This window comes from Chiloscyllium plagiosum, unplaced genomic scaffold (assembly GCF_037043375.1).
Source record: "Chiloscyllium plagiosum isolate Xiang-an unplaced genomic scaffold, Cpla_swu_hap1 HiC_scaffold_16, whole genome shotgun sequence".
Lineage (NCBI taxonomy): Eukaryota > Metazoa > Chordata > Chondrichthyes > Orectolobiformes > Hemiscylliidae > Chiloscyllium > Chiloscyllium plagiosum.
This window is the reverse complement of record NW_028270154.1, coordinates 83,446,966-83,735,323: the sequence shown is the minus strand read 5'-3', so window position 1 is coordinate 83,735,323 and position 288,358 is coordinate 83,446,966. Positions and strand designations below refer to the sequence as shown.

Genomic DNA, 288,358 nt, shown 5'->3' with positions numbered 1-288,358 from the left:
AAGAAGAGCAAAGAGATGACATGAGCAGTTTTTAGCAAATAGAATAAAGGAGAACCCTAAAGCTTTCTATAGGTATGTGAGGAATAAAAGTATGATTAGGGTAGGAATAGGGCCAATCAAAGACAGAAGTGGGACCCTGTGGAGATCGGGGAGGTGCTAAACGAACATTTCTCATTGGTTTTCACACAGGAAATGGAGAATATTGCAGAGGAGAAGAATGAGGTACGAGATATTTGACTAGAAAGGATCGAGGCTAGTTATGAACAGGTGTTATCAATTCTAGAAGGAGTGAAAGTAGACAAGTCCCCTGGGCCAGTTGGGATTTATCTGGGGATTTTCTGGGAAACTAGGGAAGAGATAGCTGAGCCTTTGGCTTTGATATTTGAGTCGTCATTGTCTACAGGTTTGGTACCAGAGGACTGGAGGATTGCTAGTGTTGTGCCCTTGTTCAAGAAGGGCAGTAGAGATGACCCAAGTAATTATAGACCAGTGAGCCTTATTTCTGTTGTAGGAAAGGTTTTGGAAAGGATTATAAGAGATAAGATTTATAGTCATCTAGCAAGCAACAATTTGATTTCAGATAGTCAACATGGTTTCGTCAAGGGCAGGTCGTGTCTCTCAAACTTCATTTGAGTTTTTTGAGAAGGTGACCAAGCATATAGATGAGGGTAGGGCAGTTGACGTGGTATACATGGACTTCAATAAAGCCTTTGATAAGGTTCCACATGGTAGGCTGATGGAGAAAATGCAGAGGCATGGAATTGAGGGTGATTTAGCAGTTTGGATTAGAAACTGGCTTTCTGAAAGAAGGCAGTGAGTGGTGGTTGATGGAAAATATTCAGCCTGGAGTCTGGTCACTAGTGCCACAAGGATCTGTTTTGGGACCACTGCTGTTTGTCATTTTTATAAATGACTTAGACGCAGGCATAGGTGGATGGATTAGTCAATTTGTAGATGACACTAAAGTCGGTGGAGTAGTGGACAGTTTGGAAGAATGTTACAGGTTGTAGGGGGACTTGGATAAACTACAGAATTGGGCTGAGAGGTGGCAAATGGAGTTCAATGCAGCTAAATGTGAGGTGATGCACTTTGGGAAGAATAACAGGAAGGCAGAATACTGTGTCAATGGAAAGATTCTTGGTAGTGTGGATGTGCAGAGGGATCTTGGAGTCCATGTACATAGATCCCTGAAAGTTGCCACCCAGGTGGATAGTGCTGTTAAGAAGGCATACGGTGTGTTAGGTTTCATTCGTGGAGGGATTGAGTTCCGGAGCCGTAATATCATGCTGCAACTGTACAAAACACTGGTGCAGCCACACTTGGAATATTGTGTGCAGTTCTGGTCCCCATATTTCGAGAAAGATGTGGAAGCACTGGAAAAGGTGCAGAGGAGATTTACCAGGATGTTGCCTGGTCTGGAGGGAAGGTCTTATGAGGAAAGGCTGAGAGACTTGAACCTGTTCTCATTAGAAAGAAGAAGGCTAAGAGGGGATTTGATAGAGACATACAAGATGATCAGAGTATAGGGTAGATAGTGAAAGTACCTTTCCTAGGATGATGATGTCAGCTTGTACAAGAGGGCATAAGTACAAGTTGAGGGGTGATAGATTTAAGACTGATGTCAGAGGCAGAGAGTGGTAAGGGCGTGGAATGTCCTACCTGCCAATGTAGTCAACTCAGCCACATTAGGGAGATTTAAATAAGTTGAAACTTTATTGCTGGAACAGCACAGCAGGTCAGGCAGCATCCAGGGAACAGGAGATTCGACGTTTCGGGCACAGGCCCCTGTGCCCGAAACGTCGAATCTCCTGTTCCCTGGATGCTGCCTGACCTGCTGTGCTGTTCCAGCAATAAAGTTTCAACTTTGATCTCCAGCATCTGCAGACCTCACTTTCTCCTCGGAGATTTAAATAATCCTTAGATAATCACATAAATGATTTTGGGATAGTGTAGGGGGACGAGCTGAGAATAGTTCACAGGTTGGCACAACATCGAGGGCCGAAGGGCCTGTTCTGCACAGTATTGTTCTATGTTCATGTTCTATATGCCAATCCAATGACTATTTTAATGCCCTTAAAATTGGCGAGTCTGCTACTGTTGCAGGTGGTGCATTCCATGCCCCTACCTGACATCTGTTCTATCACTATCACCCCTTAATTTAAAGCTATGTCCCCTCTTGCTAGCCATCGCCATCTGAGGGAAAAGGGTCTCACTGTCCAACCTATGTAACCCTCTTATTATCTTATGCGTCTCAATTAAGTCACTTCTCAACCTACTTCTCTCTAACGTTGTTTTGAGTTATGGTTTTAAATTGCTCCCAAAGTTTCTAAATTATTGACTGTCATCCAGAGGGATTCTTGGGAGTAGTGGTACTGTGTGACCATCCAACCCTCCTCCAAACCCCTCCTGCCTCACCTTATGGGTGAGTCTACAAACGCCACCATCTGAATAGGATGGCTTCAAATATTTGATGATGGTAATGGGCACTGAAGAAAGGTTCCCACACACGTGCCAATCCTTTTCATACTGAAGATAATGACATTAGTAGAACAGACATTCTGAGAACCAACCCTCAAACCTTGCTTTGACTTCACCGTATCCAGTGCCAATAAAGGAACAGCAATGTCAATCAGGAGCGAATTTAACTTGAAGGAATGTTATGTCATGCTTTTTTAATGTACTTCTCTTTTTCTGCTTCTTGGTGGAAGGGGTCAGGGCTGAGGGAGATCCTGCAAAGGGGCAGTTATCTTCGTATTATAGAGTCATAAGTTATAGAGATGCAGAGCACCGAAACAGACCCTTCGGTCCAACTTGTCCATGTCGACCAGATATCCTAAATTAATGTAGGCCAGTTTGCCATCATTTGGCCCATATCCCTCTAAACCCTTCCTTTTCTTATACCCATGCCCTTTAAAAGTTATTGTACCAATCTCTGTATTGTTCTATTTTCTATGTTCTATAGGCCAATCCAATGACCATTTAAATGCCCTTAAAATTGGTGAGCCTACTACTGTTGTAGTCAGTGCATTCCACATCCCTACTACTCTCTGAGTAAAGAAACTACCTTTGACATCTGTTCTATGTCTACCATCCCTCAATTTAAAGCTATGTCCCCTCTTGCTTCCTCTGGCAGCTCATTCCATATGCGCCCCACCCTCTCCATGAAAGATTTGACCCTTGGGTCCCTTTTAAATCTGTCCCCTGTCACCCTAAACCTATACCCTCCAGTTTTAGACTCCCCAACCCCAGGGAAAAGACTGAACCACCCTCTGTGTAAAACATTTGCCCCTCATGTCTTTTTTTTTTTAAAACCTTTCTCCTCTCACCTTAAAAATGTGCCCCGAGTCTTGAAATCCTCCATCCTAGGGAGAAGGCAACTACCATTAATTCTGGCATTCGATAGGTAATGCACATTGTGGGCAGAGTGAATAATTATTTAGTTACTGATGGATTGGTTGATTGTCCTTCAATTGACCTTGCCCTTTTGTCATGGGAAAAGTAAAATGCCCACCCCCCATGCAAAGTGTACCATCTTGAAATGGTGCCAGGTATCCTATGCAGTGCAGTTGCATATCCCTGCCTGCCTGAAGACCTCCTTCCCCTGGTAGCGCCTGGAATTAGACAGTGAGGGAGATGGTGGGAGGAACAGACAGATGGGGATTTGAAGATATCTTCAACAATGAGTGCTCACTTCATCGAAGTGTATCCGTTCTTAAGCAGGCTAGAGAAATCCTTAAATAGCTGTTGCATTCTTGTTGCAGAGGCATTGCTGGGCTAACAAACTAGGCAAGGCAAGTTCAAATCTCACCACTGTGTTTATTTTTAAAATATGGAATTATAGTCATGGAGATGTACATCATGGAAACAAACCCTTTGGTCCAACTCGCCCATGCTGACCAGATATCCTAAATTAATCTGGTGTCATTTACCAGCATTTGGCGATATCCCTCTAAACCCTTCCTATTCATATACCCAGTCAAATGTCTTTTAAATACTGTAATTGTACCAGCCTCCACCATCTCCTCTGGCACCTCATTCCATACATACATCACCCTTTGCGTGAAAAAAGTTGTCTTTTAAACCTTTCTGAACTTTTTTTTTGAAAATATCTGAAAATAAAAAGCTTGTATTGGTGAAAATGACCATGAAGCTGTTAGTTCAGTGAACATGTTGAACAGCTCTGAAATATCTTGAGCTTCCTTGATGCCAAGGAAATAGAATATGTTTCCTTTATATCACAGACAAGGACACTTTTTTACTGAAGAAAAGTGAAGTAAGTTTGCCTGGTCAATCGTTCATTTGACAAAGTCAAACATTGATTCTTAACTGTCAGCTATTATCAGCAAGCCTATGAGTCTCTGCAATATGTTAATTATTTGCAGATAGATCTTGAGCTTGTGATAATGTTTTTGTCAGAATGTTCCATTGATTTCCACAGTTATCAGTGATATTGTCTGTCATTCCGGTTTTGTTGTCAAGCTTTAATTTGATGGACAGAGGTTGCTGGTCCAGAAAGTGTTTGTCCTGATGGATTACAGCTGAGTTTTATTCCAGATTAACCACTGACTGATCTCATTCTACGAGACACTTTGAGTGGTTGCAACCATTTATTGTTTTGTTTTTCAAGAGCTTCCAGCTGATTTTGAATCTTCTGTTCGTACACACTAATTCTATCAAAGCTTTAACTTTTCATTAGTCTGGTACATTTTCTCTTTCATAACCTGCTGTGATGGGTCCAACTTGCTTTATTTTTGTTTCCTCTGAAGCCTGGACCTTTCCGCTTGTGATTTCTGTGGTTGTTTGGTTTCCTCGTGAAACCTGCTTGGGTCCTTTCACTGCAGTATCATGACCAGCACTTGTTTCTGAAGGGACAGATGAATGAGTGGCTCATGACTGAATGACTGTTATGTAGCTATGTGCATCCCCGCATGGCTTTGTAGGTCTGTCATTTTCTCCATTATTGCTTTGAGCCCAGTGTTTCCGTAGCTGCTCCTGCTGAACCTGATCTGTTTTCAGTGTGGGTTGCTTCATATTTTTTGACAAGCCATCAATCCTTTAATTGGATTCATGATAAGAAGAAAGAACAAAGAAAATTTACAACCCAGGAACAGGCCCTTCGACCCTCCAAGCCTGAGCCGATCCAAATCCACTGTCTAAACCTGTCGCCCAGTTCCTAAGCATCTGTATCCCTCTGCTCCCCACCTACTCATGCATCTGTCCACACCTTTCTTAAATAAATCTACTGTGACTGCCTCTACTACCTCTGCTGGCAACGCATTCCAGGCACCTACCACACTCTGTGTAAAATACTTGCCGTGTGTATTATCACCCTTAAACATTTCAGCTCTCACCTTGAAAGCGGGACGTCTCATTATTGAATCATTCACCCTGGAAGAAAGCTAATCTCTATTTACCCTGGCTACACCCTTCATGATTTCGTTGACCTGCAAAAGTTGTAATCCATTGTGTTTCCTTCCTTCCTCTTTCAGCTCTTCACTTACTTTGCCAGCTGAGCAGAGGCATCCCCTAAGGACTTTGTCATCCCAGAGATGGTAAAATACCCCGAACTAACAAAGCAGCCCTTTTCCTCTTAAACTTTCATTTCTTTCTCAATGTAAAAGATCCGAGATTTTAGCTCCACTAATTCAGAAGAAAGTGCTGTAGTCATCTTTCATATTCAGTTCTGTAAGTGTTACTTACTGCTGTGTCTTTCATGCCTGACTGATTCCACAGGTTATGACTAATGTTCAGTCACTGTATGCTGGTATATCTGCAAATGCTGGTCCAGCAGTGACTAGGATGTAGAGTATTTGTGATATCCACTCTGATTGAATGTACGTGCACTCCAGCATGATTGACCCTGTGCATGGAGTTAGAATCATAGAATCCTACTGTATGGAAGCAGACCATTCAGCCCACTGAGTCCACACTGACCCCCTTCGAAGTCAATCCCACCCAGACCCACCCTGCCATTCCCATCTAGCCTATACTCCCATGAGCACTGTGGGCAATTTCCCATGACCAATCCATCGCCTAACCTGCACAACTTTGGACTGTGGGATGAATCTCTGAGAGGAAACCCACAAAGACATGGAGAGAAAGTGCAGACTCCTCACAGATAGTCACCAAGGGTGCAATCGAAACCAGGTCCCTAACTACTGAGCCACCACACACTGTTGCTGGCTGAAAGTTTTACATTTGTACTTTTGTACATTTGATCTTGACTCCCCATGCGTTGGTACATATTTTTTTCAGAATTGACTGGAGTGGCTTATTGTCCTTTGTCAATTGTCAATCTTTGCCAATAATGAAGAGTCACCATTTTTCTGGAAATAGATCATTTTGAATTTTTTGGAAGCATTGTGAACAATGAAGATGTGGATGTTGATGGTATGAAACATGTATTTGTCTCGTGTCCAGTGTCTAGTGCTGGTTTGTCGATCACTTCATGTGGTGGAGTAGCAAGTAGTCTTTCTAGCGAGTTTTGAGAGGATTTTTGTAGCTCAGGTTGATGATATGGATGTAAGTTAGCTCACTGAGCTGGAAGGTTTGTTTACTGGCGTTTTGTCACCATGACTAGGTAAGATCATCAGTGAGAGTCTCCAGTGAAGTGCTGGTGGTATGTCCCACCTCTCTATTTAAATATGGACATACCACCAGTGCTTCACTGGAGGTTCTCAATGATGATGTTAACCTAATCATGGTGACGAAACATCTGAAAATAAACCTTCCAGCTCAGCGAGCTAACTTACTTCCAGATAGCCTTTATAGCAGCTCAAAGGCACTGTCTGCTCCTGTCTCTGAAGATGTGACCAGATGCTGAGCTTCTCTAGCGCTTTCTATTTTCATTTGAAAACTCCCAACAGAGCGATAACATTGTGTTACAAACAGGACACAGAACTCTCTTGAAAGCAAGGTATAGATATAATAATAACTACCAAGGTGCATCTCTGTGTTTCTCTGGTCTGAAGGACTTTTGCATTTGAAAACTAGTTTCGCCATAATGGAAACTTTAAACCCTGAGGACAAAGGAGCTTTGATGCATTGGTCCAACAATTTGAAATGGGTGTACTGTGTTGAGTGGTTTGGTGAGACCATGGCTAGGAGTGTCACAGAGTCACACAGCACAGACCCAGACCCTGCAGTCTGACCAGTCCATTCTGACCATAATCCCAAACTAAACCAGCCACACCCACTTTCTGCTGGCCCATATCCCTCCAAACCTTTCCTATTCAACTACTTATGCAAATGTCTCTTAAGTGTCGCATCCATCACTTCCTCAGCAAGTTCATTCTACATGCGAACCACCCTCTGTGTAAAAGAAATTGCACCTTTTGTTTAGATCTCTCTCCTTTCACCTAAAAGATGCTGCTTCACCCTAGTCTTGAAATCCTCCATCCCACATCTGTTGGGAATGTGATTATTTTACAGTAAGAACAGGGAGCTTTCCTCTCATTGGTCCCAAGGCTAACTGATTGTCTCTCACTGCACTTTACGACTGCACCAAAACTGATAACATTTACACATCTATGCAGTTACTTGCTCAAGATACAGCTGGTAAACATTAAACAGTTCAGCTGGGTTTCGGATTAAGGATGGGTGCAGTGAAGTGTAAAGTTTACAGCATACTGTGCAACAGAGAGATGCCTTTGTGTTGCCTTCTGATTTAAACAAAAGACAATTGTGACCTGTATCTTGCTAATCTACAATGAGGAACAAGCTCCCGAGAGCTCCACATATAGCAGAGCTGTAATTTGAATCTGGGGAGTGGTGCCAAAGCTGGAAAGTGAGTGCTGCATTTTTCAGTTCTACAGTATTTCATTAAAGGCTGCATTTTCCAATACTCTGCTCTGTCCTCTTGATGTATCTGTAAAAGATTCTTTAAAGTACCTGTTCACACGATGCATGTCAGCAACTTAATACCAATCCCCAATTGCTCTTTCAAGCTGTCTTCTTGTGTACCTGCAGTCCTTGATGCATAGATAGCCCCGCAGTCCTGTTTGGAGGGGAATTCTGGGATTTTCACACAACCATAGTTTCGGATTGGTGAGGAAGTTCCAGTTTGCGACTCTTCATGTATAGAAGCAGTCCACGTCCATATGCAGCAAGACCTGGACACATTCAGTAATGGGGCGGAAAAATGATCAGGAACATTTAATGACACACAGTGTCAGCACTGACCATCTCCAATAAGAGCGAATCTAACTACCTTTCCTCGACATTCAATGGCATTGCCATCACTGAATCCCCGCAGTATCAACTGGAACTTATCATTGACTGGAAACTGAACTGGATGTTCTATATAAATATTCCTGATGAATTGGAGATGCCGGTGTTGGACTGGGGTGTACAAAGTTAAAAATCACACAACACCAGGTTATAGTCCAACAGGTTTAGTTGGAAGCACACTAGCTTTCGGAGCGCCGCTCCTTCATCAGGTGATTGTGGAGGGCTCAATCCTAACACAGAATTTATAGCAAAAACTTAGTGTGATGTAACAGAAACTATACATTGAAAAATTGATTGTCTGTTAAGCCTTTCATCTGTTAAAGTACAGTGATAGTTTCACTTCTTTCATGTGTAAATCACAAAACCTTTTTTTAAAATGTTGCATTCTCGGGTTGGCTGTTAACAATGGTGATAGCTAGACAATATGTTGAAGGTGTTAGCCCCGTGTGTTCTCTGTCTATGCCATGATGTTTAGATTGATTCTAATCTGAAAAGTGAGATAACGGAGTTTTACATAAATTCGTGCAGTTTTTGAGCTCAGAGTTGCTCAGTCCTGATGAAGGGCTCATGCCCGAAACGTTGACGCTCCTGCTCCTAGGATGCTGCCTGACCCTCATTTCCAATGCACGCTTTTCGATTCTGACTCTCCAGCTTCTGCAGTCCTCACTTTGTCCAATCACATAAATTCTGTGGCTACAAGAGCAGGTCGGAAACTGGGAATTGCACCGTGAGTGCTTCACCTCCTGACTCCCCAGAGGCTGACTAGCCTCTACAGTCGGCACTGATATAATACGATTGTTCGTTCTCTTGTGATCTCGTGTTTTAGATTAGATTAGATTAGATTAGATTACTTACAGTGTGGAAACAGGCCCTTCGGCCCAACAAGTCCACACCGCCCTGCCGAAGTGCAACCCACCCATACCCCTACATTTACCCCTTACCTAACACTACGGGCAATTTAGCATGGCCAATTCACCTGACCTGCACATCTTTAGACTGTGAGAGGAAACCGGAGCACCCAGAGGAAACCCACGCAGACACGGGGAGAATGTGCAAACTCCGCACAGTCAGTCGCCTGAGGCCTGTGTTATAGGAAAATACACAGTATCCACGCCATGGGGCTGGAATCACGGTATAGCCAATACAGGTAAGGAAAGTTTGAGTTCTACAAATAATGGTCAAAATTCTTCAATTGCGTTAAAGCAAATTCGCGTTGAAGAAATGCATATTATACCAGAACTGACCATATAAGCCACAAACCAAAGGTGTGATAGATTACTCTCCAGTTGCCTGGATGGGTACACAACACTCAAAAATCTTAACCACCTCCAGATTAAAGCAACATGGTTGACTAGCACCTTTTCCATTACCTGCAATATTCAGTCACAGTGGCAACATCTTGTACTATCCACAAGAAATACTGCAGGAACTCACCAAGGCTCCTTTGCCAACTTCATAAAACCTGTAACCTCTACCACCCCAGAAAAACAAGGGTGGAAGGCACCACCATCACCTCCAAGTTACCCTCCAAGTCACACACCATCCCGACTCTGCCGTTGTCCAGAGCTGCTTTCCTATAAGCACAACAGTGCCTCATACACCACCCACAGGTTGCAGCAAATCAATAAAGGCAGCTTACTAGCATCTTGTCAACAATTATTAGGGGAGAGGCAATAAATGTCTTGCCAGCCACACTTACATCTCATGAATGTATTGATACAAAAGAAAGATTGAGCCCCTGATGTTGTGGTGGTATTCCTGGACCAGAAGTTGCAGGATTTGATCCCCACTTTAGCTAGGACATTTTCTTTAGAGTATAGGAGACTGAGGGGGGGAATCTTATAGAAGTATATATGATCATGAGATGCGTGGACAGGGCGAATGCACTCAGTCTTTTTTCCCAGGGTTGGGGAATCGAGGACTAGAGGGCACCAGTTTAAGGTGAGAGGGGAAAGAATTAAAGGGAATCTGAGGGGCAACTTTTTTACACAGAGGGTGGTACACATATGGAATGAGCTGCCAGGGGAAGTGGTTGAGGTGGGTACATTAGCAACATGTGAAAGGCATTTGGACAAATACCATGGATAGGAAAAGTTTACAAGGATATGGCTCAAGTGCAAAGGAAATGGGGTTAGCCTGGATGGACATTTTGGTTGGCATGGACCAGTTTGGGCCACTGGGCATGTCTCTGTGCTATAGAACACTATGAATCTGAGTGAAGATTGGAGTTCTGACTTTAAATTTAACGTTTTTGCTCCTATTGATAGAAATAGTAGGTGAGAGCAAATCCGTCACACAACCTCGCTGTTGGGGCTGTGCGTGCCATTGAAAACCAATGAATTTTGAAAACTGTTTGATTATTATCAGTTAAAAGTGCACACAGGTCCAACAACATCAGCTTGTATTTACCTCAGTCAAAAAGTGTGGTGCTGGAAAAGCACAGTAGGTCAGGCAGCATCCGAGGAGGAGGAGAGTCGATGTTTCGGGGATAAGCCCCTCAAAGGTGAAAAGCTTTCATTTGTCACTGTAATCCAGCACCATTTTGGTAGTGTAAGAGTGAAAGGAAATGAAAAGGTGAAGTTTAAAGAGAAGTCCATCTACATACGAGTTCAGAGCCAATTCAGAATCACCACCACCTTGCCAGACTCAACTCGCATGGAAGATGCCGATCCTCAGGTGCCAGCTTTTGTGGCTGGGCCGATTCACCGCCTGGCCAGGCACACCAACGTCACCGTGGTCGATGTTGCCGTGGTGTCTTCCCTCCAACAGCGCTGGACCCAGCCAATGACAAAGTTGTCAATCCTCAGGGTCCATCTTTTGGTGTTGGGCCTACCTCACCTCAGGCCTCACTCTCCTCCATGCTGGGCTCGCTCTCCCACACTGGACTCTCTCTCCACCCTGTATGAGTCTCACCGGGGCGGGGGGGAAGAGCAGACTCTGTTTCCATCACTGCTGCTGCACCTGCTCGTGAGACTCAGCATGTTCCCACCTCGGGAGAATGTTGTGTGTCCACTTCTCTCCGGACTGTGTACTGTGTAAGGGAGGTGTGTTTTTCGATAGACAAAAAGCCATCAGCAGCTGCGAGTCTATGATCATCATCACTAACCCGCAGGAGATGGCAAACATTTACCCGTGCTCTGGCTGTATTCCAAACAGAGTTTGTTGAACAAAGGTTCAAAACCTCTGAAAACCTCATGTCCCTCTGTGTAATACCTGGGAGTGTTTCTATCTCCACAGATGTTGCTTGACTCCTGAATATTTCCAGCAATTTCTGACTTTTAACTGCTGATTTCCAGCGTCAGTTGTGCTTTGCTTGTGTCAGGACACAATGGTGGCAGTTCGGCGACAGTTAAAGCAGGCCAGCATTGGAAAGCCCATCAATCTGATCCTGCCACCACCTTTACAAGTGCCACATGGTTCAGAGCAAACCCTTTCACTCACAGGGACTGAGTCTGATCAGATCTTGGCAAGCGATAGGCTCCTTGCCTATCTGTATGACTCAACTAATGACAGCTCAAAGAAACCTTTGATAATAAGCAAACTTTATCACAGCGCCAAACACACAACACTCACAAACTCTCAACTTGTGAAGCATTATCTAAGTGGTCATTATTATTTGATCAGCAGCATCATTGTCATTCCCCTGGAGAAATAATGCCTTTTAGTAATAGTTTGAAATTGTACTGTCCCACATAACTTTACAGAGTCAGAGTCGAGAGTGTATAACTGGAAAAGCACAGCAGGTCAGGCAGCATCGGAGGAGCAGGAGAATCGACGTTTTGGGCCTAAGCCCTTCATCAGGAATTCTGATGAAGGGCTTATGCCTGAAACATCGATTCTCCTGCTCCTCCGATGCTGCCTGATCTGCTGTGCTTTCCCAGCAACACAGTCACGACTCTGATATCCAGCATCTGCAGTCCTCACTTTCTCCAACTTTATCAAGTCATACTTGGAAACAGACACTTTGGTCCAACTAGTCCACACTAATCATATTCCCAAACCAAACTAATCTCGCCTGCCTGCATTTGGCCCATATCCCTGCAAACCTTTCCTATTCATGCACATACCCAAATGTCTTTTAAACATTGTCACCATATCTGCATCCACCACTTCCTCTGGCAGTTCATTCGACACACGACCTTTGTTTTACTAAGATCAGTATCAGGCACGGGTATAAAAATCATAAATCTGACAATGATTGCAATGTTGTCCTTGAATATTACACAGACACACACACGCGCACAGACACAAAACACACACAGGCACAAGGGAAGGAGTCAGAAAAGACATTTTCAGAAGCTTGTTTTTCTGCCACATTAATATAATCTCCTTCATTCCAACCCACCCACAGAGAATCTGGAAGAAATGTCAAGTATGTGACCCGGGCTTAGCTTGAAAAGCAAACGATAGACTTTGGCTCAAATTCCGGGCATTTAAGTCACCTTCTTCAGTTACAGATAGGTTTCGGAAATCTATGCAAAGAGCACGATTAAAGCGAAAGGCACAAATGCAAGGTTTAAGCAGCAAGAATTGGTGACAATTTGCCAAGTTTTGCATTTGCTTTAAGACTGAGAGGTGTATCTGCTTTTACGATATTTCCGGTGCTCAGGCGAGACAAGAAGGTGAATGAGCAATGTGTCACAATCCCATTGAGGTGACAGTGTACCAGCTTGAGATAAAGATGGTGACCTTTCTCCTTCAGTCAACAATGTTGTTGGAACTGTGTTCCCTCCGCGACTCCCTTGTCAGATCCACACCCCCCACCGACCCAACCTCCACTCCCGGCACCTTCCCTTGCAACCGCAGGAGGTGCAACACTTGCGCCCACACCTCCCCCCTCACTTCTCTCCAAGGCCCCAAAGGAAACTTCCATATCCGCCACAGATTCACCTGCACCTCCACTCACATCATCTACTGCATCCGCTGCAGCCGGTGTGGCCTCCTCTATATTGGGGAGACAGGCCGCCTACTTGCGGAGCGATTCAGAGAGCACCTCTGGGCCACCCGGACGAACCAACCCAATCACCCTGTAGCACAGCATTTCAACTCCCCCTCCCACTCCACCGAGGATATGCAGGTCATTGGACTCATTCACCGCCAAACCACAACAACGCGACGGTCGGAGGAGGAGCATCTTATCTTCCGACTGGGAACTCTCCAACCACAGGGGATGAACTTGGACTTCACCAGTTTCTTCATCCCCCCTCCCCCCACCTTGTCTCAGCCGAATCCCTCCAGCCCGGCACCGCCTTCCTGACCTGCAGTCTTCTTCTTGACCTCTCCGCCTCCATCCTACTCCGACCTATCACCCTCACCTTGACATCTTTCCACCTATCACATTTCCAACGCCCCTCCTCCAAGTCCCTCCTCCCTACCTTTTATCTTCTCCTGCTGAACACTCTCTGCTCATTCCTGAAGAAGGGCCTGTGCCCGAAACGTCGAATCTCCTGTTCCCTGGATGCTGCCTGACCTGCTGTGCTGTTCCAGCAATAAAGTTTCAACCTCCAAAGAGTAACCCACCCAGACCCATTCCCCTACCCCAAGGAAAGTTTAATCAGAAATATTGTTAAATGACAATTGTTTTTCAACTGATTGGCATGAAACACAACTTCAGACGGCATAACTTGTACAAACCTAGAGGCAACAGTAGGCCTTTTGGCCTGTTTTGTCATTTCGTATAAGCCTCACTGATCTCACTGTGCCCTCATCTCCATTTTCCTGCATATCCCTAATATTCTTTATCTCCCTTGTCAGTCAGGATTCTATTATTAAATTTATTTATTTTCCACGGCTGTCTGGGGAAGAATTATAGAATCCTTGCCGCGTGGAAGCAGGTAATTGGACACATCCAGTTTACACCTAACTCTCCGAAGAGCATCCCACCCAGACCCACCATCCTATCTTATCCCTGCATTTCCCTTGGGTAATCCACCTATCTGTACATCACTAGACACTGTGGAATAGCTGAATTTAGCTAACTTAGCGGATTTAGGACCTTTAGGTGCAGCCATTTTGGCAATAGCGATTTGGCGTGGCCTGTTTGACACAGCCCATTTTGCCACAGACCCATTTGGGCGCAGAACTATTTCGGCGCAGCTCATATTTATTCCCATTAAAATGCCATCAACAATTTTGTGAAAACTTGGAAAGGAGTAGTGCTCATATGACAGCTATATATACATATTTGATAGATATGCTGCTGATAAGATAACAAAGTTTTGGAAATGTGAAAGGAAGGACATTTGCAAAGCTCGAATTGACGTTACAAATGGTGACCTAGTGAAATAAATTAATGAACATTCGCATGCAGCTTGGCAACTAAGGTGTAAAGAGATACCATCATTTCAAAGATAAAAGTACGAGCTGCTGAAACTGTAGAAGTGATTAACGAGTGTCATTTTAATGGGTTATATTTTCTTTTTTTTTAGAAGTTTTGAGGAACCATGGTTAAGAGTGGACTAATCACAGACTAAATGAAGTTGATACACAAATTCCAGGAAAGACGTATGGCAATCTCTTAATAGCCTGAAACTACGGTATGTTAATTTGTTGATTATGTTGATTTTCGTTGATGACTACCATATATCGGCGCCAAAATAGTTCTGCGCCTAAATGTGTCTGTGGCAAAATAGGCTGCACCAAACAGGCCGCGCCAAATCGCTCGTGCCAAAATGGCTGCGCCGAATGTTCCCACTCCGAACTTAGCAATCCCCCTAACTCGGACATCTTTGGACTGTGGGAAGAAAGTCAGGGGAAACTCCACACAGACAGTCGCCAAGGGTGGAATTGGACCCTGGCGCTGTGAGGCAGCAGTGTTAACCGTGCCAACCCACCTATGGTCCAAAGATTCACAACCTTCTGAGAGGATATTAATTCTCCTCCTCTTCATCTTAAATGGGAGGCCTCTTATTTTTACACTGCACCATCTATTTCTAGTTTCTCCCACAAGGGGAAACATCCTTTCAGCTTCCATTCTGTCCATTTCCTCAGGATCTTGTAAGTTTCCATAAAAACGCCTCCCATCAATATGAACTAATACCGTGCTTCTGTTCTCAGTTTTGTTTGTGTGTGTGCTATTTACGAGGGATTGTAGTACAGACTCCTGAATAGTCAGAGGGAAATTGAGAAACAAACTTTGTAAGGAGATCTCAGTTATCTGTAAGAATAATAGAGTGGTTATGGTCGGGGATTTTAACTTTCCAAACATAGACTGGGACTGCCATAGTGTTAAGGGTTTAGATGGAGAAGAATTTGTTAAGTATGTACAAGAAGATTTTCTGATTCAATATGTGTATGTACCTACTAGAGAAGGTGCAAAATTCTTGGAAGTCTGTACTACTTTTGGAAAATAAGGCAGGGCAGGTGACTGAGGTGTCAGTGGGGGACCACTTTGGGCCAGCGACCATAATTCCATTAGTTTTAAAATAGCGATGGAAAAGGATAGACCAGATCCAAAAGTTGAAGCTCTAAATTCGAGGAAGGTTGATTTTGATGGTATTAGGCAAGAACTTTCAAAAGCTGATTGGGGGCAAATGTTCACAGGTAAAGTGATGGCTGGAAAATGGGAAGCCTTCAGAAATGAGATAATGTGAGTCCAGAGACAGTATATTCGTGTTAGGGTGAAAGGAAAGGCTGGTAGATACAGGGAATACTGGATGATGAAATAAATTGAGAGCTTGGTTAAGAAAAAGAAGGGAGCATATGCAAGGTATAGACAGGATAGATTGAGTGAATCCTTAAAAGTGTATAAAGGCAGCAGGAGTATACTTAAGAGAGAAATTGGGGGACAAAAATGGGACATGAGATAGCTCTGGCAAGTAGGGTGAAGGAGAATCCAAAGGGTTTTTACAAATACATTAAGGACAAAAGAGTAACTAGGGATCAAATAGGGCCCCTCAAAGATGGGCCAGATGAAAGGCTTTTGCCGAAAACATCGATTTTCCTGCTCCTCGGATGCTACCTGACTTTTTCAGCACCTTTTCCACTCTAATCTTGACTCTAATCTCCAGCATCTGCAGTATCCAACTTTGCCTCTCAAAGATCAGCAAGGTGGCCTTTGTGTGAAGCCGCAGAGATGGGGGAGATACTAAATGAGTATTTTGCATCAGTATTTACTGTGGAAAAGGATATGGAAGATATAGCCTGTAGGGAAATAGATGGTGACATCTTGAAAAATACCCATATTACAGAGGAGGAAGTGCTGGATGTCTTGAAACACATAAAAGTGGATAAATCCTTAGGACCTGGTCAGGTGTACCCGAGAACTCTGTGGGAAGCCAGAGAAGTGATTGCTGGGCTCCTTGATGCGATATTTGTATCATCGATAGTCACAGGTGAGGTGTCGGAAGACTGGAGATTGGCTAACACAGTGCCACTATTTAAGAAAGGTGGGTAAGGAAAAGCCAGGGAACTATAGACCAGTGAGCCTGACATTGGTGGTGGGCAAGTTGTTGGAGGGAACCCTGAGGGACAGGATGTACATGTATTTGGAAAGGCAAGGACTGATTAGGGATAGTCAACATGGCTTTGTGCATGGGAGATCATGAGTCACAATCTTGATTGAGTTATTTGAAGAAGTAACAAAGAGGATTGATGAGGGCAAGGTAGTGGGCGTGATCTATATGGACTTCAGTAAGGCATTCGGGAGACTAGTGAGCAAGGTTAGATCTCACAGAATACCGGGAGAACTAGCCATTTGGATACAGAAGTGGCTCAAAGGTAGAAGACAGAGAGTAGTGGTGGAGGCTTGTTTTTCAGACTGGAAGCCTGTGACCAGTGGAGTGCCACAAGGATTGGTGCTGGATCCACTACATTTTGTCATTTGTATAAATGATTTGGATGTGAACATAGGATGTATAGTTAGTAAGTTTGCAGATGACACTGAAATTGGAGGTGTAGTGGACAGCGAAGAGGGTTACCTCAGATTACAACAGGATCTTGATCAGATGGGCCAATGGACTGAGAAGTGGCAGATGGAGTTTAATTCAGATAAATGTGAGGTGTTGCATTTTGGAAAAGCAAATCTTAGCAGGACTTACACACTTAATGGAAGGTCCTAGGGTGTTACTGAACAAAGAGACCTTGGAGTGCAGGTTCATAGCTCCTTGAAAGTGGAGTTGCAGGTAGATATGATAGTGAAGAAGGTGTTTGGTATGCTTTCCTTTATTGGTCAGAGTATTGAGTACAGGAGTTGGGAGGTCATGTTGTGGCTGTACTGGACATTGGTTAGGTCACCTTTGGAATATTATGCACAATTCTGGTCTCCTTCCTATCGGAAAGATGTTGTGAAACTTGAAAGGGTTCAGAAAAGATTTACAAGGATGTTGCTAGGGTTGGAGGATTTGATCCATATGGAGAAGTTGAATAGGCTGGGTCTGTTTTCCCTGGAGCGTCAGAGGCTGAGGGATGACCTTATAGAGGTTTATAAAATCATGAGGAACATGGATAGGATAAAAAGGCAATGTTTTTTTCCCTGGGGTGGGGGAGTCCAGAACTAGAGGGCATAGGTTTAAGGTGAGAGGGGAAATATATAAAAGAGACCCAATGGGCAATATTTCCATGCAGAGGGTGGTACGCGTATGGAATGAACTGCCAGAGGAAGTGGTGGAGGTTGGTACAGTTGCAATATTTAAGAGGTATCTGGATGGGTATATGAATAGGAAGGGTTTGGAGGGATATGGACTGGGTGCTGGCAGGTGGGACTAGATTGGGTTGGGATATCTGTTTGGCATGGACGGGTTGGACCGAAGGTTCTGTTTCCATGCTGTACATCTCTATGACTCTGTGACTCTACTGTCCTTCTCACTTTTTGAGTTAACTCCATAATGATAGGTATTGATAGAGTGCTTCTATAAGTGTAAATCAGTCATCCTGTGCACCAGGTAATTGGGCAAATGTGAATATTTGGTGAAGGATAAGTCAAGGAAAATCACGTCCTGACGTGGATTATCTCAGCCAACCCTGTGAACAGGAACTATTGAACTTCATCCCCACTATCTCCCTCTGCCCACAACACCTTTTATTTTCCCTATCTGTATCAGTGTGTGCGCGTAAAAGCGAGGTCAATAAGGAATTTAAAAACTTAACTCCAAAGGATATACAGCGAGTATTCAAAATTGCTTATTTGTTGTGAGAGTAAATCGTCATTTTTAGTTCAATGGAAAAATCCAGTCATGCTCTCTGGGTCTGAAGAGAGAAAATAAGATCTGCAGATGCTGGAATCCGAAGTCGACAAGCAGGGGTCTGGAAGAACTCAGCAAGCCTAAGGACAGAGCTAAACTGGCGAAATTTGTATACTGATCAAAATCTTCAACTTGGGTGACTTTTCCAGAAATAGCAGGGTTTGATTTCCAGGGAATTTCCCAGCGAGGCTAACAACATACCAAGGGGTTGTGGTGATACACATCAGGATATGAGTGAATGTGCCAATATATTCACCATCTCTGCTCTGGTTAGCCTGTTTTCAGTGCTGAGTCCAGGGGCACTAGCAATGCACGTTTCCCCTTGGTGTCCTGAGCATGTCTCCAGCCGCGACTTCCTGTTTTCAGCACCAGCTTTCTTCCTGCCTCTTGGTGGGGAAGAATACTTCCTTTCTGGCCCTGACAGACCACAGGGGGAACTGTTTGGACGTCGATGACTCTGTGATTCTTGCTGTCCACTTTTACAGGTGTGTTTCAGTCTGAACCTCGTGTACCTCTCAGGCTTTCTCTCCTCAGTCTCACAGGAGGCCTTCCAAATTCAATGTTTGGATTGGACAGACAAGCTTCCTGATTTCCACGTGTTTCCAAAATTCCAACTTATTAGCAGATAATCCATTTCCATCCCATGCTCCCAACACGTCATCAAGTTCAAATCCGACACCCTGCCCTACCGAATGCAAAATTGGAAGGAGGCCATTTCGAAAGCGAGAAATCATGAAGCACTTTTTCACCCAAATGGGAGTAGGCAACTTTGGACCGCATAGGTTGAGTTGGAATAGTTCCAATTCTCCTCAATGACAGTGAGCTGTGAAAAGATACCAACTGTATCACCACATACTTGCAGTGAGAGCACTCCCATAGACTAGCTTCTTAACATGTTACTTTTTCATTGCCTGCCAGATCACACGGTGATGACACAGACTATTAAAGTCAACCATTTGTGGAACTTTGTCCAATATATCCTACTACCCATCCATCCCCACCCAGTGGTGTATGATTGGTGCAGAACTGAATAACCTTTTCCTTAACTGACAATTTGTGAGTTACTTGGATGTTTGCAAAAATCTAGAAGTTTTTGTCATTATTTTTCTGATAACAGGCCGAAATGAGCAGATTTATAAAATTCCACTTGCCAACTTGATTTGAACTCAGGACCCAAAACTTCTAAGATGCTACCTCTTCGAAAATACATTATCTCCTGCAACGTAACATGATTTCTGTAGTAGGGCCTAAACTCACTCTCCTTGAATTGGGCTTGCAACATTGTCTGAGTGTATGAAATCATTCATTCAGATGAATCTAACTTCCCAAAGCTAAGTATCATTCGCCATGTACGGGCCCAACCCTCACCATGTCATATGGGAGCATTTTGTACAGGAGAAAGTTTGCATGTAGCTTGCTGGTGACCCCAAGACTTGCATATAATTTCTCCAACATCTACATCTAAGTCCTTCCTGACAATAATAAGCTATACACTCGTCGGTCAACTCAACAGTAGAGTACCACAAACTCCATTCGATTCCATCTGTACCGAAGAGGCAACTGATCGATGGCTTATTTTGAAAATGCTGCTATTTCTATCATATTATAATTAAATACATACACAATGCCTTCTTTGTACTAAGCATACAGTAATGTTAGTGATTTTTTGAGAAGTTTTGTAGCTCAGGTTGATGATATGAATGTAAGTTAGCTCGCTGAGCTGGAAGGTTTGTTTTCAGATGTTTTGTCAACATGATGAGGTAGCGTCATCAGTGAGAGTCTCTGGCGAAGGCTCCACTGGAGACTCTCATTGATGATGTTACCTCGTCATGGTGACGAAACATCTGAAAACAAACCTTCCAGCTCAGCGAGCTAACTTACATCCATAGGAATGTGAGTAAAAGGAATAAACTATTCAATCCCTCATGGCTTATCTGAACTCCAACATCATTCTCTCATCTTAGCTCCATAACCTTTGATTAAAACAAAACAACCCTCCATTTTCCATGCCATCCGAAGTCGAATCAGAATGCCTACTATCATTTGGGTGAAAAAGTACATCATGATTCCTCACCTCGGAAATGGCCTTGTTCCTATTTAATGTTCCCTCTTTCTTGATATTTCCATCAGGGGAAATGATTTTTCAGCATTTTCCACAGCGAATCCTTTGTAACGTTCGCAGTCCCTCGATCAGATTAACCTTCAATCTTCGACATTGAGAAGAATAGGAGGCAGGTTTTTATGATCTATTCTCACAGCAATGTTGAGGTAACCCTAACAAATTTGTGTATGTCCTGATCAAGGCCAATACAACCTTCCTGAAGTCCAGGATCTTGAATGGATTGCGATTGAGGTCTGACCTGGATTCTATTAATTGGAAGAATAATTTCTTCCCTGTTTATTCCACTCCCATTAAGCTAAAGGATAAGATTCCATGGAACTTCTTTTTCCCTCTCACCCATGCTTCACTCTTCTCCAGTTCTTGGTTTCACACCGTACTGAAAGTATTTTGATTCATTTTCCTTAGCTCTTAAACTTGCTCACATTAATAATTAGCCCTTTGCTACATAGTCCTGCCATTTTCATTATTCACACTCCCTCCTAATTTAGTGTCAATTCAGAATCACAGAATTATTAAATTGCAGAAGGAGACCATTAATAAAATCATAGAATTCCTACAGTGTGGAAGCAGGCCATTTGGCCCATTGAGAGCACACCGACCTTCCAAAGAGCATCCCACCCAGACCTACCCCCTACCATATCCCTGTAAACCTGAATTTCCCACGGCTAGCCCACTTACCCTGCACATCCCTGAACACTGTGGGGCAATCTAGCCTGGCCAATCCACCTGACCTGCACGTCTTTGGACTGTGGGAGGAAACCAGAGCACCCGGAGGAAACCCACAGAGACAACAGGGAGAATGTGCAAACTCCACACAGACAGTCGCCAGAGGCTGGAACTGAACCCACGTCCCTGGCACTGTGAGGCTATTCAGCCCATTATGCCTGCTCTCCATGTGAGCGCCATTCTCCACCCTTCTCCCCCCAACCTTGCATATTCTTCCCTTTCAAATAATAGTCCCTTCTAAAAGCCTCGATTAAACCTGCCTCTGCCACACTCTCAGGCAGTGCTGTCTAGGTCTTAACCAGTCACGGTGTGAAATAGCTTTACTTCACATCATTTTTGCCAATGAAAACACTAACACATGACTCTTACCTTTAAGTTGTTAATAATAGAGTGAAAAGTTGAGGGCCCAGATTGGATTGTTGTGCATACGCCTCATTAAATCATGCCAAGGGACTTACCCTTTCTCCCTACTCTCTGTTATCGGCCATTCAATATCCTAATCAAGTCAAAAGATGCCTCCAATCCCTGTTATGTTATGATGGAAGGTGTGTTCATCTGTGACGGCAGTGGCAATATAGGAGTAACATGGAGATGGGGTGATAGAGCATGTTATAATATAGGAACAGAACCAGAATTTGCTGGAAAAGCTCAGCAGGTCTGACAGCACCTGTGGAGAGAAAGCAGAGTTCATGTTTCGAATCTGGTAACTCTTCCGTACAATATAAGAGTTGGTGCGTAGAAGGCATTCATGTTACCGTTATTGACAATCAGTGCCATTGGAAGTATCTGAGGTGAATGGAACATCCACCTTCCTGCTACCATTCAGGTGGACCTCCTTTGCAGTTTGTCTACAAAGAAGTCAAGATTAAATTACTTACAGTGTGGAAACAGGCCCTTCGGCCCAACAAGTCCACACCGACCCTCCCAGACCCATTCCCCTACATTTACCCCTTCACCTAACACTACAGGCAATTTAGCTCGGCCAATTCACCTAACCTGCACATCTTTGGACTGTGGGAGGAAACCCACGCACACACGGGGACAATGTGCAAACTCCACACAGACAGTTGCCTGAGGCGGGAATTGAACCCAGGTCTCTGGTGCTGTGAGGCAGCAGTGCTAACCACTGTGTCATCATGCTGCCTCGTGTGAATATTTTTACTTCCCGCTCCATGTCGTTTTAATCCATCATAGGATGTGGGGGATGGGGCGCAGAGAGGGGAGGGAAATCGAGATTACCCAATTATTTCAGACAAGAATATTTGCCAAGCAAGAAAGGAAACTCTCATTCCTTTAGTCAGGATTGGATTTGACCCTAACCCTTGGGAATGAGAAGACGTAAACTCAAACTAGCACAATACCCCAAGAACAAATCTTTCATGTTGATTTGGATGCACAATGATAATAAGAAGCCTCACCTCTATCGTTGTGGATTGTATTGCAGACAGCAAACGATTGTAGCTGCGTGATTTCTTGTCTTTCTTAAAGGCTTGATTGTCGGAAGACATTAATGTTCTCTGTAAGCCCATTGTCCAAAGAAAAAAGACTCATTGCAGCTGTGAGAAACACCATTGTATAGAGGCTCTCAGCTGCTTTAACTTGTGCTTTTGCACCGCTGCTGCATAGTTCATGGCCAAGCACCTTCCAAAGAACTGGCAACGACTCAATAGTTTATTGCTGCACAAAACAGGAGATGACATGTGCCACTCTCGTGCTGGTGTATAGCTACCCTTTGAGAATGGTACTGAAACAGATAAGCGTCTCCGATTTGTCATGCTGTCTTTGCGAAGGCGTCAAGTCTCTGGGAAAGAAGTAGGACCAGGAGATCCTAGTGACAAATACCACATATTAAATCCTGGTTGGCACTGAAGTGCTGACATTGTAAGATTGTAAGGAAAGGAGCCCATTTTCTCTGAGTATTTACTTGCCTTGGATGACATTATTTAAACATGTTGTATTGCATGTGCTGCCTGTTGTATGTCCCTCTTACCATTAAGTTCTACTGAAGTCAACGGAATGGAATATCAGACGTTATTTCAAGGGGGTTGGAATAGAAGAGTAGGGAAGTTTTCCTGCAACTCTCCAAGATGTTGGTAGACCCCACCTGGAGAGCGATGAAGGAGTTTTGGTCCCCTTTGTCATCTAGTTGCTCCCTAAACAAGTTAGATCACTCCAAGCAGCATGTTATGGATGAATTAACCTAGGTGTCCCACAATACAAAAGCAGTCAAACCACTGTGAATGCAAGCCGGTAGCAATGCAAAACAGTCCCAGCTTTATTGGGGAACAGTTACAATAACCTTTAACACTAAACATGCTATCTATAATCCTATTCGGCCTCTTCAGTTTACAATACTTCCTGAATCTCTTGTCGACGTACAGAGAAACCTCAATTACCTGGCATTTGATTAACTGAATTTCAGATTATCCAAACAAGATCGCAAGGTCCCGATGTTGGCTAACTATGTTATCCACCATTCGATTAACCGAATGAAATAGTCCCCGCCTGTGTCCTTCGGATAATCGAGATTCCTCTGTACACAGTCGCTGTCTCTCTCTGGTTTTGGCTCTGGGTCTGTGGAGGTGCTCACTCTCTCTGTCTCTGTCTCTGTCTCTCTCTCTCTCTCTGTGTCTCTGTCCCTCTCTTTCTGTCTCTCTCTCTCTCTCTCTCTCTCTCTCGATGGTCAGCTGATCTCGGTCTCCTGCCACACTGGTCTCCTCAAAAGCCCTCCAGAAGATTCAAGGGAGAGATTTGCAGGTGAACCCTGTTTTATATATGTTTTTGAATGGTTTTCTGGAACTTTCTATAGTTCTGGCCAATCCGGGAGACACACTTAATAGTTTGAAGCAGTATCAATCATTTGGATGTTAGTTTCTTCGTGTAACAAAACCCAGAGTCTTTCTGGCTGGGCTCTTCTTTGTGTAGTGGATACGTTGTTGAGGTATATCTGTCTAGAATAACAGTTGCTTTTTATATGATGCTAATGTCATTAGCACCAGGCTGCTGTGATTGTGCTGTGATTTCAATGTTTCACTTGGCCAACGTACCCAGCATTCCTTGCTGCTTGGCCAAGCTAACAATCTGCGTTTTAGTAGCCCGCAGGCTGTGACATTGCCTTATTTAAGAAAAGATATTATTTCATTGGAAGTAGTTCAGAGAAGGTTCACTAACGTATGAGCAAAGGTTAAGCAGGTTGGTCCTCTACTCGTTGCAGTTCTGAAGAATGGATGGTGATCCCATTAAAACAAACAGGATTCATCAGGGGTTTGACAGGGTTGCGCTGAGAGGATTTCTTCCCCCAATGGGAGAGCCCAGGACAGAGAGCGTAGTCTCAGAATAAAGGGGTGGGGAAGAATTACATCTCTCAAAATGTTTGGAACTTCATACCACAAGATGCTGTGGGGTAGAGTCCTTGTGTATATTTAAGGCTGAGATAGATAGATTCTTGATCAGTTGGAGAATCAAGGGTTATGGGGAAAGGACAGAAAAGCCAATGTGAGAAATGTCAGATTCTATTGGATGGCAATTGTGTCATAGAATCCCTACAGTGTGTAATCAGTCCTTTTGGTCCAACAAGTCCACACTGACCCTCCAGAGTATCCCACCCCGAACCATTCCCCAACCCTATTAATTTACATTTACTCCGACTAATGCACCTAACCTACACATCCCTGAACACTACGGATAATTTAGCATGGCTAATTCACCTGACCTGCACATCTTTAGACTGTGCGGGGAAACCAGAGCACCCGGAGGAAACCCACGCAGACACGGGGAGAATGTGCAAACTCCACACAGGCAGTTGCCCGAGGTTGGAATTGAACCCGAGTCCGTGGCGCTGTGAGGCAGCAGTGCTGACCACTGAGCCACTGTGTCAGTCTTTTTGTGTCACTGCCCAGAATGTGTTTTTACCCCAACCTGTAGTTTGTACCAAAACCCAGTCCTTTGTTAAATATACAATTATCAATATCCCAGTTGTGGTACACTATTCTATGTCATTTAGAATTCACCCCATATCTGGAATGGAGATGTTACACATAGACCAGAGAGTGTCAGGTTGGACAACTTGCACTGAGTCAAAGATTATGTGTTCAAGTTCCATCCGAGAGACTTGGACTCAGAATCGAGAATGCATGAGATATTAAACCATGGTCTTTCAGTTGGACATGAAAGATCCCCATCTCAAAGACTGGGAGCATTCTCCAAGGGATCTCAGCCACTCTTTATCCTTTAATCAAATGAAGTAAAGAACATATCATTATTGTTTAAACTCATTGTCGCTGTGTGCAATTTGGCCATTGGGTCTCCTACATTACAGCGATGGTTACACTTAACTTGGTTGAAAAGTGCTTTCAGACATCTTAACATCATGACCACCACATCAGAAACATGAGTAATTTCTTTATATCTCACAAGGATACATTGGAATGACTTGTTAGCATTCCCCCGTTGACAAAACAAAAGTGTTTAGCCACCATAATCAAACATTCTACTCTCAATTAGAATCAAATTTCAAGAGAAAAAGGAAGCTGTGAGTAATAAAAACCCAATAGTAGATTTAGAAATGGGCCAGGCGATTGCTGAAGGGGCCTCCCCTAAATCTTGTACTCAGATACACCATTTCCCATTGGGGATTTTTCTTTCCCTTCACAGGTTCAGCTGTACTCTATTTTAAGATGACTGCATCACACTTTTAAATTCATTTCAGACATGCTGTCTCAGGCAAGACCAACATTTTGAGTTATAAGGAGAGGATTTCAGTGATAAGGAGAGGATGGATAGACTGGGGCTTTTTTTCATTGGAGCATAGGAGGCTGGCATGGGCGGGAGGGGTGATGCGGCAGAATCATGAGGGGTCAGAGATAAGGTGAATGGTAAGTTTTTGTTTCCCTAATACGTTGGGGGGGGGGGGGGGGGGGGGGGGGGGGGGGGAGGTGAGAAAGATTTAAAAAGGACAAGTTACTTTTATATAGATTTTACACAGAGAGTGGCTCATGTGTAGAATGAACTCCCACAGGAAGTGATGCATGTGGGTACAGTTACAAAATTAGATAAGATGTTGAAAAGACATTTGGGTAAGTACATGAATAAGAAATGTTTGGGGGGATATGGGCCTGGAGCAGGCTGGTGGGGCCAGTTTAGTTTAGGATTATGGTTAGCATGGACTGGTTGGACCGAAGGGTCTGTTTCTATGCTGTATGTTTCTATAACGTTTTTTGGCTCATCTCTCCTTGCTGTTGAACTGAATGGGTTTGCTCAGCCATTTCAATGGAGAGTCAGCCACTTTGTCGTTGGTCTGGAATCATGTATGGGTTTGTATTCCTGCAAATTTATTTCCAAGAGCTGAACACAGCAGTGCCTTAAGGAACTGGAAATCAATGTGGGAATGCCATCAGTATGCCCCCATTGTACTATATGAACCCTTGGAGCAGCTTAGTGTGTATCGTTGAGAGAGTATTGCCAGATGTGATGGCAGATTTCCTCCTTTGATGTATCTTAGTGAACTTGACTTGGAAATATAAAAACCCAGTTTTTTCTCGCATTTTGTTTGCATTGGTTGAATTTAAATTCCCCATGTGGATCAGGTCCAAGCTCTGCAGGCCTGTTCTGCCCGACTACCGAGCGGTGGGTAACAATCAAGCACCCAACAGGATAAGGAAACTCCCCAAATAACCCCTATTCGATGGGTAAGATCGGCACATCAGTGTAAGACATAAGACTGAAGTATTTGCAATCTTCTATAGCCAGAGGCGTCAAATGGATGTTCTCTCTCTCTTAATTTCCTCTCGAGGATGCTAGAGTCACAGATGCCAGTCTTCAGTCAATTTGATTTCCTCCATGTGATAGCAAGAAACAGCTGAAGGCACAGAATTTCGAAAGGCTAGAGACCTGGTAACATTCTGCCAATAATATGCGTGTCACGTACTTTGAAATTAACTGTTTCTGACCAACTTGTTCTGGTACAACTGCAACTTGAACATTTACCTAGCGATGCCGAAAATTTCCCAGATATGTCCTGGATGTGAAAAGCAGGACAAATCCAACCTGGGCAATTATCGCCCCATCAGGCTACTCTCGATCATCAGTAAAGTGATGGAAGGTGTCATCAACAGTGCTGTCAAGCAGCACCTGCTCAGCAATAACCTGCTCAATGACGCCCAGTTTGGATTCTGCCAGGGCCGCTCAGCTCCTGACCTCATTACAGCCTTGGTTCAAACATGGACAAAAGAGCTGAATTCCAGAGGTCAGGTGAGAGTCACAGCCCTTGGCATCAAGTCCACATTTGACCAAATGTGGCATCAAAGCGGGCCCTAACAAAACTGGAGTCAATGGGAATCAGGGAAAACTCTCTGTTGATTCTCCATACCTGGCCCAAAGGAACAAGGTTATCCGTTACAAACCCACTAACTCCCATGTTGACCTTTATGACACACCCAGCTTCCTGCATTTTGATTGAACGTCAAACTGTCATTTCCAGGACCATCACTGACCACATCTCCATTGAAGATCTTCCCTCCACAACCTCCCATCACATTGTCTTCCAGTTCCTACACAGCCCACCTCTACCTTCTTGCAAAAAAATCCACAAACAGGACTGTCCTGGCAGTTCCTCATTTCAGTCTGTTCCTTTCCCGGTCTTATCCAGTCTCCTTCCTACTTACTCTGTTAAAAAAAGGGGCAGCACGGTGGCTCAGTGGTCAACACTGCTGCCTCACAGCACCAGGGATCCCGGATTCAATTCCAGCCTTGGGTGACGGGTTTGCACATTCTCCCCGTGTCTGCCTGGGTTAGGTGAATTAGCCATGCTAAATTGTCCACAGTGTTCAGGATGTGGAGGTTAGGTGCATTAATCAGAGGTAAATATAGGATAATAGGGGAGGGGAATAGGTCCGGGTGGGTTATCTTAGGAGGGTCGGTGTGGACTTGTTGGGCCAAATGGCCTGTTTCCACACTGGAGGGATTTTATGATTCTTCTACATTGTGGGCGGCACGGTAGCACAGTGGTTAGCACTGCAGCCTCACAGCGCCAGAGACCCGGGTTCAATTCCCGCCTCAGGCGACTCTCTGTGTGGAGTTTGCACATTTTCCCCGTGTCTGCGTGGGTTTCCTCTGGGTGCTCCGGTTTCCTCCCACAATCCAAAAATGTGCAGGTTAGGTGAATTGGCCATACTAAAATTGCCCGTAGTGTTAGGTGAAGGGGCAAATGTAGGAGTATGGGTCTGGGTGGTGTCCGCTTCGGTGGGTCGGTGTGGACTTGTTGGGCCGAAGGGCCTGTTTCCACACTGTAAGTAATCTAAGTGCCCATCAGTTTGGTTCGAGCCCCTGTTACCTCCTTGAGAGGATGCCTGAACTGTCTGTAATCACCAATAGTCACCTACACCAGCCGGAGGTTGGTCTGACTTTGAACAGTGTCTCCAAGTTAAAGATGCGGATGTGTGTACCTGCCTAGCATGCAAAATGTTCTGGCAGTAGCATGCAATAATCTTATTCATTATTATTTGTTGGTGAAATGTGGGTGTCGCTGACCAAACCAGCACTTAATGCCCTTCTGAATTATCCAGAGGGCATTTAAGAGTTTGCTATAATGCTGCAGGTCGCGTGTAGGCCAGACCAGGTAAGGATGGCAGATTTCCTTCCCTAAAAAGACATCAGTGAAACAGATGGGTTTTTCCAACAATCAGCAATGTGCCAGTGTGCTCCAAAGTAAAGTATTAAAGTGCGGAACTGTGCTGTAGTTGGATGTGTAGGTTAGGCAAGTTGGTATGTGTCCAATGCCAACCTCCAGGTGGTAGTGACCCTTGGAGCACGTCTGAGAGTTTGGAGGTGGGCAATCCAAGGTGGAGGCCTGGAGGAGCAAGCAGCGAACAGGAATCGCCAACTATCCATTTTGGTTTAGTCAGGTGGCTGAAGACTGGAAGACTGTATGTCTTTGAATTGAATTGAATTGAATTTATTGTCACATGTACCGAGGCACAGTGAAAAGCAATACAGGCAGATCACAGAATTAAGTAGCATAATAAATAATAGGTAAACAGCAGCAAAAACAAAAAACACAGGAATGGGTGAATGTTAAGTGTTACTTGAGGGGATTGTCATTGAGGGGATTGTCATTGAGGGGATTGTCATTGAGGGGATAGTCATTGAGGGGATTGTCATTGAGGGGATTGTCATTGAGGGGATTGTCAGTAATAGTGACATGCAATACATGCAAACAGATGCAAGTAGCCCTCTTGCCACTCAGTGGGGAGCTTCAAAATGTTGTGGAGAATGTTTTCGGCGATATTAAGAACTTAATTTCTCAACATATTCTCCCAAGTGTCTCGTCCAATGTCCACGTTGTTAAAGGGCTGTGAAGTTTCCACGCATAGAAGCTTTTAGGACCTGGAAGGAGATCATTCGGTCTATTGTTTCTGGCTGAAGGAAAAAAAAACAAGGACTGCAGATGCTGGAAACCAGTGTCTAGATTAGAGCGGTGCTGGAAAAGCACAGCAGGTCAGGCAGCGTCCGAGGAGCAGGACAATTGATGTTTCGGGCAAAAGCCCTTCATCAGGAGTAGAGGCTGCTTCTGGCTGAAGTAGGTCCATTCAGACTAATAGCATCACCCAGCTCTTGCTCCATAGCCCTCATGGGATGCAGAACTCTATTTTCATATCTGGGTGTCTTCTGCCTCTGCTATGTTTGCAGGAAATTATTCCAACTCTCTGAAAACATTGATATGGAGCTCAAAAAGTAACACTCAGTTCCATGGAACGCAACTTCGAGCCACAAAAGCACCTTTCAAACATTACCCTTTGTTTCACGCCAACTCTGAGTCAAATTTAGATCCAACTTGTCACTTTCTCTCTGATCCCACTGAGGTTTACTTTTCTGACTCAGTGCCACATAGAACCTGGTCGCAAACCTTCCCAGTAAATCTACGAGGACCGCCTCAAAGGAGCTGTCATGTTAACTCACCGAAGGTTAACTCCATGTTAGCCCCAACCTCACCATCAAACCAAGGGAAAAGGGGGGAGTTGCTGTGGCAGATTGATCCACCAACCTCTACACCGCTGAAGCCACACACCTACTCACGGACACCTCCTCCTACCATCCCTTCTACCACGACCTCACCTCCCATCACCAAACTGTCACCTCCCAGACCATCCACAACCACATCACCTCAGGGGAGCCCTCTTGAACTGTCCTACCTGTCCATCTTCCTCCCCACCTATCTGCTGTATCCTCCTTTCCGACCTATACCATCACCTCCACCTTCATCTACCTATTGCTTTCCCAGCCCACACTGCCCCATTTATCTCTCAGTCCCCTTGGACCCCTCCCTTATTCCTGATGAGGGGCTTATGCTCGAAACGTTGACTCTCCTGCTCCTCAGATGCTGCCTGACTGGCTGCGCTTTTCCAGCATCACACTTTTTGACTCCTCAGGAGTGTCGATCAAGTTTGTCAGACCTGACGTTCGAGTTGATGGTTGATACTCCACTAGATTTTGAGACATGGCTTTTTGGTTGATGCACATACCAACGTGCTGCAGGCATATACTGTACATGTCAGATCGACACAGCATGTTGTTGTGAGCATCAAAGTAAGCATAAAGTGAGCGTCCACTGAGAGAACAATGGGCAGTTGTGAGATGCACTCTAGTCTAATCCATGAGCTGGGTTTGTCCCCGTGCTCAAAGTGTCCTTGTAGTAGCATTCCAATAAAAGGTGCCCGTGCAGTCCAGGGTGGAGTATAGATGTGCAGAACCTCACTGAAAGCGGGTCGGAGATGTGCCATGATAATGTGACAAAAACGGTACATATCATGTCTGTAGGTGAGGGAGTGCCTGACATATTTGTGTTGGGTGTCCAAGACAGACGGCCAGTGGAGAAATTGGCTGGCCGGAGTCACCAGGTGACCACTCAGAAATTGTCGTCATCTGGCTTCTAACCCAGGGCAGAATGGGAAACAACATATTAATGAGATAGGATTAACTATAAAGGAGATGTTAATAAGTTCACAGCCATTTAACATTTGAAAGATGGAACATTTGAAGTTGATCAAATCCTCACTGCCCATTTCATGTGACTTTCTCACTGTGGCTGTTATCATTTGCGAAAATGCCACCCTACATCCATATTTAGTGTGCATTAATTGACAGGAGGTGGGCATCGCTGGCTGGGTCAGCACTTATTGCCCATTCCAGGGGGCAGTTGAGGGTCAACCATATTGCTGTGAGTCCGGACTCACATGGAGAACAAACCGGGTAAGGATGGCAATTTCCTCCCCTGAAAGATGTTTGTGTACCAGATGGATTTTCCCCAACAATCGACAATCAACTCTCAGTCATCACTTGGCTTTTAATTCCAGATTTGGTTTTTTTTCAGTCAATTTAAATGGCACTCGTTGCCCGGTGTGCGATTTGAGCACAGATTCCCAGAACATTCCCTGGGTCTCTGGATTAACAGTCTAGCGATAGTGTCGCAAGGCCATTTCCTCCCCTAAGCTGCCAGTTAGCTTAGATGACTACAGGATGATGCAGAATAAAGCTGACCCCATTGACTGTGCCTCTTCACCGTTCCCTATGTTTATGCAACAATAGATCCAGCTACGGGGTGCTAGATTTAGGACAGATATCAGGGGTAGTTTCTTTAATCAGAGAGTACTAGGGGCATGGAATCGCCTACCTGCAACAGTAGTAGACTCGCGGGCGTTAAGGACATTTAAATGGTCATTTGCCACACATATGGATAATAATGGAATGGTGTGGGTTAGATGGGCATCAGATTAATTTCACAGGTCGGCACAACATTGAGGGACGAAGGGCCTGTACTGCGCTGTAATGTTCTATGTTCTATGTACTATGTACACTAAACTAATTGTCTCTATCTAATGGTGAGAGATAGCCATCGTCCTTTGCAGACAACTGCTCTGTCCATTTTGCTAGTCTGTGTATGAATCTTTCACTGTAGCCATGATATGCTCCATGGCAAAGTTATGTGGCGTTGTGATCGATGTTACCCTGAAGGCTGGATAGTTTGCTGTGAACAATGGTCTGTTTGAGGTTTGAAGGTGAGAAGTGGAGTGTGTCAGAAAGATCGTGGCGAGGTAAGTTACTTTGCAATTCAGACTTTTGACAGCAAAATGTTTCTTGAATTATAATAGCATCATTATAGCCAATTTATGCTGAGCAGAAACAAAATGTGAACCACAAGTTTTGCATTAAATATGCTCTCCCAAATTCAATGCACCATTAGCACTGACGATGTCAAGATTTCATATTGGCTGTGCAATGTGCATTGGAGCACCATTGCATAACCTGTCTCTAGAAAAGAGACGATGGAGGGGTCATTTGATAGACATCTTTAAAATGATTGAAACGTCTCTTTGTAGGAGTATGAGATGAATCTTCAGCTTGAGGGTGGAAACCAGGGAGGGAGGCTGTTCCTGCTTCCCCAGCCCACATTTGACAGTGGTGGGAGGTAATGTCACTGACATGAAAATATGGTCAGAGCATCCTCTGGTCATAGACATGGAGTCAGGTTCCCTAACCAATTATAGGTAGGCTCTCAAAGCTGGAGAGGAATTTGGTTCTGCATTACATGTAATTAAGAATTCCAGCCACTCTCTAATGTCTTTAAGTAAACATGTACCAGCTCCCTTACTGTAAGAAAGGTAACAGTGCAATGGTATTGAGGAGTGCAATTCTGACAAGTCAAATACCAAATGTCTGCCACCTCGGCCCATTGCCTGGCGCTCTCCCTCAACTGGGAGAAACTGGGTTCCAACTTGCGGAACGTTTCAGCGAACATCCCTGGGACACACGCACACTAAACAGCCCCACCGCCCTGTGGCTGAACACTTCAACACCCCCACATGCAAGTCCTGGGCCTCCTCCACCACCAAACTCTAGCTACCCGACACCTGGAGGGAGAACACCCCATCTTCTCCCTTGTGACCCTCTAACCACATGGGATCAATGTCAATTTGACCAGTTTCCCTATCTCCCCTCCCCGCCTCAGCCCAGATCCAATCCTCCAACTCGGCACCACCCTCTTGAATTGTCCGACCTGCCCATCTTCCTTCCCACCCATCCGCACCACCCTCCACTCTGACCGATCACCATCATCCCTCACCTTCATCTACCTATCGCCTTCCTAGCCACCTTCCCCCCAGCCCTACCCCTCCCTCCTATTTATCTCTCAGCCCCCTTGGGCTTCCCCCACATTCCTGATGAAGGGCCTATGCTCGAAACATCGACTCTCCTGCTCCTCAGATACTGCCTGACCTGCTGTGCTTTGCTATAACCGCACTTTTTGACTCCGCACTCCCCCAATCCCATATCTTGTGGTGAAACTGGAGGCCGAATGAGAAATTGCAGTCAGCCTTTCAATCCATGCTAACTCAAGGCTAGTGGTGCGGTGAACTTTCCTGCCTCATGGCTGGTGTTGGAAACAAAGGACAAGGTATCTGGTACACCAGCTGGGCTTGCAATGTTACAGCTGGGGCTGCCTCCTTCTCTCATATCAGATGGATCCAAAAATTCAGCCTGATTTTTCCAATCTTAATGGAATCCAGCATCAAGAGCCATGAAGATCTGATAACCACTAGTAAGGAAAGTAGAAGGAAACTTCTGATTTGACAGAGGTGTACAAGATTAGAGTGGTGCTGGAAAAGCACAGCAGGTCAGGCAGCTTCTCCTGCTCCTCGGATGCTGCCTGACCTGCTGTGCTTTTCCAGCACCACTCTAATCTAGACTCTGGTTTCCAGCATCTGCAGTCATTGTTTTTACCACAGAGGTGTACAAGATGTTGAGAGGCATAGATAGAGTGGGTAGCCAGAGACCTTTTCCCAGGGCTATCATAAAGGAGCATATTTTAAGGTGATTGGAGGAAGGTTTGGGGAGATGTCAGAGGTTAGTTCTTTCCACAGAGAGTGGTGGATGAGTGGAATGCACAGTCAGCCGTGGTAGTAGTGTCAAAACATTGGGGACATTTAAGCGACTCTTGGAAGGGCACATGAAGGTTAGTACAATGAAGGGTGTGTTGGTTAGTTTGATCTTAGAGTCGGATAAAAGATTGGCACAACATTGAGGGCCGAAGGGCCTCTACTGTGGTGTACTATTCTATGTTCTAAACCTCTCCAGAGAGTGGATGTGGAATGTGCTATCCATGGACTGGCTGAGGGTCAATAGCGTGGATATATTTAAGGAGAAGTTGGATAGTGCTCGAGGGAGAAAGGAATAGGAGGATATAGGTGCTGTTAGAGTGAGCCAAAGTGGGAGTACAGCATTTGTTCAAGGCCCTGATTCTGTGTTGTACGTTTCATGTAAATACATCTTTATGTTGTGCAGTGTGGTGTTAAATGTTAACTGATCATTTAAAGTGCAAAGGGAGTGTCACTCTTTTTTTCAAAGGGTGGGTGGAACGAAGGCCATATATTTTGAGAATGCACTTGTCACAGGCGAACAGCTCCCTCTATCTTCACCGTGATGTGGAGGCGCCGGTGTTGGACTGGGGTGAACAACGTTAAAAATCACACAACACCAGATTATAGTCCAACAGGTTTATTTGGAAGCACTAGCTTTCGGAGCGCTGCTCCTTCATCAGGTTGCTGTGCAGCAGGATCATAAAACACAGAATTGATAGCAAAAGATTACAGTGTCATGCAACTGAAATGCTATAGTGAACAAATGGCTTATGATCATGTTCCACACACACACTCATACACACAGACACACACACAGACACACACACATACACACACACATGCACACAGGCACACACACAGACACAGACACACATACACACACATACACTCGCACACACACACACATACACACACACATACACACACGCACACATACACACACACAGATGCACACATACACACACACATACACTCACACACACACAGTCACACAGACACAGACACACACACATATACACACACATACACTCTCACACACACACACACACACACATACATACACACGGACACACACACATACACACACGCACACACACACAAGCACACACACATACACACACACATACACTCTCTCACACACACCCTTACACTCACACACGATCACACACATGCATGCACACACACATACACACATACACACATACAGACACACACACATGCACACATACAAACACACAGACAGACACACACAGAGACACACACATGCATACACACGGACACACACACAGAAACACTCACACACACATACATACACACACACACAAACACACAGACACACACATGCACACATATACACACACAGACACATACACACAGACACATACACACACAGACACACACATACACACACACATGCACAGACACACACACATGCACATACACACACAGACACACACATACACATACATACACATACAGACACATGCGCACACACACACATACACACACAGACACACACACATACACACACAGACACACACATACACACACACATGCGCAGACACACACACACGCACATACACACAGACACACGCACACACACACATACACACACAGACACACACCTACACACACAGACACACACACAGACACACACACATACATACACACACACATACACTCACACACATGCACACATACACACACAGATACACACACACTCTCACACAGACACACTCACACACGCACATACACACACAGACATACTCACATACACACACATACAGACGCATACACATACACACGCACACATTCACACACATACACACACACACGCACACACACACATACACACACACAGACACACACAGACACATGCACACACACACATACACACACACACATGCACACATACACACAGACACATAGACATACACATACACACACATGCACACATTCACACACATACACACATACACACAATACACACATACACTCATACACACACACATACACACACACACACACACATACAGACACACACACACTTACACACACACATACACTCACACACACACATACATACACACATACACACACACATACACACACATACACACACATGCACACAGACACACACAGACACACACACACATACTCACACACATACACACAGACACACACTCACACACATACTCATACACACATAAACACACACTCACACACACAGACACACACACACTCACAACATACACACACACATACAAAGCACACAATCTGTAGGCAGTCAGTCCATGTAATATTTTATAAATTCCTACTTTGAAAATAGAATCAGCCTGACTTAAGATTGGAATACAGACAGACTCTAACGTTGCACCTTTAAAGCATTGTCTGAGCTGAGACGTGACCTAATTTTAAAATCTTAAGTTATCTAAGGAATGTGACTTGAAAGAAATTCTGGGATTTACATATTACTGAATCAAACCTGCAATGTATTCTAAAAATATGAAAGACTTAACAGCAATTCAGGTTTGTTCAATATTTCGTATCAATTGTATGACACTATGATGTTGTGCTATAAATTCTGTGCCCTATGATCCTGCCCCACTAGCTACCTAAGGAGAGCATTCCGAAAGATAGTGCTCAGACTATAACCTGGTGCTGTGTGATTTTTACCTTCAGTATGATTGAAAAGACGATCACACTGAGTTGGTGATGATGGAAGCTGTGGTGGGATGTGTTTGATACGAAAGTGCCCAGAACAGCAGGAACTGAGCAAGTCTCCTTCTTTCACTGAGGAGCCTTTGGGTTTAAGTTGGGAATTCTTAAATACATGGTTGACACCTGCCAATGCCTATGAAAGTAGCAGGGTGGCTATGCATATCACTGAAGCTGGCACACAGAAGATGAGGAGTTATATGGCACAAATATTAGTAAGGAGGTATCTGCTTTGTGACATTTGTGAACAATATGCCATGATTGGATTGAATAATGGAACGGTGTAGGTTAGATGGGGCTTCGGATTGGTTTCTCAGGTTGGCTCAACACCGAGGGCCAAAGGGATGTACTGCGCTGTATTGTTCTACGTATGGAGTCGAGCATATGTGAGGGTCTATCTAATCACAAAGATGCAAGATTTTCCCTGTATTAAATAGTTTGCATTTTGCATTCTAGAGCACAATGAGAAGGTGAAAGGAAGCAAAGAAATGTTCAGCAACCCCATCAAAGTCTTTAATTTTTATGGAGCCTTTCCAATGGTTCTAGGTACAAAGGAATTGTCTAAAGGACAATTAAATTTCCCAGGAATTCCTTTGGATGTGGATCTACAGGCTCCAGGTGCAATTCACATCTGAATTTTCATAGAATCCCTACAGTGGAGAAACAGGGCCTTTGGCCTAACAAGTCCACACCAATCCTCCGCAGAGTAACTCACCCAGGCCCATTCCCCTACCTGACATTTTACCCCTGACTAATGCCCCTAACCTACACATCCCTGAACACTATGGGCAATTTCCCATGGCCAATCCACCCTAACCTGCATATCTTTGGACTGTGGGAGGAAACCAGAGCACCCAGAAGAAATCCACACAGACATGTGGAGAATGTGCAAACTCCACACAGACAGTCACCCGAGGCTGGAATCGAACCCAGGTCCCTGGCGTTGCGAGGCAGCTGTGCTAACTACTGAGCCACAGTGCCGTCCTTGCGCTCACAGAATGATTGTCTGGTCATCAGCAAATCCAGGTCAGAATTATTGAAGGAGCCAGACCTTCTCCAGTCAATACGGGTGCTGTGATGGCTCAGTGGTTAGCACTGCTGCCTCATAGCACCAGAGATCTGGGTTCAATTCCAACCTCGGGTGACTGCCTGTGTGGAGTTTGCACATTTTCCCCAGGCCTGCATAGGTTTCCTCTTTCAGTCCAGCGATGTGCAGGTTAGGGTGGATTGGCCAGACTAAATTGTCCATAGTTGGTGTCTGAGGATGTGCAGGCTAGCCATAGGAAATGCAGGATTACAGCGTAGAGGTTGGGTGTGGGTGGACTGCTCTTTGTAGGGTCAGTATGGATTCAATGGGTTGAATGGCCTGCTTCCACACTGGAGAGATTCAATTCTATGACAATAGAACTATAATGGACCACAGCAGTACTGGAGCAACCATTGCTGACTCCCATGTTAATTACAATGGATCATTTAATGTCCTTCTGTCCAAACTACAGAAGCAGTTTTTTTTTGCAGAGTGTAATAAGGAGAACATGGCTTGTTTTTGACAATAGATGTTGGTTTCAGGTAACGTTTAAAGCTATTAAAGTTTTAAAGCAGTTGGGGGGATGGGCAGATAAGTGATGAAAACTACATGGCAAATAAGTGAGAGTCGGGCTGGTGGATGGTCAGTTTAGGGCTCTGGGGATGTTAGGAGGGATGGTGACGAGTCAGGGATCAGATCGGGGAGTGTGGGTAGTCAGGTTAATGGGATGGTTCAGAGAGTTCTGTCAGGGTTGGAAACCTGGGTTAGATTGGGTATTTGAGTATAAAGGGGGATGGCTGTTCAGATGAAGAGGAGTGTCACCTCGTCGCGAGTGTGGGTAATAGAATTAACAGGTGGGTAGACGATTTGGGAGGGCATGTGGTCTGATCGGGGCTGGGGGTAATTGAGTCAGGGGATGGACTAGTCAAGGGTTGATGAAGAGCTTATGCCTGAAATGTTGACTCTCTTGCTCCTCAGATGCTGCCTGACCGACTGTGCATTTCCAGCGCCACACTCTTTGACAGTGGTCTAATGAAGTCAGGGATTGAGTGGGTGTAGATGGGGGAATCGTGGAGAAGACCACCCAGACAAAGACCACAGGCCCCAGCTAAGATACTGGTGAGTCACATATTCACCTGGTGGGGACCGCAAGCTGCAGTGATTCTCATCAAACCAGTTACCTCACTGCAAACTTCAACGCAGATACTTGGAATAGAAGCGAGATTTCATCTCTCTGATGATCCGAGCTCACTGGGAACAGTGGAGAGAACATGTAAAAGCTGTGCCGAAGGAGCTGATTGGATTTGTGAGATAAGTTTCCAACCAACCTGGAGAAATGGGACTCAGAGATTGAGCAGTCCTTGAGGAAATTTCTGTTGTATACACATTATGGTGTACTTTACTGGCTGGGGCAATAGGTAGGAGGTTGGGACAGAAGGAAGAAGGCACCATCAAATTGCAACTGAATCTTCCAAATATACTTCACACAGTGAGCTGCTCACTTCCAATTCATCCATGTTTATGGCATTTATATTTCTGCTTGACTATTCCTGACATGGACAGGATTTGGCAGTTTTCATTCTCTTCCAATTCTGAAAGAAAAGGCAGCTCTTAGTCTCAGGAGAAAGTGAGGACTGCACATGCTGGGGATCAGAGTCGAGAGTGTGGTGCTGGAAAAGCACAGCAGGTCAGGCGGCATCCGAGGAGCAGGAAAATTGACATTTCGGGCATAAGCCCTTCATCAGGGATAGTTTCACAACCCAGCAATACCAAAGCCACACAAAGAGCAGGTCAGACAGAAAGGCACCAGCAAGAACATTGTTCCCAGAATAAGACAATGGAATCACCTCACCAGTTCAGAGGAGACATTAACACCTACCTGTGAGGAGGAATGGAACCATCGACACTGTCAGGATGTTGCATTGTGTGAAGGAATAGGACATTCATCCGATAACTTTTTCCAATGAGCATTCTTGTAACTAGCTTACTCCATTTCCAGATACATTGAATTTTCCCCATTTCTTAATCAGCCTTATTATGCAGCATTATTATAAAAACCGGTCTCATCCTCAGCTCTGGGAAGAGAATCCTTGACTACCTGGGGAGACTGTCTGTGCTAAATACAGCTTAGTCAGTTTCTCCTTCCCGATATCGTTGTACTAATCAACTGTTTGTCAATTTCACTTTGAGCTGTGCTTTGTGATCTCTAACTTATTGGGCAAATTTCTCTGACACTGGGTTTATGTCCCACCTGCTCCAGAGGTGTGTGTAATAGCAGCCCTGAACAGGCTGGTTAGAAAAATGATGATGCAGTAGCAACACGAGTGGATTTCTCCACTAACAGGATATTGCCTTCAAGCCAAAAAGACATTCTGCCGATCACACAATTAAGGAGGAGAAAGTGGTGACTGCAGATGCTGGAGATCAGAGCTGAGAGTGGTGCTGGAAAAGCACAGCAGGTCAGGCAGCATCCGAGGAACAGGAGAATCGCCGTTTCAGGCATAAACCCTTCATCGGGATTCCTGATGAAAGGTTTATGCCCGAAACGTCAATTCTCCTGCTCCTTGGATGCTGCCTGACCTGCTGTGCTTTTCAAGCGCCGCACTCTCGATATAAAAGTCTCACGCTAAGCTCTTTGACCAGGAGAATTTTGCAGTCTCCCTATTAGATTTTAATGAGTTTAAGGCAGATCTCAGAAAGAGAATTTGACCGGATATATACACACAGCATTTTGCTCTTCCTACAGGAACATACCAATGTGAGGCCACTCAGTCCCTTGACGTTGTTCCATCGCCATTCAATGAAATCATACCATAGCCCCACCCATGTGCAATATCCCTTAATGTCTTTGGAAGTCAAAAACATATTAATTTCAGGAATTCACAATTTATTTATTTACAATGACCTTTTGGTTGCAAGCAAACCTTGACCAAAAAATTAACCATGAGCAGCAAATATAAATGAAGCAGTAGTGGAAAGCCCGGCCCTCTGTTTAATAATGGTTCAGGTTAGGAAAATGTAATTTTGTGGCACTTTCAGGAGACACCCAATCCTTTGCTTCTGAGCAGAGCTGGAGTACTCATGAAGCTAGGGGGCAGTGTAGGCTTCACTGAGCAGTCAGTAAGGTTGAGAGACAAACACAGTGACAGGAAATACTCCATGCAAGAGAGGGGTAACTACAAGCACTTTCTTTGGAGCAAATTATATCTGCTAACCAATGCCTCCTGCCTTGCAACAGACACAGGCCATTCATCCTGTTGTCTCCATGCTAGCTCTCTGTAGGTGCTGGTCTCACACCCCTGCCATTTTCCCATAGCCCTGCAGCTGGTAATCTTTTGATAATCCTCCAATCTAGTTTTGAATACCATGACTGAACATGTTGTTAGCTGGCAGTGAACTCTCAATCATAACCATGAGCTTTGTAAAGAGGGAAGTGTTTCCTCATGTCCCCTCGGATTCATTTGCCTATGGTGTTCCCCAGTTCTCAATCCTTCTGCCCATTAGACTGGCTACTCTGCATCTACTCTATCCAGGCTCCACATGATTTTGAGCACCCAAAACATAAAACAACCTTATCCTCCAGCATCACCTATTTAACTTCATGGAAATAGCTTGAAGTCATACAGGTGTCCATATTGGAAAAAGACCCTTCAGTCCAACTCGTCCATGCCGACCAAATATCCTAAATAAATCTAGTCCCATTTGCCAGCACTTGGGCCATACCCTCTCAACCCTTCCTATTCATATACCCATCCAGATGCCTTTTAAATTCTGTAATTATACCAGCCTCCACAACTTCCTCTGGCAGCTCATTCCATGCACACACCACCCTCTGTGTGAAAAAGTTACCCCTTAAGTCCCTTTTAAACCTTCCCCCCTCACCTTAAACCTATGTCCTCTAGTTTTGGTCTCCCTTACCCCAGGGAAAAGACCTTGGTTGTTCACCCTATCCATGCCCCTCATGATTTGTAAACCTCTATAAGGTCACCTCTCAGCCTCCAGAGCTCCAGGGAAAATAGCCCAACCTACTCAACGTCTACCTTATAACTCATAAATCTTTTCTGCACCCTGATCAGTGTCTTCATGTTCTGCCAACTGCGTCAAGCCCAGAATTGGACACCACACTCCATTCGGAGCACTTTCTAAATTTTCACCATCATTTTCTGGAGCTTGTATACTTTTGTACATTTCCCAGACATCCTGACAGTCTGTAATCAAGACCTTGTACCTTCGTCCAGGTTTCTCATGACTTAAAGAAAATTAATTTTTTGAATGTGCTACAGCACTGGCAAGACACTGTTTAAATTGACCGTGTTGCCTTTGTGAAGATGGGAGAGGTGATCTGCCTCCATAACCTTTACAGTGTATGTGGGGAACTTATTCCCAGTGTCTTTAATGAGGATGTTCCCAGGTTTGGTTCATCTACAATGAAGGAATAGTAAGTAATATATCCAGGGTGATGTGTTACTTGGATGGGAACTTTGAGGTGATGACCTACCTATGTGACTGCCACCCTTGTCTTTCTAAGACAGTAGAGGTCAAAGATTTAGGATGCATTGTTGACAAAATCCACAGCACTTTCTGACTTGTGGATGGTGGAAAAGCTTTGTGAATCAGGGAACAAGGTAAGAGGATACCCCACTTAGAGAAAGTGAGGATTGCAGATGCTGGAGATCAGAGTCAAAATGTGTGGTGCTGGAAAAGCACAGCCGATCAGGCAGCATCCGAGAAAAAGGAGAGTCGACGTTTCGAGCATAAGTCCTTCGTCAGGAATACCGTCAATTTTGAGCATAAGGTCTGCATCATTCCTGATGAAGAGCTTACGCTTGAAACGTCGACTCTCCTGCTCCTCAGATGCTGCCTGACCGACTGTGCTTTTCCAGCACCACACTCTTTGACCCAGAATGCCCAACCTGCTCTCCTCGTCACTGCACTCACGTGACTACAATTTACAAAACCCTGCTCCTCTCATATCTCGCTTCATGAGAGCAATTTCAGCGTAGTTGCTAAACGTGTTTGATGTCCTGTTGCAGTTTCCCCTCAGCAGCTGCATTTTCCCTCATGTCATTGCTTTTGGGAAGAGGCTTGATGTATGAATTCCAGATGCGCAGAGTGCAATCCCAGGAAGCTGTAACATACTGGAAAAGAAGTATATTCGTGTTTAATGATTAATCGTAAAGGGCTGAAGTGGCGAAGTGTTTTTGATCGAGTAAAGAGGGAGAAACTGTCTCCAATGGCCGGGGAGCTGGTAACCGGATATCACCGGTTTAAGTTAATTCACGAAAAATAAAAACAGATGCAGGATGAGCAGCTTCCTGTTCAGCACAGCATGTTTTCATAACCCTTTCTAAAATTGTCCTGCTTTAAGAGGTGTTGACTTGGTAAATGAGCTTGCAAATTTGTCTGGCACAACCAGATCTCCCCAGTTGCTTCCATTTCAGCTTGACACACCTTTCCCCTTGGAAAGTTCCTACTGAACCCACTCTCATCACTTGTTTTGACTGTAGACTCATAGAGTCATACAGCACGGAAACAGACCCATCAGTCCAACAGGTCCATGATGAACATAATCCCAAACTAAACTACTCCCACCTGCCTGCACTTGGCCCACATCCCTCCAAACATTTCTTATTCATGCACTTACCCAAGTGTCTTTCAAACATTATAACTGTACCCGCGTCCAACACTTCCTCTGGAAGTTCACTCCACACGTGAACCACTCTCTGTGTAAAAAAAATTGCCCCCATGTCTTTTCTAAATCTTTCTCCTCTCACCTTCAAAATACACTATTCTTGAAATCCCTCATCTTAGGGAAAAGACATTTGCCATTCACTGTATTTATACCCCTCATGATTTTGTGAACCTCTATAAGGTCACCCCTCAACCAGTGAAAATGAAATGTTCCAGCGTCTCCTTATAACTCAAGCCCTCCATTCCCCTCTGTTATTTTACTACTTTTTTGAGTATTGCGTCTTCTTAAAAATGTCAAATTAATGCCACAATACCCAAGATAGGTTCATTAATATATATTAGAAACAGCAGTGGTTCCAATACCGAACTCATGGGCAGCTGACCTTTCACCCTCTTTCAGTCTATCGCCAAGTTTCACATCCATGCTCCAACTGTACCTTTAACCCCAATGGGCTTCAATTTTGTTCACTGAATCATTATGCGCTGCTTAATCAAACACCTTCTAACCATGTCATCAACTGAAATACATTTTATATTCTATCAAAAAAACCCAATCTTAAATTTGACAGCTATTACTTATCTTTAATAAACCCATGTTGGTCATCATTTATTAACCTGTATATTGCGACGTCAGAATTAATTATGTCTCAGATTATTGTCTCCTCATGTTTCCATCAGTAACTTTAGGCTTACTGTATAATGGTCATGTCTCTATGAAAACTTATTGACATTACCTGGAAGTGTTTGGTGACCCAAAAAAGACCTTTACTCTATAACTAACCAATTCTCTGCACGAGATCTGACAGTCTCTGGACAGTACAGAGAAAGTGATTTAATTGAGACATATAAGATAATCAGAGGGTTAGATAGGATGGACAGTGAGAGCCTTTTTCCTCAGATGGTGATGGCTAGCACGGGGGGACATAGCTTTAAGCTAAGGGGTGATAGATATAGGACAGATGTCAGATGTAGTTTCTTTACTCAGAGAGTAGTAAGGGCATGGAACGCACTGCCTGCAACAGTAGTAGGCTCACCAACTTTAAGGGCATTTAAATGGTCATTGGATAGGCATATGGATGAGAATAGAACAGTGTAGGTTAGATGGGCTTCAGGTTGATTCCACAGGTCAGCGCAACATTGAGGGCTGAAGGGCCTATACCACACTGTAATGTTCTATGTTCTAAAGCTTTATTTTCAGTACAGAGGCAGCTTTAGCTCTGTGTAGTCCCAGTCCTGGGAATGCTGATTCAGATATTATAGAGGAATATTTAATTCAGTTTGTAACTGGTACTGTACATGTCCTGGGACAATGTGAAGTATGTTTATTTTGTGTTTCATCTATGCTGTACCTACCTTCACTGAGAGTGCTTGATCTTTAATTCAATACATAACCAAGGCTTTATGTGTCCCAGGAGCATTTCATATGGTAATGGAAAAGTGCTCCAGTCTCCAACACCACCACCTGAAATTACTGAGCAAAAAATGCATACAAATAAAATACATCAAAGGAAAATTTTGATCTTGAAAAGGCTAACTTACCTGAGATCTCTCAGGAATGTGTATGATGGAACGGATTGAATCCGTGTGCCCAATGTTTCTCTGCACTTGTGTGAAGGACTCAGGGTCATAAACTCTGAGGAAATATTCATTAAACGTAATTAAATAGAGAAAGAACTGCTAAATCAACAAAAGGACTGATTTCATAGAACGTGGTTCAATCTCAGCAAACTAGATCTTCAACCTGTGTCATTGTGTTCACATGTGGCCCCTGATGAACATGAAGAGGAAAGGGATATGGGCCAGGGGCAGGCCGGTTGGGACTAGTTTAGTTTGGGATTATGGGACTGGCTGGACTGAAGGGTCTATTTCCGCACTGTATGACTCCGTGACTTACAATATTTTGGAACATTGTGTGCCATTCCGGTCTCCTTCCTAGCAGAAGGATTTTATAAAACTTGAAAGGGTTCAGAAAAGATTTACAAGTATATTGCCAGGGTTGGAGGATTTGAACTATAGGGAGAGGCTGAACAGGCTGGGGCTGTTTTCCCTGGAGTATCGGAGGCTGAGGGGTGACCTTATAGAGGTTTATAAAATCATGAGGGGCATGGATAGGATAAATAGACAAAATCTTTCTCCTGGGGTGGGGGAGTCCAGAACGAGAGGGCACAGGTTTAGGGTGAGAGGGGAAACATATAAATGGGACGTAAGGGGCAACATTTTCACGCAGAGGGTGGTACATGTATGGAATGAGCTGCCAGAGGAAGTGGGGAAGGCTGGTACAATTCCAGCATTTAAAAGGCATCTGGATGGGTATATGAATAGGAAGGGTTTAGAGGGAGATAGGCCAAGTGCTGGCAAATGTGACTAGATTAGGTTGGGATATCTGGCCGGCATGGGCGAGTTGGATCGAAGGGTCTGTTTCTGTGCTGTACACCTCGATGACTCTATGATTGTGAAGGTGCAGCTGTCACTCATGAAGCCATGAGAAAGCAAGGAGACACAAGAGGTCAGATTCCGAGGAGCCCAGATATCTGGATGTGTTGTAGCTGGTTACAGATAAGGAGGGGAGAGGGGAGAGGGAAGGGTAAAGGGGAAGGGGGAGGGAAGAGGCCACGGAGGGACTGAATGACCAGGATGAGCATTTCAAATTGGGGCACCATTGGGCCAGAGGCAAGGCGGGTTAGGGATGAACTGGACCCTGCTCATATCTTGTTGGGTTTCCACTGCAGTGGGTTGTCAGTGACCAGGTATTTCAGACTGGCATATTCCGAGGTCTGAGACCAAATGCTGAAGGATGCACTAAAAGTGAGGGCAGCTTCTGCAAACACACAACGGGGAAAGGCCGCTGTCAAAGGCCTATCAGCCATATTACACAGAGAGTCTGGAAACAGTGTTCAAAAAAACCCAGGCAGTAAAAAAACCGTAAACCAGTAAGTGCAGTAAGACATCTCAGTGCCAAACAATGTACTGAAAGATACTGCTCTTTATCTAATGTCAATCTTTAACTGTCATTTTACATACTTTTATGTATTTTCTAAATAAAATATATTTGCAGTAAAAAGATGCACTTTGCAAAGCATCTTATTGAACATGATGTATTTCTGAAGGACAGCCATTGCTGTAACGTCAGAAAAGCAACAGCCAATTCAGCGCAGCAAGCTCCCACACACATCAATGTGGAAATCACTTGAAACTGCTAGAAATGATGAATGAGAGACAAATATTGAACTGGACTCAGGGCACAGCCGCCCCTGGGGTCTCCTTCAAAAATACAACCATGGAAAGATTTATACCTGCTTGGGAGTGGAGGGGCTTCAGTGAACAGCACTGTCCAAAGATAGAAAGAAAGCTTTAAATTCTTAGAGAGTTTTTAACAACCACAGGACAGCATTTCAAGCCAGTGGAGTACTTTTTTGGGGGAGTAAAGTAGTGTAGAAAACGTAGCAGTAAAATTGCATTTAGGAAGGGGACAAGCAAAGAGATAAGAAGCAGTTAATTTGTTTCAATGAAATCGCTTAAAGGATAAATATTAACCATGAGGCTTTTCAAAACGGTGCAGTGGGATTGCTTGTAACTAATTGAACGGGCAGTTTGCACCCCAGTTTAACACCCACTCTGCAGGGAGGCAGCTCTGACAGTGCATTGTACTGAAGTGTCATCTTCGATGATTGTGTTCAATCTCTGGAATACAGCACGTCCTCTTGACTTATTCTCTGGTGCCTTGTGGGACTGATCAGATGATCAAGCACACCACAGCTGTGCCCATTCTGCTTTCTCTGACTTGAACAGAAAGCAGAGATTCCAGTTCTCAGCCCCATACACAGAAGCAAATAACAGAAGTTGCTGGAAAAGCTCAGCAGGTCTGGCAGCATTTGTGGAGAAAAATCAGAGTTAATGTTTCGGCCCTTTGTCAGAATTGTCCTCAGAACTCAAGAACTCATTACTTTGGTTGTGTCTTACTGACCAGACCATTGGAGGTTAATGCTTCCTCACCTCACTGTCTCTCAGAATAGAACCCATCGAGACCCTGTAACCCCACACTTAGCATGGCCAATCCACACAACCTGCACATTATTAGACTGTGGGAGGAAACCAGAGCATCCAGAGGAAACCCACGCAGACACGGGGAGAATGTGCAAACACCACACAGACAGTCACCTGAGACTGGAATCAAACCCGGGTTCCTGGTGCTGTGAGGCAGCAGTGCTAACCACCGAGCTACATCTTCAAGACAAAGATCTAGATTCCATGAGGTGCCTTACAAGAAAGGAAAGTCGTCATGGAATGGAAAGGTTCAGGGAGGGAATCATTGAGCTTAGAGCCTAAGCTGCTGATGGGACACATGGCAATCATCGTGCTACAGAAAGAGGGAGGGTAAAAAGCTGGAGGAGTGGTAGCCTCAAAATATTTTTGGTTATACCCAGCCTGTCCATTACAATGTGTGATACCTTTACTTTTTGCAACCGATGAAGGGCCCACACTGTACACTCTGTGACATTGTCTAGTTGTACAAATCACCAACAACACTGACCAAAGGTCACAAGGTAGGGAGGGGGAGGCCATGTAGGGTTTTGCATGTGAGGGTGAGCATATCCAATTTGACATGTCGGGTATCAATGTAAGTCAGTGAACACACGAGTAATGGAAGGCAAATGGACAAACTGGCTAGTTATATGGGCAACAGCGATATGAACATAGATATAGATTGTTTTGTTTTATTCACATGTGACTGGCCAGCATTGACAGCCCATCCCTATAGCCCACCACTACAGCACATCCCTATAGCCCATCTCTATAGCCCAACCCTGTAGCCCAACCCTATAGACCATTGGAGGTTAATATCAACGAGGTAAAAACAATGACTGCAGATGCTGGAAACCAGATTCTGGATCAGTGGTGCTGGAAGAGCACAGCAATTCAGGCAGCATCCAACAAGATCCATTGGGGGTTAATGCCTCCCACCTCACAGGCGGTGAGGAGAACATGCAAACCAGTGAAACATTCAGATTGACATCGCTCTGTCTAACATGCCCTGTGATTGTTGTTCATAACAATGCTGACCCACCAAGTCTTACCGCAAGCTCTCTTGAATCCCAGCTAGAATGCAACTATTGACCCGGTCGATGCAGAGACAATTAACTGCTCCGTTAGCCACCAGGATCTGCTCGCATTTTGTTCCATCTTCATTCTGTTAAAAACAAGCAGCTGTTTAGCAGTTCAGAAACACTAACCTAGATCCGAAATCTTTAGCTGTCCCAGTTTTGGAGACTATCATTTGACAGCTAAGTCAAGTGGGTATGTGTAGAATCAGTGCAGCGTGGAAGTTGGCCATTCAACCCATCGAATGCGCACTGACCCTCTGAGGAGCAGCCGACTCAGACACACCCCAACCCTGTAATCCTGCATTCCCCAGGGCTAACCCACCTACCCTGGACATTATGGGGCAATTTAGCACGGCCAATCCACCCTAACCTGCACATCTCTGGACTGTGGGAGGAAACTGGAGCACCCGGAGGAAACCCACACAGACACGGGGAGAATGTGCAAACTCCACACAGACAGTCACCGGAATCGAACCCAGGTCCCTGGTGCTGTGAGGCAGCAGTCAGCCACCATGCCACCCAAAGAGTTGACAGAGAAGTATTGGGGTTGTTCGTATTTTGCTCAAGTTCAGATTTGAGCCAGGCCTGGAACCTTGACCTTACAATCCAGCCTGACACAGCATTGCTGTACCGGGTCAGTCTGCACTGTTGCTGGTGTCAGCTCTTTGATGAGATGGCACTCTCAGGTGAGGGAAAGCAATCCCATGAAGAAGAGAAGGAGATATCAATTTAAGTCTTGGCGATTATTTAACTTTCAGCCTTTAAAACAGATTATCTGTTTTCTTCAGAAATCTTATTGTTTGTGGAACATTGCCATGTAAAACTGCCTGCCACAGTTTACTCTACTACCAGCACTAACTACATTATTTAATTAATGCAAAGAATCCTGAGGTTATCAAAAGTGTTATATAAATCCAAGTTGTCACTTTATCTCTGTCAGGCCCACTCCATGAGCTGATTACGTGAGCAGCCTTGTACAAAAGGTCCCCTTGAGGTGCTCACCCATAAGCGAATACTCCCATCCTCTGAACCACTGAGCCACTTGTTCAGGAGAGAGTGCCATAAGATGGCAGTGATGTCAGCCTCATGGCCTTGCAGCACACTCACGAGCTTCATCTGACTTGTGGTGGGGCTGAAGTGGCGAATGTAGATCATCCCATCGCTCGACGAATAGGCAAATTCGTTCCTAACAACAAAGGGACAGTGTGCAAGTGCTTTTTTTCAACACTGAGCAACCGGTTTATCCATCACAATCAGTCAAAGCAATATTCGATATCCCGAACAAGGTCAAACTGGGTTTCTTTGCTTTGTCAATTTTATTTTAAATTATTTGCTGAGAATGAATATTCATCACATTCTAACTTTAATCTGTGATGCTTTGAGGTAGGCTACTGAATTGAAGAATGGTTAATTTTATTTTCACAAAAATGTGGGAGTTTATTATTCATTACTTATACTTGTTATCAGGATTCCAATCTTAGTTGGCCTTGAGACGGTGATGTTGACTGACCCTTTCCTTGAGCTTTGCAGCACTTGTGGTGAAAGTATCCAATAATTGTTGCACTTTGGAATAGTTTAATACACGGCTATATATATTTGTACAATAACAATAAGTAAGGGATTAAGTACTCAAGTAAAAGGTGTTTTCATAATCAGTGAGTCAAAGGAATTTTAATATATTTTCAATTTATTTAAAAATAGTGATGTCATCAGCAGACACACAACTTTATTTTATGCTCTGAGAGCTACCCATAGCAGATATCAGATGAGTTGGCATGAATGGGGTAAGGGTTAAGCGCTGATGGACAATGGGGAGGAGGGGGGAAATGTGGGTTGGAATGAGTTGGCACTAAGTTGGGAAAGGGATTGTGTTAGGCTGGAGGATGGGTAGGAGATAAGTGTTGGCATTATTTGTCACTAAATTCACGTGAGACCTAGAATAGGGCACGGTGATAATTATAGATATGGACTGGCATCGGGATAAGTCAGCTCCTGCTCTCAAATACAATCACACTGGTACACACAGCCAAAAACAAGCTTATTCACACACGCACACACATAAAATCTCTGTCGACAAGACCAAAATATACAGGAGTAGAATTAGGTCATTTGGCCCATTCAGTCCACTCCACCATTCGATCATGGCTGAAACATTTCTCAGCCCTATTCTCCTGCCTTCTCCCTGTAACCTTTGATCCCCTACCAATCAAGAATCTATCTATCTTGGTCTGAAATAACACTGGCTCTTACACTGTGTTAATCATTTTGAATCATGTAATATTATTATCTTTATTTCATGCTTTAATGAATGTTAATGGATTATGATGGAATCCTGCAGGTTGAGTTTATCTCATCTTGGCAGAATGGAACATTGAAGGAGAAATGAGTCCCTGACTGTAGAGCCATATTGTGAGTTTAAGAACAGGGAGGCAAAGAGGAAAATGTCACAGATTTGCTGAGGTCTTGATTGTTTTAAATGATATCGGAGCCGAAGGAGAAATGCCAAGTTGACTTGCGCACTGAGAATGATAAAGGTGTTAAAGGTAACTCCTTAGACATTTGGAGATGGGCATTAAATGCTGACGTTGCCAGCGATGCCTTCACCCCGTGAATGAATAACAGAAAAACTCTTCAATCACAGCCATGAAATTGGAGCCAAGAGATTACAGCTTCACAAAGAACCGTGAAATGAGAAACAAAGCAATGAAATAACCCAGGAGCAGTTATGGTACAAGGTCATAACAAGAAAATAGGAATAAAGAAAAACTTTTGAAAAGAATTGGTCATTGCAACAGGTACAGCAGCTTGCTCAGATGTCCTAAAGGTGTGCTTAGAGACCTGTTTACAGTTTGAATATCACACATGTTCTACAGGGATGGCATGGTGGCTCAGTGGTCAGCACTGCTGCCTCACAGCACCAGAGACCGGGGTTCGATTTCATTCTCGAGCAACCTGTCTGTGTGGAGTTTGCACATTCTCCCCGTGTCTATGTGGGTGTCCTCTGGGTGCTCCTGCTTCCTCCCACAGTCACAATGATGTACAGGTTCGGTGGATTGGCCAGTCTAAATTGTCTCATAGTGTGCAGCCTAGGTGGGTTAGCCAGGGTTGCAGTGACAGGATGGGTCTGGGGTGGGATGTAGACTTTAGATTAGATTCCCTACAGTATGGAAACAGGCCATTTTAGACCAACAAGTCCACACCTGACCCTCCGAAACGTAATTCCCCGACTCTATATTTATCTTTGAGTAATGAACCTAACACTATGAGCAATTTAGCATGGCCAATTCACCTGACCTAGTAATCTTTGAACTGTGGGAGGAAAGCAGAGCACCCAGAGGAAACCCACGCAGACACGGGGGGAATATGCAAACTCCACACAGACAGTTGCCCGAGGTTGGAATCGAACCCGGGTCCCTGGCGCTGTGAGACAGCAGTACTGACCACTGTATCACTGTTCCGCCCCAAAATGTGGGCACATAGGGTCGCATCAGAACATGAGGGCCATGAGGAGGAGGGCCCGGGTTGGCACGGAGATTATGAGGCATTATGGGTAGAAGTATGAGCAGGCATAAATGGGGCATGGAGAGTGCAAAAGTATGGGCCGAATGGCCTGCTATCACACTGTAGGGATTTTGTGAGGATTGACCAACTGTGACAGTCTCTAGATCGTGAGGCATTTAAGAAACCATTGGCATTGTGAGTTTGGACTGTTGCTTAGTACATTAATAAATGTGTACCACATTTAATGGAAATGTCTATAGTGTTGTTGTGTTCCATTGAGCCCGAATCTTCGGACCCACTAGCAAGATTGCGCAAGTTAGGGGACACGAGTTGGGGAATGGGGTGTGGGCACATAGGGTCACATCAGAACATGAGGGCCATGAGGAGAAGGGCCTGGGTTAGCATGGAGGTTATGATGCGTTGTGGGTAGAAGTGTGAGCAGGCATAGACGGGGCATGGAGAGTGCGAGGGGATGGGTGGGTGACTAGAAGGTTATGTTCTTTCTTGTGTGAATCTGTTTTTTAAAAATTTCTTCCACAGAATGTTAAGCAACAAGATAGGCCTCCCAGGCAGCCTGCCTCCTCAATTTTCCAGACATTTCACTGCACCAGAATAAAAATCCGAACTGTCAGGACAATTCTCCCTCAGTCAAGTTGGTGGAGCAGGGAAATGATGCAAATTTCTATTGCTGAATTATACATTCTTTCTCAGGTTAGTGCTTTCAAAGTACCTCATTTTTAACACAAGTGGTTAAATGCACAAAGCAGCGCAAGTGTTAGCGATTCTACTTTTAAAACGGTTCGCATCCAGACCAATTAATTAAACAGAGTAAAAACATGGCTGGGCAGATGATGTGTTGGTGCTGCAGATCCTGTCTGAAAACTGGGGATCCATTTTCCCCTGAAATCCCATGCCCAGGGTAAAGTGCGATGAACCGTGCAGGGCAGCTTCACACAGGGATTCTGGGATGTTCCTGCAATGGCAAGTGCTTACGGCTACACCAAGTGGGAGAATCGGGTTAGTATTGAACTCCGAGGGGTAACATATACAGTTATGGTAGGTGGATAAGGAGGCAGACTGGAGAGAACCTCCAGAAATCCTGTCAGGCCTCCCGGAGACAATGGTCAGTGAAACGTGACGGGATTGATGGGTAGTCAAATGTGGCAAGATTGAGTCCAATGCTTTGCATCAAAACTTTTTATTTGCTCCTGTTGCAAGAGTGATTGTGGGTGCAATTGCACATGGACAAATGGTCAGCTTTAATGGCAGTGCCCAATCTCAGTGTTGGTAGCACCCATAGAATCTCCACAATATGGAAAGGGCCATTCAACCCTCACTGTCTCTCAGAATAGAACCCATCGAGACCCTGTAACCCCACACTTAGCACGGCCAATCCACACAACCTGCACATTATTAGACTGTGGGAGGAAACCGGAGCACTCGGAGGAAACCCACGCAGACACGGGGAGAATGTGCAAACTCCACACAGACAGTCACCTGAGACTGGAATCAAACCCGGGTCCCTGGTGCTGTGAGGCAGCCGTGCTAACCACTGAGCTATGTCTTTAAGACAAAGATCTAGATTCCATGAGGTGCCTTAAAAGAAAGGAAAGTCGTCAGGGAATCATTGAGCTTAGAGCCTAAGCTGCTGATGGGACACATGCCAATCATTGTGCTATAGAAAGAGGGATGGTAAAAAGAAAGAGGGGTGGTTGCCTCAAAATATTTTCGGTTATACCCAGCCTGTCAATACAATGTCTAATACCTTTACTTTTTACAACCGATGAAGGGCCCACACTGTACACTCTGTGACATTGTCTAGTTGTACAAATCACCAACAACACTGACCAAAGGTCATAAGGTAGGGAGGGGGAGGCCATGTAGGGGTTTGCATGTGAGGGTGAGCATATCCAATTTGACATGTCGGGTATCAATGTAAGTCAGTGAACACACGAGCAATGGAAGGCAAATGGACAAACTGGCTAGTTATATGGGCAACAGCGATATGAACAAATCAGACATTGTGGAAGATGGCCGGAGGGGATTAGTATAGTCAGAATTGGAAGCAGGAATATAGATTGTTTCATTTTATTCATTTGTGGGATTTAGGTGTTGCAATAGCCCAACCCTATAGCCCATCCATATAGTCTATCCCTATAGCCCAACCCTATAGCCCATCCCTATAGACCATCCCTATCGACCATCCTTATAGCGCATCCCTATAGCCCATCCATAAAGCCCATCTCTATAGTTTCAGTGGCAGAAGGGTGAGGGCCAAAGCAGAAACAGATGAAAATATGGAGGTTGTATGTGCCTCAGTGGTTAGCACTGCTGCCTCAGAACACCAGGGACCTGGGCTCAATTTAGTCCTTGGACAACCGTCTGTTTGGAGTTTGCACGTTCGCCCTGTGAGTGCGTTGGTTTCCTCCGGGTGCTCCAGATTCTGCTCACAGTCCAGTGGTGTGTAGGTTAGGTGAATTGGTCATGCTAAATTGCCTGTAATGTCTGGGGATGCAGAAGCTAGGTGGTTTCGCCATGGTAAGATAAGGGGTTATGGGGATAGGATAGGGGCTTGGGTGGGATGCTCCTCAAAGGATTGGTGCAGACCTCATGAGTCAGATGGCCTCTTTCTGCATTGCAGGGAATCTATGATTGTACATCAGTAACCTTTGTGATGGAGTTGGTGCGGGGGGGGGGGGGGGGTGCGGGATGGAAGGCCAGCTTAGAGTCAGTTTGGGAACTGTCTGGTTCAACACAAGGAAGAGGGTAGGAGTCAGGGGCTAAGGTGCAGAGTTTATGACACGTTTTCAATCTTCACAGTACTTAGTTGAAGGAAATTCGTCAACACTGGATGTGGCTCTGGGAATTAAAGATTAATTTCCAGGAACAAGTGCAAAAAATCCCAGGGGAAGAATCATTAAAACATTGAAACCTGTTAACTTTCCCTTAGTTTACCACTAATAAAATTATTGCAGATGGGAAACACGGCTCAGAGTCATTGATCAGATAATGGAGTTATCTTCTGCTAGTTATGAAGAGGCTGGACTTTATGTTAGGGTTGGAAACAATGGATGTTTAATATATATAAACCTTCCAAAATATATCTCGCCAAGATTGTTAGCTGAAATTTAAGGCTAATTCTTCAGATACCTCAAAGTTATCTGCCAATTCCGTATCTGACCTGGAATACTGAAGGGGAGGAAAAACAAATACTTCAATGCCAACTAACTCCAGGTTAGATTCTTTAACCAACGCTCTCTATACAAGTATGAGTCTGCTTAAAATAAATCTTGTGCTTGTGAGACACAAATTACCCTGTTTGTTTGAGGCCAGTCACATGAGCACTGTTACCTGTTAATCCTTTGTTTGTTAATAATAAAACATTTGGATTGTACCCATTGTAAATAGATAAACATTTATTAATTGTACGTTGTGTGATAGCAAAAATAATGAAGTAATGGACTCACTTTCTTGGCTGTTGTTTTGAGTTGATTTTTTATTAGCTCTCGGAGCTGTCTCAATTTCTGGTTTCATTTCTCGTGTCAAGTGAATTTACACTGATAACTTCTGTCTCCATCATTTATGTCCTGACCTTTATGTCTCATTCACTGACCTTTGGGAGTGAGACGGGTGGGAGAGAGCTTGAATACGAAGATTTGGAGAGGTGAATGAATGCACGGAAAGGGAGAGAAGGGAGCTAAATGAGTGAAATAACTGCACAGAGGCTGGAGATCAGAGCTGAAAACGTGTTGCTGGAAAAGCGCAGCAGGTCAGGCAGCATCAAAGGAGCAGGAGAATCGACGTTTCGGGCAGGAGCCCTTCTTCAGATACTGAACCTTCAGATACTGAACCACATCAGAAGAAGGGCTCATACCCGAAACGTCGATTCTCCTGTTCCTTGGATGCTGCCTGACCTGCTGCGCTTTTCCAGCAACACATTTTCAGCTCTGATCTCCAGCATCTGCAGACCTCACTTTCTCCTAGAGGCTGGTATCCCACCAGCAAATCACCCTTTACTTATTGTGTACCGTACACTGGCTGTGACAGCTGAGAGTCAGTCCCTGGTACTGTGGAGATACTAAATCCCCTGCTTATTTTTTTAAGAAAGCAAAAGCTCATTTTATTTGACTAATAGCTGTCCATTTTACATGTACAGTGCATGCAAAAGCATCTGTTACGCACACATCACAGTTTAAAGTTAATTTAATGAATGTCAAACCTATATACACTCGTACAAAATGAGTCAATGCAAACTTAAGTATTAACAAAACAGACTTGTACTATAATTTGTAGTCTGCTGCGTTAGGTACCCTTTTGTACACTAAAACACATATTGTTAATTTAACATCTTTTCCATTTTTAATGGCTGAAATCCCCTGTTTATTTTTTTTCTTTTCACAAGGTGCATGAATCTTTATTCAATTTCCACCACCAGGAAGAAAGGAAACACCCGGGTGGCCAGTGACAAGCAGTGCCCTTCACATCAAAGGGCAATGCTGTGTGATCAAACAGTGAAGGGGAGGGCAGGGACTAAATCAAAATAGAGTTGGAGGGGGAAATAATGCACTCCACTCCCTGCGGCGCCCACCTCTCCCTGAACAACTCCAGGGTGTTGGTGGACACCGCGTGCTCCTTCTCCAAGGACACCCGGGCTCTAACGTTACCGCGGAAGAGGGGCAAAAATCCCCTGTTTATATTGGTCAGCCAGGCTTCCTGATTGGCCAGCTCCAATTAAGGATCTTATAGTTAACAAGATCACCCTGTTTCCAATCACGACAATGACCGAAGGAGGTGCAAGACACAAAGGAAAGCTCAAAATCATTGGGAACTCGAAAAGGGGCCACGTATGAGCTTTGTCTCCTCAGGGGGAATGTACAGCTCAGACAATTAAATTATTTTGAGCACTTTGATCAACGAGCTTTATTCTTCAGCAGGTAACCAAATCAATTCAGAAGGGTTTCATGTACCAAGGCGGCTGGACCACAATCGACAGGTTTGATCATGATAGTTTCGATTTAGTTGCTCGTGAACTCACCGCTTTGGGCTGTAGGCAAGATCTAGAATGGCTCCATCACAGGCCAGCTCTTGAACGTTGCTCCTCTCATCCGGTGCTGTGTTGGAGAATATGTCATGTAACACACACGCTTGCAGATCCCACACACAAATTCTCCTGTCCCAGCCTCCTGAGATCTGACAGAACAAGAAGCAACCACATAGTCTCCTGTTCATTCAAATGCATGTATCATTAATTTTTTTGACAGCTCTGCATGCATGATAACATGGTGCAGCACGGTGGCTCAGTGGTTCGCACTGCTGCCTCACAGCGCCAGGGACCCGGGTTCACTTCTGACCTTGGGTGACTGTGTGGAGTTTGCACATTTCCTCCATGTCTGCATTGGTTTGATTAGATTCCCTACAGTGTGGAAACAGGCCCTTCGATCTAACAAGTCCACACCGACCCTTTGAAGAGTAACCCACCCAGACCTATTTCCCTCTGACTAAAGCCCCCAACAGTATGGGCAATTTAGAATAGCCAATTCATAACCGGCACATTTTTGCGACTGAGGGAGGAAACCGGAGCACCCGGAGGAAACCCACGCAGACACGGGGAGAACGTGCAAACTCCACACAGACAGTCAAGCAAGGCTGGAATCGAACCTGGGTACCTGGTGCTGTGAGGCAGCAGTGCTAACCACCGAGCCATTGTGCCACCCCAATTTGTTTGGTTTATTTGGAAGTGCAAACTTTCGGACCGCTGCTCTTTCGTCAGTTAGCTGTGGAGCAGGATCACAGGACGTGGAATTTTTAGTAAAATACCAAAATATCATACAACTGATGCGATGTATTGAACAAACCTAGATTGCTGTCAAGTCTTTACTCACTTAGAATGGGGATGCAGCTTTTGATTCATTAATATGTAAATCCCAGAACTTCTTTCTAGTCACATTCCCGAGATAACCTAAGCTTTTATTAAAAAAAAGGTGACACCTTAGCTCAGACAATGCATTGAAGGCGTGAGGAGAAAGTGAGGTCTGCAGATGCTGGAGATCAATGTTGAAACTTTATTGCTGGAACAGCACAGCAGGTCAGGCAGCATCCAGGGAACAGGAGATTCGACGTTTCGGGCACAGGCCCTTCTTCAGGAATGACTTCAGAATTGAAGGCGTGAGGTTAGAGACTCCGGGAATTCGCAGTAAGCCCAATGCGGCAATTGATGAACTGGAACAGTCACCACAGAGATCCGCAGTGGAGCGACCAAAGGAGTCGAAGTGGACCCATCTGGAGGGCCACTGCCTTGGGTTTGACATGTGTTCTCAAACTAGAGTGGTGCTGGAAAAGCACAGCAGGTCAGGCAGCATCAGGAAGGGCTTTTGCCCGAAACGTCGATTTTCCCGCTCCTTGGATGCTGCCTGACCTGCTGTGCTTTTCCAGCGCCACTCTAATCTAGACTCTGGTTTCCAGCATCTGCCGTCCCTGTTTTTACCATGCGTTCTCAAACTGTCAGGAAATGTATGAGTGCCAGATCCATCAGGTGCACCCAACAAGGTAGAGCAAAACATCACCCGATCACAACGCAACACCATCCAGGCTCTCAAGACCAACTGCAACATTGTCAGCAAACCGGCAGATAAAGGAGGAGCCATCATTATTCAGAATAGAATGGCCTACTGCAAGGAAGTGAACCAACAACTGAACAACCAGGAACGCTCCAGGTAACTACTGACCAATCCGATCAATGAACACACCCGTGAACTAAACACATTGATCAGGACATTTGATCCAGTCCTTCAGAGTTCCCTACGCACTCTCATTTTTTATACCTCTTGCGTAGACTTCTACTGCCTTCCGAAGATACACAAAGCCAACACATCAGGATATCCCATCGTATCAGGTAATGGGACCTTGTGTGAAAACCTCTCTGGCTGTGTCGAAGGCATCTAGAAACCCATTGTACAGGGGACCCCCAGCTTCTGTCACGACACAACAGATTTCTTACAGAAACTCAGCTCACACCAGCAGCCCCCACAATGATGGCATCACTACAAAAGCTTCAGTACTCGATACCAACAACTGCCAATCTTCAAGCACCAACCCTACAACTCATCTGCTTCACCCTTGACCATGTTTTCACCTTTGACAACCAGTTCTTCATCCAAATACGCGGAACAGCCAAAAGGAACCATGTTTCCGCCCCAATATACCAACATTTTCTTGCACAAGTTTAAACAAGACTTCTCTGCTGCACAGACCTCCAACCAACACTAAACACCAGATACATGATGACATTGTCTTCCTCAGGACCCATGGTGATGAGTCACCAAAACAAATACACAGTGATATCAACGATTTTCATCCCACCATCAGACTTACCATGGACTACTCTCTAGTATCTGTCTCATTCTTGGACACACACACATTTCCATCAAGGATGGGCACCTCAGTCCCTCACTCTACCACAAACCCACAGATAACCTCACAATGCTACTTCTCTAGCTTCCACCCAAAACATATTAAAGCAGCCATCTCTTACTGACAAGTCCTATGCATATACAGGATCTGTTCAGATGAGGAGAAATGCAACAGGCATCTGAAGGTGCTGAAAGATGCCCTCATAAGGGCAGGGTATGATGTTCAACTCATCAATCCCCATTTCCGACGTGCCACAGTGATAAACCGTAATGACGTCCTCAGGAGACAGACACGGGATATGACTGAAAGGGTACCCTTTGTTGTCCAGTACTTCCCAGGAGCGGAAAAACTGCACCATGTTCTTCACAGCCTGCAACAAATTTTCGATGTGGATGAGCACCTCATCAAGACCTTCCCTATGCCTCCACTTCTTGTCTTTAAACAACAGTCAAACCTCAAGCATACCATTGTTCGCAGCAAACTGCCCAGCCTTCAGGACAATATTGACCACAACACCGTACAACTCTCATGGCAATGACTGCAAGACGTGTCAGAGTGTCAACATGGATAGCACCATTACACATGGGGGCACCACCCACCATGGACACGGCAGGTACTCATGTGACTCGACCAACATTGTCTATCTCGTACGCAGTAGACAAGGATGCCTCGAGGCATGGTACATTGGCAAAACCAAGCAGACAAGACACTACAACAATGGGTAAATGGACACCACGCAACAATCACCAGACAGGGAGGTTCCCTCCCAGTCAGGGAACACTTCAGCGGTCAAGGACATTCGACCTCGGATCTTTGGGTAACCGTCCTCCAAGGCAGACTTCGGGATACGCAACAGCACAGAGTGACTGAGCAGAGACATATAGCCAAGTTCAGTACCCATGCGGATGACTTCAACCAGGACCTTGGGTTCATGTCAGACTACAGGTGGCCCCATTACTCTATACACGCACACATACACACTCTCTCACATACATTTACATACATGCATTTACATACATAGACACTGTTACACATGATTACACTCACACATTCACAGACCATCTCTCACACTCGCACTCTCTTAGACACACATGCACACACTCATGCAAATACTGGCAAATACTCTGTCACACTCGCACACACACTCTATCAAGCATGCACACTTGCACACACTCGCTCCCTCTCTCCTAACACACACACACACACACAGACATATAAGTCTATAGGGTGAATTTGCATTGGCAGCTTTGTATCTACAGATACTTTCTATTTTGTTCAAAAAGCACACAATCTGTAGGCAGTCAGTCCATGTGACATTTTATAAATTCTTACTTTGGAAATAGGACTAGAACATAGAACATAGAACATAGAAGAATACAGCACAGTACAGGCCCTTGGGCCCTCGATGTTGCGCCGATCCAAGCCCACCTAAACTACACTAACCCACTATCCTCCATATACCTATCCAATGCCCTCTTAAATGCCCATAAAGAGGGAGAGTCCACCACTGTTACTGGCAGGGCATTCCATGAACTAACGACTCGCTGAGTGAAGAACCTACCCCTAACATCAGTCCTATATCTACCCCCCCTTAATTTAAAGCTATGCCCCCTTGTAATACCCGACTCAATACGCGGGAAAAGGTTCATACTGTCGACCCTATCTAATCCCCTAATCATCTTGTACACCTCAATCAAGTCACCCCTAAACCTTCTTTTCTCTAGTGAAAACAGCCCCAAGTGCCTCAGTCTTTCCTCATACGATTTTCCTTCCATACCAGGCAACATCCTGGTAAACCTCCTCTGCACCCGTTCCAATGCCTCCACATCCTTCCTATAGTATGGCGACCAAAACTGCACACAATATTCCAGATGCGGCCGTACCAGAGTCTTATACAACTGCATCATGACCTCAGGACTCCGGAACTCAATTCCTCTACCAATAAAAGCCAGTACGCCATATGCCTTCCTCACCGCACTATTTACCTGGGTGGCAACTTTCAGAGATCTGTGTACATGGACACCAAGATCCCTCTGCTCATCCACACTACCAAGTATCCGACCATTAGCCCAGTACCCCATCTTTTTGTTATTCTTCCCAAAGTGAATCACCTCGCACTTAGCTACATTGAATTCCATCTGCCACCTTTCTGCCCAGCTCTGCAGCTTCTCTATATCCTGCTGTAACCTGCCACATGCTTCCTCACTGTCAACAACTCCTCTGACTTTCGTATCATCCGCAAACTTGCTCACCCAACCTTCTAACCCCTCTTCCAGGTCATTTATAAAAATGACAAACAGCAATGGTCCCAAAACAGATCCTTGCGGAACACCGCTAGTGACGGCACTCCATGAAGAAACTTTGCCATCAACTACTACCCTCTGTCTTCTTCCATCCAGCCAATTCCTAATCCAAACCTCCAACTCACCCTCAATGCCATATCTCCGTATTTTCTGCAGTAGCCTACCATGGGGAACCTTATCAAACGCCTTACTAAAATCCATATATACCACATCTACCGCTTTCCCCTCATCAACCTCCTTCGTCACCTTTTCAAAGAATTCAATAAGGTTTGTGAGGCACGACTTGCCCTTCACAAAACCATGCTGACTATCCTTGATCACATTATTCCTATCCAGATGTGCATAAATCCTATCCCTTACAATTCTCTCTAAGACTTTGCCCACAACAGAAGTGAGACTCACCGGCCTATAGTTACTAGGGCTATCCCTACTCCCCTTTTTGAACAAGGGAACCACATTTGCTATCCTCCAGTCTTCTGGGACTACTCCTGTAGACAAAGAGGACATAAAAATCAAGGCCAATGGCTCTGCAATCTCCTCCCTTGCTTCCCAGAGAATCCTAGGATAAATGCCATCAGGCCCAGGGGACTTATCTATTTTCACCTTTTCCAGGATTTCCAACACCTCTTCTCTACATACCTCAAAGCCATCCATTCTACTTATTTGTGCCTCAGTATTCTCATCGACAACAATGCCCTGTTCCTGAGTGAATACTGAAGAAAAGTATTCATTCAGTGTCTCCCCAATCTCTTCCGCCTCCACACGCAACTTCCCCCTACTATCCTTGACTGGACCTATTCCTACCCTAGTCATTCTTTTATTCCTAACATACCTATAGAAAGCCTTAGGGTTTTCCCTAATCCTATCTACTAAGGACCTTTCATGTCCCCTCCTTGCTGCTTTTAGCTCTCTCTTCAGGTCCTTCCTGGCTACCCTATAACTCTCAATCGCCCCAATTGAACCTTCACGTCTCATCTTGAGATAGGCCGCCCTCTTCCATTTAACAAGGGATTCCAATTCCTTATTAAACCACGGCTCCCTCGCACGACCCTTTCCTTCCTGCCTGACAGGTCCAACTTAAGTTAGGTAAGGTGAATTGGCTGTGCTAAATTGTCCCATAGTGTTCAGGGATGTGTAGGTTAGGTGCATTATTTAGGGATAAACGTAAGATAATAGGGGAGGGGAATGGGTCTGGGTGGGTTACTCTTCAAAGGGTCATTGTGGACTTATTGGGCCAAAGGGTCTGTTTCCACACTAAAAGTAAAAAAAACTTTGGGTACCAGATAGACTCTAACCTCACACCTTCAATGCATTGTCTGAGATGAGATATCACTTTTTTAAAAATAAAACCTCAAGTTATCTCAGGAATGTGACTTGAAAGATGTTCTGGAATTTACATATTAATGAATCAAAACCTGCAACACATTCCAAGTGATTAAAGACTTAATAGCAATGTAGGTTTGTTCAATACATTGCATCAGTTGTATGACACCTTGATCTTTTATTATAAATTCTGTGTTCTATGTACCTGCCACACTAGCTATCTGATGAAGGAGCAGTGCTCCGAAAGCTAGTGCTTCCAAATAAACCTTTCGGACTATAACCTGGTGATGTGTGATTTATCTGGTCAACTATCTGGGCACAGTTTTGTGGCTGAATTTTCCATTGCTTGTGTGCTAGTCTATTCATGTGTTCCAAGTGACCTTTGACCCCTCCCAGGCCAGGTTGGCCTGAAAATCCCACTGACCCAAGTACTTGATTCCAAATCAAGCACAATCCAAAATCCAGCATGATTTCAATCCGGAGGCTACCTACTTTGAGAACGGACCTGTTTTCCTGTGCATTGTTAGTCTTTCTTAAATGCATTACTTTGATACACTAACGGTCATTGTGGGAAAGCTAATTTTAGCTAGCTGGGGTGTAAAGAGTTATAGGCACGTGGATTTAGATTGCTTTGATGCATTTTCATCTGGACCCTCAGACCCTCTTTTGATAACATCTTCTTTTTCCGTCTTTTGATATTATCTTTGGAACAGACTGAATTGGTGAAACTGCAAGGTGTGAACTCACCAGGTAATCTGTACTGTAGCCTTGATCTCTCCCAACTACAGCAACTCCTCCTACAGGCTGAATATGGTGAGACAACACCTTCTTACAGACAAAGCCTACAGGAGAAAAAAGATTGCAGTAAGCGAATGATCAATAAAAGGCTGTGGAAGATCAAACTCAGATCAAATCCATTTATTGCACAAAACGCAACTCTGTGGAAGATCAGGAAATCACACCGCATTCCCTGTTGTGATTCCAAATCTGTTGGAATCTCCAGAGAACAGGAGTGCACATGATTGTGGAGCATACCATAGTCAAATTGCCGACTGGAAGTCTGGCTAAGTCCCTCAACCGTTTCTCACTGGGACTCCAGTTTGAGGTCCAAAAACTGTCCCAGTGGTGAATGGCGTGGGGAGGAGAGGTCTATGAGTGCATGGGGAAGCAGAGGGTTGGAGGAGGGTTCATCATTGCTACCTTTGAGTCCATAAACTCACAATTTTAACGTGTTACCCAAGGAGGGAATTGAGTTAAACTGAATTAAGTTTATTGTCACATGTGCTCACGTGAGTACATTGAAAAGTTTACAAGTTGCCACTTACAGAGCAACATGCTAGTTACAAAGCAGAAACATAAGGAAAGCAAAGTTAAAAATCTAAACTTTAAAAGTTAAATTGCATTGGTGTGGGCAGCTAAAGGAAACCTGCAAATAGCACCAAACAACTGGAGATGAAATCAAACTGATAATAATAATCGGGAAAATTCTTGCAAAATACATTAGTAATTGGAAAATTCATTTCATTGACAAATGCTGGTGAATGCTGGTGGCAGCACTGTGGAGACCATATTTTACTTGCAAAGAAAATGTCGAATTGGGGTACAGGAGCAAAAGGATATGCAAATTATTGAAAATATTACTAATGATTCACATGGCTATTAAAAAAAAAGTTCGTTTCAAGAGGTATGTCATTGCAAAGTGGAAAAGGAATGTTAATCTTGAAAAGTATCTTAGTAGGTCATATTTGGAATATTGTCAACACTTGTGGTTTCCATATTAGAAAAATATGGATACACGAATTAAGTTTTTTTTAAAAAGAGATTTATAAAGGAAGTTATCATCACTGAGAAATTGTTTCTATCAGGAAAGGTGGAATGGGGAAGGCTCTTTTTTTCCAGTAAAGAGAAATCTGAGGGGTGATCTATTGGAGATTCTGTGAGGATATTTAAGGAAGATGGAGGGAAGGTGTTTCTATGTGTGGAAGACTAAATCTAAAGATAGTCATCAACAAATCCATTAATGTTGAGGGGAAAATTGCACCACAATGACTCTGACCTGAGTTCATTCTCAATTATTTCCTTTACCTGAAACCCGATCATTAACTGAAGCATTCTCTTCTTCAGCTGCAGAACATCGTCTGTTAATGGATTGCTCCAGTAAGACTTCAAATCTCTGGAAAGGAAGGTCAAATTTCTGCTTTATTTGCATTAGTTCACATTACGTGGACATTGTTGGCTGGGCTAGCATTTATTACTCATCCTAGTTACCATTAAGGAAGTGGTGGTAAGCCGCCATCTTGAACCGCTGCAGTCCATTTGCTGTAGGTACATGCCATTAGGGAGGGAATTCTTGGATTTTGAGCCATGCTTAAAGAACATGCCTGAAAGCATCGTGAATGTCTATGTTGCTGACCCTGATTCTCAAAGATTCTATTCTCATTCCTCTGTTGTTGCATAGCTTCCTGACAAAAAAATAAGAATATTCTCCCATGCATAGCCAAATTTTAATTCCAATGCACTGATAGTTCCCTTCCTTCCAATAGTAGTAAACCAAAAGCAAAGCTACCACTGCAATGAAGCTTACATCATTAGACCTGGCTTACGAAATCGAGGTGTGATGTGGCAAGGGCTGTCATGTTCCCCGAACACTAGGCCGTGAATCAAAATGAAACCCAATGCCCAAAAATCTTTACTGGTTCATGTTTTTTTTAAATGTTAGGAAAACAAACAGCACAATTGTGCACTGCGGCTCAGTGGTTAGTACTGCAGCCTCACAGCGCCAGGGACCCGGGCTCGATTCCAGCCTTGGGCGACTGTCTTTGTGGAGTTTGCACGTTCTCCCCTTGTCTGCGTGGGTTTCCTCCCACAGTCCAAAGATGTGCAAGTTAGGGAAAAACTGGCCATGCTAAATTGCCCGTAGTGTTGAGGGATGTGTAGGTTAGGTGCATTAGTCAGGTGTAAATGTAGAGTAATAGGGTAAGGGAATGGGTCTGGGTGGGATACTCTTCGGAGGGTCAGTGTGGAATTATTGGGCCAAATGACCTGTTTCCACACTGTAGGGGTTCTATGAACTCAAGGCATGATATTACCAACTGCTTGCTTCCTGCAGCAGCTTATCTCCAAGTGCTACCTCACCCTTGTCTTATCTTGCTCTTGGCTTCTCTTTGAAGGCATCATCTCGAGGATTCCGGAAAGGGAATCGTCAAAGCCCCAAAGGTAAATATTTCCATTGTCAGCAGCCAGCACCAGCAAGTCCAACTCTTCCACAAACACGGTCCTGCAATTACAAAATCAGAAATTGCTGGAAAATCCGACAGGTCCTGCAATTCATATACTCTCAGTGAGGCGCCAGGCCTCATTCACAAAGATATGGAAGCCGTGAGACAGCCGCTCACATGTACAATCATCATATGGCTGTGTTTTGATACCGGCCTCAATGTGTCCCCCTTGTGGTCTCAGTCACCAAACAAGGGAGAAGAGCAGACAAAGGAAACACATGGTAAGGACAGTGCAGAAGAGAGAGAGAGAACCTGCAGTTACTGCCTTTGCTGTTTGAATTCAAGTATCGCTGGACATCAGAGTGCATCTGGGAAAACTAACAAACAGTGAAATTCACAAGTAATCTTGGAGGAACTGTTGGGCAAAGTTCACGGGACAGAATCAGAAAAGTTAATTGTTGTTTTAAGTCTGTCCAAGAGAAAGGTTGCAGTAGTGGGTACAGTGGATTATTTCTTGATTATATGTTTTTGGAGATAAGTCTCTTGATTAAACTTAAAATATAAGCCATAGCTATTAATTTAACCTGGGGCAGTGTTTGTAGAGGAATAAGATGGTGTTGTTTTCTGGGGTCTGTAGATTGTGAAGGAGCAAAAATGGCCTTTGCAGTGATATGTACTTCTTGTCAGATGTGGGAGTTTAAAGAGAGCTTAAGGGTTACTGCGCATTATATCTGCCAGAAATGCTGTTGGATGCGAATCTTTTCAGATCGAGTGAATCAGTTGGAGAGACAGCTAGAAGCGATGAGGAATTTGCAACAGCAACAGTATGTGATGGATGACAGTTATAGGAAGGGGGGAATCTCTCAGATACAGTCACATAGATGGGTTAACTCCAGGAAGGCTAAGAGAGGTAGGCAGCTAGAGCAGGAGTCTTTTGTGGATATATCCATTTCAAATAGGTATGCTGTTTTGGAAAATGTAGGGGGTGATGGATTCTCAGGGGAATGTAGTACGAACAGTCAAGTTTCTGGTATTGAGACTGGCTCTAATGCAACGAGGGGTACTTCGGCTTCCAAGAGATCAATTGTGTTAGAGGATTGTGTAGTCCGAGGTACAGACAGACGTTTCTATGGCCAGCAGGGAAAAAGCAGAATGGTGTGTTGTTTCCCTGGTGCCCGGAACAAGGATGTCTCAGAGAGGGTGCAGAATGTTCTCACAGGGGGGAGGGGCCAGCAAGAGGTCATTGTCCACATTGGAACCAACGACATTGGAAGGGAAAAGGTTGAGATTCTGAAGGGAGATTACAGAGAGTTAGGCAGAAATTTAAAAAGGAGGTCCTCAAGGGTAGTAATATCTGGATTACTCCCAGTGCTACGAGCTAGTGAGGGCAGGAATAGGAGGATAGAGCAGATGAATGCATGGCTGAGGAGCTGGTGCATGGGAGAAAGATTCACATTTTTGGATCATTGGAATCTCTTTTGGGGTAGAAGCGACCAGTACAAGAAGGACGGATTGCACCTAACTTGGAAGGGGACTAATATACTGGCAGAGAAATTTGCAAGAACTGCTTGGGAGGATTTACACTAATCAGGTGGGGAGGTGGGACCCAGGGAGACAGTGAAGAAAGAGATCGATCTGAGACAGGTACAGATGAGAACAGAAATGAGTCAAACAGTGAGGGCAGGCAGGGACAAGGTAGGACTAATAAAATAAAATGCATTTATTTCAATGCAAGAGGCCTAATAGGGAAGGCAGATGAACTCAGGGCAGGGTTAGCAGCATGGGACTGGGATGTCATAGCAATTACAGAAACATGGCTCAGGGATGGACAGGACTGGCAGCTTAATGTTCCAGGATACAAATGCTACAGGAGGGATAGAAAGGGAGGCAAGAGAGGAGGGGAGTGACATTTTTGATAAGGGATAGCATTACAGCTGTGCTGAGGGAGGATATTCCCGGAAATACATCCAGGGAAGTTATTTGGGTGGAACTGAGAAATAAGAAAGTGATGATCACCTTTTTGGGATTGTATTATAGACCCCCCAATAGTCAGAGGGAAATTGAGAAACAAACTTGTAAGGAGATCTCAGCTATCTGTAAGAATAATAGGGTAGTTATGGTAGGGGATTTTAACTTTACAAATATCGACTGGGACTGCCATAGTGTTAAAGGTTTAGATGGAGAGGAATTTGTTAAGTGTGTACAAGAAAATTTTCTGATTCAGTATGTGGATGTACCTACTAGAGAAGGTGCAAAACTTGACCTACTCTTGGGAAATAAGGCAGGGCAGGTGTCTGAGATGTCAGTGGGGGAGCACTTTGGGGCCAGCGACCATAATTCTATTAGTTTCAAAATAGTGATGGAAAAGGATAGTCCAGATCTTAAAGTTGAAGTTTTAAATTGGAGAAAGGCAATTTCCTAATTAGTATTAGGCAAGAACTTTCGAAAGCTGATTGGATGCGGATGTTCGCAGGTAAAGAGACGGCTGGAAAATGGGAAGCCTTCAAAAATGAGATAACAAGAATCCAGAGAAAGTATATTCCTGTCAGGGTGAAAGGGAAGGCTGGTAGTTATAGGGAATGCTGGATGACTAAAGAAATTGAGGGTTTAGTTAAGAAAAAGAAGGAAGTATATGTCAGGTATAGACAGGATAGATCAAGTGAATGCTTAGAAAAGTATAAAGGAAGTAGGAGCATACTTAAGAGGGAAATCAGGAGGGCAAAAAGGGGTCATGAGGTAGCTTTGGCAAATAGAATTAAGGAGAATCCAAAGGGTTTTTACAAATATATTAAGGACAAAAGGGTAACGAGGGAGAGAATAGGGCCCCTCAAAGATCAGCAAGGTGGCCTTTGTGTGGAGCCACAGAAAAAGGGGGAGATACTAAATGAATATTTTGCATCAGTATTTACTGTGGAAAAGGATATGGAAGATTTAGACTGTAGGGAAATATATGGTGATATCTTGCAAAATGTCCAGATTACAGAGGAGGAAGTGCTGGGTGTCTTGAAACGGTTAAAGGTGGATAAATCCCTAGGACCTGATCAGATGTACCCCAGAACTCTGTGGGAAGCTGGAGAAGTGATTGCTGGGCCTCTTGCTGAGATATTTGTATCATCGATAGTCACAGGTGAGATGCCGGAAGACTGGAGGTTGGCACTGTTTAAGAAGAGCCGTAAAGACAAGCCAGGGAACTATAGACCGGTGACCCTGACCTCGGTGGTGGGCAGGTTGTTGGAGGGAATCCTGAGGGACAGGACGTACATGTATTTGGAAAGGCAAGGACTGATTAGGAATAGGGACTCGGGATATACAACATGGCTTTGTGCGTGGGAAATCATGTCTCACAAACTTGATTGAGTTTTTTGAAGAAGTAACAAGGAAGATTGATGTGGGCAGAGCTGTAGATGTGACCTATATGGACTTCAGTAAGGCGTTCAACAAGGTTCCCCATGGGAGACTCATTAGCAAGGTTAGCTCTCATGGAATGCAGGGAGAACCAGCCATTTGGATACAGAATTGGCTCAAAGGTAGAAGACAGAGGGTGGTGGTGGAGGGTTGTTTTTCAGACTGGAGGCCGGTGACCAGTGCAGTGTCACACAGACTGGTGCTGGGCCCTCTACTTTTTGTCATTTACATAAATGATTTGGATGCGAGCAGAAGAGGTACAGTTAGTAAGTTTGCAGATGACACCAAAATTGAAGATGTTGTGGACAGCGAAGAGGGTTACCTCAGATTATAACATGATCTGGGCCAGATGGGCCAATGGGCTGAGAAGTGGCAGATGGCGTTTAATTCAGATAAATGTGTGGTGCTGCATTTTGGGAAAGCAAATCTTAGCAGGACTTATACACTTAATGGTAAGGTCCTAGGGAGTGTTGCTGAATAAAGAGACCTTGGAGTGCAGGTTCATAGCTCCTTGAAAGTGGAGTCGCAGGTAGATAGGATAGTGAAGAAGGCGTTTGGTATGTTTTCCTTTATTGGTCAGAGTATTGAGTACAGGAGCTGGGAAGTCATGCTGCGGCTGTACAGGACATTGGTTAGTCCACTGTTGGAATATTGACTGCAATTCTGGTCTCCTTCCTATCGGAAAGATGTTGTGAAACTTGAAAGGGTTCAGAAAAAATTTACAAGGATGTTGCCAGGGTTGGAGGATCTGAGCTACAGGGAGAGGCTGAACAGGCTGGGGCTGTTTTCCCCGGATCATCGGAGGCTGAAGGGTGACCTTATAGAGGATTACAAAATTATGAGGGGCATGAATAGGATAAATAGACAAAGTCTTTTCCCTCGGGTGGGGGAGTCCAGAACTAAAGGGCATAGGTTTAGGGTGAGAGGGGAAAGATATAAAAGAGACCTAAGGGGCAACCTTTTCACGCAGAGGGTGGTACGTATATGGAATGAGCTGCCAGAGGAAGTGGTGGAGGCTGGTACAATTGCAACATTTAAGAGGCATTTGGATGGGTATATGAATAGGAAGGGTTTGGAGGGATATGGGCTGGGTGCTGGCAGGTGGGACTAGATTGGGTTGGGATATCTGGTCGGCATGGACCGGTTGGACCGAAGGGTCTGTTTCCGTGCTGTACATCTCTATGACTCTGTGACTCTAAGACGATTTGTCAGTCCCAGCTGACGAACCGGTCTCACTACACGTCAAAGATTATGTTTCTCTGGCCTCTTGCACATCTTCTGCTTCCTCCATTCTATCATTGGTGATTATGTGCTCAGTTGCCTAGCCTCTAAGTTTTAGAATTTCCTCCCTAAAACTCCCTAATCGGCTGCTTGAAGCCAATCTCATTGACCAAATGTTTTGATTATCTGTCCTAATAACTCAATGTCATTCACTCCATTTTTTTTTTACCTGATTACACTCCTTTGAAAAGCCTTGGGACAGTTTACTTTGTGAAAGTTGCTAGACAAATGGAGTTGTGGTTCCTCAGTTAGACATTTGTCCCATTATGAACCTGGAAGAATAATCTCACCTGCCTCCTCGGTGCAGCACTGGAGAAATTGTTGCTTTCTAGGGGTCCCATGTTGCCCAACAGGCATGTCATCCAGTCTCACTTCCTATGTCAGGAAGGAGCAAAAGATACCTTGGTATAGTTTAAATAAGAGTTTGGGAGTTCTCTCTGTGATCTTGTTCTCATATACTGCTGAACGTCCTCAACCAAATAAATGGTGTGGGATCAATCAATTCATTGGTTATTTGTGGGATCTTGTTTTGAGAAAAGTGACTGTGCTACTTTGCCCTTCAAAAAGTAAGTAGTCTTGAACTGTATTAGGAACAGAAGTGATGCTGGTGTATATTCTTTTGTATCAAATCTTTCTTTATCTTTTAAACAATGCATAAAGTAAAGACAGATACAAAGTATCCATGCAGCCATTATTCCAACCTCTAATCGTAAATGATTTGTTTTGATTTATTTATTGTCACGTGTACCTAAGTGCAGTGAAAATCTTCCTCTTGCTCCTTAATCTGCCCAACTCTTCCTTTGGTCACCCTTTTACTATTGATGTACTTGTAGATTTCCCTTCTTATTAGCTGCCAGTATTGTTTCATAATCCCTTTTTGCTTCCTGTATTTGGTTTCTCCTGAACCATCTGCAATAATCTTGGTTCTCAATTGCATTTACTGCCTGACACCTATGATCACACACTTTTGATTCTTTACTTTAATTTTTATCTCCTTTGCCATCCAGAGAGCTCTGCATTTGTTGTCCTACCTTACCTTACCTTGACTGTGCCTAAACTATCCTGGTCCACCCACATTGACACAACAGTCAAGAAAGCACAACAACGCTTTGACTTCCTCAGGAGACTGAGGAAATTTGGCATGTTCATAAAGACTTTTACCGATTGTGACAGAAATGCACAATAGAAAGCATTCTATCCAGATGCATCATGGTTCTGTACTGGCAATTGCTCTGCCCAGGAGTGTGAGAAACTACTGAGAGTTAGGAATACAGTCCTGTCCCTCACATAAGCCAACCTCCCATCTATTGACTTCTTGCTGTCTTGGGAAAGCAATCAACATGACCAAAGACCCCTCCTACCCCAGTTATACTCTCTTCCACCTCCCACCCTCTTCCGTCTGGCTGAAGATATAGACGTTTATATACATGCACAACAGATTCAAGAACAGCTTTTTCCCTGCTGTTATTAGCTCTGGATAGACCTCTCAAATTTTGAAGTTAATGTTTATCTTGCTCTCTGTGCACCTTCTCTGCAGCTGTAACATTGTACTCCTCACTCTGTTCTATTACCCTGATGCACTTTGGCTGGTATGACCTGCCTGTACTGCACACAAAACAAAAACTTGTCACTGTACCTAGGTACATGTGACAATAATAAATCAAACCAATGGAGACCCCTTTACCTGGTGAAACTAGGTGGTTGCATGGTCTTTTTAGATTCTGCGACTGCAGATGATTCCTTTTCCCCTTTCAGGGCAACATCGACAAGATGGTAGGCTGAACGGGCTTTTCGCTGACTGGCGTTCCTTCTCAGTTTGATGGTATTGTGCCTGGCCATTCCCCTGGACTGTCTTTCAAACATATTGAACACTTCATGACTGAAAGGGGAGGAAGAAAACATCACATTAGCTGGTCAGTCGTCACAATGTGGCTCGCAACAATGATAAAGTGTATGCGAAGATGAATTTCAAAATTAACTTGGAGGGGAGGGGCGTTGGTTAGAGGGAAAACGATCTTTTGAAATGAATCATGTGAGAGACTACTGAAACTTACAGCTAAAGAATGTGCAGTCCAGTGTCGAGAGTTATTGCAGATATAAACCTACTGAGGGGATTCAGAGTGAGCTTCTAGTGCGTTGGCTTCTAGTGAAAATAGGCCTCTGTCCCAACTCAATTTTAAAGTAACAATTAGTTGCAGAAACATGGGCTTGGGTCAGGAGAATTGCAAGATGAAACAAGACTAAAGGCAGAAAGCTCCCCCACTGGAGTTGGAGAGAGAGGTTACAAGAAGAGGAAATAAGAGGGATATGTTGGCCTTTGCACTCATTAAGTTCTGAATGAAGAGGTCCATTGGCAACCCACCACCATCTAGAGCTCTTAAGTGGTCAGTTCATTGCCACCCAAGGGCTTCAATTCATCCCTGATCTCTTGTCTCACTAGCAGCCAAGTCAGGTGACTATCTTCCTGACTGTAACACCGGAAGAATCTGCCTGTTCAGTTTTGACGCGGGTGGTGTGGGTAGGGGTGGGGAGGGGGTTTGGATAGGGGCAAGGAGGTTACTTCAGAAAGTTAACCCCCGCTCTTGCACCCGCTCTCCCTGAAACCCACCCCAGCCCCATGTCTCTGCAACTCCCACCCTGTGAGAATGGTCATCTGATACATTGATAATGGAATGGTTGACTAATTGTTGCAATCAATCTCATACTAGTTATTTACAACAGACCCAGGCAATCCTTTATGGTGTCCTCTTCCATCATCAGATGGCCTCACTGGGGCTTTGAATGTTCACAGTCAAGTGGGGCTGAGGTTTATGAAGGAGTACCTCAGTGCACCCCTGGAGAAGGGGCAGTATGCACTATAAAGAGTGAGTTTCCACAAATATTCTGACCTGTACAGAAAGTATGATGACTGCTGCCGTTCCCATTTTAGAATCATCCCCTCACTGTGTCCACTGAAAAAGAGTATAGGCTCCTTCTGGGCTGAGGAGGAAAGGGCACATGGTGTGATAAAGATAATTCACTTAAACAGAATAGATGCTGCATCAGCGTGCACATCCAGTTTAGTGTGGTACAGGACATTGATCTGGCTCGCACAGCAGTGAGCCTGTCTCAGTACAAGAACAACAACTGTGTAATTTTATATAACACCTGTAACAAAACATATTATAATGATGGGGCTGAGAAGCTTTGAGTAGAATCCTTGCCATCTAACTGTCTTGTTGGTATTCGCCTGAGAGGAAGTATGCTCACACAAAGTCCTGGCTGAAGACAGACTCAGTCTGAATGAACAGTGAATCGGTTTATTACATATTACTTCATACTAAATCTACAATTCATAATGGTATCTTTTAGACATTATGTTCAACTGACGGATAAGTGAAGCATGGCTGCTCTTGAATCAGTCTCACACTGGCTTGGTGACAAACACAGAACAGGTTGACTCTTCCTAACGACAGTCTTTTACAGTTACTTTCGAACCAACCTGTTTCGAGATGTTAATACATGTCACTGCAGAAGTGGCCCGAACCCAAGCCTCTTGGCTCAAGGGTTGGGACATTACCACTGCTCCACAAGGGTCCGAACAGTTCTTTAGGTCCTGATGTGTAGAGACTTAATGATGTCAATTCACCCTTTCAGGTTATACAACAAATATCCTGAGGTATTTCAGGGGAAAGATTATAAAACACATCGCAACATAAACCATTATTAGGCCAGATGACCAAAGGCATTGTCAGATGTCTGCTTAAGAAGTGTCTGAAAGGAGGTGGAAATGTGCAGAATTGAAGGGAGGGTATGGAAGGAAGGGAAGGGAAGACACTATACATAGGCAACTAAAAGCGCCCAATGATTAGGCTCAGTGCCAATCTCCCTTCCCACCTATCCACTCCACCCTCTGACCTATCACCTCCATCCCCACCCCCATTCACCTATTGTACTCTTCGCTACCTTCCCCCACCCTCCTCTCTGACTTATCACCTCCATCCCCACCCCCATTCACTCATTGTACTCTTTGCTACATTCTCCCCAGCCCCCCCACCAATGTATCTCTCCACCCTGGAGGATTCCTGCCTCTAGTCCTGATGAAGGGCTTTTGCCCGAAACGTTGATTCTCTTACTCCTCGGATGCTGCCTGACCTGCTGTACTTTTCCAGCACCACTCTAATCTAGACTCTGGTTTCCACCATCTGCAGTCCTCACTTTTGCTCAGTGGTTAGCACTACTGCCTCATAGCGCCAGGAACCTGTGTTTCATTCCAGCTTCGGGCAACTGTCTGTGTGGACTTTGCACATTCTCACCATGTCTGTGTGGGTTCCCTCCGGGTGCTCCGGTTTCCTCCCACAGTCCAAAGATGTGCAGGTTAGGGTGGATTGGCCATGCTCAATTATCTGTCATGTTTGGGGATGAATAGGTTAGGTGCATTAATCAGGGGTAAATGTAGAGTAATAGGGTAGGGGGAACAAGTCTGGGTGGGTTACTCTTTGGAGGGTCAGTGTGGATTTGTTGGGCCAAATGGCCTGTTTCCACACTGTAGGGATTTAATGGAGATTTGATACAGGAGCAGAGATGTCTTGTGGCAATTACATGGGGTGCTGGTGAGACAATATCTGGAGCACTGTGTGCAGATTTGATCTCCTTATCTGAGAGAAGATGTTCTGGCTATGCAGGGAGTGTTAAGAGGTTTGTCACACTGATTACTGGGATGGCAGGATTGATGCCTCCCAGCACAACAGGCAATTTAGTACGGTCAATTCACCTGACCTGCACATGTTTGGATTGTGGGAGGAAACCAGAGCACCCAGAGGAAACCCGTGCAGACACGGGGAGAACGTGCCCGAGGCTGGAATCGAACCTGGGTCCCTGGCGCTGTGAGGCAGCATGGCTAACCACTGAGCCACTGTGCCACCCCCACAGTAAGAACAATCCTCTCATTATGAAAGTCAACATGTTATTTGCTTTCCTCACTGCCTCCTGCACTTGCGTGCTCACTTTCAGGCACTGTGCAGGATGACTCAAGGACCTCTCCCCTTTCCCAGTCTATCACCACTCAAATCAAAATCTGCATTCCTGCTTTTGATATAAGAGTTGATAATCTCATATTTATGCATCTTGTAGAGTTGTGGAGCTGAAGGAGTTTGCAGAGATTATAGAGGTGGAGCTATGGAAGTAATTGAAAATAAAGGATGAGAATTTTAAAATGAAGGCATTGTCAATGAGCCAAAGTAGGTCAGTGAGTAGAGGGATCATCGAGGAATGGGAATAAGGGAAAGTTAAGGCCAGACAATCACTGCTTTAAAGGATCTCTACGTTGCGGAGGATTGGATGATGAGATAAGTCAGGAGTGCAAGCAAAATTTTGTTTTTCTTCCAATTTTCAAGGGTGACACACTGGCTCACAGCACCAGGGACCCGGGTTCGATTCTAGCCTTGGGTGACTATCTGTGTGGAATTTGCACATTCTCCCCGTGTCTGTGTGGGTTTCCTCCAGGAGCTCTGGTTTCCTCCCACAGTCCAAAACTGTGCAGGTTAAGTTGGATTGGCCATGCTAAACTGCTCCATAGTGTCCAGGGATGTGCAGGCTAGGTTGATTAGTCATGGGAAATGCAAGGTTACAGGGATAGGTTGGCTCTGGGTAAGATGCTCTTCGGAGGGTTGGTATGGACTTGATTGGCTGAATAGGCTGCTTCCACACCATAGGGATTCTATGATTTCACATCCTCAGGAATCCTAAAGCACATCTCAAAATGCTTTTGGACAATCAGTGTGCCTGGGGTTGTAGTCACTGCTGCAATGATGAGACACCCAAAGGCCTATTCATGCATGGGTAGGACGTTCTGACAATGGAGGGAACACAAAGTGGCTCACCAGACCGTTTCCTGGAATGGCAGGACTGACATATGAAGTGACTGGATCCATTCGGACCAAATTCACTGGAGTTTGAAAATGAACTGCAACCAAACCGGCAAACCACATTCTGAAAGTAGTTTTCCAAAATGACGTGAGGATAATCATGTGTGTCCACACTCTTTCACCCAAAATGTCTGAACTTCAATCGGCTCTGGTGCGGGATTAACATCGAATTTGATTGATAATTTCTGTTCACAAGAATAATGATGTTAAAAATCACACAACACCAGGTTATAGTCCAACGGGTTTAATTGGAAGCACTAGCTTTCAGAGCGCTGCTCCTTCATCAGGTAGCTAGTCACAGCTACCCGATGAAGGAGTGTCGCTCCGAAAGCTAGTGCTTCCAAATAAACCCGTTGAACTATAACCTGGTGTTGTGTAACTTTTAACTTTGTCCACCCCAGTCCAACACTGGCACCTCCTCATCAAGAATAATAATGTCCAATCTTCCACAGGGGTCCTCAGAGAGCACCTTGCTGAAATGTGGAACATTTTTTCAGTTTTGAAAAGATTTGGAAGTGGTCAAATTAAAGCATCTTACAGCCCGTCCAGTCTAATCTGCCTCTCTGAGTGAGTAATACAATTAGTCTCACTTCACTGCCCTTTCCCTGTGAACTTGTATTTATTTTTTTTCCTGTCCTTTTATTTGTTACGATTAGAACCATAAACTAAATGTTAGGAAAGTTGTGACTGTTCTGCACTGCAGCCGCAGATCCTGAAGTCCTGCCAGCAAAACCCAATGCCTCACCATTTACATGGGGTGTGGGTGGACTGTATGGGTACAGGGTACAGGTTGCATGTTATACATCTGTGATTCACAGAGAATGGTGCAATTTTCCATATCTGGGATTTCTAACATGATTCACGGACTTTAGGTATTTGAGGAAATAAACTGAATTATTTGGAAATGTTCCACACGTTTTTGAAGAAGTCTCCTTGGAAGAGACAAAGTTCCATCTGGGATTGTCAAGAATGTGAACAAATCGAGGATAACTTCAGAGGAAGTGTCAAGTTTAAGTCACTCAAATCCCCAGGCTTTTAAATTTTTTGAGATAAAAGAAATGCTGTTGTGACCATTTGCAAATTCTCTAACTGTCTGTTCATATAAATCTGAGGAACATCATTACAGGATTAATGCTACATGGCTTATCAGATGTTCTTTTCACAAAGCAGGAAAGATTGTGGGCATTTTCTCAGAGTTGAATTTTCCTGATTTAGCACCGAAAATTCAGGCTGTCACAAAGAACAGAGGGAGATTATAATGCCAGAAAATTGCATCTAGATTAGATTCCCCACAGTGTGGAAACAGGCCCTTTGGCCCAACCAGTCGACACCGACCCTCCAAAGAGTAACTTATCCAGACCCCTTTCCCTCTGACTAACGCACCTAACACTATGGGCAATTTAGCCTGGCCAATTCACCTAACCTGCACACCTTTGCGACTGTGGGAGGAAACTGGAGCACCCGGAGGAAACCCACGCAGACACGGGGAGAATGTACAAACACCACACAGACAGTCGTCCGAGGCTGGAATCAAACCTGGGACCCTGGTGCTGTGAGGCAGCAGTGCTAACCACTGAGCCACCGTGCTGCCCAATGCGTGACATCTACTTTCATGACATCTTCAGGAATTGTGTTCCTATGTGATAACAATTCGCAATGTTAAATAAAATTCTCATCTCCCTCCAATTCACTCAGGATTCACCCTTCCCTGAAGCATACTTGTTCTGTTTGATAATATTATGCATTTCTGAATGCTTTGTTATTGCATCTTTATAACAGACTCTAACATTGTCCTGAAGACTGATGTTGACTTGCCTGGCCTATAGTTACCTATTTTATGTCTCCTTCCCTTTTTGAATGACTGGCAGTTTTCCAGTCACCTGACAATTTTCCAGAATCTATAGACTCTTGGGAAATTACTACCAATGCATCGACATCTTGAAACGTACTTCCTTTCCTATCCCAGGATGCAATCAATCAGCTCAAGGGATTTTATTGGCCTCTGGTCCCACCATTTTACTGAACGCAGACTTTAAATGTGAAACTCATCAGTGAACTGGGGGGCTTAGCCTTGCTGGTATCTTAGAATCTTTACTGTCTGGACGCAGGCCATTCAGCCAATCGAGTCCACACCAACCCTTCAAAGAGCACCCCAACCCTTACCCTATCACCCTGCATTTCCCATGGCCAATCCACTTAAACCTGCACATCTTTGGACTGTGGAAGGTAACTGGAGCATCCGGAGGAAACCCACGCAGACACAGGGAGAATGTGCAAACCCTAGACAAACAGTCGCTCAAGGCTGGGATCAAACCCAGGTCCCTGGTGCTGCGAGGCAGCGTTGCTAACCACTAAGTCACTATGCCATCCCGTAGTACTGACAGTGAACTGGAACAATCTGATAGCCTCTGCTGTTGTTGCACTGTACTCACTGTAAGTCAGGCACTCCACGGGCAGCTTGCTTTGTAAGACGGTGACGCAGCCCATCTTGTTGTATTTCCACACCGTCACATCTCTGTGCTGCCTGCTGGAACCTGTTGTGAAAAGGTGTGCAAAGGTTAAATATCAACTCAACCCAGGGCGCATTTACACAGGGAGGGATGGTAGAAGTGTAATACTCCAGTGTCTGAACTGAAACAAAGATCCTTCTGGTTGTCAGTTTGCTCGTTGAGCTGATGGGTTCATTTTCAGACATTTTGTCACCATCTAGGTAACATCATCAGTGAGCCTCTGGTGAAGTATTGGTGTTTTGTCCCACTTGCTGTTGATGGGTCTTGCTGTTGTGGTGGGTGATGCCATTTCAGGTTCTTTTTCTAAGAGGTTGATAAATGGGGTCCAAATCTATATGTTTGTTTTTGGAGTTCTGGTTTGAATGCCAGACCTCCAGGGATTCCTGTGAGTGTCTTTGTTTAGCCTGTCCCAGGATAGATGTATTATCCCTGTTGAACTGGTGTCCCTCTTCGTCTGTGTGTATGGATACTAGTGATAGTTGGTCATGTCTTTTGGTGGAAGTGGGTACTGCAGATGCTGGAGATTAGAATCAGGATTAGAGTGGTGCTGGATAAGTATAGCAGGTCAGGCAGCATCCAAGAAGCAGGAAAATTGACATTTCTGGCAAAAGCCCTTCATCAGGTAATCCTGGTGAAGGGCTTTTGCCCGAAATGTTGATTTCCCCGCTACTTGGATGCTTCCTGACCTGCTGTGCTTTTCCAGCACCACCCTAATCATGTATCTTGGTGGCTAGTTTCCTGTCGGTTCTTTTCCAAAATCTCAAACAGAGATTCACCTTTTGCATTGGCTTGACAGTCAGTTCTTTGAGTTGCTCAGATCCTGCAACTCTATAACAGATCCTGCAGCTCTATAGCAGATCCCGCCCTACCCTTATGGCCATGCACGTATACTTTCTGAAATTGGCCTTTCGCAAGCACTGGGGAGGTGGTGGTCACAGTGGCACAGTGGTTAGCACTGTTGCCTCACAGTGCCAGAGACCCGGGTTCAATTCCCACCTTAGGCGACTGTCTGTGTGGAGTTTGCACATTCTCCCCCTGTCTGCGTGGGATTTCCTCCAGGTGCTCTGGTTTCCTCCCACAGTCCAAAGATGTGCAGGTTAGGTGAATTGGCCAAGTTAAATTGCCCGGAGTGTTAGGGGAATGGGTCTGGGTGGGTTGCGCGTCGGTGTGGACTTGTTGGGCCGAGGGGCCTGTTTCCACACTGTAAGCAATCTAATAAACAAAAACAATCTAATCTAATATTGGGAAAGTTACTGGACTAGTAAACTAGAGACCCAGCTTAATGTTCTGGGGGTATGTATTTGAATCCCAACACAGTAATAAATACAATTTGCATTCAATAAAAATATGGAACAAAGTGATACATTAATGATGGCCACCAAACTACCTCCAACTGTGTTAAAAACCCATCTGGGTCACTAATGTCCTTTAGGAAAGGAAACTGCCATCCTTACTGGTCTGATCTACATGTGACTTCAAACCCACAGCAGTGTGGTTGACTCTTAATGTCCCCTGGGCAATTAGGGATGGGCAATAAATGCTGGGCCTAGCCAAGAATGAATATATAAACAAAGCAGATGTCCAACTCATTAATTTCAGTTCACATCTCCTGTTGCCAGATACAGCATCACTCTGGCACTGATTGAAGGGCTGACTATGGGCCTTTGTGATTGATACAGAATTCGTGAGGGTAATATGAGGAATACAATGTGCAGAGAAGGTGCAGAAACAGCAAGATCAACTTTAAATTTAAAATTTGAGAGGTCCATTCAGAAATCTAACAACAGCAGGGAAGAAGGTGTTGTTGAATCTGTTGGTATGTGTGTTTAGGCTCTTGTATCTTCTGCATGATGGAAGAGGGTCTAACTAGGGTGGGAGGGGTATTTTGTCTTTTGCAGGAGTGATTGAGAGAACAGCTTCAGATTGCATTTCCTGCAGGATTTCAGAGATGCCCTTGCAAGATTAATGCACACTAAAACGCCAGAGCAACAGACACCAGACCATCCTATGTATTATCCTTTGCCAGGTCGTATCTTCTAGCTTGCACTTTTAGTCTAACTTATCTTTTAACCATATTACCTGTGTTTATGTACGTGGTGCCTTTTTATTTATTTTTCAAAGAAAGGAGATAAAGAAAATCCTCGAAATTTTGACTCTGCCATGTTCTGGCAAACAACATTTTAATTGTTTCCTGAAGAAGGGCTTTTGCCCGAAACGTCGATTCTCCTGCTCCTCGGATGCTGCCTGGCCTGCTGTTTTTTTCCAGCACCACATTTTTCAATTTTAATTGAAGTGTCAAGTTGTATATCTGAAGAAGAAATAAAAATAAACATTGCAACAGATCAAGGAGGGGGTGAAAAGCGAGGTGTTGGTTTCAGCTCCTCACCTGATCATAGCAAACACTCCTGGCAAAACTATTAAAGAGAGTGTGTCCGTATAACGCCTTACCGATCACATGATTAGTCTCTGGGATACAGACCAGTTGATGGAATGGTTGTCTAGTCTCATGCGTTTGGAAAGTTTCAACAGACTCAGAAACCTGGAAAACAAAGTGAGGATAAGGGATTGAGCTTTTGAAAGGACAGGGGAATGCCATTGATGTCGTAACATCGAAAGCAGCCGGTGAAAGGACAATACTGAAGTCAATCTTTACTTGGCCTTACATTTATTTCCAGGCTGAAGCGTTACAAACTGTACCCCTGAACACAACCACAGCACAGTTTCATTGATTGAGAGTCGGTACTTTTAATCAACATGTTCGGTGTGGCACATCTCTGGGCCAGATGGAACTTGAATCTAGTCTTTCCAGCACTAGAGGTAGTGATACTACTATTGTGCCGTAAAACTCTTGGTATGTGATCGGCATGGACTGGTTGGACTGAAGGGTTTGTTTCCATGCTGTATGACTCAACGTGGAAATATTTTTTTTTAATCACCTGGTTCGGAGCTGACTTCTTACACTGCTGCAGTCCATCTGGTGTAGTTAGACCCATAATGCCATTTGGGAGGAAGATTTTGACCCAGCAACACTGAAGGAATGGTCAAATACATCCACAAACATTTAGACCTCAACCACTGATGCTCAGTAACAGCACAGTGTAACAACTACATGATGCACCGCCGAATTTCAACAAGTCTGAGAGTCATACAGCATGGAAACAGACCCTTCAGTCCAACTTGACCACACTGACCATCATCCCAAACTAGTCCCACCTGCCTGCGTTTGGCCCATATCCCTCCAAACCTTTCCTAATCATGACCTTATCCAAATGTCTTTTAAACGTTGCAACTGTACCTGCACCTACCAAATCCTCTGGCTGCTCCTTCCACACACAACCCACTCTCTGTGTAAAATAATTGCTCATCATGTCCTTTTTAAATCTTTCTCCTCTCACCTTTAAAATATGCCCCTGAGTTTTGAACACCACCACCCCAGGGAAAGGACTTTGCTATTCATTTTGTCTTTGCCCCTCATGATTTTATAAACCTCTATTAGGTCAAAGTGAAAAATCACAAAACACCAGGTTATAGTCCAACAGGTTTATTTGGAAGCACTAGCTTTCGGAGCACTGCTCCTTCATCAGGTATTATGGAGTATAAGATTATAAGACACAGAATTTATAGCAAAAGTTTACAGTGTGATGTAACTGAAATGATATATTGAAAATGACCTGGATTGCTTGTTAAGTCTCTCATCTTTTGGACTGACCATGTTGGTTTCAGTTCTTAAGAATAGTTCTTCAGTTCTCAATATATCATTTCAGTTACATCACACTGTAAACTTTTGTTATAAATTCTGTGTCTTATAATCTTATACTCCACAACCACCTGATGAAGGAGCAGCGCTCCGAAAGCTAATGCTTTCAAATAAACCTGTTGGACTAGAACCTGGTGTTGTGTGATTTTTAACTTTGTTCACCGCAGTCCAACACTGGCACCTCCAAATCTATGAGGTCACCCCTCAACCCACGATGCTCCAGTGAAAAATGTCCCAGCCTATTTTTATTACTTAAACCCTCCATTGCCAGCAGCATCTTAGTAAATCTTTTCTGAGCCCTCTCTAATTTAATAGTATCCTTCAGATAACAGAGGGACAGAATTATATACACTCTCCTCAGACAATACCTTTCAAACCCATGACTACTACCATTTACAATAGGAATATAGGAACAGCACTAGGCCATTCAGCCCCTTGAGTCTGGACCATCATTCAATGAGATTATGGTTGATCTGTGGCCCAACTCCACATATCTGCCTTTGGCCTATATCCCTTAAGACCTTTGCTTCATAATAAAAAAAATCTATAAAATAAATAACTGATCCTGCACCCGCTGCCATTTGTGAAAGAAAGTTACCAACATCCTGCACTACTTGTGTGTAGAAGTGCTTCCTAACAGCTCCTCTGAACAGAATGGGCCTAATTCTCAGAGTATGGCCCTTTGACCTAGAATCCACAACCAATGAAAATAATTTATCTTTATCTACGCGGTCTTTTCTCATCAATATCTTGAAGACTCTGATGAGATCATTCTTTAAGCTTCTAAATTCTCAAGAAAACAGGTCAAATGTGCATAATCCTTCCTCATAACTCAATCCCAAAAGTTCAGGTATCATTCCTGTAAATCAACATTGTAATCCCTCCAAGGTCAGTCTGTCCTTCCTAAGGTGTTGTGCCTTGATCAGCTTAGATCTCCAAAGGGGGTCTGACCAGAGTCTTATATACCTGCAGCATAATGTCCGTGTCCTTATAATCCAGTCCTCTGGATGTAAGGCTAACACTGCAATTGTTTACTGGATTCTTTTCCAATATGCTAAGAGCATAGGTACATGGGAACAGTCATTTTCAACATCTCCTCCTAGCTACTCGCCATCGGACAGAGGGAACCTGTTCTGAAGAAGGGACATACCAGATTCAAAACTGTTAACTCTTTTTCGCTTCACATATGATGCCAGACCTGCAGAGTTTCTCCAGCAATCTCTGCTTTTATTTCACATTGCCAGCATCTGAAGTGCATTGTCTTTATTTAAGGTCCGAGAGAGGCCTGTGTAGGTCCCTGACCACCTCTTTATATCAATGACTTGGATGAGGGTTTCAAAGACTTGGCGGCTAAGTTTGCTGGTGATTTAACGATGGGCAAGAAAATGCATTGAGAGGATGACATAACGCGGATGCAGATGGATAAAAATAGGTCAGGTGAGTGGGCACAAATCTGGCAGATGGAGTATAATATGGGAAAAAGTGAAATTGTTCACTTTGGCAAGTTGAATAAAAAGTAGAATATCATTCCAGTCAGGACAACAGCAGAATTCCAAGGTGTTTGTATACTACACATATACAAAATGTTAGTATACAGGTACAGCATCATTAAGATGATGAATAGCTTGCTATCCTTTACTATGTGAGGCATTGAACATACAAAATCTAAATGTTGTGGTCCATTAGGTTATGTGGTGAGACCGTATCTCAAACACTCAGTGCAGTTTTGGTCTCTTTATTTAAGAAAGGGTATAAATGCATTTCAGGATACAATTCAGAGAAGGTTGATATCTCTTATGGGATCTCGTGAAGATAGGTTTGACAGGCTGGGGCTGCTTTCACTGGAGGTTAGAAGAGTGAGTGGTCATTTGATTGAAGTGTGATCGTGAATGGTCTAGACAAAACGGACATGGAAGTAATATTTCCTCTCGTGGTTTAGTCCAGAACTAGGGGACACTATGGCCTTTGAGGACATGAATGAACAGAAGTTCAGGCAATGTACAACATTGGAAGAAGATGGGAATCCATTGTTATGTGGAATTCAGAACATTAATGGATCAGCAACAACCATATTGAAAGACAGATTAGACTCAAAGGACAAAGTGACCTCTTTCTGCTCCTAATTCATATCTTTGTATGTAACTTATTTTTTTTTAAATGCTCTCTGTATGTTTTCCACCTTGCAACTCACAGGAGAGATTAATCTTAAATCTGTGGATAATCCTGAAGGCTTGGCAACTCTATTGAAATGCCACAAAAACAGAAATTGCTGGAAAAGCTCAGCAGGTCTGGCACCATCCATGGAGAGGGAAATCAGAGTTAACGTTTTGGGCTGAGTGACCCTTCTTCAAATCAGTTCCACAGTGTCCAAATCAACGTTCAGTCAACATCACTGAAAGCACATGGTTTTCTGTGACCTTGCTCTGACCACATTGGCTGCTGTGTTTTATTACATAACAACATTGAAGAAAAAGTGAACTGGTTTCGTTAGATGTGATTAGGAGCTACATAAATGCAAACTCATTTTTTCTTCTGGTATGTGGATATCAGCAGGTGGGCTATGGTATTACTACAGTTGAGTAGTCTCCCCAGCTTCACTGCAGATTGAAGGGAAGGCGATGGCCTAATTGTATTATCACTGGACTGTGAATCTAGCAACTCCGATGATATTCTGGAGATCTGGGTATGAATCCTATCGCAGCCGATGACGGAATTTGAATTCAATTAAAGTCTGGAAGCTAAGAGTCTAATGATGACCATGAATCTATTACTGATTGTTGGGAAAAGCCCATCTGGGTCACTAATGTTCTTTAGGGAAGGAAACTGCCATCCTTACCTGGTCTGGCCTACATGTCACTCCAGACCCACAGCAAAATGGTTGACTCTTAACTGCCCTCTGGGCAATAAATGTTGGCCTAGCCAGTGACATCCATAGCCCATGAATGAATAGAAAACCGTAGGCCACTTGAGAGAGGTATTGAATGGGCCATGATAATCTGGTGAGAAACTGCTCTGATAGAGGAGGCAGAATGAAAGGTCATCAGAGGCTGACCCGGTGGTCAGAAATTCTTTGTGAATCAATAGTTTTTTTTTTCTCCAGGACAGAAAGAACAGGTGCACTCACAATCTCTCCAGAGCTTGGGTCGAAGATGGAAGGGGATGGAAGGCCACTGCAGATCCACACTGAGTTCACACAGGCCACAAAGCAGAGGCTGCTTATAAACTGGGGAAAGTGAGGGAGCTTTATGATCAGCTGTCCATCCTGCGACCAAACCCTCACACTTTTATCGAAGGAACCAGTCATCAACCTGCATTGGGTGAAGAGTGACAGTACATTAAAACTTGAATGCTCGTCTCGATGGCAAACACTGTCAGGTCAGTCCAAGTAACTCCCTCCTTTTTTGCATACTCATCATCTAACGCACACCCTCACCGCCATCATAGAGGCCTGAAGATGTACAGTATGGAAGCAGACCCTTCGGTCCAACCCGTCCATGCCGACCAGATATCCCAACCCAATCTAGTCCCACCTGCCAGCACTTGGCCCATATCCCTCCAAACCCTTCCTATTCATATACCCATCCAAATGCCTTTTATATGTTGTCATTGTACCATCCTCCAACACTTCCTCTGGCAGCTCATTCCATACATGACCCACCTCTGCGTGAAAACGTTGCCCCTTAGGTCTCTTCTATATCTTTCCCCTCTCACCCTAAACCTATGCCCTCTAGTTCTGGACTCCCCCACCCCAGGGAAAAGACTTTGTCTATTTACCCTATCCATGCCCCCCCACAATTTTGTAAACCCCTATAAGGTCACCCCTCAGCCTCTGACACTCCAGGGAAAACAGCCCCAGCCTGTTCAGCATCTCCCTATAGCTCAAATCCTCCAACCCTGGCAACATCCTTGTCAATCTTTTCTGAACCCTTTCAAGTTTCACAACATCTCTCCGGTCAGAAGGAGTCCAGAATTGCACGCAATATTCCAACAGTGGCCTAACCAATGTCCTGTACAGCCGCAGCATGACCTCCCAACTCCTGTACTCAATACTCTGACCAATAAAGGAAAGCATACCATGCGCCTTCTTCACTATCCTATCTACATGTGACTCCACTTTCAAGGAGCCTATGAACTTGCACAGTCGTCCTCCTTCCTCCATTCACAAGCAGGAGTAATCCTCTGCCAAACTGGTTAGTGAGGCCTCACTGCTGCACTTATCTTGATTAATTGATTGATTTACTGTTGTCACGTACCAAGAAACCGTGAAAAGTGTTGTTTTATGTGCTATACAGGCAGACCCGTACCATAAAAGGTGCATCAGGGTAGCAGAACAAAGTGCAGTGTTACAGCCACAGAGAAGGTGCAGAGCGAGAGAGAGGGGTCAACATTAACATTTCATATGTATAGACTCTGACTTTCAGTATCTGCAGTCCCTATTGGCTCCTTAACATTTGACACGTCTGTTCAAAGGTCTGATGACAACGAGGAAGAAGCTGTTCTTGAATTTGATTGTGCATGCAATCAAACTTTTATAAATTCTGCCTGATAGAACAGGATGTAAGAGAGTACAATGGGGGTGGGAGGGTCTTTGGTCATGTTGGTAGCTTTCCTGAGGCACTGAGAAGTACTGATGGAGTTAATGGATGGTTTGCGTGGTGGAACTGACTGTGTTCGTGACTCTCCGTAGTTTCTTGACTGTTGGGAGAAGCAGTTGCCAAACCACACTGCGGTGCATCCAGGTAGGATGCTTTCTATGGTGCATCTATAACAACTGGTAAGAGTCCTCATGGAAATACCTTGTGCTCTCGTGTTCTTGAACCACCATCAAGTTTGTGATACCCGCATCATGAGCATTGGGGTTGCAGTGCACCACCTGCAGGCTTCTGCTGTTTGGGTAAGAGCTGGTGTTGTACACGATGAATTTCTTGTCATACCTGGTCAAACAAGAGCAGTGGAAATATTTGTCAGCCCATGGAAGAAAATTAGATGCTTTCTTTGAGATGACTGCTCCAGCCATCCAATGACTGACTGAGTGTCTGTGCCCCAGTCCCATTCCATTAGTTTATCTTCACTTTGGGAGAGGTGGGAGAGCATAGGGACAGGAGGAGGCTGTTCAGTCAGATCAGGTGACCTGCACCTCTCCTTTTTTATCCTCCTTTTCTCTGAATCACCTCTATATATTCACAGAAAGAAAATCTATTTATTTCAGTTCTGAAAGCTCGATCTGAATGGTAGCATTGAGGGGTGGGAGTGCCAGATTTCAAGGGGCCTTTGTACCATGTGATGTCAATCCTGAAAAGCCAAGCTATAATTTTAAGATTATGCTCTCCCCCTCTTTACTGCCAAAGGAATTTGTTTCTCTGGTGTTGCGTCCTTTCAATATTTCCAACACTTCAAACACATCACCCGAGTGAAAAGATATGATTTAAATTGAAGTTATTTCAGATTAAATGTCCCAGGGTTGTTAAACATTTGGTTACTATTAACTCCCTTTGCCTGTGAACTGTTCCTAAAATAACAAGTTGGTTTTGGGAGCTGACGACTGGACATCATACTAGCGCAAATGAACGGATATTCATTAATCAAATCAAATTAACCGAAACTGGTCGAAGAGATCACTGTCGCCCTGATCATCCTATGCAGAGTAACAAAAGAAACTGGGCCTGGGCTATTTTTACATCCAAGTTAGGGGTGCAATTCTAGAGTCATAGAGTCATAGAGATGTACAACACGAAAACAGAACCTTCAGTCCAACCTGTCCAAGCCAACCAGATATCCCAACCCAATCCTAGTCCCACCTGCCAACACCCGACTCATATCCCTCCAAACCCTTCCTATTCATATACCCATCCTAATGCCTCTTAAATGTTCCAATTGTGCCAGCTTCCATCACATCCTCTGGCAGCTCATTCCATACACGTACCACCCTCTGTGTGAAAGAGTTGCCCCTTAGGTCTCTTTTATATCTTTCCCCTCTCACCCTAAATCTATGCCCTCTAGTTCTGGACTCCCCCACCCCAGGGAAAAGATTTTGTCTATTTATCCTATCCATGCCCCTCATGATTTTATAAACCTCTATAAGGTCACCCCTCAGCCTCCAACACTCCAGGGAAAACAGCTCCAGCCTGTTCAGCCTCTCCCTATCGTTTAAATCCTCCAAACCTGACAACATCTTTGTCAATCTTTTCTGAAACTTTCAAGTTTCACAACATCTTTCCGATAGGAAGGAGACCAGAATTGCATGCAATATTCCAACAGCGGCCTAACCAATGTCCTGTACAGCCGCAACATAACCTCCCAACTCCTGTACTCAATACTCTGACCAATAAAGGAAAGCATACCAAACGCCTTCTTCACTATCCTATCTAACTGCGACTCCACTTTCAAGGAGCTATGAACTTGATGACGTTTAAACTTTTCACTATACTCATTGCGTACCTGTGACAATAAAAGCTATTCTATTCTACTCAAACACACTTTGGGTGTCTTCACAGCTTGTTGAACTGAACTTCCAGTTTCTTGGCTTAGTAAGCCCAGGTCTCACTGTGAGGAGGGAGGCTGGTATTAATATCATGCCGAGCCTCAGACCACATCTGTACATCTTTGCTCCAGCATGACCTAAATAAAGTGACGGGTATCAGACATACCAAAGGACTCGATCTCATTCATCCCTCCTTGATTTAAGGGCACTCACCCAGCAGAGTATATCCGGGTATCGATGCAGACCACAGCCGACACAATGTCTTTGTGCCTGTGATTGGTGAAGCTCGTCTCCAAGTCTAACACGTGACCGGACTCCTTCTTGACATCCAGGGCAAAGACCCTGAGCTGTTTTTTGAATCCGCAGATGAGCTGGTGCCTCCGGTGATTGATGGCCATGCAAAATACCGAGGCATTGCACTGGAAGCGAAAGTCAAAATGAACTGAAGCAGATATGTAAACGTTGCGCGCTGTTTGTGGGATCTCACTGTGCAACACAGATTGTTTTGCGACGCAGTAACAGTGACTGCACTTGGAAGGTGCTCCATTGATTGTAAGGGGAGGGACAGCCAGGGAAGGTGGAAGATCTTATTTAAAAAAAAAATGAAAATGATCTCTTTCTGCTTTAATTTCATGCAGAGGATGGTGCGTGTACGGAGTGAGCTGCCAGAGGAAGTGGTGGAGGCTGGTACAATTACAACATTTAAAAGGCATCTGGATGGGTATATGAATAGGAAGGGTTTGGAGGGATATGGGCCAAGTGCTGGCAAATGGGAATAGGTTAGGTTGGGATATCTGGTCGGCATGGACGGGTTGGACGAAGGGTCTGATTCCAAGTTGTCCACCTCCATGGATCTAAATCAGTATACAGATGCACCTCCCAGATTATTTTAATTCTATGTCCTGCAGATAACCTCAATAACTCACTTGAAGCAGGAGGTAGTGGATTTGAGCCCTACTCCTGATATTTAAACATCTAATCCAGGCTGGAACTTCTGAGCAACGTCAGGGGTGTGTAACATTGTTGGAAATACAGTGTGTCAGAGGAGCTACTGAATGGAGCTACTTGAGCCCACAAGTGGGTGTGAAAGATCTCATGCTTCTTCTGAAGTTGCACAGTAGAGCTCTCCCTGATGGCCTGGTCATTAATTAGTCCCCAACCAGTTCCATGCAAGCAGATTGTTCAGAAATACCACAATGCTGCATAGTGGACTTGCCCATATACAAATGGACTGCTACATTTCTTACTTTAAAACAGTGACCAGTCTCAATCATACTCTGCGTTTTCAACTTCTGTGTTTTTAACCGTGGTCGCATTTCACAATTGTTTACTTCTGCCAATGTCATGGAAATGCAAAAATCCAGTTCCCAGTTTAAAGATTGAAGATGGGAATGGAGACCCCAGGTTGGAGCTCTTACCTTAATCCGGTCAAAGACTGTCGCCCCAACAGTCCACACCACAATGGTCCCATCGTTTGATGCTGAGAAAAGAAGTTTGGGTTCTGCCCAGTACAGAAACTGAGTGACCATACCGGTATGCTCAAAGACTGAAAACGTCAGCTGTCCCGTCTCCAAATCCCACCATTTAATAACGCCATCTGAACAGCAAAGAGAAAGTGCTCATTAAACAACCCAAACAAAATGAATACACTCCACATTCAGGGTCCCTTTGCCTGTGTTTGACACAGGATCAGGAATAAACCTTGCACCTAGTCCACCAGTCAGTGGGTTAATATGTAATGTGTGCCAATCCCATTTGGTCATCAGTACATCATTTCATGTGATCAACCTACCCAGAAAAATGCTACAGATCTCAGTCTTGAAAGTTCCAATTGACCCCCAACTTCCCAAACCTTTGGGGGAAAGAATTCCCAATTTCTATTACCCTCAATGAAAGTGCTTCCTGATTTTGCACAAATATTTACATTATGACAGATTTTTTTTGCACAATCAAGGTAAAAATCGGGAGCGATACAAACCAGGACGGCAGCTTCATACATGATCACACGTGATCCATCAGTGAGTCAACTGCTGACACCATTTCACACGTTGGGGACAGCAACATCTTAAAACTGAAGAGGATGAAGGTAATTGGGGTAGGATGATCAGCGAGCACCCAATCTATACCTGCACTGCATGTCAATAATGCATCAAGTGTGAGTGACAGTTTTCTCTCATGACTCTCATAGTCCGTCTCCTTGGTGCTATTGTGGGAGAGGTGCGACGGTGCAGAAGAGACTCTCAATGTGTGGGGATCAATGGATTGTTTAAGATTTTTTTTTGCTGTTTCTCTTCCCCTTTTGATAAGTGGTTATTCTGTCTCTGACCACTTCGCTTCACTATCCCAATCTCTATTCCCGAATTGTGAGCTCAATCTGCAAGGGACAGTCACTACAAAAACAAACAGTTATGACACAACAGGCTCTCTGTAAACACTGCGACCAAAGTCCTGTCCTGTCAGGGATCCACATTAAATTGACTTCATTGGATTGAGATGAGGAGCAATAGCAATGTTTGTACTCAGACCTCACTAAGTTGCTTATCTCGCTTGGCTGACCAACATCCCATTGTATATTGTATTATTGAAATGTGCCCTTGCTCTGCCTGTTACATTTTTTGTATGTTTTTGTTATTATTGATCGGACAGTTTTTGAAGTGGCAAGTGACTGGTACACAAGGGAAACTTTAACAATCCACTTTTGATCATATTTCCCTCCCCTAACATTCTCTAACTAAGATCTTCATTACCAGCAGCCGTAGACTGTCTGATATTTTCACAGTATTTCTGTTGTCTCGTCCTGCAAACCTTTTAGGGTGCACAGTTCCGTCTGGGTTCTGTAATGGGAGAGCTAAACAAGTTGGTGCTAAATTCCTCCCAGTGTTCTTTTAGCTCAGACGTGAACTACAATTGGCTGGTCCAAGCCTTCCCACCAAATCTATTCTGAAATATAGATAAACCAGTCAACTATTTGCCATGATACAGCTCAGTTTAGTCCCATTGCATGAGCACGTGCAGACATTCACTAAAAGGTTTCTGCAGCTGAGAATCCCCATCTTTTGCAGACAACAAATATTCAAAGTTACCAGCTATCCCGTCTGAGTGTACCAAGGGCGAACTTTTTGAATTCTGTGCTAACAGCAGATTATATAGAGTCATAGAGATGTACAGCACGGAAACAGACCCTTCGGTCCAACTCATCCATGCCGACCAGATATCCCAACCCAATCTAGTCCCCCCTGCCAGTACCCAATCCATATCCCTTCAAACCCTTCCTATTCTTATACCCATCCAAATGCCTTTTAAATGTTGCAATTGTACCAGCCTCCACGACATCCTCTGGAAGCACATTCCATACACGCACCACCCTCTGAGTGAAAACGTTCCCTCTTAGGTCTCTTTTATATCTTTTCCCTCTCACCCTAAACCTATGCCCTCTAGTTCTGGACTCCCCCACCCCAGGGAAAAGACCTTGTCGATTTATCCTATCCATGCCCCTCATGATTTTGTAAAGCTCTATAAGCTCACCCCTCAGCCTCCGGCGCTGCAGGGAAAACAGCCCCAGCCTATGCAACCTCTCCCTGTAGCTCAAATCCTCCAACCCTGGCAATCTCCTTGTAAATCTTTTCTGAACCCTTTCAAGTTTCCCAACATCTTTCTGATAGAAAGGAGACCGGAATTGCATGCAATATTCCAACAGTGGCCTAACCAATGTCCTGTACAGCCGCAACATGACCTCCTAACTCCTGTACTCAATACTCTGACCAATAAAGGAAAGCATACCAAACGCCTTCTTCACTATCCTACATAACCACAAACTTACAATGTGGGTGATAGAAAGTCTTCAGTCTATCTGATTACACTTTTCCAGTCTGTCTAAGCCATTTCTGCTTTAGTCACTGCTGGTGAAGCAAGCATAACTGTGTTCAATTCTGGTCGCCACATTACAAGAAGGATGTGGAGGCTTCAGTGACGGTGCAAAAGAGGTTTACCAGGATGATGCTGTTTGGGTTAGAGGTTATGAGCTTTAAGGACAGGGTGGACAAATAAAGATTATTTTCTCTGGGGTGGCTGAGGCTGAGGGGAGACCTGATAGAAGTCTATAAAATTCTGAGAGGTGTAGATAAGGTTGACAGTCAGAATTGTTTTCCCAAAGTTCAGATGTCTAAAACTAGGGGGGCATGCAATTAAGGTGAGAGGGGGAAACTTCAAAGGAGATGTGAGGGGCAGATGTTTTACATAAAAGAGTGGTAGGAGTCTGCCAGGGTGTGGTGATGGAAGCAGGTACTATAGGGGTGTTTAAGGGGCTTTTAGATAAGCACATGAATGTACAAGGAATGGAGGGATATGAACCAAGGGCAGGCAGAAGGGATTGGTTTAATTTGGTGCCATGTTTGGCACAGCATGGTGGGACAAAGCATCTGTTCCTGTGCCGTACTGTTCTATGGTGTATATTAGGAGATAGTGAGGACTGCAGATTCTGGAGATCAGAGTGGTGCTGGAAAAGCACAACAAGTCAGGCAGCATCCGAGGAGCAGGAGGATCAATGTTTCGGGCATAAGCCCTTCATCAATCCTGATGAAGGGCTTATGCCCAAAACATCGACTCTTCTGCACCTACTTTGTATATTCTCAGACTGACGTCTCTCCTGTAGGTTATTTGCAAAAAAGGTTCAGCAAAGACTTACAAGGACGTTGCCAAGGTTGGAGGGTTTGAGCTGAATGGAGAGGCTGAATAGGCTGGAGTTGTTTTCCCCGGAAGCTGAGGGGTTTCCTGATAGGGGCATGGAAAGGGTGAATAGACCCTTGGGTGGAGGAGTCTAGAATTAGAGGGCATAGTTTTAGGGTGAGAGAGGAAGGATATAAAAGAGACCTAGGGGCAACTTTTTCATGCAGAGGTGCATGTTTGGAATGAGCTGCCAGAGGTGGAGTGAGTGGTGGAGGCTGGAACAATTATAACATTTAAAAGGCATCTGGATGGGTACATAATTAGGAGGGTTTAGACAGATATGGGCCAAGTGTTGGCAAATGTGACTAGATTAGGTTAGGATATCTGGTTGACATAGACGGGTTGGACCGACGGGTCTGTTTCTGTGCTGTACATCTCTATGACTCTATATTGCAGTGCCATAATGGAGTATTCCCGTAACTTTGGTTCGAGCACTGGAGCTGCAAGAAGATGCCTTTTTTTCTCTCTCGTCAACCTCATCACCACATGGTGCATGGCTACGGTGGGACTGTATCTGCAGCAAGGACACTGTCAGAATTCTTTGTTCCCCTCTGTGCTGCACCGCGTGGCTAAATCAGTAAGAAATGGTTGGCATGGACCAGTTGGACTGAAGGGTCTGTTTCCGCGCTTGTATGACTCTAAGACTCTATAAGTGATGGCTGAGACATGAAAGAATAGCAGGGTGGATAATTAATGGGTGACATGAAGTCTCAGCTCAATCCAAGAAAGAGTTGCAAATGACAATAAATAGTCAAATAATCTGAATTAAAAACGTTCCATCTTGCCCAGAGCACTATGACACTGATTCAGAGGGTGATATCCCACAGACTTGGGGGGTGCTGAATTGTTTAACTGAGGCCACACGTACTCATTCAGGTTTTAGTAAAACAGCGTACTATTCATATTCATGTTGTAGTCCAGGCAATCATCTCTCAGGCAAGATCATTAAAATTGACTCACTGACCGTCCATCCTCTGACAGTTTTGGAGATTTGCTGTGTTTATGTGGTTGTCACATTTGTCTACATTACCACATTTCAGAGGTTTATTACTGGCTGTGGAGAACTTCAGTGCATCCTGTAAAAGGCATTTAGTTAGTAGGGTTTGGCTTCTCTTCCTGTGATCTGTGAGTGAGGTGATCTGAAATACTGAGATTACAACAGTCCGCTATTTCCCACTCTTACCCTCAAAGCCGGTCAGGAACTCTCTTCGAGCCAAATGATATCCCAGGGCACTTACAGAACGGTTGTGGCAGTCTGTGATGCTCAGATGCTTCTGCATGGACATCTTGCACCTGGTCTACATAGAAACACACAGCGAGCAACCAAGAGGCTTAGGGTGTGTCTTTGGTTTGGATCCTAGACCAACTGCATCTTAACGCTTCTGCCTCAGCTTAGCCTCCCAAGAGAAGTCTTCCTGAAGGTAGTTCGACGGCTTATCTGAATTCAGACACACAAGCGCACTGGGTGTCCCTCTCAGGAATGTTAAACTGTGAGCTGTGTGTCAGGCAATGGGATAACTAACATCCCCGACGACGCAGCACACAAACATAGCTGCACAGTTTGCAAACTTCCTGCTGTGCAGTCATGGAAACAGCAAACCGAGTCAGGTGATTCACAGTCAACAGCATGGGCTTCGAGCCAGCTCTTAATTCCTTCGTTTTGAGTGTAGCCAGCCTTAAATAAAAAACGAGAAAGGCAAGAACTCTGACAAATGAACCTCCGGTATGGAGGTCAGTGCAGCACGTTCATTACAGAATATGCAATGATTTCTCTGCTCTTAATCCTGACTTGCCAACGTTGCAAAACTCTCATTTGGATATACAATAATAATAATAAATCAGAAGAAAACATGTTTTCACTAAGTATTAGAATTAATCTTTATACAAAAAGCAAGGATTGTAAATTGAAGGTGCTCTTATCCAAACAAAAGCAGGCAGAAAAATGCTCTTTGAGCTCTTAAAAAGGTCACTTTAGATCCACCCTGACCCCACATGAGCTCCTAAACTAAGGTTCAAGCTTAAGATAACAAGGGAAAGAGAGAGACAGAGCAGATTATTTTCAGACTCACATTCATCCAGTAAACAGTCCTGAAGCTTAATCGTATCTTCCGTCCCTGTCTTCAAATCTCAAACTTTCAGATCCTCGAAGCAGGTGTTTGTGCCAAGGCTGTAAATGCTGCTCTCCTTCCCTCCCCACAATACCAATACCACCCCCAACCCCAAAGACGCCCATTCCTTTGAAAGGAGCCTTGACAGATTTATGGAGTTATTTCAATAGCGATAAGGCTACAGTTTTCAACGTTCAAATAATTACCACCAAGGAATAGTGCGAAAGTTACCAACCTTGGGAATCACTGCAAAAATTGAATATTTTAAAGAGGACAAAGACCAGGGGAGGGCAAAATGAAAAGGAACAGACATAATCAAGTTGATTTGCATTGCATGGGAGAAGTAAATCATTATTGTGGTCCAAGTGCACCCCTGTAGCAGCATTTCTCACTGTGGAGTAATGACTTGCTTATTAGCTTTGATCAAGGTATTGTTTAATTTCTGCTTTTCACTTCCAATGGTTTATGCTAACTTCGCTTTCTAGCAACATGTTGCAATCACCATAAACCTGGAGCATTGCATGAGCACTTGATTAAGAACCAAGAATCATATTAGATTTTGACCAAATAAGCAAACAAGTGTCTCAGGGCCACAACATTTTAAGTCACTTTTTGAAATATAGTGTACAATCTTATAAGCAACTATCTTAAGATTGAGACCTCAGGCAGAGTTGGCCACAGCACACACTTCAGCACATATCCAGCCAATTCCTGATGTTTTTGCCCTGGACGTCGATTTTCCTGCTCCTCGGATGCTGCCTGACCTGCTGTGCCTTTCCAGCACCACTCTGATCTAGACTCTAATCTCCAGCATCTGCAGTCCTCACTTCTGCCTGTAGCAGAATTGGTCAACACCTGTGCTGGCAGCCATCTTGATTATCTCATTCCATCTTTTTGCAAGTGGCAGAGTGAGATTCTTGCAAAACAATAGCGACGTGCTGATTGACTGGAATTAAGGGGCTCTGAAACATATTGTTATTGCCTCATTAATATTTAGTCTCCCTCCTCACCAAACTCAAACATTCAAATAATTAGCAGGAAGGAATGCTGTGAAAGTTACCAATCTTGGAAATGAATGCAAACATTGAACACTTTAAAGAAAAGTCAAAACTCAACAAGGAAATGTCAGCACATACTCAGCCCACTGCTTGCTTCCCGTGACCTTCATACAATCCTTACACTGTAGAAGCAGGCCATTTGGCCCATCGAGTCCACACCAACCCTCTGAAGAGCATCACGTGCAGACCCAATGCCTTACCCTCTAACTTGCATTTCCTATGGCCAACCCACCTAACTGACACATCTCTGGACACTAGGGGCAATTTAGCATAAGCGATCCACCCTAACCTGCACATCTTTGGATTGTGGGAGGAAACCTGACCACCTAGAGGAAATCTACACAGACGCAGGGAGAATGTACAAACTCCACACAGACAGTCGCCTGACGGTGGAATTGAACCCTGGTCTTTGGTGCAGTTAAGTGACAGTGCTAACCACTGAGCCACCATACCACCTATGTTGAGTCCAAGTCTCGGCTATGATCAACAGTCGATAGTCACACACACTCCTCCTTCACAAAGGTTGACGTCTGGTGTCTTCCAGACACTCACAACCATCCTGACACTCCAATTGACTGCGTTCCTGATGAAGAGCTTATGCCAAGAACATTGACTCTCCTGCTCCTTGGATGCTGCCTGACCAGCTGTGCTTTTCCAGCGCTGCACTTTTTTGACCCTGTGCGATCCTGGAGCACAGACTTGCATTGCGGGCTGCACTGGGGCAACTTGCATTGAAAAGTTGCAGCAAGGATACTTCGTGCAAAGGGACGGGGAGTCAGCTTGTAGACTGGACCAGGCTGCATCCCAGAGATGGTTGCTTCCACTCTTAGTGCAAGCTCGCTTAGTGCCCACCTGCTTGTGCACAGCATCCCCATCTTGCCTCACCAAGCAGCGCAGTCAAACAAACAGCCCGTTTGCCTTGCTGTTCGATAGGCCTCAGTCTAAGAGGCAGACATCTGGCTGTGCAGCAGTGGCCGAGTGTGGGGTGCTGGAAAAGTGCAGCCGGTCAGACAGCATCCAAGGAGCAGGGGCGTGGACATTTCGGGCATAAGCCCTTCATCGGGAATGAGGCTTGTGGGCTGGAGGGCTGGGAGATAAATGGGAGGGGGGTGAGGATGGGACTGGGGAAAAGGTAGCTGGGAGTGCAAAAAGATAGATGGAGGTTGGGGTGACAGGTCGGAGAGGAGGGTGGAGCGGATAGGTGGGAAGGAAGATCAACAAGTCAAGAGGGTGGTACCTAGTTGGAAGCTTGTGACTGGGATACGGTGGGGGGAGGGGAAATGAGGAAACTGCTGAAATCCTGGGTGGTTAAAGGGTCCCAAGGTGGAAGATGAGGTGTTCATCTTCCAGGCATTGGGTGGTTAGAGTTTGGCAGTGGAGGAGGCCCAGGACCTGCATGTCCTTGGGGAGTGAGAGGGAGAGTTGAAGTGTTCAGCCACAGGGCAGTGGGGTTGGTGGTGCGGGTATCCCAGAGATGTTCTCTGAAATGATCCACAAGGTGACGTCCTGTCTCCCTGATATAGAGGAGACCACATCGGGGGCAACAGATACAGTATATGACATTGGTGGAGGTACAGGTAAATTTTTGTCAGATGTGGAATGATCCTTTGGGGCCTGGGATGGAGGTGGGGGGGGGGAGCTATGGACACAGGTTTTGGGGAAGGTGCGGGAGTGGGGTGTGGTCTGGTGAGGGGGCATGGATCAGAGAAGGGAGGATCAGAGAAGGGAGGTGCAGAGGGAATGGTCTCTCTGAAATGCAGATAGAGGAAGAGAATTAAATATATCCCTGGGGTCTGACTGTAGGTGGCGGAAGTGGCAGAGGGTGATGCGTTGTATTCGGAGGTTAGTGTGGTGGAAGGTGAGGACGGGAGTTTACTCTTTGTTGTGTTGGAGGGGTGGGGTTCAAGGACAGAGGTGCAGGAAGTGGAGGAGATGTGCTGGAGGGCAACGTCAACCACGTGGGAGGGGAAATGGCGGTCTTTAGAGAAGGAGGCCATCTGGGAGTTGGTGGGTTTGTAGGAGATGTCCGTGGTTAATCAGTGGCTGGAGATGGAGATGGAGAGGCCCAGGAAGGGGAGGGAGGTTTCCAAGATGATCCAGGTGAATTTGAGGTTGGGGTGGAAGATGTTGGTGAAGTTCATTAACTGTTCAACCTCCTCGTGGGAGCACGAGGTAGTGCCAATATAGTCATTGATGTCGTGGAAGGAAACATGGAGTTGGTGCCGGTGCAGCTGTGGAAGATGGACTGGCCCACCTACCTGATGAAGAGGCAGGCATAGCTGGGGCCCATACGGGTGCCCATGGCTACCCCTTTGGTTTGGAGGAAGTGGGACCCAGGTGAACTTGAGGTCGGGGTGGAAGGTGCTTGTGAATTTGATGAACTGTTCAACCTCATTGTGGGAGCACGAGGTAGCGCCAATACAGTCATCGATGTAGCAGAGGAAAAGGTGGGGAATGGCAGCAGCAGGCCACACCAGTCTCATGCCCGCCCCACAGCCAGCAGCTGCGTGTGCAGGGAGCACAGAGCTGTGAAAGGTAAAGCTCCCCTGCATACACCCTGCGACCCTCAGTGTGCTTGGGGCACTTCCCCTGGTCAGAGTCACTGCTGCACAACTCTTCAACCACAGTGCACAGAAGGAACCAAGAATTGGGGATATTGAACGAGGACGGACCAGGTTATCACTGGGATCCAACATCATTGTTTCCCCAATGTGCAGAAGAGGCTGAGCACAGGTTGCCAATACAGGGGGTGGGCCTTGTGTTGGCCATGAAGCTCTTATGGACTGTGTGGGAACAGATTTAGCCCCTACTCAGGCAGACTCACACACAGATCGAAGTTAGTGTCAGGAACGCTTATGCTGAGGTTGATACTTACAAACAAACTGTTATCATCGTCTGGGGCACCAATATCACCAGCGAACCTTTCTTTCTCTCTCTCCTTCCTGCTCTGCCTCTGCGGACTCCCGTTGTTCTGCAGCTGGAGTTGGAAGGAATCTGTATTGCTGTGGAGCCCATTGGCCAGGACTTTTGGGGACGCCTATGTCTGGACAGACCAGGCATGCCGTGGGTCTTCTTGTTAGATGGTAGAGGTAGGGAGGGGTTTGGGTGTGTGCGGTCAGGTGACAGTAGGCAGATGTGGATGGCCAGCGCCACTCCGTTTTCTGAGTACAGATTTCTAACCGACCTGCGTGTGGTTCCACCTGCAGCTGGATCTCTCCTGCCTCTCTCTAGGAGGCAGTACCTGGAATGGGATTAAGGTTCCCTGTCACTCATGCCTTTGGCCCTGGGAACCATGGGCTGGGGAGGTGGAGAGTGGGAGTGTGCAGGCCCCAAGGATGCTGGGCCTGATTCTCCATGGCATTTCACCATGGAGATATCCTGACAGTCACATGACTTGCTGTTCTGCTGCAGCTCCTGGACACTAGAGACCATTCCCTCCCACATTCCTGCCCACTGCCCCTGTCCCTCCCTGTGGATGAAGGCCCTGATTCCTCACTCCACAGGGTCCTCTCCTAACCTGGGCCTGAGCAGGTGTCTGGTCATTGCCATCCCTCCAAGTGCCAGGGGCCTGGGGCACGTCTTCCTCAGCCAGCTGCGGAGCTGTGGGCAGTGAGGTGCCAACTAGGTTGAGATCCCACACTGTCTAATGCCAACCTCCCCCAAGGAGGTGTCAGTACCTGGGCTGGTGGGAGCTGCAGGAGGTAACCTTGACAAGGCCTCAGTGCTCTGGTCTTGAGAAGCCAAAGGGGATAATTCAGGAGGCAGCCAGGGGCTTTCCCCACAGGTATTCTCTAGAGGCTTACAGAAGCTGCAAGGGAAATGAGAGACAAGCCAGTAGTGTACAATGATTGAGAGTGATAGTGGGCATGATGGAGAGTTGCTGTAGAATGCAGAATAATGCTTACTCTTTTGGTGGGACATGTTTCTGCATTCCCTCAGTAGCAATCCTTCAAGGGACAGGACTCTCTCCTCATCAGGACAGAGGAACCAAAAACTGGGCACCCCCCCCCCCACCCATCCATCCACCCAAAGCCCCCCTCTCTCTTCTTTCTTCTATTCCTTTATCGCGCTGCTCTGCCCACCCTTTCTTTATCTCTTATCAGTTTTGGTTTCTCAATTTGATTCTTTCAGAGAATAATGGGATGGCTGCTGTGCAGTTGAAGGCCGTTTGGTCCATTGCCTCTGCACTGACATGGCAATGCTGCCTCACGGCGGTTCGATTCCAGCCTCGGGCAACTGTCTGGGTGGAGTTTGCACATTTTCTCCGTGCCTGCGTGGGTTTCCTCCTCCGGTGGGTGGATTGGCAAATGCTAAAGTGCTCCGTAGTGTCCAGGGATGTGCACGTTAGGGTGGATTGGCCATGGAAACTGTGGGGATATGGTAGGTGCCGGGTCTGCATGCGATGCTCTTTGAAGGGTTGGTGTGGACTCGATGGGCTGAATGGCTTGCTTCCACGCTGTACGGAATCTGTAATTCTATTGCTACTGTCTGAATGAACTTTGTGACACAGTGTCAATCATCTGCCTGTTCCCATAACCTTGAACTTTGCTTCTATTCAAATCACTGTCCTGTCCCCTTCTGGACGTCTCAATATAACCTACCTTTGTATTCCAGTCCCTAACTACACGCCACAAGAAAATAAAAAGACTTTCTCACAGTGCATTTTATTTTGAAAGCCTTTTAATGAGGAACTGCATCTTCCCTATTTGTCCAGCTCCCTCATGATGTTGAAAATTTCCAAGAAGTGTCCTCTTAGCCTTCCTTTCTCCAAGGAGTACATCTCCAACCTATCCTCCTCGCTCACGTTTCTCACCCTGGGACCATTCTTGTCGCCTCCTCTGAACCCTCTCCAATGCATCTGTATTCCCCCTGAGCTAGACACAATTCTCTTGGGTTTGGAAATGACATGGCATCATCAGAGTCGTGTTGCTCTGGTTACTTGCTGCTAAAACTGTTTAATGGCAACAGTATTGGTGGGAATTGAGCTAATACTACAGGTAAGTGGTATGGTGGCACAGTGGTTAGCACTGCTGCCTCACAGCGCCAGAGACCCGGGTTCGATTCCAGCCTCAGGCAACTGTTAGTGTGGAGTTTGCACGTTCTTCCCATGTCTGCGTGGGTGTGCTCCGGCCTCCTCGTGCAGGTCAGGTGAATTGGCCACGCTAAGTTGCCCATAGTGTTAGGTGAAGGGGTAAATGTAGGGGAATGGGTCTGGGTGGGTTGTCTTTCGGAGGGTCGGTGTGGACTTGTTGGGCCAAAGGACCTATTTCCACACTGTAAGTAATCTAAGATTGTAGGTACCTGACGCTGTCTGTGATAACAGGAGAGAGCTTTATCAGCTTGTTTGTTTGCACACACCTCTTCCTACAACGTCACTGGGTTGTTTGTTCTGTGTTGCAAATCAAGACGCAGCCAGTGCTGTGCTCTCCCACCCCACACTGCTGTCATTAGACACCTACGGGTCCTGCCATCGGTTCTGTGTCCTGGAAGATGCTCTTTGAGTCAACAGAAAACGCTATGCAGGTAATGAACAGAACAAGCGAAGGTCTCCTCTCCAGGGAGACCACATTATTGCTGTCGTGCAAGAGAAATGTACTGATAACTTTGAGCATGTAAGCAGAGCTGTTGGTTGTGCTTCAGTCAAAAGTTGTGGAATCAAGACCCACTTTAAAGATTTTGTTAAAACTCACACAACACCAGGTTATAGTCCAATAGGTTTATTCCGAGGCACTGGCTTTCGAAGCATTGCTTCGTCATCAGGTGGTTTAACTTAAAAGATGTAAGTTTATAATCTAGTCCAACATTCTGATGCAATACTGAAGTAGAGGTGCATTGTTGAATCCCCCACCTTTTGGATGAGGTGTCAAACTGCGACTGTGTCTGCTCTCTCCGGTGCATTTAACAGACCTCGTGTCACATTTGTGAAGAGGACAGGAGGACTGGTTACTGCGGCTGGGCCTATACCTCAACGTTAGTTGTTCTCAGCAATTGTGCACAAAGCCATGGGGAGAAAGCAGGAAATTGGCATGAGGTGATGCCGCTGATTTGAAGGGCTAGTGCAGTCGTGATGGGCTGAATAATCTTCTGTGCTGGAACATTTCTGTGATGCAGATTATCTAGCCTTTATCATCTTGAATGTTTTGAGGAGTGCACAAAATGACAACTTCTATTGTCATTAACAATAATGACAAATTGTCAAGTTACTTTAGGACATTCTGGGGCCACAGCAGACAATATATAAATATAATTCTTACTATTGAACTTTTGGAGTTGTTTGACTTGAATTATTTTGATTGATTTTTTTTAATGATGTTTGCTTGCTCGGCTGTTTGTAGGAAAAGATTTTCTGGTCATTTACATTTTCACCGCTTCAGTGAATCCTGCACTGCTGTTAGAAACTGAAGAATCTATCACCAGGTAAGGTGTTATGGTCTACAATAGGTAGGTGACCAACTCAGACTGACAACTGTCTAATCTTGAAGGTTTCGATTCTTCTGCCGTCACCGAGATTCCTGAGGATATAACTGTGTGCAGAACAATGTAAGAAGTTGTGTTCAGCAGAACAGGGGCTGGATTTGGACTATTAAGTAGCAGATTTTCCATCGCTCCATTTTGAGGATTGGCCTCATTGAAATCAGGTTGGCTTGGAAGCAGAGCACCAAAAACACATGGGTTCAAATGTGACCTCCTAATACGTGGCCATCTAGTCAACCATGAGGTTTGCGTGTGCATGTGTGAGTGAGTGAGAGAGAGAGAGAGAGCGACTTAATATGTGTGTGAAACTCTGTGTGTGTATGTGTGTGTGTGCGCATGTGCGTGTGTGAGTGTATGTGCACGTGTGTGTGAGAGAGAAAGACTCAGTATGTGGGTGAAATTCTGTATGTGTGTGTGAGCGTGCACATGTGTGTGTGTGAGAGAGAGAGAGAGATTCAGTATGTGTGCGAAATTCTGTGTGTGTGCATGCACATGTGCATGTGTGTGTGTGAGAGAGTGAGAGAGAGAGAGAGACTCAGTATGTGTGTGAAATTCTGTGTGTGTATGCGCACGTATGTGTGTGTGTGAGAAAGAGATAAACTCAGTATGTGTGTGAAATTCTGTATGTGTGTACGTGTGTATGTGAGAGAGAGAGACTCAATAAGTGTGTGAAATTTTGTCTGGGTGTTCCTGCATGTGAAGTATTTGTGTGTGTGTGGGAGAGAGAGAGAGAGAGAGAGAGAGAGAGACTCGGTATGTGTGTGAACTTCTGTGTGTGTGTGACTGTGTGTGTGTCTGGGTGTTCATACGTGTGAATGTGTGTGTGTATCTGCATATGCACACGTGTGCCTGTCTGTCTGTGTGCGTGTGTGCATGTCTGTGTGTGTGTGAGTGTGTGTCCAGTCATTGTGTTTGAGGTTGTCAAGGATGGCAATGGTCTTGTTTTTTTTTACGTTGCTCTGGGAGGTGCACTATTGTTCTCCTTATTCAGCTGTTTCACTTCCAATATTGGTGGAGCTGCTGAGAACCTGCATGCTCTGGTCACTTTGAACTACAACTCTAATTTCCTTGTGAACTGCAGCACTGCATTAAGATGTACCCACAATGCTGTAAAGGAGGGGGTTCCAGGATATTGACCAAGCGACATTGGAAGAAGTGTGATGTAATTCCAAGTTAAATGGAGGAAAAAATTGCAATTGTTGTTGTTTCCATGTATCTGCTGCCCTTTTCCTCTGAGGTGGTAGTGGTTGTAAGTTTGGAAGGTGTTTTCTGAAGAGGTATTTAGTGGTTGGTGAATTTCTGCAATACATCTTGTACACACGACAGCGGCTGACTGTCAGTGGTGGAGAGAGTGAATGTTTGTCGATCTGATGCCAATCAAGTGGGTTGCTTTGTCCTGTTATTTACTTGGGTGTTGTTGGAGGTGCCCTTATCCAGGCAAATATGGAAGCATTGGGAGTCAGGAGATGAGCCTCTTGCCTCAAGATTCCCAACCACTGGCCAGCTCTTGAAACCACAGCATTTTTCATGTCTCGTCCAATTCAGTTTCTGGAGAATGGTAACCCCCAGAGTATCAATAGTGAGGGATTCAGTGATGCTGATGCTATTGATGTCAAGTGGTGATGAGCACCCTCTCTATTGTTAGAAATAGTCATTGCTTGGCACTTGTGTGCTATGGATCTTACTTGTCACTTGTCAAACCAGACCTGGGGATTGTCCAGGTCTTGCTGTATTTGAATGTGAACTGCTTCAGTTAGGACATCGGAAATCTGATAGAACGAGGCACAGGGGATTTGGGATCCCCCACTTGGAATCTGGGTGACTTGTGATCTGATAGTGTGGGGACTGGGAGATTTTGGATCTCATGGAATTGGAATTGGGGGTGACGAGATCAGGGATCTGGTGTCTGGAGGCTGAGAGATCGAAGATAAGATTGCATGAGGATGGGAGTTCTGAATTCTGAGCTGACAGGGACTAGGAATTGTGGGATTTGGTTACAGAGAGGCTGAGAGACCAGGAAACTGATGGCACAGGGACTGAGAGACTATGGATCTGAGAGCCGGGGACAATGTGATTGAAGATCTGAAGTTCTAAGGGCTGTCAGAATTGAAATCTAATGATATGAAGGCGACAGGATCAGGAATTGGGTGTGTATCTGGGATCTGATAGTATGAGGGCAAGGAGATCAAGGCAATCTGTAAAGAGACCAGATGGCCTGTGATCTGGGGCGCAGGATTTGGAAATCTGAGCTTTAATGGTGTTTGGATGAGGAGCTCTGAGATTGGAAGGACAGGGTCCTCAAAGATCTGATGGCACAGGGATCGGGAGACCTGGGATCTGATGTAGCGTCACAAAGCTGGTCAGTTTTTTCTAAAAGCTGTTCCTTTTCTCAAGGATACTGTGCCCTTGGTGTTTTCAGAGGGGTCATAAAGCACTCCCAGCTCCGATTAGACTGGTTTGGTACAGAGATTAAAGGATATTGGGAGGCCTTTTTGTTTATATGTAAACAGATGAGACTTCAGGCCAAAGTGGTCATGTTTTAGAAGTGACCTAAATAATAAAAGGGGCATGGTTGGCTCTCGAGCTGAGCAGTTCAGTCCAGAATGAGTTAGGAGTTCAGCTGTGCGGATATAGGTTGCTAATGTCTCTCTCTCTCTCTCTCTCTCTCTGTCTCTCCTTCTGCCCTTCCAACTTCAACCTGCAAGAATTTATTCCTTTTTTTAGTTTTTAAGGGAGCTTGCTGACTGGGACTTTTGTGTATATTAGGAACAGCATAATTAGGAACATTATATTAGGAACAGTATATTAGGAACAGCCCTCATTCCTGAAGAAGGGCTCATGCCCGAAACGTCGATTCTCCTGCTCCTTGGATGCTGCCTGACCTGCTGCGCTTTTCCAGCAACACATTTTCAGCTCTGATCTCCAGCATCTGCAGACCTCACTTTCTCCACAGTATAATTAAGTCTAGTTTGGATAGACTGTGTTCTGTAGGGGTTCTTTATCCTGTTCTTTGTATTTCAGTGTGTAATTTTGTGAATAATTTTTTGTCTGTTTTAAAACCTGATAGGCAACCTAGCTAACTTACTCTGGATAATTTTCACTGTACACTGACCCAAAACAAATTGCAAAGTTATGGTCTGGGCTGCCTGCTAAAGAATGTTTTCAGTGGTCTGGCCTAGTCCATTACAGATTGGGGGCTCTTTGCGGGATTTTAAACACTGAGTGGTAGGTGCTAGTATTTCGGGTGTTGGTTTGGTTGGGTAGACAATCTTTGGGATAGTAATGGCTCTTTCAGTCTCCAAAGCTTTTCTGGAAGTGGATGCGGTGACTTTGGAAGTTTTGCAAAAGGTGAATTAGACCAAGTTGCAAGAATTGGCAGAGAAGCTGGAATTACACCTGCCTGCTTCTGTGAGGGAAGGAGAGATAATTACAGCAGTAGGTCAGTCTTTAAACTTGCTGGAGAAACACCATCAGAATCTATAGAGATGGCAAGAATTCAATTGCAGATGTAGCAGCTTGAGTTAGGGGTGAGAGATAAGGAAAGGGCAGTAGAAATGAAACAGTTTGAGTTATGATTAAAAGCAGAAGAGATGGGGAAAAGAGAGTAGCAGAAGAGAAAGTAAAAGAGAGAGCTTTTGAACTTCAAAAACTGACCCTTAAAAAGGAAAGTCAGCTGAAAAGGCTGGAGATAAAGGCTGAGTGTAGGCTTAGTGAGGAAGAGAGTGAGGAGGACCAAGCCCCTGCTGGTCAGAAGCCTAGTGAGAAACTGTTTAAGTATGTTCAAGCATCGCCTACATTTGATGAGAAGGATGTGGAAGCCTTTTTCATCTCACTTGAAAAGGTGGCTAAACAAATGCAGTAGCCAGTGGCAATGTGGGTTTTGTTGATCCAAACGAAACTTGTATGCAGGGCTGGTGAAGTATTCACATCCCTATCAGAGGAGGCATTTGGGAATAATGAGGAGGTGACAAAAAGCCACTTTAAGTGCATATGAGCTTGTACCAGAAACCTATAGACAATGTTTCAGGAATTGAAGGAGGGGCCTATCTTGTCAAGGTCAAACCTATCTTGAGTTTGAAAGGATCAAACAGAGTAATTTCGCAAGATGGATAAGAGCTTTAAACATTGAGAAAAGCTATGATGTCCTTAGGGAGGTAATTATTTTGGAGGAATTCAAAAATTCACTGCCTGAAGTAAAGCGAACTGATGTGGAAGAGCAGAGAGTTAAAACAGCAAGTTTAGCAGCTGAAGGGGCTGATGGTTATGAGCTGGTTCATCAAACTCAGTTTGGCTTCCAGAATCAATTTCCGTCCATGAGGGATAGAAACTGGGGCAAAGAGAAATCCTCACATGGAAGGGGAAAGGTAGATCTCAGTGAAGATCATAAGGATAACTTACCACAGGGTAAAAAGGAAACCCTTGAGGGGGACAAAGAAGTTATAAAGCTTCAGTGTTTTCATTGTAATAAAGTGGGCCACATGAAATCCCAGTGTTGGTGGGCTAGGAGACAGCCAGATGTAGGAAAACCAGACAAGCCTGGGAGTTTTATTGGACTAGTAACAAAAAGCACAAGGGAAGTTAGACAACTGCCTCAGAGTGTATAAGATGATCAGAGATTAGTTAAGGAGGAAGTGCCAGATCTGCTTAAAAAAATACACATGCAAGGGCAAAGTTTATTTACATAGGCCAGGGGTAATAGGTAAGGACGTTAAAATGTTAAAGCACACAGGATCCTCTCAGTCTGTAATGCTGAAGGATGAGGAGATATGTACGCCTGAGGGACTATTGCCAGAGAAGCTACTGGTAACAGGAATTCATGGTGAGACAAAAAGTGCCCAATTATGTAAAGTGAGGCTAGAGAGTCCAGAGAAGAGTGGAGAATTTGTGGTTGGAGTACTGGACAACCTCTCAGCTCCAGGAATACAAGTTGTTCTTGCAAACGATACAGCTGATCAATCGATAGGCGTGCTGCCTACTCTAGTTGATAAGCCAGTTGAGACGGAGGCAACTGAAGAAATGGAAGATGCTTATCCAGGAGTTTTCCCAGATTATGTGATCACAAGACCACAGAGACACAAGATGAAGGAAGAGAGATCAAGAGGCACAGATAAGGAAGATGGCAGAGCTTTATCCAAGACTTTTTTTTGATCAGATAAGTGGGACAGAGCAGGAGCGACTAGGTAAAACTACAGGTTTCTTTAGCTCAGCTGCGCTTTTTGAGTTACAGCAGAAAGATGAGAATTTAAAACAGTTTTATCAAAAGACATATACAGAGAAGGAGAGTGAATGCATCACTATGTGTCATTTCTTAACAAATGATGAGGAAATGGAGACCATCATACAGTCAATCAGATGAGAAATGGGCAGAGATTCATCAGATTGTTTTGCAAGTATGATATAGAAAAAAGGCGCTGTGAGTGGCGCATGAGCTACGACTTAGAGGTCATTTAGTGGTGAGGAAAACACAGGCTAAAATACAAAGGCATTTTTACTGGCCTGGACTACACAAGGATGTAGTTGAATTTTGCCAGACATGTCATACATGTCAGCTAATTGGAAAACCACAAACAGTAATAAAACCTGCTCCTTTAATACCTATTTCAGCATTTGAGGAACGTTTCACAAGAGGTTATTGATTGCCTAGGTCCCCTACCTCAAGCAAAAAGTGGGAATAAATATTTATTAACAAATATGGATGTGTCGACTAGATTTCCAGAGGTAATTCCATTATGTAACATCACAGATAAAAGTGTTGGAGAAGAATTACTTACATTTTTTACTAGATACAGGTTACCAATAGAGATCCAGACACATCAAGGATCAAACTTCACATTCAAACTATTCAAGGTCATTATGGACAACTTGGGAATAAGGCAATTCAAATCTACTGCGTACCATCTGGAATTGCAGGGAGCTCGAGAGAGCTGGCATCAAACACTGAAGGCCATACTGAGGGCTTATGGTCAGGATTATCTAGATGATTGGGATAAGATAGTTCCGTTTATACTTTTTGTGATCAGAGATACACTAAGTGAATCGACCAAGTTCAGTCCATTTGCATTAATTTTGGGGCATGAAGTAAGAGGACCGTTAAAATTGATTAAGGAGAAATTTTAGAGAACAATTAAATAGAGCTGGAGAGTTGGCTAGACAGCACTTAAAAGTATCACAGCATACAATGGAACAGGAAATTATAAGAGATCACCAATTCACAATTTTTCAATTGGGGATAAGGTATTGGTGTTACTTCCAGTAACAGGTGAGCCTTAAAAAGCAAGGTTTAGTGGACCTTATCAAATTGAGAGGAAATTGAATGAGGTGAACTACTGGATAAGGAATCCAGACAGGAAGAAATCTCCCAGAGTGAGTCATGTGAATATGCTCAAAAGGTATTTTGATAGGGAAGGAAAGCAAGAGGAGAAGGTGATAATGATTACAGCACAGAAGGAAGAACCATGTTCAGAGGGTTCTGAATTGGACATTCCTCAAATCAAATTGGACAATGAGCAAGTTGTCAAAAATTGGGATAAATTATTGAGTTACCTTCCACAAGAAAATCAAAATGACCTGAAAGAGTTATTATTATCACATGGAGAGATATGCAGAAATAAACTGGGAAGTACTAACCTATTTGTGTGTGATGTAGAGATAGGAGATGCTGTTTCGATTAGGCAACATCCTTATAGGCACAACCCTTTAAAGTTGGCACATGTTCAGAAGGAGATAGAGCGCATGCTCCAAGATGGCATAGTCAAAGTGAGGTACAGTGACTGGAGCTCACCCATAGTCATGGTGCCAAAGCCAGATGGTACCCAACGGTTATGTGTGGACTATCACAAAATCAATGCCGTTATGAAGACTGATGCACGGTTGGAGGACTGTGTCGAAAAAGTGGAATAAGCAACTTACATTTCTAAGTTGGACTTGCTTAGAGGCTACTGGCAAATACTTTTGTCAAAGAGAGTAAAGGCAATCTTGGCTTTTGTAACGCCAAATGGACTATATCAGTTCAAAGTCATGCCATTTGGTATGAAAAACGCTCCGGACGCATTTCAGAGACTGACTAATAAGGTCATTGCCAGGTTATCCAGCTGTGTGGTGTATAATTGATGACTTGGTGATTTTTAGTCACTCATGGAAGGAACATTTACAGGATTTATCCGACTTGTTCAATCGACTTTGGAAGGCAGGCTCGGTGGTAAACCTCGCTAAAAGTGAATTTGCCAAAACCCAAGTCACCTTCTTGGACCATGTTATTGGACATGGACAAATGGTCCCATGGGATGTGAAAACGAAAGTAATTGGGGAATTTCCCACACTATCAATGAAAAAAGCACTGTTACAATTCCTGGGGTTGAGTGGATTTTACCGAAAGTTTGTGCCAAACTTTAGCAAGTGGCTGCTCCTCTCACCGAATTGTTAAAAAATGGCAAGACATTTCAGTGGACAGCGGACTGACAGCCTAAACACTGTGTTAACCACTGCCCCAGTATTAGCCTTTCAAGGTGGCTATCGATGCCAGTGATGTGGGTGTCGGTGCGGTGCTCCTGCAGGAGGATGACGAGGGAATAGAAAGACCCATTGAGTATTTTTCCAGGAAGTCAAACATTCATCAACAGAAATATTCAACGGTGGAGAAAGAGACTTTATGCTTGGTGTTGGCATTCCAACATTTCAGTGTTTGTATTACTAGCAATGCACCTGAGACAATCGTCTACACTGATCATAACCCATTGATATTTGTGGAGAACTTTAAGGACAAAGATGCAGCCTGTTTAGATGGAGCTTGTTGCTGCAGCCGTTCAGTTTGACAATTGTGCAGGTGGCAGTTTGGAAAAATGTGATTACCGATGCGTTATCGAGACTGGAATGAGATACGGAGGCGTTCGGTGGTGGGTGTACTACGGCCTGAATTTGCATGTGGTTGTGCACGTTTGCATGTTTATAGTTAGCATAGTGTATATTTGTATTTAAGAGAGAAAGTGAGGGCTGCAGATGCTGGAGATCAGAGCTGAAAATGTGTTGCTGGAAAAGCGCAGCAAGTCAGGCAGCATCCAAGGAACAGGAGAATCGACATTTTAGGCATGAGCCCTTCTTCAGGAATGAGGAAAGTGTGTCCAGCAGGCTAAGATAAAAGGTAGGGAGGAGGGACTTGGGGGAGGGGCTTTGGAAATGCGATAGGTGGAGGGAGGTCAAGGTGAGGGTGCTGGCCGGAGTGGGGTGGGGGGCGGAGAGGTCAGGAAGATGATTGCAGGTTAGGAAGGCGGTGCTGAGTTCGAGGGATTTGACTGAGACAAGGTGGGGGGAGGGGAAATGAGGAAACTGGAGAAATCCAAGTTCATCCCTTGTGGTTGGAGGGTTCCCAGGCAGAAGATGAGGCGCTCTTCCTCCAACCGTCGTGTTGCCATGGTCTGGCGATGGAGGAGTCCAAGGACCTGCATGTCCTTGGTGGAGTGGGAGGGTGAGTTAAAGTGTTGGGCTACGGGGTGGTTGGGTTGGTTGGTCCGGGTGTCCCAGAGGTGTTCTCTGAAACGTTCCGCAAGTATATTTGTATTTAGTCTACTAACCAGCTATTTGAAGGGTTTTAAAAATGAAGCCAGCATTTGATATTGATGGTTCATTTTCTTTAAAGGGAGAGGTGTCTCAAAGCTGGTCCCTTTTTTTCTAAAAGCTGTTCCTTTTCTCAAGGATACTCTGTCCCTGTCTTTTTCAGAGGGTCAATAAACCGGGCAGGGCTCCGATTAGGCAGGTTTGGTACAGAGATTAAAGGATATTGAGAGACCTTTTTGTTCATATCTGAACAGATAAGACTTCAGGCCAAAGTGGTCATGTTTTAGAAGTGACCTGTATAATGGAAGGGGAGTGGTCGGCTCTTGAGCTGAGCAGTTCAGTCCAGAACAAGTTAGGAGCTCAGCTGTGTGGAAACAGGTTGCTATTCTCTCTGACTTTCTAACTTCCAGCTGGAAGCATTTGTTCCATTTTTACTTTTCTTTGAAGGGGTTTGCTTAGTGGGACTGTTGTGTATATTCAGAACAGCAATAATTAAGTCTAGTTTGGATAGACTCAGTTCTGTAGGGGTTCTTTATTTTGTTCTTTGTGTTTCATTGTGTAATTTTGTGAATACATTTTTCTTTCTTTTAAAACCTGGTAGTCAACCTCGCTAACTTACTCTGGGTAATTTTCACTGCACACTTACCAAGACGAATTATAAAGTTATGGTCTGGGCTGCCTGCTTAAGAATGTTTAAGTGGTCTGGCCTAGTACATAACACAGGGACTGAGAGGCCTTGAATCTGAGAGCCAGGGGACAATGTGATTGAAGATCTGATGTTGTGAGGGCTATCAGAATTGAAATCAAATGAAATGAAATGCTATGGGATCAGGAATCAGGTCTGTAGAGTCTGAGAGATCTGGGATCTGATAGTATGAGGGCAAGGAAATCAAGGCAATCTATAAAGAGACCAGATGGCCTGTGATCTGGGGCGCAGGATTTGCAAATCTGAGTTTTAATGGTGTTTGGATGAGAAGCTCTGAGATTGGAAGGACAGGGTCCTCAAAGAACTGATAGCACAGAGATCAGGAGACCTGGGATCTGAAAATCTGCAATCTGGTTTATAAAAGCTGGGAGATCTGGGATATGGTGAAGTAGGAATGCAGAGATGTGAAATATGGTCAACCCAGAACTGCCAGACCGAGGATCTAGGAGAAAGTCAGGACTGCAGATGCTGGAGATCAGAGTCGAGATTATGGTGCTGGAAAAGCACAACAGGTCAGGCAGCATCCGAGGAGCAGGAGAGTCGATATTTCGGGCATAAGCCCTTCATCAGGAATGAGGCTTGTGGGCCAAGGGGGCTGAGAGATAAATGGGAGGGGGTGGGGCTGGAGGGAAGGTATCCATGCCCCTCCAGCGGGTTGTTTTTCAGACTGGAGGCCTGTGACCAGTGGAGTGCCACAGGGATCGGTGCTGGGTCCACTATTTTTTGTCATTTACATAAATGATTTGGATGCGAGCATAAGAGGTAGAGTTAGTAAGTTTGCAGATGACACCATAATTGGAGGTGTAGTGGACAGCGAAGAGGGTTACCTCAGATTACAACAGGATCTTGACCAGATGGGCCAATGGGCTGAGAAGTGGCAGATAGAGTTTAATTTAGATAAATGCGAGGTGCTGCATTTTGGGAAAGCAAATCTTAGTAGGACTTATACGCCTAATGGTAAGGTCCTAGGGAATGTTGCTGAACAAAGAGACCTTGGAGTGTAGGTTCATAGCTCCTTGAAAGTGGAGTCGCAGGTAGATAGGATAGTGAAGAATGCATTTGGTATGCCTTCCTTTATTGGTCAGAGTATTGAGTACAGGAGTTCGGAGGTCATGTTGCAGCTGTACAAGACATTGGTTAGGCCATTGTTGGAATATTGTGTGCAATTCTGGTCTCCTTTCTTTCGGAAAGATATTGTGAAACTTGAAAGGGTTCAGAAAAGATCTCAAGGATGCTGCCAGAGTTGGAGGATCTGAGCTACAGGGAGAGGCTAAACAGGCTGGGGCTGTTTTCCCTGGAGCGTCGGAGGCTGAGGTGACCTTATAGAGGTTTACAAAATTATGAGGGGCATGGATAGGGTAAGTAGACAAAGTCTTTTCCCTCGGGTGGGGGAATCCAGAACCAGAGGGCATAGGTTTAGGGTGAAAGGGGAAAGATATAAAAGAGACCTACAGGGCAACTTTTTCACACAGAGGGTGGTACGTGTATGGAATGAACTGCCAGAGGATGTGGTGGAGGCTGGTACAATTGCAACATTTAAGAGGCATTTGGATGGGTATATGAATAGGAAGGGTTTGGAGGGATATGGACCAGGTGCTGGCAGGTGGGACTAGATTGGGTTGGGAAATCTGGACGGCATGGACAGGTTGGACCGAAGGGTCTGTTTCTGTGCTGTACATCTCTATGACTCTGTGACTCTATGAAAGAAGTCAAAGAGTGGAAAATCTTGATGGTTCCTAATTTATTCTGCTGTCTGTATGCACTACTTTAAACAAATATAGGCCAAATGTTTCTAGCACCAGTTCCCTGATTACACAGAGAACGAAGGGTCTCACATTAATTGCACTCTCCTTTGACGTGGAATGTTAGATGTATGTTATAGAAACTAAACCATGTAAACATCAAGTGACCCACTTGCTTAGGTGGTTAACTAGGCAGCATGCTTGTTATAACTCCTGTTGCCATCACACTGGCAAACATTGCAAATTATTTTGGGAGTCATTCAGTTAGTCTATTTAAACACAATACCATCCCAAGCTCGCTTTTTACTCAAACAGCTGTGAGGTGACGCATTTAAAATAGCCTCTTCTCCAACACTGGGATTATCTACTGTAAACAGGAAAGTAATTGGGAGGCAATATCCAGCTGCTAACGTCATGATCTAGTCATAGCCCACATTATTCACTGAGGGGACGGATGTAGGCTGGCAGGGGTGGGGTTTGGTGGGCCCAAAACAGACCTCACCCTGCCTTGCCCAATACATGATGACCACACGGGAGCTCTACAGTCTGGGTGGGCAGGCTGGGGATTGGTGAACGGCCCTCACAGCTCTGGGACGGCCTGTGACTTTACTGCGGGCCTTTACCGATTCCTGACGAAGGGCTTATGTCGACTCTCCTGCTCCTCGAATGCTGCCCTGACCTGCTGTGCTTTTCCAGCACCATACTCTCGACCGCCCACTTTACTACGGACGTCAGGTCTAGGATTATAATGGGGTCTTACCCATCAGGGCTGAAACTTTATTGCTGGAACAGCACAGCAGGTCAGGCAGCATCTAGGGAACAGAAGATTCGACGTTTCGTGCCCGAAACGTCGAATCTTCTGTTCCCTAGATGCTGCCTGACCTGCTGTGCTGTTCCAGCAATAAAGTTTCAGCTTTGATCTCCAGCGTCTGCAGACCTCACTTTCTCCTCTTACCCATCAGGGGCAGCCCTCCCGCTTAAACAGCTGCTCATTCGGTCAACGCCATTGGCTCCTTCCAGAAGCAACTAGGTCATTTGACTGCAGCCTGACATTTGGTGCTGTCCAATGACAGGTGGTGTCAGCTATGATGGTCAAAGTAACAGGCTTGAAATGCCTTTATAAACGCAATCTTTTATTTACTTTACTTCATCACCTCAATATTGTGCTACGCCTAAGGCCGGCTATCAATTTATACCCTGAGGCTGTCCTGGACATATATTTCAAAGTGTAAGAGCTGGAGACAACCTCAGGGTTTCTTTTCCTGCTGTAGAGTATTTCTTTTGATGATTATCCAGTTTTCGAGAGAAACATCCTCATGGCATCTCTACATCTAACCCAGCTCGTTGTAAGAGAATTGCGTGGACACTAATTGCTGCCTTGAAGGACTCAGTGAAACTCACTGCAGCCAACACCCGTTCACTGATCAAAACGTATCATTGTTTTTCATTCAGATGTAAGAGCCGGAAGCTCCATTAATGTTTATACTGACCTTGGCAGCTCTTTCCCCATGCCTGAATATATGCCATAGGTAGTTATTTTTACCTTTTGGCAAAGTTTGTCACCAAATCAGCCGACTGTAACTTCCTTGACAAAACTTCTAGATGTTTCAAGTTTCACGGTACACTACTATACCTTAGAATCACAGAATCCCTACAGTGTGAAAACAGGCCCTTCGGCCCAAGTCCACACCGACCCTGCAAAGAGTAACCCACCCAGACCCATTCCCTTGACCTATTACTCCATATTTACCCCTGACTAATGCACCTAACCTACACATCCCTGCACACTACGGGCAATTTATTTTGGCCAATTCACCTTAACCTGCACATTTTTGGACTGTGGGAGGAAACCGGAGTACCCAGAGGAAACCTATGCATACACAGGGAGAATGTGCAAACACCACACAGTCACCTGAGGGTGGAATGGAATCCGAGTCCCTGGCGCTGTGAGGCAGCAGTGCTGACCACTGAGCCATCTGTGCCACCCCCTCAACCATGCCTGGTTGTTGTGGGGAAGGGGCAGTCAGAGGAGCTGGGCTCCTCTGTCAAAGGACCGATACTGCCCAGTGCTGCCTGGTGTCCGGAGAGAGGCTACTCCAGCCACAGGAGCCAGGTACTGGCTGGTGCGCCTGGCATGGATTTGAACCCGGTTCAGGAGCAAGCAGCTTCAGTGCTGCCTAGACCGGTCCAAAGCTGGCGCGTGGAGAACGGCAATGTGGGCGGCACAGTGGCACAGTGGATCAATTCCCGCCTCAGGCGACTGACTGTGTGGAGTTTGCACGTTCTCCCCGTGTCTGCGTGGGTTTCCTCCGGGTGCTCCGGTTTCCTCCCACAGTCCAGAGATGTGCAGGTCAGGTGAATTGGCCATGCTAAATTGCCCGTAGTGTTAGGTAAGGGGTAAATGTAGGGGTATGGGTGGGTTGCGCTTCGGCGGGTCGGTGTGGACTTGTTGGGCCGAAGGGCCTGTTTCCACACTGTAAGTAATCTAATCTAAAAAAAAAGATGGCGTCGAAGGATGGCCACAGGTTTCCAACAACAAAGGCGGGGCTCCCGGAGATGGCTGGGCCCAGGTATCTCACGGTGGAGATGGTGGTGTCATGGCTACAGTGGTGTGTGGGGACACAGGGCACCTGCGTGTTCGTAACTGAGGGATGACTTTGTGGTTTTGTTTATTCTGGCAGCGAGGACCCATGGCGGACTGACCTGGATATTTCCTTTTCATTCGGTAGATGAGCAGGAGGCTGGAAGAACACAGCAAGTCAGACAGCAGCAGGAGGTGGAGAAGTCAATGTTTCGCGATTAACCCTTCTTCAGGCTAGTTGACTTCTCCATCTCCTGATGCTGCCTGTCTTGCTGTGTTCTTCCAGCCTCCTGCTCGTCTACCTTGGATTCCAGCATCAGCAGTTTTTGTTTTGTTTCCTTTTCTTTCGGCTCTCTCACTTATTTCTGCCTCTTGTTCTTAATCCTGGTCTTTTTGTAGACCAAGATGGCGACTTTCTCATGTGTCCCTGTACTCGAGCCTCAAGGCCTCACTGGTGGAGTGCGGCATTGCCACAGACACCTGGGAGTCACCGGCTCGAGACTGTCCGAAGTAGAGGAGGAGTATCCAGGAAGGTATCAAGCTCCTCGGGACTTGCTGTTAGGAAAATGTGGACGCCGGGCACAAACAGCGCAAGGAACGCACTGCCACACCAACGCCCCACCCACCCCTTTTCCCATGACCACCTTCTGCCCCAAGTGTAGCACAGCCTACGAGTCGCCCACATTGGTCTGTGCAGCTGTCTACTGACTCATCTTGAGAGTGGAAGAGAGTCACTCACATTTGCAAAGGACTGCCTATGGTGGTGATGACTCGAGTCCATGTGGCAATAAAATCTAAATCTAAAAAGAAATCTAAACGAGCTGTAGTTGACACAAAATCTGCTTGAACTATCGGGCTTAGGAACTGACACTACTGGGAAATTCCTGGTGCTTTGACCAGGTTCAAATTGATGGATGTCTAACAAGTCTGCTTTAAACCAGGTCCATTTCTCTGGATCGAAGTGATAATGATACAGTTTTAAGGGAGAGGATTCTCCAATATCCATATCTTTGCATGGCAAAGGTCACACAACCTGGTGTATCCCAACAGACTCTTCTAAATCCTTGCTAGGTCATTTCATCCCTCTGCCTCCCAATATGAAACCATGGGGCATAATCCTGTAAGGATACAAGAGGTTAGACTAGAGATTAGATTAATTACAATGTGGAAACTGGCCCTTCGGCCCAACAAGTCCACACCGCCCCTCGGAAAGCAAACCACCCAGACCCATTCCCCTACATTTATCCCTTCACCTAACACTACGGGCAATTTAGGACACATGGGATATTGTAGTGGAACGCACATGGAGTCTGGCAAAGCCTATCTCAATGTTGCATGCATCTCACTGCCACTTCTATGCATTTTTTTTTTGGAATTAACACGGAGGACAAGAATGTTTGCCTAAAAGTGAAAATTAGAAAGTAAGATTTTATTTTCATGTTGAAGATAGTAATCAGACTTATTTTGATGAAGAATGGATGAAAGGTCAAAAGATGAAATTGTCAAGATGTGACTACTCAGAATTGTTTGTATAATATTGAAATAATTGCACAGAGGCTGGTATCCCATCACCAAGTCTTAGATTACTTACAGTGTGGAAACAGGCCCTTTGGCCCAACAGGTCCACACCGACCCTCCGAAGAGCAACCCACCCAGACCCATTCCCCTACATTTACCCCTTCACCTAACACTAAGGGCAATTTAGCATGGCCAATTCACCTAACCTGCACATCTTTGGACTGTGGGAGGAAACCAGAGCACCTGGAGGAAACCCACGCAGACACGGGGAGAATGTGCAAACTCCACACAGACAGTTGCCCGAGGCAGGAATTGAACCCGGGTCTCTGGCGCTGTGAGGCAGCAGTGCTAACCACTGTGCCACCCATAATAGAAGTCATCTTCTATTTACTTGCCTCTTCTATACATTTGCCAGGTGGCACAATGAGATGGTCATTTGGCAGCTATTGGTGGTATTTGACAGGGATTAAAGATGGTTAAATGCCTCATTAATGCCACAATGCACATTATTGATATTCCGTTCTTCATCTGTCCAAGCAAGATACTCTTCGAGAAAACTCAACATGGAAGGTAGAGCACCAAGTACTTGGTGACTTCAGTCCAATGGTGGCTGTCATCAGACTCCATGCTCATTGGCACCAACTAATGTCTCAGCACATGATCCAGGGGCACCAGCCACACGCACCCTTTATCCATGGATGTTGGCATCGATATCTGTCAAATCCTCATGATCATCGTAGCACCTCTCTGATCCATGTGGAGGATGTTTAGGCAGAACGCACTCACAGTGTAGACAACACTGGCAATTGACATTGTAATGCTACACCAGGGGACAGGACTCTGCAAGCAGGGATTAGACAAGGCTGCGTCTCAGGCCTGCACAGGCTAACTCTCTTGCTCACTCGTTTTGTGCTTGCCTGCACCCTCTCACCATTCATGTCTTGTTGTGCTTTGCTCTGCATTGGCCATAACAGCTAGTGAGATAACACTTTAGCCACAGCATCATCAGGACCACTGTAATGCCTTGCTCTTTTGTCTGTCAAGAGGGATCTCTGCCAAAGGTTGAGGTAACAACTTGCTGTACGGCGCACTGAGACCCCGGGTCTAACACCCACAGCTCCCCACGCAGCAAGCACATGACATCTTCATTCTGTGACGATGCTGCTGTTTTAACAAGGATATGTTGTCTTTGGTTTTTGTCAAGGGGGTTGTAAAGGCAGTGGTGCCGAAATGGCTAACAGACACTGCCTAAGTCAACAATCAGAGGAGGCCTTTAACTCAGTCGTACAATGAAAGGAGAGAGACTGGTTCTCCCAGTTGAGGTTTTTTTAAAGTTTGGTTTAATTTTTAGCAGGCGGTCAGAAAAGTAGCAGAGACGTTGTTACAGAATAAGAGGTTCCGTGCTTCAACAGATGTTTCTTGTCTGAACTTTCTCTCTGAAATCTCTCCTGTCTGTAAGAACCAATGTATGAATTTACCTTTCGCACAGAGGTGTGTTTATGGGATGTTGGACAAGCTCCTTTGTGGAGTTGCGTTAGAGTCGGTTGGGTTATCAAATAATTTGTTATTCTAAATTCTGTTTTCTTTTGTTTGAGTTTCATCCATGTTGTGTAAATGAATACTGTTTTGTTTAAAGCCAAGTGGTTTGATCAACTGCATCACTCCTGGAATATCTGATCTTACACCTGCCTAAAAAACAAAGGTTAGTGCTGGGCTACCCTTTTAAAAATGTTTTGAGGGGGTCTGGTCTGCTCCATAACAATTCAACCAAACGGCCACATCTGAAAGTAGGTTGGGGCTGGTCCTCAGTCTAGTCACAGTAGACCCACTGCCCATCAGGAGGGTCCCACTGTCATCAGTCACCGCGCAGACCGCACACAGCCCAGGGCTTTGACCATGGTCAGTCACTGGCTTGGTCTGCTCAGGGTCAGGGGACCTGTCTGATCGCAACACTTCAAGAGGGCAATTCACTGTCACTTTCTCAAGAGCAACTAGGGATGGGCACGAAATGTCTAAATCATTAAGCTTTCCATTTTTAGCTCCACTTTTTACAAAAAAAACACAACCCATCTAACCATGCAATTTGTTTCTTTTGTTTAATAGTCACACTAGATGAACTTGGTCAATCGTATTTATATACAATATATGTAATTACTGTAAATACACAAATGCTATCAGTTTCCTGTAATCTACTTTTCAGCTGTTATAAAGGTTCACATGTCTAAAACTGTAGATATTTACACAACAAGTACAGCAGAGTGGAGTAAACACCTAATCCATCTACAACTACTTAATTCATTTATTCATACAAATGAACAAATACCCATTTTGATCCCAGGTGACCTTTTATTATATGTACAGTTAGAATCAGTATCGTACAGCCCCTGGTCAAGGTTAAAACTCCAGCTACTTTTTCACAACAAACACTCTGCTCGATTTGACTAAATCTCTCTCTCTACAAAGTCTAATCAAAAAGTAAATAAATGGTATCTATATTTAGCAACTTTCATGAGGGATATGCCAATATGCTCACAGCCAAAGTTGTATTTTTATAGAGCAGTCACTTTTGCAACATATCCTCGTAAAGCTCCTTCAAACAATGATGAGATAAACATCTTTTATTCATCCACAGGATATGGGTGTTGCTGGCTAGGCTCCATTTATCACTCATCTCTATTTGTTAGGAGTCAACCACATTGCTGTGGATTTGGAGTCAGATGTAGGCCAGACCAGGTAAGGATGGCAGTTTCCTTCCCTAAAGGACATTAGTGACCCAGATGGGTTGTTCCAACAATCGATAATGGGTTCATCATCAGACTCTTAATTCCAGACTTTTATTGAATTCAAAATCCATCTGCCATGGCAGGATTTGAGCCTGGGATCATCAGAACATTTGTGGATTAGCAGTCCAGAATGACCAGACAATGAGTTAAAGTGTAGTCTTCAATGATCAGATTCAATTCCAGATCAGTAAAGTGTGGCTCTTACTGATCCAGAATGACATTAACCCTTTCCAATGCCTTCTGTTATATGGCCTTGTTGATGACCTTGCTAAATGGTGCCAAATTGGTAACAATTTTATGATGTGAACCCATACCCACTTGGAATTGGACTGAGTTTTCCAAACTATTTTCATATATGCCTCCCAGACTATGGGGGGTATGCTTGTTTCACCAATATCTTCTTGGGTGTCTCATCATCACAGTCAGGACAATGGGTATACGTGTCCCCAAGTCCTGGAGGTGAGTTGACAAAATAGCTGTTAAGACAGATAAGAGCATAAGACATGGGATCAGAAATTAGGTCATTCAGCCCATGCTCCACCATTCAAGCATGGCTGATGAGTTTTTCATTCCCATTTTCCAGCTTTCTCCCCGTAACCTTTGATTCCCTTGGCAACCAAGAGCTCACCTACCTCTATTTTAAATGTACTCAATCACCTGGCCTCCACAGATCCACCACTCTCTGGCTGAAGAAGTTGCTCCTTATCTCCGTGCTAAAGGGTTTACCCTTTACTCTAAGGCTGTGCCCTTGGATCCTCATCTCTCCTGCCAACGGAAACATCTTCCCAACGTCACTCTGCCTCAGCCATTCAGTATTATGATATTATGCCCAATTCTGGCAGGAAGTCTCACACACATTCAGTTCAGATTCGACGGAAGTGATCTTGTGAACAAGGTGAAAGTGAGGACTGCAGATACTGGAGATCAGAGTCAAGATTAGAGTGGTGCTGGAAAAGCACAGCAGGTCAGGCAGCATCCGAGGGGCAGGAAAATCGATGTTTCGACTTCCCTGATGAAGGGCTCCTGCACAAAACGTCTATTTTCCTGCTCCTTGGATGCTGCCTGACCTGCTGTGTATATCCAGCACCACTGTAAAATTGATCTTGTTAACATGCAAGATTGGGGGACAGAAATCCAATTAATCTGCCACTATAATGGTCAATACTTTTCAAGCAGGCATTTCCCAAGTGCCATCCTGCAACCATTCAATTTCCCATGAGATACAAAGAACAGGTGTAAACCCAGAGGCAAAAAGTATCTTTCTAACTGTCTCAGTCAATTGAAGCCAGTCCCGGAGAACATATGGCTAAGTGTTAGCTGCAAAACCAATTGCTTTGCTGCAATCTCTGCCCCTGGCATAACACAAGTCTGGGAGAAAGTGAGGACTGCAGATGCTGGAGATCAGAGCTGAAAAATGTGTTGCTGGAAAAGCGCAGCAGGTCAGGCAGCATCCAAGGAGCAGGAGAATCAACGTTTTGGGCATAAGCCCTTATTCAGGAATCACATAGAGAGTGTCCACTAACTGGCTTTGCCTGGGATGGGCCCTTGCTTCAGTAGCTCAATGCCTCGTTAATGAAGAGTGACTGGTTGGCAAGGTTGAGGTTGGCTCACTTGCCAGGAGGTTTTAGGCGAAGTGGGTACTGCAAATGCTGGAGATTAGAGTCAAGATTAGATTAGTGTTGGAAAAGCTTTTCCAGCACTACTCTAATGTTGCCAGAAGATTATGTCAGTTTACCCTCCTTCCATCTCATATCCATGCTTTGAAATCTGCCATTTACTCTCTGACAGAGGACTATGCACTTCAAGGACCTTCCACAAAGAATTGGTCAACATCTTCAGCGGCCCTCATGCCAGAGAAAGGCTGGAAAAATGTAAAGTTTATGACTGCAATTTGGAGGTGAGTGAACATTAAGTTCCATCATGCAGGAAATTATGTAAGTGTTTCAGTTCTGCTTGCCTCCTTTTCTCAGCCAGTGTAATCTTAATTCCACTCTGAGAACTAACCTTTGAACTTTCTGATCCTATACAACACACGTCTGGCTAGATGGGCAGTTTGAATCACTTATACTTGTACCTCCTCGGTCGGCATTGTTCAGTGCTCATTTGGATCTCTGTCTATGAGGAACAGTGCTGTTCATGACAATGGAGAGCGTTTTCCACATTATAGGTTACCTGATGAGGAATTGAAGATGGCAAACTTAAATCCTCTCAATCATAAATCAGCGTGATGCCTATATTCTCAAGATTGGTAGTTAGAAACCAGGTCAGGCTTGCCTGATCAGTTCTCAAAGCTGGAATAGTCCAGGCCTCATGCCATCATGATCAGGGAGATCTTGACATGCTTTAAGTGGGGTCCACTCACAGCTCTGTATAACTATAGCACAATACAATAATCTCTCCCTGTTAGTGGCAAGAGACTTCTCTAGTTATCGTGAGGAAGTGATTTCCCTCCATGTCACTGGATAAAAAGTCAGTCCTCCCATCCTGGTATCAACCAAATGCTGCTGCACTCCCTCAATGACATATCTTTTCTTAGACAGGGAGACCAAATTGCATGTGATACTACAGGTGTGGTCTCACCAAGGCCCATTATGACCACAGTAATACATCCTTACCTCTGAACTGAAATCCTCTCGCAATGAAGGCCAATATATTATTGCTATACCTTCTTGTCTGCTTCATTATCTGTGAACAAGGGCTCCCAGATCCCTTGACAAATCTACACTTCTTGATACATCTGCCATGGGTTTGGCTATTGAATTAGCTAGAGCCAGAAAAATATGCAGATGCTCAAATCGAAACTAGACAGGCAGGAGGCTGGAAGAACGCAGCAAGCCAGGCAACATCAGGAGGTGGAACCTTTCTTCAGAAAGGCTATTCTTCACTTGTATCAATCTCCTTGCATTCACCTCACAACTCGCGAATGCGCCCGGTTTTGTGTTACCAGAAAGCTTGGAAATGTTGCAGTTTAGTTTCCCCATCCAGGTTTTCTGTATGTAGTGAATAACTGCGGCCTGACACGGTTCCTTGTGGTACCCCATTAGACACTGACCCACTTCTTTTCACTTTCTGTTTCCAGTCTGTCAATCAAGTCTCGATCCTTGCTGATATATTAACCCCATTCGCTTTAATTTTAACTTTGCCCATTAACCTCTCATGAGGGACCTTCCCACGAGCTTTCTGACAATTCAAGTACACCACCTCCCTTTGATTTACTAGTTAGCCTTTCATGAAGCTACAATGGCTTTGTCCAATTCCATTATTATTTCCAAATATTCTGACGTCACGGCTTCTGTAGTATTTTCTTCAGCATTTTCCTCCATATTGATGTGTTATGGACCAGGCCAGACCCCCTCAAAACATTTCAAGAAAGTAGCCCAGACCCTAACTTTGCTCTTTGTTTTAAGTGAGTGTAACGCGGATATTCCAGGAGGGCTGCAGCTGGTCAAACCACTCAGTTTTAAACAAAACAGAATTTATTTACAGGATTACCAAATAAAGGAGAATAGAAGACAGAATAACTTAGCCTATCTGAAAACTCAACAGACAATCCCAACTTAATGATGCTGTTCCAAATACTTGCAACAATCTCTATAAACACCCCTTGGCACAAAAGGTAAAAGCAAACCCAGAGTCTGACAGGAGAGAGAGAGAGAGAAAGACAGAGAGGGCAGTATGGAACACCCTCTTCCATGCAGCTGTTTCTTGGTCCAGCAGCCTCAAAGCTGCCTGACTGCTTTCAGTGAACAGCCAGGCTGCTAAAAAACCAAACCAAACCAGATATAAGCTGATCTGGGAGAACTGGCCATCCACTTTTAATTGTACAAGTGTTATTTTTTAAACACTTGAGAGCATTCTTAAGTAGATCAACATTTTGAAGTCTGTGTCTTTACAATCTCCTGAAAAAATATCCCAGGACAGACGTCAGGCTGACTGGTCTGTAATTTAATAGGTTTTATTTCTCTTCCTCAGTTTTTAAAGCGTGGGAGTGAGAATATGAACTGAAGGACCCAGAATATTTTTTCTCTATTCATTTGTGGGAAGGGGCGTTGCTGGCTGGCCAGCATTTCCTTGCCTGTTCCTATTTGCCCTTGAGTGAAGGTCTTGGGTGAACAAAGGTGGGATGGGTAGCTATCAACTGGCATTCCCTTCAGTTAGTCACTGAATTCCTTTGGCTGAGGCACAGCCCTCACGGCTCACAGTGTTGTCGGCTCCCTGTGTGGTTACCTCTTCACCCACCACTGGTTGAGAACCAGTGTTGGTGGAATAAGGTCTTCAGATGAGCAGGCATTTGCTGACTTAAGGATTTGAATTGACAGTGGGCGAGGAGAGCAGGCCATTTGCCTTTCTGCCCCAGTCCTAAAGGGATCAAAGATGAGAACAAGGTGGGGTCCCAAGTATCTCCCAAACACGAGGATGTTAAATTCTTCCCCACAAATCAGGGGTAATCATACCCTTCCACTTCCAGTCCATATCCCTGCAGCTGGTGTAGAGCCCAGTAACCTGTGAAGGTCCAGCTACCTTCGTGAAGATTGACAAACAAGCTTCATGCTTGAGCCCAGAACACTGTTAATGTCTCCTCCTTGAGGAACTGATGAAGATGATTGATGGGGAAAAAGCGGTTGATGTTTTCTATTTGGACTTTAATAAATCCTTTGACAAGGTCCCTCATGGAAGACTGGTACAAAGGGTGAAGTCACATGGTATCGGGTGAGCTGACAATATGGATACAGAACTGGCTAAGTCACAGGAGACAGAGGGTAGCGGTGGAAGGATGTTTTTCGGAATGGAGGGCAGTGACTAGTGGTGTTCCAGAGGGACCTCTGCTGTTCGTGATCTACATAAACATTTTGGTGGAAAATGTAGCTGATCTAATTAGTACATGTGCGGACGATACAAAGATTGGTGAAGTTGAGGATTGTCAGAGGATACAGCAGGATATAGATCAGTTGGAGGTAAGGGCAGCAAAATGACAATGGAGTTTAAACCAGACAAATGTGAAGTGATGCATTTTGGAAGGTCAAGGACAGGTGGAAATTATACAGTGAATGGCAGAACTCATTGGAGTACTGATAAGCAGAGGGACCTGGCTGTGCGGGTCCACAGATCACTGAAGGTGGCAGCGCAGGTAGATAAGGGAGTAACAAAGGTCTATGACATGCTTGCCTTCATTGGAAGGAGCTTCGAGTATAAGGATAGACAAGTTATGTAGCAGCTTGATAGACCTTTAGTTAGGCCACACTTGGAATATTGCATACAATTGTGATCACCGTACTACCAGAAAGATATGGTTGCTTTGGAGAGGGTACAAAAAATACTTACCAGGATATTGTCTGGAAAGGGGATTTTATAATTCATAGTAATGTAGGCCAAGTAATGTGTGCCTTGTAATTCACATTAATATAGGCCGGGTAAAGTGTGCTTTGCAATGCACAATAATGTAGGCCAGGTAATGTGATGCCTTGTAATGCACAGTCATATAGGCCGGGTAATGTGTGCCTTGTCATTCACAGTAAGGTCGGCTGGGTAATGTGAGGTTTGTAATGCACAGTAATGGAGGCCAGGTAATGTGTGCCTTGTAATTCACAGTAATGTTGTGTTACCAGAAAGCTTGGAATTGTTGCAGTTTAGTTCCCCCATCCAGGTTTTCTGTATGTAGTGAATAACTGCGGCCTGACACGGTTCCTTGTGGTACCCCATTAGACACTTACCCACTTCTTTTCACTTTCTGTTTCCAGTCTGTCAATCAAGTCTCGATCCTTGCTGATATATTAACCCCATTCACTTTAATTTTAATTTTGCCCATTAACCTCTCATGAGGGACCTTCCCACGAGCTTTCTGACAATTCAAGTACACCACCTCCCTTTGATTTACGAGTTAGCCTTTCATGAAGCTACAATGGCTTTGTCCAATTCCATTATTATTTCCAAATATTCTGATGTCACGGCTTCTGTAGTATTTTCTTCAGCATTTTTCTCCGTATTGATGTGTTATGGACCAGGCCAGACCCCCTCAAAACATTTCAAGAAAGTAGCCCACACCCTAACTTTGCTCTTTGTTTTAAGTGAGTGTAACGCGGATATTCCAGGAGGGCTGCAGCTGGTCAAACCACTCAGTTTTAAACAAAACAGAATTTATGTACAAGATTACCAAATAAAGGAGAATAGAAGACAGAATAACTTAGCCTATCTGAAAACTCAACAGACAATCCCAACTTAATGATGCTGTTCCAAATACTTGCAACAATTCCTATAAACACCCCTTGGCACAAAAGGTAAAAGCAAACCCAGAGTCTGACAGGAGAGAGAGAGAGAGAAAGACAGAGAGGGCAGCATGGAACACCCTCTTCCATGCAGCTGTTTCTTGGTCCAGCAGCCTTAAAGCTGCCTGACTGCCTTCAGTGAACAGCCAGGCTGCTAAAAAACCAAACCAAACCAGATTTAAGCTGAGCTGGGAGAACTGGCCATCCCCTTTTAATTGTACAAGTGTTATTTTTTAAACACTTGAGAGCATTCTTAAGTAGATCAACATTTTGAAGTCTGTGTCTTTACAATCTCTTGAAAAAATATCCCAGGACAGACGTCAGGCTGACTGGTCTGTAATTTAATAGGTTTATTTTCTCTTCCTCAGTTTTTAAAGCGTGGGAGTGAGAATATGAACTGAAGGACCCAGAATATTTTTTCTCTATTCATTTGTGGGAAGGGGCGTTGCTGGCTGGCCAGCATTTTCTTGCCTCTTCCTATTTGCCCTTGAGTGAAGGTCTTGGGTGAACAAAGGTGGGATGGGTAGCTATCAACTGGCATTCCTTTAGTCACTGAATTCCTTTGACTGAGGCACAGCCCTCACGGCTCACAGTGTTGTCGGCTCCCTGTGTGGTTACCTCTTCACCCACCACTGGTTGAGAACCAGTGTTGGTGGTATAAGGTCTTCAGATGAGCAGGCATTTGCTGACTTAAGGATTTGAATTGACAGTGGGCGAGGAGAGCAGGCCATTTGCCTTTCTGCCCCAGTCCTAAAGGGATCAAAGATGAGACCAAGGTGGGGTCCCAAGTATCTCCCAAACACGAGGATGTTAAATTCTTCCCCACAAATCAGGGGTAATCATACCCTTCCACTTCCAGTCCATATCCTTGCAGCTGGTGTAGAGCCCAGTAACCTGTGAAGGTCCAGCTACCTTCATGAAGATTGACAAACAAGCTTCATGCTTGAGCCCACAACACTGTTAATGTCTCCTCCTTGAGGAACTGATGAAGATGATTGATGGGGAAAAAGCGGTTGATGTTTTCTATATGGACTTTAATAAATCCTTTGACAAGGTCCCTCATGGAAGACTGGTACAAAGGGTGAAGTCACATGGTATCGGGTGAGCTGACAATATGGATACAGAACTGGCTAAGTCACAGGAGACAGAGGGTAGCGGTGGAAGGATGTTTTTCGGAATGGAGGGCAGTGACTAGTGGTGTTCCAGAGGGACCTCTGCTGTTCGTGATCTACATAAACATTTTGGTGGAAAATGTAGCTGATCTAATTAGTACATGTGCGGACGATACAAAGATTGGTGAAGTTGAGGATAGTGAGGAGGATTGTCAGAGGATACAGCAGGATATAGATCAGTTGGAGGTAAGGGCAGCAAAATGACAATGGAGTTTAAACCAGACAAATGTGAAGTGATGCATTTTGGAAGGTCAAGGACAGGTGGAAATTATACAGTGAATGGCAGAACTCTTTGGAGTACTGATATGCAGAGGGACCTGGGTGTGCGGGTCCACAGATCACTGAAGGTGGCAGCGCAGGTAGATAAGGGAGGAACAAAGGTCTATGACATGCTTGCCTTCATTGGAAGGAGCTTCGAGTATAAGGATAGACAAGTTATGTAGCAGCTTGATAGACCTTTAGTTAGGCCACACTTGGAATATTGCATACAATTGTGATCACCGCACTACCAGAATATTTGGCCGCTTTGGAGAGGGTACAAAAAATACTTACCAGGATATTGTCTGGAAAGGGGATTTTATAATTCATAGTTATGTAGGCTGGGTAATGTTTGCCTTATAATTCACAGTCATGTAGGCCGGGTAATGTGTGCCTTGTAATTCACAGTAATGTAGGCCAGGTAATGTGTGCTTTATAATGCACAATAATGTAGGCCAGGTAATGTGATTCCTTGTAATTCACAGTAATGTAGGCCAGGTAATGTTTGCCTTGTAATTCACAGTAATGTTGGCCAGGTAATGTGTGCCTTGTAATTCACAGTAATGTAGGCCAGGTAATGTTTGCCTTGTAATTCACAGTAATGTAGGCCGGGTAATGTGATTACTTGTAATTCATAGTAATGTAGGCCAGGTAATGTGATTACTTGTAATTCATAGTAATGTAGGCCAGGTAATGTGTGCCTTATAATTCACAGTAATGTAGGCCAGGTAATGTGAGCTTTGCAATTCACAATAATGTAGGCCAGGTAATGTGAGGTTTGTAATGCACAGTAATGTAGGCCGGGTAAAGTGTGCCTTGTAATTCACAGTAATGTAGGCCAGGTAATGTGTGCCTTGTAATTCACAATAATGGAGGCCAGGTAATGTGATGCCTTGTAATTCACAGTAATGTTGTGTTATCAACAAGCTTGGAAATGTTGCAGTTTAGTTCCCCCATCCAGGTTTTCTGTATGTAGTGAATAACTGCGGCCTGACACGGTTCCTTGTGGTACCCCATTAGACACTGACCCACTTCTTTTCACTTTCTGTTTCCAGTCTGTCAATCAAGTCTCGATCCTTGCTGATATATTAACCCCATTCGCTTTATTTTTAATTTTGCCCATTAACCTCTCATGAGGGACCTCCCCACGAGCTTTCTGACAATTCAAGTACACCACCTCCCTTTGATTTACTAGTTAGCCTTTCATGAAGCTACAATGGCTTTGTCCAATTCCATTATTATTTCCAAATATTCTGACGTCACGGCTTCTGTAGTATTTTCTTCAGCATTTTCCTCCATATTGATGTGTTATGGACCAGGCCAGACCCCCTCAAAACATTTCAAGAAAGTAGCCCAGACCCTAACTTTGCTCTTTGTTTTAAGTGAGTGTAACGCGGATATTCCAGGAGGGCTGCAGCTGGTCAAACCACTCAGTATTAAACAAAACAGAATTTATTTACAAGATTACCAAATAAAGGAGAATAGAAGACAGAATAACTTAGCCTATCTGAAAACTCAACAGACAATCCCAACTTCATGATGCTGTTCCAAATACTTGCAACAATCTCTATAAACACCCCTTGGCACAAAAGGTAAAAGCAAACCCAGGGTCTGACAGGAGAGAGAGAGAGAAAGACAGAGAGGGCAGCATGGAACACCTTCTTCCATGTAGCTGTTTCTTGGTCCAGCAGCCTCAAAGCTGCCTGACTGCCTTCAGTGAACAGCCAGGCTGCTAAAAAAACAAACCAAACCAGATTTAAGCTGAGCAGGGAGAACTGGCCATCCCCTTTTAATTGTACAAGTGTTATTTTTTAAACACTTGAGAGCATTCTTAAGTAGATCAACATTTTGAAGTCTGTGTCTTTACAATCTCCTGAAAAAATATCCCAGGACAGACGTCAGGCTGACTGGTCTGTAATTTAATAGGTTTTTTTTCTCTTCCTCAGTTTTTAAAGCGTGGGAGTGAGAATATGAACTGAAGGACCCAGAATATTTTTTCTCTATTCATTTGTGGGAAGGGGCGTTGCTGGCTGGCCAGCATTTTCTTGCCTGTTCCTATTTGCCCTTGAGTGAAGGTCTTGGGTGAACAAAGGTGGGATGGGTAGCTATCAACTGGCATTCCCTACAGTTAGTCACTGAATTCCTTTGACTGAGGCACAGCCCTCACGGCTCACAGTGTTGTCGGCTCCCTGTGTGGTTACCTCTTCACCCACCACTGGTTGAGAACCAGTGTTGGTGGTATAAGGTCTTCATATGAGCAGGCATTTGCTGACTTAAGGATTTGAATTGACAGTGGGCGAGGAGAGCAGGCCATTTGCCTTTCTGCCCCAGTCCTAAAGGCGTCAAAGATGAGAACAAAGTGGGGTCCCAAGTATCTCCCAAACACGAGGATGTTAAATTCTTCCCCACAAATCAGGGGTAATCATACCCTTCCACTTCCAGTCCATATCCCTGTAGGTGGTGTAGAGCCCAGTAACCTGTGAAGGTCCAGCTACCTTCGTGAAGATTGACAAACAAGCTTCATGCTTGAGCCCACAACACTGTTAATGTCTCCTCCTTGAGGAACTGATGAAGATGATTGATGGGGAAAAAGCGGTTGATGTTTTCTATATGGACTTTAGTAAATCCTTTGACAAGGTCCCTCATGGAAGACTGGTACAAAGGGTGAAGTCACATGGTATCGGGTGAGCTGACAATATGGATACAGAACTGGCTAAGTCACAGGAGACAGAGGGTAGCGGTGGAAGGATGTTTTTCGGAATGGAGGGCAGTGACTAGTGGTGTTCCAGAGGGACCTCTGCTGTTCGTGATCTACATAAACATTTTGGTGGAAAATGTAGCTGATCTAATTAGTACATGTGCGGACGATACAAAGATTGGTGAAGTTGAGGATAGTGAGGAGGTTTGTCAGAGGATACAGCAGGATATAGATCGGTTGGAGGTAAGGGCAGCAAAATGACAATGGAGTTTAAACCAGACAAATGTGAAGTGATGCATTTTGGAAGGTCAAGGACAGGTGGAAATTATACAGTGAATGGCAGAACTCATTGGAGTACTGATAAGCAGAGGGACCTGGGTGTGCGGGTCCACAGATCACTGAAGGTGGCAGCGCAGGTAGATAAGGGAGTAACAAAGGTCTATGACATGCTTGCCTTCATTGGAAGGAGCTTTGAGTATAAGGATAGACATGTTATGCAGCAGCTTGTTAGACCTTTAGTTAGGCCACACTTGGAATATTGCATACAATTGTGATCACCGCACTACCAGAAAGATATGCTTGCTTTGGAGAGGGTACAAAAAATACCAGGATATTGTCTGGAAAGGGGATTTTATAATTCATAGTAATGTAGGCCAGGTAATGTGATGCCTTGTAATTCACAGTAATGTAGGTCAGGTAATGTGTGCCTTGAGTCCAGGTAATGTGATGCCTTGTAATTCATAGTAATGTAGGCCAGGTAATGTGTGCCTTGTAATTCACTGTAATGTAGGCCAGGTAATGTGTGCATTGTAATTCACAGCAATATAGGCCGGGTAAAGTGTGCTTTGTAATGCACAATAATGTAGGCCAGGTAATGAGATGTCTTGTAATTCACAGAAATGTAGGCCAGGTAATGTGTGCCGTGAGACCAGGTAATGTGATGCCTTGTAATGCACAGTCATATAGGCCGGGTAATGTGATGCCTTGTAATACACAGTAATTTAGGCCAGGTAATGTGTGCCTTGTAATTCACTGTAATGTTGGCCAGGTAATGTGTGCCTTGTAATTCACTGTAATGTAGGTCGGGTAATGTGTGCCTTGTCATTCACAGTAAAGTCGGCTGGGTAATGTGATTCCTTCTAATTCAGAGTAATGTGGGCCAGGTAATGTGAGCTTTGTAATGCACAGTAATGTAGGCCAGGTAATGTGTGCCTTGTAATTCACAATAATGTAGGCCAGGTAATGTGACACCTTGTAATTCACAGTAATGTAGGCCAGGTAACTAGTTCCTTGTAATTCACAGTAATGTAGGCAAGGTAATGTATGCTTTGTAATTCACAGTAATGTAGGCCAGGTAATGTGTGCCTTGTAATTCAGAATAATGTAGGCCAGGTAATGTGATGCCTTGTAATTCGCAGTAATGTAGGCCAGGTAATGTGTGCCTTGTAATTCACAATAAGGCAGGCCAGGTAATGTGATGCCTTGTAATTCATAGTAATGTAGGCCAGGTAATGTGTGCTTTGTAATTCACAGTAATGTAGGCCAGGTATTGTGATGTCTTGTATTTCACAATAATGTAGGCCAGGTAATGTGATGTCTTGTAATTCACAGCATTGTAGGCCAGGAAATGTGATGCCTTGTAATTCACTGTAATATAGGCCACGTAATATGATGCCATGTAATTCACAGTAAAGCAGGCTAGGTAATGTGAGCTTTGTAATGCACAGTAATGTAGGCCAGGTAATGTGAGTTTTGTAATTCACAGTAATGTAGGCCGGGTAATGTGTGCCTTGTAATTCACAATAATGTAGGCCACGTAATGTGTGCCTTGTAATTCATAGAAATGTAGGCCGGGTGATGTGTGCCTTGTAATTCACAATAAGACAGGCCAGGTAATGTGTGCCTTGTAATTCACAATAATGTAGGCCAGGTAATGTGATGCCTTGTAATTCACTGTAATGTAGGCCAGGTAATGTGTGCCTTGTAATTCACAGTAATATAGGCCGGGTAAAGTGTGCTTTGTAATGCACAATAATGTAGGCCAGGTAATGAGATGTCTTGTAATTCACAGAAATGTAGGCCAGGTAATGTGTGCCGTGAGACCAGGTAATGTGATGCCTTGTAATGCACAGTCATATAGGCCGGGTAATGTGATGCCTTGTAATTCACAGTAATGTAGGCCAGGTAATGTGTGCCTTGTAATTCACTGTAATGTTGGCCAGGTAATGTGTGCTTTGTAATTCACAGTAATGTAGGCCAGGTAATGTGTGCCTTGTAATTCACAATAAGGCAGGCCAGGTAATGTGATGCCTTGTAATTCATAGTAATGTAGGCCAGGTAATGTGTGCTTTGTAATTCACAGTAATGTAGGCCAGGTAATGTGATGTCTTGTAATTCACAGTATTGTAGGCCAGGAAATGTGATGCCTTGTAATTCACTGTAATATAGGCTACGTAATATGATGCCTTGTAATTCACAGTAAAGCAGGCTAGGTAATGTGAGCTTTGTAATGCACAGTAATGTAGGCCGGGTAATGTGTGCCTTGTAATTCACAGTAATGTAGGCCAGGTAATGTGTGCTTTGTAATTCACAGTAATGTAGGCCACGTAATGTGTGCCTTGTAATTCATAGAAATGTAGGCCGGGTAATGTGATGCCTTGTAATTCACAGTAATGTAGGCCGGGTAATGTGTGCCTTGTAATTCACAATAATGTAGGCCAGGTAATGTGATGCCTTGTAATTCACTGTAATGTAGGCCAGGTAATGTGTGCCTTGTAATTCACAGTAATATAGGCCGGGTAAAGTGTGCTTTGTAATGCACAATAATGTAGGCCAGGTAATGTGATGCCTTTTAATTCACAATAATGTAGGTCGGGTAATGTGTGCTTTGTCATGAACAGTAATGTAGACCACGTAATGTGATGCCTTGTAATTCACAGTATTGTAGGCCAGGAAATGTGATGCCTTGTAATTCACTGTAATATAGGCCACGTAATATGATGCCTTGTAATTCACAGTAAAGCAGGCTAGGTAATGTGAGCTTTGCAATGCACAGTAATGTAGGCCAGGTAATGTGTGCTTTGTAATTCACAGTAATGTAGGCCACGTAATGTGTGCCTTGTAATTCATAGAAATGTAGGCCGGGTGATGTGTGCCTTGTAATTCACAATAAGACAAGCCAGGTAATGTGATGCCTTGTAATTCACAGTAATGTAGGCCAGGTAATGTGTGCCTTGTAATTCACAGTAATGTAGGCTGGGTAATGTGTGCCTTGTAATTCAAAATAATGTAGGCCAGGTAATGTGATGCCTTGTAATTCACTGTAATGTAGGCCAGGTAATGTGTGCCTTGTAATTCACAGTAATATAGGCCGGGTAAAGTGTGCTTTGTAATGCACAATAATGTAGGCCAGGTAATGTGATGCCTTTTAATTCACAATAATGTAGGTCGGGTAATGTGTGCCTTGTAATTCACAATAATGTAGGCCAGCTAATGTGTGCTTTGTAATGAACAGTAATGTAGACCACGTAATGTGATGCCTTGTAATTCATAATAATGTCGGCCAGGTAATGTGATTCCTTGTAATTCACTGTAATGTAGGCCAGGTAATGTGAGCTTTGTAATTCACAGTAATGTAGGCCAGGTATTGTGATGTCTTGTATTTCACAATAATGTAGGCCAGGTAATGTGATGTCTTGTAATTCACAGTATTATAGGCCAGGAAATGTGATGCCTTGTAATTCACTGTAATATAGGCCACGTAATGTGATGCCTTGTAATTCACAGTAAAGCAGGCTCGGTAATGTGAGCTTTGTAATTCTCAGTAATGTAGGCCGGGTAATGTGTGCCTTGTAATTCACAATAATGTAGGCCACGTAATGTGAGCTTTGCAATGCACAGTAATGTGTCCCAGGAAATGTGATGCCTTGTAATTCACTGTAATGTAGGCCACGTAATGTGATCTGATAATGTGTTGCTGGAAAAGCGCAGCAGGTCAGGCAGCATCCAAGGAACAGGAGAATCAACGTTTCGGGCATAAGCCATCTTCCGCAACTACACTGGCCCCACCCCCCACCTTTTCCTCCGCTACATCGATGAGTGTATCGGCGCCGCCTCGTGCTCCCACGAGGAGGTTGAACAGTTCATCCACTTCACCAACACCTTCCACCCCGACCTCAAATTTACCTGGACAGTCTCAGATTCCTCCCTCCCCTTCCTCGACCTTTCTATTTCTATCTCAGGCGACCGGATCAACACGGACATCTATTACAAACCGAATGACTCCCACAGCTACCTAGACTACACCTCCTCCCACCCTGCCCCCTGTAAAATCGCCATCCCATTCTCCCAATTCTTTCAACTCTGCCGCATCTGCTCCCAGGAAGACCAGTTCCAAAAACGCACAACCCAGATGGCCTCCTTCTTCAAGGACCGCAATTTCCCCCCCGACGTGGTTGACGATGCCCTCCACCGCATCTCTTCCACTTCCCGCTCCTCCGCCATTGAGCCCCGCCCCTCCAACTGCCACCAGGACAGAACCCCACCGGTCCTCACCTACCACCCCACCAATCTCCATGTACAGCGCATCATCCGCCGTCATTTCCGCTACCTCCAAACGGACCCCACCACCAAGGATATATTTCCCTCCCCTCCCCTATCAGCATTCCGTAAAGACTACTCCCTCTGTGACTCCCTCATCAGATCCACACCCTCCACCAACCCAACCTCCACTCCCGGCACCTTCCCCTGCAACCGCAGGAGGTGCAAGACTTGCGCCCACACGTCCCCCCTCACCTCCCTCCAAGGCCCCAAAGGAAACTTACATATCCGCCACAGATTCACCTGCACCTCCACACACATCATCTATTGCATCCTCTGCACCTGTGGCCTCCTCTATATTGGGGAGACAGGCCGCCTACTTGCGGAGCGTTTCAGAGAACACCTCTGGGACACCCGGACCAACCAACCCAACCACCCTGTGGCTCAACACTTCAACTCCCCCTCCCACTCCACCAAGGATATGCAGGTCTTTGGACTCCTCCATCGCCAGACCACAACAACACGACAGTTGGAGGAAGAGCACCTCATCTTCTGCCTAGGAACCCTCCAACCACAAGGGATGAACTCGGATTTCACCAGTTTCCTCATTTCCCCTCCCCCCACCTTGTCTCAGTCAAATCCATGGAATTCAGCACCACCTTCCTAACCTGCAATCTTCTTCCTGACCTCTCCGCCCCCACCCCAGTCTGACCTATCACCCTCACCTTGACCTCTTTCCACCTATCACATTTCTGACGCCCCTCCCCCAAGTCCCTCCACCCTACCTTTTATCTTAGCCTGCTGGACACATATCCTACGAAGAGGCAGGCATAGCTGGGGCCCATGCGGGTGCCCATGGCTACTCCTTTCGTTTGAAGGAAGTGGGAGGATTGGAAAGAGAAGTTGTTCAGGGTGAGGACCAGTTCAGTCAGTGAAGGAGGGTGTCAGTGGAAGGGTACTGGTCGGTACTGCGGGAAAGGAAGAAGCGGAGGGCTTTGAGTCCTTCGTGATGGGGGATGGAGGTGTACAGGGACTGGATGTCCATGGTTAAAATAAGGTGTTGGGGACCGGGGAAGCGAAAATCATGGAGCAGGTGGAGGGCATAGGTGGTGTCCTGAACGTAGGTGGGGAGTTCTTGGACTAAGGGGGACAGGACGGTGTCAAGGTATGCGGAGATGAGTTCGGTGGGGCAGGAGCAGGCTGAGACAATGGGTCGGCCGGGGCAGTCAGGTTTGTGGATTTTGGGCAGGAGGTAGAAGGAGGCGGTGCGGGGTTGTGGGACTATGAGGTTGGAGGCCACGTAATGTGATGCCTTGTAATTTACAATAATGTAGGCAAGGTAATGTGTGCTTTGTAATGCACAGTCATGTAGGCCGGGTAATGTTTGCCTTGTAATTCACAATAATGTAGGCCAGGTATTGTGATGCCTTGTATTTCACAGTAATGTAGGCCGGGTAATGTGTGCCTTGTAATTCACAGAAATGTAGGCCGGGTAATGTGAGCTTTGGAATGCACAGTAATGTAGGCCAGGTAATGTGTGCTTTATAATTCACAGTAATGTAGGTCTGGTAATGTGTGCCTTGTAATCACAGTAATGTAGGCCAGGTATTGTGATGTCTTGTATTTCACAATAATGTAGGCAGGGTAATGTGTGACTTGTAATTCACAATAATGTAGGCCAGGCAATGTTTGCCTTGTAATTCACAGTAATGTAGGCCAGGTAATGTCTCCCTTGTAATTCACTATAATGTAGACCAGGTAATGTGATTCAATGTAATTCATAGTAATGTATGCCAGGTAATGTGTGCCCTGTAATTCACAGAAATGTATGCCGGGTAATGTGATGCATTGTAATTCACAATAATGTAGGCCAGGTATTGTGATATCCTGTATTTCACAATAATGTAGGCCAGGTAAAGTGAGCTTTATAATGCACAGTAAGGTAGGCCAGGTAATGTGAGTTTTGTAATTCACAGTAATGTAGGCCAGGTATTGTGATGTTTTGTATTTCACAATAATGTAGGCAGGGTAATGTGTGACTTGTAATTCACAATAATGTAGGCCAGGCAATGTTTGCCTTGTAATTCACAGTAATGCAGGCCAGGTAATATCTCCCTTGTAATTCACTATAATGTAGGCCAGGTAATGTGATTCAATGTAATTCACAGTAATGCAGGCCAGGTAATATCTCCCTTGTAATTCACTATAATGTAGGCCAGGTAATGTGATTCAATGTAATTCACAGTAATGTAGGTCGGGTAATGTGTGCCTTGTAATTCACAATAATGTAGGCCAGGTAATGTGAGCTTTGTAATTCACAGTAATGTAGGTCTGGTAATGTGTGCCTTGTAATTCACAGAAATGTCGGCCGGGTGATGTGTGCCTTGTAATTCACAATAAGACAGGTCAGGTAATGTTTGCTTTGTAATTCATAGTAATGTAGGCCGGGTAATGTGAGCTTTGGAATGCACAGTAATGTAGGCCAGGTAATGTGTGCTTTATAATTCACAGTAATGTAGGTCTGGTAATGTGTGCCTTGCAATTCACAGTAATGTAGGCCAGGTATTGTGTGCTTTGTAATTCACAGTAATGTAGGCCAGGTAATGTGTGCCTTGTATTTCACAGTAATGTAGGCCGGGTAATGTGTGCCTTGCAATTCACAGTAATGTAGGCCAGGTCATGTGTGCTTTGTAATTCACAATAATGTAGGCCAGGTATTGTGATGTCTTGTATTTCACAATAATGTAGGCCAGGTAATGTGTGACTTGTAATTCACAGTAATGTAGGCCAGGTAATGTCTCCCTTGTAATTCACTATAATGTAGACCAGGTAATGTGATTCAATGTAATTCATAGTAATGTAGGTCGGGTAATGTGTGCCTTGTAATGCACAGTAATGTAGGCCAGGTAATGTGAGCTTTGTAATTCACAATAATGTAGGCCTGGTAATGTGAGCTTTGTAATTCACAGTAATGTATGCCAGGTAATGTGTGCCTTGTAATTCACAGAAATGTATGCCGGGTAATGTGTGCCTTGTAATTCACAATAATGTAAGCCAGGTAATGTGCGCTTTGTAATGCACAGTAATGTAGGCCAGGTAATGTGTGCTTTGTAATTCACAGTAATGTAGGCCAGGTATTGTGATATCCTGTATTTCACAATAATGTAGGCAGGGTAATGTGTGACTTGTAATTCACAATAATGTAGGCCAGGCAATGTTTGCCTTGTAATTCACAGTAATGCAGGCCAGGTAATATCTCCCTTGTAATTCACTATAATGTAGGCCAGGTAATGTGATTCAATGTAATTCACAGTAATGTAGGTCGGGTAATGTGTGCCTTGTAATGCACAGTAATGTAGGCCAGGTAATGTGAGCTTTGTAATTCACAATAATGTAGGCCTGGTAATGTGAGCTTTGTAATTCACAGTAATATAGGCCAGGTAATGTGAGCTTTGTAATTCACAGAAATGTCGGCCGGGTAATGTGATTCCTTGTAATTCACAATAAGACAGGTCAGGTAATGTGATTCCTTGTAATTCACAGTAATGTAGGCAGGTAATGTGTTTGAGGAGAAAGTGAGGACTGCAGATGCTGGAGATCAGAGCTGAAAATGTGTTGCTGGAAAAGCGCAGCAGGTCAGGCAGCATCCAGGGAACAGGAGAATCGACGTTTCGGGCATAAGCCCTTCTTCAGGATGTGCTTATGCCCGAAACGTCGATTCTCCTGTTCCCTGGATGCTGCCTGACCTGCTGAGCTATTCCAGCAACACATTTTCAGCCAGGTAATGTGTGCCTTGTAATTCACAGTAATGTAGGCCAGGTAATGTGTGCTTTGTAATTCACAGTAACGTAGGCCACGTAATGAGATGCCTTGTAATTCATAGTAATGAAGGCCAGGTAATGTGATTCCTTGTAATTCACAGTAATATAGGCCAGGTAATGTGTGTCTTGTAATTCACAGTAATGTAGGCCAGTTAATGTGAGCATTGTAATTCACAGTAATATCGGCCAGGTAATGTGATGACTTGTAATTCACAGTCATGTAGGCCAGGTAATGTGAGCCTTGTAATTCACAGTAATGAAGGCCAGGTAATGTGATTCCTTGTAATGCACAGTAATGTAGGCCGGGTAATGTGTGCCTTGTAATTCACAATAATGTAGGCCAGGTAATGTGATGACTTGTAATTCACAGTCATGTAGGCCAGGTAATGTGAGCCTTGTAATTCACAGTAATGAAGGCCAGGTAATGTGATTCCTTGTAATGCACAGTAATGTAGGCCAGGTAATGTGTGCCTTGTAATTCACAATACTGTAGGCCAGGTAATGTGATGACTTGTAATTCACAGTCATGTAGGCCAGGTAATGTGTGCCTTGTAATCCACAATAATGTAGGCCAGGTAAAGTGAGCTTTGTAATGCACAGTAATGTAGGCCAGGTAATGTGAGCTTTGTAATTCACAGTAATGTAGGTCGGGTAATGTGTGCCTTGTAATTCACAGTAATGTAGGCCGGGTAAAGTGTGCCTTGCCATTCACAGTAATGTAGGCCACGTAATGTGTGCCTTGTAATTCACAGAAATGTCGGCCGGGTGATGTGTGCCTTGTAATTCACAATAAGACAGGTCAGGTAATGTGATTCCTTGTAATTCACAGTAATGTAGGCAGGTAATGTTTTTGAGGAGAAAGTGAGGACTGCAGATGCTGGAGATCAGAGCTGAAAATGTGTTGCTGGAAAAGCGCAGCAGGTCAGGCAGCATCCAGGGAACAGGAGAATCGACGTTTCGGGCATAAGCCCTTCTTCAGGATGTGCTTATGCCCAAAACGTCGATTCTCCTGTTCCCTGGATGCTGCCTGACCTGCTGAGCTATTCCAGCAACACATTTTCAGCCAGGTAATGTGTGCCTTGTAATTCACAGTAATGCAGGCCAGGTAATGTGTGCTTTGTAATTCACAGTAACGTAGGCCACGTAATGAGATGCCTTGTAATTCATAGTAATGAAGGCCAGGTAATGTGATTCCTTGTAATTCACAGTAATGTAGGCCAGTTAATGTGAGCATTGTAATTCACAGTAATATCGGCCAGGTAATGTGATTCCTTGTAATGCACAGTAATGTAGGCCAGGTAATGTGTGCCTTGTAATTCACAATACTGTAGGCCAGGTAAAGTGAGCTTTGTAATGCACAGTAAGGTAGGCCAGGTAATGTGTGCTTTGTAATTCACAGTAATATAGGCCAGGTAATGTGTGCTTTGTAATGCACAGTAATGTAGGCCAGGTATTGTGATGTCTTGTAATCCACAATAATGTAGGCCAGGTAATGTGATTCATTGTAATTCACAGTAATGTAGGCCAGGTAATGTGATGCCTTTTAATTCACAGTAATGTTGGCCAGGTAATGTGTGCCTTGTAATTCACAGTAATGTAGGCCAGGTAATGTGTGCTTTGTAATTCACAGTAACGTAGGCCACGTAATGAGATGCCTTGTAATTCATAGTAATGAAGGCCAGGTAATGTGATTCCTTGTAATTCACAGTAATGTAGGCCAGTTAATGTGAGCATTGTAATTCACAGTAATATCGGCCAGGTAATGTGATTCCTTGTAATGCACAGTAATGTAGGCCAGGTAATGTGTGCCTTGTAATTCACAATACTGTAGGCCAGGTAAAGTGAGCTTTGTAATGCACAGTAAGGTAGGCCAGGTAATGTGTGCTTTGTAATTCACAGTAATATAGGCCAGGTAATGTGTGCTTTGTAATGCACAGTAATGTAGGCCAGGTATTGTGATGTCTTGTAATCCACAATAATGTAGGCCAGGTAATGTGATTCATTGTAATTCACAGTAATGTAGGCCAGGTAATGTGATGCCTTTTATTTCACAGTAATGTTGGCCAGGTAATGTATGCCTTGTAATTCACAGTAATGTAGGCCAGGTATTGTGTGGTTTGTAATGAACAGTAATGTAGACCACGTAATGTGATGCCTTGTAATTCATAGTAATGTTGGCCAGGTAATGTGGGCTTTGTAATTCACAGTAATGTAGGTCAGGTATTGTGATGCCTTGTAATTGACAATAATGTAGGCCAGGCAATGTTTGCCTTGTAATTCACAGTAATGCAGGGCAGGTAATGTCTCCCTTGTAATTCACTATAATGTAGGCCAGGTAATGTGATTCCATGTAATTCATAGTAATGTAGGCCAGGTAATGTGTACCTTGTAATTCACAGTAATGTAGGCCGGGTAATGTGATGCCTTGTAATTCACAGTAATGTCGGCCATGTAATGTGTGCCTTGTAATTCACAGAAATGTGTGCCTTGTAATTCACAGTAATGTAGGCCAGGTATTGTGTGGTTTGTAATGAACAGTAATGTAGACCACGTAATGTGATGCCTTGTAATTCATAGTAATGTTGGCCAGGTAATGTGGGCTTTGTAATTCACAGTAATGTAGGTCAGGTATTGTGAATGCCTTGTAATTGACAATAATGTAGGCCAGGCAATGTTTGCCTTGTAATTCACAGTAATGCAGGCCAGGTAATGTCTCCCTTGTAATTCACTATAATGTAGGCCAGGTAATGTGATTCCATGTAATTCATAGTAATGTAGGCCAGGTAATGTGTGCCTTGTAATTCACAGTAATGTAGGCCGGGTAATGTGATGCATTGTAATTCACAGTAATGTCGGCCATGTAATGTGTGCCTTGTAATTCTCAGAAATGTAAGCCAGGTAATGTGAGCTTTGTAATGCACAGTAATGTAGGCCAGGTAATGTGTGCCTTGTAATTCACAGTAATGTAGGCCAGGTAACTTGCTCCTTGTAATTCACAGTAATGTTGGCCAGGTAATGTGTGCCTTGTAATTCACAATAATGTAGGCCAGGTAATGTGATTCCTTGTAATTCACAGTAATGTAGGCCAGGCAATGTGTGCCTTGTAATTCACAGTAATGTAGGCCTGGTAATTTGGGCTTTGTAATTCACAGTAATATAGGCCAGGTAATGTGTGCCTTGTAATCCACAATAATGTAGGCCAGGTAATGTGATTCATTGTAATTCACAGTAATGTAGGCCAGGTAATGTGATGCCTTGAAATTCTCAGTAATGTAGGCCAGGTAATGTGATGCCTTTTATTTCACAGTAATGTTGGCCAGGTAATGTATGCCTTGTAATTCACAGTAATGTAGGCCAGGTATTGTGTGGTTTGTAATGAACAGTAATGTAGACCACGTAATGTGATGCCTTGTAATTCACAGTAATGTTGGCCAGGTAATGTGTGCCTTGTAATTCACAATAATGTAGGCCAGGTAATGTGATTCCTTGTAATTCACAGTAATGTAGGCCAGGTAATGTGTGCCTTGTAATTCACAGTAATGTAGGCCAGTTACTGTGAGCTTTGTAATTCACAGTAATGTAGGCCAGGTAATGTGTGCTTTGTAATTCACAGTAATGTAGGCCAGGTAATGTGTGCCTTGTCATTCACAGTAATGGCGGCCGGCTAATGTGATGACTTGTAATTCACAGTAATGTAGGCCAGGTAATGTGATGCCTTGTAATTCACAGTCACGTAGGCCAGGTAATGTGTGCCTTGTAATTCACAGTAATGTAGGCCAGGTAATGTGATTCCTTGTAATGCACAGTAATGTAGGCCAGGTAATGTGTGCCTTGTAATTCACAATACTGTAGGCCAGGTAATGTGAGCTTTGTAATTCACAGTAATGTAGGCCAGGTAATGTGTGCCTTGTAATTCACAGTATTGTAGGCCAGGAAATGTGATGCCTTGTAATTCACTGTAATGTAGGTCACGTAATGTGATGCCTTGTAATTTACAATAATGTAGGCAAGGTAATGTGTGCTGTGTAATGCACAGTAATGTAGGCAGGTAATGTGTGCTGTGTAATGCACAGTAATGTAGGCCAGGTAATGTGTGCCTTGTAATTCACAGTATTGTAGGCCAGGAAATGTGATGCCTTGTAATTCACTGTAATGTAGGTCACGTAATGTGATGCCTTGTAATTTACAATAATGTAGGCAAGGTAATGTGTGCTTTGTAATTCACAGTAATGTAGGCCGGGTAATGTGTGCCTTGTAATTCACAATAATGTAGGCCACGTAATGTGATGCCTTGTAATTCATAATAATGGAGGCCAGGTAATGTGTACCTTGTTAGTCACAATAAGGCAGGCCAGGTAATGTGATGCCTTGTAATTCACAGTAATGTAGGCCAGGTATTGTGATGTCTTGTATTTCACAATAATGTAGGCCAGGTAAAGTGAGCTTTGTAATTCACAGTAATGTAGGCAGGTAATGTGTGCTTTATAATTCACAGTAATGTAGGTCGGGTAATGTGTGCATTGCAATTCACAGTAATGTAGGCCACGTAATGTGTGCCTTGTAATTCACAGAAATGTAGGCCAGGTATTGTGTGCTTTGTAATGAACAGTAATGTAGACCACGTAATGTGATGCCTTGTAATTCATAGTAATGTCGGCCAGGTAATGTGATTCCTTGTAATTCCCAGTAATGTGTGCCTTGTAATTCACAGTAATGTAGGCAAGGTAATGTGGGCTTTGTAATTCACAGTAATGTAGGTCAGGTATTGTGATGCCTTGTAATTGACAATAATGTAGGCCAGGCAATGTTTGCCCTGTAATTCACAGTAATGTAGGCTAGGTAATGTCTCCCTTTTAATTCACAGTAATGTTGGCCAGGTAATGTGTGCCTTGTAATTCACAGTAATGGAGGCCAGGTAATAGACAATAGACAATAGGTGCAGGAATAGGCCATTCAGCCCTTCGAGCCTGCACCGCCATTCAATATAATCATGGCTGATCATTCCTGATCAGTATCCTGTTCCTGCCTTATCTCCATAACCCTTGATTCCACGATCTTTGAGAGCTCTATCCAACTCCTTCTTAAATGAATCCAGAGAATGGGCCTCCACTGCCCCCTGTGGCAGAGCATTCCACACAGCCACACAGGTAATGTATGCTTTGAAATGAACAGTAATTTAGGCCGGGTATTGTGTGCCTTGAAATTCACAGTAATGTAAGCCAAATAATGAGAGCTTTGTAATTCACAGAAATGTTGGCCAGGTAATGTGTGCCTTGTAATTCACAGTAATGTCGGCCGGCTAATGTGATGACTTGTATTTCACAGTAATGTAGGCCAGGTAATGTGTGCCTTGTAATTCACTGTAATGTAGGCCAGGTAATGAGATTCTTTGAAATTCACAGTAATGTAGGCCAGGTAATGTGAAGCCTTGTAATTTACAGTAATGTCGGCCGTGTAATGTGTGCCTTGTAATTCACAGAAATGTAAGCCAGGTAATGTGTGCTTTGTAATTTACAGTAATGTTGGCTAGGTAATGTGTGCCTTGTAATTCATAGTCATGTAGGCCAGGTAATGTGTGCCTTGTAATTCACCGTAAAGTAAGCCAGGTAATGTGATGCCTTGTAATTCACATTAATGTAGGCCAGGTAATGTGTGCCTTGTAATTCACAATAATGTAGGCCAGGTAATGTGTGCTTTGTAATTCACAGTAATGTAGGCCTGGTAATGTGATTCATTGTAATTCATTGTAATGTAGGCCAGATATTGTGATGTCTTGTAATTCACAGTAATGTATGCCGTGTAATGTGATGCCTTGTAATTCACAGTAATGTAGGCCAGGTAATGTGAGCTTTGTAATGCACAGTAATGTAGGCCAGGTAATGTGAGCTTTGTCATTCACAGTAACGTAGGCCAGGTAATGTGAGCTTTGTAATGCACAGTAATGTAGGCCAGGTAATGTGAGCTTTGTCATTCACAGTAACGTAGGCAGGGAAATGTGTGCCTTGTAATTCACAATAATGTCGGACAGGTAATGTGATGCTTTGTAATTCACTGAAATGTAGGCCAGGTAATGTGTACCTTGTAATTCACAGTAATGTAGGCCGCGTAATGTGTGCCTTGTAATTCGCAGTAATGTAGGCCAGGTAATGTGTGCCTTGTAATTCACAGAAATGTCGGCCGGGTGATGTGTGCCTTGTAATTCACAATAAGACAGGTCAGGTAATGTGATGCCTTGTAATTCACAGAAATGTCGGCCGGGTGATGTGTGCCTTGTAATTCACAATAAGACAGGTCAGGTAATGTGATGCCTTGTAATTCACAGTAATGTAGGCCAGGTAATGTGTTTGAGGAGAAAGTGAGGACTGCAGATGCTGGAGATCAGAGCTGAAAATGTGTTGCTGGAAAAGCGCAGCAGGTCAGGCAGCATCCAGGGAACAGGAGAATCGACGTTTTGGGCATAAGCCCTTCTTCAGGATGTGCTTATGCCCAAAACGTCGATTCTCCTGTTCCCTGGATGCTGCCTGACCTGCTGAGCTATTCCAGCAACACATTTTCAGCCAGGTAATGTGTGCCTTGTAATTCACAGTAATGCAGGCCAGGTAATGTGATGCCTTTTAATTCACAGTAATGTTGGCCAGGTAATGTGTGCCTTGTAATTCACAGTAATGTAGGCCAGGTAATGTGTGCTTTGTAATTCACAGTAATGTAGGCCACGTAATGTGATGCCTTGTAATTCATAGTAATGGAGGCCAGGTAATGTGATGCCTTATAAATCACAGTAATGTAGGCCAGGTAATGTGTGCCTTGTATTTCACAATAATGTAGGCCAGGTAATGTGATGCCTTGTAATTCGCAGTAATGCAGGCCATGTAATGTGTGCCTTGTAATTCACAGAAATGTCGGCCGGGTGATGTGTGCCTTGTAATTCACAATAAGACAGGTCAGGTAATGTGATGCCTTGTAATTCACAGAAATGTCGGCCGGGTGATGTGTGCTTTGTAATGTACAGTAATGTAGGCCGGGTAATGTAAGCTTTGTAATGTACAGTAATGTAGGCCGGGTAATGTGTGCCTTGTAATTCACAGAAATGTAGGCCTGGTAATGTGTGCCTTGTAATGTACAGTAATATAGGCCAGGTAATGTGTGCCTTGTAATTCACAATAATGTAGGCTGGGTATTGTGATGCTTTTAAATTAACAGTAATGTAGGCCTGGTAATGTGATGCCTTGTAATTCATTGTAATATAGGCCAGGTAATGTGAGCTTTGTAATGTGCAGTAATGTAGGCCAGGTAATGTGTGCTTTGTAATTCACAGTAATGTAAGACGGGTAAAGTGTGCCTTGTAATTCACAGTAATGTCGGCCACGTAATGTGTGCCTTATAATTCACAGAAATGGAGGCCGTGTGATGTGATGCCTTGTAATTCACAGAAATGTAGGCCAAGTAATGTGTGCTTTGTAATTCACAGTAATGTAGGCCAGGTAATGTGTGCCTTGCAATTCACAATGATGTAGGCCAGTTAATGTGATGCCTTGTAATTCACAGTAATGTCAGCCAGGTAATGTGTGCTTTGTAATTCACAGTAATGTAGTTCAGATATTGTGATGTCTTGTAATTCACAGTACTGCAGGCCAGGTACAGTGAGCTTTGTAATGCGCAGTAAGGTAGGCCAGGTAATGTGTGCTTTGTAATTCAGAATAATGAAGGCCGAGTAACGTGTGCCTTGTAATTCACAGTAACGTAGGCTAGGTAATGTGGGTTTGTACTACACAGTAATATAGGCCAGATATTGTGATGTCTTGTAATTCACAATAACATAGGCCAGGTAATGTGATGCCTTGTAAATCGCAGTAATGTAGTTCGGGTAACGTGTGGCATGTAATTCACAGTAATGTCGGCCGGGTAATGTGATGCTTTGTAAATCACAGTAATGTAGGCCAGGTAATGTGCTGCCTTGTAATTTACGGTAATGTGTGCCACGTAATGTGATGCCTTGTAAATCACAGTAATGTAGGCCAGCTCATGTGTGCCATGTTATTCACAGTAATGTAGGCCGGGTAATGTGATGCCTTGTAATTCACAGTAATGTAGGCCAGGTAATGTGATGCCTTGTAATTCACAGTAATGTAGGCCAGGTAATGTGATGCTTTGTAATTCCCAGTAATATAGGCCGGGTCATGTGTGCCTTGTAATTCATAGTAACGTAGGCTAGGTAATGTGATTCCTTGTAATTCACAATAATGTAGGCCAGGTAATGTGTGCTTTGTAATTCACAGTAATGTTGGCCTTAATATTGTGATGTCTTGTAATTCACAATAATGTAGGCCAGGTAATCTGATGCCTTGTAATTCACAGTAATGTCGCCCGGCTAATGTGATAACTTGTAATTCACATTAATGTAGGCCAGGTAATGTGATTCGTTGTAAATCACAGTAATGTCGGCCAGGTAATGTGATTCATTGTAATTCACTGCAAGGTAGGCCACGTAATGTGATGCCTCGTAATTCACAGAAATGTAGGCCACGTAATGTGGGCTTTGTACTTCACCGTAATGTCGGCCAAATATAGTGACGTCTTGTAATTCACAATAATTTTGGCCAGGTAATGTGATGCCTTGTAAATCACAGTAATGTAGGTTGGGTAATGTGTGGCATGTAATTCACAGTAATGTAGGCCAGGTAATGTGATGGCTTGTAATTCATGGTAATGTGTGCAACGTAATGTGATGCCTTGTAAATCACAGTGATGTAGGCCAGGTCATGTGTGCCATGTAATTCACAGTAATGTAGGCCGGGTAATGTGATGCCTTGTAATTCACAGTAATGTAGGCCAGGTAATGTGTGCCGTGTAATTCACAGTAACGTAGGCCAGGTAATGTGATTCCTTGTAATTCATAGTAATGTAGGCTAGGTAATGTGTGCCTTGTAGTTCAAAGTAATGTAGGCCAGGTAATGTGTGCTTTGTAATTCACAGTAATGTTGGCCAAATCTCGTGATATCTTGTAATTCACAATAATTTAGCCAGGTAATGTGTGCCTTGTAATTCACAGTAATGTCGGCCAGCTAATGTGATGACTTGTAATTCACAGTAATGTAGGCCAGGTAATGTGTGCCTTGTAATTCACAGTAATGTAGGCCAGGTAATGTGATTCCTGGTAATTCACAGTAATGTCGGCCAAGTAATGTGATTCATTGTAATTCACTGTAATGTAGGCCAGGTAATGTGATGCCTTGTAATTCACAGTCATGTAGGCCAGGTAATGTGTGCCTTGTAATTCACAGTAATGTAGGCCAGGTAATGTGATTCCTGGTAATTCACAGTAATGTCGGCCAAGTAATGTGATTCATTGTAATTCACTGTAATGTAGGCCAGGTAATGTGATGCCTTGTAATTCACAGTCATGTAGGCCAGGTAATGTGATGCCTTGCAATTCACAGTAATGTAGGCCAGGTCATGTGATTCTTTGTAATTCACAGTAATGTAGGCCAGGTAATGTGATTCATTGTAATTCATTGTAATGTAGGCCAGATATTGTGATGTCTTGTAATTCACAATAGTTTAGGCCAGGTAATGTGTGCCTTGTAATTCACAGTAATGTTGTCCAGGTAATGAGATGCCTTGTAATTGACAGTAATGTAGGCCGGGTAATGTGATGCCTTGTAATGCACAGTAATGTAGGCCAGGTAATGTGTGCCTTGTAATTCACAGTAATGTTGTCCAGGTAATGAGATGCCTTGTAATTGACAGTAATGTAGGCCGGGTAATGTGATGCCTTGTTATTCACAGTAATGTAGGCTAGGTAATGTGTGCCTTGTAGTTCAAAGTAATGTAGGCCAGGTAATGTGTGCTTTGTAATTCACAGTAATGTTGGCCAAATCTCGTGATATCTTGTAATTCACAATAATTTAGCCAGGTAATGTGTGCCTTGTAATTCACAGTAATGTCGGCCAGCTAATGTGATGACTTGTAATTCACAGTCATGTAGGCCGGGTAATGTGTGTCTTGTAATTCACGGTAATGTAGGCCAGGTAATGTGTGCCTTGTAGTTCTCAGTAATGTAGGCCAGATAATGGGATTCCTTGTAATGAACAGTAATGTAGGCCAGGTAATGTGATTCTTTGTAATTCACAGTAATGTAGGCCAGGTAATGTGATTCATTGTAATTCATTGTAATGTAGGCCAGGTAATGTGTGCCTTGTAATTCACAGTAATGTAGGTCAGGTAATGTGTGCCTTGTAATTCTCAGTAATGTAGGCCAGATAATGGGATTCCTTGTAATGAACAGTAATGTAGGCCAGGTAATGTGATTCTTTGTAATTCACAGTAATGTAGGCCAGGTAATGTGATTCATTGTAATTCATTGTAATGTAGGCCAGGTAATGTGTGCCTTGTAATTCACAGTAATGTAGGCCAGGTAATGTGTGCCTTGTAATTCACAGTAATGTAGGCCAGGTAATGTGGGCTTTGTAATGAACAGTAATGTCGGTCGGGTAATGTGTGCCTTGTAATTCTCAGTAATGTAGGCCAGATATTGTGATGTCTTGTAATTCACAATAATTTAGGCCAGGTAATGTGTGCTTTGTAATTCACAGTAATGTAGGCCAGATATTGTGATGTCTTGTAATTCACAATAATTTAGGCCAGGTAATGTGTGCATTGTAATTCGCAGTAATGTCGCCCGGCTAATGTGATGACTTGTAATTCACAGTAATGTAGGCCAGGTAATGTGATTCATTGTAATTCACTGTAATGTAGGCCAGGTAATGTGATGCCTTGTAATTCACAGTAATGTAGGCCAGGTAATGTGATGCCTTGTAATTCAGAGTAATGTAGGCCACGTAATGTGATGCCTTGTAATTCACACTAATGTAGGCCAGGTATCGTGATGCCTTGTAATTCACACTAATGTAGTCCAGGTAATTTGATGCTTTGTAATTCACAGTAATGTAGGTCGCGTAATATGATGCCTTGTAATTCACAGTAATGTAGGCCAGGTAATGATTACCTTGTAATTCACAGTAATGGCGGCCAGGTAATGTGATGCCTTGTAATTCACAGTAATGTAGGCCAGGTAATGTGATTCATTGTAATTCACTGTAATGTAGGCCAGGTAATGTGTGCCTTGTAATTCACAATAATGTAGGCCAGGTAATGTGTGCTTTGTAATGAACAGGAATGTCGGCCTGGTAATGTGATGCCTTGTAATGCACAGTAATGTAGGCCAGGTAATGTGTGCCTTGTAATTCACAGTAATGTAGGCCAGGTAATGTGATTCCTGGTAATTCACAGTAATGTAGGCCAGGTAATCTGATGCCTTGTAATTCACAGTAATGTCGCCCGGCTAATGTGATGACTTGTAATTCACAGTAATGTAGGCCAGGTAATGTGATTCGTTGTAAATCACAGTAATGTCGGCCAGGTAATGTGATTCATTGTAATTCACTGCAAGGTAGGCCACGTAATGTGATGCCTCGTAATTCACAGAAATGTAGGCCACGTAATGTGGGCTTTGTACTTCACCGTAATGTCGGCCAAATATAGTGACGTCTTGTAATTCACAATAATTTTGGCCAGGTAATGTGATGCCTTGTAAATCACAGTAATGTAGGTTGGGTAATGTGTGGCATGTAATTCACAGTAATGTAGGCCAGGTAATGTGATGGCTTGTAATTCATGGTAATGTGTGCAACGTAATGTGATGCCTTGTAAATCACAGTGATGTAGGCCAGGTCATGTGTGCCATGTAATTCACAGTAATGTAGGCCGGGTAATGTGATGCCTTGTAATTCACAGAAATGTAGGCCAGGTAATGAGCTGCCTTGTAATTCACAGTAATGTAGGCCAGGTAATGAGATGCCTTGTAATTCACAGTAATGCAGGCCAGGTAATGTGATGCCTTTTAATTCATAGTAATGTAGGCTAGGTAATGTGTGCCTTGTAGTTCAAAGTAATGTAGGCCAGGTAATGTGTGCTTTGTAATTCACAGTAATGTTGGCCAAATCTCGTGATATCTTGTAATTCACAATAATTTAGCCAGGTAATGTGTGCCTTGTAATTCACAGTAATGTCGGCCAGCTAATGTGATGACTTGTAATTCACAGGAATGTAGACCAGGTAATGTGTGCCTTGTAATTCACAGTAATGTAGGCCGGGTAATGTGATTCCTGGTAATTCACAGTAATGTCGGCCAAGTAATGTGATTCATTGTAATTCACTGTAATGTAGGCCAGGTAATGTGATGCCTTGTAATTCACAGTCATGTAGGCCAGGTAATGTGATGCCTTGCAATTCACAGTAATGTAGGCCAGGTCATGTGATTCTTTGTAATTCACAGTAATGTAGGCCAGGTAATGTGATTCATTGTAATTCATTGTAATGTAGGCCAGATATTGTGATGTCTTGTAATTCACAGTAATGTAGGCCACGTAATGTGATGCCTTGTAATTGACAGTAATGTAGGCCGGGTAATGTGATGCCTTGTTATTCACAGTAATGTAGGCTAGGTAATGTGTGCCTTGTAGTTCAAAGTAATGTAGGCCAGGAAATGTGTGCCTTGTAATTCACAATAATGTAGGCCAGCTAATGTCATGCATTGTAATTCACAGTAATGTAGGCCAGGTAATGTGATTCCTTGTAATTCACAGTAATGTACGCCAGGTAATGTGATGCCTTGTCATTCACAGTAATGTAGGCCAGATAATGTGATGCCTTGTAAATCACAGTAATGTCGGCCGAGTAATGTGATTCCTTGTCATGAACAGTAATGTAGGCCGGGTAATGTGTGCCTTGTAATTCACAGTAATGTAGGCCACGTAATATGATGCCTTGCAAATCATAGTAATGTAGGCCAGGTAATGTGAAGCCTTGCAATTTACAGTAATGTTGGCCACGTAATGTGATGCCTTGTAATTCACAGTAATGTAGGCCTGGTAATGTGTTCTTTGTAATTCTCAGTAATGTAGGTCAGACATTGTGATGTCTTATAATTCACAATAATTTAGGCCAGGTAATGTGTGCCTTGTAATTCACAGTATTATAAGCCAGGTAATGTGATTCCTTGTAATTCACAGTAATGTCGGCCGCGTAATGTGTGCCTTGTAATTCACAGTAATGTTGCCCAGATATTGTGATGTCTTGTAATTCACAATAATTTAGGCCAGGTAATGTGATGCCTTGTTAATCACAGTAATGTAGGCCACTTAATGTGTGCCTTGTAATTCACAGTAATGTCGGCCACGTAATGTGTGCCTTGTAATTCACAGTAATGTAGGCCATGTAATGTGTGCCTTGTAATTCACAGTAATGTAGGCCATGTAATGTGATGCCTTGTAATTCACAGTAATGTTGCCCAGATATTGTGATGTCTTGTAATTCACAATAATTTAGGCCAGGTAATGTGATGCCTTGTTAATCACAGTAATGTAGGCCACGTAATGTGTGCCTTGTAATTCACAGTAATGTAGGCCATGTAATGTGATGCCTTGTAATTCACAGTAATGTAGGCCAGGTAATGTGTGCCTTGTAATTCACAGTAATGTAGGCCAGGTAATGTGATGCCTTGTAATTCACAGTAATGTTGCTCAGATATTGTGATGTCTTGTAATTCACAATAATTTAGGCCAGGTAATGTGATGCCTTGTAATACACAGTAATGTAGGCCAGGTAATGTGTGCCTTGTAATTCACAGTAATGTAGGCCAGGTAATGTGATTCCTTGTAATTCACTGTAATGTAGGCCAGGTCATGTGTGCCTTGTAATTCACATTATTGTAGGCCAGGTATTGTGATGTCTTGTAATTCACAATAATTTAGGCCAGGTAATGTGAGCTTTGTAATTCACAGTAATGTTGGCCAGATATTGTGATGCCTTGTAATTCACAATAATGTAGGCCAGGCAACGTTTGCCTTGTAATGCACAGTAATGTCGGCCAGGTAATGTGATGCCTTGTAATTAATTGTAATGTAGGCCAGGTAATATGTGCTTTGTAATGCACAGTAATGTCGGCCAGGTAATGTGATGCCTTGTAATTCATTGTAATGTAGGCCAGGTAATGTGTGCTTTGTAATGCACAGTAATATAGGCCAGGTAATGTGATGTCTGGTAATTCACAGTAATGTACGACTGGTAATGTGTCCCAGTCTTTGGACATAGTTTAAAATCCAAGTCTTTCGCCTGATATGAAAGTGTTACCCACTTTGACAATGTTCTACAACATTGGATTTCCTCACCGTACGTGAGAGCTGACTATTGTCCTGACTCTCAACCTGCTGACATGTTTACTCATTTATGAAGACTCTCCACTTTTCTCTGTCGGTAGGCAGCGGGACGACTCCGACATCACGACTGTGTTGTTGACATTCTGCATCCCTGCGCCTCAGGCTGGCAAACCTGATGAAGCTGCCTCCTTTGCCAGTCATTCCATTCTCAATCCACAGGTTCATTCTGCTTTGGAGTAGGTGAGGAGGACAAGAATACAGCAAAGTTCTGTCTTAAATATGCAGCCTGGGAAGGGCTTGTAATTAGGACCTGAGAGATCTCAGGCAGACCCTTCAGCAGGGCGTCAGCAGGCAAGAGTATCTCGATTGTGTAAATGGGAAAGATTCTATTCTAGGTTTCCTTGTGGGTGAGGAGGTTTGGACCCCACCTTCCAGCACCTAGCCCTGTCTTGGGGGCAAATGATTGCAGCTGTATAAACCCAAATCTCCCTTTCGCTGGCTGCCCAGGCACCTTCCCACATCTCGGAAGTCCTCTTGCTGCCCAACCTTAATTGCCCTTGAGCTAAGTTATTAAGGGCAACCCAGAATCAACCACTTTCGTGTAAGCCAAAGCCCAGAAAAGGTCTGCGCATTTCCTTCCCTAAAGACAGCAATGAATGTGATGGCTTTTGACGACAGTTCATAAGGTAGTTATTGTGCTCACCATTTCTGATACGAGTTTCATAAAGGAGATGTAACTTCCCTTTGCCATAATAAGATTTGCTTCCAACCCATCACCTCTGGATCTACTAGTCCAGAGGCACCACCATGACATGACCATTTCCCTCTCACTCCTACAGCCATATTCTTACTCCCACCCAGCCTGTGGACGTGGATGTGGCTGTGTTTAACCATGAATCAGAGAAAATGTCTTTCGATAGTACCCCAGTCGCAAAGACTTGTGTGTTCAAACCCTGATATACTTGCAGCTCTCTCTGGGGCCAATCTACCAAACCCCCAATCCCAACCTGCTTCCATTAGAATAAGATCCAAATAACCTGTGGGAAGTTTTGCATGTGTCTTAATCAGGTAGAAAATTATAAGTATTGACGTGGTGTGAACATCCATCCTCATTTACTGAAGTGAAGTAAGGGTGGTTCATCGGGGTGAGATCACCACTTCCTCCTGTGGTCTGTTGCTATGACAGTCCTTCCTGAGGAAGACTGACAGCAGTAATCTGGGTACAAAAGGATCGTTAGAGTACTCCACTACTGTAGATCTCCATCCCTCTTTCCAACAAGTCTCTGTTGAAGCTATTAAATGTTTTGTCGATGGAAGACATGGCAGGAAAAACAAAGCTTGCCCTTAATGGAAAGATGGTGAGTACCTTATGACATTGTGGTCTGGCTCGCACTTTGTTGTTGAAGTTCGAGAATCCGTTGAACTGTTTGTTCTCTCAGGCTCGTATTTTGAAAGAATGCGTGTCACTCACATAGATTTATATCTGTGTTCACCTTAAAACAATCAGGGCGTGAGCTTTCTTTCATTAATTCACACACTTTTCAACACTGGCATCAAAGTCAAATAAATCGATATGTTTCTGCATAGACTGTGAAGCTGTTTATAATTCAACTGTTCTGTTTCTGGAAGAAAGGTTTTGATAACATTATAGTTACCCAACCTCTTGGTGATCACCACAGACTACGGGTTGCAATCTTGCAGTGAAAATTTGATAACCGGCTGATAACAGACATTTATATAATTCCTTTTCATAATACTTGAGCATTGCATTAATGTTGCGTAGAATGACTCAAGTAATGACGTGAGGGTCAATTTCCTTCAAAGGAAAAAGAGGGAGAATATTCCCTGCTGGGGGAAAAAAAATAGTTTGTTACCACTGAAATTGACCTATGATATGCTAAAAACACATAATAATTGAACACTTCTGGCACTGTACTGCTTGCTTATTCAGAAAAGCTTACTTTTCCATGACATGTCTGTATTGGTTGACAGCATGCTGAATCTTGGGTAGGAATTGAAGGCTTAAGATCTACTTTCTGCAACTTGTGATGTGTTGTGTCATACAGTACCGTGGGAAGTTGCCCTGCAAAACTGTTCAATGATGTACAGACAAATTTATTGACAGTCATAGAGTCATACAGCTTGTACAGCAGGGACTCTTCAGTCCAACTCTTCCATGCCAACCAGATATCCTAAATTAATCTATTCCCATTTGCCAGCATTTGGGCCAAACCCTCTCAACCTTTCCTATTCATTTACCCATCCAGATGCCTTTTAAATCTTGTAATTGTACCAGCCTCCACCACTTCCTCTGGCAGCTCATTCCATACACACAGCACCTTCTGTGTGAAAAGGTTGCCCCTTAGGTCCCTTTTAATGCTTTCCCGTCACACCTAGTTTTGAACTTGCTTGCCCCAGGGAAAAGACCTTGGCTGTTCACCCTATCCATTCCTCTCATGATTTTACAAAATTCCATAAGATCACGCTCTCAGCCTCCAATGCTCCAGGGGAAATTGCCCCAGTCTATTCAGCTTCTGATTATATCTCAAACATTTCCACCCTGGAGACATTCTTTAAATATTTTCTGAACCCTTTCAAGTTTCACAACATCCTTCCTATAGCAAGGAGACCATAAGTTCATGCAATTTTCTAAAAGTGGCCTAACCAATGTCCTGTACTGCTGCAACATGACCTCCCAACTCCTGTACTCAATACTCTGGCCAATAAAGGAAAGCATACCAAACGCCTTCTTCACGATCCTATCTACCTCTGACTCCACTTTCAAGGAACTATGAACCTGCACTCCAAGGTCTCTTTGTTCAGCAACACTCCCAATGACCTTACTATTAAGTCACGCCCTGATTTGCCTTTCCAAAACACAACACTTCACAATTATCTGAATTAAACTCCATCTGCCACTCCTCAGCCCATTGGCCCATCTGATCAAGGTCCCATCGTAATCTGAGGTAACCTTCTTTGCTGTCCACTACACCTCCAATTTTGGTGTCGTTTGCAAACTTAGTAACCTATATTCACATGCAAATCATTTACATAAATGACAAAAATCATGTGAAAATATTGCCTGTATATCTGCTCTAAGATCTGTAATGATTATTTTTACACCTTTGTTCCTTTTGATAAAACAATTTCTAATGATAGAAGGTGTTTCTGCTCCTATATTTTGGGACTTACCAAGGGATTAAAGCAGGTCTTCTCCAAGTGAGGGTTTAGATCCCAAATGGGATTACAACAGCAAAGGAGAACCTCTCCTAGCTTCTTATAAAGCTTTTCTGTGTATTCCCACTACTCATTGAGGAGTTGTGGGAACTTTCAAGCTTCCAAGTGGGACTACAGTGGGAAAAGGTTCAGGATGTAGCAGATTAAAACTTTTTGCTGGGGACTTGAAGTGTGGCATAATCGATACACATTCAAGAGGTGGAGCTGTGATAAGGTGGCACAGTGGCACAGTGGTTAGCACTGTGCCTCACAGCACCAGAGACCCGGGTTCAATTCCCGACTCAGGCGAATGACTGTGTGGAGTTTGCACATTCTCCCCGTGTCTGCGTGGGTTTCCTCCGGGTGCTCCGGTTTCCTCCCACAGTCCAAAGATGTGCAGGTCAGGTGAATTGGCCATGCTAAATTGCCCGTAGTGTTAGGTAAAGGGGTAAATGTAGGGGAATGGGTGGGTTGCGCTTCGGCGGGTCAGTGTGGACTTGTTGGGCCGAAGGGCCTGTTTCCACACTGTAAATCTAATCTAATCTAAGGTGCAGTGCATTCAGAAAGCTGTAAGTCACTGGTACACCTCCTTAACCCTTTCAATAGGATGTGGTCAGAGCTTCTGAATGAAGCGTCTCAGAGATATGTTTGCTGCCCGTGACAGGATTGAGTCATTAAGAAACTGTGCACTTTATCCCCCAGGCAGCAGAAATCGTGTCTCTTTGTTTCACTGTCTCGTTTTAAAGACCCTGACAATGATCCACCCACAACCTTGAAAACCCAAAGGAAAACAAAGCAAATTGACACAGCACGCTCTTGTAATTTGTGAGAATGTTCCCAGAGCTGAATAATAAAGAGAGACTTGAGAAGTTAGGGCTAATAAGTCTAAGGGGATTCCTGGTTGAGATGTTTGGAATTCCATTTACCGTATACACACGAGCCACATTAACACCAGTTGGGCTTCACCTAATGATACGACGTGAATTTTGACGGGCATGAATTTCAGCCCCACAAACATAGTATCCATGTAAGAATCGATCCCATAAATTTAACCTTAAAATCTGACTGTTGCTCGAGTATATATGGTAGGTTCCAGGTTCATGATTTCTCCAGCACACTAGAGAGAAGCAACAGAACGTTTACGAAGGAAGAGAATTTTCAGTGATTGGAATGTCAGCAACATCCATAAACAGACACACAATGAAAGCTGTAGTGGCAGGCCATTTGGCCCATTAAAGCTAATACTGTACCATTCATGGCTGATCTGATGATAACCTTAGCTCTGCACTCCTGCCTACACCTGGAAACCTTTTGCCCCCTTGCTTAAAAAGAATCTATCCACCTCTACCTTAAAAATATTTAAAGGCTCCACTTCCTCTCCCTTTTCGGGGAGAGAATTCCAAATCTCCACAACCAGACACGGGAAACAAACCGTTGGCCTTTTCTTTTAAATAGTGACCCCTAGTTCAGCTGAAACAGGCTTTGGGTTGAATTCAAAACAACAAGCACTGGAGATCACTGTGGGTCAGGCAGCATCCATGGAGAGAGAGAGAGAGAGCGAGCTAATGCTTCGAGTCTGGATGACTCTTCATCAGAGCTGAGGTGAACTGTGGAGAATGCAATACTAAGGGAGGTGGGGATTTGGAGTGCTGGGGGTGTGAACAAACATTGATAGTTCAGATTAAGCCCTACCCCATATATTTTCAATATATAATTTCAGTTACATCACACTGTAAACTTTTACTATAAATTCTGTGTCTTACAATCTTATACTCCACAACCACCTGATGAAGGAGCAGCGCTCTGAAAGCTAGTGCTTCCAAATAAACCTGTTGGACTATGATCTGGTGTTATGTGACTTTTAACTTTGTCCACCCCAGTCCGACAGCAGCATCTGCAAATCATCACCCCAGTGGGACTGTATGTCCTTTTCAGTCCGGCAGTTAGACAAATCATTGTCCTGCCATTCTCACATTCCGATTACTTAAAATGAACTATCAGCATTCTTTCTCCCCCAGCACTCCACCCCCTCACACTCCACCAATAGCATAAATGCTGCCCCCTCCCCTTCACTCTTCACTTCATCTCTGTTGAGGAAGTCATCTGAACTTGAAACATTAGCTTGCTCTCTCTCCATGGACGCTGCCTGACCTGCTGTGACCTCCAGCATTTGTTGTTTTCAGCACAGCTTCCACTGTCTGCAGTAATTTGTTCCTACATTGTGTTGAATTGGTCAGCTGTAAGTAATCTTCCTTGGATACACAATGCTCGTACTTGCCAGATATTTATTCACTGAATCTAGCAAGCAAGTCACATTAATACCAATATCTCTGCTATGAGCAACAGGGAACGTACTCGCAACCTTTTCATCAGGGATCAATTTCAATATTAGTCTTCGAGCTCCTGGTGAAACAAAGACACCTGTTTGTATGGGCATGTTATCCCTGCTTTATTGACAAATGGCAATATCACATGACATCAGGTTGAATAATAAGAACGTTAAGAACTTGAGCGGCTCAGTGGTTAGCGCACTGTGTCCTCACAGTGCCAGGGACCTAGGTTCGATTCCAGCCTTTGGTGACTTCACGCCTGTGTGGAGCTTTCACATTCTCCTGGTGTCTGTGTGGGTTTCCTCTGGGTGCTCCAGGTTCTTCCATGGTCCAAAGATGGGCAGATTAGGTGAATCATCCATGGGAGATTGCCCACAGTGTCCAGGAAAGTGTAGTCTAGGTGGGTTAGCCATGGGAAATGCAGGGTTATGGTGGGGGGGGGGGGGGGGTTTGAGTGGGATGCACTTCAGAGGGTCAATGAGGACCCAACAGCCTGCCTCTACACTGTCAGAATTCTAGGAGTAGGAGTAGACAATTCAGTCGCTTGAACCTGTTCCACAATTTGATACAATCATGACTGATCTCATGTCTACCTCAATTCTACTTGCCTGCCTGCTTTCTTCAACCGAGGAGAAAGTGAGGACTGCAGATGCTGGAGATCAGAGCTGAAAATGTGTTGCGGGAAAAGCGCAGCAGGTCAATGCCCGAAACATCGATTCTCCTGCTCCTTGGATGCTGCCTGACCTGCTGCGCTTTTCCAGCAACACATTTTCAGCTGCTTTCTTCAACCCTTTACTAAGTAAAAATCTGTCTTCTCCTTAAATTTACTGAATGTCCCAGGATCGACCATGTTCTGGCGGATCAGATTGCCAACACTTTGAAAGAAGTAATTTCTCTTCATCTCTGTTTTAATTCTACTGCCCTTTAACTTAAAATTCTAGATTGCCCTTCATGAGAAGACATCCTTTCTGTGTCTACATTGTCCATTTAGCATCCTATACTCCTCCATTAGATCTCCTCTCATTCTTCTAAAATCCAGAGAGTATTGGCCTAAACTTCTCAATCTCTCTTCACGAGAGAAACCTCTCACCTCTGGACTCAACCTTGTGAACCTCCACTGAGCTACCTGCAATGTAATTACGTCCCTAATCAGGCCTAACATGCGATGAACGGCTGAGGATCCTGGGATTGTATTCATTAGAGTTTAGAAGGTTGAGGGGAGATCTAATGGAAACTTATAAGATAATGCGTGGCTCAGAAAGGGTGGATGCTGGGAATTTGATTCCGTTAGGTGGGGAGACTAGGACCAGTGGGCATAGCCTTAGAATTAGAGGGGATCACTTTAGAATGGAAATGAGGAGACATCTCTTCAGCCAGAGAGTGGTGGGCCTGTGGAATTCATTGCCACGGAGCACACTGGGACGTTAAATGTCTTCAAGGCAGAGATTGATAAATTCTTAATCTCGCAAGGAATTAAGAGCTACCGGGAGAGTGGGGGTAAGTGAAATTGAAACACCCATCAGCCATGATTAAATAGCAGAGAGGACTCAATGGGCCGAATGGCCTTACTTCCACTCCTATGCCTTATGATCTCATAATCTTAAGTAAAAGGACAAACGTTGTACTCAGTATTCCAGGTGTGGTCTCACTCATGCCTTGTGCAGTTGTAGCAACACTTCCATACTTTTGTACTCCATTCCTTTAGCCGTGAGTGCCGAAATTCGACTTGCCTTCCTTATTACCTGATGTACCTGCAGGCTAGTTTGCAGTGATTCATGCAAGAGGATCCAGATCCCTCTGCACTGAAGCTCTCTGAAGTTTCTCTCCCTTTCGATAACGAATTGCCTTTGGATTCCTCTGACCAAAATTGATAACCTCACACTTATCCATGTTAAACCTTCACTGCCAAATTTTGACCCATCCATCGCTATTTGTAAATTTCTCATTTCCTCATTGCATTTTGCTCTTCCACTTATTTTAGTGTCATCTGTTGCGGAAAACAATGCAAAACTTTCAAGTCATCAGGCTCTGATTACATTCCAAGGAACTTGCCTGGCCCCTAGCAGTGCGTGTAATATTCACAAAGGTCATCAGTGGTGAAATAACTCTGCAGAGGCCGGTAGCCTGTCACCAACTCACACTTTATTTACACATGGGGCGTTAAGCTCCCTCAGAGCTAGCTCTTCAAGTGAACAGAACTCCTGACACAAAACAGAAGTGCTGGAAAGGTTCAGCAAGTCTGGCAGCATCCGTGGAGAGAAATCAGAGTTAATCGACCCAAAATATTAACTCTGATTTCTCTCCACAGGTGCTGCCAGACCTGCTGAGCTTTTCCAGCAATCTCTATTTTTGTCTCTGATTTATAGTATCTACAGTTCTTTCGGTTTTTATTTGGAGCCTCAGACACTCCTGTTTCGATCTGTCAGCCAGGGCTGCCTGATTGGACCAGGTTCACAGCCCCAATCAGGGAACTCAGATTCTTTGAGGTCCACCTGGCTGACCTTGTTAACAATCACTTCAAATGGGGTTTTTCAGAATTCGTCCTGATCTGATTTAGTAACTGCAAGTCCCCAAAGATTCCCAAATGGCTTTGGGATTTGGCAGCAACACGTTTCAGGTCACAACTTCCGCAAGTCTGATTTTAACTGAATGGATTGTGAATGAGTTGAAACGTGAAGTGGATCTCAGTTTGTGGAGTGTCAGCTCTTTGCTGACATCTGACTAACGCTTTTAGAATTTACCCACATACCGTTGTGTTTCCCGTGCTAGATCAATCAATGTACTATTGAATGAGAACAGCAGTGTTTTTCTGAGTAAAAGTATATTGGGCTGACAAAACCTAAACTGTCATCATCTAAATCATCACAACAAGTTGGTCACAGGTTTCTGGTCACAGGGTCTGATACACTGAACTTTGCAAAAACATGTTCACCGTTAGTGTGGTCTATATGTGATTCTGGCCCCACAATAGCTCAGTCAGTGCAAAAGAACTAACTGGACTTCCTAGTTCAGCTTGATGCTGCTGTAAATCCCAATGAGGCAATTGTTTTCTGCTTCAGCTGAGTGCACACACCGCCTCATCAAAAACAAGAGTGATTAAACTCAAAATAAAGCCCAGGTATTTTGCTGCTTTTCTTATTTTGTACGAAGTTTGGGAAATGACCACCCATATTCATCATGCAAAGGGGAATCCCGAATATGAAAAAAAAATTCCGTCATAATAATGTAATGCTCAAGATAGTCTGCATCTCCTACTCTTTGTATTTTGGGTGGCTGCGTGGGAGCATCTGGCCTTTTAACATCGGATTTAACTCTTTGCCTATGTTCATTGCTTTGGGAAATTTCAGCAATCTGACTTATGAGGCTATAACTTCAAGATACTGTTTTGACACATCACCCTTATCATGTGAAGTGCAAAACCAAATGGCTGATTTTCTGAATGTATTTATGTCTGTGTACGTATTTATAATAATGCTTTTTTATGCCGGTGTGTGTTTGTGTGTGCGCATATACATATATATATATTCTCTATCCAGGAGAGCAATGCAGACTGAGTCTTTGAACATATTGAAGGATGAAATAGTCAGATTTTTTAAACTGTAGGAGAATCAAGGGTTAACTTAGACCTTGAAGTATGGGTAATAAAGGTCATCATCAATAGGTCATCATTAGTAGGCCCTCTATTACTCAATAAGGTCTTGGCTGGTCTGACATTGGCCTCAACTCTATTTACCCACTTGTTAACCCTTGATTCTCCTATAGTTTAAAAAATCTGACGATTTCAACCTTAAATATATTCAAAGACTCAGTCTGCATTACTCTCCTGGATAGAGAGTAGACACACACTGCCATCATTCTCTCCAACTGGAACAAGACTTCCTTAATTCATGCACCATCCTGTTTGATTTCAAGGATAACAAATTCCATTTGCTTTCCCAGTTACTTGCTGCAATAACATACACATTTTCTGCTGTGAGAATACCTCTGTATCCTGCAGTAATCCCTTGTATTACACATTATCAAATGCCTTTTAGAAATACAAATGCACTTACGTCGATAGGTTTTCATGTTCTATTGCTCAAGAACCTTAATAAATTTGTCAAACAAAACTTCCCTTTTGTAAGACCATATTAGTTTTGCCCAATTTGTATTATGATTTTCTAAATGTTTTGTTACAAACAGATTCTAGCATTTTCCCAATGCTACATGTTCAGCTTAATGGCATATCATTTCCTGGTTTCTGTCTCCCTCAATTCTTGAATAGGGACATTGGAGTTGACATGATCCAATCCTCTGGAACCTAAAGCATTGTGTAAGATTACAGCCATTTCATCCACTTTCCCCGCAGTCACTTCCTTTCAGACCAGAGCATGCAAACTGTTTGTTTCAGGGAGCTTGTCAGCCTTCACAGGAACACAGAAGCATTATGGTGTGGAAGGAGGCCATTCAGCCCAGCACAGCTGCACCAGCTCTCTGAGTATTTTAACTTAGTGTTAATCTCCTCCCTTTCCCCCATGCCCTGCACACTGTTTCTATAATAGGAATCATCCAAATCTCTTGAAAGCTTCATTTGAACTTGCATCACACTTCCAGGCCGTGTGTTCCATAACTACTCAATGTGTCGAAAATTTCTCTTAAATTGTGTTTGTTTCTCTTTCCTGTTAAAGACCAGTCCAAACCCCCTCAAAATATATTAAGTAGATAGTCTAGATTCTAACCCTTTCTTATTTTAAAGGTAAGTGTAAGGTGTTGCATTCCAGATGCAATTCGATTGGTCAAACTACTTGGCGAAATATACTTTATTTTTGCACTACAGTTAGAACACAGACAAAATAAAAAAAGACAAGAAAAGAATTGGCTTAACTGTAACTCTTTCAAAATGCTTAACAAAACAATATATATAATAACCACTATTAATTGATTGTTCCCATATAGTAACATCCCATAAACACACCCTTGGCAAAGGCAAATTCAGTAAAATAGATTGTCTCACATGCAATTCTAGCAGCAGGAAGAGAACTCCAGCTTGTGGCTGCGACAGTGAGAGACTTAAGAGCTTCCACATCCAGCTTCAAGACCTCAGCAACGGCAGAAAGATAAAACTAAAATTCCCAGTTCTGTGGGAGCTTGACCCCACCCATTCAGGCTGCTTCTATTATTCCAACATTTTTTTTGATCCCAAGGCCTCACAAGCTGGTTACTTTATTGGTTTTGAGCAATCTTCTCATCACCTTTGTCTCAAATTTTCTTCATAAAAAATAAAGCCAGATCAAAATACACCTCTTAAAGCCATATTATCATCACATTTCCAAATGCTTTAATATTGGCCTGTCTGGTCCTCAATCCATTTATGAGGTATGTTTGTGAAACCTACCATCAAATCTCCTCTGAGCTTTATCCTCTCCAGAGAAAACAGTCTCAATTTCACCAAATTATCCTCATAACTGAGGTGTTTCATCCTTGGGCCGTTTCTCCCAAACCTCTTATGCACTTTCTTCAATGCATTCACGTCCTTCCGAGTGCTACATGTAGAACTGTGAACAATACTCTAGCTGAGGTCTAACCAGTGTCTTCTGTATGTTCATCATAACTTCCTTCCTCTTGCCCTCTATGCCCTATTATGAAACCCCAAACGCTAACTGCTTTATTGAGAGCTTTCAATATCTGTTCTGCCACATGTAATGACTAATGCACATACTGTATATGCTCAGCACCCCCTGCTTCTGAAATGTTTTATTTTATCCTGTCTCTCTGTGTTCTTTGTTCCAAATAATGTCACCTCACACTCCTCTGCATTGAATCTCTGCTGCCCATTCACCCTCTCTACTAATGTGTTAATGTTCTTTTGAAATTCTACACTGTCTTCCTCACAGTTTCCAATTCTCCCAAATTTTGTATCATCTACAAACTTTGAAATTATCCCCACACACTAGGATCGAGATTACTTATAAATGTATCAAGAGAAGCAAGGGTCCCAATATTGACTCCTGGGGAACTCCACAACAAACCTTCTTCCAAATCCAAACCTAGCCATTAATTGATTCCTATCCCTCAGACAATTTTGTTCCCACATTGTCAGTTTCCTTTTTATTCTGTAACCTATAACCTTTCACACAGGTCTGTCTTTCCTCTGCCTCCATGGACACCACAACCCCCTTCAACCCTTTCTGCTATCTCTTTAAAAAGCTCCGCCACATTAGTGAGACACAATATCCCTGTAACAAATCCATGCTGACTCTTCCAATCAATCGGTATGTTTTCCTCTGCGATTATTACTTCTGTCAAAAGGTAATTGTTTCCTAAAGTTTCTCCATTGGTGAAGTTAAACCTAATGGTCTGTAATTGTGGATTGATTACTGCAAGCATGATCGAAAAAGGGTGCAATGTTTGCAGTTCTCCAGTTTTTTTTAGCACCACCCCAGAATCCAGGGAAGATTGAAAGATAATTGCAAGAGCCTTTGTAATTTTCACTTTCAAACTTGGCTGGAACAACATCTGTACCATAGATAGACAGAGATGCAAGATTTCATTTAGTTTCTCAGCCATATCTTTTGCTTTGAAGTATAACTCCCCTTTTTGGACCCTACTCCTCAATGCATCATCCATTTACTACATGCCAATACAATTTCCTTCTATTTTTGCTGCTAGTTTTATTTCATGATTGCTCTTTGCCTTTTCCACCTCCTTTCTGAACCTCCAGTATTCAGTTTCATTCTCAGTGATACTCCGTACCTGCAAAAGCACACTTTTTCTTCTGTATCTGAATTTCTGTCTCCTTGAACACACAGAGAGCTCTGGATTTGTTTGAACTAACTTTCATATTAGAAGGCATAAGCCATCTCCTCTTTTAAAGTTGCCCATTGTTCAATTCCTATTTTTCACACTGACCTCTGGTTTCAGTCTATTCCTGTAAATGTTCCATCGAAGTCTGCTCTCTGTCAGTTGACTGTTCTTATTCTGGATTGACTAATGTCATCTTGTACTGCCATTCTGAACTTTGGTGACTCAGTGGTCAGCACTGCTGCCTCACAGTATCAGGGACCCGGGTTCATATTGTACCCTCAGGCGACTGTCTTATGTGAAGTTTGCACACTCTCCCCTTGTCTGTGGGTTTCCTCCGGTTTGCTCTCACAGTCCAACACTGTGCAGATTTAAGGTAGATTGGCCATGTTAAAATTGCCCATTGTGTGCAGGGTAGGTGATTTGGTCATGGGAAATGCAGGGTTACAGGGATAGTGTAGGGGAAAGGATGCTCTTCAGAGAGTTAGTGCAGACTCAATGGGCTGAATGGCCTGTTTCCACACTGTAGGGACTCTATGATTTTGGAAGTCCACGTATATGTATAATAATCACTAAGTGTTTTCCCACTATCACTTGATTTATTTGACTTACTTTATTCCTCATGAATTATATTTTGCAATGCCTTCTTTCCTGTTATACGAGGCATATACTGTGATAAGTAAATACTGTGAACACAATCTTACATTACCATTATCCCATTAATATGTGGGTGATTAAGTCCTCCATTATAACTATTCTAACTACCTGTCTATATTTTCCATTTTTGCACAAGATGATCTTCCCATAAAGCAACCTGGTTCTGTGATTCCCAAATCCTATGAACTATGCTCCATGTATTCATTTATATGCTGTCTTCTTTACTGCCACCCTTACTCTGATTCCACTCATTAATTTGCCATTTTCCACTTTGTTACTACCAAGTTGTTCTTCCATAAAGCCCGTTTTGTCAGCGCCAATTGTCTATAACACGACTGACAAATTTTGGATGTTGTTTGTATAATGTGAACTTTCTGCTGAATGGATATAGCATGTTTTCCAAAGCGTGATCTTCGACAGTATGATTTTCTATAGTGATTTTCTGTGGCATGGTTTTCTGTAGTGCAAGATTACAGAGGAACACAACTACCTCACTCTATCTGTCTCTCCCAGCATTTTGTGGACCTTGGTGTGGTTTTCGAACATTCTTGTTCCTCTGCTGAGTTAATTTACATGCTCACTAACAACACCTGAGCTACAGGGTGAGAGGCTGAACAGGCTGGGGCTGTTTTCCCTGGAAGCTAAGGGGTGACCTTAAAGAGGTTTATAAAATCATGAGGGGCATGGATAGGATAAATAGACAAAGTCTTTTCCCTGGGGTGGGGGAGTCCAGAACTAAAGGGCATAGGTTTAGGGTGAGAGGCGAAGGAAATAAAAGGGACCTAAGTGACAACTTTTTCACACAGAGGGTGGTGAGTGTGTGGAATGAGCTGCCAGAGGAAGTGGTGGAGGCTGGTACAATTGCAACATTTAAAAGGCATCTGGATGGGTATATGAATCGGAAAGGTTTAGAGGGATATGAGCCAAATGCTGGCAAATGGGACTAGATTGGGTTGAGATATCTGGTTGGCATGGACGTGTTGGACAGAAGGATTTGTTTCCGTGCTGTACACCTCTGACTCTATGACTAGCAAAACGCCCCTCAAGGAATTCAGTCCTGGCTCTGTCCAATTGCAACCAGTTGGATTTTACAAGTGTCAAACAAAATCAGAAATTGCTGGAAAAACTCAGCGTGCCTGCCAGCATCTGCTGAGAGAGAAACAAAGTTAATGTCACAAGTCCAAGTGATTTTGGGATTCTGCACCTGCGTAGCTTTGTTTTTATTTGAATGAACAGATGACATCTCTTCCAGAGCCATAACCAGAATCCCAGAAGTCTAAGGATATTTATCCTGCATCATCTCTCTGGGCACACATCCACCTGTCTTATCTTACTATTTCTGAACTCACGTGATTTCAAGTAAACCTGTTAGAATATAACCTGGTGTTGTGTGACTTCTAACTTTGCTCACCCCAGTCCAACACCGACACCTCCACATTGTGCTGCATTTCCCCTGACTAATGCACCTAACCAACATATCCCTGAACACAATGGGCAATTTAGCACCGTCAATTTCACCTAACCGGCCCACCTTTGGACTGCAGGAGGAAACCAGAGCTCCCGGAAGAAACCCACACAGACCCAGGGAGAATGTGCAAACTCTGCACAGATAGTCACCTGAGGCTGGAACTGAACCTGGGCCTCTGGCACCGTGAGGCAGCAGTGCAAACCACTGAGTCACCATACCACTCTAGTTTTACTAGTTTAATAGTTTATTAGTTTTAATGATACCTTTTCTCTTGTGATAATCATTATTTTAAGTACTTTTGTCTCTTTTGTACTCTAATTTCCTACTATTATTAGAATACTTTTAGTCTCTTCAACTGTGCAAAGAGCTACAAAATATTTATTTCACATCTCTGCCATTTATTGCTTGCCATCATTAATTCCTCAGTCTCATTCTCTAAGTCTCAAGCACTGACATTAGTTTTCTTCCGTTTTTAACATAGTTGTAAACACTCTTAATGGCTGCTTTTGTATTTCTTCCCAGTTTACTCGCTTTATCTATTTCCTTCCGCATTTTTAATGACATCCTCGATTTTCCTAGTAATCTGGCCTGTCCCTATTCTTTGTGTCATTTCACACCTTATTCATCTCCTGCTTCTCTGATGCTGTTTGACTTGCTGTGCTATTTCCAGCTCCACGTTTTATTGAATCTCGTCAACCCCTCCCTCCCAAATTAAATGATACCATCCTTAACCATCTTAGTTAGCCCTGGACATTTTACCCTTCTGATGGAGTCTTTCTTTCTTAATGGAAGATTTCTACATTGAGAATTATGTGAATTCCTCTTAAAAATCTGTTACTGCTCCTCTACCGTCTTACTACTTATTTACTGAGCCAAATAACTTCCAAATAAAGACTGCAATGCTAGATGACAGGACAACATTCCCAATTCTGAGGTTTTTCCAAAGTGCTGCACATCTCGCCTTGATTGTCTGGTGCTTAGAGCTGAGCTTTGCTGAGTGGGTCATGTTGCCCGAGTGGAAGATTCCTGGCTACCAAAGGATGCATTGTGCTGCCAGTTGAACTTGGAAATCCATGCCACAGGACGTTCCAAACTTAGATCTAAAGACAATGTGAAATTGAACTTCAGACCTTGCAATCTGGATGCCAATACGCAGGAGAAACCATAAATGGACTCAAATGGAGAAAACGTTCCTGTCATTAAGTGATTTTGACATTTACGTAAAGATGGAAGATGCCATCAACAGGGCTATCAAGCAGCACCCGCTCAGCAATAACCTGCTCAGTGTCACCCAGTTTGGGCTCCTCCAGGGCCATTCAGTTCCTAACCCCATTACAGCTTTGGTTCAAACATGGACAAAAGAGCTGGATTCCAGAGGGGAGGGGAGAGTGATAAGAAGGCCACATTTCACTGAGTGTGACATCAATGAGCTTTGGTAGAAGGAGAGTCTATGAGAATTAGAGGAAACGTCTTCACTGGTTGGATCATGCCTAGTTCTAAAGGAGATGGTTGTGGTTGTTGGAGGTCAGTGAAATGTCTTTCCTGCAGTAGAGTTCTGGAGGGTAAACTTCAATGCCTGGAGACTGTGGGATGACACAGGAGAGGTAACATTGAGGGACAGGTTTTGACTGGGGTACTGGGTGGAGAGTGGTGTGTAGAGGAGTCCGTCTCTGCTTTCCTTTGTAATTGTAGGGCTGGGACATTTTACATTCACCTGAGATGGCACGCTTCGCCATTTCATTCAATGAACACTCGATTCTTATCCAAAGAGATAGGAACAAAGAACATGTCCTTCTGCTGCTGAGTCCACCCATGTGAAAGACTCAGTGGATAGTTACAGGGCAAGCCAATGTCAGGAAGGAGGAGGTAAACTTTTCACTACACTTTTTACGAGGTCCCAGTAGCAGGTTGCTGCTTGATTAAAATCGGCACTCTTCACTCTGATCACAGCAATGGCTCTCCTGAGACCTTAGCCTGGCCTTGAGCCAATGCGTTGACGGGCAGACACATTTCCTTTCTCATTATGTTTTGCAGAAAAGAAATGACTGAAGGTGAGCTACTTCTGCAGGGAAGTCCCCAAATGCACAATGTCAATAAAAATTATTTTGAATAAAGTCAGAGTTATTTTGTGGCTTACCAGCTCACCCAGTTAAATTCCATTGAGGTCAGTGGAGAATAGTAGCAGGTTGGGCGTCATTTCCCCTGTGCGTATCAATTCAAATGACCTTTTAGGACAGAAAGCATTCAGCCCACAGTACAACTAGATCTCTATGAAGTAAGTCACTGCCTTTGTCTCTCAAGCCTGATCAAAATTCATGGCAATAATCCTCCAGTCAGCTGACTCCTTTGTGTTATATCCATGAATCGGGGCGAGTACAAAGTAAGTTGTGCTCTCAGCACATCCCAAAGTATTTGCAAGGTCAAATCGTCACTTTGTCCTTCAATGCAGAAAGCAAGCTGTGTACAGTAAGTCTCCCCAAGCAGCAGTGAGATACATGGCATGTCAATTTGATTATTGGAGATGTTTGTTTGTGAGGGAAGATCAGTAGAGAGCACACCAGGATAACAGGGAGAAAATTCTGAGGAACAGGACCAGAAATAAGAGATTATTAAGAAAAAAGGTCTTCTTCCTTGAGAGAAGGTTAAGGGGAGATCCATTGATATTATGAAGGCGTTTTGTGAAGAATGGATGATGCAGAAATAAGGAGGAAGTGTTGCCACCAGAAGGAACCTTGGTAACCCAGAAAATACATTAAAATCTTTCACTTAAAGAAGAGTGATGAGAAGATTTCCCTTCATTCAGTGAACCAGATGTTCTAGAATGTAAGGGTGGTAAACCAATATTCCACAGTAATTCTAGAGAAAGAAGCAGAATGGACTTTTGGGTAGAGATAGAGGAAGCTGATGTGCTGAAAATTTTGTCAAACATTAAGATTGACAAGTCGCCAGGCCCGGACCAGATTTTTCCTCGGCCTGCTTTGAGAAACGAGAAATGCGATTGCTTCGCCGCTTGTGAAAATCTTTGCATCCTCGCTCTCCATTGGAGTCGTACCTGAGGACTGGAGAGAGGCAAATGTAATTCCTCTCTTCAAGAAAGGAAATAGGGAAATCCCTGGCAATTACAGACCAGTAAGTCTCACGTCTGTCATCTGCAAGGTGTTAGAAAGGATTCTGAGGGATAGGATTTATGACCATCTGGAAGAGCATGGCTTGATTAAATGCAGTCAACACGGCTTTGTGAGGGGCAGGTCATGCCTCACGAACCTTATCGAGTTCTTTGAGGATGTGACTAGAAAAGTTGATGAGGGTCGAGCTGTGGATGTGGTGTACATGGACTTCAGCAAGGCATTTGATAAGGTTCCCCATGGTAGGCTCATTCAGAAGGTCAGGAGGAATGGGATACAGGGGAACTTAGCTGTCTGGATACAGAATTGGCTGGCCAACAGAAGACAGCGATGGTAGTAGAAGGAAAATATTCTGCCTGGAAGTCAGTGGTGAGTGGTGTTCCACAGGGCTCTGTCCTTGGGCCTCTACTGTTTGTAATTTTTATTAATGACTTGGATGAGGGGATTGAAGGATGGGTCAGCAAGTTTGCAGATGACACAAAGGTTGGAGGCGTCATTGACAGTGTAGAGGGCTGTTGTCGGCTGCAGCGGGACATTGACAGGATGCAGAGATGGGCTGAGAGGTGGCAGATGGAGTTCAACCTGGATAAATGCGAGGTGATGCATTTTGGAAGGTCGAATTTGAAAGCTGAGTACAGGATTAAGGATAGGATTCTTGGCAGTGTGGAGGAACAGAGGGATCTTGGTGTGCGGGTACATAGATCCCTTAAAATGGCCACCCAAGTGGACAGGGTTGTTAAGAAAGTGTATGGTGTTTTGGCTTTCATGTGGGCGGCACGGTGGCACAGTGGTTAGCACTGCTGCCTCACAGCGCCAGAGACCCGGGTTCAATTCCCGCCTCAGGCGACTGACTGTGTGGAGTTTGCACGTTCTCCCCGTGTCTGCGTGGGTTTCCTCCGGGTGCTCCGGTTTCCTCCCACAGTCCAAAAAGATGTGCAGGTCAGGTCAATTGGCCATGCTAAATTGCCCGTAGTGTTAGGTAAGGCGTAAATGTAGGGGAATGGGTCTGGGTGGGTTGCGCTTCGGCGGGGCGGTGTGGACTTGTTGGGCCGAAGGGCCTGTTTCCATACTGTAAGCAATCTAATCTAATCTAATCTAATCTAAACAGGGGGATTGAGTTTAAGAGTCGTGAGATCTTGTTGCAGCTCTATAAAACTTTTTGATTAGACCGCACTTGGAATACTGCGTCCAGTTCTGGTCGCCCTATTATAGGAAAGATGTGGATGCTTTGGAGAGGGTTCAGAGGAGGTTTACCAGGATGCTGCCTGGAATGGAGGGCTTATCTTATGAAGAGAGGTTGACTGAGCTCGGACTTTTTTCATTGGAGAAAAGGAGGAGAGGGGACTTAATTGAGGTATACAAGATATTGAGAGGCATAGATAGAGTCGATAGCCAGAGACTTTTTCCAGGGCTGAAATGACTTACACGAGGGGTCATAGTTTTAAGCTGGTTGGAGGAAAGTATAGGAGGGATATCAGAGGCGGGTTCTTTACACAGAGAGTTGTGAGAGCATGGAATGCGTTGCCAGCAGCAGTTGTGGAAGCGAGGTCATTGGGGACATTTAAGAGACTGCTGGACGTATGGTCACAGAAATTTGAGGATGCATACATGAGGATCAGTGGTCGGTACAACATCGTGGGCTGAAGGGCCTGTTCTGTGCTGTACTGTTCTATGTTCTATGTTCTATGGACTGGAGACAGAGGGCTTGCAGTGATAAAGGCATTCATTAAGGGATCCAAACGCTCAGTCAAATACTGCAGAAATATGAGTTTGAATCCCATCACAGCAGTTAAGGAAATGCCACGTCAATAAATACATCTGCAGTAAATGTTTGTCTCTTTAATATTGAAACTGCCAGGTTATCAGGAAAATAATTCTATTTGTTTCATTAATGTCTTCAGGAAAATTATCTTGACCTGGGTCTGGGGCTAGAAATGATTCCAAATCCACCACAATGACTGCTCTCTGAAAGGACATGGCAGGGGATCGGAACAGAGTTAGGAGTGCAGCTGTCGAGATGGGTGATACGTGCTGGCCAGAGTAGGGAAGCTCCTATCCCGATAATGATTACTGCCCTGGTGTTGATGCCTCAGTCAGAGTTTAACGACAAGAATGGGACCTCAAGGTGTTGTCACATTGCACCTTTTGGAAATCACTGTGTGCAGTTTAGATGCATCTCCTATATTGCAACAATAACTACACTGTAATGTGACTTTAATATGTCAACTTATTTCAGTGTTAACCCAGAGGCAAAAACCAAAGGCAAAGTAATGCTTTCATGTTATCATAGAGTAATTATCACAGAATCCCTGCAGTGTGGAAGCAGACCATTTGGCTGCTCGAGTCTCACCCCATTCCTGCAACCCAGCATTTCCCATGGCTAACCCACCTAGCCTGCAAATTCCTGATCACTATGGGCAATTTATCATGGCCAATCCACCTAACCCCTTGACTAATGCCCCTAATGTACACATTTCTGGACACGATGGGCAATTTAGCATGGTCAATCCACGCTAACCTGCACATCTTTGGACTGTGGGAGGAAAGGGGAGCACCCGGAGGAAACCCACACAGGCATGGGGGAGAATATGCAAACTCCACACAGACAGTCACCTGAGGCTGGAATCAAACCCGGGTCCCTGGTGTTGTGAGGAAGCAGTGCTAACCACTGAGCCACCGTGCCACCCATATCTCTGCTACTATATCGATCTCCCGTCAAGGCGCATGCTCAATCACTCTCACTATTCCTGCAATATCTTCCCTGCCACCCAGTTGAACCTGTGACACCACTGACCCGACATGCGCTCTGTAGTGCATGCTCACTCACTTGGCATAACTCCCCACTGGCACCAAAACCTACTGCTGTGCCACTCACTTCCATTGCCCTTAATACTTACCTGTCTCTCAATCCCAGAAAGAAAACAGCCCACAGTAGGGCAAAATGAATCAAGATAGGTAGTGGGCTGACTAATATTCAGCTATTCACTCATAACGTGGAGAATATCCTGACTCTGACCACTCGAAGTGGATGCCTGTTTGCCTAAACGCCTGGAATAGCAGCCAAGGCTGCTCTGAACATACTGTGTCAGGATCTCCACAATGAAAGCCACGCCCTGAGGTTCTGCCAAAAACTATGGAAGGTTTCCTGGCTTTCAGTCTGATGCTTAATGGCCAGATAATAGCAGCACTGCACTGGCTTCTCTGGATCAAGGACGCAAGTACAAAAAGACAATGCGAGACAGGGATGCAGTGAGCACCCAGATGTGCTCAGTGTGAGTCATTGTGTGGGCGACAGTGAGCAAAGAGCGCAGAGATACAACCTAGTCCTGTCCATAAGATGGGGGCATATCCTAATTGCAAAGTGTCCTTGCAGAGCACTACAGTGATAGAACATAGAACATTACACCTCAATGCTGCTCCGACCTGTGAAATCAAATAGTTACTGATGCACACTGAGATGCAGAACTGAGCTGTAGAAGCATCCAGTTAGTGGATCAGTGATGTGCCGTGAGGATTCTTCGAGGCTGGTGTATGTTGGATGCTAATGGCTTTGAACGTGGCGTAAATGTGGCTGGTGCCCATGGAGAGTTCCCTGAGAAGCCCAATGGGCAGCATGGGGGGCTCAGAGGTTGGCGCTGCTGCCTCTCAGTGCCAAGGACCTGAGTTTGATTCCAGCTCGGGTAACTGTCTGTGCGGAGTCTGCAAGTTCTCCCTGTGTCTACGCGGGTTTGCTCTAGTTTCCGCCCACAGTCCAAAGATGTGCAGGTTAGGGAGGATTGACCATGCCAAATTACCCATAGTGTCCAGGGATGCGTAGGCTGGGTGGATTAATCATGGGAAATGCAGGAATTCAGGGTTATTGGGACAGGGTGGGTGGTGGGTCTGGGTGAGATGCTCTTCAGAGGGTCGGTGCAGATTTGATGGGCTGAACGGCCGCTTTCCACACTGTAAGGCTTTTGTGATTCTAAGTTTCAGAGCTGCACACATCTATGATTCTATGATCGGTGCGTGCTGTCTAACATGAAGATCCTTTGGAGCCAGTGAGAGTTTCTACTCTGACTCCCACGTTGAAAATTCTTAATGTCTGGAATGTTTGGTAAAACAGGAAGCTGAATATCAATGATGGTCATTGTGTCATTAATGAGACATTTCACAAGTTACAATTCCTTCTCTTTGGCAACTTTCCGTTGTTCAGTGAGAAACTCACCACACCAACCAGCAAAAACAATAAACTTTAAGACAAGTTTCCCCCGATGCCAAGAAAGGCCTCACAGAGATCCTCATGCGGATCCACCACTAACTGAGCCACAGCCCATGTTACTCAGATCCCTACAAGATTCCACTGAAGAAACCCAACTCACTGCTTTCCATGTGCATGTCCAGCAGTCACTTAAATGTCCCCAGGGATTCTGCTTCCACCACCACAGCTGACAACACATCCCATGCATTCACAACTCTCTGCATACAGAACCTTCCTCTGACAACTCCTTTATACCTTCCTCCTAATATCTTCAAACTATGACTTCTCGTGCCAGTCAATCCTACGCTGGGACGACTCTCTGGATGAAGAGATGGACTCTGCCTGGGCACCGCTCCAAGAGACAATGCTGTTGTGAGACCTATTCTCTCTCCGACTTGTGCTGTATGAGTAGATTTCCAGCCAACATCTTCTTCCCTCACTGAGACATGGAAGCTTACTTGTGGTATCTTTGTGAAGATAGTGCCCACAGGTTGCCTCTTTAGCCATTCCTCTGATACCTTCTGGCTGTTGACTCTATCTATTCCTCTCATAATTTTATACATGTAATATGTTGGCATCAGAAATATTCGCATCTTGTTGGCATGACTACATGGTCTGCCTCACTTAGGAAGACCTTACAAGCCATGGAGAGGTAAGCGATTCCCTGAGCTGGAACTTTTAAGTCCTTTATTGCCCCCACTCAGTAAGGAGGAAAAGGTTCTACCCCTGCAAGAGCTAGTGGGAGCCTTCTGGATTCAGCAGGAACCACTGGGAGTGTGGTATACCACAGGCTTGGATCTTCCACCTGAAGAAGGGCAGCCATGGATCTTGGGTTTGCAGGGAACAAGTAACCAGGACCCAGTGAGTTAGAGTTAGAGGATGGGATGGAGTGGGGAAGTGCTGGTGAGCAGCTAAGATGGACAGGCAGGGAGGTGCCAAAAAGGAAAGGCAGGGATGGTGGGAAGACTCGCTGGGTGAAGCAATGGACTTTGTCTGGGCACTGCTCCAGGAGACGATGCTGCTGTGAGACTTATTCTCTCTTCAACTTGTGTTGTATGAGTAGATTTCCAGCCATCTTCTTCCCTCACTGAGACATGGAGGCTTATTTATGGTATCTTTGCCCATAGACTGCCTCTTTGGCCATTCCTCTGATACCTCCTGATGTCAGTCGGCAGGCAACTGAAAGCACCTTTTTGAATTGTCTTGTGCCACTTTGCTCTTAGTGGTGTTACGCGCATATTGTTATTATAGTGTTCTAATAATAGAACCTCAGACATTCTAAGTCCCTCCTTGTATGTGGAGCTCTTTGAGAAAGCCAGCTGCCTTGGCTAGATCTATAGATTTCCTCTCTCTTCCCAAACCCCTTCCTGGTGATGTTACTCCTGGGACATGGGCATCACTGGCTGGACCAGCATTTATTGCATGCCCCTAGTTGCCCCATTGAGAAGGTGGTGTTGGCTATGGTCAATGTGCTGAAGGTTGACCCTCAATGCCATTAGGGAGGGAATTTGAGGATATTGACTCAATGACATTGCAGGAATGGCGATATATTTCCAAGTCAGGATCAGGATAGTGAGCAGCTTAGAGGAGGATTTTGTAGGTGGTGGTATTCCAATGTATTTGTTACCCTGGCTCATTTGATGCTCCTGATCATGTGTTTGGAAGGTGTTATCTAGTTCTTGGCGAATTTCGGCAGTGCATCTTGTAGGTGGTACACATTGTTGCGACTGAGCATTGGAGGTGGAAGGTGTGGATGTTTGTGTCTGTGGTACCAATCAGGGGGGCTGCTTTGCTCTGGATGGCATCAAATTTCTTGAGTGTTGTTGGAGCTACATTTACCCAGGCACTTGGGGAGAATTCCATCACACTCCTGATTTGTGCCTTGTAGATACCGGATAGGCTTTGTGGGGGAGATACGAGATGGGTTACTCACTGGGGTATTCCTATCCTGATCTGCTGTTGGAGCTGTGGTATTTATACGGCTGGTCTAGTTCAATGTCCGGTCAACGGTAACCCCCAGGATGTTGACACTAACCTGAGGAACTCCTACAGAGGTGTCTTGGAGCTGAGAGGATTGACCTTCAACAATAAAGACCATCTTCCTCTGTGCCAGGTGTAACTCCAACCAGCGCAGCATATTCCTCCCCCCCCACCACCGATTCCTATTGACTTCCGTTTTGCAAGGGCATCTTAGTGCTACACTGGAACGTGAGCCACCTTGAATGCGGCCTTGATGTTAACGACTGTCACCCTCCCCTCCCCTCTGCAATTCAGCTCTTTTGTCCATGTTTGACCCAAGGCCGTGATGAGCTCAGGAGATGACGGATCCCGATCTGGTCGTCACTGAGCAGGTGGCTGCTGAGCAGGTGTTGATAACACCTTCCATCACGTTACAGATGATTGACAGTAGACTGAGGGGGCGGAAATTGGCCGAGTTAGATTTCACCTTTTTATGAGTTTCCTCTGGGTGCTCTGGGTTCCTTCCACAGTCCAACGCTGTGCAGGTTAGGGTGAAATGGCCATGCTAATATTGTCCATAGTGTTCAGGGATATGTAGGTTAGGTGCATTAATCATGGGAAATGTAGAGTAATAGGGTAGGGGAATGGAGTACTCTTCGGAGGGTCGGCGTGGAAATGTTGGGCTAAATGGCCTGAATTCACATCGTAGGGATTCTAATCTATTCTATGATGTACAACACACACCTGGGCAATTTCCACACTGTCGGGTAGATGCCAGTGTTGTACCTGGACTGGAACAGCTTGGCGAGGGGAGCAGCAAGTTCTGGAACACATGTCTTCAGTACTATAGCCAGAATGTTGGCAGGGCCCACAGCCTTTGCAATATCCAGTGCCTTCAACATGTTCCTTGAGATCATGGGGAGTGAATCAAATTGGTTGGAGACTGGTGTCTGTGATGCTGGGGACCACTGGAGGAGGCTGAAATGGGTCATCCATTCAGCACTTCTGGCTGAAGATTGCTGCTATCATCGTTATCATTTGCACTGAAATGTTGGACTCTCCCATCATTGATGATGGGGATGTTTGATCTTGGTTTTAAAGCCCCAGCATTTGTGTGATCCCACAGCGAAGATTAGTGCAGTGCAAATACCCATCATCCCAGGAATCGGTCTGGTGAACCTCTGCGGCCCTATGTCCTTAGTACATAAACGTAAGGAAACTAAAACTGTCCACCATACTTCAGGCATTTGCTCATTTATGAGATGGTACTATTTTGGGAAGTTGTTATGCTCTGAATCGGTGACCAGAGCTAATATGCCCTCTTCCAGCGACGGTCTTAACAATTATTACAGTGTGAGTTGTCTAAAAAGGTAGCTCAGAGGGACAGGCATAACAACAATTGCATTTATATATCACCTTTACAGCATCGAAGAGTGGCAGGCAATGTTAGAATGGCAGGGGCAGGTGGCCATTTCAATATAAGGAAATTTAAGTGCAAAACGTATACCAGACCCACCGACACCCACCCTGAATGAAAACAGAAAGACCTGCGGATGCTGTAAGATGCAACTCTGAGGAAGGGTCACCGGATCAGAAACGTTAACTTCAATTTCTGCCAGACCTGCTGAGCTTTTCCAGCAATCTCTGTTCTTGGCCCTCACTCTGGCATCAGCTACACTCCAATGACCTGTGACCCAGCCCTTTTTGACAGGTTGAATTTATACAGATGTGCACAGTAATTCATAGGGCTGGGGGGCAGTCCTGAATACTGGTCGGGTGTTGCTGACTTATTGATGTGGACGCGAATACAATAAAATCAAACAGTTTACTTACCTCCTTGAGCGAAATCTCTCATGTCTTTCTGTGTTCTTTCCTAGGCGCTGGCCAATTCAGATGGAGGTGAGTACATCTGAACAGAGACAAGCAATGGATCTCGGATGTGGTAGGATTGGGAAACTTGGGTTTCGGGTTGTTCGGAGGTTGGGGAGAAAACCTATTGGAAACAAGGCTAACCACATTGCTTTAGATACAGCTTTGCGATGTGTGGTGAACAAATATTCCAGATTATAGCTCAACTGCTTCAATCTGTCCGACATGATCATCGATCACCCGGTGACATTGCTTGACTCTCGATATGATGAGCTAATCTCCGAATGTGTGATTGTTCACACAGAACAGTTTGGAAGGTTTGTCTGCAAAATAGCTGGTGTTTGAAATGTTTTTAACCTTTCCAAAGTTCAAGGGGATAAGTACCAACAGCCAGCCATTCCTATAGCTGACATCAGGGAGGTAGGAACGGGAATGGACCAAAGTCAAAAAAGTGTGGTGCTGGAAAAAGCACAGCAGGTCAGGCAGCATCTGAGGAGAGTCAATGCTTCGGGCAGGACCCTTCTTCTGGAGTGGACCATTCATCCCTTCAACCCTACTATCCCGATCAATCAGGCTGGACCTGGATCTGGATTCCAACTGCCTTGATCTCTTTCCTTGTATAGTCGTTCAGTGGTTAGCACTGCTGCCTCACAGCGCCAGGGTCCCAGGTTCGATTCCAGCCTCGGGCAACTGTCTGTGTGGAGTTTGCACATTCTCCCCGTGTCTGCGTGGGTTTCCTCTGGGTGCTTCGGTTTCCTCCCACAGTCCAAAGCTGTGCAGGTTAGGGTGAATTGGCCATGCTAAATTGCCCCATAGTGTTCAGGGATGTGCAAGTTAGGTTCATTAGTCAGAGATAAATGTGGAATAATAGGGTAGGGGAATGGGTCTGGGTGGATTACTCCTCGGAGGGTCGGTGTGGGCTTGTTGGGTCCTCTCTCTGAAGTTCCTGTTTCCACACTATGGGGATTCTATGATTCTGTCGGGATTCTATGACACACATAATCTGAAACTGTTAAGTCTCAATAACTCTAACTGACCTGGAGCATCCCAGACTTTGTGGGGACTGAGCCGTGGGTTCCATGGTTACAAAACTGGACTTTCATCCTTCCTTCATAACTGGCCTGTCCCGATGTTAAAGTTGTCGGGCCTTGTTCCCAACAGCCTCCGTTTCTGATGCAACACCGACTCTCCTGCTCCTCAGATGCTGCCTGACCTGCTGCGCTTTTCCAGCTCTGCCCTTTTCGACTCCAGCAACAGACTGAATCTTCAGCCCCAGGAGGGGCAAACTTGGAGCTGGATGGGCATTAAATCAGGCTGGCTTGTAGTGTAGGCAAACCCCAGGCACTGTCCGCCCTCTGTTGGAATGACACTCTGTATGGGAAGGCCTGTGGTCAAAAGCCCTGACCCTGCCTCCACTTGAGGTCCTTGTGCAGTTGATTGAAAACCACATAGGGTCGTGTCCGGGGTCCTTGTGAGGATTAAGTAGAGAAAATGAGGACCGCAGATGCTGGAGATCAGAGTCGAGAGTGTGGTGCTGGAAAAGCACAGCAGGTCAGGCAGCATCCGAGGAGCAGGAGAATCGACATTTCGGGCATACTCTCGACCCTGCTAGGATTAACCCAGCTACAAGTGGGCAGTTGCTACGCAGCGACCCCTCCAAGTCAGACCGTTCATCAGCTGTCAGGGGGATGTAAGGGACTGCCCTTGATCAAAGGGTATTATCGAGAGGCCAGGCACTGTGATGGGGTATTCTCTCTTGTCTTCACCCCCTGCTCTTGCCAGTTACCCCACTGCACCCCTTACGTCTCAACGTTAGAGCCCGGCCCACAAAGCGTTGACCTCAGACCTTGGTCGTTTGCGACTCGGGAGACTAACATTTGTGTGTTTGTGCGACATTGACAAGTGCAAATGAGCCTCTTGCACAAGGGGAAGGGGTGGAGGCTGCTACAATTACAACATTTAAAAGGCATGTGGATGGGTTTTTTGAATAAGAAGGTTTTAGAGCGATATGGGCCAAGTGCGGGCAAATGGGACTCGATTAATTTAGGATATCAGGTTAGTGTGGATGAGTTGGACTGAAGGGTCTGTTTCCATGTTGTACATTTCTTTGACTCTCTGACTCTGGGTGGTGTGATCTCTGATTGACCCTGGGCCACGATCATTGCTGTGCTGCAATAGCCTGTAGGTGGAACTGAGCTCCTATGAGTCCCACTCTGAAAGGTTCTGGATATAATCCTGTGCAGCAGTAAGTGTCAGCATTTTTGCATTTACGGGAAAGATAGGAGACAAATTTTCGTACGGCAAAATTCATAAGTTGATTATCAGCTGACCTGCTTTATTAGTAAGTAATGACCAAAAACCAAAGCAAGCTCCCTAATTACTCTCCCTTCATCAGTATGTAAGGATTGTTTGCGTAGTTTAACATTTCACCCAGAATGTCATGCTACAGCCAGTGCTGCTTTCACACAATATGGCACCCACTTTTGAAAGAGGACTTATTTTACTTATTCATGGGACGTGGGCATTGCTGGCTAGGCCAGCGTTTATTGCAATTATGACTCAACCACATTGCTGTGGGTCTGGAATCACCTGTAGGCCAGACCACGTTAAGAGTCATAGAGATGCGCAGCATGGAAACAGACCCTTCGGTCCAACCCATCCAACCCAGCCCATATCCCTCCTAACCCTTCTTATTCATATACCCATCCAAATGCCTCTTAAATGGGATGGCAGATTTTCTTCCCTAAAGAGTATTAGTGAACCAGATGGGTTTATACAATAATGGACAGTTGTTCCAAGGTCACCACTTGGCTAGATATAGTTTCAGTCGAGATTTTTACTGAATTCAAATTTTACCACCTTGTACGTCTCTGGAACGTTACCCTTTCATCTGGAATACTTGCCCAATGCTGCCAACGATGCCATTGCTTCTTCTATCCAACTGTCACAAAGCCACAGCCGTTGGCACAGTTTGGGTCTCAATTTTGCTATTTAAACGTCGTATAGATACCATTCACAAATCACCAAGAAGGGCTGGAATCCTATTACTGGCAGAGAGAATGAGGGAAAAAAGGACACTCGCAGAAGGAAAAGAAAGATACAGTTTTCAAAACAGTGAGAAACTCAATCCAAATAAAGCTAAAACTGTGGAGTTGAGCACAGAATAAACATTATCAACTGAACTCCCTTCTCAGTGTGGAAGGGGTTATGCTGGAAACGTCGACTCTCCTGCTCCTCTCCTGACCGGCTGTGCTTTTCCAGCACTACACTCTTCTCAACGTATTAGTGTGTGGAAAGGCTGCCTGTTCTGCGATGCCATTCAAGAACCATGTTCCTTGTTGAGGGGAGGTACAGGAAGGAAGGGTCCACAACTCACCAGATTTCCATCCCTCATTTCCCACAAATGACAGTCAGGTGGATTACATTGCCAATCTTCTCCACACATTTATCTGAACCCTCTACCCATTCGCTGTCAGATGTCCATACCAAGGATGTTAAATATCTACCCCTCACACTCAGCATATCAGAAGGCTTCATCTAAATTCCATTTGCATCAGGTGTATCATACACAGTCCATTTCCTTTCAGCCTCCTCCACTATCATCAATCATTTACTTCAAGCGCACTATGCCCCTGAAGGGGTGCCTCAGTGGTTAGCACTGTTGCCTCACAGCACCAGGGACCCAGGATTGATTCCATCCTCAGGTGACTGTCTGCTTGGAGTTTGCACATTCTCCCCGTGTCTGCATGGGTTTCATTTGGGTGTCTGATTTTCTCCCACAGTCAAAGGTTGTGCAGGATTGGCCATGCTAGATTGCTCTGTAGTGTCCTGGTGTATAAGGTCTAGACGGATGAGCTACGGTAAATGCAGAGTTATAGGGATAGGATAGGGGACTGGTCCTGGATAGGATGCTCTACAGAGGGTCAGTGTGAACTCAACAGGACAAATGGCCTGCTTCCACATTATCGGAATTCGATGTGGGACACAGAACATAAACCTCTGCGACAAGGAGTTTTGTTTCAGGTTGTCATGTTGCCAGCCACTACAAATATCCCAACCCAACTCGTAAGTTGATGCTGTTTTTGTTGTATAATTGCATAGATTCTAGACCAGGCAGGTAGAATATGCATGTAAGAGAATTACAATGCATTATGATAGTTGACATTCAGGTATAATGTTAGTTATGTGTATGCAATGTACAGTGACACGAGTAAGCACAGAAGCTAGACAATGCATAGGTCTTTGATAAGTTAGCAATGTAACAAGTTCCTGTAGTTAATAAACTTCATGACATCTGTCTCAATGAGAACCTGATCTGTGTGGTACAAGGGAGGTGATCTACAAAAATGGGCAGCATGCAGGCCATATCATACTGGCAACGGTGTTAGGCCTGAATATCCACATCGGTTTATGTGGTATGTGATGTTATAATGGGAGGTGGGGCAGAATTGTGCTCAGCACCACTGGGTTAGTGACGGGGTTAAAGTTACCAGGGTTTCCATGACTGATCCTTGCCCGGTGATCCAACTGATGGGAGGCATGGATGCCGCGTTGTGGCAGGATTGAGGTCAGCAGTGAGGCCTGTCACAGTGGAATAGCTCAATGAGCACTCCCCTTGCAGCTGAAGCTGGGTTTGGTATGGCCTGAGCGTGGCTCGAGAATGACGAGGACGATCTATAGAGCAATTAATTGAAGATGGAAGCAGAATTAGAGGAAGTAGGTGAGGCAGTTGCTACGCAAGTCAAACGGCTACTTCCTACATTCAATTTCCAAAAGATAAATCATTTTGAGTTGCATGACAGCATTCAGTGTCCTGGTCTAAGGCAACATTGTCCAGTAGAAATTGTAAGCTAGCCCACAGGTGTTGCTATGGCAACTCTGTTCTAGCCACATGCACTTACTTGAGTCAAAAGCCTCTTTTGCTTTAAATTAAATGTACTTCATCTGTGTTGAGGACTCTTCTGGTGCAATGGTAGTGCTCCTACCTCTGGTTTAGATTCAAGTTCCACTTGACCTGCTGTCTTATAATGTACTCAGGCAGGCTGAGTAAAATAACACTACAATGTGTCTATGCAATTCAAACCTTTATCACCACTCACTCAGGTAGTAAAGCACAACAATAAAGCAAACACATTTTTCATCTTCCCAGTTAAATGCAGAAACAAGTTAAAATTCACCTGCATCTGTCATAAGTGAGTGAGATCATAGGTCCAATGATGATGCTAACTACTGACTTTTACTTTACAAATCAAACACGTATGGTGTCACATCTGGGGTGACGCGGTGGCTCAGTGGTTAGCACTGCTGTCTCACAGCGCCAGGTTACTTGGTTCGATTCCACCCTCAGTCAACTCTCTGTGTGGAGTTTGCACATTCTCCCCGTGTCTGCATGGGTTTCCTCCTGGTGCTCTGGTTTCCTCTTGCAGTCCAATGATGTTCAGATTCGGTGGACTTGACCATGCTAAATTACCCATATTGCCCAGTGATGTGCAGGTTTAGTGGCTTGGCCATGGGAATTTACCCATAGCATCCAGGGATGTGCAGGTCAGGTGGATTGGCCATGAGAGATGCAGGTTTACGGGATGGCGCTTGGTGGGATGATTGTTGGAGGGTCATGATGTGGAGATGCTGGTGTTGGACGGGGGGGGGGTTGAGGAAGTCGGAAGTCATACTCCAACAAGTGTATTTGAAATCACAAGCTTTCAGAGCGCTGATCCTTCATCAAGTGAAGTTTGAAGGGTCAGTATGGATTTGATAGGCCAAAGGGCCTGCTTCCACACTGTAGGGATTCTATGATGCTATATCTGGATTCCCAGTTAACCTCATGAGACTGAGATGGTCTTTGGACAAGATCAGTCAGGATCCCTGGTGAGAGGAAGGTGGGGAATCTTGCGAGGGAAGAGGTAGGAACTTGCAGGTATGTTCGATCGTTGCTCATTCATCTTTACGCTTTCTGAGCTTGCAACCAAAAACTATGCAGTAGCACCCAAAATCTGTCAGCTTCAGTGATCAAGTGAACAGTGTTGGGAGACTGAAAGGCAGATTAACCTTCAAAGAATATCATATTGCAAAGTGGTTCAATACAATGAAATCATTTGAAGAGATTGTTAGCCAACCATTCTGCATACAGTAAAATCCCATGTGAACTCTGTAATGCAATAATTAGTCGATCTGCTTTGGAGAAATGGGTATACCCTTTATTCTTGCTGTGGGGCACCTTCCTCCAGGCATCGACGTTCAGTTCTCTGTAACTAAATTAGATTAGATTCCCTACAGTGTGGAAACAGGCCCTTCGGCCCAACAAGCCCACGCCGACCCTCCGAAGAGTAATCCACCCCCTCAAGTCTCAAGATAGAGTATCATGGGCCTCAGATTTGCCGTAATGTAATTGTGACAGTGGGAATCAAGTGTTAAGAGATTCTGTTAGAAGGTTAGAAGCACAGCAGCTCAGAGTAGGGAATGGTGCTACCTGTGCGAGGGTTAAATAAAAACCGAAAGAACTGCGGATGATGTAAATCAGAGATGTGCTGGGAAAGCTCAGCAGGTCTGGAAACATCTGTGCAGAGAAATCAAAGTTAGCATTTTGGGTCCGGTGAACCCTACCTCAGAACTCTGGGGTCACCGGACCCGAACTGTGAACTCTGATTTCTCTTCAGAGATGCTGTTCTTGTTACGCATGAGGGTCTCACTGGTTCACCAGCTGGTATCCAACACCCTTGTTCACTCCGCTGGCCCTGCCCTCATGGATGGAATCATAGAATCCCTGTAGCGTGGACACAAGCCACAGGCCACACCAATCCTCCAAACAGTAACCCTCCCTGACCCATTCCCCCCAGCCTATATGTACCCCTGACTAGTGCACCTAGCCTACCCAGCCCCGAACATTATGAACAAATTAACATGGCCAACCCACCCTGACCTGCACATCTTTGGAGTGTGGGAGAAAACCGGAACAAACCCCCGCAGACACGGGAAGAATGTGCGAACCCCACACAGACAGCCGCCTGAGACTGGAATCGAACCCGGGTCCCTGGTGCTGTGAGGCAGCAGTGCTCATCACTGAGCCCCCATGCCACCCCAAACCTGATTCAATAGAAAATGCGGTGCATTCAAAACAAAATGCAGGGCAAACAGATAGCAGAGCGGGTTAGTTTGAGAACTCTTTCTAAGAATTGGTGTTGATAGTTGGCCTGTTGTTTGGGGTTTATGGCACTAGTCTAAGGTGTGGGGTGACCCTCAGGGTTAAATCATCAACAGCCATCCCTCTTGAATGAAAGAGCAGCCCTCTGGTCCCCTGGGGCTATGGTAATCTTATCATTTACTGTGCTGGGAAGTAATCTAAATAGTCATGTGATATTTTTGCTGTACCTTTTTCTCAGGCCTGGCTTGTCTCTCACAGCAGCTTCACTGTTGTGGTTTGGGTCTTCTGCTTGGCTGTATAATCCAGATCAGATTAATTTGATTGTCTGAGACAGATTTCCGGCTGCGTCTCCACTTGAACAGGACACCCTGTGGTCTAGAATGGTTACAACAGGCTACAATACTCTACAGCATCAGAGGCTGGGAGGCAGCGTGGAAGGAGCGGACATTTAGCCCAATAATTTATCACTCAAATATGGCACAGGAAATCACACTGGAACTCTATTTCTTGAGTTCTTTTTCTTTAAATACTCTATTTGACACATTGCTCAACTTGCTACAAGGAACTGCATCAAAGTCTGTACACCAGGTCCATGCTGTCAAGATGCAGCCACGAGCAACAACAGATTGCATTTATATGGCAACTTTAACACAGTAATGCATCCCAAGATAATTAGATAGAATTTGACACTGAGTCTTCTTTTTAATTCACTTGTGGGACGTGGGCATCGCTGGCTGGGCCCAGCCTTTATTGCCTGTCCCTAGTTACCCTTTTGAGAAGGTGGGGGGTGTTGAGCTGCCTTCTTGAACCGCTGCAGTCCACCAGCCATGGGTTGACCCACAATGCCACTGGGGTGGGAATCCCTAACCCTAACTCAGGATTGTAACCCAGCCACACTGAAGGGGCAGCAATATATTTCCAAGTCAGGATGGTGAGTGACTTGGAGTGGAACTTACAGGGGGTTGTGTTCCCATGTATCTGCTGCCCTTGTCCTTCTAAATGAAGGTGGTCATGGGTTTGGAAGATGCTGTCTGTGGATCTTTGATATATCTCTACAGTGCATCTTATAGATAGTAGCAGCAGTGAGCGTTGGTGGTGGAGGGAGGGGATGCTTGTTGATGAGGTGCCAGTCAAGCGGGTTGCTATGTCCTGGATGATGTCAAGATTCTCGAGTGTTGTAGGAGCTGCACTATCCTGGAAAGTGGGGACTATTCCATCCCACTCCTGACTTGTGCCTTGTAGCTAGTGGACAGGCTTTGGGGAGTCGGGGGGGTAAGTTACTCGCTGCAGTATTCCTATCCTTGTAGTCATTTTGTTTACACAGTGAGTGCAGTTGGGTTTCTGGTCAATGGTAATCTCTGGGATGTTAATAATAGGGGTTTCAGTGATTGTAATGTCATTGAATATCAAGGGTTGGTGGTTAAAATGTCTTTGATTAGAATAGTCATTGCCTGGCATTTGTATGGTGTGAATGTTACTTGCCACTTGTTAGTACAAGCCTGGATATTGTTCAGATCTTGCTGCATTTGAATACTTTCCATCACTTTACGAATGATTGAGCAGATTGATAGGTCAGTAATTGGCCAAGTTGTATTTGCCTTGTTTTTTATATACAAGACCTACCTGGGCAATTTTCCACATTGTCGAGTCAATGCAAGTGTTATAACTGTATGGGAACAGCTTGGCTAAAGGGACAGCAAATCCTGGGGCACACGTCTTCAGTTCTAGTTCCGGAACGCTGTCAGGATCCACAGCCTTTGCAATATCCAGTGCCTCAACTGTTTCTTGATGTCATGTGGAGTGAATTGAATTGACTTTATCAGGCTGTAGTTTGACCAGTCTGTCAGACAGCTCTCCCAGTTTGGGAACTAGTCCCCAGATGTTAAGGAATTTGCAGGGTCAACAGCACAGTTTCTGCTACTGTCATTTCTGGTGCCTATGTCATTATTAGGTGGTGTTTCATTTCTTTCATGACATTTGATAGTGATTGATACAACTGACTGGTTGGCTGACCCACCTGTCCATCTTCCTTCCTACCTATCTGTTCCACTCTCCCCTTTGACCTATCACCTTTACCCCCCCACCCCCATCCACCTATTATACTCTCAGCTACCTTCCCCCCCCAGACCCAACCTCGTCCCCTTTATTTCTCCACCCCGAGACTCCCAGCCTCATTCCTGTTGAAGGGCTTTTCCCCATAACGTCAATTCTCCTGCTCCTCTTTTTCAGCGTCACACTCTCAATTCTAATCTCCAGCTCTCACTTTTGCCTGAGCAATTACATCGGACAATTTAGAGCCAACCACATCGCTTTGGGTCTGGAGTCATACTTAAGCCAGACCAGGAAAAGCATGCAGACTTCCTTCTTTGAAGGATGTCAGTGAATGAAATGGGTTTTCTGACAATTGGCAGTGGTCATCAGTAGATGTTTAATTTCAGATTTCTTTGAATTGAATTCAAATTCTATGCTCCACTGTGGCAGGGTTTGAACCTGGGTTTCCCAGGTCATTCTGGATGAACAGCCTAGCAATAATACCACTCGGCCATCACCTCCCTATACACAAGCTGATAAGGATTTGCTGTCATGGGTGGCACAGTGGCTCAGTGGCTAGCACTGCTGCCTCACAGTGCCAGGGTCCGAGGTTCGATTCCAGCCTCGGACGACTCTCTGTGTGGAAATTGCATATTCTCCCCGTGTCTGCGTGGGTTTCCTCCGGGTGCTGTCCTTCCCCCCCCCCCCGCCACAATCCGAAAATGTTAGGGTGGATTGGCCATGCTAAATTGCCCATAGTGTTCAGGGATGTGTACGTTAGGTGCTTTGGTCTTGGATAAATGTAGAATAATAGGGGAATGGGTCTGGATGGGATACTCTGCGGAGGGTTGGTATGAACTTGTTGGGCCAAATTGTACACTGTAAGGATTCTATAAATTTGGAAATTAAAAGGTGATGGGACTGGGGTTGGTCTGTAGCACACGGAATACGTTGTAGATAACAGAGACTTGGGGTGCATTACAATCTGGGGAGCGATGATTTGAATCAACTTTAGTTGACAGGCAGGATAACTCTGGAATGGTTTTAAATCCACACTCTATTGGAGAGTTACATCCCAAGTGTAGTTTCATCATGCAAATTGGAAAAGGGATATCATGGTTCAGGTGGTAGCCAATGGCCAGAGCATTTGTAAGCTGCTGACAGAGTTAGTAAAAAGTGAGACTAACTGAGCAAGATGTATTTGGGAACTACAATGTCACTTCCTGTCAGTTGTGTGGGGAGAGGGAAGGAATTCATTCCAGAACCTGAACAGCCCTGGCTGCATCATGTTGCGGTGTGCTGAGATTAACATGTTTAATTTAAAACGTTTAGGAATCTTTAAAGGCCGATACAATTTCAGAAACTCTGGTGAGTGCGGGTTTTGTGTGTGATCTATTGTGCTTTGGGAACAACAAGGAGTGAGGGGTGCTGCAAAATACTGGGGGTGTTGGAAAACTGAAGCAATCACTGAAGAAGCTCAGCAGAGCTGGAGAGAGAGCATTTCGAATTCGGTGAGACTTTTCTTTAGAACTGGTCACATTAGTTAACTTGCTCCTCTCTCTCCATGGATACTGCCAGACTGGCTGAGTTTCCCCGGTATTCTCTGTGTTTCTCTGTTATATTTTTACTCGCTCAAGCGAGGTGGAAGCCAATGGGCCTGAGAGAGAGCTGAACTCTTGTGAAGGTTGGTCATTGGTATCGAAACAGATGACCAGTGAGGGGGTAGACTTACATCCACTGGGCTAGCTTTATTAGTGACCATTGTTCCAAATTGTTTGATGGGTCATTCTGACTGCATGTAGTGATACACTATTAGAATAGGAACGAATTGGAAATGCCTGATGGTGGGGGATTGAGCAACAGGAATTCTCGCAGAGCCCAATGCCCAAAGGAAATCACCAATGTTCTACTCAGAAGTGGATTCCTCATTAGTCATGGTGTGTTTGTCAGGCATCTCTGGCTGGAGTCTGTATCAAGGCTGTTTCAGCACGGAAGCCACATGGAAACCTTGAGCTGATTAATGGCATGCATGGCTGATGCTACAAAATAATTGTCGCCGTAATCAGACAGGTTTTGTTTTCCTGTCTCAGCGTTAGTTGAATCAGAGATATTTTATCATGATTAACGATAACAATAACGTCTGTTTTAACTTGATGAAACAACTGGTTTCATGAGTCAGTACAACCCCAAGAAAAGCCGTTCAACCCATCCAGTTTATACCAGTTGTCTGTCTGGTCACTCCTATTTCCCAGTTCCCCTGTAGTCCCTTAAGCTTATTTCCCTTGAGTTAAGCCCATGCAATTTCTTTTGGTATTCATTGATTGACTCTGTTTCTACCTCCCTTGTAGATAGTGGGTTTCTGACATTACCATATGCCATGTAAGTGAAGCGCTTCCTCACATCCCCTGTATTTCCCCTCCAAAACCTTAAAATCTCCAGTCATTGTGCCACTCATTCATGGGAGAAGCTTCTGTTTATCTGTGTGGTCTTATCCACCTTTGTCAAATCTCCCTTTCACCTTTTTGTTCACCTCTGCTTTTTTACAAGGGTGTCATTATGTTCCTGGTGTCTCTTGGAAGCAGTGCAGACTGTGCGCGTAGACCCACCCTCCCATTGTACAAGGACCCTCTCTGGTTGCAAGACCAGACCCAATAGTATTCACTGAGAATAAGCTACCAAAAGGTTCCCCTCGTTTCTATCTTGCCACTTTAAGTGGATATCATATTTTGGAGCTACTAGGGCCAGTTTCAAAGGAAGCTCGGCAATTTGCAACCAGTCAAACTGCCAAACAGCAGGAGTAAGTTGCATTTATATAGCACCCAGAACAGCACTAGACATCCCACAAAAAAACACTTCTCAGGAGCATAAACTGCCAGTGCCACATAATGCGTTACACATTTCATCAACGCAAATTCTCTTTAACGCGATTGACGAATTTGGGGACGCTGTTTCTACAGTGTGACTGTTAAAGCGTGTGTTGGCTGCAATGTCACCAACACTTTGAGGGCCGTTTCTAAAGTGCAGCTTTTCTGTAACACAGGGTTGCATAAGAACATAACCATCGTGTTATAGAGGAACTGACTGGATGAACAAGTAAGTGAAAACCGAGATGGAGAGATAGGTTTGGTGAAACTTCTTACAGGTGCAATAGGTGAAAGAGGTTTAAGAAGGCACATTCTGGAACTTATTGTCCCAAGTTGCTGATGGCCCAGTTGCCAATGGCAGAGTGAAGTAGAGGAGGTGTAAGAGCCTGCAGGGAAACCGAGTGGTCTGCAGGTTGAAGAGCTGCGGGTTTTCACAGCAATATGGAGTGAGTTGAACACAAGGCTGAGAATTAGACGTTTGTGGGGTTGCCAGACTGGAAATGAATGTAGGTCATTGAGCACAGGTATGTTGACACGCCTGAGACTGACAATCAGGGAAGTCAGCTGATGCACTGGCTGGGTTTAAGTTCTGTATTTCTCAACCTCTTGCCTCAAGGAACCTAGGAATAGTCCTTCAGCTTGAACCTTGCCAGAATGATTCTTCGACCATTCTGTGGTGGTCAACTCAAATTAGTCCCATAGATAAAATGTAATTGGATTGTTCGAGGAAATTATTTTACTTCTAAATGATTTATTTTATCTTTTAGATAAAACTATTCACAGGGAATGAGTGTTGAACATATCATTCAAAAGGCACACTCCCAGCACTGTTCTAGAGTCCCAAAAACTAATATAGCAAGGAAGGAGGCGATTCAGCCCATGAGTCTGTCCTAGCCCACTGAGCAATTTCCCTGTCTTTTTTCCCATTGCTTTACAATTTTTGCTGTCCAGATAGTGATCCAAGAAATCTTCCTGAAGTAACTGAGGCAAGATATTCCGAGAGTTCAAGGTGAACATCAAGTTAACAGTCAGCAAGAAATGAGCTATCCTAAACATTCGGAAAAAAAGAAGTCCAAAATTTGTTTGCATGGAATTATGGCACATTTATAAAAATAGGTCCCCAATGAATTTTTCTGTCCATCCATTCAATTTCCTGTCATGACTTTGTTTCATGCTTTTAATGTCAACAGTTCAAATGCAAAGTGTTTGTTTTAATCAAATAGTTGTCAGTGATTGAGCACAGAGAGGGCTTTTTTTTGTATATATGGAGAGAGGGTTATTAAGAGGGTTGCATAACAGTGGATTGTGTGGTTGTGAAACGCATTACCAGATTAAGTAATTGAAGCAAATAGCAGGTCAACACTTTAATAAAATGGGTTTGATTAAGGGGTGATAGAAACGTAGAAAATAGGTGCAGGCTGATCATGCAATCTCAGTATCCCATTCCCACCCTCTCTCCATGGCCCCTTGATCCCTTTAGCTGCAAAAGTAGGGTGGCACGGTAGCTCAGTGGTCAGGACTGCTGCCTCACAGTGCCAGGGGTCTTGGGTTCAATTCCAGCCTCGGTGTGGAGTTTGCTCATTCTCCCTGTGTCCTCCGGATGCTCTAGTTTCTTCCAAAAATCCAAAGGTGTGCAGATTAGGTGAATTAGACGTGTTAAATTGCACATAGTGTTCATGGGTGTGCAGGTTTGGTGCATTAGTCAGGGGTAAAATAGGGGAATGGATCTGGGTGGGGTACTCACTGGAGGGTCAGTGTGAATTTGCTGGGCCAAAGGGCCTGTTTCCACACTGTAGAGATTCTATGAGCCACTTTTGAGATGATTTGTAGCTCGGGTTGAGATTCTGGATGTAAGTGTGCTCGCTGAGCTGGAAGGTTCACTAACACCAGTGCTTCATTCAGAGGCTCACTGATAATGTTACCTGGTGTGGTGTTGAAATGTCTGAAGACGAATCTCAGATTACTTACTGAGCTCGATGAGCCACATGCAGCTCCCTCTTGAATATATCTAATGTACTGGCCCCATGAGCGTCCTGTGGGAGAGGATTCCACAGGTTTTCCACTCTCTGAGTGAAGAAATTCTTCCTCTTCTCCGTCCTGAATGTTTTATCCCTTATTTTAAGACTGTGGTTAGGGGAGTAAACCAGGTGTAAAACATGGGATTTAGGCTTTTGTTCATATGGGGGATTGGTGTCTGTATGGACTGGTGGGTCTAAATTTCAGATTTGAATTACATGGAAATTTTGTATAAAAGCGAACATGCTCTTGATGGTAAATATTGGCTGAAACTGTTAGTAATCTGTGTGCTCTCTCTTCGAAACACCTCCCATTAATATTCTCGAGCTTTTCTAAATCTGGATTTTACTGTTTATTGAGGCTGTCAAGCTTCTTTAATTCAGTTGTCAATTCTAACACCCTACAGGTTTGATAAAAGGGTTGGATTTCTCTTCTCTGCCGCTGCTGTGCTATATTGTCCAGAGTATCACTGTTCTCACATGCCCCAGTGTACACTTGATGGGAAATATCAGAGTAGGAATTTCAGTAAAAGCACAGTTTGGGAAGTTGGGGGTGGTGAGAGAGGGAGGAATGACAGGAGTAGGAACTGACTAAAAGCATGAAGAGAAGTTTGAAATAACATGCATCAGTTTTTTTATGCTGGGGATTGATAGGACCTCAAGCTGAAGGCTTGAAGAATATGAGCTGGAGGAAGCAATCACTTTTCTTCTGTTGCTGTCATGGATTTCATTGAAGCGATAGTTTTCAGTGCTGGGGGAACAAGGCGCTTTTCTGTTTTTTTTGTGGCACTAAGTATGAGCATAACACACACCCAAAGACAGAAAGCAGTTTCTGTTTTTGTTTCAGATCTCCAGCATCTGCAGTTCTTTGGTTCACTATTCCACTCGCAAAATGTAGGAAATGCAAAACCCACTGTGTGCACAGAGGAAGCAAAGTCGAGATAAGCAAGCAACTGAACTCTTGTTGAGCATTGATGGATGAATATTGTCCGGGATACATGGGTGAACTCAAGTATTATAATTTAGGATAGTGTTGTGGATATTTTTGCACCCATTCGGAAGATATAATCTTGATTTAACAAGGTTCATAATTCCTTGAAAGTGGAGTCGCAGGTAGATAGGCTAGTAAAGAATGCATTTGGAATCCTTTATTGGTTCATGCATTGAGTAGAGGAGTTAGGAGGTCATGTTGCGCTGTACAGACATTGGTTCAGCCACTTTTGATATACTGCATGCAACTCTGGACTCACTGGAAGGATGTTGTTAAAAGAAATGAACTTACAAGAATTTTGCCAGGGTTGGAGGACTTGACCTATAGGAAGAGGCTGAACTGGTTGGGGCTGTTTTCCCTGGAGTGTCAGAGGCTGAGGGGTGACCTTATAGAGGTTTATAAAATCATGAGGGGCATGGATAGGGTCAATAGACAAAGTATTTACCCTGGGGTTGGGGAGTCCAGAACTAGGTTTAGGGTGAGAGGGGAAAGATTTAAAAGGGACCTAAGGGGCAACTTTTTCACACAGAGGGTGGTACATGTATGGAGTGAGATGTCAGAGGAAGTGGTGGAGGCTGGTACAATTACAGCATTTAAAAGGCATCTGTATGGATATATGAATAGGAAGGGTTTGGAGGGATATGCTCGGGAGCTGGCAAATGGGACTAGATTAGGTTAGGATATCTGGTCATCATGGACGAGTTGGACTGAAGGGTTTGCTTTTGTGCTGTACACCTCTATGTCTACAGCCAGGAAACTGGATCTACATAATCAATCAAATGAACTCTTTTCATTGATCATCGATGGATGAATGTTGGCCAGGATACCTGGGAGATCTGGGTTGTTTTTCTCTGGATAACATTGTGGGATTTTATTTGTAGCCGCTAGGAAGGTATGATCTCGATTTAACTTCTTATCCAATTCATGATTCTCTGGTACTGTATTTCTGCTTCCCTCTTGTCTCAAGTCAAACACAGCCTCTCTACACTCTGCCCAAATTTCAAAACAAAACTCCCAACAACATTAGTGTGACATTTTTGTCATCCTCAATACTGTGCGTCACTGTGTGTCTGAGTGAGATTGAATATACTCCACCTCATTCAGACATCAAAAATGACGCAGTTACACTTTGTGCCAATTGGTGCCAGGCTCTGGCAGCAGTAACCATTAAGAACTGGATTGAGAAAGTCCTCTTCATAGATAAATGTTAAATGAGTGAGACTCCTGCATTGCTTTGTAGAAAGTGAGGACTGCAGATGCTGGAGATCAGAGTCGAAAGGGTGGTGCTGGAAAAGCACAGCAGGTCAGGCAGCATCCGAGGAACAAGAGAATCAACAAATGCAGGGCTTATGCCCGAAACGTTAATTTCCCTGCTCCTCGGATGCTGCCTGACCTGCTGTGCTTTTCCAGCACCACACGCTAAACTCCTGCATTGCCTTCAATTGGTACCAGAGCCTGACTTTAGATCAGTGACATTTGTAGTGGTTTGCTTTCTGCAGACTGTTTTCCGTTTCTCTGATTTTCTATAACGTGATGTTCTGTACCTTGCTGTGTCAAACTGCAATATGTTCTCTCACCCTATACAAATCAACATTTCAGTTTTAAGGAGTCTGTACCACAATTACATTATTAATATACTGTAATGTCCCCATAGGTTCCACTGGTACCCAGGGCCATTATAATGTCTCATGCACTGTGTTCTTTAAGGTTGCAGTTCTCAGATTGTATTTTCTTCCCCATGATGCAGTTATTCTCACTTATTTACATTGCTTAGGGATTGTTACTTTCTTTAAAATAAATATTTCTTCATTTAAGGCCTTAAATAAATATTTCAGCGTTTATCGTTGATCAAAACACACTGAACAATCTATCACTGAACTTCCAAGGTCAGTCTTGAATTAGGAAACACCCAGGGGACAGGAGATTCGATGTTTCGGACATAAGCATCATTCCTGATGAAGGGCCTATTCCTGAAAAGTCGACTCTCCTGCTCCTCGGATACTACCTGACCGGTTGTGCTTTTCCAGCGTCATGCTTCTCGACTCTGATTTCCAGCATCTGCATTCCTCACTTTCTCCCAGACTTGAATTAGGTCATCCTGTCACCAAGACTGTTTACAAAACAAAAGTATGAAAACTGTTGACAATTTAATGCCTGGCCGTGTCTCTCTAGTATCTGTTAGAGTAAATATCTCCCAAATCTCATAGTCATTTGAGCGTTGGGAACATATTTGGACCGATCGGTTCAATGGGAGCAGTTCCAAAAGTTAATGAGAGATTCAAACACTGGGACTGCTCTATAGAAATTGCACTACATTCCCCAATCTGTGCTCCACATGCCAACTACCCATTGCAACCTCTCTGCTCTCCACCACTCAATCTTTCCCCATGGTGAGCAAAATCCATTTAAACCTTCGCTGTTCAGATAAGGCAGTGGATTCCTTGTTCCAATAGGAAAGGCATGTAATGTATAATCTATTGAGATTCTGTTGAGGATAAATGTGTTTTGTGGAAGCTGCCATGAGTAGACCGGAAGGTAAGTTGCTAAATTTGGATTTAAAGCCTTTTGTTTGCTAAAGATAATGAAGGCTGAGAGAGGAAGGTATCACTCCCATTCACAATTCTCAGAAAGAATGAATGAGTGTAGATGAGATGTCATTGGTTAGAAAATCATTTGCCTGGATCTTTGGGCTCAGGTTTTACAACGTGCAATGGGGTAATGCTCATTCCAACTGAGATGGGCAACTTGTACGTGGCTACCCATCTGAATGATCTCGTAACTATCGTTTGCTGCTGTCTCCCTTTTCAACCCTGCTGGTGGACTTTGACCGCAGTAGGAAGCCTCAGCTGTGTTGTTGCAGGCCATGTGGTATACGGACCCCATGACTGATAAAGGCAGGCTGTCTTTTAAAGGAAACTGCTGTAAGAATGCTGCAAAGGTTATTCCTGGAAACCCAGCAATGGGAAAGACAAACATGACAAGGATCTCCCAAGCCTTCATAGAATTCCTACAGTGTGAAAGCAGGCCTTTCAGCCCTCTGAAGAGCATCCCACCTCATCCCTGTAAACGCACATTTGCCCAGGGCTAAGGCACTGAGCCCTACACATCCCTGGACAATTCAGCATGGCCAAACCACCCTAACCTGGGCATCTTTGGACTGTAGGAGGAAACCAGGGCAAACCCACACAGAAACAGGGAGAATGTGCAAACTCCACACAGACAGACACCCGAGGCTGGGATCGAAATTGGGTCCCTGGTGCTGTGTGGCAGCAGTGCTTACCACTGAGCCACCGTGCCATCCTTAAGAAACCTTAGGAGCAGATGGCTCTCAACATCACAGCGGGGATTCAAGGGGAACTGGACCATACAATATTAATGAGAATAATGGGGGATAGGACTCCCCCAGCTCAGTTTTATCCTGCTTTCTACCATAGTATGCTGACTGCTGATCGTGTGACCATGGACTTCCTGCATCCCACTGCTCCATCCTTCTCTCTCCTTGCCCTCCAAAGTTTCTACATTCATACACTCGAGGACCAAAATGTTTCCTGTTGTGTAAAGGCCGGCAGGAGGAAGAGAAAAAGCAAAAGGGCAGCACTGACGGAGCAGCCCCCTCATTTCTACAGAACATTGCATTTAGCTTGGAGCTCAGGAGAAAGTCGGGATCTAGATGGGATGGGCTCTGAATGGGCAACCACCAGGCCAGGGATAAAGGCTAGCGGGCTTGCCCACTCACTGGAGGGGGGGATAGAAAGTGAGTTCCTGCTGCAGAGTAAGGTGGAACATGGCACAAACACTGAATGTACACGCAGTCTGAGTGCATTGGCCCATACCCTTGAAGAAGATTGTGTGGACCCACCCAGGTAGTGACCAGTAATGCGGCCTGACTGTGGAAAATCCAGATTACCCTTTGTAATGCTGAAAATAAATTCATGCCCAACAAGTATCAACTCACCAACAATATAAGGAGAAAATTCAGAGATGTTACAACACAGAAATAGACCAATTAGTCTGTCTGGTCTGTGCTTACATTTTCCCCTCCAACTTCTACTTATCATATTAACCAATCTTTTCCATTTCCTTTCAAACAGTATTCCATCTCATGTCTAATGTTGATCAAATTCCTGCCTCTCAAATGAACATCACTGCTTCGTAACTCTGGGGGAAGAAGGCTCTCCTGCTGTCTGTTCCAAGTGTCTGCTTTCTAATACCCCTCATATTAAACACTTCAATGCGACTGATTGACTTGCTCAGTTTTTGTAAGGCAGGAGGGAGAAAATGAGGACAGCAGATATTGGAGAGTCAGAGTCAAAACGTGAGGTGCTGGAAAAGCACAGCTAGTCAGGCAGCATCTGAGGAGCAGGAGAGTCAATGATAAAGGGTTTATGCTTGAAATGTCGATTCTCCTGCTCCTTGGATGCTGCCTGACCGGTTGTGGTTTTCCAGCACCATACTTTTTGACTTTAGTTACACAGTAGCCTTGAAATAAGCATGTCAAGACATTGGTTGCTGGAAGTTAATTGAAACTTTCATCTCCAGGATACCACCATTTTATTGGGTGAGGGAACAGAGCAAAGGTGGATAAATCAAGTTAAGCTACAGGTCATCTGGGATCTAATAGAATCATTGGGACTTGAGTACATGAATGGTTCCTACATTAAACCTCTGAGGTCTAACCCGTCAAACCTGCACCTGTCCAACATTAATCCCATCTCCATTTATTGCACTAATCCTTTGTTTTGTTCAGTTTAGTGCTTGGATACCCAAAGAGAATAACATCTTTTCATCTCTACAGACCTGAACGTCACGGAGGATGATGGCCGTGGGAGTAACCAGAGTTTAAACAGCAACACCAGTCTTCCCAATGTGCAGAGAAATGCGTGTGACACCATGAGATCAGTTGCCAGTTGGGCTGTGTCTTTTGAAAGGTTGCTGCAAGATCCCATCGGTGTGAAATATTTCACAGTAAGTAATCCCCCCCGCTTCACAATGCAGCCCCAAAGGCGCATCCACCACAGATGAGCATTTTCCTGGATTGTGACCGCAGTTCCTCCTCTCCATAATCAATTATTTTTCTCAAACTTTTCTCCTCACTCCCCAACCCCCCCATTCTGACCTGCAACAAACCTAACACTAAGGCTCAGCCATGAGGTCAGCTACCGTCAGACGGGTCTTTCATTTCCAAACAATCACAGAAGTTGCTAGAAAAGCTCAGCAGGTCTGGCAGCATCTGTGGAGAGGAGTCGGAGTTAACGTTTCGGGTCCAGTGACCCTTCCTCAGAACTGAGGGCAGCTAGGAAAATGTTGTTTTTTACGCAGAAGATAGGGTAGGGGAAAGTGGTAAGGAATAAATGAGAGGTGGGATAGAACCCAAAGAGAGAGATGTGCAGTTGGACAGACAAAGGACTGGATACCGATTTGGCTGAGTGGGTGAATAGCTGTTAATGGAGACTGTTATTGGCTAACAATGGGCTGTGTGTTACTGCAGACCATGGGATACCAAGGCCTGGGTGTTTGGGGTTGGGTTAAGGGCTTGGGAGAGCGTAAAGTTATTAAACTCAACATTGAGCTCAGAAGACCGTAGAGATTTTTTTTAAAGATTAGATTCCCTAAAGTGTGGAATCAGGCTTTTTGGCCCAACAAGTCCACACTGACCCTCCGAAGAGCAATCCACCCAGATTCATCTTCCCTACCTCCCTTCAAAGGTTAAACCCTTTGACTGATGCACCTAACAGTATGGGGCAATTTAGCATGGCCAATTCACCTAACCTGCCCATCTTTGGGAATGTGGGAGGAAGCTAGAGCACCCAGAGGAAACCCACACAGACACGGGGAGAATGTGCAAACTCCACACAGACAGTCGCCTGAGGAATTGAACTCAGTTCCCTGGATCTGTGAGGCAAACAGTGTTAACCACTGTGCCATCCCAATTTCCTAAGTGGCTTATGAGGTGCTGTTATATCCATCTTGCGCTGAGCTTGGCTGGAGCAAGCCTGAGACAGAGATTATGACCAGGAGACAGGGTGACCTTCATTTCTTTTGTCAATGACCTTTACCTTACAGTCTCCTTTATTGGCCTCACCCTAACTCTGGTTGTCTCTTCTTATCTCTCTCATCTCTCTTCCCCTGTCTCTCTCTCTCTCTCTCTCTCTTTCCCATTACCCTGCATGGTGTCCTTGATATGTCCTATCCCCCTATTCCTTACCCTTTTGGCTTCTCCGTGTTGTATTTCAATCTTTGTGATTGTGTTTCGACTTAATGTAATCCCCAAGTTGTGGGATTCTCTCTCTAAATCCTTCCTCCATCTTGTCCTCTTATCAGATTATCCTTAAAATCCACCTCAAAGCTCAACCCTTCCAATCTCTCTTGGCTCATTGTCTATTTTGCTTCATCGACTGTGATGTACTTTGGGGCAACCCTGAGTTAGTAAGAGTGTAATTCTATATGGGAAATTCCTCAATGTGAGAAATGGTTAATAATTTCAAGTTGTCAATGATGATGGGGAAGGATCATGGTGTAATTCTGAGACCTTTCTCATTACTGCTTAAAGGTGATGCTTTCTCAGAATTTGACATTGATGGGCAAGCCCTATTGTCCACCAGGAGAAAATTGATGTGTGCCATTTTTGGAGTGCAAGGAAGAATTGTGATTCAGTCAAGTGGCTTCTCCTTATTCACTCAGGGGATGTGGGAGTCGTTGACTGGGCCAACATTCATTCCCATCCTTAGCTGCCCTTGAGAAAGTGATGCTGAGCTGCTTTCTTGAACTGCTGCGTCCCATTCGGTGTAGGTACAGCCAGAGTGTTGATAGGGAGGAAGTTCCAAGATTTTGACCCAGCACCAACGAAGGAAAAATGATAAATTTCCAAACCTGGATGGTGAGTGACTTGGAAGGGAACTTGCAGGTGAATGGCGTTCCCATGTTTTTGCTGCCCTTGTTCTTCTGGATAGTAGTGGCCATGGGTTTGACAGGTGGTGTCTAAGGAGATGGAGTGAGTTTCCACAGTTTAGCTGGGTGTATCAGTGTGCATCAAACACGTCAGTGTGAGATTGGCCAGCCTGGGTGAAGAAGTTAGGGTTTCCTTCTAAAGTGGGAGAAAGTGAGGACTGCAGATGCTGGAGATTAGAGTCGAGAGTGTGGTGCTAGAAAAGCACAGCCGGTCAGGCAGCACCCGAGGAGCAGGAGAATCGATGTTTCGAACATCGCCTCCTGATAAACAGCTTATACCCAAAACGTCGATTCTCCTGCTCCTCAAATGCTGCCTGACCGGCTGTGCTTTGCCTGCACCACGTTTTTCGACGCTTTCATTCCAAAGTGTCATCCAAGAGTCACGTCAGACAGCATTATGGCCACTTTCATCATTTTTAAAACTGATTTCAATTTTGCACACTTCTCTGGTAGAGTTAGAACCCTTATGGTCAGAGATACAAGTCGAGTAAGCTAGCTCCTACAATACCACCATGCATGTTGGAGTAATTAACACAGGATCAGAAATACCCCGAGGTATTTTGCTGAGTACTCAAGAGTCGGATATAATATTCACATAAACCTCCACAAGAAGAGGTTTGCTCGCTTAAAGCAGTAACCATTCCATTTGTCTACTGAAGTGAGGTCTCTTGGTTTTTACCTTCTGTGGTAGATGGCATAAGAATGGACAGTATATATTTAAAACAAAAGTAGGATCGGATAAGGTACTGTTTTCTATAGAAAAGACAACCTTCGGGCATGAGCTGATGAAAGTCTTTCAAGTCATGAAGAAGTTTGATAAGTTAAAGAATGGAGAATATTTAATTTATTGTTAAGGGGGTGGGTCAAGGCGTGATGGGTGGTGGGCATGCCATGTATATCAGAGGCTAATAACAGGGCGCTGGTGCTCATTGTGGGCAAGGGGCTTCCATGGTTGTGTATGAGGCCCAGGAGTCCTGGCCAAGATCAGCTCTGAGGCTTATCGTCTCTGTCTCTGCTCCTGAAGAAAGTGAGCACTGCAGACGCTGGAGATCAGAGTCGAAGATTGCGGTGCTGGAAAAGCACAGCCGGTCAGGCAGCATCCGAGGAGCAGGAGACTCCAAGTTTCAGGCGTAAACCCTTCATCAGGAATGTGGCTTCTGAGCCATGGGGGCTGAGAGATAAATGGGAGGGGGGGTGGGGCTGCGGAGAAGGTAGCGGGGAACGTGATAGGTAGATGAAGGTGGAGGTGGAAGTGATAGGCCGGAGGGGAGGGTGGGGCGGATAGTTGGAAAGGAAGATGGACAGGTAGGGGCAGATGAAGAGGGCGGTGCCAAATTGAAACGTCTGGGATGAGGTGGGGGAAGGGTAAATAAGGAAACCGGTTAAATCCACATTGATCCTGTGTGGTTGGAGGGTTCTTCCTCCAGGTTTCCGGTGGCTAGAGTTTGGCGGTGGAGGAGGCCCAGGAGTTGCGTGGATGGGAGGGGGGAGTGGGCGCCACACTCTTTGACTCTGCTCCTAAAGACGCCAGAAACAAGGCAACAGAAATATGTGAGTAATGGTACACTCCAATGGGGCAATCCAGGTGAAAGAGTGGGTAGAGTACAGTGCCACAAAGAATAGTTGAGGTGAATGACAGATTACACCGTGAGGAAACGTCAATGAAGGGAGGAATGGATAAAAGCTATGTCAATGGGGTTGAATAAAGTAGAAGAGAAAAGGAACATTTCAAGCACCAGCTTTGATCAGATGGGCTGAATGGCTGGCATCTGCCCCCATTAACTCTATAGGAGGAATGCTATCTGTTTGGTTTGCTGAGAGTGTGGAACTGGGGTAAGTGCATGTGAACTGAGAGTACCCTGCCTTTTGTGAAGTTCTAGATCGATGGATACTGTGACTGACGGACTGCTCTTGCAATCCGAGAGGACATATCTGAGCCCTGACTGTATGTAGGTGGCAGGCTGGTCTTAATGTTGTGGTAAAGGATGGCTGCTGAGGATAGTGATCCCTTTTGAGGGGCTGCTGATTGTTCCCAGAAGGCCTTGGCTTTGAAGTTAGTATTTTGGAGTCTGAATTCGGAGATTTGACACTTCCAACTGCTGCCCGGCCGAAACACACTTGCTTTTTGGAACTAAGATTCCATAAATAAACTTGCTATAAATTGGAGGGAAATACAGCTAATGATCATGCATATGTGCAAGTCTAGACGGAAATGAAATTAGTCAGTGGTGATTCATTGCCATGTGACAGTGTCAAAGGTATTTTTTCTGTGGTCTGAAGTAATTTGTGTATTTGTGGAAATAACTTCTATACTGGGAATTGTACTGTTTTCTAGAACTTCTCACCTTTGTTTGAAATTCCCAAATGCATCTGACTAGGCAGCTAAACAGAAAGCAGCTTTGGACCAAGATATCATTGGGTGATGTGTGCTGGAAGCCTTGGAACAGCCTCAGCAGTGCACCTCTGTCCTTATATTCTAGCTCTCTTGAAATTATGCCAATATTGTATTTGCCTTCCTAACTCCCAAATGAACCTGCATGTTAACATAAAGAGAATATTGAGCGAGGACTCCCTTTGTGATTTAGATTTCTGAAGTCTTTCCCTATTTCCATAAGACCATAAGACATAGAAGTGGAAGTAAGGCCATTCGGCCCATCGAGTCCACTCCGCCATTCAATCATGGCTGATGAGCATTTCAACTCCACTTACCCGCATTCTCCCCATAGCCCTTAATTCCTTGTGACATCAAGAATTTATCAATCTCTGCCTTGAAGACATTTAGCGTCCCGGCCTCCACTGCACTGCGCGGCAATGAATTCCACAGGCCCACCACTCTCTGGCTGAAGAAATGTCTCCGCATTTCTGTTCTGAATTGACCCCCTCTAATTCTAAGGCTGTGTCCACGGGTCCTAGTCTCTTCACCTAACGGAAAAGATTTCCTAGCATCCACCCTTTCCAAGCCATGTATCATCTTGTAAGTTTCTATTAGATCTCCCCTTAACCTTCTAAACTCCAATGAATACAATCCCAGGATCCTCAGCCGTTCCTCGTATGTTAGACCTACCATTCCAGGGATCATCCGTGTGAATCTCCGCTGGACACGCTCCAGTGCCACTATGTCCTTCCTGAGGTGTGGGGACTAAAACTGGACACAGTACTCCAAATGGGGCCTAACCAGAGCTTTATAAAGTTGATATTTCTCTCATAGTCCACACTTCTATTTTTCCTTCCAAAGTGAATAACCTCACAGGTTTTGTCTTCTGCTTTGGGGAGAAAGTGGAGCCACATCATTTCTGGTCTGGCACAGAATGATTTCTGCCTTGGGACCCTCCAACCACACGGGATCAACCTGTGGATTTCACCAGTTTCCTCATATTCCCTCCTCCCACCTCATCCCAGATCCGAACTTCCAACTCGGTGCTGCCCTCTTGACCTGCCCAACCTGTCCATCTTCCTTCCCATCGATCCGCCCCACCCTCCCCTCCGACCTATCACTTCCACCCCCACCTTCATCTACCTATCGCAGGTGTCGACCATAAACCTCTCCTTCCTGGGAAGGCAAAAGCAATGGTAGCATTTGTTTTAACAGGGCTAGATGTAGAGCAGACATGTACTGTTGAGTCTGTCTGAGCTCTGGCCAGATTGTATTTGAAATATTGCAGTTTTGGGCCCTGTATCTAAGGAAAGACGTATAGGCACTGTAAAGAGGGTGAAGAGGAAGTTGAAAGGAATGATCCAAGGGATAAAGGACTTGTCATATGAGGGCAGCTGAGGACTCTACATCTGCCCACAATGGAGTTGGTGGGATAAGGAGTTCCTCATTGAAACATAAAGAATATAGAGAGGCCTGGACAGAGTGGATGTGGGGAAGGCATTTTGACTAGTAGGGAGGACTAGAACCCAAGGGCACAGCCTCGGAGTGAAGGGATGACCCTTTAGAACTGGGATGAGGAGCAATTTCTTCAACCAGTGGGTGGTGAACCTGTGGAGCTCGTTGCCACAGAAGGCTGTGGAGGCCAAGTCATTGAGCATCTTTAAGACAGAGGTAGATAGGTTCTTGATTGGTAAGGGGATGAAGGGTTACAGGGAGAAGGCAGGGGGAATGGGGTTGAGAAATATATCAGCCATGATTGAAAGGCAGAGATGTCTAGATGGGCTGAATGGCCGATTTGTTTCACATCGACCACACTCAGACTACATTATGCTGGCAGACTGTCGCTGAACTGAAATCAGTAGCTGTACTCATGCTGGTTCTATTTTTCAGGAGTGGGTAATGTTATATCAGTATGGTTGATGCCTGAGAGTGACATGCGTTAGTCTGACTAAGTGTACATTTGCTATCACGAGTGATTGTGTTGTCCCCTTTTCCCTTAGGAATTTTTAAAGAAGGAATTCAGTGCTGAAAACATATTGTTTTGGCAAGCCTGTGAACGCTTTCAGCAGATCCCAGCAGATGACTTGGACCAAGTAAGTGCTGATTGATTTTATTTCCTATGTGTGCATTTTGTGCATCTCCACAATGTTCTCCTGTCTTCCGGAAGGCACGGGCAGAGGGCGGGGGGGGGGTAATGTTTTAGATTAGATTACTTACAGTGTGGAAACAGGCCCTTCGGCCCAACAAGTCCACACCGACCCGCCGAAGCGCAACCCACCCAGACCCATTCCCCTACATTTACCCCTTCACCTAAAGCTATGGGCAATTCACCTAACCTGCACATTTTTGGATTGTGGGTGGAAACCGGAGCACCCAGAGGAAACCCATGCAGACACGGGGAGAATGTGCAAACTCCACACAAAGTCGCCTGAGGCAGGAATTGAACCCCGGTCTCTGGCGCTGTGAGGCAGCAGTGCCAACTGCTGTGCCACCCACGAATGGTTGATGCCTGCTGATTGCCTGCCTGTAGTCTTCCCAAATAAACACTGATCTTGTCTAAGAGTGGACAACAAGAAAAGCAAATTCTCTGCCTGACCCATGCCAAGGGACCCTCAATGAGGTGGGACATTCAGCTCCCATGTGTGCAGTCACGTCTTCCAAATACCCTAACCCTGGAATTGGGAGGTACTGAAACACTTTGGAATGAGTAATGACGCTACATACAGCAATGCCCAGTTCCAGTTGACATAGAAAGGAAAGAACATAGGAAGCAGCAGATGGGACGGCATGGTGGCTCAGTGGTTAGCACTGCTGCCTTGCAGAGTCTGGGTCCTGGGTTCAATTCCAGCCTTGGGCACCTGCCTGTGTGGAGCTTGTACATTCTCTGTGTGGGTTTTCTCTGGGTGCTCTGGTTTCTTCCCACAGTTCAGAGATGTGCAGGTTTGGTTATGCTAAATTGCCCCATAGTTTTCAAGGATATATGGACTAGACATGGGAATTAGGGGCATGGCCCTAGGTAGAATGCTCTTTCGAGGGTCAGGATGGACAGTATGGCCTATTTCCACACTGTAGTGATTCTATAAAAAACAACAAAAGCTCTGTCTCGTGTGTGTCCTATTATTGCTGAGATCAATATGATACAAGGGTAATGATAATCACATTCTTGAAGAAGGACTCATGCCCGAAACATCGATTCTCCTGCTCCTTGGATGCTGCCTGACCTGCTGCGCTTTTCCAGCAACACATTTTCAGCTCTGATCTACAGCATCTGCAGTCCTCACTTTCTCCTCCTTAATGATAATCACTCTCCATCCATTAGTCAACAACAGACTGAAGAAGAAGCTAAAGTGGTGGAGAGCTTCGGCATCCATAGGGCAAAGGTCACATTTTCCCACTTAAGGAGGCAATATTTAGGACATTTCGAATTACTCACATTCTGTACCACAGAAAGCTGTTTTCTGAAAGAAATCTTGAGTATTGTTGACAAAAGCCACACTATTAAAGGTATTCATTTTGCACTCAACAGGACAGATGCGAGAATACCAATTTACAAAGTGGACAACAGTTTTTATGTTGCATGAGAAAAGGGTGCTGATTTATTGGCAAGTGGACTTGGATCTATTGAATAATTGCGATGAAAATAACACCAGGGAAAACTATTTCCGCTATATTTGCAGTTAATTGAAAAAGATACGATTGTTTGTCATGTTTTCCCTGCCTGGTGGCATTAAAGGATGCTGGCATCTGATTGGTCTTCTGCTGCTAGGTAGTCAATTATTGGGCAGGCCTAATAGTAGTCACCTAAGTGCCTAAAGGACCATTGTTTGCTTGGGCCTTGCTTTTTCAGTGAATTGCACGGTAACATCCAGTCTTTCCAACTTTACAAATTGATTGGCCTCTGGAAATATTTGAAAGCAAGTATACGAAGGGGAAACAACAGAAAATATCAAACATCATGTCCATTGTCATAATATTTAGATGGGTGTTTAGACGTGATCTGCTCCAAATTTGTCATAAACCTCGAGAGGGAAGGAGTGGAATAAAATCCAATGCTGTGGTTTGATCGTTAAGTTGCACCCTGTCCAGGATAACGGTGCATTTTTTGTGACAACGGGAGAGAAAGTCTGTTGCAGTGGGTTTTTTATTATTTGTTCACGAGATGTGATTACTGCTGGCAATGCCAAGTACTGGTGAGCTTCCTTCTTGACAGCAGAAATCCTTCTTGAGATGCCCACCGTGTTGTTAAGGAGGGAGTTGCAGGATTTTGACTCAGTGACGGTGAAGGAAGAGTGGTATTTCTAAACATCAGGATGTATCTGCTGGTGGTAGAGGTCACAGGTTTGGAAGGTACTGTCAGAGGAGGCTGGGTGAATTACTGCAGTGCACTCGGTAGATGCAGTGTGCATCGGCGGGTGACGGCAGTGAATGTTGAATGAAGGCTGAAGGTGGTGGATGTGCTGCCAATTCAGCAGCTGTATTGGATGATGTCACTTGAGTGTTGTTGCAGCTATACTCACATAGCTAATAGTTCTGAAATAGTTAACTGAATTTACATTGGTCCCACCTAACCTGATGATGTCACCGTCTTGTTGAGGAGACAGGGAGTTTGCAATAGCCTTCATTTTGAGCAAATATATTCTGTCCAGCTCCTAGGAGTCCTTACTATTAATGCCTGACTGGTAATGTGAGCTGTACTTATTACTGCCATGCACCAAACTAATTTATTAATTCCGCCAAGTTTTTCTGCTATATAGACCAGTGATCTCTCCCATACCACTGATAATGAGACAGGCGTGAGACACAGTACAGTCAACACAGGCAAGGGAACTAGCTCAAACACAATGTGGGGCAGCTGGTGTTGGACTGGGGTGGACGAAATCACACAACACCAGGTTATAGTCCAACAGGTTTATTTGGAAGCACTAGCTTTCGGAGCGCAGCTCCTTTGTCAGGTAGTTCACAACCCACAACTCCCTCCCTAACAACATGGTGAACCACCTGGTGAAGAAGCAGCACTCCGAGAGCTAGTGCTTCCAGATAAACCTGTTGGACTATAACCTGGTGTTGTGTGATTTTTAACTACCTCATCCAACCTGTTTCCTAGGTCACATACAGCAGAGTCGGAAGCTACCATAAAGTGCCAGCAATCGGGGTGATCACAGACAGCAACTTGACTTCCAGAGTCACAGTCAGACTCGTTCTTTTCTCTTTTACCATCCACCTGTGACTAGCCTCGAGAGCAGGAGCTCTCTCTGTCTTTGCCATCCTCCATGCCAATGCAGTGACTCCTTTGATAGCAACCAATTGAGTAACATGGGGTTCGACCTGGAGTCTTCGAATGAAATGAAAACAGACCGACTTACGCTTCTCCAGAACAAGGTGTCCTGAAATGCTTCACAAGTACCGTGCTTCCGAAATGTCATCATTGCTGGGAAAGTTAGAAACCTGGTCATCTATTTGCATGAAGCAAGGTTCCACAAACCACAGTGGAATGAATGAGCAGATCATCATCTCCTTTTTCACTGTTTGTTGAGGGATAGTTCCCGGTTAGAACACCAGGGAGAATAATGTGGAGGTGCCAGTGTTGGACTGGGGTGGACAAAGTTTAAAAAATCACACAACATCCGATTATAGTCCAACAGGTTTATTTGGAAGTACAAGCTTTCGGAGCAACGCTCCTTCATCGGGTAGCTAGCTGTTGGACTACAACCTGGTATTGTGATTTTCAACTTTGACCAGGGAGAATGACATTGCTATAATGACAAAAAAAAATTAATGTGGTTCTTCAGATGCTGGTAGAAAAAGGGTTAAGATCAGCAATGCAAGACATAGGCATTTCAGATCCTGACAACCAATGGTGGGAGTGTTATGGGTTGGGGATGGAAGTTGGGGTGGAGGGGTAGTGGGGGGCTGATGTAAAGTTGAAAATACAAGGTCATAATTATAGCGTTTATATAAAAGATTATAACGTTACAACAGATATGATGGAGTGGAAGAAATTGGGAGATTGTTACTTTCATGAAGAGTGTGAAGAAATATAGTCAAGGTAGCTGTGAGAGTAGGTGTGATTATTGAAGATATATCAATATCATCTATGTGCAATGCTTTTTGATATGCCTCCCTGTTACTGCGGTGTAATTCCCACATGAGGTGAATGGTGCTTTGACCAATCTCTCTTTTTTTTTGTTAAGCTCTCAAAAATTGCCAGTGAGATCTACAGAACATATCTGTCCAGCAACTCACTCAGTCCCATCAACATCGATAAGCAGGCACAACTGGAGGAGGATGTTCTCAATGATCCGACATCGGATATGTTCAAAGCACAACAGCTTCAGGTACCCTGTTCCAGTCTTTGTCCCATTCCATCTCACATCTCATGACCATGCTAAATTGTTAAGTTATCTCTACTATCAGTTCCCAGCAATATCTGCAAGAAGAGTTTAAGTCAGAGACCTACACTGAACTCTTGGCCCAGTAGTTTGGAAGGAAAGCGCTGACAGTGACACAAGGAATCTGAAAAGGGATATAGACAAGTTGAGCAAATGGGTTACAATTTGGCAGATGGGATATAACGTGGGAATGTGTGAGGTTACACACTTTGGCAGGAAGAATAGAGGAGCTGGATATTATTTAGATGGAGAAAGACTGAAGAAAGATACAAGACAAAGGGATTTGAGAGACCTTGTGCATAAATGACAAAAAGCTAGCCTCCAAAATCAAATGGTGGGCAAATGGGATGTCGGCTTTTATTTTAAAGAGAACAGAAATTAAAAATAGGGTACTTTTGAAAACTGTAAAAGACACCAGTCAGAATATTATTTTGGACTCATTTGTTAAGGAAAGATTATACTGACATTGGAGGCAGTCCGGAGAAGATCCATTTGGTTGATTGGTGTCTAAAGGGATTGTCGTTTTATCTTTATCACCCAGAAGAGTTATCATAAATAATTAATGAGGACAGATTGAATGGGTTGGCCCTGTGCTCCTTGGCGTTTAGAAAAGTGGAGGGCAACTTTATTGAAACAAACAAGATTCTCAGGAGGCTTGACAAGGTAGATGCAGAGAGGCTGTTTCCTATTGGAAGAATCTAGGACTGGAGGGCATCATTTCAGAGGGGTCGGGCATTTGAGACAGAGATGAAGAGGAATTTCTTTTCTCAAAAGGTAATCCATCTTGTGGAACATTTCACCCCAAAAGGCTGCCCAGGCTTGGTCAGTAAGTATATTCAAAGCTGAAAGAGACAGATTTTACTCAGCAAGGGAATCAAGGGTCATGGGTAATGACAGAAAAGTAGAGTTGAGGACTATCAGATGAACCAAAACGATGTCCTTGATTTTGACTTGGCAAGGCTTTCCTGTTTTATACTCATTTCCCTTTGAAATAATGATCAACATTGCATTTGTGATTCAGGCTTCTTCAGAGATCTATCTGATTAGTCGCATCCTTCTGGCCGTTCCACAGATAGGTGAAATTTTTTTGTTCAAAGATTCATCAAAGGGAACAATTTGAAAGTTTTAATTGAATCTGTTTCAAGTGCCTTTTCAGACAGTGGGTCATGTATCCCTTTCTTCATTGTACCTGTTTCTAACTCGAATTATCATAAAATTCTATTTTTTAGGATCATAGAATCCCTACAGCATGCAAACAGGCCCTTCGGCCCAACAAGTCCAAACCAACCCTCTGAAGAGCAACCCACCCACACCCCATATTTGCCCCTGACTAATGCACCTAACCTACACATCCCTGAACACTATGGGCAATTTAGCATGGCCAATTCAAGTAACCTGCACATCTTTGGATTGTGGGAGGAAACCGGAGTACCTGGAGGAAACCCACGCAGACACGGGGAGAATGTGCAAACTCCACATAGACAGTCGCCCGAGGCTGGAATTGAACCTGGGTTTCAGGCACTGTGAGGCAGCAGTGCTAACCACCGAGCCACCGTGCCGCCCCTGTGTGTTCTTAGGAAGGCAGCACCATCAGCAAAATTTCTGACACTGGATACAGTTTTTTCCCTTGTTTAGTCCATAAAAATCCAATGATTTTCTGTCCAATCTCTTCCTAACCTTCTCTAACAACAGCCTTCCTCCTCTGTTACTTCTCTATAACTATGATATCCCACAGCACCTGGAATTTAAAGTAATGTTCTTGCTAAAAGCCAAACGAGTGTTTAGCAAACAGTTAAGGATAACATCCTCACTTTTGGACTTTATGTCACTATTATTAACAAAACCCAAGATCCGGAATGTTTTGTTTTGAAACAGCCTGCTCAATGTCTCCTCATTGTTGAAGGATTTGGCACACACCCTCATAAGTCCTTGTCTTCCTGCACTCTCTTTCAGATTGTATCATTTAGCTTTTATCGCCTCTCCTCGTTCCTGCTGTAAAGATGTATTACTTTACACTTACCTAATTTAAGTTTCCTTTGCCCTGTGGCTGTCCATTTCATCAATTAAAGTTTTCCTAAAGTTTACTAGCCTCCACAATGTTTGCTACATTACTGAGTTCCATCCCATCTGCCAACTGTAAAATTAGTCACTGTATCTCCAAGCAGTTGTCTTATACTGACTTCTGGGAATATTTTGTATTTCACTGCAACCCATTAAAAACAACCTTTCACCACTGCTCTTCACTTGCAGTCTCCCTCTGCTCATTTCCCATGTATGGAGAAAGTGAGGACTGCAGATGTGGAGATCAGAGTCGAGAGTGTGATGCTGGAAAAGCACAGCAGGTCAGGAAGCATCTGGGGAGCAGGAGAGTCGACGTTTCAGGCATAAGCCCTCATCATTCCTGATGAAATGCTTATGTCCGAAACGTCGATTCTCCTGCTCGTCAGATGCTGCTTGACCTGCTGTGCTTTTCCAGCGCCACACTTTTTTGACTCATTTCCTGTATATGTTGGCAATGTCCTGTTAGTCCTGCGCAGTTTATCTTTACTCTTAGGGTGGCTGCACAGCAATTCATCAAAGGTGTTCCAAAGGTCTATATGCATGACTTCAGTCATGTCATCCTCATTAATGTTCACCATCACTCCATCAGTGAACTGAACTTAATCTAATACATTTCTTTCAGGAGCAGCCCTATGCTGATTTTTGTCCATGGTTTCCCTAAGAGCCAATCCCAAACATTGACCCCTCTAAAAGTTTCCTCACTACTGACAGTCAGTTGAATAGCCTGAGCTTATCCCATTCACCTTTCTTAAACATGGATGTAACATTGTAGTCACCTAATCCTCTGTCATAATCCTACTGAAAGAAGATTGGTAGATTGAGGGCAGACTCTCTGCAATTCCTGTCCTTAATTCCCTCATAGAATCCCTATAGTGTGGAAGCAGGCCATTCAGCCCATCAAATACACACCAACCCTTTGAAGGGCATCCCACCCTACATTTCTGATGGCTTATCCACCTCACCTGCACATCCCATGATACTATTGGCAATGTAGCATGGCCAATCCATCAAACCTGCACATCCTTCGACTGTGGAAGGGAACTAGAGCACCCGGAGGAAACCCACACAGACACGGGGAGAATGTGCAAACTCCACACAGACAGTCGCCCAAGGCTGGGATTGTACCCAGGTTCCCGGCAATGCTAACCACTGAGCCACTGTAACTCGGCAACTTAGAGGGCACCCCAAAGCTGCACAGAGGGACTTTTGACTACTACCAACATTGTACGTCTGTCCTCCCACTGAGTCATGTTCCACTTCCCCACTTCATTGGCCATTATCACAAAATTCCTTTCATCTTTGTGTAATGTCCCTGGGAAGTGTTCTTCACTATCACCTTCCCAACATTTGATGGTCTCTAGTGTACTAGGCATTATATACAGTAATAATAACAACAATATCTGTAACATGATAGCTCCTGTACTGTTCTTTAACTGTTAAATTGGATTATGGATCTGGCAAATTTTATCATATTTCCATCTCTGCAGATCTTCAACCTGATGAAATTTGACAGCTACACTCGTTTTGTGAAGTCCCCCCTTTATCAACAGTGTGTGTTGGCAGAGGTGGAGGGCAAACCACTTCCTGGTGATACCTCACAGGAATTGGAACACAGTCATGATAAGGAGAGTGCCAGCCTCTGTGATGCCAAGAAGGTAAGACTTAATTCTAACATGGGATGATGGAGAATCTGATGGAATGGCATGGTGGCTTAGTGGTTAGCACTGCTGCCTCACAGCGCCAGGGACCTGGGTTCGATTTCACCCTCGGTTGACTGTCTCTGTGGAGTTTGCGTGTTCTCCCTGTTGCTGCATGGATTTCGTCCGGGTGCTCCAGTTTCCTCCCACAGTCCAAAGATGTGCAGGTTAGGGCGGATTGGCCATGGGAAATTGCCCATAGTGCTCAGGAATGTGCAGCCCAGGTAGATTTGATGCGAAATGCAGAATTGTAGGGTGGGTCTTGGTGGGATACTCTTTGGAGACTTGATGGGCCAAATGGGCGAAAATGAGGACTGCAGGTGCTGGAGATTAGAGTGGTGCTGGAAAAGCACAGCAAGCCAAGCAGCATCCGAGGAGTAGGAAAATCGACGTTTCGGGCAAAAGCCCTTCATCAGGAATGAAGGGCTTTTGCCTGAAACGTCGATTTTGATGGACCAAGTGGCCTGCTTCTCTCCATATGAATTCTTTTATAAATTGGAACTCTTAAACTCTCCAACACTGTGCACAACTTGAGGGCACAACAGTCCACATTTAAAATCATTTACCTTTCGGACCAGAAGTTAGTTGGCAATTATTAACAGTCACTGAGATGCAAACAGGGTACTTATACTTTCAGTATATCGATTTATCTTTCTAGTGGTGAGTTTAATGGGGAAGTAATGTGCAAATCCTAAAACCTCATCAAGTGTGGGAATCTATTAAGGACAAGATGCTACTTTGGATGGAGACAGCTGTGCTGAGATTGGGTGAATCTTAGGAAACTGCCTTTAGGCACATTATTTCTTCCTCGAATTTTTCACAGATGCTCTTTCAGCCAATTGAGCAATTTTATTGGACCTTTCATTGCTTATTATTTGGTGGACAAGTGATTTATTTTGTCCTCACTATGGGTAGCTGGCTTACTTGGACAGTAACAATAGGTCTGCTCACAGTCTCAGCTAAATCTGACTCACACGGCATGCTGAACCAAACATGCGTTTTGAGAGAGCAAGCGATAACCATAATTGCTAATCCATAATTGTCCTGTAGCAGAAGAAGAAGCTGAAGCCAGGAAAGTCATTCAGTGGTTTGCCACAGAACGGCTATGATGGGAAAAGCGGAAGCCCGGAGAAACAGATCCGGAGGAGTAAGAGCAAACTAAGTCGGAAGAAAGATAAAAGAGACTCTTTTGGAGGTAAGGCACTGGCTTACTTGCTCAAACCATTTGCAACTAGGCAATTAACTGGATGTAACATAGTGTAGTATAACATAATGGGTTGTAATGCAAGGTAAAAGGTTGCAATGAATTCTAGGGAAGGTCAATCTGATGTGAAGGTCTGCAATGCAATTTCTCCAATGGGGGAGCAATACAAAGTTATAGATTGGTGTAGGTACAAAGATATTGTCTCATTGTTTAACAAATCCTGTTTTAGGGTAAATTACCCCCATTCCAAACATGGGGGAGGAACATGAACTTCTGACTTTCAGTTAGAGGGATGTGGGGGTAGTGTGGAAAATGGCATTGATGTTAATGATCCGCCATAATCATTATGTGTGCTTGTTTTTCCAAGTTTGTGTCTCCTTCTTCCATCCTGTACATGGAAGCTCTGTATTGGGTGACAGTTGCACAAGCACAAGCTGCCCTTAATACCTCACCCAGATTAGCCTTCGAGTAAATATTGTGAAGCTAATTAGTTACTGAAACTAAAGCATCCTAACAAAGGAACATGGGAAAAGGAATAGGCCAATTTGGACCTTCAAGTTTCCTGTGTCAGACCAGATCATCACTGATCATTAACGTCAATGCCATTTTCCCACCTTCTCCTCACGTCCCACTAATTGGAAATTTATCAATCTCTGCCTTGAACATGCTCAGTGATGGAGATTCCACAGCCTCTGGGACTGAAAACTCCAGAGAATGATCAACTTCAGGGTGAAGAAATTGTTCCTCATCTTGGTTCGAAGTGGCTGAGCTCCTATTCTGAGAGGATGTTCCCTTCTAGTAGACCACTACTCCATCCCTCCCTAAACCAGCATTGTTTCCTCATCTGCCCTGTCATGCCCTTCAAGAATTTTAATTATTTCAAAGGGATCACCTCTCATTCTGTGAAACTGTGGAGAATCCAGGCACAGTCTCCTCATTCTTTCCTCATAGTACAGTCCCACCCTTCCAGGACTCATTCTGGTGAACCTCTGCTGCACTCCCTCAATGTCAGGATATCCTTCCTTCAGTAAAAGGCACCAAGACTGCAGACAATACTCTGTGGGGGACAGTCTCACCAAGGTCCAAGTTGAATGACTGTATGGAGTTTGCTCATTCTCCCCGTGTCTGCGTGGGTTTCCTCCGGGTGCTCTGGTTTCCTCCCACAGTCAAAAAATGTGCAGGTTAGGTGAATTGGCCATGCTAAATTGCCCATAGTGTTAGGTGAAGGGGTAAATGTAGGGGAATGGGTCTGGGTGGGTTGCGCTTCGGCGAGTCGGTGTGGACTTGTTGGGCCGAAGGGCCTGTTTTCACACTGTAAGTAATCTAATCTAATATAAAAAAAAAGACATCTCTACACCTGCACTTAAATGCTCTTGCAGTAAAGATTAAAATACCATTTGACTTCTTTACTCCTTGTGGCTGGGTCATAAGCCTGTAACTATCTACTGTGGTGGGTAAATCACCACAAGTTACCTTTAATTCAGCCACTTATTAAGAAATCTCACAGACAGAGGGGAATAAAGAAAAGGGAACCGGAGGGGCAACTATTTTGCACAGAGGGTGGTGCGCATATGGAATGAGCTACCAGCGGATATGGTTGAGGCGGTTACAGTAACAACATTTGAAAGCCATTTGGACAACTACATGGATAGGAAAGGTTTAGAAGGATATGGGCCAAGTGCAGGGAAATGGGGTTAGCCTGGATGGAGACTTTGGTTGGCATGGACCAGTTTGGGCTAAAGGGCCTGTCTCTGTGCTGTAGGACTCCATCACTGTGTGGTAATTGTTCAAACGTTGTTGCATGTAGCAATCAAAATAAGATCCCTCAAGTAAGTAAATTAGACCACACAACCTAACTTGGCTCGTACCCAATTAATGATAGAATTTAGCAAAAGTTGTAACTAATAGTGTCTGTCTCTGGAAGTGTCCAGGGTTGGAACTTTTTGCAGTGCTGTCCTTCAAAGCTTTGCTAATGCGGGGTGTTCTGGTGTTGAATTCTTCTGCAGATATTCACCCTTCCTACGATGTGGTATTATTGATGATTCTTTAGATTCATCTAAATTATTGACTACTTCTCTGAAACCAAGTCTACAGCTTGTCTTCTTAGCAGAAGTATGGGCGGATGTTCTGGTACTTAACAGGGTTCAAAAAAGATTTACTTGGATGTTGCCAGGGTTGGAGGGTTTGAGCTATAGGGAGAGGCTGAACAGGCTGGGGCTGTTTTCCCTGGAGCGTCGGAGGCTGAGGGGTGATCTTATAGAGGTTTATAAAATCATGAGGGGCATGGATAGGGTAAATAGACCAGGTCTTTTTCCTTGGGGTGGGTGAGTCCAGAACTAGAGGGCATAGGTTTAGGGAGAGAGGGGAAAGATATAAAAGGGACCTACCGGGCAGCGTTTTCACACAGAGGGTGGTGTGTGTATGGAATGAGCTGCCAGAGGAAGTGGTGGAGGCTGGTACAATTGCAACATTTAAAAGGCATATGGATGGGTTTATGAATAGGAAGGGATATGGGCCAAGTGCTGGCAAAAGAGACTAGATTAATTTAGTATATCTAGTCAGCATGAACGAGTTGGACCGAAGGGTCTGTTTCTATGCTGTACATCTCCATGACTCTAAGTAGTTTCTCTTGTTCCTTGTTGCATTTGGCATTGACTATGTGTTTGAAGACACTACTGTCCTGTGATTAACTCCTTCACTTCTTCTGCAGGGCAATCAAGTGGCATGAGACAACCATTCATCAAGAATTGATAACACAGTTTCACTGATCTTGCTTTGGCTCCTACTTTTCCCAGACATGGCTAAATGCTTTCAATTCTTGGATAAGTTTGTCCTTATCCCTTAGTTTCTTCCAATAAGAGTTATTGCTGATTCCTTCATAACATGTTATCTCTGGTGATTCTTTCAATTTATGAACAGTTATGAAAGTTTTGAAGTTGACAGTATGATGCTACCTAACAGGAAAGTGGATTGCAGTGGTTCAGGAGCATTATTTGCTGTTACCTTTTTGATGATAGCTAGCAATCAGTAATAAATGTGGTGCCATATCACGGAATCTTTTTTTTTAAAAAAACATCCAAGATGTCTTATCATCATTAACTCTCTGCCAGGAAACCCCGTCATGTCTCAGTGGGCTATTTTTGATCAATCAGTGGTGGTGGTGTTGGCTCTCCATTTTAATGCTTCTGATAATGTACAGCACTCACCGGCTATACAATGTGGAGATGTTGTTACAGAGGAGGGAGGCAATGACCTCGTGGCATTATCATTAAATGATTAGTCCACAAAGATTAGTGCTGGAGAAGCACAGCAGGTCAGGCAGCATCCGAGGAGCAGGAAAATTGACGTTTTGGGCAAAAGCTCTTCATCAGGAATCACAATCACAGGATCCAAACAGGAGTGATCCACAAACACAGCTAATGTTCTGGGACCCTGGTTCAAACCCTGCCGAGAAATTTGAATTCAACAAAGAATCTGGAACTCAGGGTCTAACAATGAGTATGAAACCATTGGGATGGCATGGTAGCTCAGTGGTTAGCACTGCTGCCTCTTAGCGCCAGGGACCTGGATCCAATACCATCCGAGGATGACTGTGTGGAGTTTGCATGTTCTCCCTCTGTCAGTGTGGGTTTCCTATGGGTGCTCTGGTTTCCTCCCACAGTCCAATGAAGCTCAGGCAAGGTGGATTAGCCACAGGGATTTCAGGGATAGGGTGGGTCTGGGTGAGATGCTGTCCAGAAGGCTGGTGTGAACTCAATGGGCTAAGTGGCCTGCTTCCACACTGTAGGGACTCTACAATTATTGATTGTTTGAAAAAGCTATCTGGTTCACTCGTATCCTTGGGGGAAGGAAATCTGTGTCCTTACCTGGTCTGGGCCTACATGTGACTCCAGACCCACAGCAACGTGCTTGACTGTTACATACCCTCTGGGCTATTAGGGATGATCAATAAATGCTGGCCAAGTTGGAGATGCTCACATCACATCCGTGAGTAATAAGAAAAAGAGAACGGTTGCCTGAACACAGTTCCTGATTATATTTAAGTAGAAAATGCTGAAAACACTCAATAGACCAAGCAATGACCATGAAGAGAAAGCCATTTTGTTTCCTTTCCATACTAACTGTTTCCAACAATTTCTGCTTTTATTTCTCACTTTTTGCTTCTGTGGTGTGTTGTCTCCCAGTGCATTTCACTCTGAGGTGTTTGGCAGGTGTTTGTGTGTTTAGTTTTACTTTACTTTGTGGGTTTTCAAATTCTGAATGGTATAAATACTTAGAAAGGCAAACAGGTTTTCCTGATTCCTCACCCTGACCCCAATCATGACGATGTTGGCTGTTTCTCATTCCACCGCGTCAGAATGTTATGAATTAAAGACCCAGCCCAGTCCCAAATGTGGTGTGGATCAAATTCCAGAGGAATCCTATCCTCATCTATTCATTTATGAGGGATTCACCAGAAATAAGGCAATCTTAGAGGACATTAGCTAGTTTATCGCAGAGCAAGGATGGATTCATTTCATGGTCAATGCAACTTAATACCAGTCTAAGATCACGGCTTTACCTGTTAGGGAAGCTAATTCATGCTTTTGAGCTCAGTCATTTTGAAAGAATTTACAACATGATTGACGATTCCTTTTTTATGTTTGCAGTGGATTTCTCAGACAGCAATGGCCTCTTCCTGTCTCGCCGTGAGTCTCAGGGATCTGTGTATTCAGCAGCCAGTGTGGAGCTGGGTTTCCTCAGCTCTCTTCAAGCCAGAACAGAGGTAAGACACATGATGGAGTACTGCATGCAGTTTTGAGCTCCTTACTTGAGAAAGGATGTACTGGCACTAGAGGGGGTGCAGAGGAAGTTCACTGGGTTGATTCTGGAGTTCAGGGAGTTGGCTTATGAGGAGAGACTGAGTAGACTGGGATTATATTCATTGGAGTTCAGAAGAATGAGGGGGGATCTGATAGAAACACATAAAATTATGAAGGGAATAGATAAGAGGTAGAAGGGATGTTTCTACTGACAGGTGAAGCTAGGGCAACTGGACATAACCTCAAAATTAGGGGGAGGCATTGCTGCCTCATGGTGCCAGGGACCTGGGTTCAATTCCAGTCTCGGGTGACTGCCTGTGTGAAGTTTGCATGTTCTTCTGTGTCTGTGTGGGTTTCCTCAGGGTGGTCTGGTTTCTTCCCACAGTCCAGATAATGTGCAGGTTTGGTGGATTGGCCATACTGAATTACCCATAGTGCCTAGGGATGTGTAGGCTAGGTAGATTAGCCATGGGAAATGCTGGGTTAAGGTGGACAGGTAGGTCTGGGTGGAATGTTCTTTGCAGAATTGGTATGGGCCGAATGGCCCGCTTCCACACTTTTATTTTTCATTCACATAGGCTTTTTTAATGTTGCAGAACATTTTATAAAAATAACAGCAGAAAAATTTATTTATAACCTTTTTAAAGTTAACGGTTTGAAACAGAGGCAAATATGAATATTAATTAGCCTTGGCAGTGAAATGGTGAAATTTTGCTTGGTGGCAATTGTTTCAGAAATTGTTAACATTACCAGCTCAATTGAAATGCAATCAACTTTGTTTGTACTTGATGAAAAGCAGTTTTACTTGCTGAACAGTGTAGGGGATGGAACATGCTGCCTGATAGGATGGGAGAAACAATTTTATTAAAAGCTGTCAGTAGAGAATTGGACAAAACTGTGGAAAATAAAACAAATTGCTGTGATATGGGGAAAGAGTGGAGAGTGGAACCAATTGGATTGGTCTTCAGAAGGGCCAGCACAGATTTAATGGGTTGAATGTCCTCTGCTGGATAATTGTTGAACCAAATGTCACATTAGCAGATCTGTTTACTGATGAGAAATAGTTAGATTAACTGTCATAAATGGGAACTGCCCTTTCACAAATAACTGAGGTAGCATTTTAGTTTTGACATACTGAAAATGCTTGGCCAGTAGTAAGATGTTTAAGCAGCCACTATTGCGTTGCAGACTTTTGCAGGTCATATTGACAAAGGTGAGTTGAGCATTGAGATAAATATCAGAAACCAAATGGAGCAGGGTTATGTCATTCAGCCATTTGAGCTTGTTTTGCCACTCGCTATGATCGTGGCTGATCATCCAACTCAATAGCTTGTTTTTGCTTTCCCCCCCACTTATCCTTTGATCTCCTTAGCGCCCCCCCGCCCCAAGTGTTGTATCCAACTCTCTTTGAGATTGTACAATGCTTCGGCCTCAGCTGTTTTCTGTGGTTGTGAATTCCATGGGCTGACTCCTGTCTGGGTGAAGCCATTTCTCATCTCAGTACTGAATGGCTTTCCCTATACCCTTACACTATGACACTGGTTACAGATGCCGTTGCCATGGGGACTCCATGGGGAAGAGAGCTTGAACAGTTTTGGTCTGTACTCTCTGGAATTTGGAAGAGTGAGGGGAGATCAAATTCGAGATGATAAAAGGTGTGGATAAAATAGATGTGGCGTGGATGCTTCCTCTTGTGGGACATTCTAGGACAAGAGGATAAGGGGCAGCAAATTTAAAACAGAGTTCAGAGGAAATTACTTCTCCCAAAGGGTTGTGAATCTGCGAGAATTTGCTCCCCCAAAGTGCAGTGGATGCTGGGACAGTGAGTAAATTGGAAGAATTGGATTTTTAATTGGCAATGGGTTGAAGGGTTATGGGGACAAGGCAGGAAAATGGGGGAGAGGAACATATCAGCCATGATCGATTGGCAGAGCAGTCTCAATGGGCCGAATAGCCTGATTCTGCTCCTGTATCTTACGAACGTATGATTATCCTTCCCTCATATGTCCTATTAGAACTCTATAGGGTAATGACAGAGAAAACCACACCCTAGTCCATCATGACGATGTTTAACACGATCTGTGCTCTTCGTTGTAGTATGAGAGACCAAGCCCAGAAGTAGAAAATGGGAAGAAAGTGAAATACTGCTGTGTTTACCTGCCTGACACAACTGCCTCTTTAGCAATGGTTCGGCCCGGCTTGACCATCCGAGACTTACTGTCCGGCGTTTGTGAAAGGCACGGGATTCCTCTGGCAGCCACTAGTGCCTACCTGGCTGGAAGTGACAAGGTAAGCTGGTGTGTACCATTTCACGATTGACTCACAAGGAGAAAGTGAGGACTGCGGATGCTGGAGAGTCAGGGTCGAGAGTGTGGGTGCCAGAAAAGCACAGCAGGTCAGGCAACATCCAAGGAGCAGGGGAGTCCACGTTTCAGGCATAAGCTCTTCATCAGGAATTTGACGTTCCGAGCATGTGCCCTTCGATTCTACTGCTCCTCGGATGCTGCCTGACCTGCTGTGCTTTCTCGACTCTGATCTCTAGCATCTGCTCTCCTCACTTTCTCTTAGTGAGTAAATCTTCAGATAATCCTCTTCCAGCACCATACTCTTGATCATGATTTACTCAAGCTGACTGGACCTGACCCAACACCCTAGCCCCTTCTCCAATTGGCAACATACTCACCAGGCACCCGACCCTGTAACCTCTACACATCTGACATCTAGCCTCCCCTCACCTTATCATCAAACTTGCCCTTTGTCAGCAGCTGTTACTATGGGCTGTCAGTACCTTCAACCTACGACAGCAGCCTGCTGTGAAAAGGGAACATGGTTTCTCTTCCTCGTGTGCTGCCAAAGAATGGTCAAAATGGAGGAGTACAGCTCTGCGTCTCTGAGGAAGCCCCGAGCAGAATCTCCTCTCAAAAACCTGGAGCTCCCTCCTTGCATAAAACTTACACAAGATTGCCAGTCTTCAGAAAATCTAGCCTTCCGTTTTTGTTTTGCATTCCGTCGGCAACTTTTCTAATGTGTTTCAGTAAGAATTTGAAAATCGCAGCAAGAGCCTCTTCACGCAGAGTGGTCAGAATGTGGGACCCATCATAAGACCATAAGACGGAGGAGCAGAAATTAGGCCATTCAGCCCATCGTGTCTGCTCCACCATTCAATCATGGCTGATGCATTTCTCAAGGAGGAGAGGGTGAGGACTCCAGATGCTGGATATCAAAGTCGAGAGTGTGGTACTTTTCCAGCACCACAATCTTCAACTCTGATAAGTTTCTCAACCCTATTCTCCCTGAAAGCCTTGATCCCCTTGACAATCAGAAACCTATCCCGGTTTTAATGACCTGGCCTCCACAGCCTTCTGTGGCAATGAATTCCACAGATTCCCCACTCTCTGGCTGAAGACGTTTCTCCTTATCTCTGATCTAAAAGGTTTTGCCCTTACTCTAAGGCTGTTCCCTCGGGTCCTCCTCTCTCCTACAGATGGAAACATCTTCCCAACATCCATCTGTCCAGGCCATTCAGATCTCCCTATATCCTTCTAAACTCCACTGAGTATAGACCCAGAGTCCTCAAATGTTCCTCTTATGTTAAGCTTCTCATCCCTGGGACCATTCTCATGAACCTCCTATGACCACGCTCCAGAGCCAGTACAACCTTCTGGCGATATGGGGCCCCAAACCCGCGCACAATACTCCAAATTCCACAGAGCATTTTAGTCAGAAACGAAATTAAGTCAACAGTAAGAAATAAAGTAAGGTCAGATGGTGTAGAATCTGTGTGGGTAGAATTGAGGAACCGCAATGGTTTAAAAAAACCACTGTTGGAATTTTGCACAGGCCTCCAAACAGTAGTCAAGGACTGAGATGCAAGATACACCAGGAGATAGAAACGATGTATGTATGAGGCAAAGTTACAGTGATCATGGGGGATTTCAATATGCAAGTGCATTGAGAAAATCAGGTTAGTAGTGGTTCGCAAGGAAAGGAATTTGTGGAATTTCTATGAGATGGCTTTTTTGGAGCAGCTTGTCATTGAGACTGCTAAGGAATACTGAATTTAGTGTTGTGCAATGGGGCAGACTTGATAAGGTAGCTGAAAGTGAAGGAACCCTTAGGAAGCAGTGACCATAATATGATTGAAATTGCTCTGCAATTTGAGAGGGAGAAGATAGAATCAGAGATAACGGTATTACAGCTGAGGAAAAGCAGCTGCAGAGGCTTGAGGGAGGTGCTGGAGAGAATTGACTGGGAGAGGAGCCCAGCAGGAAAGACAGTGGAACAGCAATGGCAGGGATTACTGGGAGTAATTCAGGAGACACAGCAGGGATTCATCCCGAGGAAAAGGAAGCTTGGTACAGGGAGGATGAGGCAACTATGGCTGGCCAGGGAAGTCAGGGATAGTACAAAAGCAAAAGAGAAAGCATATGATGGGGTGAAGGGTAGTGGGAAACTTACGAAGAACAACAGAGGGCAACAAAAAAAGAAACAGGGAGGGAGAAAATGAAGTATGAGAGTAAGCTAGCCAGCAATATGGAGGAACACTGTCAGAGTTTCTTTCGATATATGAAGGGCAAAAAAGAGACCAAAGTAGACATTGGAACACTGGAAAATGACGCTGGAGAGATAGTAGTGGGGGACAAGGAAACGGCTGAGGATCCGAATAATTACTTTGTGTTAGTCGACAAGATGGAAGACGTGAGTACTATCCCAAAAGTTCATGAGAGTAAGGGGGCAGAGCTGAGTGTGGTGGCCACTACCAAGGTGAAGGTGCTAGAAAAACTGAATGGCCTGAAGCTGGATAAATCACCTGGACCTGATGGACTACACCCTAGAGTTCTAAGGGAGATAGCTGAAGAGGTCATGGAGGCATTAGTGGTGCTCTTTCAGGAATCGCTACAGTCAGGGAGACTGGAAAATTGCTAATGGGACACCACTGTTCAAAAAGGGAGTAAGGCAAAAAAAGGAAAATTACAGACAGCTTAGCCTAACCTCAGTCATGGTTAAGATCCTGGAATCCATTGTGAAGGATGAGGAAGTGTAAATGACGTTACAGGAAAATGCTCAGATTTGGCATTACCAGATATTTCGGGCGAGATTTCTGAATACTTGGAAGTGTATAGTAAACAGGGCAAGGCCAGCATGGATTCATCAAGGGGAGGTCATGCTGACAAATCTGCTGGAATTCTTTGAGGAAGTAAAGAGCAGGTTAGACCAAGAAGAACAAATGGATGTCATCTACCTGGACTTCAGAAAGACGTTTGACAAAGTGCAGCACAGGAGGCTACTGAATAAGAAAAGGGCCCATGGAGTTAGAGGCAAGTTGCTAGCATGGAAAGGAGCTTGGCTGTCTGGCAGGAAGCAGAGAGTGGGGAGGAAAGGGTCTTTCTCAGGCTGGCAACTGATGACAAGTGGTGTTCTGCAAGGCTCCGTGTTTGGACCACAACTTTGCACTTTATACATTACCGATCTAGAGGGCAATCTGGCTACGTTTACAGACAATGAAAAGATAGGTAGAGGAACAGGTAGCATAGAGGAGACGGGGAGGTTGCAGAAGGATTTGGACAGGTTAGGAGAGTGGGCAAAGAAGTGGCAGATGGAGTACAATGTGGGAAAATGTGAGCTCTTGCACTTCGGTCGGAGGAATAGAAGCATGGACTATTTTCTATATGGGGAGAAAATTCTGAAGTCTGAAGTGCAAAGAGACTTGAGAGTTCTACTCCACGATTCTCTCGAGGTAAACTTATAGGTTGAGTCAGTCGTTAGGAAGGCAAATGCAATGTTGCATTTATTTTTAGGGGACTTAAATGTAAAAGTAGGAATATATTTCTGAGGCTCTATAAGGTTCTGGTCAAGGTACATTTGGAGTATTGTGTCCAGTTTTGGACCCCATATCTCAGGAAGGATGTACTGGCCCTGGAGTGTGTTCAGAGGAGGTTCACGAGAATGGTCCCAGGAATGAAACACTTAACATGTGAGGAATGTTTGAGGACTCTGGGTCCAAACTTGATGGAGTTTAGAAAGATGAGAGGAATCTAATTGAAACTAACAAAATACTGAATGGTCTGGACAGAGCAGATGTTGGGAAGATGTTTCCATTGGTAAGAGAAACTAAGACCATTAACCCTCCTGACCACCAACCCTCCTCAGAGCAAAGGGAAGACCCTTTAGAACGGAGATAAGGAGAAACTTCTTCAGCCAGCGAGTGGTGAATCTATGGAATTCATTGCTACAGAAGGCTGTGGAGGGCAAGTCATTGAGTATATTTAAGACAGGGATAGATTGGTCTTGATTGTCAAGGAGATCAAGGGTTACGGGGAGACATTGGGAAAATGAGGTTGGGAAACTTATCAGCCATGATTGAAGAGCGGAGCAGTTCCGATGGGCTGCCTGGCCTAATTTCTGCTCGTATATCTTATACTCCAATGGTCTTATGGAAGTTAGGTAAATATATGAATTGAAGGATACACTGATCAGATTAGAAAAGGTAAATTGGGAGATGGCTTACGCAAAACATTTTAAAAAAGTACAAATAATTTGGGTTTAATGTCTAATTTCTATGAGGTAAATTCAACAGAGTTCCTGGTATTACCCTGACTTGCATTTTGCTTTGGTTTAATACAATGCTTTCACTTCATATTGAAGTGAATGCTAACAGACACCAGGGAAGGGGAAGTTATAAATGTCATTTGTAGCACTGCAGGAAGTAAAAGTAGTTTTTTTTTCAGAAGTGTCTTTGTCAAGTCAAGAGTGCTTTATCTCCACAAGGCACATTTTTTTTAACTGAGTTTCATAAGGCTTCAATCCATCGGTGTGCATTCTTTGTCCCAACATTACTGAAAGAGTTTCATGAATGGTACAGGTCCATATCGTAGAGAGATCTAACAATAGGAACAGCCCCATGGTCTTTCAGTCCCTCAAGGTCATTCTATCATGGTCTGAAATGTTCAATGAAATTCTCTCCGACTCAGTTTGAAAAGGATCAATTGACTGCTATCAGCTTTCGCAGCCTTTCAGAAGTGAGAATGCTGGTCTCCTGCTTCACTATGGGTGAAAACGTGCCCTCTGATTGCATTCCTTCATAACAGACTCGTCAGCCCACCAACACTCATGACCACCAACACACATGACCACCAACATACATGACCACCAATCCTCATGACCATTAACCCTGCTGACCACCAACCCTCATGACCATTAAACCTCCTGGCCACCAACCCTCATGACCATTAAACCTCCTGACCATTTACCCTCATGACCATTTACCCTCCTGACCACCAACCCTCCTGACCGCCAACCCTCCTGACCGCCAACCCTTGTGCCATTAACCCTCATGACCACCAACCCTCCTGACCACCAACCCTCCTGACCATTAAACCTCTTGACCACCAACCCTCATGACCACCAGCCCTCATGATAATTACCCCTCCTGACCACCAACCCTCCTGACCACCAACCCTCCTGACTACCAACCCTCCTGACCACCAGCCCTCATGACCATTAACCCTCCTGACCGCCAACCCTCCTGACCGCCAACCCTTGTGCCATTAACCCTCCTGACCGCCAAACCTCCTGACCGCCAACCCTCCTGACTGCCAACCCTTGTGCCATTAACCCTCCTGACCGCCAACTCTCCTGACCGCCAACCCTCCTGACCGCCAACTCTCCTGACCATTAACCCTCATGACCACCAACCCTCATGACCAACAACCCTCATGACCACCAACCCTCATGACCACTCACCCACATGACCATTAACCCTCCTGACCACCAACCCTCCAGACCACCAACCCCCCTGACCACCAACCCCCCTGACCACCAACCCTCCTGACCATTCACCCTCCTGACCATTCACCCTCCTGACCATTCACCCTCCTGACCATTCACCCTCCTGACCGCCAACCCTCCTGACCATTCACCCTCCTGACCATTCACTCTCCTGACCATTCACCCTCCTGACCACCAACCCTCCTGACCACCAACCCTCCTGACCACCAACCCTCCTGACCATTAAACCTCTTGACCACCAACCCTCATGACCACCAGCCCTCATGATCATTACCCCTCCTGACCACCAACCCTCCTGACCACCAACCCTCCTGACCACCAACCCTCCAGACCTTTAACCCTCCTGACCACCAGCCCTCATGACCACCAGCCCTCATGACCACCAGCCCTCATGACCATTAACCCTCCTGACCGCCAACCCTCCTGACCGCCAACCCTCCTAACCACCAACCCTTGTGCCATTAACCCTCCTGACCGCCAACCCTCCTGACCGCCAACCCTCCTGACCGCCAACTCACCTGACCGCCAACTCACCTGACCGCCAACTCACCTGACCGCCAACTCTCCTGACCATTAACCCTCATGACCATTAACCCTCATGACCATTAACCCTCCTGACCGCCAACCCTCCTGACCGGGAACCCTTGTGCCATTAACCCTCCTGACCGCCAATCCTCCTGACCGCCAACCCTCCTGACCATTAACCCTCCTGACCACCAACCCTCCTGACCACCCATCCTCCTGACCACCCACCCTCCTGACCACCCACCCTCCTGACCACCCACCCTCCTGACCATTCACCCTCCTGACCATTCACCCTCCTGACCACCTACCCTCCTGACCACCCACCCTCCTGACCACCAACCCTCATGACCATTAACCCTCATGACCACCAACACTCATGACAACCAACCCTCATGACCACCAACTCTCATGACCACCAGCCCTCCAATGCTTCCCTACAAAAGCCTCCCGTCCCTTTTACCATAGTGCCCCTATGCCAACTGTACACCACCCTATTTCCCTCTTCTGTGTGACCTCAGAGCAATCTGCCACCTTCATTACCACTGTCCGCAATGAGCAGAGCACAAGAGCCAAATGGTTCTGAAAAATTAAATTAATTTATAATTACCTAAAGGCTGGTTGTCTCTCTTATATAAACACTTTGCAAAACCAAGTCAAAGGATTTGAAATCCCTTCAAATCCCTTCTGTTCAAGTATAAAAGAGGTTTCTATTCAGTAATGCGATTTAACCCATCTCTCCGCCATTGCTACTTTCAGCCCTCCTTCCCCTTTGCAATCTGAGGTCCCTAAACTCTTACATCTGTTTCCCCCTCCCTTGCTCCTGGTCACTCCAATCCAGCCATCACCGGCCTCAAACCTATGGTGCTGGAAACGACTAACTTTGCCTCTTTTTTCCCTCTACGGCTCCACTTGCTATACCAACCTGATGTGGATATGGTTCAAGGTCCAAACGTCGGGTCTGGCCAGACCATTCCATTGCTCTGTTCTGGGGTATCAGGAGAGGGGGAACACCCAGATATTGGACCCATCATAATATCTTGTCCCCTGATTCTTTCCAATCAAGCGCTTTTTCAATTGGAACTCGGTCAGATAACCCCTTCCAATATTTTGGCTGACATGAACCTCTCTAAATTGTTACCTCTCCATTTCACTTCTCTCCTGTTAAACACACCTTAAAACCCTGGACTAGTGGTGCTGGAAGAGCACAGCAGTTCAGGCTTTTGCCCGAAACGTCGATTTTACTGCTCCTTGGATGCTGCCTGAACTGCTGTGCTCTTCCAGCACCAATAATTCAGAACCTGGTTTCCAGCATCTGCAGTCATTGTTTTTACCTACACCTTAAAACCCTGCCTATTAGATCACTCATTTCATTATCTGACTCAATGCCTCCTTGCTACCATTTCTCGACGTATAATACATCGGTGCAGCACCTAAGCAGCTTTATAATTGCCACAGTTGAATATACCTGTAGTGATTGAGTATACGATCCTGGAATAGGGTGGTTAACCTGGGCCAATCAGGGAGTCCTGGCTGACAGAGGTAAACAGGAGATTAAGGACAGTGCTTGTCACTGGCCACCCGGGTGTTTTCCTATCAAAAAAAATAAAAACAAAAGTAAACAGGAGATTCACAGAGTTTCCTCAGTCTAGGGACTGGCTCTGATCTGTCTGCTCAGAGCCTATGTACTGTGCCCATGTAAATAAAGGGTGACTTGGTGAGAGGATACTGGCCTCTGGCAATTATTTCAATAGCAAAAAGGGTTTCATCCGTGAATCTTTCTAGTGTGTATCCCTCACTGATCCCCAATCTATGGAACTAACTGAAAAAGGGAGGGAGCTCCAAACATAGGCAATTCCGACTTGTGAAATTTCCTGTAATGCCAGATGTGAGTATTTTGCTATATTGCCCTGTCTGATGAGGAAATATAAATGATGTTAATACAATAAAAATGGCTCTCTGTGTTGAGCATGTGTTCATCTTAATTGTAAAACACAATGCAAAAACATGTTGTTTATGGTCTGATTTTATTTGGTATTTCAGAAGCCCCTAGCTTTGGATCAGGATAGTATGATCCTCTGTGACCGGGAGCTTCGAGTGGAAAAGAAAATCCTGTTTGAGTAAGTGTTACATTGTCGTTTAACCCCTTGCAACATTTTGGCCTCCATGACCCCTCTAAGCAGCTGCCTCTCCATCTCACTTCAGTTCACTAATACCAAACAGTGCTGGGAGTCGAGCTCTCCTGTGATCTGGTCAGTGGAAAGACTGGAGAGATTTTCGGAGATTAAATTTTGCTTGGTAGCTCCTGTGTTTTTATTTTGAGGGTCTATATTGTGGCTCATGTATTTACCATTCCGAAATGCAGTGACAATTAAGCGTTAGTGTGCTTGGAAGATATCCATGGAAGATATGCAGGGCAGGGGATTGTGTTGCCAATATGCTATTTTTGTAATCAATCCTCCAGCCATCACTCTAACCTCATGTGGCTGATATAAGAGTTGAGCTGAGCACCTACCGGTGCTAATGTTGGAACACTCAACCGTATTCTATCTGAGTTTTAATGTCACGTGTTTGTGTTAGTTCATTTGCGGATTCCAGTTCATTTGCGGATTAAATTCTGCTGCTACTACCCGACATCTGTCTAAAACCTTCCTTATCGTCATCTGAAGTTTCAGAAGTCTGGCGTGAGATAGTCTTTCAGAATGCTGAAGGAATTTCACTGCCTCCAAGGCTTCTGAATACATCAGGAGTGTCTCAGCAATTAGCACAGCTGCCTCACTGCGCAAAGGATCCGGGTTTGATTCCAGCCTCTGGTAACTCTCTGTCTGCGTTGGTACCCTTCGGGTGCCCCGGTTTCCTCCCACGGTCCAAAGATGTAGTTAGGGTGGACTGACCATGGAAAATTGCCCCCATAGGTGGGTTAGCCATGGGGAATGCAAGGTTATGGGGATAGGATAGGCATGGCAAGTCTGGGTGACACTCGATGGGATGAATGGCTTCGAACTGTACAGAAGAGCTTTTATGATTGGTTACTTCTTAACATGGGTCAGCTGCCTCGAGGAGTTTGAAGAGAGGCCATCCTATGGGTCAGCTACCCTCTTAGAAGATTGCTATCTAGTGCAGGAGATGCTCCTTGAAGGTGGATGAAGATGAGAGTCAAGGAAGCTGCAACCTGTTCAGACTAGGATTTATCTGAAGTGAGATCCCAGTTATCACAATCTGAATTCTCTCATCCCAACAGTACCTTAACTTCCCTCAGTCGCTAAGCGGTGTATTGTTCTCCATAATGCATGACAGAAAGAAACAGCACAAATTAAGTATTCCAATCAAAATCTATGAATAAAGTCATGCTACATATACAAAACTAAACTGAGAAGTTTTCTATCATCCCTTGGTACTTGTCTTCCTTCTGCTGGCTGCTCAGAGCCTATGTATTGTGCCCATGTCAATAAAGGGTGATTTTGGTGAGAGGATACTGGCCTCTGGGCAGTTATTTCAATAGCAAAAAGAGTTTCATCCCTGAATCTTTCTGGTGTGTATCCCTCACTGATCTCCATTCTATGGAACTAACTGAGAAAAGGAGGGAGCTCTAAACATAGGCAATTCTGACTTGTGAAATTTCCTGTAATGCCAGATCTGAACATTTTGCTGTACAGGTATTGCCCTGTCTGATGAGGAAGTGTAAATGAAGTTAGTAGAGTAATGTATTGTGTTTCCATGAAGTGCTCTGTCAGTGGTTGCAGCGTGCCTAGCTTTCAGCAGAGGAGATGGCTAAGAGCCTTGTACCATGCTTTGACCTACCCTGGGATTCAGACATCCTAGTGTGGGCTGCTGTTGTCTGCGCTGGCTGACTGACATGCAAAAGCATGGCCGGGTAGCGGATGTGGGATAGCAAAATGGTTCAATGGTTAGCACTGCTGCCTCACAGCACCAGGAACCTGGGTTCAATACCAGTCTCGGGAGACTGTCTGTGTGGAGTTTGCGCGTTCTCCCTGTGTCTGTGTTGGTACCCTCTGGCTGCTCTGATTTCCCCCTCCAGTCCCAAAGATGTGCAGGTTAGGTGAATAAGCCATGGTAAATGAGGGGTTACAGGGATATAGTGTGGGCGAGTTCTAGGTGGAATCCATTTTGGAGGGTCAGTGAAGGGCTGAATGGCCCCTTTCTGCGCTCGAGGTATTCTATGATCTAGAAAGCTGTCCCCCTGAGAGAGAGCTACAGTTCCATGGAACCATAGGAATCTCCCAGGGCAGAGCTGAATGTCTGCTGTTGTGGCCTTTCATAAGCCCCTTGAAACACTGCAGTCTGAACTTTGAGTGTGGCACTCTGTGGAAGCTGCTTTCACTGAGATGGAAGCTGCAACACTGGCCATCACAGTCGGGTGATCAAAAACCCCATTACAGGTTGGTCCACAAAGTGTTTAGTGGAGAACCACTCCAGAAAAGATGGGCTCCAATATGCATGTGGAACTCTTTGCTGGTTTGCTGTCAGACTCCTTCATATTCCAATGAACCTTGGCTTTTTACAATGCCATTTTGGTGTGTACTTTCATCAGCCTTTGCCCTGCAGCCTGGTCCATCACTGTCCTCACTTGGTCCCTCTGTAGCAGAACTTGGGAGCAACCTCAACCTCTGGCAATCTGCCATTCACTCTTGCCTTGTGCCTCCCAAAGTTTTTTTGATTCTCAAAGCATTCCCTTAGCTTAAAAAGAACAGGGAACTCATTCTGCTGTGAAACGTTTGGGAAGAACCAATAATGTTCGGCACGATGCAGTTAGAGTGGGAGTTACATATTGTTAAAACACGCGTTCCTACATTCTTCCTCGAAACACTCTCTGCTGGTAGATGTGTATGATAGCCATTCGCAGGTGAAACACACAATTTTCAACACACGACATCTACTGTTTAGGAAAGGTGTGAGCAGGAAACCAATTGAACATCGCTCGTTGGGAAATAGGGAGAAAGTGAGGAACTGCGGATGCTGAAGATCAGAGTCGAGAGTGTGTTGCTGGAAAGGCACAGCAGGTCAGGCAGCATCCGAGGAGCAGGAGCAGCACCGTTTCAGGAATAAGCCCTTCATCAGGAATAAGCCTGCATTCCTGATGAAGAGCGTATGCCTGAAAGGTCGTTTTCCTTGTTGGGAAATAGCTAACGTTTGCAACGAAGGATACAGAGATGGAATATTGCATAAATCTTCAGCTGATCAGAGTAGATTTGAATATGATAAACCCAACTGAATCTTTTGGAAGTTGACTAAAGTAGTGAACAGAGTGAATGAACAAAGCTATTGAATGCTTGCAAGTATTCAATCAAGTTCCTCATAAGAGATGGTTAATTAAATCTGAAACTTTTAGGTAAATTTTTGTTTTGATTGTGATATTAGTCTAAGTGGGAAGAGTCATTATAATTGTCATGCGATCTAATTTTCATGATCTGAAGTGTTGGGTCCTGAACTATTCACTGTACTTGAGCGATAACATTAGTCAGGATATTGCTCCTCATTGAATGTGCAATTGGATTTTCCCTCATTTCCTCCTGAGAACATAGTTGCTCTTTTGGATCTCCCTGATCGGGAGATATTGTCTCCAACACTCAGTCCTCTCTTAATACAGCATTAGAGTGTCAATCTGGATTTACACACTCAAGATCTGGAGCTGGATTTGAGCACACGATCCTCTGGCTTCGGGGCACAGGTCCTATCAACTGAGCTGCAAGCTGCTCACAACCTGGCTGGCGGTGGGACCGTTAGTGCCTCTTCCCCAACTTGTCTTCCCTTTCAGGCCTGACTGGTAAAGGAGGTGAAAGCTCTCCAGGTGGTAGTCCAAACTGCGGTGAAAGCAAAGTAACCCGAGCCTGCTATTTGTCCGGGGTATTTGTGGGGTGTTGACTTTCACTCTCATTCGTCACCTCTCACTTTGATTTCCTTTCAGGTTGGAGCTTGTTCCAGTCAATCGAAAACTTTGGGTGACGGCAAGACCAACCAAAACTGTGTCTGAGGCTTTGCAGCCATTTCTGATCAAATATAAGTTAAATTCCAGCGAGGTGGAGGCTAAAATTGTAGGTATTAACACGGTAGAAATGAACGAATTTGTATTTGTAAAGCGTCTTTCACACATTGCCAAGACATCCAAAAGTATTTGTATTAATGAGTAATCACTGTCGTAATGCAGAATACATGACCACCAAGTTCAAAGCACCGTGATCCCATGAGCAGTAGTCAAGATTAGAGTGGTGCTGGAAAAGCACAGCCGGTCAGGCAGCATCCCAGAAGCAGGAAAATCGACATTTTGGGCAAAAGCCCTTCATCAGGCCATTCCTCGGATGCTGCCTGACCTGCTGTGCTTTTTCAGCACCATTCTGATCTAGACTCTGATCTCCAGCATCTGCAGTACTCACTTTCGCCTCTCATGAACAGTAGTCAAATGAAAGTTAAATAATTGGTTTTAGATGTTGATTGAGAGATAAATGCTGCGTAAGAATAACTTTGAGTAAGGTTATCCGGTCTCTTATTTCCAATTGAGAGGGCAAACGAAGCTGGGAGGGATGGTGGAGTCATGGTAATGAGACAGGACTGGTAGATCAGAGGCCCAGATTAATCGATGAGGGACATGGATTCAAATTGCCTCACAGCATCTGATAACAAGTAAATTCAATTAACAGATAAAGCCAAATTGTTATTTAAAAACCCATATGGGTCAGGTTTATCCTTTCAGGAAGGAAATCTGTTGTCCTTATTCGGTCTGGCCTATACGTGAATCCAGAATCACTGTAATGTGGTCCATCCTATGTAGTTCTCTGACACGGTGTCAGCAAGCCATTAGTGATAGACAACAAATGCTGGCTCCGATCTCTGGGTAGGAAGAACTGGGTTCAAATCCCAGCTGCTCCCACGGATCTGAACATGTGAATTAAAAATAACTCGCACTCAAATGTCTGCCTAGATTGCATGACTACATTCCTGAGTCGGTCTTGAATTTAAGAATATTCCCATATGCACATTATTGCCTTTTGAGGTTCTAGCTGTTCCCTTATCACCAAGAATTGGCTAGTTCTGCCATTGCTCATTGCTCAGATCCGGAACTTGAGACACTTATCTAGCCTGGGTTATTCTGAACTTGCTCTATTTCTGAATGGGAATTGGTTTAGCTCAGTTGGCTGGATTGTTGGTTTACTGAGCAGTGTGATGCCAACAGCGTGGGTTCAATTCCCATCACTGTTTTGAGGTTACCATGAAGGGCTCTGCTTCTGAACCTCTTCCCTTGTCTGAGGTCTGGTGGCCCTCAGGTTAAAATCACCACCGGTTGCTTCTCTCTAATGAGAGAGCAGCTCCTAAGCTGTGGTAGGATTGTGTTGACAGAACAACAACGCTTGTGAATCACAGCACACATGCTCTTCGCCCCTACCTTCACCCAAGTGATTGCCGGGGAGAGGTAAAAATCCACAGGGAGGGGTGAGAAAACAGGAAATCTGTCTCCAAACACCCCACTCCAACAGCAAGACAATCAAAACTAGTCTTGTCAATCACTCTCATGTTGATAATTCTGCAGACCCACCTTCTGTAAGCGGTAGATCATGATCTGTTCTATGTCCAGCTCTTGAACAAAGTATTAAAGTGGCCAAAATGTTTATACTCTGTGGGGTTATTCCAGGTTGCTGAGAACAGTCTGGCTTGAAAGTAATCTTGGCGCACGCTCTAATGGGAAAGCATATGGAACGGTTTAGTGAATTATTTTCTTTAATCTGTGTCTGAACAGAGTGGAGGTTCCCAACCTTTGAAACTGGATGCCACTGTGTCGTGCCTGGAAAATCAACAAGTGATCCTGGACATGATAAAAATACCTAAACAAGGTATGCATGATGCAGAGGTCATTCTCCTGGCCCACGTATGCTTTGTTCTTGCTGGCATGTTTATTATGCTGGAGAGAGCATCCTTCTTGAACTTGTAAGGACACCCACGTTGCTGTAATAGGGAGAGGGCTCCAGGATTTTGACCTAGCAACAGTGATATAACGCCAAATAATCAGAATGAAGTATGGTTTGGAAGGGAACTTGCAGGCAGTGGTGGGACACAGACATCTACAGCACAGACGGGATCATAGGAGGTTGAGAGGTGACATTATAGAGAGTTGTAAAATCATGAGGGGCAGGGATAAGATGAATCACAAAGGTCTTTTCTCTAGGGTGGGGACATTCATAACCGGGGGTATATTTTTAAAGTGAGGGAAGAGAAATTTAAAATGTGTTCTGAGGGGTAACGGTTTTACACACAGGGTGGTTTGTATGTGGAATAACTTCTAGAGGACGTTATAGACGAGAATCAAATCTGTACAGTACAGAATCAGGCCATTTGGCCCAACAAGTGCACACCAACCCTCTAAAGAGTAACCCACCCAGACTTATTCCCGTACCCTATTACTCTATATTTATTCCTGACTAATGTACCTAACCTACACATCCCTGAACACTATGGGCAATTTAGGGCTTGGCCAAATCACCTAGCCTGCACATCTTTGGATTGTGGGAGGAAACCCATGCAGACACAGGGAGAACGTACAAACTCCACACAGACCCTGAGGCTGGAATTGAACCCAGGTCCCTGGCATTGTGAGGTATCAGCGCTAACCACTGAGCCACTGTGCTGCCCCAAATGGTAGATGCAGGTAGATTTGCAACATTTTGAAGGCATTTGGACAGGTGCATGAATAAGAAAGGTTTGGAGGGATATGGACCAAACACAGGCAAGTGGAACTGGTCTAGTTTTGGAACCTTGGTCAGCAGGGACGAGTTGCAGTGGGATCTGGGTGAACTGGTACATGAATCACAAGAAGTTAGTTTGCAGGTATGCACATGCATTGATAGAAACAGACACCAGGAATCTCTGGCTAATTTCTTCCACACTCATTTCTGACCCAAACTCCTGAGGTCAATTATCATAATAGAACAATTCTCCAGCTGAAGTCAGTTAGCTCAGTACAGCTAAATGTTGGGAGGTGGGATCCCCTGGGTCTGTGGGGGACTACCACATTGAGTGATTCATCTACCAACCTGAGAACAGTTGTACTGTGCATTCTAAGCAACTATCTTTCTGTGAGAAGACTCATAATTGGCTGGTGAAACTTGCTTCTTGCTTCTTATTTTGTGTGTTTATGTGTGTGTGTCTGTGTATGTGTCTGTGTGTGTATATGTGGGTGTCTGTGTGTGTATGTGTGCCTGCCTGTGTGTGTCTGTGTGTGTATGTGTCTGTGTGTATGCGTATCTGTGTGTGTATGAGTGTGTTTGTGTGTGTGTATACGTGTGTCTACCTGTGTGTGTATGTGTGTGTATGTGTCTGTGTGTATGTGTGTATGCGTATCTGTGTGTGTATGAGTGTGTTTGTGTGTGTGTATACGTGTGTCTGCCTGTGTGTGTATGTGTGTATCTGTGTGTGTGTGTCTGTGTGTGTATGTGTCTGTGTGTGATGATTTTATAATTAGAATTTTAATCAGACAAACATGCTGCCCAGAATCTGAAAATGTCTGTACTTTTGGTTCTGGTACGATCTGTGTGTATGTGTGTATGTGCGTGTATGTGCGTGTATGTCTGTGTGAGTATCTGTGTGAGTATCTGTGTGCGTGTCTGCATGTGTGTCTGTCTGTGTGTGTGTGAGAGTGTGGGTGTATATCTGTGTGTGGGTGTATATCTGTGTGTGTATGTCTGTGTGTGTATGTCTGTGTGTGTGTATGTCTGTGTGTGTGTGTGTGTGTTTGTGTGTGTGTGTGTGTGTGTGTTTGTGTCTGTGTGATACCTTGGGGGATACTTGCTGTCAACTACTCTTCTTGCTGATATTAATCTGAACTATTGATATCATATGTGGATATCCGAGACAAAGTTAGGTTCAATCTTGACTCTGTTTGTCTTTCAGCCACTCCTTCCAGCAGTTCTCTAACCCTTCCCTCTGCAGCCTATTGTCACAGACAGACAGACCCCATGGTCCCCCGTTCATTTAGCATTGCAGAAAGGCTTATTACAATTGATGGAAACAATAAATACTTCACTGATATGTTTATTAAATATTGTAATTGCATTATTAGATCGTACCAGAACCAAAAGTACAGACATTTTCAGATTCTGGGCAGCATGTTTGTCTGATTAAAATTCTAATTATAAAATCATCACAATAATCATCTTCTGGGAAACGAATACTTATCTTCGAACTATATTAGTCAGATAAAATCTATAGTAATATAAATCTTGGTAATAAATCCACATTGTTTTTGTTCAGGTTTAGAACTAACTCACAAAGTTACGAGGAGCCACATGATTGTAGGCCAGAGGTTCTGTCTCTCTTCTGAAATGTCCTCCTGCCATGGTGTGACGTGCATGACTAATAATTAGCACACCACATTTTGAGAACCACTGTGTCATGGAGATTCCCCTTTCATTTTTGTTCCTCTCCTCCTCTGCCTCAGGCTCTGCTTGAGCTTAAAAACCTTCACCTCAAATATTTTCTCATTCTGCTGGACAGTCATCAAACCTGAAACGTTGATGTTTCACTCTCACGTGGTCGCTGAAGCCACTGAGTGCATTTCCAGCATTTTCTGCTTTAATTCCTTATTTCCCACGTGAATCTCTTGGAACATAAACTTTCTATTTTCTCTCAGGCATCATTGTAAATCATTGCCTGTTGTTGGTAGGAGCTGGGTGAGTGAACTGTCCATCCAATCTGTGTGCAAATGAACAGCTATTAATCAAATCTGCTTCAATACTTAAAGCTAAGAGAAGTTGCCTGATATAAATCTAGTTTTCTTTTGGGAGAAATAAAAACCTTTGAATTATTACCTGTTCAGCTTTCTTGAAGGTTGTGATCTGTGCTGGACTATTGACCGATTCTAACCACCCTCCACTTTTTTCAGATGTGAGGGTGACAATGAATACTAGCGGGCTATTCTGTCATGGAAAACATCATCACTTCCATTGGGGGAGTAACTGTTCAGTAATAGATGGATTCACTCCTGTTCCTCACACAGTCCAAGGATATGGAGGTTACAATGAAATCTGGAATAACTAATTTTGCCTCTGATGTGCATTAGAATAGAACTCCCCAGGTTCTTCTAATACTCTGCCCATACTAACAACCCTCTACTCCCCTTTCACAAATATGATTGAACACTGGGGAGATCCCCCCACCTGGACAGAATGACCCTGCTGTACCTCCCATTGAAATTACTAATTGTTTCTAAAACATCATCTATCCACTCTGTGTGTAACCCCTAATTCCTCTGTAAGCATTCACTTCCTCTGTGTGAATCCCCCTGTGTCGGCTGTCATTGAGATCAATTGCAAGATTTTCTACCTGCCGGAATTCAGCTACCTTTGCATGGACAGTGAAATAACTGCATAGAGGCTAGTATTGTGTCACCAAGTCACCCTTTATTTACACCTGCACAGCACACTGGCTGTGACCAGCCAGCTCGGAGTCAGTCCCCGAAGTGAGGAGATTCTGAATCCCCTGTTTATCTCTGTCAGCCAGGGCTCCCTGATTGACCCAGGTTAACAACCCCAATCAGGAATCCCATAATCAGTAAGATCCACCTGGTTCCAATTGCTGCAGAGCATCAAAGGTATGGCTTAACGCTACATTGAGAACTACTCCACAAAGTGGTAGTGAACATTTAATCTCTCATATGGCCATTTTGTTAAAATCAGATAGGGTAAAGTTGAAGAAAGCATCACAGGGCTAATATGCTCAATGGTTGAGATGTTCCAGTTCTTCCAGAACCAATCGTGATAAAGTCACAAGATCGATGAACTGTGTAAGTTAAACTGCAGCACGTCAATGTAACCAGAGCATATCCCTTGTGCACCATCTCCAATTAGACCATAAGACCATAAGACATAGGAGTGGAAGTAAGGCCATTCGGCCCATCGAGTCCACTCCACCATTCAATCATGGCTGATGCGCATTTCAGCTCCACTTACCAGCGTTCTCCTCGTAGCCCTTAATTCCTCTAGACAACAAGAATCTATCAATCTCGGCCTTGAAGACATTTAGCATCCCGGCTTCCACTGCACTCCGTGGCAATGAATTCCACAGGCCCACCACTCTCTGGCTGAAGAAATGTCTCCGCATTTCTGTTCTGAAATGACCCCCTCTAATTCTAAGGCTGTGTCCACGGGTCCTAGTCTCCTCGTCTAATGGAAACAATTTCCTAGCATCCACCTTTTCCAAGCCATGTATTATTTTGTACGTCTCTATTAAGTCTCCCCTTAATCTTCTAAACTCCAACGAATACAATTCTGGACATGAAGACTCAGCAGAAACATTTATGTGTTAGAGGCAGTCCAAATTAAAACCATAAGGCTGATGTTTAGCTTCATGTTGAGGTACAAAGTAAGACTGGAGTGACATGGGATCTTTGTTTTTGAAAGAAGGAAATTGAGATTTGATTAAATAGAAGGATGTAAGAGAGTATGGAACAATGAAATGCAGGAAGTAATTTCAAACTAATAGTCTGGCCTACGTGTGACTCCAGACCTACAAAAATCTGGTTAACTCTCAACTGCCCTCTGGGCGATTTGGGATGGACAGTAAATGCTGGCCCCACCAATGATATCCTTGTCCCATGAATGAATAAACAGAAAATAACAGGGAGTCAAAGGTTAAAAAGAGTTGATTCAGGACTGATGTCAGGGTATACTTCATACAAAATAATGTCAGCCCATGAATTGGACACTGGATTAAACCCTGGAGGTGAAAGCCTGAGAAGCATTTAAAGTCAAATTGAACGTTGGAGGAGGAAGACTCAGCCAGCCATTCTAGCTGAAGGAAGTGAGATGGACTAAAAGGGTTATCTCAACTCATCCATCTCAGAGCAGTGGCTGGGAAACAGCCAACACCTTATTGAGTGCTTTCTAACCATCAATTTTGTTTCAATTATTGACAGGTGGTCAAGAGGAGAGGAAGAATTCCAACCAATCATCGACTTGCCTTGTAAGTGGCGCTGCATTTTGCAAACTTGAATAAGCTGTGATTTTAAAGCGCCTTTATATTAGGAAGGAGCACTCTTTTCCAAACATACATCACTCTGAATATCGCAGGAACAATACAAATTGTAGACCACAGTAATGTTGTATTTGTACTGTCCCGTTAATGTACTGGAATATCTCATGGTATTACATCAGAGGGTGATTAAACAAAATGTGACACCATTGTCACATAAATAATTAGAAAGACTGGTGACCAGAAGCTTGATCAGTGAAGAAACTTTCTAGGACTGTCTAAAGGAGACAAGAGAGAAGTGGGGAAGTTTAGAGAAAGAATTTCAGGATTTTTGGGATTAGATGCCGAATGCTGATCTTGATGGAATTTTCTCTGTTGCTCACTCATGAGATATGTGTCACTGGCTGACCCCATCCCTATTTCTAACTGAGAAAGTGGTGGTAAGCTGCTTTCTTGAACCGCTGAAGTCTAGGTGCTCTAGACAGACCCACAATTGCAGGGGATTCCAGCGATGCACACACAGAGTTCTGGAGAGACTCAGCAAGTTTTTCAGAGTCTGTGGAGACAGAGAGAAATAGATTTATTGGCATGGATAGGGATATGCAAGAAATCAGAAATAACAGGAATGCCAATATCATGGAGGGGCATAGGTGCTGGAGGAGATTACAGAGACATGGAGGGGTGTATGGTCTAAAGGAGATTGGAGACAAGGAGGGGTGTAGGCACTAGAGGAAATAACAGAGACAAGGAGGAGATGACAGAGACAAGGAAGGGTTTAGGAGTTGGAGGAGGTTGCAAGATAGGGAGGAATCTATCAGCTAGAGGAAGCTACAGAGATAGGGAGGGATCTAACCACTGTAATAGGTTACAGAGCCAGTGGAGTTGACAGATATAGAGGTGTAAAGGCTGCAGGATATGACAGAGATAGCAAAGGGTGTTGAAACTGCAAGGATTTACAGAGACAAGGGAGGTTTTAAGGATAAGAGGAGGTTAGACCATAAGGCATAAAACAAAGGAGCAGAATTAGGCCATTCGGCCCCTTGAGGCTGCTCTGCCATTCAATCATGCTGTAATGTTTTTCAAACCCATTCTCCTGTCTTCTCCATGTAACCCGTGATCCCCTTACCAATCAGGAACCTATTTATTTCTGCCTTAAATACACTCAATGACATGGCTTCTGCAGGCTTCTGTGGCAATACGTTCCACAGATTCACCACCCTCTGGCTGAGGAAATTCCTCCTCATCCCAGTTCTGATAGGTCACCCCTTCACTCTGAGGCTATGACCTTGAGTCCTGGTCTGTCCTACTGGTGGAAATATCTTCTCAATGTCCACTCTATCCAGGCCTCTCAGTATCCTGCAAGGTTCAATTAGACTGCCCTCTCATCCTTCTAAACTCCTCGAGTACAGACCTAGACTCCTTAATCGCTCCTCATATGACAAGCTCGTCATCTCCAGGATTATCCTTGGGAACCTCCTCCAATGTTAGCGCATCCTTCCCTTGATAAGGTACCCCAAACTGCTCACATTATTCCAAATGTGGTCTGACCAGAGCCTTATACAGCCTTATATGTACTCTGCAGTACATGTCTGCTCTTCTATTCTAGCCCTCTTGAGATGAATGCTAACATTGCATTTATCTTCCTGACTGCCAACTGAAACTTCATGTGAACCTCAAGAGAATCCTGAACTAGGATTCCCAAGTCCGTTTGTAACTTCAGATTTTCAAAGCCTTTCCCCATTCAAAAAATAATCTGTTTCTGTTCTTCTGACCAAAGTGCGCAACCTCTCACTTGCCCACCTTGTATTTCATCTGGTATCTCTATGCCCACTTTCCTCACCTGTCCAAGTCCTTCTGCAGCCTCTCTCCTTCCTCAGCGCTACCTGTCCATCCACATATCGTTGTGCCATCCACAAATGTAGCAACGATCCCCTCATTCCTTTGCCCAGATTGTTAATGAATAACATGAATAAGTGTGGTCCTGCGGACATCTACACCTGCGGAACTCCACTAGCCATCGGCTGCCATCCTGAAAAAGACCCCTTTATCCCTACTCTGCTAGTCAGCCATGCCAGTACCTTGTCCTGAACACAAAGGCTCTTATTTGCCTCCTGTGAGGCAACTTGACAAAAGCCTTCTGGAAAATCAAATGGATCATGTTCACTGACTCTCCTTTGTCTCACTTGCTTATTACCTCCTCAAAGAATTCTAACAGAGTTGTCAGGCATGGCCAACCTGTGCTGATACAACCCTATTTTACCATGCACTTTCAATACTCCACAACCTTATTGTTAATTATTGACACTAAACTCTTACCAACAACTGAGGTCAGGCTAATTGGCCTTGAGTTTCCTGTCTTCTGTCTCCCTCCCTCATTAAACCAGTGTGATACATTAACCATTATCCAGTCTTTTGGGACCCTCCTTGACTCCAGTGACCCCTGAAAGATCACCACCAATGCCTCTACAATTTCCTCAGCTAGCTCTGTCAGAACCCTGGGGTGTAGTCCATCTGGTCCAGGTGATTTTTCCACCTTCAGACCTTTCAGCTTCCCGAGCGCCTTATCCTTAGTGGCAGCCACAACACTCACCTCTGACCCTGTCTAGAAGTTCTGAAATGCCGATAGTGTCTTCCACTGTGCAAACTGATTGATTGGAATTCTCTGCCTCATTTTTCAGCAGTCCAATGTCTACTCTTGTCTTTCTCTTATCTTTTAGATACCTAAAAAGCTCTTTCAATTATCTTTTATTATCTCACTCACATATTTCATCTTCTCCCCCTTATTGTTTTTTTGATTATCCTTGGCTGATTTTTAAAGATTTCCCCCTAATCTTCACCACATTGTATGTCTTTTCTTCTGCTTTTATGTTAACATGTTAATCTTGTCAAGCCATAGTTGCCGCACCCTCCCCTTAGTATGTTTCTTCTTCCTTGGGATGGATTTCTGCCAATCTTCCCGAATTATCCACAGAAACACCTGCCATTGCTGATCTACCTGCTAGCCGCTGCCCTCCTTCCCAATCAGCTCTGACCTGCTCCTCCCTTATGCCTTTGTCGTTCCCTTTACTCAACTGGAATGCTGTTACACCTGATTCCAGCTTCTGCGCCTCAAACTGCAGGGTGAATTCGACCATCTTATAGTCACAGCTCCCTCGGGGTTCCTTCACTTTCAGCTCCCTAATCAGGCCGCCTCATTACCCATCACAAAATCCAGAATTCCCTGTTCCCCTTTGGGCTCTACAACAAGTGCTCCAAAAATACATCTTGTAGACATTCCGCAAATTCCTTTGCTTGAGATCTGTTACCATCCTGGTTTTCCCAGTCCATATCGAAGACACCTATGATTACTGTATTAGTGCCTTTCTTACTTGCCTTTTTCATCGCATGACTTATTTTCTTCTGCACATCCTAACTGCTGCTCGCAGGCCTGTACACAAGTCCCATTAGGCTCTTTTATCCATTGTGGTTCCTCAACTTGACTCACAGATTCTACACCTTCCGGTTCTATATCACTTGTTGGTATCAATTGCATTTCATTTTTTTACTAACAAGGCAACCCCATCTGCCTGTCTTTTTGACAGGATGTGTCCCCCTTTATAACTTAGCTCACAGCCCTGATCCTTTCGGAGCCATGTCTCTGGTGAGACCCACACCATTATACCTGCCAGTTTCAACCTGCACTCCAAGCTCAATCACCTTGTTTTGTATACTGTGTGTAAGTACAACCCCCTCAGCCTTGCATTGACTTCCCCACCCCCTCCCCCCTCACAGTTCCATCCTTAGCTGCTGTACCTGAAGTTAGAATCCTGACCCTTCCTGCACTCTCTGTCCTGTTACTTGTTGAGCTTGGCAAGGCTGTAGATGTGGGCTGAAGGAGGTTACAGATACAGGGAGGGTTGTCAGGACTGGCGGAGTTTATTGAAATAAGGAGGGGTTTGATTTGATTTTAATTTCATTTATTACTGTTGTATATACCAAGATGCAGTGAAAACTGTTGTTTTAAGTGCTTTACAGGCAGATAGTAAAATACAAGTGCCTCAGACTCTCAGAACAGAGTGCACGATACAGTGTTACAGCTGCATGGATGGTGCAGGGAGAGATCAACATTAACATTAAAGCAGTGAATTCAAACTTGATAACAACTGTAGGGTGTAGAGGCTGGTGGAGATTATAGAGATAGGAGGGGTGTAGAGGCTGGTGGAGATTATAGAGATAGGGAGGGGTGTAGAGGCTGGTGGAGATTATAGAGATAGGGAGGGATGTAAAGGTTGGTGGAGATTACAGAGATTGGGAGAGAGTGTAGAGGCTGATGGAGATTACAGAGATTGGGTGGGGTGTAGAGGCTGGTGGAGATTAGAGATTAGGAGGGATGTAGAGGTTGGTGGAGATTACAGAGATTGGGAGGGGTGTAGAGACTGGTGGAGATTACAGAGATTGGGTGGGGTGTAGAGGCTGGTGGAGATTACAGAGATTGGGAGGGATGTAGAGGCTGGTGGAGATTACAGAGATTGGGAGAGAGTGTAGAGGCTGATGGAGATTACAGAGATTGGGTGGGGTGTAGAGACTGGTGGAGATTAGAGATTAGGAGGGATGTAGAGACTGGTGGAGATTACAGAGATTGGGAGGGGTGTAGAGACTGGTGGAGATTACAGAGATTGGGAGGGGTGTAGAGACTGGTGGAGATTACAGAGATTGGGTGGGGTGTAGAGGCTGGTGGAGATTACAGAGATTGGGAGGGGTGTGGAGCATGGTGGAGATTACAGAGATTGGGAGGGGTGTGGAGCATGGTGGAGATTACAGATATTGGGAGGGGTGTGGAGCATGGTGGAGATTACAGAGATTGGGTGGGGTGTAGAGGCTGGTGGAGATTACAGAGATTGGGAGGGGTGTGGAGCATGGTGGAGATTACAGAGATTGGGTGGGGTGTAGAGGCTGGTGGAGATTACAGAGATTGGGAGGAGTGTGGAGCATGGTGGAGATTACAGAGATTGGGAGGGATGTAGAGACTGGTGGAGATTACAGAGATTGGGTGGGGTGTAGAGACTGGTGGAGATTACAGAGATTGGGAGGGGTGTAGAGGTTGGTGGAGATTACAGAGATTGGGAGGGGTGTAGAGGTTGGTGGAGATTACAGAGATTGGGAGGGGTGTAGAGACTGGTGGAGATTACAGAGATTGGGTGGGGTGTAGAGGCTGGTGGAGATTACAGAGATTGGGTGGGGTGTAGAGACTGGTGGAGATTACAGAGATTGGGAGGGGTGTAGAGGTTGGTGGAGATTACAGAGATTGGGAGGGGTGTAGAGGTTGGTGGAGATTACAGAGATTGGGAGGGGTGTAGAGGTTGGTGGAGATTACAGAGATTGGGAGGGGTGTAGAGGCTGGTGGAGATTACAGAGATTGGGTGGGGTGTAGAGGCTGGTGGAGATTACAGAGATTGGGAGGGGTGTAGAGGTTGGTGGAGATTACAGAGATTGGGTGGGGTGTAGAGACTGGTGGAGATTACAGAGATTAGGAGGGGTGTAGAAGCTAGTGGAGATTACAGAGATTGGGAGGGGTGTAGAGACTGGTGGAGATTACAGAGATTGGGAGGAGTGTAGAGGTTGGTGGAGATTACAGAGATTGGGAGGAGTGTAGAGGTTGGTGGAGATTACAGAGATTGGGAGGAGTGTAGAGGTTGGTGGAGATTACAGAGATTGGGAGGAGTGTAGAGGTTGGTGGAGATAACAAAGATAGGAGGGCGGACCTTTGCAGAGATTTGCAAAAACAGATGAAATTGAAAACCAAGGCACTGCTAAATGGGGAGCCAAACCAAGAAAAGTGGAGTTTAAAAATCACCCAACACCAGGTTATAGTCCAACAGGTTTAATTAGAAGCACTAGCTTTCGGAGCGACGCTCCTTCATCAGGTGGTTGTAGGTTGTGGGAAGTGAATACAGGTGTGACATGAGAGCCTGAGTTAATGCATTGGCAACAGCGTTTTGAATGAGGTCAAGTTTACAAACTGGTGGGGGATGCTGTGGAGATTTTGTGAAGTAACCCTGCTGTCAGTTCACCCTCTGTTTAAGTAAGGCTCTCCACTGGGAGTGTGCTAAATGTAACCTCCCGAATTCTGTTGGAGCAGGGGCAGTGGTTTCTCAGGGACTGAGGGGTAAAGTTCATTTCAGTGAAGGAGCCCTGATTTCTCCAAGTCTCCGATCAGCAGACGCAGGAGAAGACACCCACAGAGAGAAGAGACTTCCTGGAGAGTCCGGTGCACTCATCTCAGACCTCGAGGAGAAATAGAATGAAAGGGAAAGCTGAAGAGAGGAAGGAGCTGTACCGCAAGACATACGATGTCGAAGGTGAGAGAAAGAGCTAAATAAATTGCCCATGTCTCGATCCAGTAGAAAACAGGAATGGAGAAGGGAGAAACTGGAAGTGTGGAGGGATCGTACAGTTTCCGCTCCATCGCGGATTGTGGGATGTTAGCTGTCATTACAATTGCCAAAATGAGCCAAATGATCTGTGATGGGAGCAGGCATAATGTGCGAGGCCATGTGATGCAACCTCCTGGAATATAATCCAACTGGACTTGACTACCTAAAGGGTGGAGGGAGAGCACAGAGGAATGGGAATTGTCACTGGCAGAACAGGCTCACTGAGGGGCAAGGAGAGGGCTTTTTTTTAAAAATTAGATTACTTACGGTGTGGAAACAGGCCCTTCGGCCCAACAAGTCCACACCGACCCGCCGAAGCGCAACCCACCCACGCCCCTACGTGTACCCCTTTTTACCTAACACTACGGGTAATTTAGCATGGCCAATTCACCTGACCTGCACATCTTTGGAATGTGGGAGGAAACCGGAGCACCCGGAGGGAACCCACACAGACACGGGGAGAATGTGCAAACTCCACACAGTCAGTCGCCTGGGGCGGGAATTGAACTCGGGTCTCTGGCACTGTGAGGCAGCAGTGCTAACCACTGTGCCACTGTGCCGCCCACGGGCTCTTTGGTACTTGTTGTTGGGTGGGTTAGCACTCTCACTATCTTATTTCGATAGAGTCATACAGATGTACAACACGGAAACAGACCCTTCAGTCCAACTCGTCCATGCCAACCAGATATCCAAACTTAATCTAGTCCCATTTTCCAGCACTTGGCCCATATCCCTCCAAACCCTTCCTATTCATATACCCATTCAGATGCGTTTTAAATGTTTTAATTGTACCAGCCTCCACCATTTCCTCTGGCAGCTCATTCCATACACGTACCACCCTCTGCGTGAAAAGGTTGCCTCTTAGGTCTCTGTTATATATTCCCCTCTCACCCTAAAGCCTCTAGTTCTGGACTCGCCCTCCCCAGGGGAAAAAACATTGTCTATTTAGCCTATCCATGCCCCTCACGATTTCATAAACCTATGTAAGGTCACCTCCGATGCTCCAGGGAAAATAACCCCAGCCTATTCAGCCTCTCCCTATATCTCAGATCCCCCAAACATGGCAACATCCTTGTGAATCTTTTCTGAACTCTTTCAAGAACATCCATCTGACAGGAGGGAGACCTCAATTGACCACAGTATTCCAAAAGTGGCCTAACCAATGTCCTGTACAGCTGCAACATGACCTCCCAACCCGTATACTCAATGTTCTGTCCAATAAAGGAAAGCATACCAAATGCCAGATGTGAGTCAAAATCCAAAATTGCTGGAAAAATCTCAGCAGGTCTGGCAGCTTCTGTGGAGAGAAATCAGAGTTAACGTTTCAGGTCCAGTGACCCTTCCTCAGAACTGATTGTAACTGGAGGAATGTTGGTATATCGACTGAATATGGGGTGGGGGAGGGGGGAGGAGTAAACAATAAGGAGTGAACTCTCTACAGAAGCTGAGTTTTTCCATCAATTTCTGATTTTGTTTCTGATTTCCAGAATCCACATTTCTTTGTTTTTTTTAGTGTGTCCAATGTATTTCTGAGCTGTATTGTCCAAATGTCTGAGGTTCAACCCTGCAGTGTGCAGTTAGTGGAACCTGTGCAGTAGTGGGGTTACTGCTCATAGGATCACTCGGGTGTGGAAGCAGGCCGGTTAGCCCATCAAATCCACACCGACTTTCCAAACAACAGCATCTCCCCCCAGACCCACACCCCAATCTTATCCCTGTAACCTCGCATTTCCCATGGCCAATCCACCTAACCTACACATCCCTGGACACTATTGGCAATTTGGCACAGCCAATCCACCTAACCTACACATCCCTGGATGCTATTGCCAATTTAGAACAGCCAATCCACCTAACCTACACATCTCAGGAGACTATGGGACAATTTCCCATGGCCAATCCACCTAACCTGCACATCTCTGGACACTATGGGACAACTTCCCATGGCCAATCCACCTCCCCTACACATCCCTAGACACTATGGGACAATTTCTCATGGTCAATCCACCTAACCTACACATCTCTGGACACAATGGGCAATTTAGCACAACCAATCCACCTAACCTACACATCCCTGGACACTGTGGGCAACTTAGCATGGTTAATCCACCTAACTTGCACAATGTTGGAGGAACCCGGAGCACCCAGAAGGGATCCACACAGACACAGGGAGAATGTGCAAGCTTCACACAGACAATCATCTGAGGCTGGAATCAAACCTGGGTCCCTAATGCTGTGAGGCAGTGGTGCTAACCACTGAGCCACTGTGCTGTCCTACTGTTCGATTCAATGTTCCCTTGTGTCATGAAGAGAGGCAGCTCTGATCATTGTCTTTCGATTCTCACCTTCAGGTGGAGAGAGTCACTTGCGCACCAGAGTTATGATGTGACTGCCTCTTTGTCTGTCCTTTCACAGCCCTGTTTGAGATGCTGTCCAAAGCGCAGAGCTGCCGTGCTAATGACCAGCGAGGCCTCTTGAAGAAGGAAGATTTGATTCTTCCAGACTTCCTGCAGCTTCCGGAGGAGCTGGCTGGCATCAGTCTTCAGGCACCTGAGCCGGACACTGGCAGTGAGGAAGGTGCCAAAAATCAAACCCATCCAGAGAAAAGTCTGACCGAGAGTGCGCAGGTACCGGGGACGCCGAATGAGAAACCGACCCCAAATGTCGCCATCTTACAGGACACTGAACAAGAAGGTTCACATGAGCGGAACAGTCTGTGCCCCAGAACGGTTTTCTGACAGTGATGAGACAGTGCGCTGGTGGCCTGCAGACCACCAGGTTGTAAAACTGGGCCGACTTGGGGCAGTTTCTTCAGCTGTTCCAGTTTTCCCAACACGGGGACCAAAAGACCACGGCCAGCAGGGCAGGATTTCCCTCAACCCTGTTGAGTCCTCATGAGCCAACACTGCCAATTCCCTCAGCAATGTCTCTGATGATACAGCATTGGTGGTAACGCTGTATTTTACTCCAGGGGAGTGGGAGGGGAATGTGTCAAATAGCTTCCTTCTACAATTCTATTGATTCTAGTTCAAGGGACGTTGCAGAGCCCAAGCTATGAAAGACATTATTTTGGAATGTGGCAAATATTGTATCTCGGGGTAGCACTGTCTGAACAATCCCCACCTCTTCATGATCTATCTACAGTTCACCATTCAGCTATTGGCAAGTCTGAATTAGTTGAACTCCGAGAACGAGCTCAGATTTTATGTCTGAACACCTTTGCATTCTGAGAGAGCTGTGCTCTTGATCATAAGAGTCATACACCTGGATCAAAAGCTGGTGACTGACTGAACTTCATTCGAAGCATTTCCCGGATTGTTCCCAAAGGGACTTCTTCACCTCGATCATGCAGTTATTCATTCTCCAATTTGTTTACGTGTACCTGTTATCGTTGTGAAACTTTGCTTTTTTGTAACTAAATGTAACTGAAGAATGTGGGCCTCAGGGCGGTGCAATGAAATGTCCATCTCCAAGTCAGGGTCCATGCACCTACTGTACAGCATCAATTGGTCAGGTAATGATAACAAACAAATGATTTAGGGATAGACGTATGTTATTGTGCCAACCTGTACCTCTGTGATGTGGAAAAGCCACATAGAGTCCGCATGAGAAAGCTTCTGTGTAGTCCATAGGTTCACCCTCACAGGAATCACACAGTGAGCTTATATCGCTGTGTGTGAGGTTATATGGCTTTGTGTCTATGTGAGTATGTGTCAGGTTGTATGGCTGCATGTGTGAGATGCTGTATCGCTGTGAATGTGTAAGGCTAGATAACTAAGTGTGTGAGGGTGTCTGGCAGTGAGTGTGAGTGAAAGATTATAGAGCTGTGTGTGTGAGAGAGGTTGTTTAGATGTGAGTGTTTGTGTATGATATTATGTAACTGAGTGGGTGTGAAAAGTTGTGTCGCAGTGTCTGCATTTGCAAGGGGTTCTATAGCTGTGTGTGTGAGTGCGAGTGAGAGGTTGTATGTCTGTGTGTGTGAGAGGTTATATGCCTGTGTGTGAGTGTGAGCGATTATGTGTTTGTGAGAGAGAGAGGTTATACATCTGTGTGTGAGAGAGGTTGCATGTTTATGTCTGTGTGTGTATGAGAGAGAGTTTGTATATCTGTGTGTGAGAGGTTATATGTCTGTGTGTGTGTGAGAGGTTATATTGTGTGTGTGTATGTGTGTGAGAGAGAGATTATATGTCTGTGATTGAGGTTATGTGTCTGTGTGTGTGTATGAGGTTATACGTCTGTTTGTGTGTAAGGTTACATATCTGTGTGTGCGTGTGTGTATAAAAGGTTATGTGTTCTGTGTGCCTGTGTGTGAGGTTATATGTCTGTGCGTGTGCGTGTGTGCACGTGTGTGTGTGTGTAGCAGGCTGGTGGTTTGCGTGTGGGGCTGAGTGCCTGTGCAGGTTGGCCAACCTGTTTGCGTTTGATGATCGTGAGGGTGACCTTTGCTGATTCTGGAGGGCAGTTGTTTCTGGCAAAGCTCGCAGTTTTGCTCATCTCTTGTTTTTTTTTGGGTGATGTTGATGCCAAACCTTCAAAACAAACCTTGAGGTGATTTAATGTACTAATTGACCCCAGCCTCTTTAGTGTCAAATTATTGGTGTGAGGCTGGAGTCGCATCTGACTGGACTGGACAGATGATGGGTTCCTGCCCTAAAAGCTAAGGGGGGCGTTCGTGACAATGTAATAGTTTCAGGATTGTATTGTTGCTGCCAGTTCCCTCTTTTAAGACTTTGTTCCAATTTTATCAAATATCCTGTCACAGCCATGTTCCAGCTCCTGACTGGACTTTGTGTCAGTGATATCAAACAAAACTGGAACCCAAGGCACACAGAGTGAGGAAACGAATGAGGTATGGGGTGAATTATGTTATAGGAGTCAGATCTAACTAATTCTAACACTTCTTTCCATGCTAAAGATGTCTTTTATCAATCTGACTTGACTGGGTCTTCATTACTGGCACTACCATCTATTTATTTCTTAGTTTACTTAAAAGTCTGAGAAAGGGATGGTCAGTGATGTAACAGGCCAGACAGTAACTGTACTTGGTGCCTGGTCTTCTACCAGAAATATTGTTCAATGATTTAAATTCTAAACAGTATGGTTTGTTAAGATTTCTCTTTCAAAAGTATTAAAACTAAATTGCTCAACACTTTAATACAACTGCTAATCTGTGTGGCCTGCTTATCATCTCAGTTTAACACATTTTCAGTGTGAATTGATCACCATTTTGATGGACTTAGGAACTAGAGGAAACTTTGCGTACAAACATTTCTGTTCCTCACCGTCTTGCTGCTGCTCCATCAGCCTCTGCTTTTCCTCCCTCTATCAGCAAAATGCTGTGCCTCTCTTTCTCTCACTGTCTCAAAAGTTATCTTTGTCTTGATCTCTCCCTGCCTCTGTCTCTCTTAATGTGTATTTCTCTATTTCTCCTTCTTTCTCTAAGTGCCTCTCCCTCTCTATCATTATCTCCCTTGTGATATATATTGCTTCTAACTCTCATATCCATCTTCTCCTGATCTGTATTCACACACCCCCACTCTGTAGTTTTCTCTCCCTATCTCTCTACAGTCATCTCCTTTTGATTTATGTCCTGTCTCTTCCCTATCTCTACATTATTTTCTTTTGTCTCCGACTGACTTTTCTTTTACCTTTCTTTCTCTGCTTACCTTATCACATTTCTATCTGTTTGTCTCCTTTTCATTTCCTTGCATTCCTCCTGTCCCTATCCTTTTCTGAAACTGCCTCTTTCTACCTGTTCCTCTGTATCTGTCAGTCACTGTTATTCTGTGTCTAACTATCTTTCTCACTCTCTTTTCCACTCCCCTTCTCTCTCCCTCCCCCTCTCTGTCCAGCTCTCACACAGTGTCTTGTTCCTCTTAGAGTGGCATGCAATTTTCAAACCTTTGGCAAAAGGAATGTAAGGGTAAGGAGCTTGGGAATTATAGACCAGTTCATCTCACATCTATGTTAGAAAAAAACACTAAAGATAGAATGATTAATTAGTGACTGGAGAGAGTGATTATGTATTTGTAAAGGAGGTGTCCTTCATGATGTATTTAATTGAATATTTTAAAGACACGACCAAACTAGTTAGCAGGAGAACGTTTATGTGTGTCATATATGAGGCATTTAATAAAATCTTTTATCAGGAACTGCTAACGAATGTTGAAGCTCAGAATTGAAAGCAAATTACTGGCCTGGTTATAAAAGCAGTCACATTTCGAGAGAATGAGCAGGGATAATGGACATGTCCTCAAACTGGCAGCGTATGACGATGGATATCACACAGGGACTTCAGCTATTCACTCTATTTATGAAAGACTTAGATAATGAAAGAGAACTTCACAAACCCAGATTTTTTTGGTTGAAATAGAGGTAGATGGCTTTGTGGGCTGTGCAGCTGGTAGAATTACAACAGAGATAATAGCACAGTGGTGAATGTGCACAAATGTGGCTCTTTGATGTTAATGTAACCGTACGTAAGGACATCTACTTAAAAAACTTGGATGGGGTGCTTTCTGAATGATGAAAATTGAAAAATAGTGGTGATTACACTTTAAATGGATTGTTCAAATATCAAAAAATCCCTACAGCATGGAAGCAGACCATTCAACCCATTGAGTCCAGACTGACCCTCTGAAGAGCATCCCACCCAATCCCTGCATTTCCCATGGCCAGTCAAACTAGCCTGCACATCACTGGACACTACGGGCCAACTTAACATAGCAAATCTATCCTAACTTGCACATTTTTGGACTGTGGGAGGAACCTGGAGCACCCGGGGGAAACCCACGCAGACACGGGGAGAATGTGTAAACTCCACATAGACAGTCGCTTGAGGGTGGAATCAAACCTGGGTCCCTGACGCTGTGAGGCAGCAGTGTTAACCACTGAGCCACCGTGCCACCCCAAGTATCACTGTCTAGCACAGAAAGTGATTACAAAAGTAAATGGAATGCTGGCTTTTATTTCTCCCATGAATAGAATGCAAGGAAGAAGTTACAACCGCAAAGAAATGCAGGTGCTGGAAATCTGATATAAGAGCAAACTTTCAGCTATTTCTTTTGCTCGATGGGTCAAGAAGTCTGAAAGGAAAGGGACAGAGTTTCTGGTCAATGACCTGTCCATTTCAAACGCGATGTTGCAGCTACACAACAGACCATGCCTGGAGTACTATGTGTGTGTGTGTGTGTTCAGACCTTACAAAATTTACATTGACCTTAGAGTAAGTGCAGCATTGATTCAACAGAATGAAGCCTAGATTCAACTGCATCAGTCGAGTGGTATTCCCCAGAATTTACAAGGCGATTTGATCCAAGTTTTCATGATGATAATAATAAGACCAATTTTCATTTATTTTGTGTTGTTGATATTATAAAACATCCCAAGGCATTTTAATGAAGCATTAAAATTCAGAATTTGATATAAGGCACCTAAGGAGAAAACACAGATGACATAACCAAAACATGGTCTACAATAGGCAGTTGGTCGAACAGAGCTTAGGTTTTTTCATAAAATAATACACCTTTTGCCAAAGTTTTTCATATTGCACTCTTCAGGACATTTTGCAAGAATACCAATTCAAGGGAAAGAAACAACATTTATAGTACATGAGAGGTGAGTGCTGATTGGTTAGCAAATGGATTTTGATTTGGTAGGACATTGCAATGAAGAATCCACCCAATAATGCCAAGCTTTATTTACATTTTAAATCAACCAGGTTGACGCTGATTGGTCAGGGCATTGTCTTAAGATATGAACCAGTCAATGGTTGTCACCTATTTTGCATACGAAAAACAGACAAAATGCATATGCATGGCAAAAATGAGGACTGCAGATGCTGGAGATCAGAGTTGAAAAGTGTGGTGCTGGAAAAGCACGGCAGGTCAGGCAGCATCCAAGAAGCAGGAGAGTCAATTTCTTAATGAAGAGCTTATGCCTGAAACGTCGACTTTCCTGCTCCTCGGATGCTGCCTGACCGGCTGCGCTTTTCCAGCACCATACTTTTCAACCCAAATGTGTGTGCATGTTCTTTCTGTCTTCAAACAACAAGGCATTGTTTATTAATAGATGCAACATCTAGTGCATGTAATCAGAGCCCAAATGATAATCCTAAAGCTTTTTTTCAATATAATTCTTCCGGAAATCTGGATTATTCAGCAAACATTATCCAAATGCAGAATGACAACTAACATTAGACACTGTATTTCATGTACAGACTGGTTGGATGTGGTCTATCACTTGTTTATTGTGAACAGCCAAGGGGATATGCTGTTTGATATGTCTTTGCGACATATGGTTGATATACCTGGCATCATACTGGCACCGAAACTCGTATACCACATTACTCAATTGTGTGATAGGCAGAGTCCTGATGAAGGGTTTATGCCTGAAACGTCGATTCTTCGGATGCTGTCTGACCTGCTGTGCTTTTCCAGCACCATACTTTTCAACCCAAATGTGTGTGCATGTTCTTTCTGTCTTCAAACAACAAGGCATTGTTTATTAATAGATGCAACATCTAGTGCATGTAATCAGAGCCCACTCTCAGCTCTGATCTCCAGCATCTGCAGTCCCCACTTTCTCCTCCTTAATTGTGTGATCGGCAGAATGTCTTTTTGGCTTGAAGGCAATATCCTGTTAGTGGAGAAATCCACTCATGTTGCTACTGCATAATCATTTTTCTAACCAGCCTGTTCAGGGCTGCTATTACACACACCTCTGGAGCAGGTGGGACACAAACCCAGTGTCGGAGAAATTTGCCCAATAAGTTAGAGATCACAAAGCACAGCTCAAAGTGAAATTGACAAACAGTTGATTAGTACAACGATATCGGGAAGGAGAAACTGACTAAGCTGAAACAGCACAGACGGTCTCCCCAGGTAGTCAAGGATTCTCTTCCCAGAGCTGAGGATGAGACCGGTTTTTATAATAATGCTGCATAATAAGGCTGATTAAGAAATGGGGAAAATTCAATGTATCTGGAAATGGAGTAAGCTAGTTACAAGAATGCTCATTGGAAAAAGTTATCGGATGAATGTCCTATTCCTTCACACAATGCAACATCCTGACAGTGTCGATGGTTCCATTCCTCCTCACAGGTAGGTGTTAATGTCTCTTCTGAACTGGTGAGGTGCTTCCATTGTCTTATTCTGGGACCAATGTTCTTGCTGGTGCCTTTCTGTCTGACCTGCTCTTTGTGTGGCTTTGGTATTGCTGGGTTGTGAAACCATCCCTGATGAAGGGCTTTTGCCAGAAATGTCAATTTTCCTGCTCCTCGGGTGCTGCCTGACCTGCTGTGCTTTTCCAGCATCGATCTCGGTTGTGAAACTGCCCTTGGGGCTTTGGGATAGCTGTGTTGCTCTGACATTGTTAGTGAGCTTGAAGTGTATTCACTCGTCTGCGTGGGTTGTCTGGTTTGGTTTGTAAGTCTGCTGGGGTGTTCTGGGTATTTTTTTGGTACGTTGGTCAATTTTGCTTTTGTGGGCTTATCGTGGGTTGGCAGGGTGGCAAATGTTTCCCACGCCCAGACCTCCTGGCTCAGAGATAGGGCCACTGCCACTGAACCACAAGAGCCCTTTGCTACTGCAAAGCTTTTTTTCCAAGTTTGTATCTAGAAATACGCTTGTACACAACTGAATGGATATTTTTCTCATCATCAAATCCCTGTAACCTTTTTTTTAAAATTATGTTGTCCTATTAACCACAACCAGTAAGTCACCTGTATCACCAATTACATATTTACATGCAAAGCCAGTCAAAGGCAGTGCAAATGTATTGAAAGTAAGGGGTGTTGGGAGAGCAGGAGAGGACTAAGTCAAAATGGCACTGGGGAAATAAGGCACTGTAACCTCTGCTGTGCTCACCCCCCTCTGAAGGGTTTGGTCCCTCTCCAAACAGCTACAGCGTAGTAGCAGCCTGGACCAGCTAGCTTCACAATCTTTACTTCAGTCGTGGGAGGCGGAAATCATCGGCTGGTCAGCATTTTATTGCCCGTCCCTAGTTGCCCCTTGAGAATGTGGGGGTGAGCTGCCTTCTTGAACTGCTGCAGCCCGTGTGCTGCAGGTGAGACCCACAATAACCTTCGGGAGGGAACTCCAGGATCTTGACCCAGCGACAGTGAAGGAACGGCGATGTATTTCCAAGTCAGGATGGTGAATGGCTTGGAGGGGAACTTGCTGTTGATGGTGTCCCCATGTATCTGCCCCCCTTGTCCTTTTTTCAGAAATATATATTTGTTGAAAAATTTTAACTCTTTTACAAAAAAAAGGAAAGTTATACAGAAGTACAGAAAAGTAGAAATAATATCACATTATTATATTACAGCAATGTTAACAATAAACTGCTTACTATTCTTAAAAATACAATTGCCTCATATTTATTTAACTTAACCCAAATTAAAATAAACTCAAATTAAATGAAATAGCATTAAATTAAATTAAATTACAACCTAATAGAATTAAATTACATTACATTGCACTGCATCACTTTACTCCACTCGCTGCACCTCTACTGAAGCTCCCATCCTTGGTTATTATACCCATATTTACTAAGCCTCCACCTGCCCCATCCGGGGGGATCCCCAGACCACTATATATGGCTCTCGTGGTGATATAAAGACCCTAATCAGTACCACCGATAGGTCCATGTCTATGTGATTTAGAAAGGGCCGCTATGTCATATTAATTTGTTCTGTTCCATGGCGCATCATACTATTCCGATAATCTCAGCGGACGTACTCCATCACAAGTCTGCCCCACAAGACCTGGAGGTTTCTCATTGGAATGTTCTTCCTCGGACAGTGTGTAAGAATGTTAAATAACCTCTTCCCGTGCTCACCCAGAGAGGGCAGGTTCGGCAGTCCCAAAAGGAGGGATAATAGATCCTCCTTAACTTCAATTCCTAGGATCTTCTCCAGCTCATTCACCACGGCACCCCAGTATCTGCAAATCCTGTAGCTGGACCGAAAGCAATGTGAGGGTGCCTATGCTGATTTTACATTTGGGACATTTCAGAGAAGATCCTTTCTTAAATTTTGCTAACCTCTTTGGTGCCATATGGGTCCAGTGGAGGATCTTCAACTGCATCGCTTATGCTTCATTGCATATTGAAATTTTCTTTACATTCCCCTGTATATTCTCCCATGTTTTTAATGAGATTTCTTTCCCTAACCCCTGACTCCAGATCCCATGGGGTCTCTCCATATCCACCAAGGCGTTCCCTCTCTGCAGACGGTATATGGTACTAACCAAGAGAGTGCCCCCACATCAGAGCACTCCTCTCTCTATATCCGATTGTAGGGCTGGGTCAAGAGCATGGTCTTCTTTTGTATATAATCCCTAAACTGGAAATATCGGAACAGGTCACAAATAGGAATCCCATATTTTTGACTTAACTGGTTAAAAGACAGCAAGACCTCTCCCTCGAATAAATCTCTCAAATAGGAGATCCCCTTACCCTCCCATGCTCTGAAGCCGGAATCCATTGACCCCAGTCTAAATCCTGGGGCTCCCACAATGAGGTGAAAGAAGAGGTCTTAAGTAAATTACCCTCACCCTGCCACATTATCCTCCATGCATTCACCGGAGTTATGATAATCAGGCTCTGACAGTGCTCAGTCACAAATCTCATCTTATCCATAATCTGTAAGTTGATGAGGGGACATCTCGCCTGTGAGGCCTCAACATCAAGCCATATCAACCTCGAGTCCTTACGCACCCTTTCACCCACATATCCTAGCTGGGTGCCTTTTTGGTATCTGTTCAGATATGGCAGGTCCATCCCCACCTCCCATATCCTGCGGAAGTTGTAGCCTGGTAAATGTAATTAGGGGGCGTCTGTGGCACCATAACAAGGATCCAAGCCAACCGACAAACCTCCGCAGCACCTGTTTGGGTGATAGCAACGAGAGCATCCGCATAGGATATAACAACTGAGGAAGAACATTCATTTTGCTCAGGACTATACGGCCTAACCCCTCCCACCGCTGCAAGTCCTGCTTTATTCTCTCAAACAACTGTACAAAGTTAGCTCTGTACAGCTGATGGAAGGTAGGGGTAATAAAAATTCCCAGATGGAGAAAACCTTTCTGTGACCACCAAAAAGGAAACTGCATTCCATCCTCCAGCTTCAGTTCTTCCACCAGTCCCCCCACGGGCATGACTTCTGACTTTGCAAAATTTATCCTGTATCCTGGAAAACTTCCAAATAATTAAATTTTTTTGTATTAGCTGGGGTACGGACTTTTCCAAGTTAGCCAAAAACAGAAGGACATCATCCGCATAATAGTAATTTTGTGTTCCCCAACTCCCACCTTTGGTGCCAATATTCCAGGGTCCTTTCGGATGACCTCTACCAATGGTTCAATTACCACGGCAAACAGAAGCAGTGAGAGGGAACATCCCTGTCAGCTGCCTCTCCCCAGACTAAAATTGCTCGATTTAACCCCATTTGTGATAACTGCCACCTTGGGGTCTCTGTATAACACTGTCACCCACCTGGTAAAGGCCCTTCCCCAGATCAAAGCGATCTAGAACAACAAAGAGATATTACCATTCTACCCAATCAAAAGCCTTTTCTGCATCCAGGGAGACCACCAAACCTGGAATCAGTCTCTACTGACATATTTGCAGTGTGTTCAGAACTCGCCTAATATTGTTGGAGGAGCTGCAGCCCTTGATAAAACCCGCCTGGTCCTTTTTTATAATAACGGGCAGCACCTTCTCCTACCTCAGAGCCAGCATCTTTGATAGAGTTTTGAAGTCCACATTCAGCAACAAGATCGATCTGTATGCCACGCAATCCTCAGGGTCTTTCCCTTTCTGTAAAATAAGCGAGGTGACACGGTGGCTCAGTGGTTAGCACTGCTGCCCCACAGCACCAGGGTCCCAGGTTCAATTCCAGCCTCGAGTGACTGTCTGTGTGGAGTTTGCGCATTCTCCCCATGTCTGCATGGGTTTCCTCCCACAGTCCAAAGATGTGCAGGTTAGGTGGATTGCCATGCTAAATTGCCCATAGTGATAGGTGCAATAGTCAGAGGGAAATGGGTGTGGGTGGGTTACTCTTCGGAGGGTCGGTGTGGATTTGTTGGGCCGAAGGGCCTGTTTTCACACTGTAAGGAATCTAATCATATTAGCCTCCTTAAGAGAGGGAGGAAGGCAGTCCTGGCTATATGAATGATTATACATCTCCAGAAGTGGATCAGCTAACATGTGTATGAACTCCTTGTAAAATTCACTCGGGAACCCATCTGCCTTACTAGCTGCCTTACTGCCTCTTTCACCCCCTGTATCACCAGAGGTGCATTTAAAAGGGAGGCCTGATCTGCATTTGTACGGGGGTGGGGGGGGTGGGGGGGGAGTTCTAAGTTTTCAACCAAGGATTCCATTCTTCCTCCCACATCCTCACAGCCCTCCAACTGGTATAACTCTGCATAAAATCCCTGAAACCTGGCATTAATCTTTTTCAAGATTCTGGATCAGTGATGCTGGAAAAGCAGAGCAGGTCAGGCAGCATCCGAGGAGCAGTAAAATCGACGTTTCGGGCAAAAGTCCTTCATCAGGAATAGAGGCAATCCTTTTCAGCTGGTGTGGCCAGTTATCTCCCTGACAGACACAATGGACTGTGGAGCACTTTTCTTCCTAGCCAGGTAAGCCAAGTATCTACCTGGCCTATCCCCACATTCGAATAGCCTTTGCTTTGCAAAGGAGACCCCTCTCTTTGCCGCTTGTGTGAGCACTGAGTCCGTAGCAGCCTGGAGACCGTGACCCGTTCTAACCTGACCACAGATGGTCTGATATAATATGTCAGCTCGGCTGCCTTCAGCCGGGCCTCAAGCATCCACTGCTGCTCTCCTCTCTGCCTCTTTCCCGTTGCTGAATATGAAATAATAAGGCCCCTTAAAAATGCTTTAGGGGTCTCCCAGAGCACTGATGGCTTACTGGCCGTACCCTGACTGATGCCCTGAGAAACAAAGTTGCCATCCCTTAACAGAAATGGATCCAGTCACCAGTGCCGTGGTGTCTCCTCCACTACCGTTAACGTCCAAATACACTGCCGCATGGTCCGAAATTGTTCTGTTCACAATCCTGCAGACCAACACCAAGTCTAAACAAACCAAGGGAACAAGGAATATATTGATTCTTGTGTGGCACTTGTGTGGGTTGGAGTAAGAGGTAAAATCCCTCCCATTCGGGTGGAGACACCTCCACACATTCACCAGCTCCAACTCCTCACACAAGTCCACTAACTGTCCAGACTGCAGAGGTGTACCCAGACCCCTTGGCATCCTGTCTACCCCAGGGTCCACGAGGCAATTAAAGTCTATTCCTATGATCATGGGGCACAGCTCGAGCCATTAATTTAGGGACCACATCAACTAAAGGTTTGAGAGGTTGTGCTGGGGGACTGTAAACGTTCAGGGTGCCATACTCTCTCCGTGGTATCAGAGCCTTGAGAATGACGAACCGCCTATACTCATCCTTGATTTGATCTGTCATCTGAAATGGGAGATTCCCTCATCCCAGTATGGCGACTCCTCTGCTTTCGGTGTTAAAGGAGGAGAAGAATACCCTATTGTATCCCCCCCCTGCTGTAACTTCAGATGTTCTCTGTCAATTAAATGTGTCTGTTGCAACAGAGCGATGTCAACCCTTTCCTTCTTAAGATTTGAAAGCACCTTTTTCCTTTTAATGGGGGAGTGCCTCCCCTTTGTATTGCAGGTGCAGAGATAGGGGCATTCACTAACAACCTTACAGCCATTCTAGCACCTTCCAGTTAAGGCTACACCCCAAACCCAGGTAGTGGGAAATAAACCATATTATTTACACTCCTGTTAGTTAACAATGGACGCCCTGCCCTCCGACCTCCACATCTCAACCCCACACATCTTTACACCAACGAAGTATCCATCCCTCACCCAGAAAAACAGAACAGTAAAATAACAGATAACTACCAATCAGATATAACATAAAACTAATCAGTTTTTACACCAAAAGCAATACCAAACCTATAAGGCCCAAGACTACAAAAGGGAAAAGAACAGAGAAAGAGAGTTGAAGATGATTTAGCAGTTTGGATTAGAAATTGGCTAGCTGAAAGAAGACAGAGGGTGGTGGTTGATGGGAAATATTCATCCTGGAGCTCAGTTACCAGTGGGGTGCTGCAAGGATCTGTTTTGGGGCCACTGCTGTTTGTCATTTTTATAAATGATCTGGATGTAGGCGTAGAAGGATGGGTTAGTAAATTTGCAGATGACACTAAGGTTGGCAGAGTTGTGGATAATGCCGAAGGACGTTGTGGGCGACAGAAGGACATAGATGAGCTGCAGAACTGGGCTGAGAAGTGACAAATGGAGTTTATTACGGAAAAGTGTGAGGTAGTTCACTTCGGAAGAAGTAACAGGAATGCCAAATACTGGGCTAATGGTAAAATTCTTGGCAGTGTAGATGAACAGAGAGATCTCGGTGTCCGGGTGCGTAAATTTCTGAAGGTTGCCACCCAGGTTGATAGGGCTGTTCAGAAGGCATATGGTGTGTTGGTATTTGTTGGTAGGGGGATTGAGTTTCGGAGCCACGAGGTCAGCTGTACAAGACTCTGGTGTGGCCGCACCTGGAGTATTGTGTGCAGTTCTGGTCACCGCATTATAGGAAGGATGTGGAAGCTTTGGAAAGGGTTCAGAGGAGATTTACTAGGACATTGCTTGGTATGGAAGGGAAGGTGTAATGAGGAAAGGCTGAGGGAACTGAGGCTGTTTTCCATGGAGAGAAGAAGTTTAGAAGTGAGAGATGATTTAATCGAGACAAATAAGATAATCAGAAGGTTAGATAGAGTGGTCAGCGAGAGCCTTTTTCCTCGGACGGTGAAGGCTAACATGAGGGAACATAGCTTTAAATTGAGGGCTGATAGATAAAGGATAGATATCTGGGGTAATTTCTTTACTCAGAGAGTAGTAGGGGCGTGGATTGGCCTACCTACAACAGTAGTAGACTCGCTGACGTTAATGGCATTTAAATGGTCATTGGACATATATATTGATAATAACGGAACGGTGTAGGTTAGATGAGCATCAGATTAATTTCACAGGTTGGAACAATATTGAGGGCCGAAGGACCTGTACTGCGCTGGAATGTTCTATGTTCTAGAAGATAAACAAATTATGCCATTGTCCACACACATCTTTTCCTCTTTCCACTTCGGTCCAAGTCTATTATTTCGACGAGTTCAAAAGATCTTTTGCTTTCTCAGCCGACTCAAAGTTGTAGACAGACCCCACACAATTAAAACGTAGCACTGCCAGGTACCTCAGAGAATGCTAACAATTTAAGTCTCTTAATTTTTTCTTTACATCATCAAAAGTCATTCTTTTCTTAATAATGGCCCCAGAAAGACTTGAAAAAACATTATCCTCAAACCTTTATAAACCAGAGTCTGTGGATGTCTTCCCAGTCTTCGAGATGTTTCTATTATTAACTAATTTTCTTTATAGTGCTGGAGTCACACTAGGACTGGGTGGGGGCACTGATCCAACCCGCGCCTGCACATCGCGATCTGGTGGGTCTGCTCCACACGTACGTGGCCCGACTCGATCTCCAGCCCCAGCATCTCCAGGAGCCATGTCTCAAGAAATTCAGCCAGATTCTTGCCCACTTGAGGCTCCGGAAGACCCGCGACACATAAGTTATTTCTCTGATCTGGGTTTTCGAGGTCATCTACTTGTTCCAACAAGGCCCGAACCTGGCCCTCCGAGGTTCAGACCCGCCCCTTGGAGATCTCCGCTGCGGTCTCTGAGGCCGCGGTCCTTTGCTCAACTGCTTCCAGGCGGCAATCCAATGCCTGAACCTCCTGCTCATGCTTTGTCAGCATGCCAATAATCAGTTCCAGGGCTGTTTCGATTTTAGGTGTTGCTGCTCCACCAAAATTAAAGGCGTTGCCATGGGGGTTGAAGCAGTGACTGCGGACATGCCCGACACAGTAGGGGAGTGCCCTGCCTGCTGCATTGCCCTAGCTCTCTTTCCTTTGGATGTCTTCATTTTGACTCCAAAGCCTCCATATTCTAATTTAAAGGGTTCTTCATGCTCTACCTGTTTTATAGTAAACATTTTCCTCAGAGGTGGTTAATGGGCTGGGGTTGGAGGGGTTTTGGAGCCTACCTTGCCTGGGGAATGGCACAGAGCCCAACACAGCAGATTTTTCAGACTGCCGCCATCTTGAATCTTGCCCTTGTTCTTCCAGATGGAAGTGGTCATGGGTTTAGAAGCTGTGGTCTAAGGAACGTTGGTGAATTTCTCTGTGTGTTTTGTAGATGGTACACAATGCTGCTCCTGAGCATCAGTGGTGGAGGGAGTGGATGCTTGTGGGCGTGGTGCCAATCAAGTGGGCTGCTTTGCCCTGAATGGTGTCAAGCTTCTTGTTACTAATAATTTGTTACAGAGTCATAGAGATGTACAGCACGGAAACAAACCCTTCGAACCAACTCGTCCATGCCGACCAGATATCCCAACCCAATCTAGACCTACCTGCCAGCACCCGGCCCATATCCCTCCAAAAAAAAAAGATGATGGACATAAGGCTGGTAAATATTCAATCCAATTCACAGAACCAAGTCCCTCCTCCAATTAAGCATGTTCACTCCGGATCACTCTTTGTCCTTTGAAGCCCTAATGATATTATGATCACCATTTACTGAAATTCTCTCTGACTCTGATATTTTAACTTCATTTCATTTCCTGGGACGCGATTCATCAGAGACTCAATCCCCAGTGGGCAAGAAATGCAGAGATCAAGTCAACTCTTCTGAACACACTTCAAAAAATGATCCCCTTCTCTATCCTTGACATTAAACACTGTATTGCTGCATATTCAGGTAAATATTTTACTAATTAACTCTTCTCTATAGTTCTGGCATTTCTCAGTATTTCGTCTGCAAATCTGCTCCTCCATCTCCTTCCACTGCTGTGTACCTTTAAGTAACCGTTGATCTCATTAAGGGTTGGAATAGCTGTGTTAGTCTTTTCCACACTTTATTTTTCATTTAAATGTTCAAAATAACTGATGATAACCTGGGACAACAGAACCTTGTTGGATTTCAGACAATGGTCAGCAACACTTACTGGTGTCATTATCAGTAGTCCAGGAGTTCTGAACTCCCAGCATGGATTTTAGCTCTTTGTAAGAAATTCTCCTGTAAACGTCAATACCCTACTTTCACCTAAAACTTTGCTGTTAAAAACTCAACTTTTGCCTGCATATATCTAGTGACTCAGTGGTTAGCACTGCTGCCTCACAATACTAGTGACCTGGGTTCAATTCCAGCCTCGGTCTGTGTGGCATTTCCATGTTTTCCCTGTGTCTGCATGGATTTGCTCCAGGTGCTCTGGCTTCCTCCCACAGTCCAAAGATATTGAAGTCAGGTGAATTCTCCATAGTATGGGTTAGGTGTAAATGTAGGGGAATGGGTCTGGGAGGGTTGGTGTGGACTTGTTGGGCCAAATGGCCTGTTTTCACACAGCAGGGATTCTATATTGGGAGTTTTCAAGTACATGAATTAACCTGTACGGTTTCTTACACCCAATCAAATGGATTCTGTTCTTAAATCTTCAAGAACATCCTTTCTTTCAGGTATTGCAATGTTTTGCTTAATCCAAATTGTAATCCCTCCTTCTTTTTAACCTTTTTATCTTCTCTGAATACTTATGCGGAGAATTATGAAGCATCTAATTCTTCCCCATTTCTGAGCTAAGACTATCAACACTGCTACATCACATATCCTTAAGATTATTTGTGCCTCTATTTACTTGTCATATGAATCACATTTGTGTATTTAAACACACACATTCCAAATCTAACACAGACCTTTTGTATTTTCTATAATCACGCTTAATCCTGTATTATTTCTAACTCTCCCTCTCAGTCCTTTGCATGTCTTGCTTCTGTTTAATGTGCAACTAATTAATCAATTTACATCCACCTACTCAAAACTGGTTAATCTGACCTTAACGACAGTGACTTCTGTCCTGTTCAGGTGGGAGACACCTATTTTTAATGGAGCTGTCTGCCAACTGAACAGATTCCCCATGAGTCAGATTCCGTCCCCCTGAACCATGCCTCTAAATAACTGACTAGCATCTCTTCAAGTTTCTACTCTTATTAGCACCGGCATTGGGAGTACACAGAGTTTGTCTATTTATCCTATCCATGCCTCTCATGATTTTATAAACCTCAAATACCTTCGGGTATCTAATTCATGTTTAAACTTTCACTGCAGGACCACAATGTTGTCTCTCTTTGTGTTATTGCCTCAAGCATCAGAAAAAAAATTGTTTCTGCTGCCTTTTCTCACGTGACTTCTAACTTTCTTTCATTTGATTTATTTGCTCATTTTTTGTTACAAAATGCAGTGAGAAGTGTTGTACGGAGTCGTCGCTCTCCGGCGCCACTTTTAAAAAAAAACAGAAAAATAAATCAAAACATAGAACATAAAGGCAGAAGAATAAAGAGAAAGTGTTCAATCGAGCTCTTCAACTCAAGGTACGTAAAATGAAGAGAAACGGGAAGAGAAAATGGAGAAAAACTAAAGTAAAGAAATACAAAGAGAATTGGAATGGAGTGGATGAGCCCCAGGCTCAGAAACCCTACCCCACTGCCATCTTCCAGCCTCCTGCTGGACCAACCTCCTGATGCTACCTGGCTTGCTATGTTCGTCCAGCCTCCTGCTTGCCTACCTTGGGTTCCAGCATCTACCTTTCCCTCACAGAATGTTCTGGGTCCTCCCTGCAACTAGAACCCTTGTACAAGAGCCAACATTATTTTGAGGCTCTCTCATCGACAGTAGAACTGCCTGTCTGTGTTCCTGACGATCAAATTTCCAATCAATATTTTGCTGCATCCACAATGCAGTCCCTTCACCTCATGGTGACAGATTGGGGACTGCACCTTTTGAGGTTCTGGTTTCCTCACTGGTGTTAACGGATAAACATCAATTTGCGAGTGCCACACTCCTGAAGAATTCCTGGGCTGCTACCAGTCCAATCCTTCCTAATAGCCATCCACTTTGAACTTGGTGAGACCATTGGGTGACCATCATATGGAACAAGCTAGAAATATCCCAGGCAGATGGACTTGCTTCATTGAGCCTAGATACTTCCAAAGCTCAGAGGCCAGTTCAAATTACTGCAAGTGCTTACAGAAAAACAAGGGCTTTCGGAGACATGGGACAAGTCCTGAAGTTACCACATGATGCATTAATTGCAGACTCGAAATAGTAGCTGTCCCTTCACAACCTAATTTGAAACTTAAAATAAACTTCTTGGATCTAAGGTGATTATTTAATCTTATTGTTCTTAACAAGGTCGAAACCAAACCAACTAGTTTTCTATTCACTCATCAAAGCAAGTTAACTCTTTTCCAATTACAAAGAACAAAGAAAACTTACAGCCCAGAAACAGGCCTGTTTCCAAACCGGAGCCACTTCTGATGGAACACCATTGACCTGAAACATTGGCCTCAATTTTCCCCTAACAGATGTGGTCAGAGTAAAGGTGAGAGTGATGGTAATATTAGGGTGAGATGGATAAAATCAGATTTCTGTCCAGGCTAGAGGTTTGGTGGGGGGTGGTCAACAGAAAAAAAGGATTGTCCTCCACTTCACCCATGGCCACCAGTACACCAGTACATGGAAGTAAAGAGATAACTTGCCTTTTGTCCGCAAAATTGTTAAACCACAGGGTTAAGCATGCAGATTGAGAGACAGTCCCTGGCTTGAAGCATCAGAAGTGATGCTCAGCTCATCTTTGAAGACAGTCCCGGAAGATGTGTAAACTAAAAGGTGTCACCACTGAGCTCCTCCCTAGCCACATGAATTCCACGAGACAGCTCCATTTCAAAACTGTTGAGATGAATAGCAACTGATAATGTGAGGAAATTCACCCTGGGCCACAAGACCCATTCACCACCACATTTCTAATGTAAATGGGTAATTCACCCTGTGGCTTTTGTTTCCCATAGATGCTGAGCGTTTCCAGTATGTTCAATCTTTATTTAAATTTCCGGTGTTCCCAGTTATTTTGCTTTTATGGTCATTTTAAATCCAAGGTTTTGGTGGACTCAATGTAGATTAGCAAGGACAGGGTAACAATGAATAGGACTTACTTCTAGCAATAGCTTGTTTAAAACCAGTGGGAATTAGTACAAGATCATTTCATGAATTGTGTTCCCTGACTATAATTGTTTGAGATCTTAATTCCTCACATTGAGGGCTGATTAGTTCTTGCAAAACACAGTCATGTCACCTCACCTCTTGCATTTCTGGGTGTGACCTTTGCTATTGCAAATGCAAAATGACAATGTGTTAATCAGCTTCAACATCCACTTTTCCCATTTCATGGGGTCATTTTATTCCTCAGCACCTCCCTCTGTCTCAACTGTAAAGAGGAATCTCTTTCTAAGGGGTCCAAAGTGTCATCAAAGTTAAATGAATAGACCTCACAGAGTGACTCATCGTACACAAGTACTGAGAAGGAGACACTGGAAAGACGTCAGCATTGTATCTACCTTATCACGTCTGGCACTGTAATTGGAGGAATAATAAGTAAGGAATTTGAGTTGAGGGAATGGAATGCCAACTTAACACTTTCAAACAGCTGAATCCATGATCTGAAGCAATTGGTGAGGATTTTGAATTATTGGGGGCACAGGGCAGAGAACAGCACCCTAATTCGATCAATTTCATTCCCAAGTCCTGATCTTGCAATTACCCTCAGCTGCAGCTCTGTCTCTCACTCAATGCCTCATCAAATCCTTTGATTTCACTGCGGTTGGTCTAACCCAGTCTGACTCCGCATTGTTCTGCTCTAACGTGACAGTTGCGTTCCTGTGCAACCCCAAGCTGTTTAAAATCGTGTTATGGAAAATCGCTATAGAAGATCACTAATAGAAAATCACTTCACCCGTTCAGTAGAAAATTGGCGTCCCCAATTCATCAATCGCGTAACAGCCAATTCGTGTTAATGAAATGCGCATTATACCAGAACGACTGTTGAGTTGATGACCCACGGCCCTCAAACTTGCTGGTGGTGAATACCTGCTGGTTCCCTTACCCCAAGGTTCTGGCTCCTGGCAGTACTGTGAGGTAAAGCTTCAACTACTGTCATGACCTGAGCTACATTGGAGTGTCATCAATAGTCAATTCTGTCTGAAACCTGTCACCCGGATAACAACTGATTAACCTTCTGGATCAAGGGCCCAGAGTCTGTAAAACTTCGGTGCAAAACAGAGCTTTTGAGTTGACCTGTAAACGTTTCAGTCTGACCCACAGAAATATCTTTGTTGTGGCAAGACAATGAGAGAAGGTAAGTTAATTGTAGGTCAGCCCTATGGCCACATTCTTTGTTGCACTGGGGTGATCTGTATTCCATGGATGGGATTCAATGCCTTGTATCCATGACAACCTTCATGCAAACATTTCCTTTCCCTGGAGCATGGTGACTCAAGTGCGATTATATTCATCAGCCATTACTGTCAAAACCCTGTGTGGGACAAGGATGTTTGACAATTTAATTCTTAGTTGGCTGAACCTCCTGTGTATTATAATTGATAAGTAGAAAACGAAGCATTTCAGGAGATGTTTCTGCCTACATGAATTCTCAGACGTTCATGATAAGTGTTCCTTCCAGACCCGTGGGCAAATTAACTGTCAAGCTGCCCTCAGTCATTCGCAGCAATGAGTCTTAATTCAACAATTTTGATTTTACACATCCGACAGACCAAATCTTGAGAGTTTTTTTCTCTGACCCTCACCCCACCTCTAGTCCCACACAATGTCATGGTTGGCCCACAGCAATGACAGGCTCTTATTGTGTAGCCCTAAAATGACTACACGAACTTAAGATATGGCAGCAAGGGCAGGCCATTCGGCCCCTCAAGCCCGCCTGCCATCCAATAAGACCACGGCTGTTCTGCTGAAGATCTCAAAATCTTTCTCTTGCCAGTCCACCACAGAGTCATTCAGCATGAAAACAGACTCTTCGGTCCACCTTGTCCATGTTGACCAGGTGCCTTAAACTGAACTAGTCCCATTTGTCAGAATTTGGCCCTTACCCTTCTCAGCCCTTCCTATTCATGTGGTCACCCAGATGACTTTTAAATGTTGTAATTGTCACAACCTCCACCACATCCTCTGGCAGTTCATTCCACTGTGTGAAAACATTATCCCTTGAGTCCCTTTTAAATCTTTCCTGTCTCACCTTAAACCTATACCCTCTAGCTTTGGACCCTCCTATCCTGGGTGTAAGACCGTATCTATTTACCCTATCCATGTCCCTTGAATTATTGGGGCATGTGATTTTATAAACCTCTATAAGGTCACCTCTCACCCTCTGCCCCTCCAGAGAAAACAGCCCCAGCCTATTCAGCCTCTCCCTATAGCTCAAACCCTTCAATCCCGCCAACATCCTTGTAAATCTTTTCAGAACCCTTTCAAGTTTCACAACATCTTTCCGATAGCAGGGAGACCAGAACAGAATTTCAGTATTCCAAAAGTGGCCTCACCAATGTCAGACTCCTCAATATTTCAGAAATCTATTTACATTCTCTTTAAATACTTGCCATGATCTAGCCTCCAGAACACTCTGGTATTGAGAATTTCAGACATTCCCTACCTTCTGGGAGCAGACACTCTTTCACAGTGGCTCAGTGGTTAGCACTACTGCCTCACACCCTCAGGCACCTGGATTCAATACCATTCTTGGGTGACTGTCTGTATGGAGTTTGCACATTCTCCCTGTGTCTGCGTGGGTTTCCTTTGGGTGCTCCAGTTTCCTCCCACAGTTGAAAGATGTGCAGGTTAGGGTGGATTAGCCATGGGAAGTGCATGGTTACAGGGATGGGGTGGGTCTGGGTGAGGTGGTCTGCAGAGGGTCAGTGTGAACTCAATGGGCCAAATGGCCTGCTTCCACACTGTGGGGATTCTACAATTTCAGTTGTCAATGAATACCTCCTTATTCTGTCCCACTAGTGGACACTCCTCCTCTGTTAAACCCCCTCATTCTTCCTAACTCTCATTAACAAGGGCCTAAAGTCCATCCCAGGAAGCAGCCCAATGAATCTCATTTGAACTCTCTCCCAGACGAGTATACCCTTTCTAAAAATAGGGAGGAAAACTTTGCGCAATATTTTGCGTCCTGCCTCACTAACACCCTTTCCAATTGGTAACAAGACTTGCCTATTTTTAAGCTCCAACCACTTAACAATGAAACCGAAAATTCCGTTTGCTGCCTTAATGATTTATTACACCCAAATGCTAACTTCCAGCGTCTCACGCACAGGTACACCCAGTGCTCACTGTGCTGCTGTTTTTTTTGAAGTCAGTCTCCACGTTAATAACAGTCTGCCTTTTGATTCTTTCCTCTACATGTCTATGACCTCATAGGTTACTATATTAAACTCCATCTGCCAGGTGTTTGCCCACTCACTCAACCTTTTTATATCCCCTTGGTGTTCCCTTTGTTTCATTCTAACATGGCCTCCCACCTATTTTTCTATGACTGTAACTTGTTGGCATTCAAAGATGCATTGATGCTCATAATTACATCCCTCGTTGGCTGAAAACAAACTAACATTTCTCAACTTTAAATTAGCAAGTGAAAGAGTTTTAAAAAGCATATTCAACACCAGCCCTCACCTGGGCAAGAACATCATTGACCCTGTCCTAGTTAGCCTCTGATAGAAGTATTGGAATTTTGTTTTGATGCCAATTGAGTGACATTCTATTAAATCACTTCAGAGGGAACTTATCAATTAATAGTAGGGCTCTGGGGAGTGTTGCTGAACAGGGAGACCCCAAGGAGTACAGGTACATAGATCCTTGAAACTGGCGTCACAGGTAGAGAGGATGGTGAAGAAGGCGTTTGGCAAGGTGGCTGTCATTGGTCAGAGGATTAAGTACAGGAGATGAGATGTCATGTTACACCTGTCCAAGATGTTGGCAAGGCCACATTTGGAGTAATATGTACAATTCTGGTTACCCTGCTACAGGAAGATGTTATTAAACTGGAAAGGGGTGCAAAAAAGATTTACAAGGATGTTACCGAGACTGGAGGGTTTGAGTTATAAGGAGAGGCTGGCTAGGCTGGAACCTGTTTCCCTGGAGCGTGGGAGGCTGAGAGGGTGACCTTATAGAGGTTTAGCAAACCATAAGGGGTATGGATAGGGTGAGTGGCAAAGCCCTTTTCCCCAGGGTGGGGGAGTCCAAAATAGAGGGCATAGGTTTAAGGTGAGAAGGGGGAGATTTAAAAGGAACCTGAGGGGAATGTTTTTCTCACAGAGGGCGGTGTGGGTTTGGAATGAGCTGCCAGAGGAAGTGCTGGGGGCTGGTACATTTACAACATTGAAAAGGTTTGGGCAGGTACATGAATAGGAAGGGTTTTGAGGGATATGGGCCAAATGCTGGTAAATGGGATGAGTTCAGTTTAGGAAACATGGCCAGCATAGACAAGTTGGGCTGAAGGGCCTGTTTCTGTGCTATATGACTCGGTGACTCAGTGTCGTGGAATGATGTCACATATAGGTCAGACGAGATAAGGTTGTCAGATTAAAAAGCCAGTTGAGTGTTTTGCACATTTGATGATTACTTTTACTGACACAAAACATTTCCTTCTGGTCTCTAAAGCTGAATTCAAGCCCTCAAGTAGCATGAACATGTGCTTTCCCCAGTTTCGCTGTGACAATTTTCATGTCATGTTATTCTGTTTCTGATATGGGCAACTTTTCAAAAAATTCAATGAAGAATATAATTTGAGCATTGACTGAAAAAAAAAATCAGCCTTCGATTCTAATTTACCATTTTTTTGTCCCTTCACTCTTGGAACTGTTGATTCTCATTACAGTGAGCTCCCACCATTCAGTACTTTGACTTAAATGACTCTGTTCCTTCTGTGACAACAAACCATCAAAAACAGAAAATAGAATGGAAGGAAAAATGCAAATTACTGCGGATGCTGGAATCTGAAACCAAAAGAGAAAATGCTTGGAAAATCTCAGCAGGTCTGGCAGCATCTGTAAGGAGGGAATAGAGCTGACGTTTCGAGTCTGACTGACCCTTTGTCAAAGCTTAAAAAAAAAGGGGAGAAATAGGGAGGTATTTATACGAGGCTGAGAGGAAGAGAATGGAGTAGAAATGAAACGGAGAAACACAGAGCATCGACATAGAGTTGAGGAGAAACTACTTTTCCCAAAGAGTTGTGAATATGTAGAATTCGCTATCCCAAAGTACGGTGGATGCTGGGACAGTGAGTAAATTTAGGGAGGAGTTGGACAGATTTTTAATTGGTAATGGGGTGAAGAGATACGGGGAGAAGGCAGGGAAATGGGGGTGAGAGGCATAACAGCCATGATCGAATGGTGGAGCAGACTCATGGGCCGAGCAGCCTATTTCTGCCCCTGTATCTTGTTGAACTTATGAACTAATTTGTCTGACATCATCAGGTGTACTGCATTTATCCCATGAGGACCTTGTCAGGAGCCAAGTTCATGTTCAGTCGATCGATAATGGGACTTAAAAGGTGTTTACCTTGTGTACAGAAGAATGAGGAGGGATGTGGTGAGGGTTTAAATATTCATGATTCAAAAGGGCAGGAAGGGAAAAACCATTCCTTCAGGCAGTGCATTATAACACAAGCAGCCAAATGTTAAAAACAGGTTGAAACCAAACAGGAAGGAAATCGTGATGCACTTGTTTCCCACAATGAGCAGCAGCAAACAATCCCCAAGACACCATGGATGCTCAGCCAAGTGCTAAATGAATGTCTTCTCTCTGGATTGGGGAATTAAGGGATTTGGAGCAATTTTGTGAAAAAAATGGACCTGAGGTGCAGATCAATGGCAATCTTATTGAATGTGGAACAGGCTTGGGATGATGAATTGATTGGTCATATGCCCCAAATAATAAGTGCTGGCAGTCTGTTCATGCAGACACCAAACACTCCCTGGGAAGGTACAGTTCAGCTTAGCAACGGAAAAAGTCATGGAAATGTACAGCTTCCTATACTCAATACTCTGACCAATAAAGGAAAGCATATCAAATGCCTTCTTCACTATCATATCCACCTGCGACTCCACTTTCAAGGAGCTATGAACCTGCACTCCAAGGTCGCTTTGTTCAGCAGCACTCCCTAGGACCTTACCATTCAGTCCTGCCCTGATTTGCCTTTCCAAAATGCAGCACCTTGCATTTATCTGAATTAAACTCTGTCTGCCACTCTTCAGCCCATTGGCCCATCTGATCAAGATCCTGTTGTAAGCTGAGGTAACCCTCTTCGCTGTCCACTACACCTCCAATTATGGTGTCATCTGCAAACTTACTAACTGTACCTCTTATGCTCGCATCCAAATCATTTATATAAATGATGAAAATTAGTGGACCCAGCACCGATCCTTGTGGCACTCCACTGGTCACAGGCCTCCAGTCTGAAAAACAACCCTCCACCACCATCCTCTGTCTTCTACCTTTGAGCCAGTTCTGCATCGAAATGGCTAGTTCTCCCTAGTATTCCATGAGACCTAACCTTGCTAACCAGTCTACTGTGGGGAACCTTGTTGAACACCTTACTGAAGTCCATGTAGAACATGTCCACCATTCTGCCCTCATCAATCCTCTTTGTTACTTCTTCAAAAAACTCAATCAATGAAGGATCCCTCAACATTGCCCTGGCAAGCCTCCTAAAGTCAGGGACAGCACAGGTTTGATAAAGAGTGAATCTTTTTCTGCATCTGTTCATCACAGCAGCAAGAATTACATAAAGAATAAAGATGGCTACAATCCACCTCGAGAATATGACTCAGGCTCAAACTCAAGTGTGGTCCTTTCCCTGCACCCTGCAGCCAACCCCATCTCCAAAGTACTGTACAGTACAATTACAACCCATATATCCTAGATATTAAAGCTGCCTGAACTCGTTCACATAGAACATGTACAGGTTTGACAAGGGAGACCGATTCTGAGTTTACAGTAGCCCAAATTGCAATCCAAAATGACAGAGTGTATTGAATCAGCCTCTGAACCCTGTAATATAGTGAAGTGAAAGGCACTATAGTTTCAGAAGGCTATAGGTAAGTCTCCTGATCTAAAGAGGCATCTGTTGGTAAGCTTAACCTGAGTGTCACTGCTCCTCAGACAAGGTTGCTAAGACATTGTGATCTCAGCCAGTCTATAGCATGGAAACAGCCTCTTTAGTCTAACTAGTCCGCGCCTACCAAACTAAACTAATCCCACTTGCCTGCATGTGGCCCATATCTGTCTGAACCTTTCCTTTTCATGAACCTATCCAAATGTCCTTTAAATATTGTAGCTGTACCCGCATCCACCACTTCCTCAGGAAGTTCATTCCGCACACGAATCACTCTCCGTGTGAAAACGTTGCCCCTCATGTCCTTTTTAAATCTTTCTCTTCTCACCTTAAAAGTACGCCCCCTAGTTTTGAACTCCCCAAATCCAGGGAAAAGACCCTTGCTTTTCACATTATCTATACCCCTTATGATTTTATAAACGTCTGTAGGATCACCCCTCAACCTCCCACGCTGCAGTGAAAAAATTCCCAGCTTATTCAGCCTATCGCTTCCCGGGCAACATCCTGGTCATTTTTTTCCAAACCCGATCCAAGTTAATAACATCCTTCCTATAGCAGGGTGACCAGAACTGTACACTACTGAACCCACTCTATCAGCAGTGCCCATACCATCCATCTAGCCCACTGACTTCCAAAACTCATTTTTGAGTAGGCTTCAACCACCAACCTGTTGGTTAACAGCCACATGCTCTAAAGATGCTATAAAAAAAATGAAAATGCACTTGATTGTGCTACGCGGAGATAAAGTATCTTCTCCAGACCTTGCGTGGGTGCAGAATTGTACTGCAGTGTCCTCGATTTGGTTTTTGTTATGAATTGTGCTAACTGCACTGAGCCAGAACGGTGTAAGAATGAACCCAACACCCAAAGGCTAAGGGGAATGAGTGGGATCAACTGGAGTTCATGCTTTCTACAACGAAGGGCAGTCTTCAGATAGGAACAAAGATTGGCTGAGCCCTGCAGGTCGTTATGTTTAAACAGTCCAGAAAAGGTTATCGCCTTTAGGTTAGGACAGCAAAGGAGGCAATCAGCGACGAGAAAGGACAGGGAAAACCAAGTGCCAGAGAATGACTCAGAATCAATAAAAGCCACTTCTAACAGACAAAATTTATTCAACTGTCTTCAAGGTAATGGGAAGTGACAATGGAAAGGCACTAATTCGGTTCGAATCCTCAGTCACAAAGTCAGATGAATGCTGTCGGGCACAGACTTCACTTGAAGAGATTTAATTTTATCGTCAAAACATTTGAAGGCTGTTGATTAACTGTCATGAAACATTGTGCCTTCCTGAGTTAAGCAAATATATTTACACAATGTACACACGCTGACATTTCGCAGAACAGACAAAAATGAAATTACAGTTTTTGTTTTAGTGTTCAGGCATCTTTTCAAGCTGATTGACCACACCTTCATTTACCTTCACTAGTTTCTGGCCTTTTTCTCCTGAAAGGAGGGTTGGTCCGACATGGTTCAAGTGCAAGTTGAGATATTGCGTGTTGGATTGAAATTTGTGAGCAGGAAGGTTATCAGTCAAAGCTCACCCTGCCCATTTTTGAACATTATGTATTCTGTGTCTTAAGCAATTTAAAACTCTCACCCATGTGTTCGAGACCCTCCCTGACATCACCCTCCATGCTCTCTGTAAACTCATCCAGCTCCACAATTGTCCAGGAACGTTGCACTCCTAATCTTGAGCCACCTAACTTAACCGCGTCCTGCCAATTTGTCAGCCATATCTACACCTTCTGAGGGTCTGATTTCAGGATCCCTCTCCTTAGGTTCACAAACCTCCTCAATGTTTAAGACATCTTGTTTTAGTCACTTGTAAGACATGGCCAGCACTTATTGCCCAATCCCCAGTTTTCCTGGAGAAGATGGGGGTGAGATTCCTTTTGGAAGTACTGCTGTCCATGTACAGTAGGACAATACCCTTAGGGAGGGTATTCCAGGATTGTGACCCAACGACAGTGAAATATCAGCGATATATTTCCAAGTCAGGATGAGGAGTGGCTTGGAGGGAAACTTGAAGGTGGTGTTGTTCCCATGTATCTGCTGCCCTTGTCCTTCTAGATGAGTCTAGGATACCTTCTTAAAATATTTTGAGATGATCTGGTCTGGTCAGTAATGGACTTGTAATGTAGAGGTAGCACGGTAGCTCAATGGTTAGCACTGCTGCCTCACAGGGCCAGGGATCTGAGTTCAATTCCAGCCTTGGGTGACTGTCTGTGTGGCATTTGCACATTCTCCCGTGTCAGTGGAAATTCCCCCTGGTTTACTCCCATGATCTAAAGATGTGCAGGTTAAGGTGAATTGGCCATGCTAAATTCCCAAGTGTTCAGGGATGTGTAGGTTAAGTGCATTAGTCAGGGGTAATTGTAGAGGTTTGGGTGGGGTACTCTTTGTGGTGTCGAAAGGACTGTTTCCAAGCTTAAGGATTCTATGTAACAGTCCCAGGTGAGGGAAATGTTTGTTTTTGCCTGTGAATTGTCATTCAACCATCTTTCCCACACTCAGGCACTGGATGTGCCAACTCCAGAGTGGGCTAGAGTATCTGACAGGTCATGTAGTCTCAGCTAAAGGAATTGGTGCTAGCAGTCGTTCCATAATCACAGAGTGACCTCCATTGACACGTGGGCAAACCGTAGTGCTGCCCGGTAAAGTGTCTACAAATCCCCGACCAGAATCCCGTCCCCAGGGAGGAAGCAGCTGGAGGCAGCATCCCATCTTCCCATTGCTTTGAACACAACAGGTGCAGAAAAGAGCAGCCAATGGCAATCCCAAAACCACTGCACCTGGGTGCAGTGACGAGGTGACCTTGAGGCTTATTTTACCACCAGTTCCCACACCCCCAATGGGGTCCAACGTATTTCATTAACCGTCAAGTGCTTTGGAACATCCTGAGGTCTTGGCAGGTGCTATATAAATGCAAGTCTTCCTTTCTTTAGTTTGTTCATCAGTAGCGCTTGGAAAAAGAAAACCTGGTCTGGTTTGTACAGGATCCCATGTCCTATAATCCTACAATGCCCTCTGTGCCCAGTTTTTTGGAGGAACCAGTTCCGTGATCCCAACTCGCAGTCTTTAGTCGGGTTTGACCGTTCGGAATGGGTGTGCTCCTAGGAGGTTGTGTCACATGACCCTCCTTCCTCTGAAGTGCCTCATCCTCACACTCCTGCCAATGATGGTTTAATATTCCCTGTCCTTGTAGTGTGCTGCTGTCCCACACTGAGCGACAAGGGAAGGTCATTCCCTGTGATCCCACAAGAACGATTCGCGCCCCATCATCACTGGTGCTCAGTCGGGGCTCTGTACCCACAACCTTCCTCCGATAACCTCCCTGCTGGAAGCAGTGGAAGCCAGGGATTTGGTCTCTCTGCAAAAGGCCGACTTTGATGAGGCTACCAAAGAAAAGCCAACACCATCAGGACGGGAGCCCGTTGTGGGTTAAACACGACTGGAGGGAAATAGCCGGGACTATTTAGGGTTAATTTGATGTGACGCTATAGCATTAGGCTCAAGCTCTGAATGGTGAGATGACATCACTGACATAATGCATGTCCTTGATTTTATATCATCCTTGTGAAAAGAAATCACAGAATGTCAGCATCACGAGCAATGCTGATGCTATCCCCAGGCAATCTGCAAAGCTTCCTTGAGTTCTTCTTCAACTTCAAGTGATTTGGTCCAACTGACTGGCTTCAACACGGACATCTACTACAAACCGACTACACCTGGACTACACCTCCTCCCACCCCGCCCCCTGTAAAAACGCCATCCCATTCTCCCAATTCCTTCGTCTCCGCCGCATCTGCTCCCAGGAGGACCAGTTCAAAATACGCACAACACAGACGGCCTCCTTCTTCAAGGACCGCAATTTCCCCCCCGACGTGATCGACGATGCCCTCCACCGCATCTCCTCCACTTCCCGCTCCTCCGCCCTTGAGCCCCGCCCCTCCAACCGCCACCAGGACAGAACCCCACTGGTCCTCACCTACCACCCCACCAATCTCCATGTACAGCGCATCATCCGCCGTCACTTCCGCCACCTCCAAACGGACCCCACCACCAAGGATATATTTCCCTCCCCTCCTCTATCAGCTTTCCGTAGAGACCACTCCCTCCGCGACTCCCTTGTCAGATCCACACCCCCCACCGACCCAACCTCCACTCCCGGCACCTTCCCTTGCAACCGCAGGAGGTGCAACACTTGCGCCCACACCTCCCCCCTCACTTCTCTCCAAGGCCCCAAAGGAAACTTCCATATCCGCCACAGATTCACCTGCACCTCCACCCACATCATCTACTGCATCCGCTGCAGCCGGTGTGGCCTCCTCTATATTGGGGAGACAGGCCGCCTACTTGCGGAGCGATTCAGAGAGCACCTCTGGGCCACCCGGACGAACCAACCCAATCATCCTGTAGCACAGCATTTCAACTCCCCCTCCCACTCCACCGAGGATATGCAGGTCATTGGACTCATCCACCGCCAAACCACAACAACGCGACGGTCGGAGGAGGAGCGTCTTATCTTCCGACTGGGAACCCTCCAACCACAGGGGATGAACTTGGACTTCACCAGTTTCTTCATCCCCCCTCCCCCCACCTTGTCTCAGCCGAATCCCTCCAGCCCGGCACCGCCTTCCTGACCTGCAGTCTTCTTCTTGACCTCTCCGCCTCCACCCTACTCCGACCTATCACCCTCACCTTGACCTCTTTCCACCTATCACATTTCCAACGCCCCTCCTCCAAGTCCCTCCTCCCTACCTTTTATCTTCTCCTGCTGAACACTCTCTGCTCATTCCTGAAGAAGGGCATGTGCCCGAAACGTCGAATCTCCTGTTCCCTGGATGCTGCCTGACCTGCTGTGCTGTTCCAGCAATAAAGTTTCAGCTTTGATCTCCAGCATCTGCAGACCTCACTTTCTCCTGACTGGCTTCCTTACCCACTTCTGAATTTTAGGGGTCAACCACTACATTATAGGATGTGGGATCCTTCACAAACCAGACCAGGTTATTCTCTTCCTTGGTGAACAAGCTAAAGAAAGAAAAAAAAAGGAAGACTTGCATTTATGCAGCACCTGCCACAGCCTCAGGATGTTCCAAGGTACTTGACAGTCAATTAAATACGTTGGATGTATTGGCACAATTGCATAGTAGATGTTATTGGCAGGCAATGGCCTGGTGGTGTTAAACTAGACTGTTAAAGCAGCGACCCAGATAACCTTCTAGGGACCTAGGTTCGAATCCTGCCACGGCTGATGGTAGAATTTGAATTCAACAAACGATATTCTGGCATTAAGAGTCCAATTATGACCATGAATCCAAAGTTAATTGTCAGAAAGCCCATCTGGGTCACTAATGTCCATTAGGGAAGGAAACTGCCATCCTTACCTGGTCTGGCCTCCATCTGACTTCAGACCCACAGCAATGTGATTGACTTTTAACTGCTCTTTGGGCAACTGGGGATGGTGAATAAATGCTGGCCCAGCCTGCGAAACCCTCATCCCGTGACTTTGTAAAGAAAGTCGCACACAACAAACACCCTCAAGCAGCAATGTGATTTCAATCAGATCCAAAGATTGACCGGTATTCATTGAGGAATACCTATAGGTGCGTTCTTTGGGGTTAACTGCTCTGCCCTACTTTGAAATGATGTCCTGAGATCTTTTATATTCACATGAAAGGGTTGCTAGGTCTCAGTTAAGTGTCTCATCTGAAAAGTGGCATCTCCTGGTCATGCAGTGGGATGCTCAGATTTTACCCACAGGCCCCTGGAGCAGAACATGGATCCAAAAGTGTCATCACTTGAGAGGTGTAAGTGCTCCTCACTGACCTACAGTTACCATGTTGGGTTTTCAATAGTAATCCAACAGCCTCAAGGTCACAATTAAACTGGACTTCAAATCTCAAACTACTTGGGGTAAGACTTGAACTCACACTTTCTGGATTATTCATCTAAATCTCCAGATCAACAGTTCAATAATAAAAATATATGAAGAATATGTAAGACTATGAATAGTAACATAAAGGGTTGAAAAAACTGTGTGGTGAGCCCTATTTCCATCATCCACCTCACATAATGAGCAGAACTCTGAAGTTTTACAATGCAGGAGGCCACTTGGAGATAGTGAGGACTGCAGGTGCTGGAGAGTCAGAGTCAGTGTGGATCTGTGAAAAAGCACAGCAGGTCAAACAGCATTAGAGAAGCAGGAGTTGTCGACATTTCAGGTCAGGACCTTTCCTCAGGAGGCCATTTGGCCCATCATGTCTGAGCCAAAAATACCAAACTCATCGGAACGAGTCTCTCCAACAGCTCTGCTCATCATAGCTCCCAGAGAAGTCTTTCAGCATCTACTTTCTCAAGTCCTCTCAGGATCTTATTTATTTATTTTAATTAGGTCACCTCTGACACCGCTAATCTCCAGGTGATATCGGCCTAGCCTGTCTAGCTTTCTCTTCCAGGCCCATTCACTCATTCCAGATATTAGCTTAGTAAACCTTCTCTGAACTGCTTCCAACACGTTAATATCCTTCTGTACGTACAGTGACCAGTACTGTACACAATACTCCAAATATGGTCGCACCATTACTGGAATATAACCTTCCTACTCTTGCATTTAATTCCCTTTATAATAAACTATGACATTCCATGAGCGTTCCTGATTACTTGCTGTCCTGCATTCTAACCTTCAGTGATTCATGCACTTGGACACCCAGATCTCTCAGCATCTCAGAGCTCTGCAAACTCTCACCATTTGCTTAATGTACTTCTTTTTCATTTTTTCTGTCGAAATGGACAACTACACACTTTCCCACACGATACTCCATTTGCCCAGATCGTTGCCCACTCACTGATAGCTTCTAAATGAGTAACATGTTTTATTTGCAGTGCTTTAAAACGTCTTCTCCAAGTGTCAACCCTGGCTCAGTTTTTTATACTTTCTCTGAACAACCGAGCACAGTGAGCATCAGCAGCCAATAACACCCCTATAATCAAACACTGAAAACTTCAACCACTGAATACCACAGCTCCATATCTTGCTGGTCTTATGATAATTCTCAAGACTGAGTTCAACCCACCTCTAACCAACCACCCTCCTGAATTATTCGCAAAGGTTGCTGCTTCAGTAATATGAGGCTGTCTTTCTCCCCTGGCACTGATTGCCTCTCTGCAAAACTGCAATGGCAGCTTTATTAGAGTCATAGAGGTGTACAGCACGGAAACAGACCCTTCAGTCCAGCTCCTCCATGCTGACCAGATATCCTAAATTAATCCAGTCCCATTTGCCAGCACTTGGCTCATGTCCCTCTAAATTCTTCCTATTCATAAATCCATCCAGACGCCTTTTAAATGTTGAGCCTTCAACACTTTCTCTATAGACAAAAAAAAACTGCAATCCAATGTAGACAAGCAGGAGGCTGGAAGAACACAGCAAGCCAGGCAGCATCAGGAGGTGGAGAAGTCTATGTTTCAGGTGTAATGTTTACAGTGTCACGTTTTTGCTGTGTCTTTCAATCTTATACTCCACAACCACCTGATGAAGGGGCAGCGCTCTGAAAGCTAGTGCTTCCAAATAAACCTGTTGGACCTGGGGTTGTGCGATTTTCTTTGAGTCTGTACACCCCAGTCCAACAGCGGCGGCTCCAAATAAAGTTTCACACCATCCTTCTTTTAACAGGGAGACCAGAACTGAACGCAGTGTTACAGAAGTAGCCTAACCAATGTCCTGTGCTACTGTAACATGACCTCCCAACTCCTGTACTCAATGCAATGCGTATGAATTGATTTATCTCAGATATCTGGACCAGGGATTGCAGCAGAATCACTGGGCAGGTGTTAGTATCCTCGAGCACTAGACGCATGGGAAAAGCAGGCCATTTTTTGAGAGGATCACATGTTTATTTTATGAGCACTGCAGTACTTTGGATCAATTATTTATGAAGCAATTTAGTGTTTGTGTTAAGCCTGTGCCAGAAGACAGAGTGGCAGCTCAGGTAACCGCCAGGATGAGTGAAACAGCCACAGAGAATGATTCAGTTAGGTTGTCTGCGACCAGGCAGCTTTCCTGTCCCTTCTCAAATTGGCTATATTTCCATTTCAACAAGCTTTATTGTTCTCGTCTGGATGCGAGCATAAGAGGTACAGTTAGTAAGTTTGCAGATGACACCAAAATTGGAGGTGTAGTGGACAGCGAAGAGGGTTACCTCAGATTTCAACAGGATCTTGACCAGATGGGCCAATGGGCTGAGAAGTGGCAGATGGAGTTTAATTCAGATAAATGTGAGGTGCTGCATTTTGGGAAAGCAAATCTTAGCAGGACTTATACACTTAATGTTAAGGCCCTAGGGAGTGTTGCTGAACAAAGAGACCTTGGAGTGCAGGTTCATAGCTCCTTGCAAGTGGAGTTACAGGTAGATAGGATAGTGAAGAAGGTGTTTGGTAAGCTTTCCTTTATTGGTCAGAGTATTGAGTACAGGAGTTGGGAGGTCATGTTGTGGCTGTACAGGACATTGGTTAGGCCACTGTTGGAATATTGCATGCAATTCTGGTCTCCTTCCTATTGGAAAGATGTTGGGAAACTTGAAAGGGTTCAGAAAAGATTGACAAAGATGTTGCCAGGGTTGGAGGATTTGAGCTATAGGGAGAGGTTGAACAGGCTGGGGCTGTTTTCCCTGGAGCGTCGGAGGCTGAGGGGTGACCTTATAGAGGTTTACAAAATTATGAGGGGCATGGATAGGATAAATAGGCAAAGTCTTTTCCCTGGGGTCAGGGAGTCCAGAACTAGAGGGCATAGGTTTAGGTGAGAGGGGAATGATGTAAAAGAGACCAACCTTTTCACGCAGAGGGTGGTACAGGTATGGAATGAGCTGCCAGAGGATGTGGCGGAGGCTGGTACAATTGCAACATTTAAGAGGCATTTGGATGGGTATATGAATAGGAAGGGTTTAGCGTGATATGGGCTGGGTGCTGGCAGGTGGGACTAGATTGTGTTGGGATATCTGGTTGGCGTGGACAAATTGGACCAAAGAGTCTGTTTTCGTGCTGTACATCTCTACGACTCTGACTCTAATGTAGGAGACAGATCTCAAAGTGAGATCAGTAAGCATACCGTTCCATTATGGAGGCAGCTGGCTTCCTGAATCCTTGGGAAGGTGGCTGTTTGATCTATCATGTCCACATTGGCTGCCAAGATATTGTCCTACTTCCCTACTCTTGGTCAGCGGCCTTCAGATGCAAATCCAAGCTCTTCTTAAATGTTCCAAGGTTTCACCCTCTCTATAGTCTTTCCTGGCAGTGGGTCACACATGCCCAGACGCCTCTGGGCAAACAAAGGTTTCCTCAGATCCTCTCCAAATATTTTGCTTCTTCGATTAGATTTACGTCAATCGCTTATTGACCCCCTCAACCAAGGATTTGCCCTATTTTACCCATTTTATGATAATGATTCCTGTGGACTCCATTTGAGAAACTCTGAGTCTCCAAAATGTCCTGAAGAAGGGCTTATGCCCGAAACGTCGATTCTCCTGTTCCCTGGATGCTGCCTGACCTGCTGCGCTTTTCCAGCAACACATTTTCAGCTCTGATCTCCAGCATCTGCAGACCTCACTTTCTCCTCTCCAAAATGTCCGCCTCAGACCATTTTGAGCTGAAGTAGCTGTCACCATTGAAAGCTGTCCTCCAGCTGGAATATAGATATCCCGATTTATTAGATAGGCCAGGGAATTTGGAGAAGGAGGGAAGAGAGAAGCAGTGTTGTTGACACATTCGAGCGTTAGAAATAAGAATGTAATGGTGAGAGCAGACATTAGAAACTCTTTTTGTTACATTCGGAATTGGAAAACAACACAAGATTTTGCTATGAATTGTCTACAAATCACCCGAAATCAATAGTGCAGTAATATATATACATGGGGATTAGAGAAATTTGTCAGACAATCTGTAATGGGAGATTTTAAGTTTCTCACAGACCAAGCTAAACTGCTAAAAACCCTAAGGTTCCAAATGTCAGTCCAAAATGGCGGGGAGGAACATGCTCCAGATGGAGTGCTTCTGCTCCGTCTGTTTATTTCCAGTTTCCTCTTCTTTTTCCTTTTTTAATCTCTTCTGCCCCACCCCCCCCCTTTTGGTGTCTTCCCCCTCTTGGTGTGTCATCACTTGCCACGTGGCAGGTCTCAGCCTGGTCTCTTGGCCGGTCCTGGCCTGCTTTCTCAGCAGCTTATGGTGGGTTCCAGCCTGGTCTCTGAGTGGGCCTTGGCCTGGTCTCTTGGTGGGTTTCGGCTCGGTCTCTTGGCAGCTCATGGCGGTGGTGAGAGGTGTACTTGCATCTTTACACAGAGAGTGGTGGGTATGTGGAATGCACTGCTGGCAGTGATAGTAGAGTCAGATACATTAGGGACATTTAAGCGACTCTGAGATAGGCACATGGAAGATCGGAGAAAGTGAGGACTGCAGATGCTGGAGATCAGGAAGATAGCACAATGAAAGGTATATCTGATGTTAGAGTAGGGTAAAAGGCCCAACATAGAATTTGAAAGGCCTGTACTGTGCTGTGCTGTTCTATGTATGAATATCCTCATTATTAGTTCTTCTCACTTCACTGAGTTTCCCATTCTCACACCCACTGGACAAACATCTGATGGCCACAATACCCAACATGGAAGTCAGAGCGGTAACCTAGCAACTCCAACTTACAGTCTGCTCTCCATCAATCACCACCATCCCAGGGCACACTGCATCACACAATAGCTATTCCACACAGGTTAATTGTTTTCTTAAGTGGAAGTTTGTCTTCTCTCAGTAAACACACGTTTAGATCCCTAATTGTCAACACAATCCTGTCTCTAATTAGCTCATCCTTTAATTGTCCATATTCACTAGGTTTCTGCAAACTGAGTTAGTGATGCTACATATTGCAGTTAGACCCACCCCCCCACCCATCGTTCTGCCACTCCCACATTCTGATCACTTCATCTGAACCAACAACATCCTTTCTCCCCCAACACCCCTCCGCCCACCATTGTATAAATGTCCCCTCTACACTTCACTTCAGCTCTGATGAAGACCCATCTCGACTCTCTCTCCATGGATGCTGCCTGACCCACTGTGATCGCCAGCCTTTTTTTTGTTTTCAGTTCAGATTCCAGTATGTCCAGTAATTTGCTCCAAAATTGACCCATGAACTGTCTGTCAACTTGTTCTGTATTATTAAGCATGTGCCATTCATACTTAATGTTCACTTGGGGCTCAAGAACCTTAGAGTACAGGTTCATAGCTCCTTGAAAGTGGAGTCGCAGGTAGATAGGATAGTGAAGAAGGCGTTTGGTATGCTTTCCTTTATTGGTCAGAGTATTGATTACAGGAGTTGGGAGGTCATGT

General features: G+C 44.5%; 2 protein-coding genes across 8 annotated transcripts; one reads left to right on the top strand and one right to left on the bottom strand.

Moving 5' to 3' along the window:
* Positions 1-42,760: 42,760 nt before the first annotated feature.
* On the bottom strand, positions 42,761-96,078 carry LOC122556802 (uncharacterized). 3 transcript variants are annotated; one of them, XM_043703998.2, is made up of 17 exons: positions 95,708-96,078; positions 91,218-91,396; positions 90,013-90,218; positions 88,115-88,252; positions 86,443-86,626; positions 82,010-82,100; positions 79,484-79,585; positions 74,034-74,124; positions 72,830-73,024; positions 66,377-66,518; positions 65,327-65,414; positions 63,989-64,083; positions 57,241-57,395; positions 49,707-49,890; positions 48,678-48,790; positions 45,142-45,235; positions 42,761-43,049 (listed from the first exon to the last, which is right to left on the bottom strand). In XM_043703998.2, the coding sequence occupies exons 1-17, from the start codon at positions 95,808-95,810 to the stop codon at positions 42,918-42,920; spliced, it is 2,292 nt and encodes a 763-aa protein (XP_043559933.2). In that variant the 5' UTR covers positions 95,811-96,078; the 3' UTR covers positions 42,761-42,917. The 3 variants fall into 3 exon arrangements, with proteins under 3 accessions (XP_043559933.2, XP_087851604.1, XP_043559936.2); XM_043704001.2 differs by having other exon boundaries at positions 42,762-43,049; positions 95,763-96,077; XM_087995478.1 differs by lacking the exon at positions 79,484-79,585.
* A 60,166-nt stretch (positions 96,079-156,244) lies between these two features.
* Positions 156,245-253,965, top strand: LOC122556800 (regulator of G protein signaling 14-like). 5 transcript variants are annotated; one of them, XM_087995476.1, is made up of 15 exons: positions 156,245-156,369; positions 180,664-180,685; positions 200,493-200,662; positions 207,020-207,112; positions 211,211-211,354; positions 214,957-215,124; positions 216,220-216,361; positions 221,020-221,135; positions 223,270-223,461; positions 231,526-231,602; positions 235,409-235,535; positions 237,233-237,326; positions 242,402-242,448; positions 248,657-248,795; positions 251,283-253,965. In XM_087995476.1, exons 1-15 carry the CDS (start codon positions 156,322-156,324, stop codon positions 251,603-251,605), a joined length of 1,902 nt encoding a protein of 633 aa, XP_087851602.1. In that variant the 5' UTR covers positions 156,245-156,321; the 3' UTR covers positions 251,606-253,965. The 5 variants fall into 5 exon arrangements, with proteins under 5 accessions (XP_087851602.1, XP_043559931.1, XP_043559932.1 ...); XM_043703996.2 differs by having other exon boundaries at positions 248,654-248,795; XM_043703997.2 differs by having other exon boundaries at positions 216,217-216,361.
* The last annotated feature ends 34,393 nt before the right edge of the window (positions 253,966-288,358 follow it).

Coding starts and splice junctions, on each gene's coding strand:
- LOC122556802 (XM_043703998.2), bottom strand. CDS start 95,810: ATGTCCATGCAGAAGCATCTGAGCATCACAGACTGCCACAACCGTTCT. Junction 91,397..95,707: donor GTTCCTGACCGGCTTTGAGG/GTAAGAGTGGGA, acceptor TTTGCTGTTCAG/ATGGCGTTATTAAATGGTGG. Junction 65,415..66,376: donor AAGAGCAAGATAAGACAAGG/GTGAGGTAGCAC, acceptor CTTCCTTTCCAG/AGATTTGAAGTCTTACTGGA.
- LOC122556800 (XM_043703995.2), top strand. CDS start 156,322: ATGGAAGACATGGCAGGAAAAACAAAGCTTGCCCTTAATGGAAAGATG. Junction 235,536..237,232: donor GCGAGGTGGAGGCTAAAATT/GTAGGTATTAAC, acceptor GTGTCTGAACAG/AGTGGAGGTTCCCAACCTTT. Junction 242,449..248,653: donor ACCAATCATCGACTTGCCTT/GTAAGTGGCGCT, acceptor GTCTCCGATCAG/CAGACGCAGGAGAAGACACC.